Source organism: Mya arenaria, chromosome 7 (genome assembly GCF_026914265.1).
Source record: "Mya arenaria isolate MELC-2E11 chromosome 7, ASM2691426v1".
Lineage (NCBI taxonomy): Eukaryota > Metazoa > Mollusca > Bivalvia > Myida > Myidae > Mya > Mya arenaria.
In genome coordinates, this window is record NC_069128.1 from 60,466,461 (window position 1) to 60,754,818 (window position 288,358).

At 34.1% G+C, this 288,358-nt stretch overlaps 7 protein-coding genes across 7 annotated transcripts; 3 read left to right on the forward strand and 4 right to left on the reverse strand.

The window, feature by feature from the left end:
* Nucleotides 1-11,453: 11,453 nt before the first annotated feature.
* LOC128240543 (inositol-trisphosphate 3-kinase homolog) lies at nt 11,454-46,719 on the reverse strand. Its single transcript, XM_052957210.1, has 10 exons — nt 46,620-46,719; nt 38,252-39,252; nt 29,884-29,968; nt 28,643-28,792; nt 26,567-26,639; nt 23,179-23,314; nt 21,405-21,461; nt 20,067-20,240; nt 19,511-19,687; nt 11,454-18,799 (listed from the first exon to the last, which is right to left on the reverse strand). Exons 2-10 carry the CDS (start codon nt 38,771-38,773, stop codon nt 18,719-18,721), a joined length of 1,455 nt encoding a protein of 484 aa, XP_052813170.1. The 5' UTR covers nt 38,774-39,252; nt 46,620-46,719; the 3' UTR covers nt 11,454-18,718.
* Nucleotides 46,720-49,385: 2,666 nt separating this feature from the next.
* LOC128240822 (DNA primase small subunit-like) lies at nt 49,386-62,475 on the forward strand. Its single transcript, XM_052957728.1, has 13 exons — nt 49,386-49,547; nt 50,947-51,104; nt 51,652-51,758; nt 52,415-52,488; nt 53,089-53,225; nt 54,357-54,415; nt 55,670-55,782; nt 56,090-56,196; nt 58,121-58,253; nt 58,819-58,888; nt 59,728-59,789; nt 60,933-61,031; nt 61,478-62,475. Exons 1-13 carry the CDS (start codon nt 49,433-49,435, stop codon nt 61,495-61,497), a joined length of 1,254 nt encoding a protein of 417 aa, XP_052813688.1. The 5' UTR covers nt 49,386-49,432; the 3' UTR covers nt 61,498-62,475.
* Nucleotides 62,476-96,285: 33,810 nt separating this feature from the next.
* LOC128241305 (heat shock 70 kDa protein 12A-like) lies at nt 96,286-98,280 on the reverse strand. The gene has a single exon (XM_052958240.1). The coding sequence runs from the start codon at nt 98,278-98,280 to the stop codon at nt 96,286-96,288; it is 1,995 nt and encodes a 664-aa protein (XP_052814200.1).
* A 7,671-nt stretch (nt 98,281-105,951) lies between these two features.
* Nucleotides 105,952-148,959, reverse strand: LOC128241663 (hemicentin-1-like). Its single transcript, XM_052958685.1, has 16 exons — nt 148,796-148,959; nt 132,373-132,735; nt 130,982-131,299; nt 128,943-129,236; nt 126,835-127,128; nt 126,356-126,655; nt 125,586-125,876; nt 123,249-123,527; nt 120,057-120,365; nt 118,351-118,650; nt 116,468-116,584; nt 115,648-115,681; nt 112,667-112,755; nt 112,277-112,292; nt 111,591-111,670; nt 105,952-111,297 (listed from the first exon to the last, which is right to left on the reverse strand). Exons 1-16 carry the CDS (start codon nt 148,854-148,856, stop codon nt 111,242-111,244), a joined length of 3,201 nt encoding a protein of 1,066 aa, XP_052814645.1. The 5' UTR covers nt 148,857-148,959; the 3' UTR covers nt 105,952-111,241.
* A 6,164-nt stretch (nt 148,960-155,123) lies between these two features.
* On the reverse strand, nt 155,124-199,641 carry LOC128241573 (nephrin-like). Its single transcript, XM_052958577.1, has 16 exons — nt 199,493-199,641; nt 184,215-184,577; nt 182,819-183,136; nt 180,792-181,085; nt 178,528-178,821; nt 178,049-178,348; nt 177,279-177,569; nt 174,981-175,259; nt 171,791-172,099; nt 170,098-170,397; nt 168,196-168,312; nt 167,379-167,409; nt 164,394-164,482; nt 164,004-164,019; nt 163,314-163,393; nt 155,124-163,018 (listed from the first exon to the last, which is right to left on the reverse strand). The coding sequence occupies exons 1-16, from the start codon at nt 199,551-199,553 to the stop codon at nt 162,963-162,965; spliced, it is 3,198 nt and encodes a 1,065-aa protein (XP_052814537.1). The 5' UTR covers nt 199,554-199,641; the 3' UTR covers nt 155,124-162,962.
* An 8,813-nt stretch (nt 199,642-208,454) lies between these two features.
* LOC128240898 (uncharacterized) lies at nt 208,455-213,587 on the forward strand. Its single transcript, XM_052957884.1, has 3 exons — nt 208,455-208,543; nt 209,229-209,327; nt 210,652-213,587. Exons 2-3 carry the CDS (start codon nt 209,252-209,254, stop codon nt 211,929-211,931), a joined length of 1,356 nt encoding a protein of 451 aa, XP_052813844.1. The 5' UTR covers nt 208,455-208,543; nt 209,229-209,251; the 3' UTR covers nt 211,932-213,587.
* A 22,949-nt stretch (nt 213,588-236,536) lies between these two features.
* On the forward strand, nt 236,537-258,867 carry LOC128241399 (myosin heavy chain, striated muscle-like). Its single transcript, XM_052958316.1, has 31 exons — nt 236,537-236,669; nt 236,911-237,016; nt 238,595-238,753; nt 239,063-239,206; nt 241,377-241,533; nt 242,814-242,841; nt 243,127-243,238; nt 243,769-243,861; nt 246,947-247,010; nt 247,349-247,447; nt 247,696-247,799; nt 248,114-248,252; nt 248,460-248,728; nt 248,982-249,152; nt 249,349-249,528; nt 249,756-249,876; nt 250,286-250,356; nt 250,876-251,081; nt 251,236-251,493; nt 251,641-252,124; nt 252,346-252,537; nt 252,801-252,946; nt 253,262-253,409; nt 253,727-253,980; nt 254,398-254,476; nt 254,809-255,054; nt 255,389-255,935; nt 256,116-256,356; nt 256,619-257,513; nt 257,789-258,013; nt 258,205-258,867. The coding sequence occupies exons 2-30, from the start codon at nt 236,981-236,983 to the stop codon at nt 257,978-257,980; spliced, it is 5,835 nt and encodes a 1,944-aa protein (XP_052814276.1). The 5' UTR covers nt 236,537-236,669; nt 236,911-236,980; the 3' UTR covers nt 257,981-258,013; nt 258,205-258,867.
* The last annotated feature ends 29,491 nt before the right edge of the window (nt 258,868-288,358 follow it).

Sequence of the window (288,358 nt, forward strand, 5' to 3'; positions counted from 1 at the left end):
TTATTTAGAATATTAAAGATAAAGAGTGGGGAGAATGTACCAAGGAAATAGAAAGGTTGAAACAACGGTGTGAACGCACGTTTACATTCCCAACAGTCTTCATGACCCATGCTGGAGTCCACTTGATGGTCTTGGGAAACAATTGCAGACATATCTATGTTGACATCATTTTTGAGTGTTCCGTTTTTTAAGACCGTAGTTAAATTTCAGTACAAGCCGGCATTAGGCACACCTCATTTAACTACCTATTAAATTGAAACTTGTAAGAAATAGTGCTATACGTACATGCGTTAGAAAATATAACGATGTGTCGACATTTGAAGGTTTAAAAATCGTCTGAAATGAAAGGCGATCAGATAATTGAATTTAGATAATACGCTTATTGAAAAGTGCCTAGGGCGGAAAATGTGCATGCCACCACCTCATGACCGATATGAAACATTAGGTGCACGCATTGAAGTAATCTATACAAAACGAACAATAAATACAATTAGTGAATACCTTTATATATTGAAAGGATTTCATAGACCTATTCAAAATAACAAAAATTGAATGCAATCAATTTTCAGTTTAGAGGACTGTCTCATACAAATAAACCTTGACGTTTAATGATTTCTGCTTAATGTCAAAGAATTTTGTTTTCCCAAGTTGTTTTTGTACAAGACGGCATAATTGCACCTAATTTTAGGTTCTTTGTCATGGTCACTGCTCATGTCAAGTTTATAATTGTAAAATCAGTAAATAAATAAATGTCATACAAGATACAAATTCATAATAAAAAGAACAGATACCATCATTTATTAACTTGTATTTGTATCCTATAATCTAGTTTAACGTTTTTACCATATTGAATGACATTGTTGTATACATGAGTTCTTTGGTACTAAACGTTCAACTTGCAAAGCGGTCTCTGCACCTGCTACTGCTGCGTTTGCTGAATATGATTATTCTGATGATAATGAAAATGACAACAGTGGGGGTAAGGGTTGTGTTTGTAATTGTATATTGCAGTTAACATTATACAGCATAAGAGCGTATTTTGGAAATTTTACAATACGCAGTATCACGGACCTATAAACCAGGTTTAGGTGCATGGCAGTATACAGTATTAAACATTCGGAGCTCCTCGGCCATTTAATCGAAACCAACCTCGGATGTATATGGATGGTTTACACACTCAAAAAGTGGTACGTTTAAGTCCGCTGCAAGTAGATCGCGTAGTAATTTTATTTAGCAGTTAAACTTTGTGACTTAACTCTTGGGATTCTTCATTATGTTTGCAATAATACAATTCAATGACAATAAATTTAAACTTAGATCAATAAATACAACTCTAAAACACTACATTTAACTAATGATATAATTCAAAATTTTACGAACTACTTCAACAGATGTACCGGCATACATCCGAGGTTGTTTTCGATTAAATGGCCGAGGAGTTCCGAATGCAGTATTAAAATGTATTTCACCTTTAGCGGCTGTTCATAAAATATATTATAATGTTATTAATTAGGGGATTTCATATTGGCATAGTTATTTGTCCGAGGTTGGCTGTATTTGCCAGAGCCCGAAAAAGTATTTTATAAATTAACTATTACCATTTTGGTTAAAACATTCTTATAACTTACCTTTAGTTCACATTGAAGCCGTATTTATCCCTTATTCATTCCTGGTGTCTGCTTTTCTAGACTTGACTTTGCTGATTTGACATGCATCCTTAAAGAGACATTGCACATACTTATGAATAAGCACTGTACATTGTAAGGAAGCATGTCTTTTCGTCTAAATTTCGTTAATCGTATGCCAAAACGACAAATGGTTCACCTTCGTCGTCCATTTTGTCGGTGTACAAAATCATTAAAGTCGTAAATTCTTCCAACGGGTTAAATACAACAATTATATCAAACCGTACAAAGTGGTTCAATCATTCAATAGGTTAAAGTATTCCAAATAGGCTTATACGAAGCACATCTTTTTTAAAACAGTCGGAAAACGGAAAACAAAATGGCTACTTTTAAAAAATAATTTCCAGCATATTTCTTATTATACCCCCACAAACGAAGTTTGAGGGGGTAAATAGGAGTGAGCTTGTCGGTCGGTCGGTCTGTCGGTCGGTCGGTCTGTCGGTTTTCATGGTTTCCGGACGATAACTCATGAAAGGCTAGACAGATTTGAAATTTTTTTGGTACACAGGTGTAACATCAGAAGATACAGGTCAAGTTCGATATTGGGGCTGGTGGGGCCAAGGTCAAGGTCACTGTTACTAAAAATAGAAAAACGGTTTCCGGACGATAACTCATGAAAGGCTTGACAGATATGAAAATTTTTTGGTACACAGGTGTAACATCAGAAGATACAGGTCAAGTTCGATATTGGGGCTGGTGGGGTCAAGGTCACTGTTACTAAAAATAGAAAAATGGTTTCCGGACGATAACTCATGAAAGGCTCGACAGATTTGAAAAAATTTGGGTACACAGGTGTAATATCAAAAGATACAGGTCAAGTTCGATATTGGGGCTGGTGGGGCCAAGGTCAAGGTCACTGTAACTAAAAATAGAAAAGCGGTTTCCGGACAATAACTCATGAAAGGCTTGACAGATTTGAATTTTTTTTGGTACACAGGTGTAACATCAGAAGATACATGTCAAGTTCGATATTGGGACTGGTGGGGCCAAGGTCAAGGTCACTGTTACTAAAAATAGAAAAACGGTTTCTGGACGATAACTCATTAAAGGCTAAACGGATTTGAACAATATTTGGTACACAGGTGTAACATCAGAAGATACAGATCAAGTTCGATATTGGGGCTGGTGGGGTCAAGGTCACTGTTACTAAAAATAGAAAAATGGTTTCCGGGCGATAACTCATGAAAGGCTTGACAGATTTAAACATTTTTTGGAACACAGGTGTACATTTCAGAAGATACAGGTCAAGTTCGATATTGGGGCTGGTGGGGCCAAGGTCAAGGTCACTGTTACTAAAAATAGAAAAATGGTTTCTGCTCCATAACTTTAATTGTGCATGAGATATTGTGACGAAACTTGCTGTATAGGCAGCCTCTGTGAAGACAATGCTTGTGAAAATGGGGCCAGTGGAGTTAAGGTTTTTGTGCACTGTTACGAAAATAGAAAAACGGTTTCCGGACAAACAATACATGCATGATAAAAGAAGATGCAGTGTGCAGTAACCTTGGAGTTATGGCCTCTTTTCAAAGAATGGTTTGCCATTCCTGTGTCCAGGCGGCATTTGGGGGTATTCGTCACTCCTGTGACGGCTCTAGTATAAGACGAGTTTCGACAGCCAATGAAAATGGCCCATTTCTCAAATTCTATATTAGGCGAGTTTTGTAGCTAATCAAAATGGAGAAAACTCATATTAGCCGAGTTTTGTTGATATTGGCCGAGTTTGGTCGATATTGAGCGAGTTCTGGCATATATTGTCTTCAGTTGTCTGGTATTGGTATCGCAATTGTCTCTGTATCTCGTCAAATACGTAATAGTTGATTAATAAAAACACACATAAAACCTTTCGAAAATTATGAAGGTGATAAGATGAGACATGAGAGTACTTTTATAAATATAAAGAAAAGAAAGATAAAAGAAAAGAAAAGAGTAAAGAAAAACCTACACCGCTTGTCGTATCATTCGAACATGATAACTGTAGGTCCATAAAGATTATGAGGGAAAATGGTTTTGCTCCCGAAAGAATTAATTTTATAGACCCTGCTTTTATGAAAATGTATCATTTTATAAACATTTAAGACATATTTACGCCTTGGCCGTTGCGGATTTCGGAGACTGAAGCATTTTAAAATTCGTTACCGAATAATTTTCATTTTTAGAACATAATTTTTCACTCGTGAAATGCTACCATTAAATAAAAGAAAAAGTGCAGAAAACTGTTTTAATTCAATAATATATGACGTTATGATACAAATAAATAATTTTTCAGCTAAAAAAAGAAGATGTTCCATATCTCACAATACTGTAATTTACGTTACTTCCAAACATGCAATAATTTATGATAAACAAGCATCAAAATAATCCGTATCGATTGGTGGAGAAAACTTTACAAGACATAACATTTTAGACAGTACTGACGAATAAGACATAATTTCATGTATTGTTTCACTGTTAAACCATCACACGTATATTACATCACACCATAAGAAAAGACTGTTGCCTGTTCATGCATATTCAACACATAATGCTTACAGTGAGCATTTGTCGTCATTTTGCAATGCTACATGTATCTATACGATAATCATTGTTCATGGCACAAAAGCAATATACAACCACGTTAAAGGAAACCAATCACGTACTTTGATAAACGTGCATAAAGAATGTGTTACTTTGTAAAAGTGATGTTACAAACAATTATAATTGGCCCAAATTTATTGACTTAACATTTTTAACCCCAACTCTATTGTCTATTGTGTAATTTCAATATTTAATTGCAAAAAAATGAGCGTCTCTAATTAGCACAAAGATAACAATTAAATGTTTCTTTACATGTAGTTCTCTTACTACATTAAAACAATTTGACATTTGTTAACATTATGTGTCATATACCTGACAAATTGCATAACTAATACATCTTACATATCTTATATGACTACACATGTATGTGATAATGTATTATAGTACAATTTTGAAAAGAAAATCTGTAAATTTCAATGAAGTAAATAAATTACATTTAATCCTCGTAACACTATCAAACGGATATGCTTGCAAAATAGCAACATCCTGCTCTAATTTGTATCAGATTTATCTTCAAACACGATTTAAATCATATTTTCAAGCTCCATTTCCTCGTCGTGTTTTTCCGAGTCAATGGAATATTTTAGACTTGCTTGTATATTAATGATGCAATCCTTGGCAAAAATGTCAGCGTTGCATCGCTCTACTAAATTTCGCCAAGTTATATTTTTGGCCAAAGATTGCATCATTAAAATACAAGTGATTCTAAAGTGTTTCACACGTGTAGAAGCAGAAAATATCACAGCCTATTATATGTTCAGAACTATGTCCATCCCTTTTCTGTTAAAAAGTAATTTAGATTTTCACGTCTCTTACTTGTTTACTTACTTACTTACATCGGTTGGGACCTCTGGTGACCCATGCAATAAACACTTAAAGTCACGTGATTCCTCACCCTGAGTTTGTAATAATTGAAATGAAAGTTGCAAAGGGTTGTTTACACATACTTTAAAGATGCTTGTAAACGGTAGTGAAAGCCATATACTAAGCAATACTCTCTTCAAGAGAAGGCACTTTACCCCCATGAACAAAAATTTATATTATATAAACGCCCGAACCCAAGGGGTAAATTAAGGGACAATTCGAGAAGTCGAAAATTAAAACATAAACCCTGTTTAGGGGCACAATGCAAAAGCTTATTGAATGTTTAACTTCCAAATACATTTAATCAAAAGCTATTGCACTCTTATTTTATCTGATACTTCGGAAGTTATTCACTTAAAACACACTTAATGTTCTATTTTCTTTTAGTATAAAACAAACGTGAATACGTTCAGTCTAAATTTTTACAGACATGATATTCTCTTGTTTTGGAAATACAAATATCTTTATTCTTTTCCTCATAGAACTGCAACATGATATCGCGAAGTCCATAAGAGAGGTATCAAATACAGATATTGATATCATAATTAAATAGAAAAAGTTTATCTCTATGTCTAATGTTCCTTTCAAAACAAAGAATTGTCATTTCATAAACAATATCAATGTTCTCGATTATCGTATATCGCGTCAATACCCCAGGTGCAAATTTGCCAACGTGAGTACATTTGCCCTTGGGGGCAAATGTTTGGCATACTAACTAAAATTATTCAAAATTCTCAATTAACGTATAAATGCGTCCAAAAAATACCCCAGGTACAAATTTGCGAACGTGAGTACATTTGCCCTTTGGGACAAATGTTTGGCATATTAACTAAAATTATTCAAAATTCTCAATTAACGTAAACATACCGCAGGTGCAAATTTGCCTTTGTGGCGAATAACACACAATATCAATCTAAGGTAATACATAATGACTGTTTTATAAAGAACTTCAGTCAGACATTTCAAAATCAACGACAAATTTATTTGAATGTCAAAATGCAAATATGACCAATATCGACAGCGCGTTTTTCTTTATTTTATTTGAAAGGTCATAACTAATAAAATCACTTTACAATTTTAACTATATTTTGTCCTATACTAAAAGTCAATTTAACCATACAATGACCCTACTTTAGCGCATCATGTGATTAACAAGTTACAACTAAATATTTTGGTGAGTTTCATGAAAGCCAATCCAGTCGGAAGTTTTTCCAAGTCCACCCAGTGGCTTTCCTAACTTATTTGTTGACGCCGCGTCGTCGGTTAGGGATAGGTCTCAATGTTGTACCATGAAGGATCACGTGATCTAAATGGACCAGCCAAATTATTATTGTTAAATAAAACTATAAAATGTGATTGATAAAAAAATAACCCTCTCCAACAAACAATTGAATAAACTGATTAAAGAAAAAGGAAACATAAAGATACAAAAGAACGTGTGTTTTATACCGTTTTAACAAACCTTTAGGCACAATCTATGGGTATTTAATAACTCGCCCCAAAATTCGAAGGCTACAGTTTTTTACAGATTAGTTTATGAACCTTAAGACCCGATTCATAAAAACTCAAAAAAAAACTTTCGGAGGTATTTTGCCTACCTAAAATACTCTGATTTTTAATCAATTAGAAAACTTGGAAAGTCAAGGACAATTCATTACTTATAACAGTATCAATGGTAAAATGTAGAAACTGTACGTAACCCAACAATTACATACATGTAGGCTCACACGATAACCCGTCAGCCAATCAAATCGCAGGAATTTCAGTTAAGATACTTCCGGGGTAGTGCTAAAACCCGGTACATTGTATCGATATTGGGAAAAGCCGGTATCACAGTTTATGGTACCGGATTATGTTGATACCGGGTTTTTCGTTACAGTAGGTACCGGTTAATATAATTCTCTCGTAAGAAATCCCGGTATCGATAGGCCCGGTATCAGTATCCACAATAATCTACTATGGAATATGTTAAAAACATAATTAACATGTTTCAATAGGTAGACAGTCTGGTCAAAATTACACATTTTTAACATACTGTAAATCTTGAGTATAGTAACTTTTAATTAAATAATTATTTTGTTTTTTGTTTTTGAATGTGATAATTGGGGAATAGATTTGAAAAAAAAGTTATTATAACACTCAAAGTTTTAATTAATACAAAGAAAATGTGTTTTGATCATTAAACATCCGATAATTTAATGTCATAAACATTCGCAGATTTTTTTTAAATTTCTTTTGTGGTGATTGTGAGGTAAAGTTAAAAGGCAAAAAGAGTTACACAGGTATATAAAGGTTTCTTGAGATATTTTTCTTGTGAATTGGATGGAAACTAAGACATTCAGTACCCTAGCCAATTCGTACCCTCCATATTTTAAATTGTGATTATATGGCCAATGGCTAGAAAAAGGTGACACTTAGATAATCTTATCGTTATACAAAAAGAGATCTTTTAACCGATAATTATTCCTTCGAAACGCAATAAATAGTGGGTCATTTAATACCGAGATTTGCCATCTGATAATATCCCGGTATCACTGGAAAATGATACGCTACTAAACTGCATCTGCTTCCTTTCAGTCATATTTCAACAGCATAAACGACGTATTTGATGCTTTGTATCAAAATCAGTCTTGTTTATATTCTAGAACCAAACAACCGTAAACCAATATGTTTCCCGTATCTTATCAATATTTAGAAATCCAAAACGTGGATCTAACCACTGTGTGCCTCAAACACCATAAGGGCTCAGCTCTTAATTGTCTTCTGTAGGTATTATAGGTTCCAATCAGCCCTCAGTATTCCTATTGTGGTTACAGTCAAGCTAAGTCTTTATCACACAAGTGTCATGTATTTTTAACAAAAGTGATCCAGACCGACTAGAAATCTACAAAATATTACATAGATTGTCAAGTTTGGAATATAGTTCCTTGGCTCCAAAACAAAGAACTCTAGATTTAACTTGTGATATAACAGGATTGATACCCAAATCTTCATAAACCATACAATTTGGAGTTGATGATTTCAGATCCAGAAATAATTTGCAAAATATCAATTGAAACGTTTGTATAATATCACAATTTTCAAAACCCCATACCTCACTTTCATTCATGAAAATAGGTGCAATCATTGTGTCAAGCAAATGTAATTGTTTTGATATTCGGAGACTAAGTTTTCGAGATTTCTGAATCACAGAGAATATGGCTGTTCAAGCCTGTTCGACTTGCATCGCTTTTGTTTTGGCAAAGTTACTATTGTAATTGAAATGCACTCCAAGATATGGAAAATCAGTTACAAACTCTAGAACGTCTTATTATTACATGTATAAAGAAAGTCGGGTATATTTGTATTCTGTTTACGTTTTGAAATATAAGGCCAAAAAAAAATTGTTTGTTTAGGGTAACCTTCCCAAAATTTCTAGGTAGGGTAGGTAGGGATTTTTTTTATTTTTTATTTTTTATTCAAAATCTGTCGTAAGTTCAGAGTGTTTTCTTGCACATGGCAGTCTTTCCTACATTACTGTCATTGCCTGACTTTGTTTTATCATATAAACAATAATTCTGATTAAAATCTGCATTTATCCGCCCTTCGTAACTCGCTAACAAATATTTTTTGGCTCAGAAACGGAAAAAAATAGTTAGGGTCGGCGCATTTTTATAGGTAGGGTCGGGTTACCCGAAACGGACATATTTTTTTTAGGCCTAACAACTTTGGTTTTGTCTTCATTAACATTGAGATCCCACAGACAACACTAATCAATCATCGCATCTTAAGCTTTTCTCAATGAGCTTGACTTTCAGCTACTAGAACTGTATCATCTAAAGAAGTAAGACAATGAGCTTCTAGTTTTAATACATGTTTTGGCTTTAGCATACATATTATATATTACCAAAAAAATCTTCAACAGTAAAATACTCGAGTTTGAACTGCTACCAAAATGATCCATTCCATGATAAAACGTAAATACATATCCAAATAGTATAGTCATTGCATACCACATTGCATCAAACAACGTTAACGGCTAACGCAAATAAGACAAACGTTAATTGCCTTTTTACTTCTTTGACACACCTTTTTTTACATGAAACACATTGTAAAGATGCAGATGTGGGCCAAACAACTACTAAGCACGTCTGTCTGGAATAAACATGTAACTAGGTGTATCTGTATTATTTCGAAAAAGGCCGCATACTGTCTTCCTCTTAATTGATAGGCGATGAGCAAATGACTAACGAATGTTTAAGCACCAAATATATGGGAAGATCGTAAAGCTTTCTTTACAAAATGATATATTCATGCATGCCTTTTAATATTGGCGTTGATTACAACTGCGCTTATAATCGACAACCGACAATCGACAACCATTACATGCAATTTCATGAAGGGACATACGAATTATCTTCTCTTTATAACGCGTATTCATTTGAAGACTTGTTTGAAAAATATTTAATCACACACAAAACCTAATACTAAAATACATAATTCTTCATATACTACAGTATAGTTTCACATTGTAGTTATTCATACTACTGAATGATACGTTTCATATATCGCTATGTCTGTAGTATTGTAATTCACTTGATGATTGGTTATGTGAAGGATGTGATGGATGTGAAGCTACACGTTTATACAATTGTCTGCTGCTGGTTTAGACTTCCCCATGTGTATGCAATTGTGTAATGCTGGTTAAGACTTATCCCCGTGTATACAATATGCTACTGCTGGTCGACTTATTCCCGTGTATACAATAAGCTGCTGCTGGTAGACTTATCTACGTGTATATAGTTGACTGCTGCTAGTTAAAACTCATCAAGGTGTATTCAATTGGCTGTTGCTGGTAGACTAATCAAGGAGTATACAGTTAAGAGTTATCCATGTGTAAAACAATTGGCTGCTGCTGGTTAAGACTTATCCATGTATATACATATTACCAGTCTAAACTTTCCAAGCTATTAAATCAAATAGTTCTTATGGGAATGTTAGAAAGGCACGGGTTCGTTTTATTATCTTTATTGCACCGTTTCAGTTATCATAAACATGTAGATTCCAATAAACGTAATCCATTTAATATAAAAAGAGCACGTTCTGAAAATAGAAAAGAGTAACAATACTTATTACAATACATATAAAGCTGTTCTTGTAATATAAACAAAATGTTGTAAACAAAGAATGTATGCGTTACTTAAATATGATATTACACATACGTCAAGTAATTGTCTAGTGGCGTTAAAATGGCATAACACATACAATGACATACAATGTACATATACAATAAACAAACATGTACAAAATAGTTTACATCAATCACCTACCAAGTCTGAGGGACTGAACTCCTCACTCTCAATCACACATCTCTCAGGTGAATGCAGTTCATGCTGGTTATAACTGAAAACCCAAAACCATGAATGCAATATTAAATGTAAAGAACAATTAGCAGATTATGCTATATTGAAACCAATCCTCAAAAGTCTAATACCACGAAAATACATAATTCAGCCTGACAAATCTACCAAATGCATGATTACATATCCAACACATTGCAAACACAAATAGAATAGTTAAAATATCAAATACAACCAATACTGACCATACTGTAATAGTTTTCCTTTATTTCGACCAGATCAAATTAAAAGCTTCCAGAACTTCTCAAACGTTTTCAACAATGGGGGGAAATCTTTGCAACAATGATAATTACAGTACAGTACCTGACCAATTTCAAAGAAATCACTAAACCATATCATGGTCTAAGGGAAACAATAACCAATAACTGGTATAAAATAGTGAAATCAATCTGCATGAATTGTCTCCCTTAAACTATCAGAATTTCAACTGGGCTACATACAATTGACTGATGCTGATTAATATTTATCCCCGTGTATACAATTGGCTGCTGCTAGTTAAGACTTATCAACGTGTATACAATTGGCTGCTACTAGTTAAGACTTATCAACGTGTATGCAATAGGCTGCTGCTAGTTAAGACTTATCAACGTGTATACAATTGGCTGCTGCTAGTTAAGACTTATCCACGTGTATACAATTGGCTGCTGCTGGTTAAGACTTATCAACGTGTATACAATTGGCTGCTGCTGGTTAAGACTTATCAACGTGTATACAATTGACTGCTGCTGGTTAAGACTTATCAACGTGTATACAATTGGCTGCTGCTGGTTAAGACTTATCCACATGTATACAATTGGCTGCTGCTGGTTAAGACTTATCCACATGTATACAATTCACTGCTGCTGGTTAAAACTGTCCAAGTGTATACAATTGTTGCTGGTTAAGACTTATCCCATGTATACAATTGGCTGCATGACAACTAACAAATGTACAATATCTACTTTTTATTATTCAAGAAAAGTGCACTAGAACAACAAAAGCATGTCCATTTAGAATCGATGAACTGGAATTTAAAACCCTGCATGAAGAAAACAGTTCTGACAGCATATTTTTTACAAACATATACAATTTTTATACTTGGTAAAAGTAATGCAAAATTTGTAAATATGAACTTACATAAATCAGACAAAATACATTTAGTGGTCAACATTATTTTCGTTCAATGAAGAGGCAGTATTTCTTAAGTTTTCAAATTAATTTATTTCAATAAATCAGCCATTTTTTTGTAATTTAATCAGGTGTAGCGGTAGTGGCTGGCCCATGGTAGTTCACACAATATGATGTAACCATTAAAAAACTCTATGAATGTTAGTATGTACTTACACATATAAAATGGTTATACAACTCAGTTGGGTATCAACCCATTTAATTTTGTAAGTACACACAATTTTTAACTATTTCTTAAGATTAACGATTAGCGGGAAAAAGAAATGTGCTTGATGAGAAACCTGACTAAAATGAGATGTAGTGGTTGAGTAGCTACATATAGTTGACCACAGTTATGCAACAAATCAACAACACTCTGCTACAGAGGGGCATCTTCAATTTCCCCAATGACATGTGACATTTTTCAGACTTCTGAATAATCATCAAAAGTTGCTATGTCTTGTGTTATAATTTAAGAATATGTGGGGTACGGTTTTGCATGTACAGTTATTTTATTCCTGTAGTATATTCAGACTTAACAGTAACTTCAAACATAAAAAAATAATACTTTGGGCCAATTGTCCATAACTTTGTTAAAGTTAACAACAACTCTATGTGATTAACAACATCGTTGTTAACTTATAAAAGTGAAATAGTTGATGATGTGCTCAAATATTTTGACAAAACAATTGAAACAGCTGTATGAAAGCTTCTTATAGATACTACAGACCGCAAGATTTGAAAGTTAACAACGATAATGTTAACAACATTGTTAACTTAAACAAATATGCAGAAAATTGGCCATTTGTCTGTCAATTAATGGAACTGTTAAGGTTTATATGGAATTATGCACAATTACTATCCTTTTTTACCAAATTTACCCTGAGTAGAAGATAAAAAGATGCATACAGCATGTGACTAAACTACAAAATACCTTGTAAAACCAACATCTAGTCTAGAAATATTAATAAAGGTAGATTTAGCACCACACATTAGTCGTTAGAGCAAAATAGCATGAAAATTAGATCACTGCAAAAAATATATTTTATTTTTATACAGACTTTTTCTATACAAGATTTATGCCGGTTAATATTTAAATAAATAAGTAAACCCCCCCAGATAATTTCAATTCTGGAATTTGAAGTCAAAAGTTGATGCCACGACAATATTTGATATTGTCAAAGATACAGCATAACTTAGGTAACAGTTCATAACTTGCCGAATGATGCTTTTCACATTTTCAAAGTAGGATGACGAAATCTGATGTACGTGGGATGTTTCTATACTACAAGCCCAGAAGTCAAAAATCCAAAAATAAACCCTACTTAGTGGCACAAGGTATGCATAACATCACAGCTGCCCCACTATTTATCGAAATTACTATCCTTTTAATGCTGAGCTCCAGGTACATCAATTATACTAAGAATATGCAGGGCACACTTACTTTTAGGTTGAAAAACCGTCATGCATAATTTGAAAGTACCTAGGATTAGGTAAGGAGAGAAAAAATTTATAGTTTTTTTGTATTTATCTCAACACCACCAAATAAAACCTACTGTAACCAACTGTATAACACATGAAGTTGTCAACAGGTTATCTTTAGGTTGGTTTGCACATTTAAATGATTTGATTGGTTAATAAGAGTTTTTTTTGACAAATATTGACCAATCGATAAACATTTTGGCTAATTTTAACCAAACCAATTAATAAACCAGTTTTAAACAATTGTTCACCGAAGGTCATTTTAAATTGAAAAATGGATTAAAATCAAACTTGACGAATATAAATGTGTTTTTATCTTAGCATAATGCTGTCCGTAGCATAGTTTACTTGTTTCTTTGTCAATGTTGCTATCGCTAATGGAATGTCTACATATTTAAAACCTTAACTGAGATTGTTTATTCAACAAATACACACACATATATGAATAAAATGACATTGTCAGCAAAAACGAGTTCCGAAGCATTTAAAGTAACGTGCTTATTTTCGCAAAATACTGTGCCCCGTTAGATGACAATCAGTGCTATTTTGATCTTTCTTGAACATTTACAATCTATTGCTCAAGTTTACTTATTGTTAAAAGTTTGATTTTATTTGTAAACCCTCTGCTTTTTCAAATCTGGTTTTAATGGTAATTTGTATACATCCACATTAAGTTTTTTTGCAGGCGATGTCACATTATCATGTTAAAGATAATGGAATATGTAGTCAGAATTCTAGTTTCGTCTTAAAGAGACTCGTTCAAGTTCCTTAGGGTGACAGACTTTGATTTTGTTTTATTTCTTGTAAAATGGGAACAAAATTCTTGTAACAATGCTAAAACATCAAGAAATGTTCAAATTAGCTCTATTGTTAAAAAAAGGAATAATGTAACAGAAGAAGCACTATTTGGCTAAAAAGTGTTAAGTCACACTATTGAAAAATGAACATTTTCAGCTTGGATTTAATGAATTCTGGCCATCAATTGCTTTATGTACTTTGTTCATAAAATTTAATCATATTAAAAATCTATGATTGAGTCCCTTAAAAAGGAACTCCAATGTTTTAAAGTCTCTTGTTAATACACAAGTAATTTCCCCAACAATATAAATTAAATGATATTCAACACTTTTGCAAGCTAACAAGAACCTGAGCCAATAACAAGTTAATACTATACACAACCAGGATGTCAAGTGTTTAAAACAATGGGCTGAAAATTGTAAAAGTTATCGTTGTTAACTAAATCATTGCTAACTTGCAAATCTTTAATACACTAAAAACTATTTTCAACAAATATTGAGACAACTGATTCTGCTTTGCCTGTTTTATTTTAATATATCAGCACATTACAAAGTTGTTAACCTTTAGAAGTTAACAACAATGATGTAACAACGTTGTTAACAAAGTTATCAGCCCAATGTTAAATGAAAAATGACCTTAGTGTAAGTAAGATCCATTGGAGAATATATTACACATATACATGAAATTTTGAACTTCTATTGTTTCCTTTGTGCAGTAAGAACATTTTAAAGCTGCACTCTCACAGAATGAACTTTTTGACAACTTTTTTTATTTTTTGTCTTGGAACGAGCCAATTTCTGCGAAAATCCATGGAAACCAGTTATATAAGACTGCTGACAAAAAATTAGATCGCAGATTTTTATATTTCAGCTCCAAAAGTCATGTTTCTGGATTTTTCTTAAACCGTTAGTAATGGTTTAAGCCATAAAACATTAATTTTCGAACAGAAATATGTAAATCTGCGACTGATCTTTTGTCAGCAATCTTTAATCATTGGTTTGCAGATATTTACACAAAAGTTTGCTCTTTCCAAGACAAAAAATAAATAAGATGTAAAAACAAGTGTTTTGATAAGACATACAATACAATGGTTGAAAATAAAATATATTTATGTAGTTTATGTTTTAATAAGCCAATACAAGTATATGAATTAATGTAGAGGAAAATCTAAAAACAGTTAACTTAAAAATTTCCATCAGTTCAGTTATAATAGGGTAATAATTATTAATTTGTTAAAACAAGATAAATGTGTAACTATGGGCCATTTCATCGATGCTGTTAACAACGTCATTAACTTTAACAAAGCTCTTAACAATTGGCCCTTTATATCATAGAAGGTAATAAAAAACATAAAAAGGAATTTATATTTATCACTTTGCAATTAAAAATATAAAACTTGAATTAAATTTGAGCGATACAGAAAATAAGTGTTTAAACGACAATAAAATAGTTAAAACCCAAATAAAATGTTTAAACAACAACAAAAAAGATTAAATGACAAAAACTACACTTAAAAACGGTTTACGCAACACAAAATATAATCACACTTAAAAATATCATGGAAATGAGATTAGCAATTACAAACATTCTTGAAATATCATGGATGGTGTAAAACAAGGAGAATAAACATAAAGATATAAATTATAGTAATCTCATTGTTTTTCACTTCATAAATACTGCTCAAAATTTGTTGTTAAGCTTAATAGTTAACAAACAAAGCTGTTGATAAACCTTCTGTTTTCTTGATAAAAAAATCTGCGGCTGTATTCAATTAAACCAACTTAGATTTTTCTTAATTTTAAGATTTGAATGAAAGTATTTTGATTGGACTGTATCAATAACTGGCCAAAATGGAGCGAATGGATTCAGTGAGGATAATTGGATAAGAATTATATTGAATATTTCAATAACATTCTGAGACTTCAGACTCAAAACTGTAAATCTTTTTTTTTATAATAAATAATAATCATACTAAATAAAAAAAAATTAGCTATTAAAATCGTAAATTTCTAAGTCTGGGTCTCAGATTGAGGCTTAAAATTCCTCATTTCTGTGTATGATCACATTCTGATAGATATAGTAAATCATGCCTAACGTCTAAACTATGTGACATTTGCATAATAATCAAAGCATATATTTTACGTTTTTTTAGCCAAGTCTATTTAAATGCCACGATAAATTTCATTAATACTGCAAAGTTAAAACATGGATTTGGAAGCAATTTCTGTAGTGAATTACAATTTGCGGGGTTAAAGGGGCTACACACCAGATGATACAATTGCAAGAAAAAAAGAAAATTGTCAAAAACTAACATAAATTTGACATCTTTGTGTACAATGCATTGAATCTTACTTACTAATGTATCACATTGCTTATGCATACATGCCATATTTTTTTGAGAGGCTTCCCAGGGGATTTTGGTCTGAATTCCAGGGGATTTTGATATTACACCAGGGGATTTTTACGCGGCGAAAACTTGCGCAATATCTGCATTTATAATATAAGAATAAATACAGAAATACACTCAAATTACAATTATTTTTGGACTTAGTCATCATGGTCCTTCATGGAATTTCACACTCATAATATTATTGATGCTTTCCACTGTCAACCTTAAGCAAGTTTTTTTTTTTATTATTATTCCAGGGGATATGGATCCCCCGGCGGGGGATTTTTCCCCCCACCGGAGGATATGGCATGTATGCTTATGACGCATCATTCACAGTTTTTGTGCATTTTTTCCAATTCTAAATTTACTAGGGTTGTCTATCATGTAAATCCCAGTAAGTTAAATAAAAAAGTTGGATAATTATCTGTACTCATAGACAGATATGATTTAAATTGGGAAACCATTTTGCGCTATTTTAAACAAGGAAACAGATGAGACAGCAGCATGATTGTTGCATTCTTTTATTTAACTATGTACGAGCAAAGCAATGTACTCGGCCTACTTCTAGCTCGCATTGAAAATTTTAGGCTTGTTTTGAGGAAATACTGTATTTGCTGATTTTGGACCATCTGGTGTCTAGTCCCTTTAATAACACTTGGTAATAGCCACACAAACTATCTTGCAATAATTCTTTACAACAACAGAATGGAATTCAATATTGTCAGGCAAAGTAACATACAAATGATGCAAATAAACAGAATCCATCTCAAAAATGTTGACCACACAAAATTAGTTGTCAAGTAAACCAATAGGCCATAAACAAATCCAATTCACAACTATCCGTAGCATTTACACAGAACATATAATAGATTAAACAGATGATGTCAACAATGTCAATGTATGCCCTAGAATATGAGCAAATATCGAAAAAGAAATATTCAACATCTAATTATATAAATACAAAATGGGCATCAACACTTAAAGGCAGCCGAGCGCAAATGGTTTAACCCTATTACATGCAAAATTATCATAAACTTGAACAGTCCATTTGATAACATAATCAGTGCTTAAGTTAAAAGAAAATAAAACAATAAAAATAAAACATTTTGACCAGATTAACTGCGGGTGAAATGCCTAGGTCTATTTTTACAATGGAAAAACTGTATGCACTACTAAAAACAAAATCAACTTGGCACAAGCCCTTTTTCTTAGCCCTTTCCTGGTTGAATGGGTGGCATTAGGATGATTTAGAATTTGATTTTAATACTTTTGTGGTAATTTCTACATTTGCTCCCATATATATCTTTTTTATACTTTTTTAAAATTAAGATGGCTGCCTTTAATTAGCTATCAAATACAGTGGATGCATTCCTAATTCTACCACCTGTTACTGTTGGTATAATTAATGGAATGTCAGTAGCATCAACATGTCATTTAGCTTTTAATTACCTTATAAGGCAATCAATGATTTCTGCAGCATGTCTCATAAATATTTGCATTAAAATTGCCTAGATATTTGAATTGCTTGTCTTATGAACAATCGTATTACGAGTTCCATGAACATTTGCATACCAACATTTGCATTACAAGTACCATGAACCATTGCATTCAATATCCATAAACATTTGCATACCAACATTTGCATTACATGTACCATGAACCGTCGCATTATGATTTCCATAAACATTTGCATACCAACATTTGCATTACAACTCCCATGAACAATTGCATTACAAGTCCATGAACATTTGCATTACAAGTTCCATTAACATTACAGGTCCCTGAACATTTGCATTACAAATTCCATGAATATTTAAATGACAAGTCCATGAACATTTGCATTACAATTCCATGAACATTTGCATTAGAAGTTCCATGAACATTTGCATTACAAGTCCATGAACATTTGCATTACAAATTCCATGAACATTTCCTTACAGGTCCTATGAACATTTTGCATTACAAGTTCCAAGAACATTTGCATCACATTGTTAAAATAATGTTAATTTTCTAGTAAGATGTTGTCATGAATTCGCTGACGATCAGGAAAGAGGATCTAATACAACCAAAGTCAAGGTGCATTTAATAATACAAATTTTTGAATTGTTAAAAACTGAACAATTTTCAGAAAACTAAACATACCTTAACATATGTCAGTAAATTGGCCTTAATATTTGGCAAATACATGTAAATGATATCATGTCAAACAATCCCTAATTGAAAATCCGCACAACAATTGAAATTAATTAGCCAATTATTACCTCAGGTAGAACTTGAAATGCACCCACATATTGAGGCATCACATTTGATCTATTTTTAGTGTTTCTATTTATGGACAAGGTACTATTTTTAGAACAGAACATCTATTTATAGCTCAGATACTATGAAACCCCTTCTTCTCTTGCTTGACTTTGACAAACATTTGCAGTGATTTCTTCTTTTACTTCTATATCAGAGAAAAACTGAAAAAAAAGAAATTTCAAGTTCATAACAATATCAGATTTTATGTTGATAAGTTGACATAAGATACTTACCATCTTAAGTTAAGAATGTAATACTTCATTTTGTTAAGTAATGCTTGCTTTCATGACAAAATCTTTAAACTGTAATAAGTAGACATACTTTTAATGAAACCCTTCAAGATTTTCTTTAAGAACAGATATAATTATGACATATTAAAGGAACTCGATCACAGATATAATGGTGGCAACATTTCTTTTTAATAATTTTGTTGAAATTGAGTTATTTTACTTTCTTTTATGATCCAACACAAAACATAATTGGCAGGTGCTCAATATTAAAACTTTGTAAATCTAAGCCTAAAGAAATTCATATTTCAAAAGTGTTACTATTAAATTACTTTCCATCACATATTTAAATAATTATTAACGATAAAACTATAATTTGAACTTTGAATGATATTTTATCGTTGTCACATAAATATTGTTCATAAAAAAATATATGTTACGATGTCTGATCCTATAAAACATGAACGAGTTCCTTTAAAAAGAAATGGTTGGTCTAAAAAAATGAATGTCAAAATTTAGTACATATGCGTACATAATACCCTCCAACAAATTTTGACATTCATTTTTGAAAGGTACTGAATTATCTAACAATGCTATACCTAAGCATTAGACCTTGTTAAAAATAAATTAACAAAACATTGGAACCTGTATGAGATTATCGATCCCAAAGAGGAATCCATCTTCATGGTTGCCTAGCGACCAAGGAAGGCGATGTGTGATTGGCTCAGCGTCCGGTACAGGGTTGGTCTTGGAGAAGTCTATTACCCAGATGCCACATTTCCCATTCTGGTCATACATTACCAATACAGAACTGCCGATTAACTGGGAAATGAAGTAAAACAATTTAGTTTGTTAATGGTACCAATTACGGATTCATTATGGCTTGTAATGCAGATTAAATTTTCATTTATCTAGCAAATCAGGGAAGGTTTTATCTTGGCATATAAAATTAATGTCCAGCGTTCAATTTTTTTTTTTCTTTTAGTCAATCGGCAAATGCTTTATTTTACCAATATTTTTATCGTGATTTGGCAGGTGCCTTGTTTCTTACAATTTTCATTTAAACCCAACAGCTGCTTCAAATCCTACAATTTTTATGGTGAGTTGTCGCCTGCTTTATGTTTCTACAGTTTTTATGGTTATTTGTCTGCCGCTTTATATTCCATTTTGTTGCAATTTGGCACTTTCTCAATATTCCTACCTCATGTGACATGAAGAATGAAGATTCCTGGAGTTTGTCCCGAATATCTCTCAATCTCTCAAGCAGAAGACCCTGAATATGCTGACTATTGTGTACGAACCTCGACAGCACGTCATGGATTTGTTCCTTAGTTTTTACACGCTTTAGGTTCGTAGTGGGAGGCTCCCCTGATATCTATAATATGGGCAAGTTAAACATGAAAATACCACATTACTGAAATATGGCAAGCAAAGTACAAAGTTAATAATAACACAATAAAGACACAGAATGCAAGTCAAACTTGTCTGGGTTTTTTTATTTTGGGATACAACAGAATAATTTTTGATGAATGATTTATGGACTTTGCTTATAGACATGTGCCAAATGTCTTTTTTAGTCATGTATACCAAGTTTCATTACAATGTTATTAAAGGTTTTTTGAGTTAGGACCAAGGTTTTAAGTTTCTGTTGTTAAAGGGATACTTCAGGATAACTCTTGATGAATTATGGGCCTTGCTTATACACGTGCCATCTGTCAATGGCAACATGTTTACCAAGTTTCATTACAATGTTATTAAAGGTTTTTGAGTTATGACCAAGGTTTTAAATTTTCTGTTGATAAAGGAATACTACAGGATAACTCTTGATGAAAAAATTGTGGGCCTTGCTATAGATGTGCCAACTGTCTATGGCAACATGTGAGCCAAGTTTCATTTGAACGTCATTACAGGTTTTATAGTAATGACCAAGGGTTTTGAGTTTTCTGTTGATTGAGAGATACAACTGGATACCTCTTGATGATTTATAGGCTTTGCTTATATACATGTGCAAACTGTCTATGGCAACATGTGTGCCAAGTTTCATATGAACGTAATCACAGGTTTTTTCAGTTATGGCCAAGGTATTAAGTTTTTGAGCTACAACTATGCTGAAGCCAACAATCTCAATGCTAAAGAAATACCCAGCTACAACTATGCCGAAGCAAACAATCTCAATGCTAAAGAAATACCCAGCTACAACTATGCCGAAGCAAACAATCTCAATGCTAAAGAAATACCCAGCTACAACTATGCCGAAGCAAACAATCTCAATGCTAAAGAAATACCCAGCTACAACTATGCCGAAGCAAACAATCTCAATGCTTTAAGAAATACCCAGCTACAACTATGCCGAAGCAAACAATCTCAATGCCAAAGAAATACACAAACTTAATTTCCATAAAAAAACAGGCGGGCTAATAATGGAAATTAGGAGTGAACTAGATAAGTAGGGAATATATTGCAGGTTTTTTATTATGGAATTAAGAAGGATATCACAAATGAATGCTTAATATCTGTAATAAAACTGAGATCAACTTACACGAACAGCCTCTATTCTGAAGCCATAATCTGCCGTTGAGCTTTCCTGTTCCCTGAACTGAAAAAATACGGTATAATTATCTCCCTGGGCTGATAAAAAAATGGTGTAATTATCTTATACTATTACATTTACAAAACACACAGTACCGTACAGTCCCTATTATAAGCACACTCATTGAAATTTCACTTTATACTAGTTCTTGCCATCCACAAATTTACCTGTACACTGGGCTTGCCAGCTTGTTCTGATTTCGACAATTGTGAGCTGTAATGATATAATTTTTTATTAAAGACATCAGACTTATCAGACTAAAATTATTAGAATTTGCAAGTGGAAAGTTCAATTTCTGATAATACATGTACCGTAATATCTAACCAAAATTCATGGTTCACATATTTTGTTGTACATTTATTTATTAGATGGTCCCATAAGTCACAATTCTACAAAGCATAAAGATGCTTGTTGTAAACAGACGGCATTGGCAACGAGAAAATATTTTGCAACATAAGACCTTTAACCTAAATAGACAGCAAATGTATTCAGGTTATCTTAGAAATGGCTTGCTTTGCAATTTTTAATTAATGTTTATCATAATAATATTATTTAATATAAATGATTATCTTTTGGGTTATCAAAACTTGATAATATCTCAATTGTGTGATATAGCACCTGCTTGTATTTTAATTTTGTATTTTTGAACATATATGTACTGTAATTGTATCCCAGTTTAGTGATATTACAAGTTCATGTATTTCATTTTGTGAGGGTGTTTATGATTACTTCTGAGGTATGTGATATAATATTATGTGTATGCACTTCAGTTTTGTGGTATCTTACCTGTACATATCTCAGTTTCGTAATGTTATACCACCCAGTATCTCAGTTCCTGTGATAGCATACCTGCATATATCTCAGTTTTGTGACAGCATACCTGCTACATATATCTCAGGTTTGTGATAGCATACCTGCTACATATATCTCAGTTTTGTGACAGCATACCTGCTACATATATATCAGTTTTGTGACAGCATACCTGCTACATATATATCAGTTTTGTGTTAGCATTACATGCATTGCAGCATATATCTCAGTTTTGTGATAACATACCTGGTACATATTTCTCCCTTTTGTGATAGCATTACCTGCATATATCTCAGTTTTGTGATAGCATACCTGCTTCATATATCTCAGTTTTGTGTTAGCATTACCTGCATATATCTCAGTTTTTTGATAGCATACCTGCTACATATTTCTCCTTTTTGTGATAGCATTACCTGCATATTTCTCAGTTTTGTGATAGCATAACTGCTACATATTTCTTAGTTTTGTGATAGCAATACCTGCATATATCTCAGGTTTTTTTTTATAGCATACCAGATACATATATCTCAATTTTGTGATAGCAATACCAGCATATATCTCAGTTTTGTGATAGCATACCTGCTACATATTTCTCCCTTTTGTGATAGCAATACCTGCATATATTTCGGTTTTGTTAAAGCATACCTGCTACATATTTCTCCCTTTTGTGATAGCATTACCCGCATATATCTCAGTTTTGTGATAGCATACCTGCTACATTTATCTCAGGTTTGTGATATCATACCTGCATAAATCCCAGCTATAAATGTGATAGGATTACATGCATTCATCTCAGTTTTGTGATAGCCTACCTGCTACATTTATCTCAGGTTTGTGATATCATACCTGCATATATCCCAGCTTTATATGTGATAGCATTACATGCATACATCTCAGTTTTGTGATAGCATACCTGCATATATCTCAGTTTTGTAATGCTCTGCAGACGTTTTTCCTCTGCAGTCGGTGCGTCTGGATCCAGAGCCACCATTTTATCATAGAGATCTTTTCGCTGCGTAGAATTCATAACCTCTGCTTCCAGGAATGTTCTGAAGAAGAAATCACTACTTCAGAGAAATGGTAATAAAACTGTACATCTCCGGTTTCTTTGTATTTCTTTTCTCCCCAAAGTACAATTCAAATGAACTACTGTGAAATGCAAAATCAATGCCTTCTCAGAATAAGCAAGCTTAGCACTACAAATATTAGTTTCATGAAGTTCAAGCACCTTTTCAGGAGATCATTTTATAACAATGAAAGCTGAATCTTATTGATTAACATTACCTGAGAAAAAATATGCCAATAATAAACTAGTATAAATAATTGTGAATACTTATATGAAAAACTACAGAAACAAGCTCAGAAGCAAAAAGTTTAAACATAAATCCAGTTTAATGGCACTGGGTAAACGTCAAAGACATAGAACACACAAAAAAAAAATCACAAACAAGAAACATGGAAAATTTACAGCACAAAACTCCACAAACACTAATTTTACCTTGAAAGATTGAAAATTTGGTCAATTCAAGTTGGATTTCAATTATTATAATCATAAGAACAAAAATACAAACCGCCATAGCTTAATCTGTTATGTATTTTCAGTCTTTTATTTTACATATTAAAAATTATCAGTAATTAATAAGTAAGGAATACCCATTAAAAAACATTACTACAAAATATGGTTGGAGTCACCAAGCAAAAAAACCATAACATTATCGCCATATGCAAAGCTTAATATATCATTGTACATTGAATGATTTAAAGCTGCACTCTCACAGATGGACCGTTTTAACACCTTTTTTTTTTTAGACTTAGAGCCAATTTTTGCGTAAATGTCTAAGAACCAGTGATATAAGACTGCTGACAAAAGATCTAATCGCAGTTTTTCATATTTACAATAAAAAAAATAATGGTTTATGGCTAAAAGCATTACTAACACTTTAAGAGAAATGCATTAAACATCATGTTTTGAACATAATTATAAAGACCTGAGATCTGATTTTTTGTAAGCAGTGTTATATCACTGGTTTCCATTTAATTTTGCAAGAATTGGATCATGACACTCCAAGACAAAAAAAATAAAAATGTCAAAACGCTCAATCTGAGAATGCAGCTTTAATATATTATTGTACATTAAATGCTTTACGACAAAATACACAAGTTAACTTTGTGTGGGCAGAGAATGGCATTTCTGAAACAATCTGTCAAGCTCACAAATATGGGGGTTCTGACATTTTGTTTAATGTCATACATTTTTCTCTGACAAGAATTACTGTTTTGTCATTTGCGTGCCATTTACAGTTTATTTATTGACGATCATTTCAGTCCAACAACTTTCACCGACACAAAAACATAGCAAATTAAGTTGCCAACAAGTAATAACCACTTATTACGTTTACATACTTTTTGTGTGTGTTATTTATAATTAATATTCCTGAATCAGCAATATGGTGAACAATTTCCGTGTGACCAAAAACTAGACAATTATAAACACAGTTATAACAAATAACAACAATACAGAGTTTGCATAATCCAGATATTACAAAAAAATATATTGCTTAGATTGCACAAAATTTCTGTATTACAAATCACTGAGGCTTCAAGAGGAGCAGTATTTGAATAGAACTTCTCAAGTCATTTCTTAACTTTAGCAGTGGTCGAAATTAACTCAAGCCTGCGTTAGCCCTGCACTGGTCAATTGTTTTCTGGGCTTGCTTGAATTCTTTAAGTTTTATATCAGCAGGGCTTGTTGATTTTTTTTATGCCAAGCACCTGGCTTGTTTAATTTTTTTATGCCAAGCACCTGTTTCAAAATTCGGGCTTGTTTATTCAAAAATTTAATTTCAATGACTGCTTTAGTCGACTTTGTGAAATTATTTCAGACAAAAGTTAATACAAGTTCGTGTTTTTAACATAAAATTATGTTGTTTTTTAATAAAATAAACTGATGTAAAATCAGAAGAAAGAAATAATTGAATAATTATATTATATCGTTTTTAGACTGCAATTAATCACAATCTTGGAAAATAACTGCATAGTATCTTCAATACATTTTGGAAGAATTTTCCCAGTGGGATCCCACTGGGATCCCATCCTCATCCCAGTGGGATTCCCAGTCAAATTTCAGGGGTGATCTTCAAGACAGTTTGGTGAATCATATAAACACCAAAGCTATAGGGCAGAGTGTACCATACCTATAAGTGCCTATTATAGTGTCCATTATGTTGGGATCTGTACAATGCTGCAACAAATCCTCAGTCTAAATTATTATACCTCACTCTTTTTATTAATTATACAGTATGTAGCAAAACTTCAGTGGGCAACAATTTTCACTGTTGTCTCGCAATGTTACCCGCTTAGCGCAGTGTTACCCTGTAGTGCACTGTAACGCCCTATCGCACTGTTACCAGCTAGCGCAGTGTTACCCTGTAGTGCACTGTAACGCCCTATTGCAATGTTACCCGCTAGCGCAGTGTTACCCTGTAGTGTACTGTAACGCCCTATCGCACTGTTACCCGCTAGCGCAGTGTTACCCTGTAGTGCACTGTAACGCCCTATCGAACTGTTACCCGCTAGCGCAGTGTAACCCTGTAGTGCACTGTAACGCCCTATTGAACTGTTACCTGCTAGCGCAGTTTTACGCTGTAGTGCACTGTAACGCCCTATCGCACTGTTGGCCGCTTACACACTGTCACCCTCCGACATCATTGTACTATGTGATACTGGGTTTACCTTGTCCTCTGTGCCATTTAGGTGCTTTGTTTATATTTACTTATCAGACGACAATGGCGAGGTTTGCAACAATGATTTTTAAGAAAATCATAAAGTAAGTTTAGTTCAGTATATCCAGTAGTAAAATACTTATTGCCCTCCTTTAGGAGAACACTGTGCATCTTGTCGACCCTCGGCAACAGTCGATCTCGGCTAAAGCTTAGTCTGACAGTGTTGAATTAGGGTAACAAAATGCTCTGTTCTCCACAAGGGGGGGATATTGATATATGATATACGTACGGACATCCTTACTGCGTGCTTCTAATACTTAAACAGCATTAATTAACCCGTTTGCATGCTGGGTAAATTGTCGTCTGCTCAAAAATGTCGTCTGCTTTATTCTAAATTTCTTTCAATTTACTTAAAACTTTGGGGATATATTGACTGAGTGGCAAACAGCTTGGAACCTGACCAGGCGCCGAGTTACTCGGTGCCTGGTCTGGTTCCAAGCTGTTTGCAAAGCCTTTAAAATCGCCATCAGCAGCCTAAGGGTTAACATACATGCTAAGGACAAGACCAATAGACCATACCTAGTCCCCATTTTTATGTCCATTATGTTGGGGTCGGTAAAATGCTGCAATAAATCCTCTATCTCAATAAAATCTGAAACTGCGGTTAAGGAAATTACAAGAAACATACGGTTTAGTTTTTAGGGATGTGATTTACGGTGAACATTAAAGAATAGGTTAGATTCTTGCTATCAAAAACACCCATGGATTCATTATGAAGGATGTGTTAACTTTTTGCCCTTAAAAAACACACAAGCTTATAATAAGTTCTCATTAATTTCTATTAGAAAAAAATATGACAATAATTATGCACTTTTTGAAAGACACAAGCTTATTTTAGATAGATCTCATTAGTTTGTATAAGAAAAAAATAATAATGATAAACATGAACCTCAAGAAGATTTATCATTAAGATTGGTTTGACACTTAATGAAAAAATAAATACTAAAAAAGATCATATTTCCAGAAATATAATTATCAGTTTTGTGACAGATATTTTGCATCATAAAAGTCAACATCTCAGATAGTGACAGATATTTTGACTAAGCTTAAAGAGACTTATTCACATTCAGCAGGTCAGACATCAAAAACATTTATTTCATGTGAAATGTGAATAAAATGCTTGTTTCAATGTTAAAGCTGCTGCCTCTCACAGATTGAACATTTTGACAACTTGTTTTATTTTTTGTCTTGGAACGAGCCAATTTTTGCGAAAATCCATGGAAACCAGATATATAAGACTGCTGACAAAAAATAGAATTGCAGATTTTTATATTTTAAAGTTTAAAAATTGATGTTTTATGCATTTTTCCTAAACCGTAAGTAACAGTTTAAGCCATTTATCATTAATTTTCGAACGGAAATATGAAAATGTATGATCTGATCTTTTGTCAGCAAACTTGATTATATCACTGGTTAGCAGATATTTATGCAAACAAAAAATAAAAAAGTTGTAAAAATGGTATATCTGTGAGAGTGCAGCTTTAAAACATCATCAAAAGTTCAAATCAGAGCTATATGTTAATAACCACAAAAAAAGTGACAGAAAATGTTAAACTTCTATTTTGCCGGAAAGTGCTGGTAATGATATTTAAAAAGCATGATTTTAGGCTTGGAGTTACCAAATTGTTGTTTGGTGTTTGTTCATGAAAGTCAACAAAATAACACAATTTCAAAAATGTTTCCAACATAAATCTGTCAGTTCATATAATGTGACAGTTCTGGAAATTATCTTCATTTTTATCCCCAAGAAAAAAACAATCAAGGTATCAAAGAAAGATCTATAGGCTTAGAGAACATCACTGACTTTGAAAGATATCATTGCTCTGAAAATAAGTGGATTTTTTATGTCATCAGATAAGATTAGAACTAGAAGGACAGATTTATATTTATGCAGAACTTCATCTTCAAACAGTCACATATTCATTAACTTCCTTATTGGAATGGAAAATCAAATAAAAAAGGCTTATTAAATGAATAAAACCAAAGTTTGTATGTAAATAAAAAAAATAACACATATATTTATACCTAGTATAAAACTTAAATATACAAATCAAGCCTGCACAGTGAATATGATCAGGTACCGTATATGTTCTATTAAACGTGCATGCCCTCATAGACACGCCGGGGGTCTTTTTTGTGTCTACTCTCTGATTCTGTGACAATAACAAGGCTACAGCCTCAACTCTTAACTCCAAAAATGCATTTTTTCCCGATGAAACGCATTCCATCCGCGACATTTTGAGCCACTTGTTCAGGATGGTGGCGTCATCCATAAAATCAGGTAGGCTAGATCATATGCCATAGATATTATTTTTTCTATTCAAGACCACTTAACTGTAGTTTCCATGGTATAAAGAAGGCATTTCTTCATCAAGATTTGCTTCCTCCATTTCACAAAATTAATGGCTTTTTATAACTCAGCCTTATATATTAGTGTAAACACCTTCAGGGATGTGATTGACATGGCAGCTGTAGGTTTGAAACCATTTTCCAATGATATGAATTAGCGCTGACCCAGAAGTAAAACTGGCTTTTAAGAATTAATAAGTGTTCTTCTGGCTTCAAATTTGAGAGCCATTGAAATCAAAAGGATACATTCTGAGTTGTATTCAACTTCCCTGTAGAAGATGGGAACAACGTCGTGGGCAGGGTCCTCCATTAACGCCTCGTACGCCTCTGCCTCGTTGTTGTCCTTTGTGTAACGTTTCTTCCATATTGTGTTGGGTCCAGCTGGCGCAAATCCTCCTGCGGAAAAATACAAAACATTAGTGAATATGGCCCCAGGTGTACAAATCAATTCTAGTTTACCCAAAATGGTAAATGCTTAAGTTTCGAAATCAGGGATTAAGATTTGAAGGCTTAACGGGCTTGTGTAATACATATAAGTAAAAGGTTTTAATTATAACATTTGCATTTAGAATGCTGGAAAATGGTTCAGAATCTTCATAACTGCTATCTTAAACCCTTAAAACCCAAAGCAGAACGGGCTACGACCTTAAATGAGGTTATCTGTGACCAAATTTATAAAAAGAATAAATAATAGGGCATATTACACAAAAACAATACTAGCCGCAATATTTTTTGTCATTGCCAATGTTTGTATTAAGTTTTGGCCAAATTGAAAGATTTAGAATGATAACTGCATTAATGCTGAAGACACTAACAGTCTATGTAAAGCTTTCGACAATTTACCATGAAATACTAGGCAAGTCGCTGCACTGGGTTGACCCACCATCTTATAAAAGTGTTTCATTTTCTCATTATCGCCCCACATAGAGCTATGAACATTTTCCCATGAAAATAATTTATAAAATCTAACATTACCTGGGTAACCGGCCAGCTGTTATTAAGTAGTGTTTTGTTTCTTCATTATCGCCCCACATTGATGATGAAGATACAAAGGCTCAACATAGAGCTATGGACAATTTACCATGAAAATACTTTATAAAATCTAACCTTACCTGGGTGACCGGCCAGCTGTTATTAAGTAGTGTTTTGTTTCTTCATTATCGCCTCACATTAATGATGAAGATACAAAGGCTCAACATAGAGCTATGGACAATTTACCATGAAAATACTTTATAAAATCTAACCTTACCTGGGAGACCGGCCAGCTGTTAACATTAATGATGAAGATACAGAGGCTCAACATAGAGCTATGGACAATTTACCATGAAAATACTTTATAAAATCTAACCTTACCTGGGAGACCGGCCCGCTGTATCCAAATGTTTCATTTCTTCATTATCGCCTCACATTGATGATGAAGATACAAAGACTACACATAGAGCTATGAACAATTCACCATGAAAATACTTTATAAAATCTAACAGTACCAGGGTGACCGGCCAGCTGTATCCATGTGTTTTTCCGATTCTTCAATATCGCCTCGCTGGCTGGGGCAGTCAGGTCAAGAGCGGTCTGTAAATCAAACACACAAGATTTATCATAAATATTGTAAAAATAACATGCACAAGGGCATCTATTAGTAGTTGGACATTCATAATTATATGGCAGATTCGCAAAACCTGTCTGCCCACCAGCAAACTTAAGGCTAGTCCAATATGATACAGACTGGTACAAAAATTGGAAAATTTCTTTCACACATAAATATTAAACAAAAAAAATTGGAAAATTTGTTTTTTAGCTGGTTGGAAGTCTTTCGCGATATCTGTATGATATACATGTATATCATCAAAAGTTGAATGAGTCAAGTGTGCTTGAAAAACAATTGATGATGACTTTGTGTATGCTATATTTGCAAATGGATCATAATCATGACAATATTTCAATAGGTTTCATTGTTATATTAATGAGGACTTTACAATGTCAACCACATGTACTTGAAAGATATTTATAAATAATGTTTTATACAATTATTCACTTCCTTCTTTTAAAATTGATAGTTTAAAAAACAAAAACCTGAGTCTTAAAAGTCGTGTGAACAGACTTGGTAAAATTGTTTGTTTCATCTGAAAGATGCACTCTTACTCCCAAATAAGATTAACCACAATTAAAACAATTGTTTTAATGTAACCAAAAAGGATGAATAAATGTCAAAAACAATTGTTCTTATGAAGGATAACAAGTTTAATTTCAAGAAAGGTGCAGAAAACACAGTGTTTCTACCTTATGAGCTGATAGTAGATCACAGTAAGCCACTTATCATTTAATATTTTTGCATTTCAGCTCTTATTAATACACGGTTACAATCTTGTTATCAGTAATTAATAGTTTCCATAAATTCATTATTTAGTAATTAAGTAGTTAAAGGTTTATCACTCAAAATCTATGTTTGTTATACATGTGTATTTATTGATTTTGAATAAGACTGTCACTTTCACACATCATAAGTTTAAATTCAACGATCATTACAAAAATCACAGTTTCACCATGGTAATTAATTTAACGATCTGTTTTAATTTAAGTATTGAAATTGATTGGTTTAAAAGGAAATAAATCACACCACTATATACATATATCAGAATGAAAATCGTGATAATTATTTGAATACAATGGAAAAAAATCATGCTTTTTTGCCGATCATCTGTGAATAAGTTATTTTAAGAATTTATTGCTGAAACATAAAAGCAAGCAGAGAAAAAAATTCACACGAATAATAGAAACATCGATGAAACTGCCATTTACAACATCAATATAAGGCCAAAAAAAGAAAAAAAAGGTTTTGGTTGGCGTTACGTACAACCTTTCAAAAACAGGTAGGGTATAGGTAGTTTAAAAAAAATAAAATAATATAAGGCTTTATATAAAATAAGAAAGTTATTTACATCATTGGAAAATGTGTTTAAGTAATTTTCTGTAGTATAAAAGCTTTTTAAACTACCGTACGTTTTAAAACAAACTTAAAAATATTTATTTTTTAGATTTTCATTTTTTTACCAACTGACTTAAAAACGACAGTGTTGGCGCCTTTTTCGTAGGTAGGGTCGGGTGACCTGAACCAAATAGTTTTTTTTTCAGTCCTAACAATATTCTTACAATAAAAGAAGTCTATTCTTTAAAAACAACAGGAAGCTTATTAAACCTGCTATTATTTCTTGTAAGGTCATGTTCTGATGATGCACCATAATTGCCTTCTACTGTAAACACTTCCTACTAATGATATAAACAATACTAATAATATACATCATTATTTTCAAGCCCTGTAGGGGCTTCACGATATCTTAGTATCGATTATAATTATAGCTTAAAAATAATCAAGCTTAATTATTAAAGCTGCACCCTCACGGATTGAACATTTTGACAAGTTTTTTATTTTGTGTCTAATTGAACAAGCAAATTTATTTGAAAATGTATGTAAACCATTGATATAAGACAGCTGACAAAAAAATTAGTCACAGATTTTTCTATTTAAGTTCAAAAATTGATGTTTCGTATGCATTTTTCTTAAAATGTTTAAGTAACGCTTTAAGCCATAAAACATTAGTTTTCAAACAGAAATCTGCGATGTAATATTTTGTCAGCAGTCTTTTATCACTGGTTTGCAGATATTTGCACAAAAATTGCTCATTCCCAGACAAAAAATAAAAAAAGTTGTTAAAACAGTAAATCTGTGAGAGTCACTGCAGCTTTTTTACTTGAGACTTTCAAAAACATAACATACTCGAGCAACAAAACACATGCAACAACGTCGTGCTTAAATATCAACATTTCAAAACAAGTATTTCTATTTAAGTCACAACTATTTTACATATTTTGAAAATATATCAAATGTCTTACCTTAAGCCTTAGATATGTTAAGTTAAAATGATATTCATCAATCATTTACTAGGTCAAAAACATATATTTGATACTGATATTAGATAGGACTCAGCATAAAAAGCCGCAAAATTTACCTTAACCCTTTGCATGCTGGGTAAATTGTCGTCTGCTCAAAAATGTCATCTGGTTTATTCTAAATTTCTTTCAATTTACTTAAAACTTTGGGGATATATTGACTGAGTGGCAAACAGCTTGGAACCTGACCAGACGCTGAGTTACTCGGCGTCTGGTCTGGTTCCAAGCTGTTTGAAAAGCCTTTAAAATCGCCATCAGCAGCCTAAGGGTTAATTCCATTTTTTAAATCTTTTCTAAAGATTTTAACAAATTTGTGATTACATTGAATGAACATGGATTTGATCACGTACAATATCAAACCGAATATACCCTTATCTGAAATATGGCTTCAGTCGTATTTGTGACGTACAGTACGTATGTATGATTCATACGATTATTGTTCGGTGGCAATACTCTGTTACATTGTAAAACAACAGAATGAGACTTAACACATAAGAGCTGCCTACACAATCGCACTTTAAAGATTAAAGATGCACTCTTACTCCCTAATAAAATGTACCGCAATTAATGCAGTTGTTTTTAATTTACCGAAAAAGATAAATAACATTGAAACCAATGGTTCTTATTAAGGAAGAAAGATGCAGAAATCACTTTATGACACAATAGTTATGCACCAGTCAATTGTAACCACGGCCCCCCCAGGTCCTGGGGTATACCGGGGATGGCAGGGTAAACGGGCCGTGTTTTTCCTTTCCGGGTGGCCCTGCAGGGCCGGGTGACCGCGGTGGTTTTGTCTTAGCGCCAAATTCATCGGAGATTGGGCCTTATATTGAGTCTCTGGGGTGCGGGGGCATTTGGCTGAGGTTTTACTATCAGTTCGTCCCTCAGGGCGGGGAATTTACCCAGGGTTGGCTGGACCGAAAGTCAAAGTCCCCGCTATTCCCCGGACCTGGGGGGGGGGGGGCCATCACTTGTTACAATTGACTGGTGCATTATAATCACTGTAAATCTTTTAAGACCCACCAGTTCTTAATATTTGTTTTCAGCTTATATAATATTAAATACACAGTTACAATCTTGTTATCATGCAGTAATTGATATTTTCCATAAATGCATTATTTTAAATAGTTAAAGTAGATAAAGTTTTATGACTCAAAGTTTATGTTTGTTATACATGTATATATATATGTATTGATTTTAATTAAGACTGACACTTTAAATTACTGATTTATAAAATCAGGTTATTGATCTACTTCCTTCCAAAAACTTGAAGAAGACAACTTAATGGCTACTAATCATAGTACCGCTAAAGAACATGCAATCCTGCCATTATACATTATTTAGGCTTGTAAAGTACAAAATACTAACTGATGTTTTGATGGACATCAGCATCGTAAATCGATATGTCTTGAATGCCAAGCATCATAATTATGTGCCCCATTATATTCTAAACAGTATAATTATATAATTGTTGTCAAATCATTAGGATGTCCCTTATGATTGTTGTCGATCATTATTTTGATTAGCATGTCCTTTAGTAAGGTGGACTTTGTATGAACATTAAAAAAAATCCACTTATATATATATAATGTGGAATAGATAATATACCACAAACAATAAATAATTTCGAATTTGGTAGCAGAGTTATTGGCTTAGAATATTTTTTTAAATTGATATTTTTCGGTTATATGCCAATTATGTCTGAAGACTAATTCAATGTGAGTTGTACCTCACATCTCATAAATAATTCTGAACAAACTGTACCTTCTTTTTCCGAAACTTTTGAAGGCCTTTGAAGCAATTCCACATTTTCGGCTCTCTATTCACACCCATAATTCTTAATAACAGATTAATACATCAAGTGACTCCTCTGAAGTTCATATTGCATAATTGAATAATCCATTATATTTGTCACTGATTATAAATCACGATCGATACCTTAATGATGGCTCTAATGACTAAATGGTTAACACAATCAATCAATCAAAGTTATTACCTTTAATAATGGCACTAAACAATTAACACAAATTATTTTAATCCATCAGACTTGCCAACTATAAAAGTCCGTTGGCATGGTTATCCGAAATGAATGATTTATTCCACTAAATCGTTCAACAGATTGCGGAATGTGACAGTTGGCTTACAGCTATTATAGAGCAGCATTCCACAATTTCTCTGTGTAATAAATATGTGCCCTATTTGTTTTAACATTTATCTATTTATTATGTTTCTTGTTTATCTAAATTATCTTCCGCAATACTTATAAGCAGCTGTAAACTTTTTTAACTCAACGTGCAGTATTTACCATACGTGACATTTCTTAACTCTTTAGCTGTTTAAAAAGTAGTATTATAAATCTCCTTTTAAGATGTCACATCCATCCACTATCTTCATATCAATTTTTTTTGTAACAGAATATTTATAAGTTGACTTATTCTGAAGATTTAACATAACTTAAGCGATATATCAAATTCATTATATCCAAAAATATTACCCCCGAACAGTGTTTCATATATAAATTTCCATCTTTAATGCTTTAGCATAAAATATAGTCATGACATTTAATCCATGCTTCAAAGAGTCTTTAAACATCCCGTTTAGTTTATAACTTGTAACCATGCCCTATCCAATTCGACACTACCGTAAGATGCACAAATACTAACGCTTAACCTATCCTTCCTGTTTGAATGATGTAAATACAATTCACATATAAAAAGGAAGATCAACTCAGTACATTATTTGTAACCACAAAGTTTGGGTGAATATAACAAAAATCGAAACTCCTATAATTAATGCACCTGCATTAACATATTACCAAACTATTACGGTATTACAACGTAGTCAATTATCTACTGCAATAAAACAATAACAAACTGTGGTTTTATACACCTAATCATGGTTTTATCAGCTGTATTACATCATGAATTAATTTGTAGATGTACATATCTAAGTCAAACATAAATAATCATGTCACATTTCTACACTATTACGCATCTCATTTAGTACAGTAAATAAATGAGAAGTACTCCACATACTGGTATTCACAGTTAAGTGTACTTAAAGCTGATAATATTCACAATGTTTTGTGTGTTTACTTAATTCATTTGTAAACAGCTGTCATAGCATGACATTATAAGCTCATATTTTATGATTTAGAAAAAAATAGTTTATGCATATCAAATTCTTAAAGCTGCAGTCTCTCATGGATCGAGTTTTGACATTTTTTTTAGTTTTTGACTGGGAATCAGCTTATTTTGGTATCAATGCCTTCAATTCAGTAATATAAAGTAACTCGCAATATAGCAGATCTATCTGAATTGTTGAAAAAAACTGCCGAAAATTTCATTTTTATTAATTTGAGCATTTAAAAAAGTAACGCTTTTAGCTATAAAATATAACTTTTCAAATGTAAATATAGGCAGCTCTATCCAAGGTTCTATAGGCTACTTTCAACTAAGTCAAGGGCCAGAACTCTTCTCCAACTAGAGGCAGCTCTATCCAAGGTTCTATATGCCACTTTTAACTAAGTCAAGGGCCATAACTTTTCTCTAACTAGAGGCAGCTCTATCCAAGGTTCTATAGGCTACTTTTAACTTAGTCAAGGGCCATAACTCTTCTCCAACTAGAGGCAGCTCTATTCAAGGTTCTATAGGCCACTTTTAACTAAGTCAAGGGCCATAACTTTTCTCTTACTAGAGGCAGCTCTATCCAAGGTTCTATAGGCTACTTTTTAATAAGTCAAGGGCCATAACTCTTCTCCAACTAGAGGCTGCTCTATAAAGGTTCAATAGGCTAAGTCATGGGCCATAACTCTTCTCTCACTAAAGGCAGCTCTATCCAAGGTTCTATAGGCTACTTTTAACTAAGTCAAGGGTCATAACTCTTCTCTCACTACAGGCAGCTCTATCCAAGGTTCTATAGGCTACTTTTAACTAAGTCAAGGGCCATTACTCATCTCTTACTAGAGGCAGCTCTATCCAAGGTTTTATAGGCCACTTTTAACTAAGTCAAGGGCCATAACTCTTCTCTAAATAGAGACAGCTCTATCCAAGGTTCTATATGCCACTTTTAACTAAGTCAAGGGCCATAACTCTTCTCTAAATAGAGGCAGCTCTATCCAAGGTTCTATAGGCTACTTTCAACTAAGTCAAGGGCCAGAACTCTTCTCCAACTAGAGGCAGCTCTATCCAAGGTTCTATAGGCTACTTTTAACTAAGTCAAGGGCCATAACTCTTCTTTAAATAGAGGCAGCTCTATCCAAGGTTCTATAGGCCACTTTTAACTAAGTCAAGGGCCATAACTCTTCTCTAAATAGAGACAGCTCTATCCAAGGTTCTATATGCCACTTTTAACTAAGTCAAGGGCCATAACTCTTCTCTAAATAGAGGCAGCTCTATCCAAGGTTCTATAGGCTACTTTCAACTAAGTCAAGGGCCAGAACTCTTCTCCAACTAGAGGCTGCTCTATCAAAGGTTCTACAGGCTACTTTTAACTAAGTCAAGGGTCATAACTCTTCTCTCACTACAGGCAGCTCTATCCAAGGTTCTATAGGCTACTTTTAACTAAGTCAAGGGCCATAACTCATCTCTTACTAGAGGCAGCTCTATCCAAGATTCTTTAGGCTACGTTTGACTAAGTCAAGGGCCATAACTCTTCTCTAACTAAAGGCAGCTCTATCCAAGGTTCTATAGGCTATGTTTGACTAAGTCAAGGGCCATAACTCTGATTCTAAGCTTCACATGGTGGTTAACTTTCCTGTAAATTTTATCAACGACAACATGAATCTCAATGATAGACAACATATTATGCAATATGAGAAGTCAGTTAAAACAAATTTAAAAAGCAAAAAATATCAAGTATAAAATTTATAAATAAAGAATTGAAAATCAACTATAAGCAATCTGGTACACCAGATTATGAACTCAACTTTAAGCAATATTTTATGGAGTCAACTTTAAGCAATATTATATGGAGTCAACTTTTAGCAATAGAACAAAATTAAACTCAACTTAAAGCAATATTATATGGCATCAATTATGAGAAGTCAACATCAAAGAGTAGCAGGTACCAGAATGAGCATTGAGACTTTGAGACTCTTGAGCCACAATATATCGACATTTGGTTCAAAGGGTTTATAGAAAAGCTTCCAGAACACATAGCTGGGTCAAAGCAACACATTTTGGAAAAGGCTTGATTCTAGAGTTTCAGCAGAAGAGAAGATGGGTAACAATCTTGGGGGTTACACTTTTGGGTTCATTTACCAACACAGCAACAATGGCAGAGAAGGTGTCACTCAGACTCAGCTTGGTTGACAATAATATCTTGAGGGGTTTCAGTCATTTACCTGAGCACAACAATGGCAGAATTGGTGTGAGCTTATTTAGAAAGAATAACATCTTGGGGATGTACATATAGGTTTGTTTACCAAAGCAACAGCAGCAGAATTGGTGTGAGCATAAGAAACAATCACATCTTGGGGATATACATATAGGTATGTTTACCAGCGCAACAATCGCAGAATTGGTGTGAGCATAAGAAACACATATAGCTTTGTTCACCAGAGCAACAGCAGCAGAATTGGTGTGAGCATAAGAAACAATCACATCTTGGGGATATACATATAGGTATGTTTACCAGCGCAACAATCGCAGAATTGGTGTGAGCATAAGAAACACATATAGGTTTGTTTACCAGAGCAACAGCAGCAGAATTGGTGTGAGCATGAAAAACAATCACATCTTGGGGATATACATATAGGTATGTTTACCAGTGCAATAATCGCAGAATTGGTGTGAGCATAAGAAACACATATAGGTTTGTTCACCAGAGCAACAGCAGCAGAATTGGTGTCACTCAGAGCAGAGGCAACAATTATATCTTTTGGGGTTACATTTATAGGTATCTTACCAGAGCAAGAAGGCTTGCAAAGTGTGTAATGTCGATTTTATTCGAAACTTCCAATGTTTTGGTGGCCAATGATTGACTGACTGAAGCCATGTTTAAACTTTTCTTGTTTAAGTTCTTCAAATTCTTCTTTTTTTCGCTGTTTTTGCGTTTTTTCACCGAACACTTTCTACAAATCTCCTTTTCATCACCATCTGGGGCAACAGTGTTTAAAACATCTTCCCGTGCCTTGTTACACGCACGACACATCTTGTACCCGACCATGTGCGGAAACTTTGTATACTTCCTCCCTTCCATATGCGAAACAGTATTAAAACTATGTTTATGCACACTATGTACATTACACATAACAGATGGAGCAGTTTCATCATCACTGGACATAGGATCTGCTATGACAGAGATGGAGATTTTCAAGTTTTGAGTCGGTCCACCAGTATTCCGTTTACTGATCTGTCTTCGCAAAGTTAGAGTCTCAATATACTCGCCGTCATCTTCAGTTGAATGCTGGCTTTGAACACAACCCATGATTCTTCTATATTTATTTTTTTCACAAAAAAAATTATAACCTGTTGATCAAGATTTACTTCACACAAATAATGAAGTTGCATTTAACTTCAACGTTTAAAACTTAAGTTAAAATTGTTGAAAGATTTATAGTCCTTTTGAGTATCAAAAAATGAATGATTATAATAATCCATGTCACATATGTTTTCATCCTCTGCTCTCTTAAATCTGCAACAAACAGATCTGATGATAGCCCTTCAATTGTCATTTGAGGAATGCATTCAGATTTTATAATTTGTAACCTGAACGTTATATGGTATTACGTCACATTAAACCAAGTGTCTTGTCAGGTTATCTATTTCAAGAGAAGCGGCAGACCTTTTTATGTATCATTCTATATTCAGTTGACATGAAATTTGATTCAGCCATTAAAACTCCGGCCTTTTTCATCAACAACACTGCATAGGTTGTTAAAGTTGTTAACGAAACATGCACCAAAGCTGAAAATAAAACTCTAGTGCTATAAAATGTTATATTATAAATAGAAACAATACACTGACCTTGTATCAATTTCCTGTGACAATTTTAAATGGTAAAATTCCTAAGGCCCCCCCAAAAATGTATGGTTATGGTTACATCCTTTTCAAAAGAGGTAGGGTTACGTAGGCTATTTTTATTAATCTTTATTTATAAGTAAGAACATTATTATCATTATTTGGTAATGGTTTTATCGTAATATACTGTTAAACTTTCCTTGAAGGTTTTAATCTTTATATTAATGCACCAGTCAATTGTAACCACGGCCCCCTCCAGGTTTCGGTCCAGCCATGCCTGGGTTAACACCCCCACCCTGTTGGTACAATTTGCTGGTAAACTCCCCGCCAAATGCCCGCAAAACCCAGGGACCCTAGGCAAAGCCCATTCCCTGCTGTTTTTGGTGCGAAGACAAAAACACCGCATTCACCCGGGCCAGCTGGAAAGTACAAACATGGCCCATTTCCCCGGCTATCCCCGGTATATATACCCCTGGACTTGGGAGGGCCGTGGTTACAAGTGACTGGTGCATAAAACACACACTTTATTTTTTAATTTATTTTTTCCAACAGAATAATAATATAGTATTATAAGGTGTTACATACTCAAACACACACTTTACTTTTTAATTTTATTTTTTATTTTATTTTATTTTTTACCAACAGACTTAAAATATAAAGGATTAGGTCAGCTGCTATTTTGCAGGTAACATAATGGTAACCCAAACCTCAAGCATGTAAATTAAGCCATACATTATTAATACAAAAATTGGTCAATCAGGTCAAGTTTTTTTTTTAAAGTACAAATTGTTAAGTTTGAATATTTTTAAAATTTTGATGAAGATATTTTTTTTTAAATAGGCATTGTTAATAAAATTGTGAGTGGTGTCACGTTATTAAATCATAGAAAAATTGGATTTTATTACCTCCCTTTAAAAGAAAATAGTATAATGGTCAATAAATATAAATAAAACATAGAACTAATCTTGATGTTTATATCAAAACTGGACTTAAGACAACTTTCTATCCTAATGATGGATTCTTATGGCTTACCTTAAATAAATGCTAAAAATGTGTTAATTACCCTCTTTATAAGGGAGATCAGTTACATCACGGACCAATCAACAAAAATAACAATCGTGCACCTGTGTTAAAAACTAAAAGTTTTTGCGTAGGTTGAATCTGCCAGACTACCATAGCTTATAGACGTAAGGAGTCTGCGTCAAAATCAAGACTTTCAGCTTAAATTTAACTTAATTTAAAAAGCTATTTTTTCTCAAATAAAACTAACTATTTCACTTAAAACGTTAAATACTTTAAAGTATTTAACGTTTTAAGTCTGAATAAATTTGCGAGAAACTGACAAGAATACTTTAGTCTGACATGTTTATTCAGGGATGTGATTGACTGGCAGCTGGAGGGCTGAAACATTTTCACCTATCATGCTATGTGTTTATTGGGTGCTCTTTGGGTCAAATTTAGCGCACTGCTGTAGAAGAAAAAATGGCTTTTTAGAAGCTCTTTTGAGGGCTCTCCTGACTTTAAATTTGAATCAAACTGGAATATTAACTTAAACAACTGAAAGCAATTAAATAAAAAAAAATTCAGGGTCTCTGGGAACATTAGATCCGCAGAATTCCGCAAATCCGCGGACAAATCACATCCCTGATATCCAAAGTCAATAATTGATACTTTCTTACATTAAATATAGTAACCTTTCAATGAACTAGGAATCTGACAGACTTATTAGCCTAAATATCTAGGAGTTGACCAAGCTGGGCCTACATATGATACATAAAACATCTTAACTTCTTAGGTCATTTTCTAACTAATAAATCATTTTTATTTATTTTTAATGCCAAATTATGAATAATGTATAGGATTTTTAACATAGATATAGGATTTTTAACATACATAGAGTACTATAAAAACTAAAATCAATGAAAAAGGAAGCCTTTCAGAAATTATGAAGGAATTATATATCATTTATGACCTGTATGAAATACTTAAATAAGGAAAATGCTTGCCATAAGATGTTTCATAAATGTAACCATCCTAGATCTAAATTTTAGTAATCCAATCAGTCGAGTGTTAAACCTTGTAATCACATAATTATTTTCCTTAATTATAAATATTAATATCTACTTCCTTTTAATACGTCAGTATGCATTGTTTATAATTTCGTTCCTTTTTAAACACTTTGTATGCATTGTCATAATTTTCTTAATACAGAATCCAATAATTATTCAAGTAAATATCATAGCTTTATATCTAAGTTTCATCTTAAAAATCAGGAATAAGAATACAATTTAAACTTACAGCCTCGATCAAGTTATTATGATCTCGTGTACATTACAAATCTGACAGGATCTCAGAAAATACAAGAACATGATATCTCCTGTACAATGTATATATCACAATTGTATTCCACTAATCACTTTTAAGGATGTCGTTTTCGAAACAAAATGCCATACTTGATTAACTGTTGCTGACACTATGTATGTATTACTCCCTGGAACGGAGGAATATGATCTCTCGGAAACCATAGTAACTATTGAATTTAAGCTGAAGCAATTGATTCCTATACTGTCAACAAAATCGTGAGCTGATGAAGAATAACTGAAGTATTATTACTTAATCATGTATCTGATGAAAAGCATGATGACTTTCTAAAGCACACATATGTAACTGCTGCCCATTATATTGTGAACTCTTAAAACACAATAAAGAATCGTGCACTAGTAGTCACAAATATAGTGGAGCAGGTGCGATCAATTTCCAGGAGAAAATAAATGTACTTTTCAGAAATATACATTATTTTTTTCTAAACTTCAATGATCGATGTGCACAGAATGTGCATTTATGAAACCTTTAAATTGGTACCCTTTTTGTTGCTGAGATTGACATTGTTTAGTCCTGAAAGTTGAAAAAGGTGTCGTTATATTGACAAATTGAAGGAGTCCAATTTACAAACTGACGGTCGAAGAAACTTTTTTTACTTTTAAGACACTAAATGACACAATTCACAGCAACAAAAAAGACACCGATTTCAAGGTTTAAATATTGCATATTCTGTGCACAGAATATCTTTTAAGAACATTATCTTTTATAAACACATTCAGAACTGCAGCAAGATTTTAAAAAGGACAGAGTCCTATTAGGAAGGAAGGGCACTTTTGATGCGCATTGAATGAGCCTTTAAATTGGGAACTTGCATAGTCAATGTTCACTACTTAATGTTTATGTGTTGTAACTACTTTCAATACTAATAGTTTGTTATGAATACCTTAGCTGTTATCTTTACTTAAGAGTCCAAACCATGTAAATATTTATTACTTGACAGAACATATACAAAATATAAAAATATAGATCATGATCATCAAAGGCGGCTCTGTCAAACAATAAAAGGGCACAGCGGGGCATAGTTAAAAGAATGGTGCCAGAAAAGGGCAGCAGGGTGCTCCCCCTCAGGTATTTAGGCCTTCAAAGCTAGAACACTGCACATTTAAAGCCAGAGTTATGGGCCTTGGAACTTACATGGATTCTTTATCTCTGGAAACATGTGTACCAAATTTCATTTTAATATCTTGAACGGTTGTTGAGTCATAAATCGCCACCTGGCAAGGATAAAGATAATGCACTGATTTACCTGACCACCCTCGAATATACCAATCAAGGCTATCACATTATCCCGACTCGATATCTGTGATAAACAGACGAGTAAAAAACTGCTATCAAAGAAAAAGTTACACCTAAAAATGCACCTGTATGCACCTGATAACATTAATTATGCAGATTAGCAAATCTAGGGATTAGATTAGCTCAACAGTTACAGAAGGGTGTTGCACCATATCCTTTTTTGGTAGCACCCTAATTTCTGCCCTCATGGGGACAAGCATGGACACCCTCCCACCCATATTGAGACCAGCATGGACACCCTTCTGCCCTCATGGAGACCAGCATGGGAACCTTTCTGCCTTCATGGAGACAAGCATCACCAGGGCACCCTTCTGCCTTCATGGAGACCAGCATGTGCACCCTTCTGCCCTCATGAAGACAAGCATGGGCACCCTTCTGCTCTCATGAAGACTAGCATGGGCAACCTTCTGCCCTCATGGAGACCAGCATGGGCACCCTTCTGCTTTCATGGAGACAAGCATGGGCACCCCCTCTGCCCTCAAGGAGACCAGCATGTGCACCCTTCTGCCCTCATGGAGATCAGCATGGGCACACTTCTGCCCTCATGGAGATCAGCATGGGCACACTTCTGCCCTCATGGCGACAAGCATGGGCACCCTTCTGCCTTCATGGAGACCAGCATGTGCACCCTTCTGCCTTCATGGAGACCAGCATGGGCACCCTTCTGCCCTCATGGAGACCAGCATGGGCACCCATCTGCCTTCATGGAGACAAGCATGGGCACCCTTCTGCCTTCATGGAGACCAGCATGGGCACCCTTCTGCTTTCATGAAGACCAGCATGGGAACCTTTCTGCCTTCATGGAGACCAGCATGTGCACCATTCTGCCTTCATGGAGACCAGCATGTGCATCCTTCTGCCCTCATGGAGATCAGCATAGGCACTCTTCTGCCCTCATGGAGACCAGCATAGCACCCTTCTGCCCTCATGGAGACCAGTATGGACACCCTTCTGCCCTCATGGAGACAAGCATACATTCACCCTTCTGCCCTCATGGAGACCAGCATGGGCACCCTTCTGCCTTCATAGAATTAAATTGCTTTAATAAGACTGTCAAAATTTTGTTTTGATTAAAACATATAAATTTAAGATTACATAGTTGGCAGTTAAAACCAAATATTACTTCAGTTAAACATAATTCCTAACATCCTTGTATCAATTTCGTGTGACAATTTTAATGGTAAGATTCCTTAGAGGCCCCAAAAAACATAATTTTAGAAGTCTTTACGGTACACTTTTCCCCTTAGCACCCTGACTGTCCCTTCTCTGTAGCAACCAGTGTCCTTTTTAAAAACCTGGCTACGAACCTGGCAAATCCATCCTTTGGTCTACAATGCATTTTAGATGAAGAAAACTTACATAGGAAACAAATAATAAACTAGTAAAGTATATAGTTGTGGTATAAAGGAGTCTTCATTTTTATTTTTTTTCATAACATAGTTAACCTCATCAAACTACAAATGCATTGCAAAAAGTAATTATAAGACAACATGATAGTTAATATCATTATCTCAGCTGACAAAATTATCACCAAATCATGTATCAGTTGAAATAAAATGGCTGTAAATGTCAGTTAGCATGTCACGATAATCAATATTTCCCTATGTAGTAAGTTAAAGTAGTGCAAAGCCTAGTAAAATGCAATTGCCAATGTTCTTATTAAATGTGAAATATGGCAACATTATGACAGAATAATTATTATCTTAAAGGCCAGTAAAAGGGCAGTTTTTGTTTCCATTTTTTTATCTCCCTTTTTACCACTGTTTTTATACCAATATATTGCTCAATTGAATGAAAATGTCTTTTAGTATAAAATTTTCAATGCTTTTGCCACTGACCAATTTGGGGTTAAACTTTTGCACATGATTTCGAATGCTAAAATATACTGGGTATTTTGATTTTTTTCCCAAATGTGCAAATAAAATTAACATTATTCTGTTGTTGTTGTTTTTTTCAAATCTATTTCATTTATAAGAGAATTAGACCTCCAGACTATTTTTGTCTATCGTTAACAAACTTTTATTTTTAGGCTTTTTTGTCCAGCATTTCGACTTGTTAATTTCTAGGCAAATCTGAATACCCAATTTTAGTCAAAATGTCACATTTTTTCCAATGAGAAATGCTCCTTATAAAAATTGTGTTTATGGCTCACCATCTACATTACAGAATACTTTATTTCTTTGGGTACTTCATCATTGACTGACACCACTTATACACTACACTATGATGCTTTGTTGTATACTGTGGGCGCTTTGCTAAAGAAAATCTTGTACAGTAATCATGAATAATAAATGAGGCAATTTCATTGGTTCTGCAAGGTACATGTACTGGATCCGTCCCCATGGAAAACATATTTTGGCAAAATCCGGAATAAAACCAGGTCCACTTTTTCATTACAATAATTTAAGCCAGCAGTCTGGACTACTTAGCCATAATGAGAGGCTTCTGATACAACAAAATTTCTGAAGAACATTTAATTGTAACATTTGAATTCATAGGAAAAAGAGTTGTCTCCCCTGTCTCCTGCATATTCATTAAATGAGATTTTGTCAATCAATTGTCCCACGGTCTGTAATGAAGAAAAGAGGAATTAAGTACTGTGGTGTCGAATATGGTATTTCATATGCTAGAAACAACCAAATCAACTTTCAGTCAATAGGGCCTAAAAAAAAAAATTGTTTGGTTAGGGTTACATCCTTTTCAAAAAAAAGGTAGGGTAGGTAGGCTTTTTTTATTATTTTTTTTTTTTTTTATTAGGCTTTATATAAGAATATCATTTTCATCATTGGAGAATGGTGTTAAAGCTATCTTCTGTATAAGCATTTAAGCTGGGTTTTTTTTTTTCATTTTTTTTTTCATTTTTTTTTTAACAAACATTTGCTAATTGTAACTACATGCAAGTCAACAGGTTAACAAAGTTTCGAGTGAATATTTCAATTATTTCCTAGGTGTTGCCAGGAATAAAGTCACTTAGATAACCACACTGACAACAATGACTAAGTTTTCATGATAAACAGACAAGCTAAAAATTGTGACCAAAAAAACAAACTCTTCTCATTGTTTTTCAACAAAGCTTACGAGAAACTGGCTCCATCTTGACAGTAAACTAAGCTTAATGCAATCATTTTATCACTGAATGATTGCACACACTTATATTCACCCTCGCCAGCTGCTAAATACTTTTGTGTACAGATAAGCAAATATAAGAGATACTTTGGCGCTTTATTAACCGGGACTTAGTGGCCACCTAGCATTTAACTCAAACTTCAAGGCCATGATGGCCCTTAATTGCTCACCTGAGTGAAAGTTTTAGACCTTTTTTTTTTAAACAGAATTTATGAATTTATGGTCACAGTCAAGGTCATCATATGATGCCATGGCAATTCATTTCTTTGAACAATGTTAAAAGTGCATAATCCAAGGAACGTGAAGTTTAATCTAAATTAGAATGGGTGGTTAAAGGAGGGGATGTCAAACTTTTTTTGATGGACCCCAGACAATGGGCAACAGGAAAAGATCTACCTTAGCATAACATGCTCAGGTGAGCTAAAAACCTAATTATAAATGATTTTATAATTTTATAAAATATATCCTATTAAATTTACAAAATCAGTTACATGTGCCAATGGACTTACATTACGGTACTCAGCTGACAAGTTGGGTGGGAACTGGATCAATCTTGGATCAGTCATATCTATTACCCCATACTTCACACCCCGAGCAGCCAGATTTTTTATCAGGTAGTTAACCTGAAATCTTTGTCAGAAGAAGACCTCTTCAACAGTGTCTGAAAAAAAAAACACAATTAAGATTATCCACTTACTTAAAATTATCAGTAACTGTTTAATAACCAGCAAAAATATTGAGACAAAATTAGTTTCCTCAAAAGGAAGCTGAAAAACACCACAGTTATGTATTGGGTTTCCAACACCGAATAATACTTTTTTTGGGTATTTATTAACATTGTATTAGTTTTTATCAAAACAGAACAAATATTTAAATATTTTAAGCATCAAAGGCAGAAATGTCTGTTGAGGTTAAGAGTTCTACAAAAAAGAACAAGGTGCAGAAGACATCCATAACCCTTGAGCTGAAATGCTTGTAGAGCATTAAACCAATGAGAAAAAAGCATGAGATTATTGTATACAATAAGTAGCCAGAGAAAAAATACAACGAGAAGTAGTAACTATGAGATGATAGCAGTGTATGAATTCGTCAAATTACAAGGAGATCAACGGTGACAAAAAGCCAAAAATTTGATAAAACAAGAACAAAATAAGACAACAGACATAGAAGACATTTCTGTGGAAGCAAAAGAAGCTTTAGTTGCGTCATTGGCATTCTATTTGACCGAAACGAAAAGGATGTAATGATAATAAAAAAAGACTAGAAGCGCCGCAATGCGACGAAACCAGGTTTTTGTTATGGGCAATCAGAAATTATAGCCAATTAATTTGTTGTATGACTTTATCTTTACTTTTATCAAAAAGAGATGCCCCCCTCAAAAGCAATCCCAGGCTAGCTCTTTACATAAGCTACCCACACACCAAGTTTAATCAATATCTATCAATGCTATCAAAAGTTATTTGGCAAAAAACATTTTTCTATTTCAAGTAACAGTGACATTGACCGTAGCCCCTCCCCACTCAAAAGCAATCCCAAGCTAGCTCTTCACATGCTACCTACACACCAAGTTTCATCAATATCTGTCAATCCTAGCTAAAGTTATTGGGCGGAAACCATTTTTCTATTTTTAGTAACAGTGACCTTGACCATTTTTCTATTTTAAGTAATAGTGACCTTGACCTTAGCCCCTCCCCACTCAAAAGCAATTCCAAACTAGCTCTTCACATAAGCTACCTACACACTAAGTTTCATCAATATCTATCAATGCTAACTTATGTTATTGGGCAGAAACCATTTTTCTATTTTTAGTAACAGTGACCTTGACCTTAGCCCCTCCCCCCTCAATAGCAATCCCAAGCTAGCTCTTCACATAAGCTACCTACACACCAACTTTCGTCAATATCTATCAATAAAAACATCTGTAACAAGTTTAGAGGACAATGGTAATACAATCCATGTGCACTGGATACCTGGCCATAAAAACACAGAGGGAAATGAGCTGGTTGACGAGCAGGCAAAAGAAGGGGCTAAGAAGGCAGCAGAATTTGATGAAGCAGAATTCAATGATGAAAAGAAAGATGCCAGTGAAGTCATGCAAATGATGAAAAGAAAAGCCATTAATGAAAAATGGTTAGCACAATAGTGTAACTCTGAGAGGTCTTCTGCCATATATGACATCTTTGTCACACCCGGGGTGAGAAACTCCGTTGGTGAAAAGAAAAGAAAAAGTTTCAGCCAAATCAACCAACTCCTTAGCGGTCACACCCGGTTAAAAGATCACTGGTCAAAACAGACACCAGACCAAACAGACAACTGTTGTAGTGTCTGCCAAGTTCCTGAAACCGTAGACAACTTCATATTCTACTGTAAAAAGTATGATGAAGCTAGAAGAGGACTGGAAGAAAGAACATTGCAAATACTATACAGACATTGCATACCCAATGCAGCAATTACGTTGGGGTTACTAGCGGATGAAATAGAAGAAATAATGAAAAGTGCGAAAGAAGCACTGATGGATTCATTAAGCTTATATCTGTCGGAAACAAACAGGCTATAAATATTTCATTTAATTACTTTTTTACTTTTTTTTAAAACACAACTTTCCAAAATTCGAAGTGTCAAAAAAGTAACAAGAGTGCAAGTACATAGAATAGGGCACAAAGATGATATCTGCAAAAATATTCGAAAAAGTACATAGAGACCTTAGGCGATGACGACGCCATAATTCGACACAACAACAACAACAACAAATTATTTGAATAAAAATGTTTAAAAAAATACTACATTAGCCCTGTGATTGTAATAATGTCAGTTAAATATGTCAGATGCAAAATAACTGGTAGTTAAGGCAAATGTTGGCAAGTACCACTTATAAAACAGCAACAAAACCAAAATCTTGCAATATGTTCGGACACAAAATTCGGACAAAATTTCCACGATGGATTTATAACATTTATCCGCTCCTATTTTCGTATATTTTTTTTGGCTTTTCACTGATAAACACATAAACTTTATACCAGCAGGGTTCCAATGACGATTTGTCTCTAAAGGTCCTTCGGATTAGGATATTTCTCTAATAATGAGTAATGTTGATGTAAACAAACCGTTTTACGTCCCTTCGATTTACGACAATCAAAAAGTATGGTCGTGCACAAATAGGCCTTAAAGCTGTGTATAAATAAAGTTTTCGTACGTTTTATATCTTAAACATATATAGATCAATAAAATGCTTTACTAAACACTAAAAATAAATGTCGTAAATGATTCCATTTTGGCGCCAAATAGCTACTTTCAGTTTCGGAAATCAAACGTAAACAACACAATGCCAGAGAAAACAAACGCATACGACCCGACGTGTTTGCCTGACCTTTTGCCAATTTATTACAAGAAATTATTTCCTTACGGTCCATATTTTAAATGGCTAAATTACGGCGGAGGTGAGTTTAATCATTAATTTATTCACAGCTGTAATGACAGTTCTTGGGATCAAATTTAAATTTTGATGTGTCGCTGGCACTTTGAGGTATTTTTTTGTGTTATTATTGTCATTCTGCCGTATAATATCTTGAGGTACTCATTCATCCAGTCTGCCAACGGCTTATAAAACCAGCAAGCTAAACAAGTTGCGTTAGCCCGGCTTGAAACTGGCCATCTCCTTAAATGAATCGGCACATGTCCCGTTAATCCATGCTTTAAACCACCACCATATGCCTCAGATTCATGTGTACATATCACGGAAATAGTCTATATAAACAGCTGCTTCAGAGTCTTTGACAATTTTTGTTTTGGCAACTCTGCGCGTCCATATCCCACTTCAATGTTATTTTCCTAGCCAAGAATGACAGATCCCTGCGGTAAGTATAATATTGAGCGAAAAGAGAATGGGCACCAAAAATGGCAATGCTTTGTTGACAGATCTATTGATCTTGAAAAGTTTGTTTCATGAAACACTAAGTGTAATAAGAGAAAGGTATTGGCTCAAAATATTTTATAATTTGTAGTTTTTGTGTTTTTATTTAACACTGCAGTGTTAAATATTGTGGAGTTACAATTTAAAAACATATTTTACATTGGCATGAATCAGCTGACTTGTGGCGCTTGGGGAACAAAATGAATATCCAAATGTTAAAAAAGTTCCCTGAACGCTCATTATTGTGGCTATAATGGAATATGTTCAGCTTCAGCAGTTGGTCCTGCATGTTACTGGAAAGAAGAAATCAATGTTCTTCCGAAAAGTATTTTATGTTGTTGATTAGATAAAAAGCACACTGGCATTGTTTTCGTGATATTTTGCTCTTTTGCTTAAATTTCAACAGCAACGTTCCTGTAAAAGTGAAACATTAAAGAATGGAATTACAGTATAGAAGATAGTAATGAAAAGCAGCCACATGAGTAGCAGTCTGCGAAATTAGGCTTTTGAATGAACAAGCCAGAATTCTTAAACTATTGTTTAGCATCAAATTTTTGAACAAGCCCTGCTATATAAAATTCAGAATTTGAGCAAGCCTGCAAGGCATTTTACCAGTGCACTGTCTTGCGGGCTTGTGTTAATTTCGACCACTGGAGTAGTAACATTTTAAAATTTGTAAGTATCTGAAACTTTATGGCAGTTTATGCCCATAACGGCTACTTGGACGCTGAGCACCCAATAGATACACTCAATTCAAGGAGATGCTTTCTTTCCACACATGGGTATGTAGGAGAAGAATTATACTTTTTCAGGAGGGGAAAAAGGGGTGGAAACAAACTGTTCGAGACATATTAAAAATCTTGTCAATAGAATTAATGTTCAATAAATGCCGTTAATATATATATATGCAATAAGTAACATTTCAGTGCCAAAAGGCTACCTCAGTCGACGAGAGTTCTCCTTCACTCTAAAGGACGACATTTACATCCGGTATCAGTCGTTCTCAACTCAAGATGAGCTAGAAAAAGAAATACAAAAACGATGTCCATACAAGATTGACATCGGAGCTGTTTTTTCCCACAGGGTAGGTACTAAATCATTTCTCACTTCAAATGGCACCTAAAAAAGTTTTCAAGAAATGATGCAGCACTTAAATGATACATATTTTGAATCGCTGCATGCCTATCTATGACAACCACAAATTATCACATCTATACACAATTTTTTTAATAGAGTTCCAGTGAGAAAATACTTTTAAACTTTATTTTGTTAAATTGATGTGGGAGAAAAAAATCTACCAGGGAAAATACTTATAATCTTAGGCTTATTCTATAAAGACCAAGGGGTCAGAATGGTCTAAGTGGTATAGGTGTCCGCCTTTCACCCAATATGTTGTGGGTTCAAGCCCAACCAGAGGTGCTTTATCATGGCCTCTCAAAAAGGACACAGTTCTGGTTTTCTGCCACGGAAAAATACTCCAGAATGAATCATATATCAGCTTGCTCTATCTTTACAATCAAGCAAAAATTTTTAGTAAGAAGCAAAGGTTAAAGAGTGCACATGCTGGTGTTCCTTTCTCAAACTTAAAAGCTAAAAGTCTAAAACTCTATTGCAACATTCATATTTTTCAGCCCCGTGAGCACAAGACCGTGAAAGCTGCAGCATTTCAGGCCCAAGAAAAGGAGCTGGTGTTTGATATTGATATGACTGATTACGACGATGTCCGGTCATGCTGCTCGTATGTGACTTTGTTCTTTCTGTATAATTTAAGTTTGCTAATCAAGACACTGAATTATGGCTTGTTTAATAAATTTCCATTAAGTAACTGATTTTTTTGGTGCAATTTACTGCTTTCTATAGACTCTTGCCATAATGTTCTGATTTTTTCCAAATTTCATAAATGCAGATTATGTTAATGAATAAAAAAGCAATGAAATTCTTGAAAAAATAACAAAATCTTGACAAGACTAACTCTTTCACAGCATAGTGTATGCATTTAAAGAAGTGAAAACGTGTATATTTACCATTATATTAGGTATTTCAGTCTGATTTTGTATTTTTCTAAAAGTCGACTTTTCTTTCAAATTTGCAAGGCACAGGCAGTGAAAATAATACCCAGAAAAATCACTGAGTAAATAATCTCCGACAATACAGACGTTCTGGTTATTTGATCTGCATGTTGCCTATTTGTCACTTATCTAGCTTAAAATGTCTTGGAGTGGTCTACCTTTAAATGTCTGGACTAGTCTACCTTTAAGTGTATGCCTTTCACCTGAGAAAACATTGGTTAGAACCCCACCAGGGCATTTGATCTCTTCGCCATCAGGCATAGATATATTTGTATAAATAACTACCTAGCTGAAATATAGTTAAGTGGTTTACATACTTTTTCAGAGGCGCTGACATCTGTGATCGGTGCTGGCCGCTGATGCAGATTGCCGTCAAAATTATTGATAGGGCGCTAAGAGGTATTAACACAATGTGTCAAAGATTTTTTTTTTATCATTCCATAGTTTTATTGTTGTTGGCACAGGCAGTTTGCAATTAAGCTGGTCTGGGGGGTATGAGGAAAAAAAGGTTGAGGTATTGTGATAGCTTTGGTGTTGTGGTTGTGAAATAACCTTGGCGTAACCCATAAACTTATGATATTCAAATGAAACATTAAACTAACAACTCAGATAAGCAGTGTCCTTCGCCTTTGAGCTGGTCATTGCTGAGATTTGAAATAACTTGCAACACAGAGACATAGGGGTCGATGCAAGGAAAACCCTAGGTATTGTATTTTATTGGCTGAAAGTATAGGGCCAAAGTCATGTCAGTTGTGAGATGCATTCATCTGAGATTCATGTTATAATATAAAGCACTTCATAAAAAGTGATACTCTCAATGTAAAGAGACATTAAAGACATGTTATCCAGCAAAAGCAAGTGTTAAACTCGTAACCAAATTCATTATTTTTGTGAAGAAAGATGAATGTATATTTTTGTTAGAACACATACTGAACAATTTGTTTATATGAGTACATACTTATTTTTGCCGCATACATTTTTATCTTATGATCTCTGCAGATGACTTTGGTTTTGAGCATCTGTTGTGGGTGTATTCTGGTCGCCGTGGCGTCCATTGCTGGGTTTGTGATGAGACAGCCCGCAAACTCTCACAGACGGGACGAACGGCCATCGCTGAGTACCTAAGTGTTGTCAAGGTAACATGGAATAGACTTTAGTTTGAACTTGCATATTTTGTCCCATGTTTTGGACACGTACCATGAAAAAGCCACCAACCACAACTATTTGCATCTACGTTTTGAAAAACAAAGTCAGGTTTATCTTCTTATGTACATTAGTGCATAAAATGTGTGTTTTCAATCCGTTATCGTGGTGTGTAAGAATGCAGAAACCCAGGCGTTATCGGTAGAAAATGTGCATTATTCAGTTGAGTTAATTCACGTGCTGTTAATGAAAAGCTTTTTGTTTTACATAGTGCTATCAGGGCCCACATCATAACAATGGGCGCCGAGGGACCTGGTTTCTAACCCAAAGTTAGTCAATGATGCAAACTTTTGCTTTTGCACATTTCAGAATATATAGCTGTATACAAGTATTAAAGAATTGAAATAAACCACATTTAACTTACATATTTCTTTCTGTGTTGTCTTTTCCTGTGTTTACTAGCTAGTACTTTCTGCAGTTGTTTTGATTATTTGTTTGCTTTAAAACACTAAATTAAGTTTAAATTGTTTAACTCCTTCCAACTTGAGTTGTATCTGTCAATTTTATTCAGAACGACTTATATGGACATGATTCCCTTACCCAATATGTATTGTGTGTTAATAATCCAAGTGATCCAGTAAATTTCTAAAAAAAAACTTTCCAATCGACTGAACACTGAAAAAAATGGCGTCTTAACAAAAATGCAACTGTCAAGTTATGTTGGGGCCCTTATCAAGCTTAATGTAAATCCTTCTCAATGACATTGCTCGTGACATCACACAAGTACCTGTTATGGAGGTTATTTTGAACTAACCTTTTTGTGCCTTTTCTTGACATTTAACCGCTTTTTTTTATTACACGAAAGTTACTCATGGTGTGTATTTAATGCAATAATAGCAATAGCGATAATACAGCTTTTTAAGGTTGTAATCATCTGCAAAGGCCTGCAAAATTGGGTACAGCCCGAGTGTAGCAAAGAAATAAGAAGAACAAAGTATTGTGTGCTTTTATTTATTGTACACACTATTAATAGTTCTTATGGACAACAACAAAAATATTCTTATACCTTTTGTTTTGAAGTATTTGGATTTTTTAAAATTTTACACGTTTTAAACCTGTTCCAGGGAGGCGAAAATCAGACAAAGAAGGTTGTGTTGGACGAGAATCCACATCCCTCCATTAAGTAAGTACTGCTGAGGGTGTGTCTCGGGGTTGTGGCACAAGGCTGGGGCTGTTTTTATTAAAAATCCTAGGAGCCGTTACCTACCAGTGCAGTACTTCTGTTGAAATTGTCCTTTTTGTAGCGAACCGCTTGTAGGGTTCTTGATGAAACAATTCTAAGACTGCCCTGGCATTCTATATTTTGAAAACTTGAGTGCTTGATATCTTATCTAAGGAGTAATATTCCTGGAGATAACTTGACATTTGGGAAAAACTGCAAGTTTTGAGAGGGCAAGATTTGTAAAGACTCCTGCTTCATTGTAGGGTTCAAGCTAAAGAGTTATGGAAGTGTGCTGCACTCTGTCCTTTTTGGAAGTACTATTCTGCCCTCATGGAGACCAGCATGGGCACCTGTAAACCTTTATAGAATTAATTACTTAAGACTGTCAAATATTTTTTTGTTTTGATTCAAAATTACAATATGATAATACATATATACATACATACTTTCCATATTCGGCAATTGAAACTTAATATTACTTCAATTAAACACACCCCAAACATTTTTTGTCAAATTCGTAATGTTCTAGTTCTTTACAATGTACCTTTTTCAGTCTTGGCACCATGTCCATCTTCTGCAGCTCCCTGATTTTTTTTTTAAAAACCTGGCTAAAACCCTCCTATTGAGTAAAACCTTACTGCAGTTTATAATGTAAAAAAGTATAATTTTAAGCATGCTCTATTCTAGTACTATTAAAGGAGTTACAATTTTCAGGGCTTTTTCTGCCCATTTTGGGGAAAAGACCCTAGACATTTTGGGAAATTTTGCATCGTGAAAATGCGGAAATTGGGAAATTTTACAGTGAAAAGGAAAAGCTGTCTAGTCTCCTGTGAATTAAAAAATGATTTAATATTAATTTATTTTCCCTTTAAAAGACCCACAATTGCTGAAATATAAATGCTTGGGGTGTAAATATCTATTGCAATTAATCATGACAGATAACATTTCATATCTCTGAATGTGATGAAAATCAATGATTTCTGAGTTCAATTACCAAAAAAACTTAACATCACATAATTTATTAGGATGTTGAAAATGAACCAGTACAGGTAAAAAGAATATCTAAAAAAATTTTTTTTTTTTTTATATTTTTTGGATTGGGATTTTTTTTTGAAGATTGGAAAAATATCTTATATTTTGCTTTGGGAATGGGTCCGATAGTCAGACCCGTGGGTACTATAGAAAAAGCCCTGACTTTATTCCCATGTATTGCAGGTGTTCTATAGACATTGTGCGTGCTCGTTTCCGTGACTACGCAGTCAAGAAGCAGGATTTCATGGGAGATGAAGAAAAGTGCAAGAAAGTTCTTCAACTCATCCCAGATGAAAATATCCTTTCATTATTGTACCATTTATTAAAGATATCATGTAGAATTTAAGCATACCGACATGACCCCCCTAAAGAAAGGGTTCGTGGACTTATTTTATAGTATGTTGTCTCTGATTTTCAACTGGTATGTTTTAATTTTTGACAGTTTCTCTAGTGCTCAAAAACGTTATCACCTAACATAAATTTTTAATAAATAGAAAAAAAACATCGGAAATGATGGGGCTCAGACTGGGACTAGTAGGCATGAAAATCTGTCCAAAGCAAAGAATATCAAGCTGGATAAAAAACATCCTTGACCTTGCGAACATTCCCGTGCAAATCTTGAGAAATTGTTTGAAAAGAAGATGGACACTGACACAAGCAGCTTACGGTGGCGAATGTTTGAGAAGATATGTGAGGAAAGGCGACTGAGCGTGAGTAATTATAGAACATAAATGTGTTGTTGGAATTATAAAGATTTTAAGTGAAATAAAGAAATCTTTCCTAAGGGCTATTCCATTTAAACATATAACCCCCAGGGGGAAGGCACTTCTAAAATATACCACCCCCCTACAGAAGCAAATTTACCCTTACGGGGTCCAATTTAGCGAAAAAAGACACCCACCCATATATTATTTAAATAATTGCCTTCCCTCCGTGGGTTATATGTTTAAATGGAATAGCTCTAAGCTTACAATTGTTTAAAAAATGCCTTTCAAACTCTGTTTTATAGCAAATCTATTTCAGTGTTTTTTTAAACCTTAATTCTGAAGACAACTGTTAGCTGATATGTATCTCCCTGGGCAGAAACCAGTACTGGTCTCCTTTTATGAAAATCAAGAGAATGTTCCCATGATGGGGCTCAAACCAACGACCTATTGGGTGAGAGGCTGACACCATATCCACCAGACCACTCGCACTCCTTAACGATGCACTCTTACTCCAAAATGGAATTACCACAATTAATTCAATTGTTTTAATATACCAAAAAGGATGAATAAATGTCAAAAACAATGGTTCTTATGAGGGATTCGGAGTTTAATTTGAAAGGAAGGTGCAAAAAACATGATATTTCTACCATATGAAATGATAGTAGAACAGAGTAAATCTTTTAGCATTCACCAATCATTTAATATTTTTGCGTTTTCAGCTAGTAAATACACAGTCATAAGTTGTTATAAGTAATCAATATTTTCCATAAATGCATTGTTTAGTGAGTAGTTTAAGGTGTATCACTCAAAATTTATGTTTGTTATATATATGTGTTTCTATTGATTTTGAATAAGAGTGTCACTTTAAACGTTTTACTAGTGCAGGGTTTGTGCTTATAATTTAAGCAGAGATTCTTAAGATCAGGAATAATTCTGAAATGAGGATTGAGAGATAATTAAATGCCACATTTGTACCCTTGTAAAAGTTGTTTTTTCCTCGGACACTTGTATCAGAAACAGTAGGAAGTACCTTGAAATGAGATTGACTTTGAAAACGAGAATGAAATTATTTTTTTTGCATCAACTTATAGTGTGCAGAGGGCAAACTTTCCCTGAACCTCTCAAGACAAGGTTATATACCTAGCCGTTTTCTTTAGTTCCTACGGTACTGACTTTTGGACCCATTCCCCTAGCAAAATATAGGATATTTTTTCCAATCTGGAGAAAAAAATCTATTTTTTTTTATCTGTTATAGTTCATTCAACATCCTAATGAATTGTGTGATATAAATTTTTGGCTATAATTCACTTGAATTCAGAAATCATTGTTTTTCATCACATTCAGAGATCAGTATGCAATATTAACTGTCATGATTAATTGCAATAGATATTTATACTCACACGGACAGATATTACAGCCATTTCAAGTCTTTTGAAAGGGAATAGAAACCAGTATTTTAATAATTCCTCATTTGCAGGAGACAGAAAAGCAGTTTTTAACTGTAAATTTTCCTAATCTTTTATGTAAAGCAATTATTTTTCCTCAAATGGCATATTTGGCGACGCAAATTTTCCAAAATTTTAAGGGTCTTTTTCCTAAAATGGGCAGAAAAAGGCCTGGTTACAGTAAGGCTAACCTCATCTTGATGTCAACATACAAAAAAGAAATGAATCGTAAACAAACCTCTTAGCAGTAGGCAAGCATTCTGGGAATTTAAGTAATATTACTGTACTACTTCCAATGCCTGGACTTAAATGCACAGCAGCTGGTATGAACCTTAAAAGCATTTAACTTGTCTTTTTATATTACAGGCAAGAGTACCCTGAACCTTGAAGATGAGGTAATGTTATATCAACGTCGATAAGAGAGTTGCCATCTAATTACACTTGTATGAATGTGTTTCATTAAATGACCTCTTAAATTCTAGGTTGAGGGCAAGCGTTCCCCGAATCTCCAAGACGAGGTCATGTTACAATACTGTTATCCTCGTCTGGACGTAAACGTCAGCAAGGGAGTGAACCATCTCCTGAAGAGCCCCTTCTGTATACATCCTAAAACTGGTGAGGAAACCTTGTACTAAGTATAATATACATAAATACATTTTTACCTGGTTTGGGGAAGACACCAACTAGGGGAAAAAAAGGCGCATTTTTTTAAGTTGTGGGAAAATTTCGGTGAGTACTTTTCAAACATGTTCGGAACAAATCGAGTGAAATATCAATAAAGCAGTAAACGTAGCTCTCAGAAACATCATATAATAGATCTTGATACTCTAATTAAATAACAAATTGAAGATTGGGAATTTCAGAGGCTATTTTTTTATGAGGGGGGGGGGTCTGGCCTTTGGGGAAGTAGCAGAGTATCTGCTTATATTTACAAACATGAAGCTGATATATATATATAGTTATATACATGCACAGGTTATACAAAGTAACTATAACTAAATATGTTTTAATACATTAGGTTTATGTGATGCATGACAAAATATATATTGAACCTGTATATTATAAAGAACCTGTACTTAAGTCTAGTAAAGTATTTGTTTCCTTCTTTAATGAAATAAAATGTTATATTCCATGCCCCCATTGTATCAAGACATTAATATAACAATATTTTTGTTTTCAGGTCGTGTTTGCGTGCCAATAGATCCCGAGAACATTGACAGTTTTGACCCATTTGCTGTTCCAACTATAAGGTATGTTCAAGGGAGGTAACTCTTTAAGTGACTCGCTCATGGTTTGTAAAATGCACTTTTTTTTAATTACGAAATAAAGTGTGGCAAATCATAAGGAGTGTTAAAACAAAAATACCCAAAACTGAAACCCTTCAGCAAATGTTGATATTTGCTCAAATGTCGTCTTTGAAGACCACAATTTTCATTAGTGTTTATAATGCAATTGAAAATTAATTACGGCTGTGGTGTTGCGTGTTTGTTTGATTGACATTATCAATTGATGTTATCAATGTATCCTTAAGAGGTCAACATACCCACCACTTTTGTTAAAGTCCTGGTGGCCGTGTGGACTAGCCTGCTGTTTTCTGTTTTTTTCTTGACCACCGGCATGGGTTAGAACGCCACTAAAACCGAAATTCTTTTATGCTTTAACTGTATTTTTTTCTGCAATTTCGATATTATAGAGTAAAATAAGTGTTTACAGATGCATTACCGGGAAAACTTATTTTTGCTCCAAAATATGAGCGAGTCACTTTAATGATTTGATGTTCCAACTATAAGGGATGAGTCAGAGTTAATTTTAAATGCGATGATTTGATCCTCCAACTAAAGGTATGTTCCAGGGGTAATGATTTGGTTTTCCAAAAGTTTCAGAAGATCTGTTTGCTAAAATATAACTTTGGCCATTGTAAGACTTCGAGTTATACCTTTTGGCTTGAAGAGAGAAACAGAGGTGCAAGGATATCTACTGCAGTGCTCCCTTCACAGCAGTTAGGTACCTTAGGTTAGAACTATTGTCCTTGAAAAACATGTATGATGTTAAGTTGAAATGCTAGTACATGTCAGCATTTACATTTCAGTACAATTGTTGAAGAACTGAACAAGGCAGGGACAGTGGGTGATGATGAAAAGAAAGTCAGAGGTATTGTATTCTTTAAAGTAACAGTGTGGTAATTCATACAAAAATGGTTAATTATACCCCCACAAACAAAGTTTGAGGGGGTATATAGGAGTGAGCTTGTCGGTCGGTCTGTCTGTCGGTCGGTCTGTCGGTTTTCATGGTTTCCGGACGATAACTCATGAAAGGCTAAACAGATTTGAAAAATGTTTGGTACACAGGTGTAACTTCAGAAGATACAGGTCAAGTTCGATATTGGGGCTGGTGGGGCAAAGGTCAAGGTCACTGTTACTAAAAATAGAAAAATGGTTTCTGCTTCATAACTTTAATTGGGCATGAGATATTGTGATGAAACTTGCTGTATAGGCAGCCTCTGTGAAGACAATGCTTGTGATTGAAAATGGGGCCAGTGGAGTAAAGGTTTTTGTGCACTGTTACGAAAATAGAAAAACGGTTTCCGGACAAACAATACATGCATGATAAAAGAAGATGCAGTGTGCAGTAACCTTGGAGTTATGGCCTCTTTTCAAAGGAATGGTTTGCCATTCCTGTGTCCAGGCGGCATTTGGGGGTATTCATCACTCCTGTGACAGCTCTAGTTTAATTTGAGCTCTTGTTCATGATCAATAAAGTATCAAATTCAGGATGCACAGAAAAATACCTGTTTAAGAAAAACTATGCTGCTAATAATTCAATTTAAATAACTTGTGTGTTTTATCCTTGTCTTGCCCACAAGGTGGTTTATTGAAATTCATCAATTTGATATTGTTCACTGTTCTGATATATTAGCCTGCTCTCACATCCTTATCAAATGTCAGGGACGATCGCAAAATTGGTGGGGTTTTCTGATAAATACAATTTACTGGTCATTTTATAAAAAGAAAAAAAAATGTATTTTGCATTGTAAGATTGCAATTCATTTCACTTTATGAACACGAATAAAAAAAAATAATATTTTACTAGTTGCTAAGTCACTCATTAAATATAGCTTCTGGTGCGCATAATTTTCATTTTTATTCTGTTAAATATTTTGGATCTTACCCTGAAATAAACAATTGTCCTCTATTTAACTGTTGGTTAATGCTTCAAGAAGCCATAGACTTCCTTTCAAATAAAAAAATCTTTTAAATGAATGAAATAACACACGCATTCAAATATTTTTCACAGACTACAACATGACCTCGCTGAAGCCGTGTATCGATGTGTTCAACAGATTTCTGTCTGGCCTAGAGAAGTCCTGGCAGGGGAAAATGATTGAACAGAGTGGTGAGTTGCAGTTTTAAAAAAATTAAACAAGCCACCAAGCCAAATGAAGAATGGCCATTTTAAAAAAATATTGGTTATATATTTGGCTTAGAGCTATTTTATTTTTAAAAACATATAACCCCCCCCCCCCCGAGGGGAAGACACTTAAATTATGCCACCCCCCTACAAGTAGCAAATTTCCCCTTGTGGGGTCCTTTCTAAAAGACACCCACCTATATACTATCTAAATAATTACCTTTCCCCCTTTGGATAATATGTTTTAATGGAATAACCCTTAAAGGTAATATTCCCAAATTGATATCAACTAAATCATGATATTTGGACAAATCCAAGAAAATCTTAAGTTTGATAACTAGTTTTAGAAGACATATTGATCTATTATCGGCCCAATTTTTTATCTGTCATATTTTTTATATAACAGTTATTGATTTTTATTTATTTTTCAGATATAAAGATGGAGTTCTGATGGAAAATTCAAAAAAGGATCTATGCGATGTCTGGAATAGTCCATATTTTTTAAACTTGTTACTCTTGTCTGTGAAATTAATGATAGATCGAGATATTCTGGGAAGCTGGTTTGGACAAGCCAAAGATTGCAGAACATTATAGATAATCTCTATCATTTTAATCAGAAATAGTATTTCAAAATATTTAACTGTGTAAGTTGTCATTGGTCATTTGAATCCATCATACTAACTACAAGAACATGCGCTCAAATGTACTCATGCAGGTTAAGCTGGTTGAGCCAAGTCATCTAATTTATATAAAAAAAAATGTATGATAGGTTTGAAAATGTTAAAGCTGCACTCTCACAGATTAACCATTTTTACTTTTTTATTTTTTGTTTGGGAATGCGCAATTTTTTGCATAAATATCTGCAAACCAGTGATAAAAGACTGCTAACAAAAAATCAGATCCGAGATTTTCATTTTTCCGTTCTAAAAATAATGTTTTATGGCTTAAACCGTTACTTTAAGATTTAAGAAAAATGCATAAAACATCATTTTTTGAACTTCAATATAAAAATCTGCGATTTTTTTTTGTCAGCAGCCTTAAATGACTAGTTTACGTGCATTTGTTCTTTTTGAATAAATTGGGTCGTTCCATGACAAAGAATAAAGAAGTTGTCAAAACGTTCAATCTGTGAGAGTGCAGCTTTAAACAATCTTTATAACCCCTGTAGTAAAATTTAATGCTAACACTCCATGGTATAAAGTATCCTATGAAAATTACTTTGGAAAGAAAACAAGTAGAAAATAGCTGTTGGCTTGTCCAACTTGCAATAAGCAGTAGCAATGAGCTATTGGCATTCTTCGTCTGGCTTTCCATTATTTAATCTTAATGGTAAATGGTAGTATGATTGAAGGTTTCAAAACATTGCATATTGATATACTTGTTTTTCTGTTATACCTATTTATAATGTATGCAATAAATATCAAACGCACATGTATGATTCTTTTTTTGTAATAGGGCAACGTTAAAAGAAGGGAATGGTCTCAAGAATGCCTCGTTGTGATTTCTTTAATGTTTTAACACCTCTGAGTCTGTCCGAAAAAAGCACAAAATGTCAGAAAAATCGTGCTTAAAAGTTAAATTATTTTTTAAGATATATATGAATACAGCTTAATACACCAGAATGATGACGCTAAACACATGAGTAGCAAGGCCACTTTCTCTCGCTTGTAATGTTATTTGTGTTGCAAAAGACACAACTGTCAAGCACGACAAACAAAAGATGGAATGAAAATAAGCGCAGAATTTCTTTCTAATAAAGTGCCGCAAGGTGGAACAATTAATCAGAATACAGGAAAAAAACTAATTCCAACCGGAGGTTATAAAATAGTTAATACACGCTGAATAAATAGCTAATTTATAGAAAAATAAATTGAAAATTATCCTCAGCTCTCCTATTTGACACGAACGCGACAAATTAATACCTCTGCAAGTGTCGGAGTGACAAATGATTGTAAGATCGTACCTTGCATGACAAAGATAGGGACTGGACACATACTGTTCTCTGTAAGTCTTAAATGGCAATACATACTTGGTTCGGAATGTTTCTGTGAACTTGAACGCGAAGGTAGGGACAGTTGTCTTAAGAACGACACGAGAGACGACCTCATACACGATCGGGGTTTTAAATTGTTCGACAGAAGTGACCATAAAATAACAATATCAGTGAAGAAGACACTTCTGTCGAAACATCAATAAATTATATGTACCGAACACGAACTATTAGCAGTAAAGCTTATATGGCAAAACATACTTCGATCAGGAGATTGCTGTGATATTGTATGTGGAGACATGTCTTGCGCTCGACACGTTATGTTGGGCACATCTGCCACATCTTTTTAAAATTCGACCGTAAATAAGAAAGATACGGACCGGAAAAAAACCGGGACGGACGAACGTAACGACGCCCGTGGTTCCTATAAAACTCGCACTTAGAAATGGATAATAAAAGAACAAGAAATAAACGACACACCAATTGATAGGCATATTTATTGCTAAATTGTCGTGCCACAATAACAAATACACAGTTATAAATAAAATCCACAACCGTTACTATACACCAACATATATTATCAAAGAAACAATCAAATGATGAATTCACATGAAAAGCTCATGGCTTGCTTCTTCTTAATCTTTTGTGAATGACACTATGCCACTGTAGTATGAAATAACTCGTAGAAATATTTTCCTCAAAGTTCAAATAACAAACCGCAAAATGAAAAGGGAAAACGCAACTTTCCCTTTTCAGCATGGTAACATTTTTATTCAACAGAAACCCTTTGTAATGTTCTCAAAGCATTTCTGTAGGATTAGAAATATTTTTGGGAATATTACCAAACACTTCATAGTATGGTATTGAAGAGTTATAGTGTGGTTTTCAACATTTCTGGTAATATTCCCAAAAGTATCCATAGTATGCCAGGTTTTCTGGGAATATTACCAATTTGATCTTGAAAATTTGGTAACATTACCAAAACATTTTGAAAATAATTCCTAACACTTTGTAGTATAGTATTGAAAGTTGTGGTGGGGGTTTCAACATTTGTGGGAACATTCCCAAAATAATCAATACTATGCCGAGAGATTTTCTAATATATTCTTCAACTATGAAAAGTCACAAATATTTGGTAATATTCCCAAAAAAATGATAAACATTTTCTGCTAGGATTCTGAATTTAATGTCCAGGTTTTCTGGGAATATTACAAATTTGATCTTGAAAATTTGGTAACATTACCAAAACATTTTGAAAATATTTCCAAACACTTTGTAGTATAGTATTGAAAGTTGTGGTGGGGGTTTCAACATTTGTGGGAACATTCCCAAAAAATCCATACTATGCCGAGAGATTTTCTAAAATATTTTCAGCTATGAAAAGTCACAAATATTTGGTAATATTCCCAAAATAAGTGATGAACATTTTCTGCTAGGATTCTGAATTTAATGTCCAGGTTTTCTGGGAATATTACCAATTTGATCTTGAAAATTTGGTAACATTACCAAAACATTTTGAAAATATTTCCAAACACTTTGTAGTATAGTATTGAAAGTCGTGGTGGGGGTTTCAACTTTTGTGGGAACATTCCCAAAAAAATCCATACTATGCCGAGAGATTTTCTAAAATATTTTCAGCTATGAAAAGTCACAAATATTTGGTAATATTCCCAAAATAAGTGATGAACATTTTCTGCTAGGATTCTGAATATAATGTCCAGGTTTTCTGGGAATATTACCAATTTGATCTTGAAAATTTGGTATCATTACCAAAACATTTTGAAAATATTTCCAAACACTTTGTAATATAGCTTTGAAGAGTTGTGGTGGGGGTTTCAACATTTGTGGGAACATTCCCAAAATAATCCATACTATGCCGAGAGATTTTCTAAAATATTCTTCAACTATGAAAAGTCACAAATATTTGGTAATATTCCCAAAATAAGTGATGAACATTTTCTGCTAGGATTCTGAACATAATGTTCAGGTTTTCTGGGAATATTACCAATTTGATCTTGAAAATTGGTAACATTTTGAAAATATTTTCAAACACTTTGTAATATAGTATTGAAGAGTTATGGTGTATTTTTAACATTTCTGGTAATATTACCAAAAGTATCCATAGTATGTTGAGAGGTTTTCTAAAAGTTTATAAAAACTAGGGGGTATTTTTCTGAATTATGAACATTTTCGGCTAACATTCTAAAATTCGTCTTTGAAATAACGTCCAGGTTTTCTGGGAATATTACCAAAGTTAATCTTGAAATTTGTGGTAACATTACCAAAATCTTTCTGGAATATTACCAAACATTTCATAGTATAGTATTTAAAGTTGTAGTGGGCGTTTTAACATTTTTGGGAACATTCCCAAAACTATGGATATTATGCCCAGAGATTTTAAAAATATTCTTCAACTATGAAATAATATAATGGTAATATTCTCAAAATAAATGATGAACATTTTCTTCTAGGATTCTGAATAAAATGTCCAGGTTTTCTGGGAATATTAGATTTGATCGTGATATTTTGTAACATTACCAAAATTATTTGAGAATATTACCAAATGAACTGAAACAGACTAATTCAACAAAAAGCCTTTGAAAACCCACAAATAGTTTCTGTAGGACCAAACAGTTCATAGTATAGTATTGAAAACTGGGTCTTTTCAACATTTTTGAGAACATTCCCAAAATAATCCATATTATGCCGAGAGATTTTCAATATCATTCTTAAACTAGGAATAGTCACAAATATTTGGTAATATTCCCAAAATGAATTACGAACATTTTCCGTTATCGTTCTCAAATTCATCATGAATACAATTATATTATCTTGAAATATTTGGTAACATTACCAAAACTTTTTTGGGCATATCAAAAGATGAATTGAAATAAAATAATCCAAAAGAAAAAGCTCCACGTGGGCTGCTGTAGGACATGAATTATTCTGGGAATATTACCAAAATCTTCATTGCATAGTATTAAAATTAACAGCAGGTTTTTCAGCATGTTTGTAATATTCCCAGAATAATCTATAGTATGACTAAAATTGTTCTAAACATTTCTAAAACATGCAATATTCGGAAATGTTTGATAATATTTCCAATAAAAATATAAACATTTTATAATAAGAGATGTTTGTCAAACATTAATCCCCACCACCCCCTGAGAGCCATGTTGTCAGGATTGTTTGAACAATCGAAATATGCATGGACTTAAATGACAGCTGATTGGTCATGGCCATTAGATGACTTTAAGGCAGTTTAAAGATTATGACCATTCAAAGTGTGAGGATAGTAGACATAGTATTCAATCGTGTTCAGATGATAACAGATATTTGCAGATAAAATGTGTCCTCTTAGAAGGGAATAAGTATAAACGACAACATTTTAATGGCGAATATGAGTTATGACCATGACTTTTGACTCTAATAAGTGTTGATTGATAGAACGACATAGATCACATATTCCTGGTTGTTTAAACCTACTAGAATGTTATTTCAGTATTACAGCTATGTCTCTTGCAATTTTACAATTTGACAATAATTATTTTAAATACAAGTGTGGACTTTCGCATATTATGATTTAAAAAAAACACAGAAAAGAACAGAGCAGACGTTTATAAGTCATATACATCAGAACATTTTCTAAACACATACACTTAGGTTTTTGATATCAAATGCTTGTACATGGTTAGTGCTATGGTTAAAGACACAAATATGTTGACGTAAAGGCAGCAGTATCAGAGGATGAACTAAATTGATAATAATAATAATAATTATTAGGAATAACATTACGAATACATACTGATTCTTTAACATAATCGCAGAGCTTAACCAGCTCACATTTATTGACAGAGTTAAATGTATTTCTGGGAATATTACCAACTAAATCTTGAAAGGTTTGGTAACATAACCAAAACAATTCGGGGATTCTTCAAACTTTTCCAACATCCAGTCAACTCTACAGTTGAAATCCTTCGTCTATACTTTTTCTCTAGCCCTGATGATCTGGCTCTGGGATACATTGCTATGAAAACATCATCTCCTACATGGCTGTAGACGTTGCACTTCCCCTGTTTTCTTAAGCTTTAATAACCTCCGAACTGGTCTGCCTTTTCCTGTTTTACTTGTCTGAAAAATAATTATAATTGATTAAACATTATCTATGAACTTTTTTTACAAGCAATTAAAATTTAACACGGTGCATAAATATGAACTGGTCTGCCTTTTCCTGTTTTACTTGTCTTAAAAATAATTATAATTGATAACATATCTATGAACTGTTTTTTTAAGCAATTAAAATTTAACACGGTGCATAAATATGATCTATTTATTTATTGTTCTTTATTATTTAAAAAATAATACATGACTTTATGGGGTAACTTAATTGTAAAAAGTACAGTCTTCTGCAGCAAATTTTCCCATTTTTGCAGGCAGTTGAATACATACATGGGTTTCTTTGGTGTTGATGTATGAAGTGGCTGTGTGGGTTCCTCTGGACTAACAACAGCCAATGGTTCATCGGACTCCTGAATTAAACCGTCATGTTAGTATTGTATCATGACTTTTTTTCCAGTTTTACTTCTTTATGTGCAAAATTAAATATAATGTCAAGAGTTTGTGCCTTCCAAACTTATCATTCTAATAGAGGTTACACAGGGTCACTGCTTATTTCTGTGATAATGATCTGAAGCAACATATAAGCCACAGTATTATAAATACTCCTGACTGCCCAGCTGGTATTCAATTCCAATGCACATGTTTCAAACGAGCTGTACATCTTATTTTTAACTTTTTTTGTCGTTCATTAAATTTCATTTGATTCAGTTAACTTGAACTTTTAAGTTGAAGAATTTTGTTGTATACCATTATACTTACATAAACAGTTTAGAATGATCTCTATTTGTGGGATATATTTTTAATAATAAGAGCTATCACTAAATGTCATGAATATCCCCACACGCCCAAGTCAACTCATTTTAAATACGACCTCGTATGACAAAATTGAAGACCGAACACAAGCTATCGCCAGTTAGGCTGATAAAGAAATGATACGAAAAAAATGACTTAGAGATCCCTTTATCAATTTCAAGAAGTGTAATGAAAACATTGTGATTTCAGTTTTAACTTTTAATTTATCAATTAGTGTAGGCCAATTCTCTATGTATGCAAATATTTACCCCATTCTCAAGATCATTTTGATACATGCAATAACTCACCACAAGCTTAACACTGCAGTATCAGTCAAAACAAAGATCATCTGGGAATACACACATTCAACAGCCCAGCAGGATGGCCCACAAAGTGGTAATTAATTGACTGGTACAATTTCATGGTGATTTCATGGACTGATTAGCCTTTTTCTCAAAATGAGGAGTAAAAGGGAGGCAATTTCTCTGAATTGTAGAGCGCAATGGACTTAGTTTAATGGCACAAGCTAATTTTTATTTTTCGCCAACTACCTTAGGATAACGGCAATCTACATGCCAATGGTACTTACTAAAATATTGAAATTCTAACCCTTGTAGAAAAGTAGTTTTCAGTTTAAACGCACAAAGGCTTATATTTATAAACCTATTGACCACTATACACGAGGTTATGAACACTTGCAGTCCTGCAGTTAATGCCGCTACTGAGCATCAAGCTGATGCTCGGGCTTATCAGTGGAACTAATCTTACATAACTGTAAACTGACCACTTGACCCTTTCCCTGCTGGGAGCTGTTTGCCTGACTAATTTGAGAGTAAAAGCTATTCTTGTCTTGAGATTTGGGCCATTTTATATTAGGAGGTTTTTCTTGGTATTTCAACTTTCGCTTTCTTGATTATTAAAATAATATTATTATCGAATGCTTTTGTATAAATTTTGTATATCATATTTATTATTATTATTATTATTATTATTATTATTATTATTATTATTATTATTATTATATACGGTAGTCCAAAATCCACTATACTGACGCCCATCAAGTATCATTGTGCAATGTTTAAATGACGTCATAAAACAAGTTCGTCATGAATGTAACATTTATTACGAAATCATGTATCTTTTAAGTGATTTAAACCATTGATATATATATTAATAACATGTTGATCCGGAATGTCTTATTCAACTGTTGTTGATGTTTTAAGATATTGATTTCAGTCAGTAAGCGCCTCGTGCGACTTTAGTTGAATTCCATCTCCCTAATCAAAACGCACTAATAATAAGTTATTACCCTGTTATGAGATGCTTTAATATACATATATTTTCTTTTTCGCAAAGAGAAAATAATATGGAGAAAATATATATTTCTGGAAAAATGCTCTACATACATTGTATTACAGAAACATGTAATAAAAGTTCAGTGACTGCTGTGATTAAAAATTTACATCAACTGTGCATGTAGGAGTGCAAACGATCAGAAAAAGTTGGATAATTTTAAATATTATATTAAAATAAAATGAGTCATATAACGTTCAAATATACTGATATGATATCAAAAGTCCGGACATAGTGGTTTAAGATACAATTTTGCTTTGTTGTGATCATTTCTCATATGATGATATTAAACTGCTTTGAAACAAGTATGTAGTGTGTATAATGTTTAATCACTCTTCTAATGAAGAATGTTCTCACACAACAATGTAAATTAAGAAGAGAAATCTTACAAAGAAAACAAACGTTGATTTAACTGTGTCAGTAAAGAAGATTTTAATCGCTGTTTCAAAAGCTATATTTTAGGAAATGAATTTTCTAGAAAATTACATAAACGAAGATACACAAACATAAAAAGGGCTTATATAATTCACATGAAAAGTGGGCAATGATGTTTTTTTGAAATGCATTTTAGCAAAGACCACTATGTCAATGTATCAATAGAAACCTATGAAAGTTCAGTTTCAACATCAAGGTAATATAATGCTCAGATTAAAAAAAATAAGTTGTAAGCTGTGTTATAAGTAATAAGAATATCTAAGTACATCAATATATGACCTTATTTTTTGGCAAATGGTTAAAATATTACATTTCTTTTAATATTACATCTTATGCCCCTATAAAATGGGGGGGGGGGGGCATATAGATTTGCCCTTGGTCGTCCGTCTGTCTGTGATTCCGTCAGTAGGTAATATGCCAACTTGTGTTACTTAAAACTCGATTATATTACCTAAAGTCCAGAAACCTCGGGCGTTATTTAGGTAAGGACGTTTTGCATCTCGGGTTTCGTTTCCCACTGCACTTAGTAAAACCAGAGTTATTATAATTTAATCAAAAAAGTATTTCACAGGAAAACATACGAACCTCAATCCAAGTGATGACTTCAGAGTTTACAAACTTTAGACTTTATAATTATGAGACTGTTAGCAATTGGATAATGTTGCTATGATTTAATACGGTTGAATTACGCGTAATCATCCTAAAGTGAAAAATAGCAATGCATTAAGTTTGCAGTATTCTTTTCTTGTTCCAAAAATGCAGCAAAAGAAAGTATTAATTTTCATTTGTTGTGAAAATTGCGAAAAACATATTTTTTAAATATAACCATATATAACAAACTTCATTATAACTGCATTATTGACACTGTTAGATATTCATGTAATACATAAATTATATTTTATAAAACCTAAATATCCATTTCATTCAATTGTACATTTCATTGGGTTTAATAGGGTTGATATTGATACTTTTGTAGTAAGTAGACAGCTAACGTTATCTTAATGAAAAGTATAAATAAAAATCCCATGTATAAAGTTATTCCGTTCGAAATTAAATCAAACGCTTAGACTGAATATATTTTTTTTATTTACTTCAATGTTTCATTTCTTTGCTATGAAATCAATGTTTATGTTTTTGTTTTTTTCATTTTCATAAATAGTTTAAAACTAAAGTAAATGATATAAATTGCTTTTCTATAGTCATCGTGAATTTTAGTGCAGAAATCGTACTGAAGATGTTCTCTGATGAATATCCTTCTGACCCCAAAACTGACCAGGGAAGAGTGGTTAATGGGCCCCTGCTGACAGAAATTGGTTATCTCAATTACATGCATAATAAACACCTGGCTGTGAAGTGAGGCTTCGAAAATGGACCAAAATCCAGAAACCTGGCATAAACTGTAGGACTGCTTGATATGGGGACATTGAAAATGATCCATGAAATAATCGAAACAATAACTGGTAACATGAATCGTATCTTGTTAACCAGTTAGAATGTACTTACTTAATGGAATTCATAAACACTTACTAGATAACCAGTTGAAGCTAAAGGCCAAAATGCATTTATAAATATGTGGTAACACGAATGTTATCTGCCGGTAATTATGTTCCTAATTAAGTGGAATTCGCTAACCATAACTAGATAACCTGTTTATGCAGCTAAAAGGGAAAAAGGTGGCAGTTCCGAGCACTTTGAAGCCATTTTTTAGTATTGTGATATTTATCTTACAGAGAACAGTTCCTATTAACTAGATAGCTTGATGATTATCGCATAATTAAGTGGTTAACACGAACAACTCGCAGACGTTAACAGATTATCTGACAGCAGTTATGTTCCACCGTATGTATCAGACACATGAGGCCGATAACCTATGTTAATCATTTTGTTATTGTGTAACTTGTAAAAGTCAATCTCTGGAATGCTTTGATTGTGCAAACATTAGCTCCTACATCCTTTAAAGAGTCACATCAGTTATAAAAAATGTATAACTAAATAAATAGTAACAACATGATGGTTTCATAAATGTGCATATATACATAATTATTGAAAAAGTATACCTTTATACGTTTAGTAAATGCATGCAAATAACATTTAATGAATGTAAATGTAATACACGTTGTGAATTGAAGAATCACATTTAATTACATTTTAAAAGATATTGCATTCCTGAGAGGGCAATAGGAAAACATATCAACAGCATAACATAAATAACTGCACCTTGTTATGCTTGTAACGTGGGAGAATACTCCTCGTATTGACCTTTCAAGAATGCAATACTTGTTTAATAAATACGAGCTAAATATTTCTGAATCATGTGTTTTTGAATTTCACTTCAAAAGCTTCATGATACTAAGTATTTCTTTTTTCTATTTTACATCGATTGAACTGAAAATGTCCATCGATTATATCAATTATTCCTCTCAATGACTGAGTCCCGGGTCATAAACAAGTAGGCCAACCGCCTTTATTATGGGACCGTTTAAAACAAAGTCGTATTTTCCTATCGGGATTCAAACCAACGACCTTAATAGTCTGGCACCGAATTAGCCGGGTAATGCTGGAGAAACAGGAACAAATCGTTCAAAGTTCTGATTATCAAACACTCAGCCATTTCTTAATTTCAAGTATGCCTCTGAATCACGGTATTGGGTGAATAATAAAAACTCTATAGAGCATTAATGAACAAAAGATCACAATAATATAATGCGCATTCCATTAACATAAATTCCATGCGCATATAATAAAATAGCGCCTTTGCGCCGATACTAATGTATATGATTAACCGAAGAAAATCGCATGCGTAAAGTAAATACAAATTGCAAAACATACTCCTGCGCTGGAAATATGAAAAGCCGAAATGTGCTTAACTTTATACTGAAATAGTTCTTTTGTAATTTTTGAAACTTTGATTTACTTAAATAAATAAAAATGACGAGTCTAAGAACGTCAGTGTAACTGATTTGTTTATTGTGTTTATTAAAGTTTAAAAGCAATGACCCTTAAACAACAATCATACTGCAGACACTTAAAACCAAAAGTGAAAGTAAATTGCGCAGTAAACAATTATATATTTTAAAGTTGAAATAATGCCATTATAGCTAAAATACACCCGTTTCGTTCTATTGCAAACAAATAAAAGTTTGTAAAAGTCTGTATGACCTTTCGATTTCTACAGATAACAACAGGTAATGAATACTCCGAAACAATACAACTTTTGACATCCATCTGATAAAGAAATCAGAAGAGGTAGGCAGACATTGAGTTGTGTATAAAATGTAAACAAAATTGTTGATCTAAATACACACATTAATAGTCTAAATCACTCAAACAAACTATAAACGTCACTGGCAGTATGCATTTATTAAATAACAAAAATATAACAGTTTACCTTTAGGCTGAAGATAAATTCATCATCAAACTCAAAGATATGCTTTGACAAATCCTGAAAGGTCAAATATTATAATAATTATAATAGTCTTAAAAAAACATTAACTGTGTTAAGCATACATCATACATATTCATGTACTTAATACAGTTTGATCAAATATCGTTATATTAGTAAATGGAATTACGTAGCATTATAAAATATAATGTTAATCTAAATTGAGCATTAAGATAAATTCGTTGCTGGTGTATTCAATACAAACATTGCTTTTAATCTGCCTTTACGACATAAAGGTTAACTGCTTTACATAAGTAGAGTTATTTATATAAGAATATTTGAGTAAAACATGTAAAGTACCTGAGCATTTAAAGAGGTTTCCATTTCCTCAAGGGATATTCCTAATGTGTTGGTTTCTTCATCAATGACATCTTCCAAAGAAATGTTTTCTAAAGATATTCCGAGATAATCCATTATTGATTTCAGCTAAATATTGTGGGAATTAGTTTCAATTAACTGATAAAGTTCAACAAAATTTAAGCAGACTATCAAAGTTGTGTATCCTAAACAGTTCAGTCAAAATCACTTTTATTTCACATTTTAATAGTCATATTGATAAATCACATTCTGGATTGTTGCTTATTGGTTAATTATATCCCTCCGCAAATTTCTTAATTTCTTGACATTTTCCTTCAATCTTGAAGCTTCGTTTTATGACCTGCTGATGAGCAGTTCTAGGCACTTGAACAACTGTTGCGGTTTTCAAGACAAATATTGATTTGATCTTGACACTAATGGACTTTGCAATTACAAGGGTGATATCTGACATCAAGCTGGTGTTACTGAGTGTTTTAACTGGTAAAATAAAACAAAGGTTTTACTATTGACTGATTTTAGCGTCAATCTAGTCCAAACTTATGAAGGCTCTGGACTGAAAAAATATATATCTGGCAACACATTCAATCATAATAATGTTAGCTTTTGACTAAGCTTACAGTACAGTGACTAAAGCTGAAACAAATGACTAATAAGCATGGATAACAAAAACCTTTTCCCCATTTTTTGTCTCATACAGATCACATTGCAACTGCATAATGTCAAATGTATATGAATGGTCAAAGGGTAACATATTTTATTATCAGTATAATTTAACACAGGTTATTGTTAATATGAATGCACATTTGTATAGTTTTGGGTCACCGGATCGATTTGTTGATTTGTTGATTGCCCTTACAGAAGTATACCAACCCTTCAGGTAGCTCATAGTGGTTGAGCACCTGACTTGCAAGCAGGGGGTTGAGGGTTCGAGTCCCGAGCTGTTTATAGCTGTGTATAACCAGAACTCGTTATGCCCTATATTGTATCAGCCTTACTTATTTAAAAAGCACCATCTACAATTTTATTTAACAATACGTGTACATTATACTCCTCTTCCTCTATATATGCACTTGTTTTCTCTTTATTCAACAGCATTGATACTGGTACTGTTAGAATGGGCGCTATCTAAGTAATTATCAAACAATATATCTTGTACATGTAAGAACTTGAATTTGATTGAGAACTCAATCCTTCCGTCTGTAATTTCAAAAAAGAAGTCGATTTTAAATCGAAACAATAACAGGATAAAACTGTTTTCATCCGTCTGATCGCGTCAATTTGTGGTGTATGCTCCTTTTCATAGTTTCAGACTAAAAGCATGAACATTGGTATTGATATATGTGTATGTTACACGTGTAACTTATCACAGACACAACTAATGGAAGTATTAACATCATTATTATAATTGTTATACGAACGTGTTTTGATGTGCAACACAATATTTTGAAATTACTCTATGTACAGCTCAATATCATAAAGCATTAATCATTGAAGGTCATTAATAGTAACTTGATAATGCACGACGTTATATGTATGCGTGCGTGTTTGTTCGTCCATCTGTCCATATGTCCGTGCGTATGTTTCTTCTGTCTGTACGTGTTCTTTTTTATATGGATGTTAAAATGTAGAGTTCCAGACACATAACCTTAATCTTGACATTGTTATATTCATATAGACATGAATATACGATAAACATAAATACAAAGACGACCACGTCGTCAATGGTTGCGACAACAATCAAAAGGATTATGACAACGGTGATGACAAAATGAACATGATATTGAAGACAAGAACTATTACGAATCTGCTGATAACGATGGAAATAATAATGATAACAATAATAATTTAATGATTATGCTTATGATGATGATTAATATTATTATAAGTATTATCACGTCCAAAGAGCATTCAACTTGAGCAATGGTACGTCACATTGCAACGAACAACGGTGTTCAAAATATTGACACGAAAATATGTAAGAACATGACTTTTAATTTATTGCCGAAAAATGTTTGGTTAAGTGCAAACAAAATTGAGACATAATAAAATTGGGACTTTTGCAATAAAACAAAGTGCCATACCAACTTTAATGACATACATGTACTATGTTTTAAACTTCACGATTGTTCCAATTATAATATTAAAGTCCGAAATAAAAACGATATTATAGTCACATGAAATAGGCGTCTATACGACGTCTAACGAAACACGGTAGCTTAACTGACTATCTAACAGTTAACATTTTAGATTTGCTCCATTGCAAATCTTCTTCTGTAAGAATAAAGCTTGACAGATAAACAGCTTTTATAAAATACTTCAATAAGTATGATCGAAGAAATATATATCTTAAAGAAACTGTTGTTTTCCATTCATTATCAAGATAATAAATTGGCTCCCCGGGAGGCCGCTGACAATATTATTTCAATATTGTACAAAATTAGCATAGGGACCAGCGTTTAAAGTAGATGAAACAATGTTAACGTGTATAAGAACTCCTGCACAAGAAAAGATGTTTGATTAATGACTTCATGTATAAGTCTTCAATGTGATCTCATGATAACGCAAGTAACATAGATAGTCTTAGTAATCTGTGGCAAACAATAAGATTGCGTATGCCTTAATATAATAATACATATGTATTACATTTGCATCACCGTAAAATCAATATAACAATTCACTAGAGTGACAGGTACATTTGTTTATGTTTCAAGCATTGGTTTTACTTATCATAATAATATTACATTTTGATTCAGTGCGGCGAGTGCCTTTACTATGGTTCATTTAACAATTCTCATTTTTCGTTGGAAAAATCTAGGAACATACTGAAAGATTAAGATGTTAAGAAAGTGTATAAGCTTTTTCACCAGTCAATTTGTAACCACGCCCCCTCCCACATATCCGGCGGGATAGCCGGGGAAATGGGCCGTATTTTTATCTTTCAGGTAGCCCGGTAGTGCCGGGTGAATGAGGTGGTTTTGTCTTTGCGCCAAAAATAGCCAGGAATAGTCTTTACTTGGGTGCGGGGGAATTTTGCGAGGATTTTACCAGTAGTTTTTTCCCGAAGGACGGGGATCATGGCTGGACCAAAAGTCAATGTCCCCGCTAATCCACGGACCTGGGAGGAGGGGGGGGGGTTGGGGCGTGGTTACAATTGACTGGTGCAGTACGTTGATATACAAGTATGCAGTGTCTATGTAAATGAACGTTACCTCCGTAATATTGAATGCAGCAAACGTATGTTTTAGGTACAATCTATGCATTATTATTATTTTGTAACCGTAAGTAAACTATATATAATCAGCAGCATAAAATTACAAGTTTTCATTTCAGAATATTATTATATATGTTTTAGGTCAATCCAATCAGATTAAGAAAACAATGCAACAAATTGTTTTTTGATATTCATTTCTTTTTTAGCATCATATTTACACTTTAAGAACTTATTGTTGCGTTTTCATCATCGTACTGTTATGTTTCGAACATCGTACTGTCCTCTTTTCACCATCGTACTGTCGTGTATTTGCCATCGTACTGTCATGTTTTCCCCAACGTTCTGTCATGTTTTCACCATGGTTATGTCATGTTTATGCCATCGTACTGTCATATTTTCACTATATCGTAATGCCATGTTTTCACCATGGTACTGTTACTTTTTTGCCATCTTACTGTCATGTTTTCACTAACGCACTGTCAGGTTTTTGTCATGGTAATTACATGTTTTCACAATTGTACTGTTATGTTTCCATCATGGTACTGTCATGTTTTCACCATCGTACTGTCATGTTTTCACCATCGTACTGTCATGTTTTATTGTACTGTCATGTTTTCTACATAGGACTGTCGCCTTTTCGCCATCGTACTGTCTTTTTTCACCATCATACTGTCGCCTTTTCACCATTTTACTGTCATGTTTTCACAATTGTACTGTCATGTTTTCACCATCCTGCTTTTATGTTTCACCATCGTAATGTATTTTCTTCATCATGGGACTGAGCCTTTTCGCCATCATTCTGTCTTGTTTTCACCATAGTACTGTCGCGTTTTTACCATTGTAATGTCATATTTTCGCTATCGTACTGTCATTGTTTTCATCATCGTACCGTCATGTTTTCACCATCGTACTGTCGCGTTTTCACCACTATACTGTCAAGTTTTCACCATCGTACTGTCATTGTTTACATCATCGTACCGTCATGTTTTCGCCATCGTACTGTCATGTTTTCACCAACGTACTGTCAAGTTTTCATCACGGTTATGTCATGTTTATGCCATCGTACTCTCTTGTTTTCACTATCGTAATGCCATGTTTTCACCATGGTACTGTTGCCTTTTTGCCATCGTATTGTCATGTTTTCACTAACGTACTGTCAGGTTTTTGTCATGGTAATGTCATGTTTTCACAATCGTACTGTCATGTTTCCACTATGGTAATGTCATGTTTTCACCACCGTACTGTAATGTTTTCACCATAGTACTGTCATGTTTTCAACATCGGAATGTCATGTTTTCAGCATGGCACTGTTGCCTTTTTTGTCATCGTACTGTTATGTTTTTGTCATTGTACTGTCATGTTTTCACTTTCTTACTGTCATGTTTCCATCATGGGTATGTGGGATTTACATCATTGACTGTCTTGTTTTAATAATCGTACTGTCGCGTTTTCACCATCGTTCTGTCATGTTTTTACCATCATACTATCGCCTTACGGTGCGCATGCACATAAACTAATTTGCCCTTCATGTGAAAAAAATATCGGATACGATCACCATCAATGTAAAACTCCAATCATAATTGCGTCAAACTTGATGAAAATAATACAGATGTATAAGAAACGTCTCATAAACGCATCGGTCGTTTGAAAAAACTAATGATAGCACAGCCCTAAAGCAAATGGCACAGTCTGAAGTAAAATGACGTAACGTCATATTTACTTTATAAAAGCACCTGTCTTTTTATGAATAATAATACTTCTACAACACTTCCTGCTATTGGAACTGCTACTGCTACTACTACTTCTACTACTACTACTACTACTACTACTACTACTACTACTACTACTACTACTACTACTACTACTACTACTACTACTACTACCTGCTGCTACTACTACTATAACTACTACTACTACCTGCTGCTACTGCTATTGATACTATTACAACAACAACAACAACAACAACAACAACAACAACAACTACAACTACAACTACAACTACAACTACTACTACTACCATCATAATCACCTACTACTACCGCTAACTACTACTTGCTACTACAAACACCACCAGCACCACAACCACTTCTATTACTACAACTTCCACTACTATTACTACTCTTGCGATCTCTATTCTGACTATTTGCTTGCTCATGCTGCTATTCTGTAATACAACTATTCCATTCGGGATTAAACGTGTTTGAGAACCAAGGCAACCATAGAAACCCGAATATGTCAGTCTTATACGTTGTATTTTTAGAACAAAAACATCTGAAATAATATTCCACAAGCACAACCTTTTATAAAAGTTTTTTTTCCGGGAAACCGACCCTCCGTAGCAAACTTGGTGTAAATATAATGATTATTGAACATCAAATCTATGATAACTGAACTATTATTTTGGGTACATTGAATGCTATGTAAAGTAAGTGCAAATGTGCAACATGATGATGATGATGATGATGATGATGATGATGATGATGATGATTATGCGTATTGTGATTATGAGAATGTTGATTATGATAGTTACGATAATGCCACATTGGCGACAATTCTTACAATAATACAAATCACAATGCGACGACGATGACGACAACTAAGATAATGATAATCATATCACGACGCAACATGACAACAATGATTACAATGATTATGTGATGACCACAACTAAGAAAATGATATTTATAGTAGCAATTAGGTAACAACGACATTTATGCAAATCATGATGCAATGATGACGTGAATGGTGCTAACGAGGTTATAATGCGTAGTAGATGTTGTTGTTGTTGATGATGATGATGATGATGATGATGATGATGATGATGATGATGATGATGATCTTCGGTTGAAGATATATTTCAAAGACACGCACCCCTGAAACCAACATGGAGGGGAAATCTTCTATGCTCATGCGCACCGGAAGACAATAGAACGATGATTATAACACGACAATACGATGATGACTTCGTGACAGTGCGATGATGGAAATACAATTGTACTTCAATAAAAACGCGATAGTACGATGATGAAAACACTATAGTGCAATGATGATTACACGACAGTACGATGATAAAAACAAGACAGTACGATGATGAAAACACAACAGTACGATGATGAAAACGCGGTGATAACAGCAGACAAAATAATGAAAGAAAATTAACATGCATTAAAAGAAACCAAACTATCCTTTTATACTACAGTTATCAATTTCCAAGAAAGAGTCTAACATTTGTTATTAGGGGTCAGTTCCCACCAAACCTGCTCTATCATAGTTTATTACGCTGGTAAACTAGTGGCTGGCTGATTTGATTATCCATGCTGGTATATAGCAGTAAAATTATGATAGTTGAAATGATTACTACAGTCCTATGCAGACCGCTGTTTGTTCTTACTGCAGGATTGACCAAAGTTGGGGGATTTATGGAGGATGGATGACTTGCTAACTGAATTGCCCATCTCAATAACACCTATAATAAATACCTGAATTATTTAGTCATTCACTTCGTTCCATCAGATAAATGCTACTCAGTTGCAGTCTGAGGATTGAAAAATGCGTCTCTTTGTAAAGTCCAGTTCTGGTTGACTTGCCGGCAACAAAGTACAAGCACATATTACTGAAAACAGAAAACTGGTTAGATAATAATAGCCGTCTCCCCGGCAATCTGTCCATTTCGATTTTTGTGTGAGTGAAATTACAAAATTTTGAGCGACTCAATAAAACTTCATATATTATTTGATTACGAACAATGAGAGAGAATACGAACGCTATTTAAGTATTTTGAAGTATATTTGCATCAATATTTAATTTTAATGAAATTGATAAAAATATGTTTTACTTTGAATATTGATGATTATTTTTATTTATTTAATTTAAACACGATTAGCTCAACTCTCATGAGTTATACACAAATACACCTTTTCGAAGACGTCATCACATCAGAAAGTTTAAATGGTTTACGGTTAAACAGACATTGTTACCCTTAAAGAATTCTTTATATTTCACACAAGTTAACTACACCATGATATAAATTGGTAAAACATTTCTTAAACGAGGCACTCAATGCACCATAATCAGTTGGCTTTGACACAAAGCCCCTGGGTTGTAAATGGCAATTAAATTTTGGCATTAACTATCCAGCCACCAGAGTGCTAGATCTTAAATTACCTCAATGCCATGCTTATCAAACTGATCACAAGAATTAGTTATACATCATTATGCTGAACAAACTTGCATCGCGTCAGTGTCAGTGGCTAGCAGGGGAAAGTCTTATTTTGCATACGCACTGCCCTCTCCATTCCTAAGTTCACTAAGCAAGCGCATGCATGTAAAATGGAATTTTCAATGAAGTGGAGTATTGATGGTCATATCTTCCAAACTAAAGAACAAAAATTCAATGGAAGAGTAATCAAGCATGTTCATTGTGGCAGCATTGGTTGCATTAAGGTAAATACTACTATATGTTTGTTTATTTGTAAAAACGATATGATTCTTATCGTGTTATTGCCGCCTTTAACCCTTTGTAAAAGCACAGTTTTAAAACAGTTTCTGCCTTCATGAAACAGTGTAAAAAAATACCTTTGTCAAACAATTTTCGCTAAGTTCCACATTTGCATTCCTTACACATTTTACTAATTTAAAACATATAATTTATGTTTGGCTTTTCAAGCAACATTATTTTTTATTATCATCTTTCTATCAACAAATTGCAATGCTATAATTAAACATTTATCAAGTATTATATGAGTTGATATGAGCAATTTGCAATTAAGTTTTGCCACGCATATTTTCCTAGCAAAGTTTATAAACGCCTTTTTAAAAATGATAATTATAATAATAATATCATATAAAACTTTCCACAAGCACTAGTTGTGATGATTATATTTATCTTGTTTAAAATAAATATCTTTCACAATTTTCCACAAAATAGGTTTCCTTTGAAGATGATGAAAGCATTCAATGCAAGTTAGAACAGTTTATTTCCGGTACGAAGCCAGGATTCAGGCAAAGCAGATCCCTGTTCTTGACATGGTTAGATTTCAAGGTAAAATTGTTCAATGTATGCTCACTTCGCCCATTCTTAATAACTTATAACTTACTTCAGGTCATCTAACTATTTATTAGTAAAACATTTTTATAGTAAAAGTAACCTAAGTTTAAATCCCAGGTGCATTACGACACAAGGTGGTTTACATTTCTGTTACGCTTTGTGACACTGTCTTATATACTTATAAAAAAGTGACAGTTGCACTTTCCTAATCACGACGTTTTAAAGTGACACATGGAAGCCGGGCAAATACCAAATAATTCGTACATTTGTAATGCAGCATTTTTGGCAATACTTTTTTTACATAATTGGACTTCCTGTTGTTGTTCTGTTTATTTAATTAGCGCAACTAGGTACCTTTTCTGAAGTTTTTTAATGTTATATTTGTCTAGTTGTTCTTTAGTCATCACTATTTCAATTTATTTAAATATTTCATGATTTTGAAATGGATCGTCTGTAGCGTTTGCTATGAATCCATGTCAAACATCCATTTCTTTGTATTAAGATGTATAAAACTAAATTAATTTCCGTGGTTTGAGGATTGTTTAATGGTGTTACAAGGAATGATAATATTTTAGGCACACCTGTGAACAATCTCTTTGCCCAGATTATCACTACGAGTTGCCATACTTTGTTGTATTTCAGGGATGCGAGATGCAACATATATCCCGATATCAATCACCTCGAAAAGAAGTGCATCGCTAAAACGCGGCAAATAAATGAGGTATAGTACCCGGATTGCCAATATAGTAATGTTTTAAATGTTTTTAATTTGCTGGGAAAATCACACACAATAAGTTGTAAATACAAATATAACGAGCAATTTCTTTTCACACGCGTGAAGACTACATGAGATAAATGTGAAATTCCATACATTATTATGTTGTTGAATAGTATAAGGGTTTAATTGTAATTGTTTATTTTTCAGTTACAAGGGGAAATTCAGAATTTGAAAGAAAAATTGGTAAATAAAGACAGGCAGATTGAAGATATGCAGGTAATATGCCGTTAAATCTTAAATGCTTAAAATGGTAAATGTTTTAAACTATTTTGATTAATTTTTGACATGTCTTTTTATTGTATCGTAATATTTCCATTTTGTGTAAAGAGACCTTGTCGGTGTTCAACGTTTAAAGTAGTGTAAATAAATAAGCATAGGCCCTCTATTTTGTAACAAGTATTTCATTATATATGAACAACCTTATAAAGAACATAAAAAAGGAAAGCACACATGCTTATCTGTAAATATTATTCATAAAATGAACATGAATTCTCTGTGAATATACGCCTATACACATTTTCAGAGAGTATTATGTTTTGTACTATTTAAATGTTTATTCAATATTTCCTATGTCGATTTAGAAAAATATGGCAAATTTTGAGGCCATGAACATATATTTCAGGCAAACCAAAACAGAATGTATGCAGAGAATGATAGTCTAATGCTCAGAGTGAAAATGGCAGAACAGACAGCAGCAAGGGCAAGGGCTTCCCTACCAAAGGTACTGTTTTTTACACGGAAACCAATTATATCCAATGAAGCTCGTTATTTTCTCACGATTATTATGTATATGTGCATGTTTATAGCTTCAACTTAAATAACAAAGTCCACAGCCTCTAACCACATACATAAATGCCGCATCTGATCAACGTAGAAGTAAATGGGGTACCTATTATGACCATATTCCTTGCATTTGTTTTAGCTCGTCTGTTTAAGAAAGATGAGCTTACATCATAGCTTCATGGGGATATGTTGTTGTCTTTCGTTGAAAACGTGTTAAAGTTGATATATGTGTAGTAATCACACAAGTTACAGCTAAGATGATTGACAAGTATATTATAAATCAAAGTAAACCAAAGGGTCAACATTCATAACTCATGTAGTTCTTATTACTAATTTTCATTTTGGTAAAATATTGTCCCTTTTTGTCTTTTTTGAACCCACAAGCGAAGCTATTGTTTAATTAACAAGGATAACAGTTGCAGTCTAATGATCTTTGATATCTTCATGTCGCTTTTTTTTAAATAATCAGTCCGTCAACCTATAAGACTGTCCATCGTTCATAACAGACTCTTTATTATGGCTATAACTATGTAATTTCATATTTTGACGATCTATTTTAAACAGTCTTTGGTAGATTAACTGAAAAATCTTCATTATATTTTCATTTCTTTCCATCAAACCTTCAGCACATGTGATTAGATGACAACCATATTTACAACATCAAAATGTGAAGGTCAAGTTAACACTTAAGATCTTTGACCGGATTAAGAAATTAGTTGTAATGTAAAAGAAATGTTAAGTATATTGATGAAATATGTCTGCTTGCCGTCTGAGCCTTGTAATTATATTTTCAAATTCCTGCAATGGGTGAAAATCCATATGGATTTCAACATTTGACGAGAAAATAAGAGTTTGATTTTATATTTACATCTTTTATTCAATATTAATTTTGTAAGAATAACTGAGTTTTGGAGCACTGCTTGTTTTTCATTAAAGAACAGCCAAATTCACCAATGCATATTTATGTTCCCAGAGTTTATTTATGCAGAAGGATCATGTAAACAATATTTTGCTTTGAAATATTGATATAAAGACCATTGTGTATCTCGATTCTAGATTCTGTTCCCATTTTTTTAACAACATATTACTACAACTGACATAAATTTATGGTAGAATGAGACAAATATTACAAAGATAGAACTCTTAGTATGTCTTTTGTGACTATTGTTAGTGAAAAGAAGCTTCAATTTTAAGCTCTGTCTTTTTCCTTGACCCAAATAAATTTGTATATTTGTATTATACCATTTGCAGGAATCTCGGTTGCTGCAAAGAAACAGCTTTTGCAGGAAACGGTTACACAAGCAAACAATGCCAGATTCGATAAGGTTTGTTGTCTGAAGAAATACAACTTTAAACTAGGCTGAATTCATTTATTACATATGACTGATAATATTTGATAGACATACTTTTCTCCTACCTCAGATAAGTAGATCCAAACATTTGGCCATGCAGGAAATTAGTATCTTGCCCTCGGGCAAAGATAAAACAAAGACCCGTATGAAATACAGTTGAACACTGCTATTCCGAACACCGTTTATCCGAATTGATCGCTATTTTTTTTTGGTTCCGATTTTACTCGTACTTTGTTTAACTAAATTTTTAATCTTTAATCCGAAATCGCTAGTCCGAATGAATCGCTATTCCCAAGTAAAAATTACGGACCCGATTTGGTATTTCACTCCTTTATATCAATTCTTATTTCGAACCTTATCATGTCATAGTTTTTCACACCATACTTCAATTACACTTGGGCATGGGCTTGGGGTGACAATGGAGCACAATTAGCGCTTGTTAAAGAATGAAATTGAGCACGCGTATTTTACAATCATCGATGTCAAAAAATTAGCAATTCATTTTGGTGATGTAATGTGTATATAATTTCTGGTTAACACAACATGAATATCAATCGAAAATACGCATTGCTCACTTCACCCGCTACCGAATAATCCGTACTATGTTCCGAATGCATACATGTGCTGTCAATTTGTTTTAAACGTTTTATGTTTTAATAAAGAAGTAAAAAAAAAACGAATTATTTGTCATTTAATACATAATAAATCAACAAATATTTTTGTATACGAAATATCACTCAAACCGAATGTATCATATTGGTAACGTGTAACCGAAATTGCAATCTTCACGACTTAGTATTTCACGTCATCTATTATTAGCGAATGCTGTCAATTTTATGAAAATTGTTAATCCGAAATATCGTTATCCCGAAATATTTTTTGGGTCCCTACGATTTTCAATTAACGGTGTTCAACTGTACTTTTTTATTGTCATAATGAGTTCCAGTAAAAATACGTTTTTACCTAATTTTGTTAAACTGAGATGGGAGAAAAAGCATATACCATAGCCGCCCGTATAAGAAAGGTTCGTCCCAACACTCGCTCAGGGTGTTCTGTGAAAACTCGGTAAACCTCGAGTAAACCTCGTTTCTACAAAACACCCGACACACAGGTTGGTAATGAACCTATCTTACGCTCTCGGCCATGTAGGATACTAATAATAACGTTGATACGTAATCGAATTAGCTAAACACTTCCAACTAAAAAACAGAAATTGCCAACCGCAAAATTAAGTTAAAGTGTTTTATAGTTCAGTAGTTGTAATGATTTTATGAAAATAATAATTGAATTTAAGAAAAACAACTTATACATGCTAAATTATTAATGTTTATTTTCCATGATTTCTTTACCAAAGATAACTGGCAAAATCTTATTTTATGTAACAATTATAACTGAGCATAATAATTGATTTTAGTAATGAACTGAAACTTTCCTACCAGTATTCAAATGAAAACTTGGCAAGTGGCATACATGTATTGCATATCACATTCATGTTGTATGCAAAATAATAACAATATGCAATATAATACTCAGTCATATTCATAAATTTGGCAACCCAAGAAATAGTGCAAAAAAATTCATACATACTTAAGAGCAAAGTATACTTTTGCAATTGCTTTAGAGCCCCGGTCCTGTGGTTAGACCATATACTTTAAAATAACGCTGTTGCGGATTCGAATTCCGCCTCCGTCCAGCATATTTTTATTATGGTTTCCCCACCTCTGTTTGTTATATGCTTTTCATAAATTCAATCGTTATTTTAGTACAGAAGGATTCAAAAATATATTTTCAAACAGCAGAAACTGAAACTTTAGCCGAAATAGCAGAAAATATGACGGTATGTTCAAGTATAAATACAGAAATATAAAGCCATTTGTCTATTAAAGTATGAAACATTATATAACAAAGCCATTTGTCTATTAAAGTATAAGACATTATATAACAAATATACTGAACTTAAAATGATCATTAATTGGATTTTGGCTATAATGGCAATATGTAGTATACACTGTAATTTTAAGAATACACCACATCTATAAAATCTAGGAAATACTTATATGTTTGGTTCGTCTTCAGGTGGCAGTTGTGGAATATACAAACCAGAGTGTGTATATTGGAGAAATGGAGGGAAACATGATGACCTTTGCCCGTCGGCCAGTCGGAAAACTAACAGTTCTCTCAACGTAAAAAATAAACAGAGCGTGATTTTGAAAATGAAAATTTATCGTCGATATTTAATTGCAAAATTCGAAGGACGTAAGAAAGACAACGTAATACAATTATCGGAAATTCAGATTCAACTTATAAATCAGTCCGTAGCTTCGTATTGTTCCAAACAAGCTTCAGACATCTAAAACCTCATATATTTGGTATGATCATAAATATCAGATAACAGTGTGCCTGTACATATCTTTTAAACCTTGTTTTTGTATTTCAGTAAGCTTACATTGTGTTTTCATTTTGTAAATATTTGTACATTTTATGATTGAGTTATTTTTTTATTTACTTTTGCTTTGCCTTAAAGCCTATTTTATTTTAGTAAGTTACTAATTCAAGTTTCATTTTGAGACAACAGAGAATCGGTCAATGGCGAAGTCGGGAATCTTGTCTTGGTCACTCTCGAGAAACATTCCAGTATGCTAAGCTCTTACCCTACATAACTCATTATTCATGAAATATTACATTTATACCCTTTATTGTCACTTGATAACAGTTCGAAGGCCATCATGCTTTGGCTCATCTACTCTGTGTTTATTATATCTTATTTTTTTTTTTTTTTCATAATTTGTTTGTATGAAATACCCCTTCTTACAACAACATTTGTGTCCAGCATAAGCTGACTCAGAGTCTGATATAGTGACATCCTTGTAGGAAATATAAATCAACTTTTAAATGTTTGCTATAGGTTGTTTAGCATATACTATAAAGTATTCCGATCAAGAAAATGTCTTGTAAATGGCGAGAACGAATGATAGAAGTATTATTATTTTCTTGAATAGATAACTTTAAGCAGATACTTTAGGTTTATTTTAATGATATGGAAAGAAACATAGAACAATAAAAAAGTATTGAACCTGCTCCATGTTTACTGATGGAACATTCACCAATTATATGGAACATTCACCAATTATGTTAATCATGTTCTCGATGACTTTTTTTTATTTAAGCGTACTTTAAATGTACAGTTCATAACATACACTTAGTTGTTTGTCATTCACGTTGTGAATAAATTGTTTAAAACTGTATATGTGGTATAACCGAAAAATGTTCAATACTGCTATTCATTTAAATGCCCCAGTCTGAGAGGCAAATAGATTTCACTTGTCTGTCTGTTCGTCGGTTCATCCAGCTGTCACAAAACATTTTGTCACACGTATCTCCGGCAGTAAATTAGCAAGAGTCGTAAAACCAGCATGTCTAGTTTTGCATCTTAAGTTCTATTTGTCTGTTGGCTGTTTGTATGTTTGTCAAATAATCATATTTGTATTCCCTTCATCTGGTAACATCCCCAAATTGTTTTGGTTATGTTACCAAACCTTTCAAGATTTAGTTGGTAATAATCCCAGAAATATATTTAACTCTGTCAATAAATGTGAGCTGGTTAAGCTCTGCGATTATGTTAAAGAATCAGTATGTATTCGTAATGCTATTCCTAATAATTATTATTATTATTTATTAAGTTCATCCTCTGATACTGCTGCCTTTACGTCAACATATTTGTGTCTTTAACCATAGCACTAACCATGTACAAGCATTTGATATCAAAAACCTAAGTGTATGTGTTTAGACGATGTTCTGATGTATATGACTTAAAAACGTCTGTTCTGTTCTTTTCTGTGTTTTTTTTTTAAATCATAATATGCGAAAGTCCACACTTGTATTTAAAATAATTATTGTCAAATTGTAAAATTGCAAGAGACATAGCTGTAATACTGAAATAACATTCTAGTAGGTTTAAACAACCAGGAATATGTGATCTATGTCGTTCTATCAATCAACACTTATTAGAGTCAAAAGTCATGGTCATAACTCATATTCGCCATTAAAATGTTGTCGTTTATACTTATTCCCTTCTAAGAGGACACATTTTATCTGCAAATATCTGTTATCATTTGAACACGATTGAAAACTATGTCTACTATCCTCACACTTTGAATGGTCATAATCTTTAAACTGCCTTAAAGTCATCCAATGGCCATGACCAATCAGCTGTCATTTCAGTCCATGCGTATTTCGATTGTTCAAATAATCCTGACAACATGGCGCTCAGGGGGTGGTGGGGATTAATGTTTGACAAACATCTCTTGTTATAAAATGTTTATATTTTTATTGGAATTATTACCAAACATTTGCGAATATTGCATGTTTTAGAAATGTTTAAAACAATTTTAGTCATACTATAGATTATTCTGGGAATATTAAAAACCTGCTGAAAAACCTGCTGTTAATTTCAATACTATGCCATGAAGATATTGGTAATATTCCCAGAATAATTCATGTCCTACAGCAGCCCATGTGGAGCTTTTTCTTTTGGATTATTTTATTTCAATTCATCTTTTGATATGCCCAAAAAAGTTTTGGTAATGTTACCAAATATTTCAAGATAATATAATTGTATTCAGGATGAATTTGAGAACGATAACGGAAAATGTTCGTAATTCATTTTGGGAATATTACCAAATAGTTGTGACTATTCCTAGTTTAAGAATGATATAGAAAATCTCTCGGCATAATATGGATTATTTTGGGAATGTTCTCAAAAATGTTGAAAAGACCCAGTTTTCAATACTATACTATGAACTGTTTGGTCCTACAGAAACTATTTGTGGAGTTTTCAAAGGCTTTTTGTTGAATTAGTCTGTTTCAGTTCATCTGGTAATATTCTCAAATAATTTTGGTAATGTTACCAAATATCACGATCAAATTGGTAATATTCCTAGAAAACCTGGACATTTTATTCAGAATCCTAGCAGAAAATGGTCATCATTTATTTTGGGAATATTACCAAATATTTGTGACTTTTCATAGTTGAAGAATATTTTTGAAAATCTCCCGGCATAATATCGATAGTTTTGGGAATGTTCCCAAAAATGTTAAAACCCCCACTATAACTTTAAATACTATACTTTGAAATGTTTGGTAATATTCCCGAAAGGTTTTGGTAATGTTACCAGAAATTTCAAGATTAACTTTGGTAATATTCCCAGAAAACTTGGACATTATTTCCAAGACGAATTTTAAAATGTTAGCCGAAAATGTTCATAATTCAGAAAAATTACCAAATATTTGTGACAACCCCTAGTTTTTATTAATTTTTAGAAAACCTCTCAACATACTATGGATACTTTTGGGAATATTACCAGAAATGTTGAATATTACCAGAAATGTTGAAAACCACACCATAACTCTTTAATACTATATTATAAAGTGTTTGGAAATATTTTCAAAATGTTTTGGTAATGTTACCAACTTTTCAAGATAAAATTGGAAATATTCCCAGAAAACCTGAACATTATACTTAGAATCCTAGCAGAAAATGTTCATCACTTATTTTGGGAATATTACCAAATATTTGTGACTTTTCATAGTTAAAGAATATTTTAGAAAATCTCTCGGCATAGTATTGATTATTTTGGGAATGTTCCCACAAATGTTGAAACCCCCACCACAACATTCAATACTATACTACAAAGTGTTTGGAATTATTTTCAAAATGTTTTGGTAATGTTACCAAATTTTCAAGATCAAATTGGTAATATTCCCAGAAAACCTGGCATTATATTGAGATTCCTAGCAGAAAATGTTCATCATTTTTTTTGGAATATTACCAAATATTTGTGACTTTTCATAGTTGAAGAATATTTTAGAAAATCTCTCGGCATAGTATGGATTATTTTGGGAATGTTCCCAAAAATGTTAAAACACCCACCACAACTTACAATACTATTCTACAAAGTGTTTGGAAATATTTTCAAAATGTTTTGGTAATGTTACCAAATTTTCAAGATCAAATTGGTAATATTTCCAGAAAACCTGGACATTATATTCAGAATCCTAGCAGAAAATGTTCATCATTTTTTTGGGGAATATTACCAAATATTTGTGACTTTTCATAGTTGAAGAATATTTTAGAAAATCTCTCGGCATAGTATCGATTATTTTGGGAATGTTCCCACAAATGTTGAAACCCCCACCACAACTTTCAATACTATACTACAAAGTGTTTGGAAATATTTTCAAAATGTTTTGGTAATGTTACCAAATTTTCAAGATCAAATTGGTAATATTCCCAGAAAACCTGGCATACTATGGATTCTTTTGGGAATATTACCAGAAATGTTGAAAACCACACTATAACTCTTCAATACCATACTATGAAGTGTTTGGTAATATTCCCAAAAATATTTCTTATCCTACAGAAATGCTTTGAGGACATTACAAAGGGTTTCTGTTGAATAAAAATGTTACCATGCTGAAAAGGGAAAGTTGCGTTTTCCCTTTTCATTTTGCGGTTTGTTAAATGAAACTTTCCATTCAACCGAGCATACTTGTTTGTCTTGTTTAGTTTACTTGTAAGAAAATGGTCTATAAAAAACTAATCCTTCAATTTGCATTCACAGCCTCGAACTAATTCAGATCTGCTCCATCGATCGGTGACAAATTCTTGAAAATTGAATCAGCCTAAATGATACTTCTACGATTTTCTGAAATAAACATATAGAACATTTAAAAAAAATGACAAACAATAACAATACAATTATATACCTTTATCAACACAAGAAATCCTACAAGTGCGGTACTCGAGCACCATTGCCGGTCCCAAATACAAAATCATAGATGAAGTCAAAATGCAGTTAAAGACCATTTAAAGTAAACTAACATGCCATAATCTGTAACCTGCAATAGAAACTTGGGGTCATTTAAATACTTATTAAAAGTAAGAACTTGGTTTGGTATCTGGCAAATATCTACCAACAAAGTACATGTACATTCAAAAAGTATATATACAAATTAAAGACTCGAATCATCAACCTTTATCTAAACGCTGCTCAATTCCTTTCCTAACCGATATTAAACAAAACAGACATCTTACACATCAGATTACGTCACAAAACATCATTTAAACAATTTTAAAACTTCGAGGGCGAAATATATGTATGACGTAATTTTGATTCTGATTATTGATAAATTTTGTTTCTTTAAAGTATATTAATAATAATAATAATTTAAACAATCATCGATACAACGCATTCGGATCACCTCGACAATTTTCCATCAAAACAATCTCGGGTGTATATGGACGGTTAACAATGTCGGAAATCTTTACATTTAACTATGCGGCATTCGATCGGGTAGTAAGTATAGGATAGATCACGAGCAGCCGTTTGATATGGAATTTTTCAGCGAGCGTAGCGAGTTGATAATTCTATATCAAACGGCTACTCGTGATCTATCCGACTTAGACAACAGAAAGTGTATTGCTTGTTTCTCAGTCCGATACCATACATTTGTATGTGAAAAATGTAAGGAAAGCACAGGAAACAAACATTTCTGTAGTATTTAAGAACGTCCTTGTAACATAAGTAGTTGCACGATTTGCACGAGATTTACCAGTTGACATATCCGACAGAAAAAACAGTTGTGTGTGAGATTTTGCAGGCCTATGATTGGCCGGCTGGAGGTAGCTGTTGTCAAATTTCAGTTTAGCAGTTTAACTTCATGGATTTGCTCTTGGGGATCTTAATTATATATGCAATCAAACACTTCACTGGCAATCAATTGTAACTATTAGTAAAACAAAATACACGTTAAACAAACGTATAAGACCAAAATTAAGCCGTAATATCGAACAAGAATATTCAACAAGTACATGCTCTATTTTTAAACCTGACAGTATCATTTTTTTAAACTCATAGTAATGTTCGTTTGTCCTGCCTCTTTCAATTAATCTTGTGGAAATAAACACTTAAACGTAACCTTCTACACTAGACAATAATTAATTATTCGTGCTGACTAGTAATTTAAATGGAATATCTTGTTCATGATCGACAATGAATCAAATTGAGTATGTATAAATAAACTTCTTTTGTTATATGCTTTCAGGAGGTTTATAGAGATATTTGTATATTGGCCTAGTTCTTTGTATTGATATATTGTATCGAACTTTAAAAGTATATAACATGCAAGGAGTAATGGCGCCATTGTATTTCAATATTGCGCTCCGAGTGGATTAGCCGACGTCACTTTACCAATGATATACGAGAGTGCTAAAATCAGCTATTCTTTAATACAAACGTTTGTTGTCGGTTACATTTCTATTAGAACAAATTCTCACTTGCAGGAGATACTGCTGATTTTTAATTGTAATGAATTATCATCCAAAATATGTAAATGTAAGTATTGATCGCTTTTTTTTTGCGTTAATGCTGAACGAACGCGCTTCATATAATTTGATCGCGAGCCCTACAGCCTTCATACAGCACACATGCGAGAAAAGAAATGCGATTAATCCTTAATTATCAGTAAACAAAAATAACTTTAGAATTTAAACATACCAAATGCCCTTTTTTAAAATTAAACACACCCATCAACTTTTTTAAACGTTCATGATTGATGTCTTCTGAACTTGTTTGGAAGATAATAGTTATTGATCGTGTCGTGTGTTGTTTTTTTTTGTTTCCGGACGTAATGATTGAGTTTACATATGAAATTTAAAAAGTCAGCAATAAAACGATTGGAATTGTCACTATCTTTAAAAGTTTTAAGTAAGCTTTGTGTGAAAAAATGTCTGACATTATATGATATTATCCAAAGCTCCGGTAAGAGGCACATGAAAAGGATCCCAACGACTATGAACTAAAGACACAAAGTTTTAACGTGTAAACACCACATACCCAATTACAAACGCAACACACAGACCACACACGCATCAAACTAGCTTCACCGATAAATGATTGGATTTCCGCCTTAAAACGGTCAGTAAGGCCACTTCTTTTTTATTTTTTGGTTTACAAGAATTTTTGGAAAAAATGTCCACCGGGTGGTCGAAAAAAAAAAAAAAAAAGGAAAAAAGTCACAAAACATACTCGTAAAAGGTGAAAATCAGAGAACAATATAAAAACATTGAAAAAATATAGCATTTACTTGACATTTTAAATTTTTAAACTGCATGTTTTAATACACTTATAGTTTCAAAGTTCTAATAAAACACACAGTTTAAATCTTACATTCTGTGCATATAAAACATCAATAAAATTGACTATAAAACATGTTTATATGTATAAACTACACTTTTTATCAAAGATACATTGAATATTACTCAGCAAGACATTTGTTTAGCTTTAAGGGTATGCTAAAGCAAAAGTGAATGCAGAACACTTAAAAACTGACCAATATTAAATTGAAAAAAAGAGAAGGCGAATTTTATGCATTAAAATACACAAAAATTGCACTGTATTAAGACAATACATTACATTTTCTAAACATTGTTTCAGTTATTTCAATATTGGAAAATGTCAATAAAGTGAAATAATTTCCAATTTTGTAAATAAGAAAGTAACATTTGTTGAAGACATTTGAGCTTTAATATTATGAAAACGATTCCTGAAAAACTAAAAACCAAACTAGACCTAGATTTGAGTTTTAATAACCTTTACAATGCGGGGGTCCTAGTTGTGTGTTACCCAATCCATGCTAAGTCCGGATATTTTCGGACCGGGATATTTACCATGGGATGTTCACCAAATCCATTTCAAATTCAAATCTTGCAGCAAATTACCACATCACATAAAAACACATAGCAAGATAATAAATCTGGCATGTGACTTAACTTTATGTACCAATGATAGTAACAGAGAAATCCATAATTATGTATCGGATATTTTCATCTTCTCCTAACTCAGCCATTTTGTGTATCATGCGTTCACAGGCCATATATACTTCATGATTGTTTATTTTTCATTTTAAAGAGTATTCCTTGGTTACAACCACAAATCTCATTTATAGTGAAATATCATGTTCATTGCAAATTTAAATGGACTTATTCAAAATAGTTTTCCGTGTTGTTTTATCTAAATGTTTTGCACACAACTTCTGGCATTAGTAAATGTCATTGACACATGTGTTCAACTCTTTCTTTGTTTTTACTCTAATATTAACCCAAACATGAATAAACATGTATTAATCTAGAATAAACACAAACTTTACATTGACTCAATGACAAGTATTTCCAAACCATTTTGTGATTTAAAATCCATAAACCCAAACGACCGAACTTGTGAAACTAGGTCACCGGTGTCAACTTAGAAATTTTACTTTCGATTTCCCCACTCACACTAAATGCACTGTTATTTGATATTTAGCCATAAAATGTTTTTCTCACATATAATTTACAGATATTTGTGTCTACTTATTCGATGGCAGCCGCTGACACTTTTATTTTTCTTCTATAAACAACAATATTTTCATGACCTAAATTGGCGGGGAAAAACAACAATCACGTGACAGTTATTGTTTGTGTCGGCTGTTAAATTTGCCAATGTATTTTGCTCTTTTTATTTAACAACTCCTGCATATTTTAATTAGTTATTTCATACAAATAATGACTGCTATCGTCAATTCCGCCATTGCCAACGGCGCTGCCATAACAGTTGACTGGCTCACATGCTATCACTATAAATTGGCGAATACGGCTACAAAACAACAAACCAGTCGAGATATACTGCATTCGTAATCTTATATGTTCGTTTTTCTTTCGTTTCGCACCAAAATCAATACGGTCGGGAAAATAATTTTGAAAAAAAAGTCAAATTCATTTTTTATTTTTTTTGTACTTTTCGGAAAATTAGACCCGCCGGTTTTGTAAACCAATTTATATAAAAGTAGTGGCCTAAAACACCATTTCACTTGAGCACGAGTCTACTGGGATCTTAAACCAATTGAATTTCTCAATTTAATTATGATGCCTTCTGCATTAGCCTTTATATAAGAGCTTCTCAAATCCCATTTCACATGCTTGTATTAACTCTCGGTAAAACAAGATAAACATCTTGCACATCAATTAATATCAAAATACAACCACCGGAATATCTTTCACTTATTTCGAAATCTCTAATCAATATGTTTCACTTTAGACTTCAGAAATTCAAAAGCCATCGCCACCTCTACAATGTTTGCTTACATTGGCATCTGTCTTATCACACTTTGATAAAACAGCAGCAACCATAATTATATATGAAATCAAACACTCTTCCCTAAATCTAACACTTATTTAAAGCACAATAACACAAATTACAACTTCTCCTTAAACAATCAATTTAAAATGGACATCTAGGTTTTCAACAGTTTAACGCTTTACAAACTTTTTTGAAAATCCTCAAATTCTTGCGCGACAATTGCAAACAGTTCACTTACAACAACATTTCTAGATCTCCTTTCAACCATTAAAGCACATGGGCAGTTCTAGCAGAGTTGTTATGGAGTTTTAACTTTGGATTTACGAAAAAAAACACATACGTCATAATAAATTTCTCTCTATTGTGTTTTTGTAATGGAGTTTACTTTTTACCTTTTTTCTATAACTGTTTTGATTTTTCATGCAAACTGTCAATTGTGTGCCATTTAGAAAAAGTTCATATTTGTTTCATACACTTGTCCTGTGTTTTTATTGATGTATTTCACAATCAGTTCCGTTTCCCCTACGATAAGCTGTGCATCACAATCCGAGTATTGCTGCCATCCTTCGCGCGGGGGTTTCATGACGATATCGCCCACCTTCTCACACTCCTGGTCCTCTATCCCCAGGAGATCGCTGCCCTCCTTGTCCAGGCAGTATAGTGGACCCGGGTTGCTAGACCGCCATAGTGCGATGCACTTATTTGCAAGTCTCTGGTTCTGGTGAACGGCTGTGCTGAATCCTATCCAATGGAAAGTGTCGCCGCACACAACCACCTGGTTCATCTTTATCATCCTATTAAACACTCCAACACATTTTTCTTTACCATCGTCACTGATGTATTTCAATTTTAGTGGATGTCCGCCTGGTTTAAATACGTCATTACAGCCAAAACCGTAAGTGAATCTGGCCCTCCGTTCCACGATGTCTCTCAGCTTGTATCCCATCATCACGGCGCCTTTCAACACGGCCAGTCGCGAGTCAGAAGGAAGCATGACACTAAGGTTCGGAAAAGCTGTCTTGATTTTCTCCCGTACAAACTGTGACTCTGCGTATCCTCCAACAAGTAACACAGTTACTAAGTTGTCTTTTTCACATGATTGTAAGATAGTGCGGAATGTGTGGGTGATTCCATCTAAGGAAAATTCAAAAAAGCCTTCCATCACCAATCTGTTGATCAACAGTTTACCGAGAGTGCTGTTATATTCAATACCGTCACGATGTTTACAATTGGAAACTATTGAAAAAAATGTTGTATTGGAACGCTTCTCACACAGTTCAATTAGTGAATGTTCTAATGTCAATTGTACTTGTTTTGTTTGTGTACGAAACTCATGCTTTTTAGATTCAAAATGTGTCATCATATCAAAATAACTCCCTATGTACAATTTTTTGAAGTCATTCCAAACGTCATCACCAATGATGTCCGACATAAACTTTTCAAACTCTTCATTCACCGTATTTCCTCCAAAGTGACCGCCTGTTGCCCGGTACAATTCCCGTAGTCTTCTATCGCCCACGATCTCGTGTATACAAATATCTGCCGTACCGCCTCCAAGGTCAGCTAGAATATACTTCTGACCTGACGTGAACAGGCCTAATGTGTTTCCAGACGGAACGGATACATGTTCTTCACAGTATAAAGAGGCCGCCTCGGGTTCGAGGACGAGCCGCATGTGTGCAGAACGTATGCCGGCGTCTACTGCTGCCTTACGCATAAATTGTCTGGCGGAGTCTGACCAGATAGCGGGAATGCTGATCATCCACTGGATATACACTTCCTTACAGCCTTGTGTTGTCATCTCTACTGTGTCTAAAGCGAGGTCTCTAAAGTACTTGATTGCTAAAGAAAATACTTTCTGCGCGTTGATTTGTTTTCCATAACGGTCCACAAAATTGAATAAGTTAGACTGGTGTGTACGTTTATCCATTGAGTCCCAATACTTCCATAGGTCTTTTGGCATTTGGTCATAAGAAAGTTCGTTCAGCTTCGTCCCATCTCTCAGCCCCAACTCATTCATCGTCCGTAGGTAAAGTGTGTACTCGTTATCCCGGGGTTTGCCATGTATTGTCCTGTAAAGCAAAAGCTTGAAGTGCTCAAAGTAAAAGTACTGTCGTCTCGCCTCCCGAGAAAGGCAACTGTATTTATCTATGGTATCATAGCCAAATGAGTTAAACGTCTGGTCAGGGTTGAGCAGCATAGCCGAGGGGACCCGGTCCGCTGGAAGTTTTCCGCCATGTGTCTGTAGGTTGATGACGTCACGTGACCCCTTTAACGAAAAGGCGTATCCGGTGTAGGATGTTCCAAAATCTATTGCCACAGCTACAGCCAATTCATCTGATTGTTTTACTCCTTCGGTTCCGGTATTTTTTTCTATTGACAATGAGGAATCTTGCCTCCATCGTTCTTTCTTATGTTTCACCGAGTTAAATGCTCCCATTTTATCATACAGTGCTGTAAAAAAATAAGTTGTTCTCTGTAACGTTTGTTATGATATTTTCGTTATGTATCATTTATCAAATAAAGTTCGTCGGTTTACAGCAAGTATTCTAGTAATTAATAAGTCGTACATTGTATGATAACTGGAATCTAATACGAACTATAATTATATTAAGTCAATTCAAGAATGACCTTTGTACTACTACTACAAATATTACGACTACTACTGTCATAAATATTTGTAACGGAACTACTGCGGTGCAGTATTTAAATTATGAGTTTATATTTATATTTCTTTTAATATTTTTTTATTTCATATGTCATGTGGGATGTTATTCCATACCTTCATACCGTAGAAAGAAAATGAATCCTGAAAAATAATGAGTTCGTGGTATTTTCGCTAAACATAACTCATGTTTTGAAGCCGATAATTATGTTCATCATTTGCAAATACACGTATCTATGTCATGAACATTGATGTTAGTGTGAGCGCTCTGAAACGGTAAGTGTAACAAAACGGAAAGCCACGCCCACCTTATCAATATTCATGATTATAACAGAAACTTAAAACACCAATATCTGCCTTATTTGTTGACGGATTGTGTTGTTTTCCTTCAGTTTGAAGTTCAGTTAAGCTATACGTGTCAAATTTGCGGATCAAAGCGAGCGAATATTGCAGTTTTAAAATTAATAAAGTAATGTACTCACAGAAATATCTTCTACGGTTATTTATTTCCTCTTTCAACACTATGAAACTTTCACTATTGTCTGTGTAATTTTGCCCATCGTCCAGCGCTGTTGAATGTTTATCATTGCCTTATTTATGCAACCTCTGATTGTGCTGCTTGCATGGTTTATTTTTCAACTTAGTCCGCATAATTGCATGCATTTGATATTCATCTTCGTTGCATTCACTGCCTATATCTTTAATGTGTTAACCAGCCTAAAGGGTATCCAAATACGATAACAAAAACGTAATATAAAAAAAATATTTCGGATATCTGATAGGGTTTGTACATTGTTTACGATTGATTTACGAATTACCAAAGCCATTCTGGTACCGAAACTCTACGCATAACATTTAAGGTACTTAATAAATGGATGAATGTACACTCGTCAAGGTCAGATAAGATCAAGATTGTTTTTATAACTCCTTTTCGACACTAGCTTATGAAATTGTTCAATCTCAAACGAATGATTTAATGCTTTAGAAGAACCCTTTGATTTTTTAAGTTGGTTTCAATTTACAGACTAATATAACTTTTTTCGTTCTTTTTTTCTGGAATACACGTGATATCTTATTGTTTAGTGATTAAAAACTTACAAAACATAATCGACGTTATCACATGCTGTACCTTGTCTCCAGTTAAATATATATGCATCACGTATGTTTCTGTATTACACATGTGTAATACAATATTGCTCTTTTTGAAGTGGTCAAAAAATATATCATTCCACATGTAAACAAATTAATTGACAAAAGTAATAGTTTTATTTGCAATATTCTACTAAGTCTTACATTTTTCTCACTTTGTATCAATGTTGAAGAATTATTTGAAAAAAAATAGTACAATTTGCATCAAAACTTAGATGAAAGCGTGGCATTTTGTCTTGATTGCGTGAAAAACATTTTAAACGACACTAGATATTCACTGTATTGAAACCAGAAATGAATTTACAAACACATCACAAACTATGGCGTCATATAACAAGAGATAAGATCACAATGTCAAATAATGCAAATTTCGTCCAAACAGATAGTGTTAATGTTGTAATGTTTATTGGATTTCACCTAAATATGCTTTCTACTTTTAAACAGAATCAAAACGATTGGATTTATCTGTGATGTTAAGTTTTGCATGGCACTTCATTTCTGCAATCCGTGTTGCACGAGAAATGGCATTGCTCTGTAGTATTCGGCTACTACAGCAGTTAAAAAAATCTGTCGTATTTGCTATATTTTACTTGGAAAAGCATAAAAGCAAAATAATAATCTGACACTCGTCATCATTTAATACACAATTTAATTTAACTGGTCAAGAACATATGTTATGTAGCGAGTCTTTGGCTTGTTTTAATGAACATTATTTACGATCGATACAAAATACCCATGCTATTATCTGCCAACACTAATTGTGCCAAATTTCCAATTCATATCATAAAAGGTATTTGAAAAAGGTAAAATTAGTTTGAAGCTCTCCTCTCTTATCTCCAACAATTTGTTTCAATATAAGTCCCATGCAATGCAATATCGTCGTTTACATTAGTTATGATAAATTGTAATATTTCTTTGCATACTACCCATTATATTATACAAAGACTCATATATTTTGATTTTATCCGATATGTGGTTTTTGAAACAAAGAATAAATTAACCTTTACTTCAAACAATTCACCACCAGCATTATCTGTATTGGCCTATTCAAGAAGAACACTCAACAGGAACTGTTTGCCAAAAACATAAAATGTATTATATTTCATTTTCATTCAAAGTAAAAATGTACAAGAAAATAATTCAAGGCCGTAGCTAGAGGCTTTTGTACTATAACGCAGGTTTAGGTTTTAGCCTCGTGAAGTCCTATATGCTTAAATTTAAAGAAGCAAATATATATACATGTACTGAAAAAAACATATTTAATAACAATTTGAATGGGCTAACATATTACCCAAACTTAACAAGTATGATAATCATTGACCAGTAAATGATTACTTATGATCTTTAGAGTCAGTATGTCAAGGTCACGATCGACATTCTTATGAAAACGTTCTCCCCATATCGTTTTGATACAGTAGATGTGCCCTTGACCACTAGATTCTCGTATTTTTTTTCATTATAGTTAGTAAAAGGTCATGTTAACAGCCTGCTCGTTATGAAATCAACTCTGTCCGCACAATAACACGATAATGGCTTGACTTAAGTACATTCCTTTTCTGGTAAAATGCTTATTGATTTTTTTGTCAGTAGGTCAAAAGTTAAGATCACGGTCAACAATCTTATTAACATTCATAAAACCTTTTTCCGAGCAACATCTTAAGAACAGTTTGATGAAAGATGAACTAGTTTAAAACTTGTTTGTAACTACATATGTCATCTGTCATCATTTAAATTAATGCATACATCTATAGCGTCCCTCATTGTTCTTTTAGATACCTTTTAATGTGTTCACACAATGTCTCGAAAAACTGTGCAAGTTGAGAATGATTTGACGTAGGACCATGAAGCATTTTTGAATGGTAGAAGTGACTGCTTTTGCTTTTGAGATCGGTCATAGGTAAATAGTAGTGTGAAAACTGTGTCCGCATAATAACTTTAAAACAATTTGACTTACAACTAAAACTTTAGTTTAAAAATTCGAAATGATTCTCTTCAGTTACCGGAAAAGGTTGTACAACCATTAAGATTCATTGCATTTCATTTCAAGACACCTTTGTTCAGCTTGTTTCTAAAAAAGCGGCACTCAGAGGATATAATGTTTCAAAAACCTCCATTGTTGTGGATTTTCTAAAAGTGGGAAAGGGCCAGCAAATTTCGTTATTGTGGTATCATTTCAATATATTTTAATATCCGCGGCTTAGTTGTATTTTATGGAAAGTGTTAAGTGATATAAACAAAGACGTAATTTTAAATACGAGTGTCTTGGCAATTGGTCATGAGGCAGAGATTCAGTTTCAACTGTTTGTTCTATTTTAAGTAACAGTGACCTTTACCATGACCATAGGCCCCTAAAATGTTATCCCATGGAAGTCTTCCATAAAGTCTTCCTACATACCAAGTTTTATCACAATATGTCGACACTAGCTAAACTTATTCAGTACAAAACCTGTTTTAGTAACATTGACCTTGACCCTAAGGGCTCCAAACGCAATCCCATGAAAGTAATCAATAAATTTTCCCTATGTACCAAGTTTGATCGCAAAATAGAAACATTTACTGAAGATAATAATTTCGATTTTCTTATTTTTTGTAACAGTGATTTTGACCCTAGTACATTAATTCAATAAACAGTCAAATGAATAATCTCCATAGTTCCTTCCTATATACCAAGTTTGGTCACTAGGTGTCAAACCTAACTAAAATTATTCTATGCTACAGGTGAGCTCGACGCCGCCGTCCCGCCGTCCCGCCCGAAAAACTACGTACGTCATAACCACTAAAACATGAGCTGTCGTAGGACAGCGCGCTCGATTACGCCGCTTTGTCTTAGAGATGAATACAATAATGATGTTATATGTGCCTGCCTAATGCGATAAAAAGTTTAATAAAAAACAAAACAAGAGACGCCACGATGTGACAAAACCAGGTGTTCAATGATTAACAGATGCTTTTTCTATTTTTTGATAATACTGACATGGACCTTGACTCTAGGGGCCCCAAAACAATCACATAGAAATCCTACATAAATTCTTCCTCAACATGTCAAACGTAATTTAAGTTATTTAGTACCAAAAGGTTATCTACTTTTAGTAACAGTGACTTTGACCCTAGAAGCCGAAACGCAACCCAATGAAAGGTCTCCATAAACTCTTCCAATATATATATCAAATATGATCACAATATGTCAACCCTTACTTAAGTCATTCAGTACTAACCATTTTTCAATTTTTAGCAACAGTGACATTGACCTTGACCATGACTCTCGCGCCTCAAACACACTCCCATGAAAAGTCTCCATTAACTCTTCATATATACTATGTTTGGTCGCAATTTGTCAACTTTAACTTAAGTTATTCCAATATCAACCATTTTTCTATTTATAATTACAGTGACTTTCACCTTGATCCTAGGGGCTCCAAACGCAATCCCATATCAGGTATCAATAAACTCTATATACTAAGTATGATCCTATATGTCAAACCTTACGTAAATTTTTCGATACCATAGGTGAGTTTGACGCGACCCTCCCACCGGCTTGTCCGAACAACGATGTCATTCTAATAAATTGTTTTCCCTTTGGAAAAAAAACATATGAAAATGTGCCTGTCAAAAGAACCAAATAAAAGTAAAAAGAAAGTAAACAAAAGTCAATCAAGAGCCATAACTTGTATTAAGGGTTAAACTGGAGTTATATTACCTAATTGCAAGATTGTCCTCAACAACTATGCGAAGTATTTAGTCAATTGATTGAAGGGTACAGAAGTTATCAATAAAAAACCCAACTTGCCATAAAACTTAAATCTGCCCTTAATCTTTAACCTAAGTTCCTTAACCAATCAGGGGCCATAATTTGTATTAAGGATACTATGGAGTTATATAACTCCATTGTGTGATGGTCCTGAACAACTTTCTGAAGTATTAAGTGAATTGAATTAAGGAAGTTCCTGTTATAAGTGAAAATCTGCCCGAAAATTTAACCAGACGCTGACGCCGACGCTGGGGCGAGAAGTAAAGCCTCCTTAGTCTTCGATAAGTCGAGCTAAACATAAGTCAAAAAGGCAGTCAATGGCCATAACTTGTACTGAGGGTTAATATGAAGTTATGTAACCTACTAGTAACTGTGCGATGGCTTCTGTGTTACGTATGAACGCCATTGAATAAACAGTATTTGAGATCTGAGTTTAAACCCAAAGTTGCCCGAAAACTTCAACCAAAATTTAAAAGTCAATCAATGGCCATAATTTGTTTTTAGGCCAATATGGAGTTATGTAACCTAATCGTGTTATGTCCGTGAACAACTGTGGTAAGTATTAAGTCAATTGACTGAACAGTATAAAAGTAATTAGTAAAAAAACAAATTTGCCGTAAAACGTAAACTGACCTTAATGTGCCCTAACACTTTAACCTAAGTTCCTAAGTCAATTAGGGGCAATAAATTGTATTAAATACAAAATGGTATCATTTGAACTAATTTTAAGATAGTCATCAATGATTAACTGAAGTATTTAGTCAATGGAATGTATGGTATAGAAATTATGAGAAAATAATCCCAGCTTGCTCTAAAGCTTGACATAATGTGCCCTTAAATTTTAACCTTTGTTCCTGAGTAAATCAGGGACCATAATTTGTTTCAAGGATAATATGGTGTTATGTAAGTTCATTTTGTGATAGTCCTAACATTTATGTGAACTATTAAGGAAATTGAATAAAGGGTATTGGAGTTATGAGTGAAAAATGTCCACTTGAACTAAAACTTTAACCTGACGCTGACGCAGACGCCGACGCTGATGCTGGACGAGTAGTATAGCCTCCTTAACCTTGAATTTGCCGAGCAAAAACTAGAATCTTGATCAAACGCATTGTATACATACAGGCAATTTACCTACTTTTTTTTTTTATTAAGGGTGTAATATGAAACGTTTTACAAGGTTTGATAAAGCAATTCATATGACATATTAAAATTCATAAAGCATTTTATAAAACTATAATACTACTACAACTACTACTAATAATATAATATTAGCGAATAAAAGGGGCTGCAGTGAACTATGTTGAACTATGTTTAAGTACTAACATGCCGACTCGGATAATTACGTTGGATACGCATAGGTAAGTTAAGATAACTACATTTTAATTCGATTTACTACGAGTTTCAACCAAGATGGAACAAGGTCATTCCGAAATGGCCACGGATCACTGTTGTGCATGTTCAAACGTTGGAGGGACTTGAGAGTTCTCGATAAGTCTTCAACTTGTTTTGACCAAAGTTGGTATTGATTGATACGGATTACTACGTTGAGGTACGGCTCAGGTACGTACCGATACTTCGTTTATATCCGTGGCTAGACTTAGCTTTTGGTACCTTGTGACTGGTACAACTATCTATATACACGTGCACTTCACAGCTGTCCACTACTCCGTGACAATCGCTCAATATGTATCCAGGCTATTGTTGAGTCCACTATTTTGTACAGGTATTATCTCACATGCACTTTTATCCATATTATCAAAAATATCAAACCCGAACCTGTAGGAGAAAAATATATATCACTTCGAACTATATTTCGAACATTGAGAGTTATTCCCTACTTTTTTCAAAGCTCACAAAACGAGAACGTCTTGATCAGAACACCTCTACTACATTACTATTGCAATAAGGAACACGATTGATTTTGACGAAAATCACCAAAGACGCTTAATTTGTTTTCAGTCATTGAACGGAATTGGATTTTCAACAAAAGGTCACGACCTTGACCTTTGACCAACTTACGACAAAAACATGAGGGTGGTGGTTTGAGGGACCTCTTCCAAGTTCAGGGATATTAGGCCTTAGCTTTATTCAGATATTCAGCTAATGGTAACAACGACCTTGAACTTTACCCACTGACATCAAAAGCACTAGGATTCAGCTGATGGCCTTGACCAACCGGCCAAGTTTGAGGTCCCTGGTCCATAGCGTTTTTCAGATATTGATTGGAAACCGATTTTCAGCTGATAATTGAATGTAATCTGATTGTCAACTAAAGGTCACCACGACCTTGACCTTTGACCGACTGACCTCAAAATCAATAGAGTTCATATCATGGTCACGACCAAACTACTTAGATAGATTAAGGTCCCAGTGGTGCCAAAGCGTTCTTCATATATTGATCGGAAACCAATTTACAGCTGTATTCTTAAGGTCACCAGTAAATTGACCTTTGACCAACTGACCTCAAAATCAACAAGCAGTATGGCTAGTCTTGACCAACCTGCCTACAAAGTTTAAAAACCCTGGTCCTAAGCAATTTTCAAATATTGGTTTAAGCATATTTTATTCATCAGCGTACACACTCATAACATAAAAACAAACAGTAAACACATGTTCAATCTAAAGATAATGATTAGAACGAAAGATAAATATATCTTTAAAAGTTCTGCTCCTAAACTTAGCAAAAGTACACAGTTAGTGACTGACATTTGTACAGCTGACAATGTAGATGACACAATGAGATTTATATTGTTGAATTTAATGGTTAAGTAGTTGCATTTAAGTTAATTGTAAAACATGATTTGGCTTTATTAAATATTATTAAATATGTGAAGATTATGTATTTACAGACGACGTACACGGACAAGGTAATAGCTAAAAGTTGAACAACTTTGTGTACTTAACAATGCAAAAGTAATCTTAGTTTATTTTCACTAATCGAATACAAAAGTCCTTGATTTTGCTTGAGAACAAAATAAAAAAGTTAAAAAGGATGAAAGAGAAGAAATATGGTAGGGTGGTTGAATTAAATGCAATTCTTCGTTGAGACCTGATTGTTAGTGCTGATTATCACATGTTTACAGAAAGGAGACAATTCTGGGTGCAGTTATAAACAATTGGATATGACTGGCACTGGCTATCAAATCTTTTTGTCATTTGACTAAGGAGGCGAGCTGCATCGAACAATGTCTTATTTTGTTCTGTAATGGCAGTATCACCGTATAGTAAATTGCGAAGCGTTACGTCAGTCAGAGTTTCCATAGAGTTGAGCATAAGTCTGCTTTGGTCAGTATAAAGAGGACAGATAAGAATATAATGATACGTCTCATGAATTCCACACGAACATAAGGGTGGGGGAACAATATCTTTAACAAAGGGGTTATGGTTCAAAGAACTGCATCAATTCCGTAAGCGAGTATGAATGACCTGTTATCGACGTTTTTCATAATAAAACATACTATTTGACTTTTAATTATCCTACTTTAGGTAAACTTTAAAATCAGAAACAGTGTCAATGTTTTGTGCTTCAGCTGAGAGACAATTCCATGCTAAATTGAGGAATGAACGAATTTATTCATATAAAGTGACTTGTGTGTACAAAGGCAAGAAATATTGGATGCGTTTCTAAGTGACCTTATTGATGCTTGACCGACTGAAGTAGAATACCATTATCAATGCCATCGGGCCAAGATGCTTTACCACAAAGAGATTACTTGTGAAATCTTTGATATTGGAAGGTACGATAGCAATGGAATCAAGTTTAGCATCATCATTAGTTAAATCAATTTCTGGTATGTCTTGTTTTGAATCGTCAACGTAGGTCTAAAGGACAAGGAAACCATTAAGGATTTCGGCCTTGCCTTGGTCGTTTACAACGCACTAGCCCTCTAGTGGGTTAAGTTGTGGAGGAATGCCTTACGATTTAGCTACTTCTGGTGTTACCTTTCGAAGCAAGTGAATCAAAGTATTTCAATTTTGAACACCGAATCAGAGCGACAACTTCGTTGCGCAATTCGCGAAACTTAGTCCCATGTATCGGATAGTAAGTGCGTTTGACCTTTCGATAAGCTCTTTTGCGTTCTCGAATTTTTACTTTAATGTCATTATTCATCCAAGGAAGATTGATAGTTATTAACTTGTTTGGAATACAGCTGTCGGAAATATCAACAATTGACCAATCAGTGTCAAAAATCTTTTGGCAAAGTTGTGTATAGTTTCCATTGTCAGATTTCTATATTCTACGACAAGTGACCTTCTTTACCGATTTATGGTATCTAAAAAATCCAAACATTGGGCAATGAATACGAATGTTTTGATATAGAAATGGCTCTCCAACTCCACTATGGTCCAAGGTGTCTGAGTTAGCAACAAATAAGAGATCGATAATTGTGCACTGTTTTTCTGTTAAGTGTGTTGGATATGAGATGCATTGTTAAATGGCTAACTGTTGTGATAAGGAGTTGCTTTTACGCCCCGAACTATCAACTAAACTATTCAGATTGAAATCTGAAGAGTAAACATCACCTACGTCGCTCGCTAAGCCCAGTAGGAACAAAAGATACAGAGTAAGATGGAAACGGCTGTTTTACCTATATTTTACATTTTGGCCGACGTTTATATTTGTTTGCCAATTCATGTAATTGAAATTATAAAAATGAGATATGCTAGTACAATCGTCGAGACAATGTCACAAACAAGGTCAAAGAAGGGGGAGAGATCAAAGAACATAATGATCATGTTTATTAATAATCATGTGAAAGTAAGTATGGCGGACATAGCATATCTGATATTGTACCACATATGAAGAAAGTTGTCTATGTTCATAAATCTAGATGTATTAGGTCATTTGACAAAACATCAGAACGCCAAAAGGCTGAAGTACTAATAAACAGACGAAAAATCTAATTGAATGTTGGAGGCGTAGTCACGTATATAATGTAAAAAGGAAAAATAAGAATGTCTAAGCATATCAATGACATTTCATAGTATTACATGACAATATTTTAAGAAACAAAATCCATGTACAGACAACTTTGTATTGCGATTGAGTGATGCTCTAAAGCATGTATATGAACAAGAGGCAAATACTATTGCTTTGATGGCTGAATATTAATTTTTGACATTTTAGACTATGTGATCACATTTTAGAGAAACACACGTTTTTAAACTGGATTCCAGTCTTATTTAAACATGGCAAATATTTAACAAATGAAATAATTTTGTTATCAATTAATTAAATAATTATATAAGTTTAGGAAGACACAGTAATTAAAGTAGTTTAAAGTGACTACAAAAACAAAGTACATTAATATAACTTCGTGAAATAATATGTAATAAATCATATTAACAGTAAACCCATTCTTGTAAATATATTATTTGTTTTGAAAAAAATAAACAATTTGTTTCGTTGTATAACAATCATTTTTGTTTAAAAAGCCGCAATGATAAAATTTCAATTATGTAAGTTAATTTGAAAATGCTTCAATAAATCATAATTTTGAAGTTAATGTTTGAGTTTAAATGACGTAAATTTATGTAACAGTGACCGGTTAAAGTATTAGTTAGTAATGATACAAAGGATCTTATATAAACAGGTGAGATAAATATATTCACTTGAATCGAGTTACTAAGCCGTATGAAAGTGCAGATAGTATAATTCAGGTAAATAAAAAGTTAAGTACCCACTCGTGCAGCAAATATCTTCAAATATTGGTCGGAAACCGTGGGTGAAGGATGCATGGACGGACAGACGAACTATATTCCACCCGTTTGGGGATAAAAATTTCAGGTGTTTTAATACTAACATTTATAAACATAATGTTTAATGTTTTCAGTTATGAGTTAAGAGTGACTTAAGCTTTGAATGATAATAAAAACATGAGCATATATGAAAATATAAATACAAAGTATTTATATCAAGAATTATGGTATTTTTAATCAAAAATAAGCATTTATGGTATATAAAATAAAATTATATTGATTGTATGCTAAACTATTACCAGAAATACAATGACCTGAATAAACAAATTGTATTGTGTTGAGTTCAACTGGACATTTGAGACATATCTCCAAAGTCATATTATAACTTAAATACTTTTATGTTTTAACTGCTTTAGCATAGAAATAAAAGATCCTATAGTTTTAAAGTCCCAGTCTATAAAATAAAGCTAAATGAAAGAAAATGTGAACTTAAATGGCAGTGGTTTCATGTACTTGAATGTATTTATTTCGATATTAAAATACTTTTACATCGATATCCAATTGATTTCAAAAGCATATAAAACCTGTTTATAACAATATTAAATTCATAAAATTATGTTAATTCCCGAAGTATGTTGTTGATCATTTTAGAAAGAGAAATGTGACATAATGCCCTCCTCCGTCAGTACTTATTTCTTTATTGACTTTATTATAATTTTCAATAAGCGATTGTTGTGCGCGAAGCTAGCACCGTAGTACCGCATCGCAATACCACCCCTTGCTCGTTTTTAAGGCATACGCACCATAATAGTGTCAGAAAATAAGGCAAATTGGCATTGCTATCCCGTATAGCCTAAAATCCTAGGGTATTCATATGTGCCATCACCTAGGGCCAGGTCTCGGCTACACAGTGACTTAAGTCCCTATGGTCCCCTTGCTTGTTTCTGCGAGAACAAATCTTACATGATACCTCGAGAACAATACTCTTATTGTACTGTTTGATGTTGATACGGTGCTAGCACTGCGGTGATATTGTGATACGGTGCTTACTTTTCGCACATTTAGCTATTGTATGTAATTATCTTAATGATACATATACTAATATAAACTAAACTAAAATATATACTGCGTATCATTATATACAAAATGTGCATTCCCATTACCCGAAAAAGAAAAGAAACATTTTCAACCTTTTTTGACACGTGACCGCAGTGATATTTTGAATGTCATATAAGGCCAAATAACTGCTTCAATATTTTGGCTAAATCATGACGTTATTGCCTCCCTTATACACATACAGCAGTGACGTCACTATTCAATGTGTACACAAACATCAGATGACAGGAACTGTCAGCAAGTAAAAATGTTTGAATAAATGAATAAAAAACAGTTTAAAACTTTTGTATGTACTTAATTTTGTTAGGAATAAAAAAAAATCATACGATATTTATATAATTTCCTCACACTTTGTGAAAATTGTTTTGACGAACACTTGTACTATTTGGAAACATATTACGTAGTTTAATCATAGCGATTTCAACTTTTTGTGTATATAGACCAAAAATATTCATTCCATTTGGTTTCTTTTTCAACATATACCTCCGACTTCAAGAGTTTCAAAACGTATAACAGCCTTTGCTAGACGTAAAAGGATTATTATAATCGTTTTACCCTGCATCCTGTAGAAATTCAATGTCACACTGTCTGTACACCATATTTATGCACTAGAATACGCAGAAATTAGTAGGTTGTATAGAAACAATTTAATTTTTAACAATACAACTATCCTTGATATTTCTCGTATTGATATACCAGATCCCAATCTAGGTATTCTCAGGATTTCTCCTAAATTCATGAAATCACCTGTTATGAATGTGGATACAATCATTATACCCAACTTTTAATATATGAAGGTTGGATATACTGATTATATGAATGCAGAAATTCCCATCATATTGTCCCTTTTTGTATCGATATATGAGTTGATCAAAAGCTGTAGTGAATTGAGATTTACATAATTTGAATTGTTATAAACGTATAATGTTTTCACTGGCAAATAAATGACATTATAAAATTGAAAGTCTTCCCATCATCACACGGCGGCTGGTTGTCATGTTTAAAGTTGCAGTTATCTGCTTAACAGTGGGTTTGCATCAGTTTCCCCCGGACAATATTGTTGTAAACTGGATCTTCTGCAAACATATGGAAGGGATTCAGAAAAAACAGTCGAATTGATTACATACATATTGAAACTAAGATATGGTGTGATGGATCAAATCAATAATTACTATAATGATTTAAAATTGAGCTTTCATACAGTTTTGTGTGATTTGATTTCATGCGCCATTTTCATTAATTATTAAGAAATCTTTTAATAATTGTTTTGACTTTGTTGATCGTTATACAATTATGAACACATCAACAGATCACTCCAATCTTCAGGAATAAACCATTCTTTTAAATAATGTATACAGCATTTATATACTTTTCTTGACATTTTCGTAGTGCCTTTGTGACTTTGAACTCTTCTTATCCAACGCCGTGTAAATGTGCGATTCGTCAGGCCTAAAAGATAACGTAAACTTGGTTTTACCCACAATGAACTGGTTATTGTTATATGGTAACGGTAAGGGAATTTCTGGAGACTGGTTAGTACAATTTACAAGAAATATTTTCAAGAAGTACGTAACATTAAAAATAAATCGATTATCAAAGACGATATTATATCCTTATTAACTTAATTAGGCGAAATATATACACTTGTGTAATTCAAATCCATCAATTCGGCACACAATTCTGTTTGATTCAGTTTGTTGTAGACATCAATAAACACATGTGCCAAGAAAATATAACATGTACCTGATTACGTTTATAACGTGATTGGTGTGTTATTGAGAAAAGGCTTTCACATGACTGTGTGGTAATTTATAGTATTTGACTCATATGTATCGAATGGGAAATACCGTAATGCTTGAATAAGTGAAATCTACAATCCTATTAAAATGTCTTTTTCTTAATGCCGAATATACATTATCTTTTATATTTCAGATGTTTAAAAAATGTGAAAAACATTCGATGATAGACTAATAAAATCTATTATAAATTCAGTTCATATAGTGACTTTATTTCGTCCTACAGTTTCAATATATTATTATCATGTTTTTATCTTACCCATTGTTTTCAGTTTCTGAAAGGTTAAGCGATTATAAGCAATTAAAACCGTCTGATAAATGTAAATCAGAGTATAAATATAATTGAAAATCAAATTTATTTTAAAAAGTGCAATTTCAAAATTCCATGTTGAAGCTTATTATAATGTTTTGTATATATATTTGTAAATTTGATATACTATTATTTGTCATTTAATACGGAATTTATTAAACATCTTTTCTTAAACTAATAAAAACCAAGACTTATCGAGTTAAATAAGAAATTTGATATTACATTAATCTTAACCATTGTGGTTATTTCAACAGTGGCTGTTTGACAGAATCAAACAAATCTCTTTGTTTAATCATCAAAGATTGAAAAATACTAAATAAGAAAAAAAGTATTACTAACTAAGAGCATCGTAAGTCGATGCATTCGTTGGCAAAGACACGTCCTCGTACGCCTCTGGAGCGGCATATGTGAGGTTGTCTGTACCGGATCTATAAAACGAAAAGGGAAATATGCCCACTCACACTTTAATGCATGGAAACTATGCTTTGTAGATGGAGACATGGACACCAGTTGCATAATTTTTCTGATTTTTAAGTCGTATTTTATTTAAACAATGTTTACCTCCTACTATCATGAACGTAGTAAACGTTAACATAACGTTCGAGTTGTTATACTATTACTTATAAATGGAAGTGTCAACAGCAAAACAAAATGTACACTTCACGCAACATTTCTTCTTTCAACGCATAACATATGTTTAATAAACACTTAAAATACTACTAAACATTGAACAATGAGCATTTTAAATAAAATAATTTAAACACCAAAACATGTTGTGCATATTTCACAGCGTAGTATATGTAACAAAATGGCGCATTGGGATTGTATATTCATGGAAGTAATATTCAGAACAGGGCCAGTATACAATATTGATCTCATCATTATCCTTAGACATAACTCAGTGAATTCTTTCAGCAAGCTAGGTATACAGGCCAATCAAAATACTTAGTTTCTTATTTTCAATTTAAGCTTAATCTAAGTCGGTTATTGAATACGGTACCTGGTCTTAATTGGATCAAATAACGATGCAGCTAATCAATTTGTGTGCTTCTCATAAATGACATGTGTAGTGAATCATTGGGGCCTGCCTTAGTCATGCGAATAAATAGTGCAGAGTGAGCTAGTAGAGTCATAGTTATTTGTCTATAGGTCAAGGTTATTGACGAGCCTTCTGCATTTTATTAAATGTAAAACTGAAATGGTATGTTTAGATCACTTCCCATGCATCAATAGATGTTATTACACCATCAGTGATGTAATAAAAAAAGCTTTCCTAATTGCGCTTGGTTTTCCTTTTTCAATTTAGATTTGTCAGTTCTTATGTTTAGCCATGGTATTTGGTAACGGTTTTATAGTTTGAACATTCAATGTTTGACTAAAGGTCAACGAGACCAAAATCTATACATTTTATGTCGCAGTAATAAACTATAGCTCTACGTTAGAACTGACATATGGTGCAAGGACTACAGTATACAATGAGTCGCTTGCACATAACAATATTTTACAATCTAGAAACTGATTGACGTCATAATATGCTATGTCGGAAGGCAACATTTTGTAAGTAAGTTTTCTTTTACTTCACCATTTTAAATGAAACAAAGGGCAGTCTTTGCCGCTTAAATAGCTCCGCCTGCGTTCTATAACCGAAGATTGATAAGGTGAATAGTTTCATAAAACACTTCGACAAACCTGTTTCCAAAATAATGTTTTGACAGAGCCCCTCAGACCGCCGTATTTTGAAAAGGTTTGTCGAAGTGTTTTAAGAAACTAAACTTTGGAAACAATATAATCGTTAATAAGATCGTTAATAATCACAATGAGTCAGTGCAGACATTTGCTACTAGACTTGGGGAATAATTTCATAAAGCTTTCAACTGACATTTAATAAGGCGATCTGGAAAAATATCACTGAAAACAGCGCTTCACTCTGGTTTGAAAAAGTTAACGAATCTTCAGATTATTCACCAAAGAACTTATACGTTTAAAAAAGATAAAAAGATATTTGAAATATACATGAAAAAATGCCAGTCCAGAACAGCAGAATGGCTGAAAACAGGATATTAACACTGTAAAGAAGACAAAAGACTCATTTGAATTCAATGAAACAAGTATCTGCTACAGAAGCTTCATGACAAATTGATAGGTCTGAAAGAGAGAGATAAAAATAACGAAATGAAGAACGAGGTTGAAACCATGGTTTTGAAGGAAAGGGCAATAAAGTTCCAGGTACTTTCTCAAGAAACTGAAAGGACAATTGCTGGCAATACACTGATGCAAACTTTGATTTATTTGAAAAATGCCAAAAGAGCCGTCCAGCCATATAAACACAGGTGCTTTGCGAGAACTGCAAAAACGGTTACAAAAAGCAAGTTCCCATGATGTGTAGCCAACCCTGGTTATTTGATGATGTTTTATATTGAAGAAATTAATGCAGGCGATGATCTACCTAAATCTTCTACACGTCTCTTCTCCTAACTCCACCAGACGATAAATATTTTGTCAACATCCCAGCCAAAATAACTGTTGCGGAAGAAGTGTTTTCAGTAGATGACAATTACATTGGTTTTTGCATTAATATCAAACAAACATTACATTTAGCGAGTGACATTCCATTTCGGCAAATGCATAGGCGTCGACCACCATCCCTGTTAGGAGAACCAGAAAATATCTGTATTGCTGTATTTGTGTATGTGGTGTTTATACGCTTGAGTCTCTAGTTTATTGTCGTTTGTGCCCTTGCCGTGTGCCTATTAACAGGTTTTTTTATGTTTTCGATTATTGAGCTTTTTTATTGACATGAAATCAAAGTCCCATCAACTTGAAATTGACGGAATAAATACACAAAAAAATGCATTTACTGCTGTATGAAACAACGAATTCTATGAATGTTTTTGCATGGCATTCGGATTAACCAACGCACTTGCTGCTTACCAAAGTTCTCTCTTTTATTCGTCTGTGCACGTAAAAAGTACTGTGAACACTCTGTTGGTTAATGTTCGGACATGTGTTAGGTTATGCGAAACTGGTTTAAACCCCATGAAAACTCAAGAACATTCAAGTGTCGCTCTGGCCCTTAACTTGTTCCTTTAAATAGTGCTTAGATATTTGACTACTCCCAAACTGAGCTGCATATTGAATACCATCCAAGGTTTCATATTTCACAATCAAATGTTACTTAAATTGTAAGAAATACAACTATGAAATAGATATGTAAGTAGTACCAACGATAGTCATCTAGGCAAAATAACTTAATTTCAACACATACTTATAAACAATGATACGTTTCCCATCAACAAAATAACGGAATGGAGAACACTTACTCCGGTTTTCTATCAGCAGCAGCAGCAGCAGCACCTAAAACAACGATTTTGGGTTCAAAGCAATAAAATAAAACATTGAAACAGCTGAAATATTAACTGTATTGTGGGTTTAATTTTCATTCGAAAAAAACATTGCTCTACTCTTTTATTTACCAGCACATGTATTTTTAATCTTGCATTATTAAGCACCTGCAAAATATGTAAACACTGAAATTTTGAAACATCTGAATCTTTGGCCCTCCTAACTCATTTTAAATTTGCACAGGGCTTTTTATTTATACATGAATTTCAGTTATTATCTGTAAATAACATCTTTGTTCTTAACCCTTTTCGTCAATGCCTTTGCCAAGAACTAAAACACAATTTTGTAGTTTAAATACAAATAATACCAATAGAAATTCGAATAAAAAGTTGTCCCGAAAGTAGTATTGTTTTTAACATGTCATGCATAACAGATTTAAAGGGCAACGAAGAGCAGTCGACAACTACCGAGTGTCACTGGTACATGTAAACTGGGTATTCACACGACATATTTTTAATCTAAATAACGCGACATCTTTTTCGCCGTAAACAATACACACCGGTACAAATAAACAAGCCGATGCAAAGATGAATTGGAAACTATGAACTTTCAAAACGACTGCGTTTACTATTCATCGCTTTATTAATATACTTGATGTCATTAAGTCATTACTTGGCCAAAAATGTTGATCTGTATATAATGTATTATAACGTTATTTGTAATATTTATGTTGTTTTTCTGAAGCAAAATAAAGCATATATTAACATTGAATTTACATTATATATCAAGTATAGTTACAGTTAAGTGAGTATTTCCGTCTGAGAATGAGAACGAAGACAACAATGATCACAATCGCTCCGACAGTTCCGCCAATCGCACCTCCAACAGCAAGGCCAGTATTTGTACCAGGTTCGGCTGAAATTAAAAACAAAATATATTATATTGAAATGTAGAGATTTTCATTAGTATACAGATCAGTAACTGCTTTTCATTTTCGCCTTCTCTATTGATGATTCAAAATGTGCATATTAACCTTCAGCCAATACCAGCAGACATCGTAAGATATCTGGATATCATTTCGGTTTAACGTTCAGCCATGACAGCTCGAAAATATTCATCCGAATACATACCTTTTCTTGTTTGTTAATTTATATTGTTTATCCTCCTATGAAATTGTATAAACTGAGTACTTGTTTCTAAACCTTAAATATACTAAGGCGAGTTATGCCTGATAGCTGTCATTTTAAGAAAGTATCGTACCTATCGTAGTTAGCTCTGGTATTCTGACGGAATTTATTCCGTTACAGTTGATTTCTTTGAAAATAATTTGACTATTATCCAGTCGATCCTAGTTCTAAATAATATTATGGGATTTGCTGTTTTTGATAACCGTTTAAAGGAGTGTGAAATTGGCCATTTAATTAGTTACCTGCTTTTTCGATCAAAGGTGGTAGCCCTGACATTTATAAATCGCATTCTTGCATGAGTAGTAGTTTTTGTTGACATTTTACTGAGGCACAAAGATATAAGTCAATGACAAACAGGCCAACCACCCTCAGTAGACAACAATAGGTTGATGACAAATAGATAACAACAACATATAGTTTTCAATCCATTTTGAGGTTGCCGCCCCCAAACGGCCTGTGAAATCAGGAGTTCACTGTCGCTAACACTGTTTTATAACTATCCAAACAGACAGTTATTCCAATATATTTTATATATAGCTTTTTTTCTTGATTTATCATAGCCATCTTCATTTGACGACAATTAAATATAAAGCAAGACAAACAGAAATTGGTATTAACGACACGATTAAGGTACATCGTTTTATGAATGTAGCCAGCTGAAGCAACAATGCTTACTTCACTTAAAGTACGATACATACATATTCTTAAATAATAGACGTTCAAAATGGGAGTTCTAATCCCTTAACGACTAAACGGGTTGTTGAAAAAAACAGGGGGTGTTTTGAAAAACATTGAATAAAAGTTTATATTATATTTTACCATGAAACGACGAAATCGTTTTGCACAAAGCATTAAATCCAAAAAAAACAGGTTTTACCTATTCCATAGAATTCTGTAAATAAACTTCTAATGAAACAGAAAACAGTTTTGCATATGTGAATTTTAAAAGAAAGTAATAAACACTTTTAATACAAGGACATATACATTTAATGACATCCAAGGGTAATTTATCTTGTTTTCTTATGATCATTCATAGATATGATATGCTTTAACCCGGAATCCCAATCAAAATGAATGACCCAAAATAGAGACATATCAATTTGAGCGTTAAGGATTTGCCATATAAATACTAGCTGATAAGTCGTTTATACAAAATGCATGTTACTAAGTGGTACAAAGATTTTTGAACTCTTGCATACATACTAACATTTTCGCAAATATCGACACTGTTGCAGTAAATTTACATATTACTGACCGTTCCAAGGCGGTAATAAATATACCTAGATTTTTATATAAAGTATGATGCACTGTGTTGTTTGTGGAGTTTTGTGCTGTCCTATGTTCTTGTTTGTGATTTTATGTTCTATGTCTTTGGAGTTTACCCATGTGCAATTAAACTGGGTTTATGTTTAAACGTTTTACTACTGAGCTTGTTTCTGCAGCTTGTTGCATAAATATTGCCTAGCAATACAATTATATTCTCTGTAGAAATACCTGTAAGAGTTTGGAACGTATCGTTCATCGATGCAGTAGTGCCCTCCTTGTTCGTCGCATAGATAGAAACATAGTACTCTGTTCCAGGAACTAAATTCTCTACTGTGTAAAACATCACTTGTGTGTTGTCATGTTTTACGATTCGTGTAAAATAAGCATATACATCAACCAGTTTTCTGTAGGAAATATGAAATTTCTGAGGAGATCCATTGTCAAATCCTGGTACCCAAGTCAAAGTAGCAGTTCTCTCCCCTATAGTGTCTTCAATGGCGCGGAAGTCCGTTGGCAAATCAGGTTTTCCTGCAATTAGAATTAACGGAAGCTAAAAACTAATTAAATGATCAATTAAATTTCCAGCCCGTGAAGAAGTAGTTCAAATATAGGTTTTTTTATTTACTCGTCTTTTATTGCAAAAAATATGAGCATGCTTCAATGAGATTTTATTTATGCATCTATGTTCAAAATGATAACAGTAAATGCACACATATTTTAAATATTATTAATTGAACACGGCATGAACACATGACCAAACTAACACTGAATTAAAATCCTGAAAGTTCGAACGTGTAAATAAAATAAATGTGAATAAACATTGGATTTAAAGCATACATGGGTATTCGGTCACCACTCACTGTCAGAGATCTGTATAAAAAAATATTTTGATTGTAGATGGGTCGTTTCTCAGGTAAAGAGTGAAGACCATGCTTTGTTGTGGACAGATTTTAGGCGGGCGGGATAAAACAATTATAAATGGTTGTCTTGTTGTTATTCCAGAATGTTCGTACAGTTTACAAATATATTTTATATATGATATAACATCAAATTTATCTTCAAGCACTTGTTTTAGTTTGTTACTTGTTTTGAAGGACAGCAAACGTTCGAACATTTAGGATCAAGCTCAAACAAACGTTTGAAAGACAGGATAATTCATTTTTCAAACAAACGGTTATTTATTTCCCAAATTATCTTTATTTAAATATATGCTACATTTTCATGATATTAAATTATTATTTTTTGCAACATTTACTACTTCAAAGAAGATAAGTTTAGTTTTGATCATGGGAAAGGAACTACCCTTGAGTTTAAATTATTTCTGAAAGTTTATATTTTCACTCTTAAGTTTACAGTTGTTATTTCACTGATAAAACTCCCTAGTTTATCGAAAAGCAAGTGCGAAAAGTTTAAAAATAAATAATCTTGATGTTCAAGACGTAAAAATTGTACGAATATCCGTATTAAAAGCGTTGCAATAAAGAGCAAATCAGAAACTAGGGTAAATGTTCTAAGATCGAAAACGGACGAAAAAGGATATCTTTACATTGTGATATGTATATGAAAAAACTACAGAAACAAGCCCAGTAGCCAAAAGTTTAAACATAAACCCCGTTTAAGGGCACTGGGTAGACATCGAACACAAAAAATACAATCAAGAAACATGGAACAACAGCACATCCCTCCACAAACAGCACAGTGCATAAATGTAAATTTACTGGGGGTTTAAACCATTCTGCGCCCAAAACCTTACTCTTGTCCCATCAATCCAAAATGAAGTGAAAATATCATAGATAAATCGTATACAAAGTATGCATTAACTTGAGGAAACTTAATAATAAAACAAATAATAATAGGTGAACCTAAATAATAGGTAAGACTTAATACTGTGATCAAGTGAAGTCGTATGTTTTAATAAAATGAAAGTAATATACCAGTTGGATTAAGGTGTAACCATTCGACTAGTGGATCACCAACTCCGTTCGACACAGACAATTGGTACATTCTGTAGTCCTCGATCTGAACGTCCAGCACCGTTAAGTAACTTGATAGACCTTTTGTATCAATTATAAATTTGTTCATATCATTCGGCAAAGGTTCACAAGACATGCCAGTCGTACACCGCTTCCAGGCAAACTGTGGCACAGGGTAGGCGACAACTGTGTAGGCTAGAGTTGCATTCACATGCTGGCGTGCGGTAATATTAAGCTGAACATCCACTCCCGGTGATCGCCTTGCCGAACCTGAAATACCAACGTATATTTGATTGTACCCATGCCAGATATTACAAAAGAAACCTCCCCATTCCAAAACATCATATTGACCAACAAGTACTCCATTATATTAAATGAGAAACTGCCTTTTGTGTTATCTCGGAAACTTTGTATTGTAAGGTGATGAATTACAGCAACAGCTTATTTCATATAAACAAGGATAATAAGTATTACTACAATAAGTGTAACAGGAATTACTTTTCATTATGTACGTATGGTGATTGTTTAAATATCGATTTTGTAAGAGGATTCCATGACTGTGACAATATCTTAACACATATTATGACAGAACAGCATAACAATTGAAAATGTTATAAAAAATTCTCTATCAAGTTGATAAAAATCAAGGGTAAGATATCTATGATGTATTTATTTTGCTTATTTTCATCTGAATACATAATAAGCGAATTGCAAGGAGTAAGTTGAAAGAAATGCAGAATGAAATTGAATGTTATAATGATTTAAGCTCATCACAATTTCGGATACAATTTATGTAACAACTATCACAATACAATATCATAAAAGCGCACATCATGTATAAAATAACTATTCTTGCTTTAAAGATAACAGGTAAATGAAACCTGTATACATGTGTACATAATTCTCTCCGAAACTGCAGTTATTGAAAATTAATGTGTACTAAATATAGTTTAATAAGCAAAAAAGTAATTTATATATTCTTGAAATGTTGATTTTCAAATTTTCTTCAAATAACCAGAACAACTGGGTTGACACCCTTAGTAGACTGAACCCCTTTTGGACACACATACTGTTTGCACAAAGTAGCCTCTGTGTTTATAGATTTAACCTTACTAATTGTCAACATGAGTGTTCATGTTCGAAGTATAATACATGAATAAAATTGACTTCATATATAAATTATCGATCTTATAATTGCTGTATTGATGAAAAACCTATGAGCAGATAAGTCTAATTAATTTGTTTTGTCAAAATCTCTGTGGACAACCTGGCCTGTCCATCCTTTTCATTATAATCTCTTACTCAGCCATGCTGTTGTTTAACAGGCGTTTGCACACCTCCCCGCCAATTGGTTGGCGAGAGGGGACAACCCTCCAGCATCATCCCCGTCCATATTCTTAGTCACAATATCTAAACCTGCCAGTGTGTTGACCCTCACCTATCTAATCCATCTTTCTAGTCACAATTTCGCAATCCGTTGAAGAATGTTGCAAAAAAATAATAAGCGCTACAACTCATCTGTTAATGAGAACTGATTACTAAACTCATCATACCGTTACGTGACCAGTTCTGATTATTTCAGCATTGGTCGAAATCAATTCGGTTAACTTAAAAGCGATAAATACATTGGCAAATTATGACCGATAAGTTTACTATTTGTTGTTTACATATTTCGTTTTAAAGCATACTTTGACATATGTTGGAACTATTGGGCGCTATTTAGCATCACGTAGCGTCAGTTATGCATGTAATTCATTTTACGGAGACGGCCGATTTGACGATGACAAAAATAACCGAATGTAGTTTGGTCACGCTCTGGTGAAATGTTGGTGTCGGGAAATCACGCGCTTAAAATTATTTGGAAAAAAACACACACGTAAATTTTTGTTCCCATCACATTTATGTATTTTCCAAGTAGGGGTACTTTGAAAGAAAGAAGTCCTGCTTTATGCACACATACATGCAGCTTAATTTGGACTTAAGCGAGCTTCGCTCACTTTTAAGCCCGTATTAACTTTTTTTAAGAACGTTTTTAATTGGTAGTTCAGATATGATTTAATTTTTCCAACGTTATATATTAGTAAAACATACGTGCAATTTCAAATTAGGTGAGCAATTTGATATGATGATTATATCAAATGATGTTTTGTCTCTTTTTGAACACGTCTGATACTTGGCCCGAATTTTTTTGAAACATCTTAAGTCTGTTATAACAGGATCAAGATCAGCACACTATTTTTGATCTGGTATAAATTTATTTATTTACCGATTTTGTTTTACTCTTTACCCGGTCCCTGAGATATCGACACAACGAGTTTCGTCTGTATTTCCCCGAGTTTGGGGGCCTTTAATGGATATTATATTTGAGATGAATAAAGAACAAAAAACTACTTTTTGTTTTATAAAATCATATTAAGTAAGTACTTTTGCTAAATGAAATAAGATACTTAAGTGAGTTAAACTTAAGAATGTTCGAGAAATTGGGGCCAGCAGTGGAGCAATTGTTGCTCTGGGGCCGTATTTAATACCCATCTAAGTAACAATGTTCAACTTTGTGAAGAATTGCCTTTTTTCTAATTTGAATTCCAAGAAAACGAACAATGTTTGGAGACCAAAACAAGAAAATGGTCTAAACAATGTATGCATATGAATAAATCTGATGAAAAAAGTGGGTATTTAAAATAACTGATGTCAGATATTATGAAATTCTCACTAAGTTGAAAATATTCACTAAGATGCTTATTGAATACGGTCCCAGGTTGATACCAGTTAGGTATAACACAGTGTTACGTACCTGTTTCAGATAAAGATTTACATATTAGGTTTGGTTCAATCGTTTGATACCATTACTTATGTAATTAACTACAGAAAAAAGCTCAGTAGCCAAAAGTTTAAACATAAACCATTTAAACCATGTTCAAATATTTAGACGTATATGTTTAACCTAACCAAATGGACTTATGAATAACTATACACTTCGTATAAACTAGCAAACGTAAATTCATATTGCTGGGCAAGACAAGCTCATATTGATCGGACATGGAACTCCGGCTTAATAACAACATATTATTTACACGACGTGCAGAATTAACAATTAAGAAACAATGGATGTGGTTAAACTGCTTACATACATGATATTAACATGACACTTACATTTTACAAATAGGTGCATTGACGCGTTATCCCCCACTCCATACTGGTTGTATCCTGAACAAGTATACACTCCAGCGTCTGAACATGCAGCCTGTAGTCCATGTACGAGTTGATGTACTCCAGATCTTTTAACCATTGTTTTACCGTCTTTTGTAAGTGCCATTTCCGAGCTGGGATCACTTTCTAGCAAACATTCCATGTGGTTTGATGAATGTTCATCAATTTCTACGGTTGCAAATGAAACGTTATTGAGTTTTAACACCAAATTTTCCGGCCCATCTGAAACGAAATAACACTTGACAGATATCATGTTGACTGGTTAGACTATCGTGATTCATGCGATATGTTTTAAAAATAAGTGTACATAATAATTGCATGATACTTTTTTAATCGTATATTTGTGTGTAATGCAGTTACGATAAGGTGACATGTGCTAAATATACATGTGTTCAAATTGAAAGTAGACATTTTTTCGTTAGAATTTATACATTTTTGAAATTTTGGTTTGTCAATATTGCAACATGTGGCTTTGAGATAACATAAAATTGTCGGAACCTCGATCAATAACTTGTATAAGTAAAAAAGGCTAAATCAGAAAAAAAAAATCAAAATGTGAAAAAACAATTTAATTCCTAACTCCATCAACCAAAGCCATAATTAAGAAAATCTAAATACCCTTCTTCTTAAGTTCTCGTCTCGTATACAATTTCGCGAGATATCAAGCATAGGATCAATGTGTAAAGTGGCTGGATTGGAGTCTGTATAATATTTTATTTTCTGTGTAATTTTGTACACAAAAAACAGGAAAAAAACATAAGTTTGCCTAAAATTCCCTTATTTTGCAGCTTTTTGCAAATTTATACCTCATTTATAGCCTGTAATATATTTTGGTAGGCATTTAAATTCTACATTCTAAAAACTGCACTGAGAATCAGACTTTTTGAACCAAAACTCACTTTTTGCTCTTATAATCAAACATTGTGCTGAAAATGTAACATGCCAACAAAACCTGCCGACCAAACGGAATGTTTTTGTTAACTTTTATAGAAAAAACCAAATGGAAGCTGAAAGAAAATCAAATTGTTTTTACACATTTTCAATTTCATGTGTAACTTTAGCGTACTGTTAGGCTGTACGCAACCTTGTTTAGTTGCTAAACTATGTTTCCCGCTCCATAAACGGTTGTTTTTTTGATAAATATTTGAAACATTTTGGCCGCGGTTAATTCATGTAAATAACGGTTGCAAAATCCTTTAAGTATATTATAAGTTTAAAGGACTAACCTAAAGTGCTTTTGATAAAAAGATGCAGGGACGGGTTTACTTATAGGTACGTTATAACTAAATCCAAATTAACAGAATGTGATCCAGGATGCCCTCTCTATATTAAGATTGAGAACGCTACTTCAAATTTATATCTTGGGTATGTGTGAGTGATGCACATGAGTAAATGTATTTTATTGGTACTAGAATTTGCTGTCTTCCTGCGTGATGCAACATGTATCTTTTGAAAAACAAACGGGGCAAAACCTCAAAGAGGGCTTTGAACTGAATTTGAAGGAAATGTATGGTTGCCATATAAACGCTAGAAATGTCATTGTTTGCAATCCGATTTGTTGTCTTTTTGAATGTATAGGGCAATTAATAAGCAGTGTGTAATCTTTAGTAATCAACCACAAATAATGCAACACCAAAAATGAAATAATTATTACTTTCATTTTAATTAAGTTCTCGAGTTATCTTATGCAAGCGCTATTATAAAAACAATTTGAATGACAAAGAAGGAATACATAAATCAGGAATCAATCACTTGCACAATTAGTGTAAATATAAGGATAGGTGTTAAAATGTTTAGAGTAATTATGTTCAGTTTTGGCAAATGGCAACATAAACTATCTAAGCTAAACAGAACCTCTATAATATTTATTTTATCAGAACATGAACGTGCTTTTTGGGTAGTGATCTACTAGGTTCACTCGGAATCTAATGAAGCTTATTGTATCACCTTCCATAGGGACAACATATAACTGGAACTTAACACTGCCGTATATAGGCGACAATGGTATACAATGGTGTAGTTAGTGATTCAGTTTTTAAATGAAACTACGTTTTTGGAAGAAAAAGACATACTGGCCTTCCAAAACATGTTTTTCTCTCTTCAAAATCATGATTTCACTATCACAGTATCTCGAGTAAATGTTTATGCACTGGTTCTGAATAAAAACAAACATTTTACGTACCTATGTCAAACTGTCACTCAATATTTGGTTTTAAATGCTTTGACATATGTCATTGTCGTTATGATATGATGCGCATGATGCTAACAAAATATACTCACAAAGAACATCCAGATAAAATGTTGCAGTATCATACTGCGTGTTCTTCGCTGATTCCAACGTTGGCAGGAGAATGCTGGACACGTTGCACGTGTACCTGGCCTCGTCAGTTGGCTTCACGGACGGAATGATCAAGTACTGTGTATACTGTGTGACCCAGGATGCATCTGTTCCGGATTTCGTCCACTCAAAGTCAACATTTGAAGGGTTTCCCGGTGTGTACAAGCACTGGTAAACAAGTTTTGCCCCGCGGACTTTAGTAACGTTCTGCAAATACCTCGCTTTCGGGCCATCTGAAATATTCAAGAGCCTGTATGTATATATATTACAAGGTATACAGAGGCAAAATTTAAAAATCATACATTCGATAACTAAATAAACCAGGAAAAGGGACGAGTTTGAAAGTATCGTACGATTGTCAGATTTAGTATTTTTTGATAAAAATGTTATTGTTTTCAATCTATCAGAGATTGCCCATACCAATAGTTTGTTTATACTAATGTTAATCTTATAAAATGTTAAAACAACAGACATAAGTGCTTTCTACAACTATTGTGGGGTTACAAGTTTAATAAGAATGTACAAAACGAAATTAAACTTTTAAACATTTGGGAACTTAGATGAATGACTTGGTTATTTTAGTATGACAAGCCTTTGATATCATTGAGTAATACTGAATTAGGCCAAAGGTTAGTTGATAAGCTCCATAGCATCATGCACTGAAATAAGTGCATGCTGTGGTATAATACTATTAAAATGCATTTCACATTACACAATACGTCGATGTAAAGATCAGATGACGTGTTCCCGCGCACCGGGCCGTTGTACGTCGTCGGCATGTAGTTTTCAGCAAAACAAGACACGGACTGACTTGCTGTTAGACCTCCTGATACATTCCAGATTCCTTCTCTTGAGGAAGGGTGGCCTGACCATGTGTACGTAGATGGAGGAGAACTATCCGCCGTGCAATACAACCAGAAGGCCTGGCCGGCTAGTATCTTCAGTTTCTCTGCTATTTTTATTGATCCAGTAACACTATAATGGTATTGAAATGTTACACCAATCGGAGGGCCTGAAGACAAAACAGTTAATTATATAATACGTATTTTGCATAAGTCGTTTCTAGGTTTAAATAGAATGGTATGTTACGGGACCTACCAGTTTTAAAACTGTTTTACCACAACACATGTTTATCCATAAACTGTTCTTAAAAGTACGATATTTCCTCAAAATTCAACAATTCATACGTACGCCAAACATTTATTTGCAAAAAGGAACTATTGCTTCCTTTAATAGGTTTCCTGTTTGTTTCCGTCATAATGTTGGTCGCCGTGCACTGGACTGTGGTGTTAACTTTGAAGCCGTTGAGGGATACTAGCTGGCTGTTTGTCTGTTTCCCTATCCTAGTGTAAGTATTGGGGGCCGGGTTGGCGTCGGCCTCACATGTCACTGACGCTCCGTCTCCAAGGACAATTTCTATATTGTTATCAGTAATGATTGGGTCTGTGGTATTTCCGTATTTGAATGATGGTAGACGAGGTGGATCTGCGAAACAAACGGTCCCTTTCCAAGTTATAATATGAAAAAGGACATCAGATCAAAGTGCATGAAACTTGATATGTAATGAGTTGTTTCCACAAGTTAATGCATACTTTGATAAGATTTATCATTTATGTTTTTACTTTTATCAGAATTGTAGGGATAAGAGTGAGGTTGTGAACACAAGCTGTTTTAATCCCCCCAGAAAATATACATGTTACTGACGTTCCAAGGCGGTACCTAACAATCCTTGATAAACACACCTAGTTTTTATAGTATATATGCATTGTCTTGTTTGTGGGGTTTTGTGCTGCTGTTCAATGTTTGTGATTTTTTTTCTTAGTCTTTGGCATTTACCCTGTGCCATTAAATGGGGCTTGTGTTTAAACGTTTTCTACTGAGCCTGATTCTGTAGTTTTAGATGAACATACGGTCTAATTTCAAATAAAGGAGTTCGACCTGCATCGGTAAAACATATTCTGAAAATTGACACAAAAGCATTCGACCTCAAATCCTACTTTTCGATCCATAAACAATCATTAATAAACAAGCCTATAACAATATAGCAAGCGTTGTTGTCTGCGTTCCTACAACATGTACACAAGAATCAACTGCAACTTACCAGTATAGGTTGCATGATTATCAATAATTGTAATGGTGAGACCTTAGTTAAATACATTTATCATATTATTTCGAAGAAAACATAAGTAATCTTGCCTTGACCTAGATATACACATGCCTAAACGTAGCCCTGACTATATATATCAGCAACAATTAGACCATTATTTCCGGAGGAGGGGACTATTTCAAATTCAGTAGTTGTGTTTTATTTTCTTTCATGCATTGATAAAAACGAAAAGCTCATAATAAAATATGACCTCATTACATATGATAAAATGACACCACCATCCCCCTTTATAGAAAAGGACCAGACTTAAAGAAAAAAGATACACAAAGAGAAATGATCTCATGGCCCTGGGGCCGTATTTCTCCATAAAAATAGTAATATTATCTTATAGTTCATTTTTCTATAGAGAAATAAAATGCCGTGTACACGGTTGTATTATAAAGACGCTCCTGAGTGGCCTCATGGTACAGAGATGTTCTACCAACAATGAGATATAGAGACCATCTTGGAATATTACGTTTTTATCTCTTTAGCAAAAGAAGTTCATCTGCAAGAAAAAATCAACACCTTACTTATATGTGTTTGTAATATTCAGTTTGTGTATACCGCGTGATAAATTGCGTCATAAATGCAACATCGGAAGGTTATAGTTTGCTTCGAATGAAGACTTTAAAGAAAGATAACTTTCTTGACCGTTTTAAATGAAACATAGCGCAATCTACGCCGCTTACGAAGCCCCGCCTTCGGTCTCTAACCACAGTTTGATTAAGAGTTTACTTTCTTAAAACACTTCGACAAACCTTTTCACAATACGGCCGTCTGACGGAGCACTGTCAAAACATTATTTTGGAAACAGGTTTGTCGAAGTGTTTGATAAAACTAATCACCTTATCAAACTTCGGCAATAAAACAAAGGCGGGGCTCCTTAAGCGGCATAGACTGTCCTTTGTTTCATTTAAAATGTTGTAGTAAAAGAAGGGTTATCTTTGTTTTAAGTCTTCATTTTAAGCAAAATGTTGCATTCCGACGTAGCATATATGACGCAATTTATCACGTGGTATATACACACTGATATTTACCGCCGACGATTTCACAAAAAAACTTTTTCGCACAATCCCTGAACAAACTATTATTTTGCACAGTGTGCTTCTTTAATGCGTTTCAACATACCAATCTACATTCTTATACTTACACAAAACATCGACTGATATAGTTGCCCGGGACACAATTGTCATTGAGTTTCCAGAAGATGGTTCCATTCGGTTCCGAACATAGCACGTGTAATTGCCGTCAAAGGACCCTGGCAAGAATTTCTCTACTTGTAAGATTTTGTTAGAACTAGATCCTCCCGGGAACGACCAGTTGTAGTTACTGGTCGGATTACTCTCTGTGTGGCAGTTGAATGCCTTGCTGTTTCCTTCAATGATCTTTACCGTTCCTGTGACCTCGTTACCGCCAATCTGTATGGTTGGCACATCAGGGGGAACTTAAAAATGCAACATACACACATATTCGTTAAAGACTGATAGTTGCTAATTAAACTAACAGCTACTTCAGTCTGTGTAAGTATTAAATTATATAATATTAAACAGGAATAAACGTTTTTGCCATAGTTTGCCAAGGGTTTCAGAAAATAGGCATAGACAATGGTTCTGTAAGCAAAATAAATAAATAAAAATGTTATTAAAAAATAACAAAGAAGCCTTGGTCACAATTTGAAATTATACCTGGCTTATAAAGGATCTTACATAAACAATAATAATAATACAAAACATTGAGAAGAGAGTTTAGGAAAAGTTGAAGCGAGCTTTTCATCACATGATACAATCGTCGCCAAAATGAAGATTGCATTCAATTCTCGATATAAAACAGTTCGACGCTAAATTACATGTAGTAAGGCGGAATGACGTCATCGTCATTTCATATTATAGTAGTGTACAAAATACGTAATATACGGTACTTAATAAATATCATGCAAGCTGATAGGCTAACGTCATTACATTTGCGAAAGTTAATACTATATATACTGTCCCTCAATTCGACCATATACAGTCGCAAACTTTGACTAAAGTGTCCGGAAACAGTTCGTTTGTTCTCGTTGTTTTCTTCTTTTAAACCTTTTTCACACGGATGCGGAAACAACACTAGACCATCAACTCAATATTTTAAAGAGATTCGCTCATATTTTGGGATAAAAAATTGTTTTTTTTTTTCCCTGTTATGTATCTGATAACACTTATAGTATAATTATTTCACACTTTGATACCGAAATTGCAGGAAATAATATTGAAATAATTGTTTGACATATGTTGGTGAAGTACCGGTAGTGAAATTAATTTGTAACGAGTTTTCAAAACTCTTGAAATTAAATGTTGGACGTAAATTTCCTAAATGTTCGCTTTAGAACTCACCCAAAGACCGTCTTCCATAAATAAATAACCGTTGAATTATGATCAAAACGTTAGTTTGATTTGAATGATCGACGGAACTTATATTGTTGACATTTTGTGATGACGTAACATTTATGTTTTTATTTATACTCATTGACTTATTTAACAAAAACAAACTTTCTTTGTTTAACATAGTTCAGGACATGTCTTTTTATACAAATGCAAATAAAGGATATTCTTACAAGAAGGAACAAGTATATTACTTTGAAAAAATCCTGGTTACAAGGTTTTATCGGTTACATCGGTAACACCGCAAAATAGTCATTTAGAGGTGGCTCCATTAGTCACAATAACTTGCAAGCTTATTTCTATGCTTTTAAGACTCAGTGTTATTCTTGTTGTGGTGGTCAGCAGGTCGAGATTATTAATGTGTTTTTATTTAATATTTATTTCACAAACTAACTTGAGAAAGGTTTGACCTAGGACTATGAAAATACTATGTGAGGTTGTATTAAGCCAGTACATGACTTTTTCAATTTGGTGTCAGTACGTCAAAAGGGTAGGGTCACCGCAAATATCGTTTGGAAATCTATTTACGCATGGTAATCTTCGAACCTTATTTCGTTATGTTACTTTGACAGTATCTGTTCCTCGACTAAACGGGAGTTTCAATAACAGTTGCATTCAATAGTATTTACATATGCTATGATGTAACACTTAACTATTCTTGGTGGAATTCCTCTCCACTTCGACGTTGTTGGCAGAGAAATATATATACCAAATTGGTCAGATTATAATGAGCCCATGTTACATTTGTTAACACATTGACGTTTATACTCACATAATACATTTATAGACGGATTTGATGAATTCCACTCCACTCCAACATTGCTTGCTGAGCAGTATACTGAGCCATTCTGGTCAGATTTGAACGGCGTGAATGTAAGTGTGCTTCGCGTCACATTGAGATTGTCCTCCTCTTGGTACGTGTTCATGGAGAGTGACGTGACGTCTTGCACCTGTCCCGACCTTACGATGTACCATCGAACCGAGGCAGCCGGTAACCCGCCCGATGTATTGCACTGCAATGTCGTGTTGTTATTCTCTATCACGTTGATAGGGTCGGTGCTTGGGGACAATGTCACGCCGGAAATGCCAACTGATATAAAATGAAACGAGTGTCTTTCATATTGGTACACTGTTAATATCGTCTCACTTGTAAAAGATGAAAATTTTCTACAATTGGCCTAATTATCAACTGCTTAAAGTGAACATATGACATGTATAGCGTAGCTTTACAGAGTTTTGACTGTGTCAATCTTAAGTATGGTATGTTGCCATGTTATTCTTATTTAAAAGTTGGAAGGTTTTGCCACTAAGACATAAAGTTATATATTACATTTTAACAGCTAGTTGTAATAGTAAATGTGTCTCACAAGAAATGCACACTATGCAGTGAATATTCTATTCAATTATTTTCATTTGCTTGGTTCGCTATGAACTTATAAACCAGACTATTTATATGATGTTTTACGTGATAGTTTGGTGCTTTTTAAAATCATTCTAAAATATATTTTAATAGTCTATGTATGCTCGAAATATTAAGTTTCTCGTGTGTCCGAGGAAATTAAAAATTGAAACCTGTCGGAAATTGACCGGATTAGCGTTCAAGTATGCTTTGATGTCCATCCTGCATGACTGTATATTTGGTATATTTGCATGTTTCTATCTAATCCACGATAGAGCAGAAACAGGACTATTCGAGCTCTTATCCATCGTGAAGAAAACACATCAATAATAATATTTATTGTTATATTTTTAAATGGATAAGTTATGTTTAAAACAATATTCAAACAAACAAAAACAGCGGTTAATTCACCTGCATGCAGGTAGTATAAAGTTAAAGGCCTAGTTTAAGGAATGTTTGACATGACAATCCCCTGCTGTGCATCTTCTGCTGATTGCACTGATGTCACAGTAGGGGCCAATATCCTGTATATTGGTTTATTGGCTTAGGGCCATTAAGGGTCCAATATTATAATGAAACCTCCAAAACTGCACAGCAGGATACTCAGATTGGAGACGATCTGATAAGAGGGATCAAGGCATGAAGATTAAGATCAATACACAGAGGTTGTTTACTATACACCGATTATTCTTTTGGGTGTGTGTGTGTGTGGGGGGGGGGCTTAAACTAGGCCTTTAAACAAGAACACTGTTAGAGTTGAGTACCTTGCACTGAAACAGTTTCTTCCTGACTGATTTCTTCCCTTCCGTTTCTGTCAACAGTGCATTTCCATCCGTGTCCGTTTTCCGTTCTAGAAACGTTCCTTATTGTTAATGTGAGATTGTTTTGAGCCGGACAGGTGTAGTTGTATAGTGTGGAGTTAGGTTCCAAAGAAGGGGAATAAGGAGAACAGGCGCCCAATGTGATGTTGATGATTCCAATGTTAAAAAAATAGCTGTTTTTTAGCCGCTTACTCCATGTTACATTCTCGGCGCCAGTGAACGCTGTCCCACATGTCAGTGTTAGAGGACTGTACTCTGTTACGGTGGGAGAGGTCGGAGACAACATGACCACCTGAGCTTCAGCAACTGAAAAGACACAATAAGCAATATTCCTTTATTATTTTCATTATTAAAAGGTTTTGTTGTAAGCGGTATTTATTTTATCGGTAAAATAAAAAAAAATATCTCTAAGAGCAATTGGTTTTTGAAGTTATACACGTTATGCTGTTGGTAACATAGGGCAACATCGTATGGTTTCTAATCATTTACTCAACAATATAGGAAACCTGAGACGATGTAAATTGCATTCAGCCTGACAATGATGTCGGCGACTCTTATAATAAGTGCTTCCATAAGTTAATGATTTACCATGATTAATGTTACTATAATTTTATTATGAAACATCCATTACAGCTTAGTAAACCAGGTTGGAAAGGTCAGACAATTTTCGGTTGAATGATGTTAAATGTAAGCGAACGTTTGAAAAGCTGAAATTCTTTAAGGTGACACTTTTATTCAAAGTCAATACGTAAAACATGTACAACAAACATAAATCACCTGTATTGATTTATAACTAAAACTCTGGATTGATTTTGGTGAAAATACGGTATCACAAATTAATATGCCCACAATTACCTGACCAAACAGGCACCAAACAGTCACCAAACAGTCACGCCAAGGATTCGACTTTGAAAGAGCTGCTTATTTCCAACGAAAAACTTAGAATTGACTATAAAACGGTTAAGACTATGAGCGGTAAAGGATTTTGTAGACCATGATTTTATAAAAATGTATTATCTAACAAACAAATTTAGATATGTTTTTCAGCTGAAAACAAAGATATTTGATGGCTCACTATACTGTAATTTACGTTACATGAAAACTTGCAATATTTTATGACGAAAAACAATCATAAATTAAATTTCGAAAAGTCAATGAAGTCAAATAACCTCAGATAATGTTCGTAATACTTTTAAAGTTGTACTCTTACTCCCTAATATGATTTAACACAACTAATACAAATGTTTTGATAAACCAAAAAGGATGAATACATGTCGAAAACTATTGATATTATGAAGGATACCGAGTGTAATTTAAAAGAAAGGTGCAGACAACACGGTATTTCTATCTCATGAGATGAAAATAAATCACAGTAAATCTTTAGTTAACTCACCAATCTCTGAAAACTGCGTGTTAAGATTTTAAATGCACTGTTACAATCTTGTTATCAGTAAATAATATCTTCCAAAAAATACATTATTGCGTAAGTTACAACAGTAAATGGATTTTCATTCAAAATCTATGTTTGCTATACATGTTTGTGTATTAATTTTGAAAACAAGTGTCACTATAACCGATATACTCGTAATATAGAAACATCCTGCTCTAGTTTGTATCAGACTCAACTTCAAATACGATGCCTGTCATATTATCAAGCTCCACTTCCTCATCGTCCTTTTCCCTGTAATTTTCTTCTTCTCTAGTACACAAACTTTTAATAATTAACACATGTCCACACGTTTTCTATACTACTTGGCACTTTTATACAAGCACTTAATTTTGAATCTCAAAGTCATAGTGGGTAATTTTCATGGAAGTATTGCAAGACGTAAAATTGGTAGTTGACCTGATGATCATGCATTTTAAGGGGTGTTCTACAACACATGTTGATACTGTTATACGAGTCTAGAGAGAAACCTTGAGAACCTAATTTCTGTTTTTGCAGACTGTGTAATATCACAATCTGTTTACCTGTGTGTGTTGGTTTATCATTCAGCAGACAAAACAGTCGATTCATTCGAGAAGGTGACCAAATTTAGACAGTGAACCCATTGGAATTGGTAAGGATGAAAACAATGCCTTCTTGTGAAATATTTTAACATTGGCACCTTCAAGACTTGTAACATTTTTACAGATTTCTCTTAGAACAGCAGGGTCTCAAAACGTTTGGTTGAAAAGTAAACATGATATTTAGGTTACTAGTATGTCATTGTGGCCCATAAAAGCCATCTAGTCCGTAGGAGTTCTTGTTACGGGACAAGATATAAATAATGTTTGCGCAGTCCTTCTTGCATTCAACTTACTTGAATATATCAGGATAATCAACGAGCTTTCCAAATGTATCAGGTATTTATGGAAGGCTTTGATGTGTTGCATTGCCGACAAAATATGTGCAACATCCTCACATGGTTTCAAAAGGCATTCTATCAGCAGTTTCTAAGGACTATGAAACTTGACATAGGAAAAGGGCAGTTTTGTTGTTCACAATTGGATTGTAAATGCACTCTTCCATAGTTGCCTGGCTCATTCCATGAGTACAATTTTAAATCTGATTATCTTACAGAATTTAGTTTTTCACTAATTTATCAATTTATGTTTATGTTTGTAAACTGCATATAAATGAATTATCATGCTGTATTGAGTATGAATTAAATTGTATGCCTTTTTACCTTTTCTATTGAACAACTACAACTGTTTTTATATTATTGTGTTTTAACATTTAATTGATTGCAACTCTATTTGATCTTACCCAATTTATACATGAAACCTAACAATAACATTCAAATCTTTTGACCAAGGAACGTATTCATGGTTACCGTTTATCACTGGGTAGAAATAACCAGAATAGAATGTGTATATAACTAAATTGATTCATTGTGTAAAGATTATTAATAATTTACCAGCATCAATCGTTTTTTCAAATTAGAGCTAAAAGTAACGTAATTTACACATGCGTTATCTGTACAATCATTAGCAAGTTAGGGATGTATTGATGAAATCGACTAAAACATATTTAAGATATGACATACCTCTTTTATCAAGCAAAATTACATGACTTTATTTTTTATTACATCTCTGTGTAACAAAATATTTCTATATAAACTTTTATATGTTACGTATTTACAGTAACGTAATTTACAACAATTTGCGCGGTGTGAAATATTAGAAAAACATCCATAAAGCTTAAAACCGATGATATATGAACTTTTATCTCATAAACAATAATCATACATAGAAGAAATAGTACAGATGAAACCTAAAAGTAGCTACTTAGGGTAAAATAGTATAAAGGTCCGTTACTCCTTTATGCCCCCTCCCTCAAAGCGTAAACCTATCTCATTTTGTGGCGTTTTGCTAAAGCTTAAAAAAAAATCATAACGTTCAAAATTCCCCATGGGGGGGGGGGGGGGGCAGGGTAATTTTGCAGCTTAAGGTCTTGTTATGCATACTACAGCTAGTCGAGAAAACGGAACCGAAAGAGTTTCTATTGAAAAGCAGAGAATAAGCTCTTAAAATCGCACATCGGTTTTCAATTAAAATATATTCATCTTTTTAGCATTAATGTGTCCACTACTTTTAGTCGAATGACATTGTAGAAAGTGTGCAAATTGGGTTTAAACTTTGAAACTTGTTACACTTGCAGAGAAGATGAATATAATTGAGAAAAAAACTCAAGACTCAAAACTCTGACATTATCCAATATGGCCGCCAATACCATAACCATGTTAATATATAGTTGTAGTACGTACTGTGACCTTATTAAATGCCTTGTTTAGTGCGGTTTTATGATTAATAAGATGTTGAGTGAGTCACCAATTTCAAATTTCATAACAAAAATCCTCAAAAACAAAATATATGTTGCCCTGGCAAACATAATTTCCCTAAAAAATGAATAATTTATCGATTTTAAGTCAAAACCCCTTTATTTCCATAAGTTAATGCTTATCGCAAAGAATTGTATGAAAAATCACCTCCTTTTATTTTGTTGCAGTATTGCAGAAATTTTTAACTTAATTGAACATGATATTGCCAAACTGTTTTAGCACAAATTAGGCTTAATAAGAGCTATTCATTAATTCGTTCTGGCTCTAAATGGGCTTGATGGTTGCCAAAATACGGTCTGTTTGGTACTGTGTAGGAATAATTTAAGTGTGATATGAAATGTGTTGTTTTTGTCTCTGTAATGGCTATATGGTTGCCACGATGTGATCTATTGTGGTACTGAGAATGCTTCACATGGGTTTGTTTGGCTTCAACTCGGGCATATGGCTGCCAAATATAGTCTTTTGGGCACTGAAAAAGCTATATTAGAAATATATAGTTTGTTTTGCTCTGAATTGGCTTCATTGTTGCCAAAATGTGGTCGATTTGGCACTGAAGAGGCTTTATTGGAGATACACTTGCTCTAAATGTGCTTTATTGTAGTCATAAAACAATGGGGAGAACTGGACTGACTTGAGTTCAGACACACTGTTTAGAATGATTTGTGTTGAAGCTTGCTGTGGTTAAGAATGCCGATTGTTATACTGCTTTGGTGTTTGCTTGAAAAATGATGAATTTAAAGCTGCACTCTCACAGATTGAACGTTTTGACAGCCTTTTCATTTTTGGACTAGGGCACTTGGGGCCTAGTTCATAGCCATAAACACGCTATCTGCATTCTCAAGCCGCATCTGGGGGTTCACTGACGTAATGTATTCATACGCTGTATTTAAATTGGATTTCGGTTAGCAAATTCGAATAATCAAAGTAGTACCAGAACTGATTACAATGAAAACATTCAATAAAAATAGATCTCCTTACAATTCAAGCTAACTGTATGTTCTTTTAATGAAGCACAAGAAATTCATACGTAGCGAGTGAGTTAATCGGGTTAACTACATGAATGTTCTTGCATACGGTCAGATTATATGCAATAAGAATATGAACATATTGGAAAAGTACGCATCGAAAATTTTCCGTTCAATGCTCTGTATTGATAGACTGGTACCCTCTTTCTCTTTTATCCGAAATGAAACCAGTATCAGCTAACCGCGGTGCCCGTTGCGCATTCGAAATGTCTTGTGAATTCATACGTAAAGGGAATAAAGCGTGCGGTCTAAGAAGAAAACAACCAGAAAAGTTGGTTTAAAAAAGTATTGTTATCCTTTGTATAGAATGTTGGTATTCCGAAGTCGGTCCCTGACACGTAAATTTTCAAGCAATACAAGTTCGTTTGAAAAAAATCATGTGATTTCAATTGCAAAATGGAGATAAAAAATATCAAATATGCGCATACTTATTTATGAAGTTTCATTCTAAATGAAGCCAAATATATGAATATGTGCACAGCATCTGTGAATAAGATGATTGTTTACCTATGTGCATAGAAAAGTCTTGGAGCCACTCTCAGTGTAAGTACATAATTACTTTATACATTTTGTTCAATGATATGGTGATAAGCCATGGCCATTGATAAAACAATCTTGCATGCTCAATTTTGATTTCCTCTCTTATAATGCACCAGTCAATTGTTACCACGGCCCCCTCGGGGATATACCGGGGAAAAGGGCTGTGTTTTTACCTTTCTGGTGCTCTCGTAGCTAAAGAACTTCAGCGAACACATTATATATTACCATTTTGGACGTGTTGTAAACATCAAAAACATACATATCAATATTAAAGTTATGGAAGCCAGAGCTAGTGTCCTCGCAATGCCGGATGATTGCGGTGGTTTTGTCTTCCCTCAAAATATATCAGGGAATTGCTCTTACCTTAGATCCCCGGGATGCGGGGACGTTATTCATGGAATTTTACCACCCGTTTGATCTCGCAGGGCAGGGATTTTACCGGGGATTGGCTGGACCGAAAGTCAAAGTACCTGCTATTCCCTTAGGGGGGCGTGGTTACAAACTGGTGCATACTTTACAAGTTCTTTTTCTGAAGACACTTTGTGCTCATTTTTTTGTTTTCTAGCCAAGAATGAAAATCAAAAATCAGTCAGAGATACAGTATGGTGATGCATTGTTGTTGATAGATCAATATAAATTTGTGAAATATTTGAGGGAAAGGTATTTGGTTAAATAATTTACAAGTGTAACTTTTGAGTTTTATTTAACAATGCAGTGCCGAATATTGTGGAGATAGAATTGAATTTGTATTAATTAATCAGTTGACTTGTTGACTTATTGAATATTTTGATTTTAATTTTGTTCCCTAAACGCCACAAGTCAACTGATTAATTAAATGAAGATTTAACCTCACAATAGTCTTTCTCAAATGCTGTCCAGGATTTTTTATGCTTAAGAATAACTAACCTCGTGATGTCAGACCAGAAATCATCTTGGCATGAGATTGGATCACTATGGATCATTATGCACCAGTCAATTGTAACCACGGCTCCCACATCCGGGGGTATACCGGGGATAGCCAGCGAAATGGGCCATGTTTTTACCTTTCAGGTTGCCCCGCAGTGCCGGGTCTTCCCGAAAAATACAGTGAGGATGGGGCTTAACCTAATGTCCCTTGGGTGCGGGGGCATTTGGTGGGGACTTTACCATCAGATTATCTCCGCAGGGCGGGGATTTTAGCTGGGGTTGGCTGGACCGAAAGTAAAAGTCCCCGCTATTCCGGGACCGGGGGGGGGGCATGGTTACAATTGACTGATGCATTAGCTTGTGTATTCAGATAAAGTTAAGAATATATATTTATTCATATAAGTTATACTTTGCGATCTAAATCAAAGATTTGAAAAAGGTATCCTGTATCAATAAATGCAAGTATACATAAATGACTGTGCAAATCTTTATGTATCATCCAAATATGAGTACCTTGCAGGGTGAATGCTATTTGTAAAAATTATACTAAGTGAGCTTTCAAAATTACCTTTCCAATCGTATACACAATGCAGTTTGAAACCTGGATAATTAAAACAAATCTTGGTTGTAGACCATTACTATTAAATATTTGATAAGTCACAGACATTATAAGGTACAGTTTAAAGGGGCTGTACTCAGTTAATTATGAAAAAGCAAAAAAATAAAGAAAATTGTAGAAAATTGACAATTTTAATGCTAGAAATCACAAAAAATAATTCCCTTGAATTATTCCTGTCATAGCTTAAAGCTGCACTCTCACAGATTTACCGTGTTTACAATTTTTTTTTGTCTTGGAAAGAGCAAATTTTTGCGTTAACATCTTCAAACAATGATATCAGATCAGCTCATAGTTTGTCATATTTCCGTTCGAAAATTAATGTTATATGGCTTAAACCGTTACTAACAGTTTAAGAATAATGCTTAAAACATCAATTTTTTGACTTTAATATAAAAATCTGCCATCTAAATTTTGTTCAGCAGTCTTATATAACTGGTTTCCATGGATTTTCGCAAAAATTGGCTCGTTCCAAGACAAAAAATAAAAAAGTTGTCAAAACGTTCAATGTGTGAGAGTGCAGCTTTAAACTCATAATAAAATTTCAATGCACTGCATTTGACATAATTTTAAACAGATGAAAAAATGTTATTTTTAAAAAGCACAATATATCCTTTATGTGACCTTACATTATAATGAATTTATTCAGATCATAATTAAGTGACTTTTCTTGCACTTAAATGTGAACAAGAAAACTTGGGATTGAACACTAAATGAAACAAGAATGAAATTTAATGAATCACAAAATATCATCAAAATTATACACACAAATGTTCTTTGATATACACAAAAATGAAACTTAGACTTTAAAAAAATTACCATTTACTAAAAACGATTATATAAAATGATGAATACATTTGTAGGATTTGATATCATACTAGATGTAACTCGGCTTCGTTTATTTTTCGAAACTTTCTCTCAGTGATGAGGAATAAATTTTATTCACTGCAGTTGTTTTCTAAGTTAATGAAAATAAGATCAATTGAAACAATTCATTAACTACTGTTGATCAGTGTAGATTGTGGGAGGTCATGGTTGATTTCAATGAACCACCAATAAGCCCTGCCAAAATTGGATACTGATTGGTCAGTCAGGTGCTTATGGTAAGCATGATTAGCATGAATGTTCATTTTAACCATCATTTATGAATGTTTACAAAATCATTGAATATTGAAATAACAAGCAAAATGTTAGTATGAATGATGAAAGCCATGAAATATGTGAAGTATTCAAAAAGAGACCATTTCTTCAGCTTGTGTAAATAATGAGAAAATTGTTAAGTAAAATTATTAGGAAAATGTTGAAATCTCATGTTTAAGCCTATAATGATCATACTTGATTGCTATATTATTGACACTTATTGCAATATGTTTTATTCATTGCAATATTTATGTAAAACATTAATTATTATGTTGACTTAAGTTTGAAGATAAGAACTAATGGTATAGGTGATGTGAGAATGATCTCGTAAGTCTTGAAAAACCCTTTTGGTATTGTGAGTTTTTTGCTCCAGTCTTGTTTAGTTTAGCTTTTGAAGATTTTCAAAGTAACTGCAAAACAATTCCAGCTGTCTAGAAAGACTATGTCAAACCCTGACCAGATATAATTTCTTGTCTTTTCAAATTACCAACTTGGCAATGGTTTTATCATAACATAGGATATTGGTTTTAAAGAACATGTTAGTGTTTTTGTATGTGGAATGAAATATCATAAGTGGCACTAAATTGAACATAATTTATAGTTCTCATTCATATTACACATAGCCCCAAGTATATGTTGATCTAAGATTTAAGGCTTGGGTGGGGTCAGGGCAAGAAAAATGCATGTTAATACATTGCACTTTCCAACGCAAGAGCTGTTTGTTTATTCAAGTAAATAAAGCAATTCCCACACCAAGGAACTGCAGTATTGCTTAACCAGCTTAATTGACATTATAAGTTGAAGTACAAATTGCTGCAATTAAAGGCACATCTAGTTTTAAGAATTATTCAAACTCTGATTTAGCAACCTTAATATAGTTATAAGAACTACTTTTGCGAAATGAAAGCTTTTTTAGATTTACAAGGTCGGGTGAAAAGTATTTGCCAAATGTACTGCAACACCTGATACCTGTTGCCTAGGAATCCAACAAATGCTTGGCACTTCAAATGTTATAGTACTATTCAATTTGGAGTGCCTGAAACGAAAGCTTCTTGATTCTACATTCAACATCTTCTTTCTGTATGACATATTGGACCAGGAGAATCATGAACCTACAACCTTTTGCATCTATTGAGATAGGGAGCTATCATGACATTGACAGAGGACAATACAAGAATGACCAACTGCTGCATTTATTGAGTTATCTAATGCATACAAATTAAGACGGAGAAAATAATTCTTAATTTTTCCAAACTACTTCCTTAAGCATCTTGTATGTAATTGTCTTTTACTGATTGTTCAAAGTTACAATGGCCCTGTGGGTTAAAGATGCTCTGTCCAAGGGGTAACAGGTTTTGTACATAATAGGGTTATAAGTACTGCGTTTTGATCCAGGAGGTTGTATTCGACTTAAGTAGATTGTTTTGCAGATTCGGATTTCATAAGGCACAAGCCGAGTAAAATCAAAATCTACAAAAAACTACCAGAATCAAATATGACATTCGGCCATATCCGGATCAAAACGCAGTACTAATAACCCTTTTATTATATACATTACTGATTAGATCACTTAAAAGCCACATCTTTGCATAATAAATTTCATTTTAAGGATGCACTAATTGCTTTAATGACGTCAATTTAATATTGCGCAACATTCTTTTTATGACGTGACGTCACAAGAGTGGTATATGGCCGTATTGCACTGGAGCGGAATATGGGTTAAAGTAGTTTGTGATATGTATTGCATGTGGATTGATGATGGGTATATAATAAAGAATAAAATTATGTTTGGTATTCCATTCTCACTAGCAGTGTGATGAAATGCTGACACCATGTTATAAAATTTGATTGTCAAAGTATTTAAAAGACATTTCAATATTTCATACTTTAAAAACGATATTCATCTCATCTTAGTCTACTCAACTTGCTTTGCTATGTACAAAAGTCTGCAGCAGTAATATGAATAGCATTAGACAGAAGGCAGTGCTTAGTATTCATCAACTGCACTAAGTTATCATGGTTACATGTTATATGAATTGAATACCAAGCACAAATTAAGAAGGAGAAAATAATTCTTCACTTTTTAAATAAAAACTGCTTCATAATAGCATTGTGTATGCAGTCTGACATAGGTGTACAATGTAGATGTTTTTTACAAAGATTGTTCAAAGTATGACCCTGTGGTTTAAAGCTGCCCTGAAAAATAGGTGACAGGTTTTTTATATATTATATTATTACATCATTGAAAATCTTCTCTGAAACTGCAAATAACAGACCTTTGATATAAAAGGATTTGATCAAATTAAAGCTGTATGTGTGCCAACCACGTGAATTAATTTGTACAAGTTTGTAACGACTTTGAGAAATTCAAAAGAACTATAACTTTATCTGATTTAACGCTTTACCCCCCCCCCACACACACACCCCTCACTCTACGCACACTTAACTAGATTTTTCAAATTTCCTTTGCAGCTTGCAAGCAGTTTTAGTCTAAAATTTAAGCTAGCCCATCAAACAGTGACCCCTTGTGATGTGAGCCGATTTTGTCAATGCTTAGAACATGGTTGTCAACATTCTCCTAAATGAAGCCCTAGTCCATCAGTGCTTTCAGCACTTTGATTTGTCTTGGAACGAGCCAAGTTATGCGAAAATCCATGGAAACACGTTATATAAGACTGCTGACAAAAATTAGATCGCAGATTTCTATTTTTAATTTCAAAAAATGATGTTTTATGCATTTTTGTTAAACCGTTAGTAACGGTTTAAGCCATAAAGCTTTAATTTTCGATCGAAAATATGAAAATCTGCGATCTGATTTCATGTCAGCAACCTTTTATTATTGGTTTACAGACATTTACGCAATAATTTGCTCTTTCAAAGACAGGAAATAAAAAAAGTTGTAAAAATGATATATCTGTTAGAGTGCAGCTTTAAATGTAGCTGCATTTGTAATTATATTTAGATGTAAATGGCCTTTTCATTATGGTTTGTTTAACACTAGCTTAACTTTATTGAAGCAGAATTAGGATTTATATGTCACCGCATTGGTTTATTTGCACTAAATGGTCTCAGGTATAGCAAAACTATTGTCTACAGGGCACTTAAAAGAGTTTTATAGAACCCCTTCACTGTATGTTTGACACCAAAGGTTGATTTAGCTCTGGCTTGACTTTTGTAGAGCCCGTCCCAGGCTTGTTCGAATAAATTGCTTTGATTGTAACCACACTTAGAAAACAGAGGGCTGCTGGTGACCTATTGTGTCAACAAGAGGCAATTTGAAATAGCGCCCTAATGGGAGTTGTGTTTAAAGATGCACTCCCAAATTTACCACAATTAAATATATTGTTTTAATGTTCAAAAAGGAAAAAATACATGTCAAAAACCATGGTGCGTATGAAAAATACAGAGTTTAATTTGAAAGAAATGTGCATAAAACACAGTATTAGACTACAGTAAACCTGAGTTAATCTTTTAGCATTCACCAATCATTTAATATTTCTGCTACTAAATACACGGTTACAATCTTGTTATCAGTAATTAATATTTTCCATATATGCATTATTTAGTTGTTTAAGGTTTATCAGTCAAAATTGATATTTGTTTTACATGTGTATGCATTGATTTAGAATAAGAGTGTCACTTTAAACTTTTGGCTACTGAGCATGTTTCTGTACTTTTTCATATACATATTGAGGCACTCACTTAACAAAACACGTTAAGACTTTCTTGATACTGTTTCGACCCTGGGCATAACTTAGATTGGGTTGTTTGGTACTAAAATACTAAAGATTATTAATACATTAGTTTGAAAAAACAACAACAAAAAAAACAACAACAAAAAACAAACAAAATGGACTTAAAAGGTGATACTTCCGACTGAATGGGCATAAAGATGAAACTCACAAAAATAAATTATATATGGCGTGTTAGCACTGGGTGCGCTAAAGTAGGGACACTGTATTGTTAACTTGACTTTAAATATGGGAAAACAGATGAAATATTATTAAAATTGTTTTGTGATTTTGTTTTATTTATGGTATGGCTTAAATACGAATATAAAAATATATTTTTCATATTTGCATTTTGAGATTCAAAGGATTTTGACATTGCTTTTAAAATCCGTAGTTGTGAATGTCATTTAATTTACATTATGAAACAGTTATTTAAATCATTTATTAACATAATGTTGCGATGTAACGCCGCGTGGGTAAAACTACACCTAAGGTTTATTTTAGATACGTTAATATGGTAAAAGAGATAATGAGGAAGCTAATATAATTCACGTTATACTTAAATTTTTGCATTTAATACAACTGTTATTCACTAAGCCGTATTATGTTGCAGATATTTAAGGCAAACAATAAAGACATCGGTGACATCCCAAACAAATTTCATCCTGTCAGAAAAATATTTAACTGCACGTATTCACGTTTCTTTCATTCTAAACAAATAAAAACCAAGATGTGTTTAAATTTCCAATATATCAGCTGAAATAGGAGTGAGATGGCTTTTATGATTAAATGTATTTGAAATTTTAGCAGTCTGTTTTGATAGCAAATGAATCTCAAAGGAAGACCAAATACATAATTTAAACTTAAAAATAAGAAAAGGATATTTAAAAGAAATTGGGTATTATTCATACTCTGACCTTGAAAAGACCATTACATGTACCTTGAAGTGGTCAATGTTGTAGGTAAATTTGAAGTACGATTTAAGAGCTTAATAGAATAATATTCATCCAGGCTATTCGTCCTTATCTTAGTAAAAATAAAAAGCCATATTTAAACATAACAATTTTACTGAATTCAAATTTTATCGCGACCATTTGAACTCCACCTTAGATTTCCGAAAAAAATATCATAAAATGTTCTTTCACTGTTTTAAACACTGAAACAGTGAACTATCATTTTTATTGCACTAATAAATCTTTTTAAATCACAAGAAAGTTTATTTTTTTTAAAAGGGGTGTTGCTCCACAGAACAATTTAATTTTGAAAGTTCCTCATGTTAATTGTATGGGTTATGGCGGCCATCTTGGATTTTAACGGCCATATTGGACGAGATTTAGGTGGGTTCTGAGCTTATTTTACCTTAACATGCGTATGTGTCAACAGGCAACGTTTTATCATTTTAACCAAAAGTGCACAATTTGGTAAAATCTTGTCACAATATGACTGGACTATTTAGTGAAGAACATGATGCCATTAGAAGACAACATAGATAAGCGAACGCAGACATTTACCGAACAAATACTTAGCTAAGGAGATATATGCACAAACATACTGATAGTTTCTATCCTTTAAACTTCCAAATCACGGTCTATACCGGGTATTATCCCCTCTTTTGAACCAGGGACTCAAAACCTGAATTTCTCTTGTAGAAAATGATGCAGTTTAATAATTATGAGTCATGGCAAAAATTAAAATGAAATATCCTTGAAAAATGCAGTGAATACTCTCACAAACTCCGAAACAACCCTATGAGTTACTACGTTGCAGATAAAACTGTTTTGGCTATGGATGCTGTCTATGTTGCTTTGGAGTCCGAAGGACTCCATGCGTACTTTGAGCAGCCAAATTGAGTTGATATCCCCGATGATGACATAAATCCCGCAACTCTTTACTTAATATATTTTAACCCAATAGTGCACTATTTCATTCAAGAATTGTTACCAGACTGTAACCGGATACGTGTTATCAAATGACGTCACAATAATTGCGATCCGAACATATCTGAAGATGTTGCGTTCATCGGATGATAACCGCAATTACCGAAAGGCAGTTCATTTTAGGAATGGAAGTTGAAGTGTAAATATTGACGAAATGGGTGGTAGATATCTTTCAACACCATCGAACCAGATAAGAATGTCATAATATAAACGTACATTTGCCGTGTACCTGTCATGGTAATGAAAATGAAGGCCAAAACAGATGACCATAAACAGTATATCTTATGATGAGCCTGAAGTGAAAGTCTTATGTGGTTATATTTTAAAGTTGGCAATAGAAAAACGGGGACATTATCAATGCTGTCGGTAAACTAGTTTCATATAACGCAACTGTCAAAGATGGTTTATTTATGTTTATTGAGATTCATGTAACTCTAAACTGTATCTGTTGATATAAAAACAGCTATTTCATTGTTTTTGAGTTATTTTTTTCTCATTCATAACCAATATTTAATCATTTATAATGTTTTGGACACATAGTGTTCACTGGGGTGGGTGTAAAAGTTATCTCGGTTTAGTTTAGTATAATACGGAGAAGAGTCGTTTAAGGTAGGTTTACCTAGTCAGTAAATACCTGCATGCGAGTACCCTTGTTAATAACAGTTCTTCACCCTATACCTTATCACCTAAATACTACAGTTTATCAAGTGCGAATAGGGTTGATATGTGCCAATCGATGCATAACACTTGATGATTCAACATCTTCTAAAAATATTTAATATACATAAATATTACGCTTGCTTTGTCCATGCAACCCGTCGTCAATAAAACGAACCCGAGCGTTACCTTCTGTAACATAACTTTTGTGAATGTCTTGATTTTAATATTTCGACTTTTGATTAAATCGTGACGAATATGGCAATGAAGATTTAGCAGGGGGATAGCGAATTCAACCTCTGATATATTTATTGTTTACCATAGTAGCGACGCATATATATATAAATACACGTGCTAACATGATTATAGCAATTTAGCATACCGGCGGCCGAATGCTAACATTGATAAGCGTTCGTTCAGAACAGAAGTTATGTGACATTCATCCATTCATCCGTCCGTCCGTCAACCTGTCCGTCCGGCAATCATCAGACCATCCATCCATCTAACATCCATCCATCCAGCATCAATAATCTATCCATTCATAATCCATCCATACATCCATCCATCATCCATCCATCCATCCATCCATCCATCCATCCATCCATTCATCCAGCATCCATACATTCATGCAGCATCCATCTATAAAGCATCCATAATCTATCCATCCATATTCAATTCATACATCCATCCATCATTCACCCATCCACCCATCCATCCAGTCACCCATCCATCCAGCGTCAATAATCTATCCATCCATCAATCCATCCAGCCAGCCATCTTTCCATCCCATTCATAATCCATCCATCATTCATCCTATCCATAATCCATCCATCATTCATTCATTCATCATCAATCATTCATTAATTTATCATCCATCCATCAAGTTGAAATATAATTTATCATGTCTGTGAACACACATGTGGCAAATGGCCGAAGTGTTCCGATTGGTACAAACAAAGTGCTGAAAATGTGAACAAAAATAAGTAGATCCAGCATATTCCGTACGATTATTGAATAACAAACCATTCAACTTTACAATCTATAAAATGCTTAAGGATGGTAAAGCCATGCTTTGATTTACTTGATTTATTGTGACAGTAAAGGGCATATAAAAAGATATATGAGGTAAATATAAAGGTCATAAAATAAATAAACAGTTATGGGGAAGTGGGTGATAGGTACCCTCACCCCTGACCAGTTGGTTTCTATGATTTTTTTCCATATCATTCCATCCCATTCCGTTTATCGACCATGCAATATTTGTGCATACGTTTAAAATACTTTGAAATCGATTTACACTTCTTGCGGATACACCGGACAAGCTTGATAAACTTCAACAGTTTCAATGGAACAGTAAATTTTCAAATATAACGTTTAACTATAAATACTATTATATCGATGAACCATAGAAAGCTATCAGGGGTTCGGTATTCGACTTAAGTCAATCTTATGGTCATACATCATTGACTTCATTCACTGTATAGGTCCGTTATTTTTGACCGAGGATTCCGATTAGCTACATCGTTCTTGGATCCAATTAAGACCAATATCAAATATCACCTCTGAAATACTAATTAAACAAAAAGGCTTATCATTTATATGCCGACATTTGTGATCGTTACTGTGTTTGAAACAATTACAATTTTATACATACATAAGTACACATAAATTAAAGCCTGCCCTAGTTTTTGTTAAAATAAACCTGTAGAGACCTTACAGAACTGATATACTTTCGTTCTTAAGAAAAATTTCATGCTTCTTTATACGGTCAGGTTAAATCTAAGATTGATACCTTATTCAAGAACGATTCAAGTGATTCCTGATAGCTTAGGTGCAATCAAAAGAAATACGTGAATACGTTATTTTTCTAAAAGGTCGAAATTCAGCCCTATTTTGAATACCACCACCGATGGATAATTATATACAGAGGTTTACTGAATGACAAAGTTTTAATACTATATACTTATATATATAAAAATGTTTTACTAACCTGAAGTTATCATATGTACTAATATTATCACAAAGTTTACTATGAGGTTTACTATAACCATGACTGTTGAACAATTTTTCGTTATTAACGACACATCTGTATGTTTTCTTAACTTTCAAATGTTTGGATGAATTAGGAAGTTTAAAAACTCAGAAGCGCATGATACTGAAAGGAAGTCCGCATGGTCGGTATCAATAAAACGGTGTCTGATTACGTTTGCGATAATTATACGCCCTGTATTCTTTAAATTCGCATTCACATACTATTTATGTGATCGTACAACGTATAATGTCGTGTCCTGATGTCTGATGAAAATGGTGTATACATTAAATTTAAAATAAAGAAAACCGAGCTTTTCTTTCACGACTTCATTACCAAAAATGTGTGTGAAAAGGGTATATTGCGTTTAAATAATCGAGTTAAGTAATAAATTGTAACGAAATCCAATTTACCTTAAACATGATAGTATTAGTTTATGAATGAAATGCAACCCAAGATCAAGAATTTTTATAGGGATTGAGAATTGTAGTTAATAACCTTTTTAGTTTCATTGCATTTGAAAATGAAAAATATGGTTATTGATTTTACAGTAAGTCAATAATCGCATTCCATATTTATCAGTGTTGGAAATGATCTAATAATTGTTAAATTCAAAATGAGTTTTAAACATACAATAATTAGACATTTTGTCATTAGTCATGGCCTCGATAAAGCATCATGCCTTGTTTATAAATACGCGCCACGCACAAATATTAGTCAACCTTTAAGGGCTTTACGGTAAACTGGGACGCGGACGAGGAGGCAACGCCTTCTGCATGGATCACTTTTCTTTAAATTTTGAGAGTGGAGGTGACATAGTTTTTCGCATAAATATTGCTTTCCTTCAGTTTCTGTTAAACTATTTTGTAAACTTAACATGGAGATTTCAGAATTAACGATGAATTTTGATATATTGAATTTGAAGATATGTTCGAATCGAGATATTATGACTTCTGTCATAGTTTTAGTACGATCAGTAACAAGAGCTGTCATAGAACAGCACGTTCGATTATACATTTTATGTACATGATCTGAACTCTGGCCACTTTGAAACTGGGCCGAAGTGGATAAACATATCAAGTAAACAGAAACTATTGAAATGAAATATAATTATGTTCTGCAAGAAAAAAGATCTTCCTAGAATGGGAGTGCTAGAATGAGATAGAAATTAATGTCGTGTTTACAGCTTACATTCCGCATCACAGTTTCACCCATCTCGCAATCAAGGAACGTAAATCTGGCTGGTTCTTACAGGCGCGGAGATTACAGTAACCTTACCATATATTGAACTCGTAATTAGTCTCTTTTCCGTTATATGTATTAGACTTAGAATATACCATTCCATGGAATTTCGCCGGTAACATTAATATTAGAGAGTCATGAAATCATCATTGCCACCCTTGCGAAGGTCGAGCGCTCCTTTGAATGGTTCAATGCTTCATCATGCCACCCATGCGAACCTCGAGCGCCCTTTTGAATGGTTCAATGCTTCATCATGCCGCCCTTGCGAAGGTCGAGCGCTCATTTGAATGGTGCTGTGCTTCATCAGTGCTGTCCTTGCGAAGGTCGAGCACTCATTTGAATGGTTCAAGGCTTCATCAGTGCTGTGTTTGCGAAGGTCAAGCGCTCATTTGAATGGATTAATGCTTCATCATTGCCGCTCTTGCGAAGGTCGAGCGCTCTTTTTGAATGGTTCAATGCTTCATCATTGTCGCCCTTCCGAAGGTCGAGCGCTCTTTTGAAGGGTTCAATGCTTCATCAGTGCTGTCATTTCGAAGTTCGAGCGCCCACTATCTTAAATGGTTCAGGGCTTCATCATTACCGTCCTTGCGAATGTCAAACACGGTTAAATGGGTCAAGGATTATATATACTTATATATTTTTAGTTTGAACGGATAAAAACTTCGCTATAGTGATATATTTATATAGGTAGAGTACACCATTCAACTGATTATCTTTAAAAAATTACTAAACGCTCTAAGTACAGTCATTTTTTAAATAATGTGCATAAACAGTTGACAGTGGCTATAAGGCTAAGTAGGATGGCTGCAAATTCAGGGCTGTATAGTGCTTTTTCTGTTCTTTTTTCTGTTTACAAGAATTAAGTTTTAGGGTGCAGAATATTAAAAATGAACCCTTGTTGTTATTTTTTCAAACATATTTTAAAGTTTTACTTTTTAGAGAAGACGTCACCGTACATGTAATAGCCAACCCCATCGAGACTTCAACCTCTTAAGCTGTTGCTGTCCCTTGTCAGTGTGTGTATACCATGTGATAAATTGCGGCATTAATGCTACGTCGGAAGGCAATACTTTGCTTCGGATGAAGACTTTAAACAAGGAGAACTTTTAATATAGCTTCGCCATTTTAAATGATACATAGCGCATTATACGCCGGTAATGGAGCCCCGCCTTCGGTAAAACTATTAAAAGTGGAAAGTTACCTTTATTGATATATAACTAGAACTATGTACTTTTTTGGTGAAAATACTGTATCAATAATCTATTAGCCCACAGTATCCTGACCAAACAGGCACCAAACAAGTCACCAAGCAGTCAACAAACAGTCACGCCAAGGATTCGACATTGAAAGAGATGCTCATTTTCCAATGAAAAATTTATAATTGACTATAAAACGGTTTAGACTATGAGCAGAAAAAGGAGTTTGCTCCCCCAGGGGGGATTTTGTACAGCTTACAAACATTTTAAGACATGTTTACGCCTTGGCCGTTTGGGCGTTTGGATTCTACAGCATTTTAAAGTCCGTTACCAAATTATTTTAAACGTTCGAACATAGCTTTCACTTGTTTACCCTGTGCCATTAAACGGGTTTATGTTTAAACTTTTGGCTACTGTGCTTGTTTCTGTAGTTTCATATACATATTAAACGATAATTCTTTTGCATTACTTTTTTGGATTTTTAAGTATTAAGTAAAGACCCGATCGAATTGTTGTTCATTTTTTACGCAGCGATTGTCTATAAAATGCAATAAATGTTTTTTCTCAGATAGGGATAAATGTGGACGTTTATTATATTTTGTATCAACTACTGCAGGGAATGTTTACTCCTTACTTAAACCGTTGCAGATTCGGAATACGTATACCCCTCTGTTTTCTACTTGTATGAAAGTAGGCGACAGCAAGAGAATAGTATATTAAATGTTGAATTTATGAGTATAAACATATAATCCATTCATAACAGTAAGATAACACATTTCTTAATTTCAAAGTATAATAAACATACTAATAATATCTGTCATGTGTTCCCGTTCCGGATAGAAAAATCCGACCCGAGGGCACCTGCGTTGCCTGGTAACGAGGCTTGCCGAGTTACCGGCTACGCAGCGTGCCCGAGGGTCGGATTTTTCTATTCGGAACGGATACACGTGATAGATATTTTTTCTAGCATACCTTAATTATTTTTTGTGAAGAAACTGCATAAAAAAGCTCATTTTTGTACATTTCACCAAAAAGCGCGTGCGATAATGTTTACTGACGTCATGACACGCAGTAATTTTTATTCACTGTCAACGTCAATAAGTTCCTTCGATATCAAGTCTTTGAAGGGTTCTTTCGATTTGTTTTGAAGATATATTTTTGCAAAGTTAATGTTTATGAAACTCCTCTATTGAAATCTCATAATTATGGTGACTTAAAGTATATAATAAAAGAAATAAAAAAGTATTACGTCACAGCGCGTGACTCATCTGGCATGGGGGGATGCCAGATGGGATTTTCCAGCACGGCTGACGTCACCGGAAATGCCTATCCGGTGTGCTAGAAATGGAGTTCCTATTTAATATAATACTATCAGATTACATTAATGGAACAAATTTGTGTATATTTTGGTCTTTGCAATAATATCTATCAATATATGTGTTTTTTAATTCATTATACAGAGGACATTCAAAAATAAAATTGAAATTTATTTTCTAAAACATTGCATAACATACATTATCGATCTTGAAAATTTGTTGGTTCAGGTTTATGCCATCTTTCTTCTTGAACTTCTTATCTATAAGAAGATTCTAATCAAGGTAATCGTTTATAGTAACTTTATCAAGTATGTGCAGCTCAAAACTACAAAACATATGTCATTGCTCATGATGAGTTTTTTTTTGCTCTGCGTGAAACAGTAATAAAAACATTTTCTCATTGCGAACGCCTTGATTTGCATAAGCATAGTGAAAACCAAGAGCCTGTAAAAATGCATACGGATTTTGCCCATGATTTACAATTTGGCCTACTTTCTAAAAATTAGTCCCCAAATGTAAGATCCATAATTTAAAATTAGTAAAATTAACAAATAACAAAGTCTACTTTATTTGGTAAGAACAATGCTGGAAATGTAATCAGATGTGATGTTAATTAAAACAATGTTTATGATGCTTGTACTGCTAATGTTGCAAACGTTATTGAAAAGGAGCCTCCTAGTGTAAAAACCATGCCTAAGTATTTAAAATGCTTGACTATTTCTTGTATGTCTCCCATATATGAGAATCTTATGTCTTTTTCTTAACCTGCCCCTTTTTTAAAAACAATCATTACTTTAGTCTTAGTAGAGTTTACACATAAATTCCATCTATCACAAAACTGTTGAACAAACATAAGTTTCTTTAATTCTTCTTCAGATTCAGCCATAATAACAATATCATCAGCAATATAGCAATAAGAATAATTCTTTATATTCTATTTCAGTTCATTAGGTAAATTAACATCGAAGTTCTAAATCTAGAGAAGACAAACGATACATAATTTGGTGACACCATCGGGATAGTTTTAGAAGTTGAAAGAAAATTCGTTCAATTAGAATCAATCAAGTTTCTCTTCAAGAGTCATTAAATCAGCAAATTGCCTGTGAAGAAAAACAAAACAAATTTTATATTAATTCAATGTAATCCTAAGCGTTGACACAAATTTATTATATGATTAAAATGTGAATATCACACTATCGCAATGAGAATTACAGAGATAAGACCAGTTTTTTAGCAGAAAACATTTTTAAAGGCAACAGGCTTGAACTGAAAAGGCACTGAACAACATAACATCAACAACACATACACAACAACACAGAGAGAACAACATGCAACAGCATAGCTTTTTAACAATTGTTGGTGTTATCGCTTTGAAACGGCAAGGTTAACAAAACAAAACTTCGAAAAGCCATGCCTACATTATCAATTTTCTTGAGTTACTAGTATTACATGAAATTGTTTTGGTTGGTGGATTTGTTTGTTTTTCTTTCAGTGTTAAGATCAGTTAAGAATCTAAACGAGTGAATATATAGTTTAAAAACATAATAATGAAGAATGTACTGACACTTCTAGACACCTACATTCTAAGAGTAGGTATTTACGAAATGAAATATCTCGAAATATATTGCTACGGTAATTTATCCATCGGTCAACACTGTGAAACGTTTACAATTGTCTGCGTTATTTAGTTTATGTTTGCCTTATAGAGGCAACCACTGTATGTACTCCTTGCATTGTTTATTATTAAGGTTAGTCAACATCATTGCATTGATTTGACATTCAGGTTTATTGCATTTATTGACTTGAAACTTTATTGTTTTATCTTTTCTTGAGAGGTTTGAACACTCTTTCCATTAGATTACAAATTACCGCCACTCTTATCATAACATCACAGGTTCTTAATAAATGGTTTAGATTTACAAACGACAGATCATTTATTATGTTACTAGCATTATGATATGGTTCAATTTGAATATAATCTATTTCTTAAAAGCTTTTCGGAAACTATTTAAGTTTGTCCGTTGATTTCAAATTACAGACTATCAATTATATTGCTTTGCAAATGTAGTCGGTCGGTTTGTCGGTCGGCCGGTAAGTCGGTAGACCAAAGCTTGTTCGATTGACCTATGGTCCTCAGACTTGATTTAGAGGTTGGGCGTGACCAGTGGATAACCCCTATTGATTTTGAGGTTTATCGGCTCAAATGTCACGGTCACTGTGCGAGAAGCTTGTCCGAGTGATATCGCGTCAATTCCTCCACCCATGGTCCTCAAACTTGGCTTGTGGGTTTCGCGTGACCAGTAGATGTGATGATCCTTAGTAGGTTGATTTTAATGTCATTGACTCAAAGGATTAGCTTCATTTGACCATGAATACAAAAAGCTTGTCCGATTGATTAAATGAGCTATTGCATCAAATGCATTGTATACATACAGACAATAAACCTATTTTCACTGTTTTTTTTTGATAAAGCAATACATTTTAAAATTTAAAGCACTTTTATAAAGCTATTATAATTACACACACATACACACACATACAATAAAATAGAATGACACTAAAAGAAGTAATGCAATTATAATCAAACACATATGTGAAAACACATTTCACTTCCGCAAGGATACATATTGTTTAAAAAGCATCATTACATTTTTTATCATGACCTAAAACTGGAAAAAAAATGATGGTTTTGACATGAAAATATGCCAATAATGAAAACGTAAGCATATATTGATGTTATTTCAAACAGTATAAATATATTAAAATATTAATACGAAAACATAATGAAACATAAATATGATACACCAATTTAACAGATCAATAACAATACATCAATTTGTACCTAAATGTTAAAAAGAAATCTCATTAAAATAAAGAAGTAAGTAGGACAATCACACATGTATTAACACCTTACATAATGTATAAACTATATGCATGGAATAATGCATACAATCTTTACAAAAGTTTTCGCAATCGGTGATGAAAAAAAGAACTTCTTGCAGCAGGCTTTAAATGGCTTTCCGTGTTAGATTTACGTATTCCTTACTGGTTAAAAGTTCCAAACGTTCACACTGTAGCATGCAAACGAGTGTTTCCCGGAAAATATAACTTCAGTTGTTTCAAAATTAGTATTTATCAATAATTACACAATGAGTATAATAAATCAAAACATACTAAAACAAACATTAATTCATATCATTACTTATATTTCTGAAAATATGCAAGATGGAAATCAGACTATAGTTTGATGATTTCATTCATGCAAAAGGAAACGTCAACAAATATAAGTCATGAAACAAATTTATGGTGTCCTCATTCAATACTAGTATTACTTATTGTTGTAAAAACGATTTAAAAGATTGGACCTCTTGACAAAAGACAGAGACACAAGCTTACAATGTTTTTTACATAAAAAAGACCACAATCGCTCATTATGTTTCAATGCTATTGCAGAGTCCACTACTTTGTACAGAAAATATCACAAATGCACTTTTATCAATCGTATCAAAAATGTCAAAACGAACCTGCACGTGAAGAATATATTACACTTCGGACTATAGTAAGAGTATAATTAACTCCCTTTTTTCAAATCACATTAAACGAGACCACAACTGCACCACTATAACAATAAGGAACAAAATTAATGTTGATGTAAATCACCAAAGACACCTAATATTTATAGTCATTGAACGAAATTGGATTTTCAGCGAAAAGGGACGACCTTGACCTTTGACCAACTGACGTCAAAACATTTGCTGGACTAGTGTGGGTCATGTATAAGGGACCTCTACCAAGTTTGAGGACTCTAGGCCTTTGCTTTTACAAATATTAATGTGGGAAGGCGTATTTATAGCTCATGGTAACAACGACCTTGAATTTTCCTCACACCAAAACACTTGGATTCATCTGGTGGCCATGACCAACCGGCCTACAAAGTTTGAAACCAATTGTCAGCTGTAGGTATTCTTAAGGTCACCAGTAAATTGAGGTTTGACCAACTGACCTCAAAATCAAAAAGCTATATTTGCAGGTCTTAACCATCTTGACTACAAAGTTTAAAAACCCTGGTCCTAAGGGATCTTCAAATATTGGTTTAAACGTATGTTATTAATCAGCGTAGACATTCATCACATAAAAACAAACAGAAAACACATACTCAATCTAGAAATAAGGATTAGAACGAAAGATAAATATATTTTAAAAAGTTCTTCTCCAAACCTTAGCAAAAGTACATAGTTAGTGACGGACATTTGTACAGCTTACAATGTAGAGGACACAATGAGATTTATACTGTTGAATTTAATAGTTAAAAAGTTGCATTTAAGTTAACTGTAAAACATTATTTGGCTTTATTGAATATTATTAAATATGTAAAGATAATGTATTTACAGACGATGTACACGGATTAGATAGTAGCTAAAAGTTTAACAACTTTGTGTAATTATTTTTACTAATTAACAATGCTAAAGTAATCGTAGTCTATTTCCACTAATCGAATGCAAAAGTCGTTGACTTTGGTTGAGAACAAAATAAAAAAAATTAAAGAGCATGAAAGAGAAGAAATATGGTAGGGTGGTTGATTTAAATGAAATGCTTCTATTGCCTATTCTTCATTGAGACCTGATTGTTAGTGCTGATTATCACATGAAAGGAGACAATTATGGGTGAGTGCAGATATAAATAGTTGGATATGAGTTTCCACCGAGTTGACTATTAGTCTCCTTTGGTCAGTATAACGAGAACAGATAAGAAGATAATGATACGTTGTCTCCTGAATTCCACGCGAACAGAAAGGTGAGAGAACAATATCTTTAACCAAGTGGTGATGGTTCAAAGAACTGCATTAATTTCGTAAGCGAGTATGAATGACTTGTTATCGACGTTTTTCATAATATAACATTATATTTGGCTTTTAATTATCCGACCTTAGGAAAGCGTTTAAACCAAAAACAGTGTCAATGTTTTGTGCTTTAGCTGGGAGACTATTCCATGCTAAATTGATGACGGAACGAATGAATTCATAATAAGTGACGTGTGTACGAAGGCTAGAGATACCGGATGCGCTTCTAAGTGATCTTATTGATGCTTGACCGACCGAAGTAGAATACGATTATCATTGCTATAGGGCCAAAATGCGTTACCAAAAAAGGGATTACTTATAGCATCTTTGACTTTGGAAGGTACGATATTAATCATACCAAATTTAGAATCAACATCAAGTAAATAAAGTTCATGTAATACTTGTTTTGAATCGTCAACGGAGGTGTGAAGGACATATTTGAGGAAAGCCTTGTAATTTAGCTGGAGTGATTAATGACTTAAGTGTTTTCCACCAATCACTAGAACTTAGGTCATTGATTTTAAATTTCGAAGCAAGTGAGTCAAAGTACTTCAATTTTGAACCCCGAATCAGAGCGACAACTTCATTGCGCAATCCGCAAAACTTAGTCCAATGTATCAGATTTTTAGTGCGTTTGACCTTTCTATAAGCTCTTTTGCGTTGTCGAATTTTTATTTTAATGTCACTATTCATCCAAGAAGGATTAATAGTTATTTAATTGATTTAGTAAAATTAGCAGTGAACAAATCAATATTTGTATTATTAATTAGTGAATAATCACACAGTGTTCGAAAGCTTTTGGCAAAGTTGCGTATAGTTCCCATTGTCAGATTTCCATTTTCTACGACGAGTGACCTTCTTTACCGGTTTATTTTATATAAAATTTCAAAACATTGGGCAATGAATACGAATGTTTTGTTCTAGAAATGGCTCTCCAACTCCACTATGGACCAAGGTGTCTGAGTTAGCAACAAATAAGAGATCGATAATTGTGGACGGTTTTTCTGTTAAGTGTGTTGGATATGAGATGCATTGTTCAATGGCTAACTGTTATGATAAGGGGTTGATTTTACTCCCCGAACTATCAACTAAAGTATTCAGATTGAAATCTGAAGAGTAAACATCACCTGCGTCGCTCGCTAAGCCCAGTAGGAACAAAAGATACACAGTAAGATGGAAACGGCTGTTGTACCTATATTTTACATTTTGGCCGACGTTAATATTTGTTTGCCAATTCATGTAATTGAAATTATAACAAGAGATGTTTGTCAAACATTATGCCACCCCCCTGAGCGCCATATTGTCAGGATTATATGGACAATTGAATGAAATATGCATGGACTGAAATGACAGCTGATTTGTTGCCGTTAAGGCAGTTTTAAGATTATAACCATTAAAGTGTGAGGATAGAGTGTGTTATGACAATGACTTTTGACTCTATGAACTCAAAATCCAGAGTCATCAGCTGGTCACCAAAAACCTAAATGTCAAGTTCGAGGGCCATGGGTGCAGGCATTGTCAAGTTATCACACAGACAAGTTTTTTTCGTTCAAGGTCACTGTGACCTTGACCTTTGACCCAATGACCCCTTAAATCATAAGGGGTCATCTACAAGTCAGATGCAACTCCAAGTCAAGTTTAAAGGCCATGGGTTCAGGCATTGTTGAGTTATCACTCGGACAACCTTTTACCATTCAAGATCACCTAGACCTTGACCTTTGGCTCTATGAATCCTTAAATCAATAAGGGTGATCTACTGGTCAGGCTTAACATCCAAGTCAAGTTTAATGATCATAAGTTCAGGCATTTTGAGATATCAGTGGGAGAAGATTTGTTAACTTTTTTGCGTTAAAGGTTACTGTGACATTGACCTTGGCCTGATGACCCCCAAAGTCGATAGGGGTCATCTACTGGGCAGGCCCAACCTTCATGTCAAGTTTGATGACCATAGGTCCAGGAATTGTCGAGTTCGCTTTAAAGGTCACTGTGACCTTGACCTTTGACCCCCCAAATCAATAGGGGTCATCTACTGGTCAGGTCCAACCTTCATGTGAAGTTTGATGACCATACGTTCAGGAATTGTTCAGTTATCGGACAAGCTTTGGTCTACCGACGGACCGACCGACCGACATACCGACATGCCTGTGCAAAGCAATATACCCCTCTTCTTCGAAGGGGGGAGGGCATAAAAATAAGAAATGCTAGTACAATCGACGACACAATGTAACAAACAATGTACGACCAAATTATTTTCAGAACCACACAATTACTACATTGACAATGAAAGAAGGAGAGAGTATAAAGAACGCAATGAGCATGTATATGATTAATCGTATGAAAGTGAGTATGGAGGACATAGTATATCTGATATTGTACCATATACGAAGAAAGTTGTCTATGTTCATAAATCTAGATGTATTAGGACATTTGACAAAAATATAAAAAAGTCAAATGGCTGAAGTACAAATAAACAGACGAAAAATATAATTGGATGTTGGAAGCGTAGTCAAGTATATAATGTAAAAAGGAAAAATAAGAATGTCTAAGAATATCAATGACATTTCATAGTAGTACATGACAAGATTTTAAGAAAGAAAATTCATGTACAGACAATTATGTATTGCAATTGAGTATTGCTCTAAAGCATGTATATGAACAAGAGGCATATATCATTGCCTTGCTGGCTGAATTTCAATACTAATTTTTGACATTTTACAGACTCTGTGTACACATTTTAGAGAAACACACTTTTTCAAACTGGATTCCAGTCTAATTCAAACATGGCAAATATTTAACAAATCAAATAACTTTATCATTTAATTATATAAGTTTAGGAAGACACAATAATTAAAGTAGTTTAAAGTGACTACGAAAATTAAGTACATTAATCATAGTTTATGCAATAATATGCCAATATGTAATGTACATGTATCATATTAACAGTAAACACATTCATGTAAATACATCATTTTTTCATTTACATTGAACTTTAAACCTTCTTAAAATAGCTTAAATTGATCAATCATGAAGAAACAATATGTTGCGTTGTTTAACAATCATTTCTGTTTAAGAAGCAGCATTGATAAAATTTCAATTATGAAAGTAAATTTGAAAAAGGTTTCAATACATTATAATTTTGAAGTTAATGTTTTAGTTTAAGTAACGTAAATATATGTATTAGTGATCGATTAAAGTATTAGCTAGTCATGATACAAAGGCTCTTATACAAACAGGTGAGAGAAATAAATTCACTCGAATCGAGTCACTAAGCCGCATTGATAAAATTTCAATTATGAAAGTAAATTTGAAAAAGGTTTCAATACATTAGCCGTATGAAAGTTCAGATAGTATAATTCAGGTGAATAAAAAGTTAAGTACCCACTGGTGCAGGCGAATATCTTCAAATATTGATCGGAAACCGTGGAGAAGGACATATGGACGGACAGCCGATCGGATACCTATATTCTACCCTTTTGGACATACAATTTTCAGTTGTTGTAATACTAACATTAATAAACATAAGTTTTAATGTTTTCATTTATGAGTTTAGTGTGACTTAAGCTTTGGAGGAATAAAGGAAATTCTGAATGATAATTAAAACATGAGCATATATATAAATACAAAGTAATTATAACAAGAATAATGGTATTTATAATCAAAAATAAGCATTTATGGTATATAAAATAAAATTAAAATGATTGTATGCTAAACTATTACCAGAAATATAATGGTCAGAATAAACAAATTGTATTGTATTGAGTACAACTGGACATCTCGAGACATATCTCCAAAGTCATATTATAACTTTAATAATATCATGTTTTAACTGCTTTAGCATATAAATAAAAGATCCTATAGTTTTAAAGTCCCAGTCTATAAAATAAAGCTAAATGAAAGAAAATGTGAACTTTGTGATTAAATGGCAGTGGTTTCATGTACTTGAATGTATTTATTTCGATATTGAAAGACTTTTACATCGATATCCAATTGATTTCAAAAGGAAAGAAATGTTGCATATAAAGCCTGTTTATAACAATATTAAATTCATAAAATTATGTTAATTCCCGAAGTATGTGGTTGATCATTTTAGAAAGAGAAATGTGATATAATGCACTTCTCCGTCAGTACTTATTTCTTTATTGACTTTATTATCATTTTCAATAAGCTATTGACGTGCGTGAAGTTAGCACCGTAGCAACGCATCGCCATACCACCCCTTGTTCGTTGTTAAGGCATACGTACCATAATAGTGTCAGAAAATAAGGCAAATTGGCATTGGGATTCGAGTTAATGTTCCTATCCCGTATAGCTTAAAATCCTCGGGTATTCATATGTGCCATCACTTAGGGCCAGGTCTCGGCTACACAGTGACATAAGTCCCTATGGTCCCCTTGCTTGTTTCTGCGAGAACAAATCGTACATGATACCTCGAGAACAATACTCTTATTGTACTGTTGGATGTTGAAACGGTGCTAGCACTGCGGTGATATTGTGATACGGTGCTTACTTTTCGCACATATAGCTATTGTATATAATTATCTTAATGATACATAACTGCTTCAATATTTTGGCTAAATCATGACGTTATTGCCTCCCTTATACACATACAGCAGTGACGTCACTATTCAATGTGTACACAAAAACATCAGACGACAGGAACTGTCAGCAAGTTAAAATGTTGAGATAAATGAATTAAAAACAGTTTGAAACTTCTGTATGTACTTAATTTTGTTAGGTATAATAAAAAATCATATGGCAGCATGTGTGACATTGATACTGTCAACCCTCAAAACAGAATGCTCTCGGGTTGACAATATCAATGTCACACATGCTGCGAAATGATATTTATATAATTTCCTCACACTTTGTGAAAATTGTTTTGACGAACACTTGTACTATTTGGAAACATATTACGTAGTTTAATAATAGTGATTTGAACATTTTGTGTATATAGACCAAACATAGTTATTCCACTTGGTTTCTTTGTCAACATATACCTCCGACTTCAAGAGTTTCAAAAGGTATAACAGCCTTTGCTAGACGTAAAAGGATAATTATAATCGTTTTACCCTGCATCCTATAGAAATTCAATGTCACACTGTCTGTATACCATATTTATGCACTAGAATACACAGAAATTAGTAGGTTGTAAAGAAACAATTTATTTTTTAACAATAAAACTATCCTTGATATTTCTCGTATTGATATACCAGGTCCCCTTCTAGGTATTCTCAGAATTTCTCCTAAATTCATGAAATCAACTGTTTTGAATGTGGATACAATCATTATACCCAACTTTTAATATATGAAGGTTGGGTATAATGATTATATGAATGCAGAAATTCTCATGATATTGTCCCTTTTTGTATCGATATATGAGTGGATCAAAAGCTGTAGTGAATTGAAATATACATAATTTGAATTGTTATAAACGTATAATGTTTTCACTGGGAAATAAATGACATTATAAAATTGAAAGTCTTCCCATCATCACACGGCGGCTGGTTGTCATGTTTAAAGTTGCAGTTATCTGCTTAACAGTGGGTTTGCATCAGTTTTCCCCGGACAATATTGTTGTAAACTGGATCTCCTGCAAACATATGGAAGGGATTTAGAAAAAAAACAGTCGAATTGATTACATACATATTGAAACTAAGATATGGTGTGATGGATCAAATCAATAATTACTATAATGATTTAAAATTGAGCTTTCATACAGTTTTGTGTGATTTGATTTCATGCGCCATTTTCATTAATTATTAAGAAATCTTTTAATAATTGTTTTGACTTTGTTGATCGTTATACAATTATGAACACATCAACAGATCACTCCAATCTTCAGGAATAAACCATTCTTTTAAATAATGTATACAGCATTTATATACTTTTCTTGACATTTTCGTAGTGCCTTTGTGACTTTGAACTCTTCTTATCCAACGCCGTGTAAATGTGCGATTCGTCAGGCCTAAAAGATAACGTAAACTTGGTTTTACCCACAATGAACTGGTAACTGTTGTATGGTAACGGTTAGGGAAATCCTGGAGACTGGTTAGTACAATTTACAAGAAATATTTTCAAGAAGTACGTAACATTCAAAATAAATCGATTATCAAATCGAGACGATATTATATCCTTATTAACTTAATTAGGCGAAATATATACACTTGTGTAATTCAAATCCATCAATTCGGCACACAATTCTGTTTTATTCAGTTTGTTGTAGACATCAATAAACACATGTGCCAAGAAAATATAACATGTACCTTATTACGTTTATAACGTGATTGGTGTGTTATTGAGAAAAGGCTTTCACATGACTGTGTGGTAATTTATAGTATTTGACTCATATGTATCGAATGGGAAATACCGTAATGCTTGAATAAGTGAAATCTACAATCCTATTAAAATGTCTTTTTCTTAATGCCGAATATACATTATCTTTTATATTTCAGATGTTTAAAAAATGTGAAAAACATTCGATGATAGACTAATAAAATCTATTATAAATTCAGTTCATATAGTGACTTTATTTCGTCCTACAGTTTTAATATATTATTATCATGTTTTTATCTTACCCATTGTTTCCAGTTTCTGAAAGGTTAAACGATTATAAGCAATTAAAATCGTCTGATAAATGTAAATCAGAGTATAAATATAATTGAAAATCAAATTTATTTTAAAAAGTGCAATTTCAAAATTCCATGTTGAAGCTTATTATAATGTTTTGTATATATATTTGTAAATTTGATATACCATTATTTGTCATTTAATACGGAATTTATTAAACATCTTTTCTTAAACTAATAAAAACCAAGACTTATCGAGTTAAATAAGAAATTTGATATTACATTAATCTTAACCATTGTGGTTATTTCAACAGTGGCTGTTTGACAGAATCAAACATATCTCTTTGTTTAATCATCAAAGATTGAAAAATACGAAATAAGAAAAAAAGTATTACTAACTAAGAGCATCGTAAGTCGATGCATTCGTTGGCAAAGACACGTCCTCGTACGCCTCTGGAGCGGCATATGTGAGGTTGTCTGTACCGGATCTATAAAACGAAAAGGGAAATATGCCCACTCACACTTTAATGCATGGAAACTATGCTTTGTAGATGGAGACATGGACACCAGTTGCATAATTTTTCTGATTTTTAAGTCGTATTTTATTTAAACAATGTTTACCTCCTACTATCATGAACGTAGTAAACGTTAACATAACGTTCGAGTTGTTATACTATTACTTATAAATGGAAGTGTCAACAGCAAAACAAAATGTACACTTCACGCAACATTTCTTCTTTCAACGCATAACATATGTTTAATAAACACTTAAAATACTACTAAACATTGAACAATGAGCTTTTTAAATAAAATAATTTAAACACCAAAACATGTTGTGCATATTTCACAGCGTAGTATATGTAACAAAATGGCGCATTGTGATTGTATACTCATGGAAGTAATATTCAGAACAGGGCCAGTATACAATATTGATCTCATCATTATCCTTAGACATAACTCAGTGAATTCTTTCAGCAAGCTATGTATACAGGCCAATCAAAATACTTAGTTTCTTATTTTCAATTTAAGCTTAATCTAAGTCGGTTATTGAATACGGTACCTGGTCTTAATTGGATCGAATAACGATGCAGCTAATCGAATTGTGTGCTTCTCATAAATGACATGTGTAGTGAATCATTGGGGCCTGCCTTAGTCATGCGAATAAATAGTGCAGAGTGAGCTAGTAGAGTCATAGTTATTTGTCTATAGGTCAAGGTTATTGACGAGCCTTCTGCATTTTATTAAATGTAAAACTGAAATGGTATGTTTAGATTACTTCCCATGCATCAATAGATGTTATTACACCATCAGTGATGTAATAAAAAAAGCTTTCCTAATTGCGCTTGGCTTTCCTTTTTCAATTTAGATTTGTCAGTTCTTATGTTTAGCCATGGTATTTGGTAACGGTTTTATAGTTTGAACATTCAATGTTTGACTAAAGGTCAAAGTGACCAAAATCTATACATTTTATGTCGCAGTAATAAACTATAGCTCTACGTTAGAACTGACATATGGTGCAAGGACTACAGTATACAATGAGTCGCTTGCACATAACAATAGTTTACAATCTAGAAACTGATTGACGTCATAATATGCTATGTCGGAAGGCAACATTTTGTAAGTAACTTTTCTTTTACTTCACCATTTTAAATGAAACAAAGGGCAGTCTTTGCCGCTTAAATAGCTCCGCCTGCGTTCTATAACCGAAGATTGATAAGGTGAATAGTTTCATAAAACACTTCGACAAACCTATTTCCAAAATAATGTTTTGACAGAGCCCCTCAGACCGCCGTATTTTGAAAAGGTTTGTCGAAGTGTTTTAAGAAACTAAACTTTGGAAACAATATAATCGTTAATAAGATCGTTAAAAATCACAATGTGTCAGTGCAGACATTTGCTACTAGACTTGGGGAATAATTTCATAAAGCTTTCAACTGACATTTAATAAGGCGATCTGGAAAAATATCACTGAAAACAGCGCTTCACTCTGGTTTGAAAAAGTTAACGAATCTTCTGATTATTCACCAAAGAACTTATACGTTTAAAAAAGATAAAATAATATTTGAAATATACATGAAAAAAATGCCAGTCCAGAACAGCAGAAAGACTGAAAACAGGATATTAACACTGTAAAGAAGACAAAAGACTCATTTGAATTCAATGAAACAAGTATCTGCTACAGAAGCTTCATGACAAATTGATAGGTCTGAAAGAGAGAGATAAAAATAACGAAATGAAGAACGAGGTTGAAACCATGGTTTTGAAGGAAAGGGCAATAAAGTTCCAGGTACTTTCTCAAGAAACTGAAAGGACAATTACTGGCAATACACTGATACAAACTTTGATTTATTTGAAAAATGCCAAAAGAGCCGTCCAGCCATATAAACACAGGTGCTTTGCGAGAACTGCAAAAACGGTTACAAAAAGCAAGTTCCCATGATGTGTAGCCAACCCTGGTTATTTGATGATGTTTTATATTGAAGAAATTAATGCAGGCGATGACCTACCTAAATCTTCTACACGTCTCTTCTCCTAACTCCACCAGACGATAAATATTTTGTCAACATCCCAGCCAAAATAACTGTTGCGGAAGAAGTGTTTTCAGTAGATGACAATTACATTGGTTTTTGCATTAATATCAAACAAATATTACATTTAGCGAGTGACATTCCATTTCGGCAAATGCATAGGCGTCGACCACCATCCCTGTTAGGAGAACCAGAAAATATCTGTATTGCTGTATTTGTGTATGTGGTGTTTATACGCTTGAGTCTCTAGTTTATTGTCGTTTGTGCCCTTGCCGTGTGCCTATTAACAGGTTTTTTATGTTTTCGATTATTGAGCTTTTTTATTGACATGAAATCAAAGTCCCATCAACTTGAAATTGACGGAGTAAATACACAAAAAAAAAATTGCATTTACTGCTGTATGAAACAACGAATTCTATGAATGTTTTTGCATGGCATTCGGATTAACCAACGCACTTGCTGCTTACCAAAGTTCCCTCTTTTATTCGTCTGTGCACGTAAAAAGTACTGTGAACACTCTGTTGGTTAATGTTCGGACATGTGTTAGGTTATGCGAAACTGGTTTAAACCCCATGAAAACTCAAGAACATTCAAGTGTCGCTCTGGCCCATAACTTGTTCCTTTAAATAGTGCTTAGATATTTGACTACTCCCAAACTGAGCTGCATATTGAATACCATCCAAGGTTTCATATTTCACAATCAAATGTTACTTAAATTGTAAGAAATACAACTATGAAATAGATATGTAAGTAGTACCAACGATAGTCATCTAGGCAAAATAACTTAATTTCAACACATACTCATAAACAATGATACGTTTCCCATCAACAAAATAACGGAATGGAGAACACTTACTCCGGTTTTCTATCAGCAGCAGCAGCAGCACCTAAAACAACGATTTTGGGTTCAAAGCAATAAAATAAAACATTGAAACAGCTGAAATATTAACTGTATTGTGGGTTTAATTTTCATTCGAAAAAAACATTGCTCTACTCTTTTATTTACCAGCACATGTATTTTTAATCTTGCATTATTAAGCACCTGCAAAATATGTAAACACTGAAATTTTGAAACATCTGAATCTTTGGCCCTCCTAACTCATTTTAAATTTGCACAGGGCTTTTTATTTATACATGAATTTCAGTTATTATCTGTAAATAACATCTTTGTTCTTAACCCTTTTTGTCAATGCCTTTGCCAAGAACTAAAACACAATTTTGTAGTTTAAATACAAATAATACCAATAGAAATTCGAATAAAAAGTTGTCCCGAAAGTAGTATTGTTTTTAACATGTCATGCATAACAGATTTAAAGGGCAACGAAGAGCAGTCGACAACTACCGAGTGTCAGTGGTACATGTAAACTGGGTATTCACACGACATATTTTTAATCTAAATAACGCGACATCTTTTTCGCCGTAAACAATACACACCGGTACAAATAAACAAGCCGATGCAAAGATGAATTGGAAACTATGAACTTTCAAAACGACTGCGTTTACTATTCATCGCTTTATTAATATACTTGATGTCATTAAGTCATTACTTGGCCAAAAATGTTGATCTGTATATAATGTATTATAACGTTATTTGTAATATTTATGTTGTTTTTCTGAAGCAAAATAAAGCATATATTAACATTGAATTTACATTATATATCAAGTATAGTTACAGTTAAGTGAGTATTTCCGTCTGAGAATGAGAACGAAGACAACAATGATCACAATCGCTCCGACAGTTCCGCCAATCGCACCTCCAACAGCAAGGCCAGTATTTGTACCAGGTTCGGCTGAAATTAAAAACAAAATATATTATATTGAAATGTAGAGATTTTCATTAGTATACAGATCAGTAACTGCTTTTCATTTTCGCCTTCTCTATTGATGATTCAAAATGTGCATATTTAACCTTCAGCCAATACCAGCAGACATCGTAAGATATCTGGATATCATTTCGGTTTAACGTTCAGCCATGACAGCTCGAAAATATTCATCCGAATACATACCTTTTCTTGTTTGTTAATTTATATTGTTTATCCTCCTATGAAATTGTATAAACTGAGTACTTGTTTCTAAACCTTAAATATACTAAGGCGAGTTATGCCTGATAGCTGTCATTTTAAGAAAGTATCGTACCTTTCGTAGTTAGCTCTGGTATTCTGACGGAATTTATTCCGTTACAGTTGATTTCTTTGAAAATAATTTGACTATTATCCAGTCGATCCTAGTTCTAAATAATATTATGGGATTTGCTGTTTTTGATAACCGTTTAAAGGAGTGTGAAATTGGCCATTTAATTAGTTACCTGCTTTTTCGATCAAAGGTGGTAGCCCTGACATTTATAAATCGCATTCTTGCATGAGTAGTAGTTTTTGTTGACATTTTACTGAGGCACAAAGATATAAGTCAATGACAAACAGGCCAACCACCCTCAGTAGACAACAGTAGGTTGATGACAAATAGATAACAACAACATATAGTTTTCAATCCATTTTGAGGTTGCCGCCCCCAAACGGCCTGTGAAATCAGGAGTTCACTGTCGCTAACACTGTTTTATAACTATCCAAACAGACAGTTATTCCAATATATTTTATATATAGCTTTTTTTCTTGATTTATCATAGCCATCTTCATTTGACGACAATTAAATATAAAGCAAGACAAACAGAAATTGGTATTAACGACACGATTAAGGTACATCGTTTTATGAATGTAGCCAGCTGAAGCAACAATGCTTACTTCACTTAAAGTACGATACATACATATTCTTAAATAATAGACGTTCAAAATGGGAGTTCTAATCCCTTAACGACTAAACGGGTTGTTGAAAAAAACAGGGGGTGTTTTGAAAAACATTGAATAAAAGTTTATATTATATTTTACCATGAAACGACGAAATCGTTTTGCACAAAGCATTAAATCCAAAAAACAACAACAGGTTTTACCTATTCCATAGAATTCTGTAAATAAACTTCTAATGAAACAGAAAACAGTTTTGCATATGTGAATTTTAAAAGAAAGTAATAAACACTTTTAATACAAGGACATATACATTTAATGACATCCAAGGGTAATTTATCTTGTTTTCTTATGATCATTCATAGATATGATATGCTTTAACCCGGAATCCCAATCAAAATGAATGACCCAAAATAGAGACATATCAATTTGAGCGTTAAGGATTTGCCATATAAATACTAGCTGATAAGTCGTTTATACAAAATGCATGTTACTAAGTGGTACAAAGATTTTTGAACTCTTGCATACATACTAACATTTTCGCAAATATCGACACTGTTGCAGTAAATTTACATATTACTGACCGTTCCAAGGCGGTACTTAACAATTATTGATAAACATACCTAGATTTTTATATAAAGTATGATGCACTGTGTTGTTTGTGGAGTTTTGTGCTGTCCTATGTTCTTGTTTGTGATTTTATGTTCTATGTCTTTGGAGTTTACCCATGTGCAATTAAACTGGGTTTATGTTTAAACGTTTTACTACTGAGCTTGTTTCTGCAGCTTGTTGCATAAATATTGCCTAGCAATACAATTATATTCTCTGTAGAAATACCTGTAAGAGTTTGGAACGTATCGTTCATCGATGCAGTAGTGCCCTCCTTGTTCGTCGCATAGATAGAAACATAGTACTCTGTTCCAGGAACTAAATTATCTACTGTGTAAAACATCACTTGTGTGTTGTCATGTTTTACGATTCGTGTAAAATAAGCATATACATCAACCAGTTTTCTGTAGGAAATATGAAATTTCTGAGGAGATCCATTGTCAAATCCTGGTACCCAAGTCAAAGTAGCAGTTCTCTCCCCTATAGTGTCTTCAATGGCGCGGAAGTCCGTTGGCAAATCAGGTTTTCCTGCAATTAGAATTAACGGAAGCTAAAAACTAATTAAATGATCAATTAAATTTCCAGCCCGTGAAGAAGTAGTTCAAATATAGGTTTTTTTATTTACTCGTCTTTTATTGCAAAAAATATGAGCATGCTTCAATGAGATTTTATTTATGCATCTATGTTCAAAATGATAACAGTAAATGCACACATATTTTAAATATTATTAATTGAACACGGCATGAACACATGACCAAACTAACACTGAATTAAAATCCTGAAAGTTCGAACGTGTAAATAAAATAAATGTGAATAAACATTGGATTTAAAGCATACATGGGTATTCGGTCACCACTCAGTGTCAGAGATCTGTATAAAAAAATATTTTGATTGTAGATGGGTCGTTTCTCAGGTAAAGAGTGAAGACCATGCTTTGTTGTGGACAGATTTTAGGCGGGCGGGATAAAACAATTATAAATGGTTGTCTTGTTGTTATTCCAGAATGTTCGTACAGTTTACAAATATATTTTATATATGATATAACATCAAATTTATCTTCAAGCACTTGTTTTAGTTTGTTACTTGTTTTGAAGGACAGCAAACGTTCGAACATTTAGGATCAAGCTCAAACAAACGTTTGAAAGACAGGATAATTCATTTTTCAAACAAACGGTTATTCATTTCCCAAATTATCTTTATTTAAATATATGCTACATTTTCATGATATTAAATTATTATTTTTTGCAACATTTACTACTTCAAAGAAGATGAGTTTAGTTTTGATCATGGGAAAGGAACTACCCTTGAGTTTAAATTATTTCTGAAAGTTTATATTTTCACTCTTAAGTTTACAGTTGTTATTTCACTGATAAAACTCCCTAGTTTATCGAAAAGCAAGTGCGAAAAGTTTAAAAATAAATAATCTTGATGTTCAAGACGTAAAAATTGTACGAATATCCGTATTAAAAGCGTTGCAATAAAGAGCAAATCAGAAACTAGGGTAAATGTTCTAAGATCGAAAACGGACGAAAAAGGATATCTTTACATTGTGATATGTATATGAAAAAACTACAGAAACAAGCCCAGTAGCCAAAAGTTTAAACATAAACCCCGTTTAAGGGCACTGGGTAGACATCGAACACAAAAAATACAATCAAGAAACATGGAACAACAGCACATCCCTCCACAAACAGCACAGTGCATAAATGTAAATTTACTGGGGGTTTAAACCATTCTGCGCCCAAAACCTTACTCTTGTCCCATCAATCCAAAATGAATTGAAAATATCATAGATAAATCGTATACAAAGTATGCATTAACTTGAGGAAACAAATAATAATAGGTGAACCTAAATAATAGGTAAGACTTAATACTGTGATCAAGTGAAGTCGTATGTTTTAATAAAATGAAAGTAATATACCAGTTGGATTAAGGTGTAACCATTCGACTAGTGGATCACCAACTCCGTTCGACACAGACAATTGGTACATTCTGTAGTCCTCGATCTGAACGTCCAGCACCGTTAAGTAACTTGATAGACCTTTTGTATCAATTATAAATTTGTTCATATCATTCGGCAAAGGTTCACAAGACATGCCAGTCGTACACCGCTTCCAGGCAAAGTGTGGCACAGGGTAGGCGACAACTGTGTAGGCTAGAGTTGCATTCACATGCTGGCGTGCGGTAATATTAAGCTGAACATCCACTCCCGGTGGTCGCCTTGCCGAACCTGAAATACCAACGTATATTTGATTGTACCCATGCCAGATATTACAAAAGAAACCTCCCCATTCCAAAACATCATATTGACCAACAAGTACTCCATTATATTAAATGAGAAACTGCCTTTTGTGTTATCTCGGAAACTTTGTATTGTAAGGTGATGAATTACAGCAACAGCTAATTTCATATAAACAAGGATAATAAGTATTACTACAATAAGTGTAACAGGAATTACTTTTCATTATGTACGTATGGTGATTGTTTAAATATCGATTTTGTAAGAGGATTCCATGACTGTGACAATATCTTAACACATATTATGACAGAACAGCATAACAATTGAAAATGTTATAAAAAATTCTCTATCAAGTTGATAAAAATCAAGGGTAAGATATCTATGATGTATTTATTTTGCTTATTTTCATCTGAATACATAATAAGCGAATTGCAAGGAGTAAGTTGAAAGAAATGCAGAATGAAATTGAATGTTATAATGATTTAAGCTCATCACAATTTCTGATACAATTTATGTAACAACTATCACAATACAATATCATAAAAGCGCACATCATGTATAAAATAACTATTCTTGCTTTAAAGATAACAGGTAAATGAAACCTGTATACATGTGTACATAATTCTCTCCGAAACTGCAGTTATTGAAAATTAATGTGTACTAAATCTGGTTTAATAAGCAAAAAAGTAATTTATATATTCTTGAAATGTTGATTTTCAAATTTTCTTCAAATAACCAGAACAACTGGGTTGACACCCTTAGTAGACTGAACCCCTTTTGGACACACATACTGTTTGCACAAAGTAGCCTCTGTGTTTATAGATTTAACCTTACTAATTGTCAACATGAGTGTTCATGTTCGAAGTATAATACATGAATAAAATTGACTTCATATATAAATTATCGATCTTATAATTGCTGTATTGATGAAAAACCTATGAGCAGATAAGTCTAATTAATTTGTTTTGTCAAAATCTCTGGGGACAACCTGGCCTGTCCATCCTTTTCATTATAATCTCTTACTCAGCCATGCTGTTGTTTAAGAGGCGTTTGCACACCTCCACGCCAATTGGTTGGCGAGAGGGGACAACCATCCAGCATCATCCCCGTCCATATTCTTAGTCACAATATCTAAACCTGCCAGTGTGTTGACCCTCACCTATCTAATCCATCTTTCTAGTCACAATTTCGCAATCCGTTGAAGAATGTTGCAAAAAAATAATAAGCGCTACAACTCATCTGTTAATGAGAACTGATTACTAAACTCATCATACCGTTACGTGACCAGTTCTGATTATTTCAGCATTGGTCGAAATCAATTCGGTTAACTTAAAAGCGATAAATACATTGGCAAATTATGACCGATAAGTTTACTATTTGTTGTTTACATATTTCGTTTTAAAGCATACTTTGACATATGTTGGAACTATTGGGCGCTATTTAGCATCACGTAGCGTCAGTTATGCATGTAATTCATTTTACGGAGACGGCCGATTTGACGATGACAAAAATAACCGAATGTAGTTTGGTCACGCTCTGGTGAAATGTTGGTGTCGGGAAATCACGCGCTTAAAATTATTTGGAAAAAAACACACGTAAATTTTTGTTCCCATCACATTTATGTATTTTCCAAGTAGGGGTACTTTGAAAGAAAGAAGTCCTGCTTTATGCACTCATACATGCAGCTTAATTTGGACTTAAGCGAGCTTCGCTCACTTTTAAGCCCGTATTAACTTTTTTTAAGAACGTTTTTAATTGGTAGTTCAGATATGATTTAATTTTTCCAACGTTATATATTAGTAAAACATACGTGCAATTTCAAATTAGGTGAGCAATTTGATATGATGATTATATCCAATGATGTTTTGTCTCTTTTTGAACACGTCTGATACTTGGCCCGAATTTTTTTGAAACATCTTAAGTCTGTTATAACAGGATCAAGATCAGCACACTATTTTTGATCTGGTATAAATTTATTTATTTACCGATTTTGTTTTACTCTTTACCCGGTCCCTGAGATATCGACACAACGAGTTTCGTCTGTATTTCCCCGAGTTTGGGGGCCTTTAATGGATATGATATTTGAGATGAATAAAGAACAAAAAACTACTTTTTGTTTTATAAAATCATATTAAGTAAGTACTTTTGCTAAATGAAATAAGATACTTAAGTGAGTTAAACTTAAGAATGTTCGAGAAATTGGGGCCAGCAGTGGAGCAATTGTTGCTCTGGGGCCGTATTTAATACCCATCTAAGTAACAATGTTCAACTTTGTGAAGAATTGCCTTTTTTCTAATTTGAATTCCAAGAAAACGAACAATGTTTGGAGACCAAAACAAGAAAATGGTCTAAACAATGTATGCATATGAATAAATCTGATGAAAAAAGTGGGTATTTAAAATAACTGATGTCAGATATTATGAAATTCTCACTAAGTTGAAAATATTCACTAAGATGCTTATTGAATACGGTCCCAGGTTGATACCAGTTAGGTATAACACAGTGGTACGTACCTGTTTCAGATAAAGATTTACATATTAGGTTTGGTTCAATCGTTTGATACCATTACTTATGTAATTAATTACAGAAAAAAGCTCAGTAGCCAAAAGTTTAAACATAAACCATTTAAACCATGTTCAAATATTTAGACGTATATGTTTAACCTAACCAAATGGACTTATGAATAACTATACACTTCGTAAAAACTAGCAAACGTAAATTCATATTGCTGGGCAAGACAAGCTCATATTGATCGGACATGGAACTCCGGCTTAATAACAACATATTATTTACACGACGTGCAGAATTAACAATTAAGAAACAATGGATGTGGTTAAACTGCTTACATACATGATATTAACATGACACTTACATTTTACAAATAGGTGCATTGACGCGTTATCCCCCACTCCATACTGGTTGTATCCTGAACAAGTATACACTCCAGCGTCTGAACATGCAGCCTGTAGTCCATGTACGAGTTGATGTACTCCAGATCTTTTAACTATTGTTTTACCGTCTTTTGTAAGTGCCATTTCCGAGCTGGGATCACTTTCTAGCAAACATTCCATGTGGTTTGATGAATGTTCATCAATTTCTACGGTTGCAAATGAAACGTTATTGAGTTTTAACACCAAATTTTCCGGCCCATCTGAAACGAAATAACACTTGACAGATATCATGTTGACTGGTTAGACTATCGTGATTCATGCGATATGTTTTAAAATTAAGTGTACATAATAATTGCATGATACTTTTTTAATCGTATATTTGTGTGTAATGCAGTTAGGTTACGATAAGGTGACATGTGCTAAATATACATGTGTTCAAATTGAAAGTAGACATTTTTTCGTTAGAATTTATACATTTTTGAAATTTTGGTTTGTCAATATTGCAACAAGTGGCTTTGAGATAACATAAAATTGTCGGAACCTCGATCAATAACTTGTATAAGTAAAAAAGACTAAATCAGAAAAAAAAATCAAAATGTGAAAAAACAATTTAATTCCTAACTCCATCAACCAAAGCCATAATTAAGAAAATCTAAATACCCTTCTTCTTAAGTTCTCGTCTCGTATACAATTTCGCGAGATATCAAGCATAGGATCAATGTGTAAAGTGGCTGGATTGGAGTCTGTATAATATTTTATTTTCTGTGTAATTTTGTACACAAAAAACAGGAAAAATATTTCCCTTATTTTGCAGCTTTTTGCAAATTTATACCTCATTTATAGGCTGTAATATATTTTGGTAGGCAATTAAAGTCTACATTCTAAAAACTGCACTGAGAATCAGACTTTTTGGACCAAAACTCACTTTTTGCTCTTATAATCAAACATTGTGCTGAAATTTGACATGCCAACAAAACGTGCCGACCAAACGAAATGTTTTTGTTAACTTTTATAGAAAAAAACAAATGGAAGCTGAAAGAAAATCAAATTGTTTTTACACATTTTCAATTTCATGTGTAACTTTAGCGTACTGTTAGGCTGTACGCAACCTTGTTTAGTTGCTAAACTATGTTTCCCGCTCCATAAACGGTTGTTTTTTTTATAAATATATGAAACATTTTGGCCGCGGTTAATTCATGTAAATAACGGTTGCAAAATCCTTTAAGTATATTGTAAGTTTAAAGGACTAACCTAAAGTGCTTTTGATAAAAAGATGCAGGGACGGGTTTACTTATAGGTACGTTATAACTAAATCCAAATTAACAGAATGTGATCCAGGATGCCCTCTCTATATTAAGATTGAGAACGCTACTTCAATTTTATATCTTGGGTATGTGTGAGTGATGCACATGAGTAAATGTATTTTATTGGTACTAGAATTTGCTGTCTTCCTGCGTGATGCAACATGTATCTTTTGAAAAACAAACGGGGGCAAAACCTCAAAGAGGGCTTTGAACTGAATTTGAAGGAAATGTATGGTTGCCATATAAACGCTAGATATGTCATTGTTTGCAATCCGATTTGTTGTCTTTTTGCATTGAATGTATAGGGCAATTAATAAGCAGTGTGTAATCTTTAGTAATCAACCACAAATAATGCAACACCAAAAATGAAATAATTATTACTTTCATTTTAATTAAGTTCTCGAGTTATCTTATGCAAGCGCTATTATAAAAACAATTTGAATGACAAAGAAGGAATACATAAATCAGGAATCAATCACTTGCACAATTAGTGTAAATATAAGGATAGGTGTTAAAGTGTTTAGAGTAATTATGTTCAGTTTTGGCAAATGACAACATAAACTATCTAAGCTAAACAGAACCTCTATCAGAACATGAACGTGCTTTTTGGGTAGTGATCTACTAGGTTCACTCGGAATCTAATGAAGCTTATTGTATCACCTTCCATAGGGACAACATATAACTGGAACTTAACACTGCCGTATATAGGCGACAATGGTATACAATGGTGTAGTTAGTGATTCAGTTTTTAAATGAAACTACGTTTTTGGAAGAAAAAAACATACTGGCCTTCCAAAACATGTTTTTCTCTCTTCAAAATCATGATTTCACTATCACAGTATCTCGAGTTCTGAATAAAAACAAACATTTTACGTACCTATGTCAAACTGTCACTCAATATTTGGTTTTAAATGCTTTGACATATGTCATTGTCGTTATGATATGATGCGCATGATGCTAACAAAATATACTCACAAAGAACATCCAGATAAAATGTTGCAGTATCATACTGCGTGTTCTTCGCTGATTCCAACGTTGGCAGGAGAATGCTGGACACGTTGCACGTGTACCTGGCCTCGTCAGTTGGCTTCACGGACGGAATGATCAAGTACTGTGTATACTGTGTGACCCAGGATGCATCTGTTCCGGATTTCGTCCACTCAAAGTCAACATTTGAAGGGTTTCCCGGTGTGTACAAGCACTGGTAAACAAGTTTTGCCCCGCGGACTTTAGTAACGTTCTGCAAATACCTCGCTTTCGGGCCATCTGAAATATTCAAGAGCCTGTATGTATATATATTACAAGGTATACAGAGGCAAAATTTAAAAATCATACATTCGATAACTAAATAAACCAGGAAAATGGACGAGTTGGAAGGTATCGTACGATTGACAGATTTAGTATTTTTTTATAAAAATGTTATTGTTTTCAATCTATCAGAGATTCCCCATACCAATAGTTTGTTTATACTAATGTTAATCTTATAAAATGTTAAAACAACCGACATAAGTGCTTGCTACAACTATTGTGGGGTTACAAGTTTAATAAGAATGTACAAAACGAAATTAAACTTTTAAACATTTGGGAACTTAGATGAATGACTTGGTTATTTTAATATGACAAGCCCTCTATATCATTGAGTAATACTGAATTAGGCCAAAGGTCAGTTGATAAGCTCCATAGCATCATGCACTGAAATAAGTGCATGCTGTGGTATAATACTATTAAAAAGCATTTCACATTACACAATACGTCGATGTAAAGATCAGATGACGTGTTCCCGCGCACCGGGCCGTTGTACGTCGTCGGCATGTAGTTTTCAGCAAAACAAGACACGGACTGACTTGCATTTAGACCTCCTGTTACATTCCAGATTCCCTCTCTTGAGGAAGGGTGGCCTGACCATGTGTACGTAGATGGAGGAGAACTATCCGCCGTGCAAGACAACCAGAAGGCCTGGCCGGCTAGTATCTTCAGTTTGACTGCTATTTTCATTGATCCAGTAACACTATAATGGTATTGAAATGTTACACCAATCGGAGGGCCTGAAGACAAAACAGTTAATTATATAATACGTATTTTGCATTAGTCGTTTCTAGGTTTGAATAGAATGGTATGTTATGGGACCTTCCAGTTTTAAAACTGTTTTACCACAACATATGTTTATCCATAAACTGTTCTTAAAAGTACGATATTTCCTCAAAATTCAACAATTCATACGTACGCCAAACATTTATTTGCAAAAAGGAACTATTGCTTCCTTTAATAGGACTCCTGTTTGTTTCCGTCATAATGTTGTTCGCCGTGCACTGAACTGTGGTGTTAACTTTGAAGCTGTTGAGGGATAGTAGCTGGCTGTTTGTCTGTGGCTCTGTCCAAGTGTAAGTATTGGGGGTCGGGTTGGCGTCGGCCTCACATGTCACTGACGCTCCGTCTCCAAGGACAATTGCTATAGTGTTATCAGTAATGATTGGGCCTGTGGTATTTCCGTATTTGAATGATGGTAGACGAGGTGGATCTGCAAAAACAAACGGTCCCTTTCCAAGTTATAATATGAAAAAGGACATCAGATCAAAGTGCATGAAACTTGATATGTACTGAGTTGTTTGTGGAGTTTTCTGCTATTGTTCCATGTTTCTGGTTCGTGGTTAATTGTTTTTGTGTTCTATGTCTTTGGTGTTTACTCTGTGCAATTAAACGGAGTGTTTGTTTCCACAAGTTAATGCATACTTTGATAAGATTTATCATTTATGTTTTTACTTTTATCAGAATTGTAGGGATAAGAGTGAGGTTGTGAACACAAGCTGTTTTAATCCCCCCAAGAAAATTTACATGTTACTAACGTTCCAAGGCGGTACCTTGATAAACACATCTAGTTTTTATAGTATATATGCATTGTCTTGTTTGTGGGGTTTTGTGCTGTTGTTCAATGTTTGTGATTTTTTTTTTCAAAGTCTTTGGCATTTACCCTGTGCCATTAAATGGGGCTTGTGTTTAAACGTTTTCTACTGAGCCTGTTTCTGTAGTTTGTTTTCATAAAAATCTTAAATTGGATGCACGTTGAGATGAACATACGGTCTAATTTCAAACAAAGGAGTTCGACCTGCATCGGTAAAACATATTCTGAAAATTGACACAAAAGCATTCGACCTCAAACCCTACTTTTCGATCCATAAACAATCATTAATAAACAATCCTATAACAATATAGCAAGCGTTTTTGTCTGTGTTCCTACAACATGTACACAAGCATCAACTGCAACGTACCAGTATAGGTTGCATGATTATCAATAATTGTAATGGTGAGACCTTAGTTAAATACATTTATCATATTATTTTAAGTAAAGATAAGTTATCTAGCCTTTACCTAGATATACACATGCCTAAACGTAGCCCTGACGCTATATATCAGCAACAATTAGACCATTATTTCGAAATTGTTATCCGGAGGAGGGGAGTATTTCATATTCAGTAGCTGTTTTTTATTTTCTTTCATGCATTGATAAAAACGAAAAGCACATAATAACATATGACCTCATATCATATGATAAAATGACACCACCATCCCCCTTTATAGAAAAGGACCAGATTTAAAGAGAAAAGATACACGAAGAGAAATGATCTCATGGCCCTGGGGCCGTATTTCTCTATTAAAATAGTAATATTATCCTAAAGTTCATTTTTCTATAGAGAAATTTAATGCCGTATACACAGTTGTATTATAAAGATGCTCCTGAGTGGCCTCATGGTACAGAGATGTTCTACCAACAATGAGATATAGAGACCATCTTGGAATATTATGTTTTTATCTCTTTAGCTAAAGAAGTTCCTCTGCAAGAAAAATCAACACCTTACTTATATTTGTTTGTAATAATCAGTGTGTGTATACCGCGTGGTAAATTGCGTCATAAATGCAACATAGGAAGGTTATATTTTGCTTCGAATGAAGACTTTAAACAAAGTTAGCTTCACCATTTCTTGACCGTTTTAAATGAAACATAGCGCAGTGTACGCCGCTTACGAAACCCCGCCTTCGGTCTTTTACCACAGTTTGATTGAGAGTTAACTTTCTTAAAACACTTCGCACTTCGACAAACCTTTTCCCAATTCGGCCGTCTGGCGGAGCACTGTCAAAACATTATTTTGGAAACAGGTTTGTCGAAGTGTTTGATAAAACTAATCACCTTATCAAACTCCGGCAATAAAACAAAGGCGGGGCTCCTTAAGCGGCATAGACTGTCCTTTGTTTCATTTAAAATGGTGTAGTAAAAGAAGGGTTATCTTTGTTTTAAGTCTTCATTTTAAGCAAAATGTTGCATTCCGACGTAGCATATATGACGCAATTAATCACGTGGTATATACACACTGATATCTACCGCCGACGATTTCACAAAAAAACTTTTTCGTACAATCCCTGAACAAACTATTGTTTTGCACAGTGTGCTTCTTTAATGCGTTTCAACATACCAATCTACATTCTTATACTTACACAAAACATCGACTGATATTGTTGCCCAGGACATATTTGTCATTGAGTTTCCAGAAGATGGTTCCATTTGGTTCAGAACAAAGCACGTGTAATTGCCGTCAAAGGACCCTGTCAAGAAGTTCTCTACTTGTAAGATTTTATTAGAACTAGATCCTCCCGGGAACGACCAGCTGTAGTTACTGGTCGGATTACTCTCTGTGGTGCAGTTGAATGCCTTGCTGTTTTCCTCAATGACCTTGACCGTTCCTGTGACCTCGTTACCGCCAATCTCTATGGTTGGCACAGCAGGGGGAACTTAAAAATGCAATATACACACCTATTTGTTAAAAACTGATAGTTTGGAATTACTAATTAAACTAACTGCTACTTAAGTCTGTGTGAATATTAAATTATATAATGTTAAACAGGACTAAACGTTTTAGCCATAGTTTGCTAAGAATTTCAGAAAACAGGCATAGACAATAGTTCTGTAAGCAAAAAAAAAAAAAAAAATGTTATTAAAAATAAAAAAGAAGCCTTGGTCACAATTTTAAATTATACCTGGCTTATAAAGGATCTTACATAAACAATAATAATAATACAAAACATTGAGAAGAGAGTTTAGGAAAAGATGAAGCGAGCTTTTCATCACATGATACATTCGTCGACTGCATTCAATTCTCGATATAAAACAGTTTGACGCTAAATTACATGTAGTAAGGCTGGATGACGTCATCGTCATTTCATATTATAGTAGTGTACAAAATACGTAATTTACGGTACTTAATAAATATCATGCAAGCTGATAGGCTAACGTCATTACATTTTCAAAAGTTAATACTATATATACTGTCCCTCAATTCGACCACATACAGTCGCAAATTTTGACTAAAGTGTCCGGAAACAGTTCGTTTGTTCTCGTTGTTTTTTTTAAACCTTTTTCACACGGATGCGGAAACAACACTAGACCATCAACTCAATATTTTAAAGAGATTCGCTCATATTTTGGGATAAAAAATTGTTTTTTTTTCCCTGTTATGTATCTGATAACACTTATAGTATAATTATTTCACACTTTGATACCGAAATTGCAGGAAATAATATTGAAATAATTGTTTGACATATGTTGGTGAAGTACCGGTAGTGAAATTAATTTGTAACGAGTTTTCAAAACTCTTGAAATTAAATGTTGGACGTAAATTTCCTAAATGTTCGCTTTAGAACTCACCCAAAGACCGTCTTCCATAAATAAATAACCGTTGAATTATGATCAAAACTTTAGTTTGATTTGAATGATCGACGGAACTTATATTGTTGACATTTTGTGATGACGTAACATTTATGTTTTTATTTATACTCATTGACTTATTTAACAAAAACAAACTTTCTTTGTTTAACATAGTTCAGGACATGTCTTTTTATACAAATGCAAATAAAGGATATTCTTACAAGAAGGAACAAGTATATTACTTTGAAAAAATCCTGGTTACAAGGTTTCATCGGTTACATCGGTAACACCGCAAAATAGTCATTTAGAGGTGGCTCCATTAGTCACAATAACTTGCAAGCTTATTTCTATGCTTTTAAGACTCAGTGTTATTATTGTTGTGGTGGTCAGCAGGTCGAGATTATTAATGTGTTTTTATTTAATATTTATTTCACAAACTAACTTGAGAAAGGTTTGACCTAGGACTATGAAAATACTATGTGAGGTTGTATTAAGCCAGTACATGACTTTTTCAATTTGGTGTCAGTACGTCAAAAGGGTAGGGTCACCGCAAATATCGTTTGGAAATCTATTTACGCATGGTAATCTTCGAACCTTATTTCGTTATGTTACTTTGACAGTATCTGTTCCTCGACTAAACGGGAGTTTCAATAACAGTTGCATTCAATAGTATTTACATATGCTATGATGTAACACTTAACTATTCTTGGTGGAATTCCTCTCCACTTCGACGTTGTTGGCAGAGAAATATATATACCAAATTGGTCAGATTATAATGAGCCCATGTTACATTTGTTAACACATTGACGTTTATACTCACATAATACATTTATAGACGGATTTGATGAATTCCACTCCACTCCAACATTGCTTGCTGAGCAGTATACTGAGCCATTCTGGTCAGATTTGAACGGCGTGAATGTAAGTGTGCTTCGCGTCACATTGAGATTGTCCTCCTCTTGGTACGTGTTCATGGAGAGTGACGTGACGTCTTGCACCTGTCCCGACCTTACGATGTACCATCGAACCGAGGCAGCCGGTAACCCGCCCGATGTATTGCACTGCAATGTCGTGTTGTTATTCTCTATCACGTTGATAGGGTCGGTGCTTGGGGACAATGTCACGCCGGAAATGCCAACTGATATAAAATGAAACGAGTGTCTTTCATATTGGTACACTGTTAATATCGTCTCACTTGTAAAAGATGAAAATTTTCTACAATTGGCCTAATTATCAACTGCTTAAAGTGAACATATGACATGTATAGCGTAGCTTTACAGAGTTTTGACTGTGTCAATCTTAAGTATGGTATGTTGCCATGTTATTCTTATTTAAAAGTTGGAAGGTTTTGCCACTAAGACATAAAGTTATATATTTCATTTTAACAGCTAGTTGTAATAGTAAATGTGTCTCACAAGAAATGCACACTATGCAGTGAATATTCTATTCAATTATTTTCATTTGCTTGGTTCGCTATGAACTTATAAACCAGACTATTTATATGATGTTTTACGTGATAGTTTGGTGCTTTTTAAAATCATTCTAAAATATATTTTAATAGTCTATGTATGCTCGAAATATTAAGTTTCTCGTGTGTCCGAGGAAATTAAAAATTGAAACCTGTCGGAAATTGACCGGATTAGCGTTCAAGTATGCTTTGATGTCCATCCTGCATGACTGTATATTTGGTATATTTGCATGTTTCTATCTAATCCACGATAGAGCAGAAACAGGACTATTCGAGCTCTTATCCATCGTGAAGAAAACACATCAATAATAATATTTATTGTTATATTTTTTGAAATGGATAAGTTATGTTTAAAACAATATTCAAACAAACAAAAACAGCGGTTAATTCACCTGCATGCAGGTAGTATAAAGTTAAAGGCCTAGTTTAAGGAATGTTTGACATGACAATTCCCTGCTGTGCATCTTCTGCTGATTGCACTGATGTCACAGTAGGGGCCAATATCCTGTATATTGGTTTATTGGCTTAGGGCCATTAAGGGTCCAATATTATAATGAAACCTCCAAAACTGCACAGCAGGATACTCAGATTGGAGATGATCTGATAAGAGGGATCAAGGCATGAAGATTAAGATCAATACACAGAGGTTGTTTACTATACACCGATTATTCTTTTGGTTTTGGGTGTGTGTGTGGGGGGGGGGGCTTAAACTAGGCCTTTAAACAAGAACACTGTTAGAGTTGAGTACCTTGCACTGAAACAGTTTCTTCCTGACTGATTTCTTCCCTTCCGTTTCTGTCAACAGTGCATTTCCATCCGTGTCCGTTTTCCGTTCTAGAAACGTTCCTTATTGTTAATGTGAGATTGTTTTGAGCCGGACAGGTGTAGTTGTATAGTGTGGAGTTAGGTTCCAAAGAAGGGGAATAAGGAGAACAGGCGCCCAATGTGATGTTGATGATTCCAATGTTAAAAAAATAGCTGTTTTTTAGCCGCTTACTCCATGTTACATTCTCGGCGCCAGTGAACGCTGTCCCACATGTCAGTGTTAGAGGACTGTACTCTGTTACGGTGGGAGAGGTCGGAGACAACATGACCACCTGAGCTTCAGCAACTGAAAAGACACAATAAGCAATATTCCTTTATTATTTTCATTATTAAAAAGTTTTGTTGTAAGCGGTATTTATTTTATCGGTAAAATAAAAAAAAAATATCTCTAAGAGCAATTGGTTTTTGAAGTTATACATGTTATGCTGTTGGTAACATAGGGCAACATCGTATGGTTTCTAATCATTTACTCAACAATATAGGAAACCTGAGACGATGTAAATTGCATTCAGCCTGACAATGATGTCGGCGACTCTTATAATAAGTGCTTCCATAAGTTAATGATTTACCATGATTAATGTTACTATAATTTTATTATGAAACATCCATTACAGCTTAGTAAACCAGGTTGGAAAGGTCAGACAATTTTCGGTTGAATGATGTTAAATGTAAGCGAACGTTTGAAAAGCTGAAATTCTTTAAGGTGACACTTTTATTCAAAGTCAATACGTAAAACATGTACAACAAACATAAATCACCTGTATTGATTTATAACTAAAACTCTGGATTGATTTTGGTGAAAATACGGTATCACAAATTAATATGCCCACAATTACCTGACCAAACAGGCACCAAACAGTCACCAAACAAGTCACCAAACAGTCACCAAACAGTCACGCCAAGGATTCGACTTTGAAAGAGCTGCTTATTTCCAACGAAAAACTTAGAATTGACTATAAAACGGTTAAGACTATGAGCGGTAAAGGATTTTGTAGACCATGATTTTATAAAAATGTATTATCTAACAAACAAATTTAGATATGTTTTTCAGCTGAAAACAAAGATATTTGATGGCTCACTATACTGTAATTTACGTTACATGAAAACTTGCAATATTTTATGACGAAAAACAATCATAAATTAAATTTCGAAAAGTCAATGAAGTCAAATAACCTCAGATAATGTTCGTAATACTTTTAAAGTTGTACTCTTACTCCCTAATATGATTTAACACAACTAATACAAATGTTTTGATAAACCAAAAAGGATGAATACATGTCGAAAACTATTGATATTATGAAGGATACCGAGTGTAATTTAAAAGAAAGGTGCAGACAACACGGTATTTCTATCTCATGAGATGAAAATAAATCACAGTAAATCTTTAGTTAACTCACCAATCTCTGAAAACTGCGTGTTAAGATTTTAAATGCACTGTTACAATCTTGTTATCAGTAAATAATATCTTCCAAAAAATACATTATTGCGTAAGTTACAACAGTAAATGGATTTTCATTCAAAATCTATGTTTGCTATACATGTTTGTGTATTAATTTTAAAAACAAGTGTCACTATAACCGATATACTCGTAATATAGAAACATCCTGCTCTAGTTTGTATCAGACTCAACTTCAAATACGATGCCTGTCATATTATCAAGCTCCACTTCCTCATCGTCCTTTTCCCTGTAATTTTCTTCTTCTCTAGTACACAAACTTTTAATAATTAACACATGTCCACACGTTTTCTATACTACTTGGCACTTTTATACAAGCACTTAATTTTGAATCTCAAAGTCATAGTGGGTAATTTTCATGGAAGTATTGCAAGACGTAAAATTGGTAGTTGACCTGATGATCATGCATTTTAAGGGGTGTTCTACAACACATGTTGATACTGTTATACGAGTCTAGAGAGAAACCTTGAGAACCTAATTTCTGTTTTTGCAGACTGTGTAATATCACAATCTGTTTACCTGTGTGTGTTGGTTTATCATTCAGCAGACAAAACAGTCGATTCATTCGAGAAGGTGACCAAATTTAGACAGTGAACCCATTGGAATTGGTAAGGATGAAAACAATGCCTTCTTGTGAAATATTTTAACATTGGCACCTTCAAGACTTGTAACATTTTTACAGATTTCTCTTAGAACAGCAGGGTCTCAAAACGTTTGGTTGAAAAGTAAACATGATATTTAGGTTACTAGTATGTCATTGTGGCCCATAAAAGCCATCTAGTCCGTAGGAGTTCTTGTTACGGGACAAGATATAAATAATGTTTGCGCAGTCCTTCTTGCATTCAACTTACTTGAATATATCAGGATAATCAACGAGCTTTCCAAATGTATCAGGTATTTATGGAAGGCTTTGATGTGTTGCATTGCCGACAAAATATGTGCAACATCCTCACATGGTTTCAAAAGGCATTCTATCAGCAGTTTCTAAGGACTATGAAACTTGACATAGGAAAAGGGCAGTTTTGTTGTTCACAATTGGATTGTAAATGCACTCTTCCATAGTTGCCTGGCTCATTCCATGAGTACAATTTTAAATCTGATTATCTTACAGAATTTAGTTTTTCACTAATTTATCAATTTATGTTTATGTTTGTAAACTGCATATAAATGAATTATCATGCTGTATTGAGTATGAATTAAATTATATGCCTTTTTACCTTTTCTATTGAACAACTACAACTGTTTTTATATTATTGTGTTTTAACATTTAATTGATTGCAACTCTATTTGATCTTACCCAATTTATACATGAAACCTAACAATAACATTCAAATCTTTTGACCAAGGAACGTATTCATGGTTACCGTTTATCACTGGGTAGAAATAACCAGAATAGAATGTGTATATAACTAAATTGATTCATTGTGTAAAGATTATTAATAATTTACCAGCATCAATCGTTATTTTCAAATTAGAGCTAAAAGTAACGTAATTTACACATGCGTTATCTGTACAATCATTAGCAAGTTAGGGATGTATTGATGAAATCGACTAAAACATATTTAAGATATGACATACCTCTTTTATCAAGCAAAATTACATGACTTTATTTTTTATTACATCTCTGTGTAACAAAATATTTCTATATAAACTTTTATATGTTACGTATTTACAGTAACGTAATTTACAACAATTTGCGCGGTGTGAAATATTAGAAAAACATCCATAAAGCTTAAAACCGATGATATATGAACTTTTATCTCATAAACAATAATCATACATAGAAGAAATAGTACAGATGAAACCTAAAAGTAGCTACTTAGGGTAAAATAGTATAAAGGTCCGTTACTCCTTTATGCCCCCTCCCTCAAAGCGTAAACCTATCTCATTTTGTGGCGTTTTGCTAAAGCTTAAAAAAAAATCATAACGTTCAAAATTCCCCATGGGGGGGGGGGGGAAGGGTAATTTTGCAGCTTAAGGTCTTGTTATGCATACTACAGCTAGTCGAGAAAACGGAACCGAAAGAGTTTCTATTGAAAAGCAGAGAATAAGCTCTTAAAATCGGTTTTCAATTAAAATATATTCATCTTTTTAGCATTAATGTGTCCACTACTTTTAGTCGAATGACATTGTAGAAAGTGTGCAAATTGGGTTTAAACTTTGAAACTTGTTACACTTGCAGAGAAGATGAATATAATTGAGAAAAAAACTCAAGACTCAAAACTCTGACATTATCCAATATGGCCGCCAATACCATAACCATGTTAATATATAGTTGTAGTACGTACTGTGACCTTATTAAATGCCTTGTTTAGTGCGGTTTTATGATTAATAAGATGTTGAGTGAGTCACCAATTTCTAATTTCATAACAAAAATCCTCAAAAACAAAATATATGTTGCCCTGGCAAACATAATTTCCCTAAAAAATGAATAATTTATCGATTTTAAGTCAAAACCCCTTTATTTCCATAAGTTAATGCTTATCGCAAAGAATTGTATGAAAAATCACCTCCTTTTATTTTGTTGCAGTATTGCAGAAATTTTAACTTAATTGAACATGATATTGCCAAACTGTTTTAGCACAAATTAGGCTTAATAAGAGCTATTCATTAATTCGTTCTGGCTCTAAATGGGCTTGATGGTTGCCAAAATACGGTATGTTTGGTACTGTGTAGGAATAATTTAAGTGTGATATGAAATGTGTTGTTTTTGTCTCTGTAATGGCTATATGGTTGCCACGATGTGATCTATTGTGGTACTGAGAATGCTTCACATGGGTTTGTTTGGCTTCAACTCGGGCATATGGCTGCCAAATATAGTCTTTTGGGCACTGAAAAAGCTATATTAGAAATATATAGTTTGTTTTGCTCTGAATTGGCTTCATTGTTGCCAAAATGTGGTCGATTTGGCACTGAAGAGGCTTTATTGGAGATACACTTGCTCTAAATGTGCTTTATTGTAGTCATAAAACAATGGGGAGAACTGGACTGACTTGAGTTCAGACACACTGTTTAGAATGATTTGTGTTGAAGCTTGCTGTGGTTAAGAATGCCGATTGTTATACTGCTTTGGTGTTTGCTTGACAAATGATGAATTTAAAGCTGCACTCTCACAGATTGAACGTTTTGACAGCCTTTTCATTTTTGGACTAGGGCACTTGGGGCCTAGTTCATAGCCATAAACACGCTATCTGCATTCTCAAGCCGCATCTGGGGGTTCACTGACGTAATGTATTCATACGCTGTATTTTAATTGGATTTCGGTTAGCAAATTCGAATAATCAAAGTAGTACCAGAACTGATTACAATGAAAACATTCAATAAAAATAGATCTCCTTACAATTCAAGCTAACTGTATGTTCTTTTAATGAAGCACAAGAAATTCATACGTAGCGAGTGAGTTAATCGGGTTAACTACATGAATGTTCTTGCATACGGTCAGATTATATGCAATAAGAATATGAACATATTGGAAAAGTACGCATCGAAATTTTTCCGTTCAATGCTCTGTATTGATAGACTGGTACCCTCTTTCTCTTTTATCCGAAATGAAACCAGTATCAGCTAACCGCGGTGCCCGTTGCGCATTCGAAATGTCTTGTGAATTCATACGTAAAGGGAATAAAGCGTGCGGTCTAAGAAGAAAACAACCAGAAAAGTTGGTTTAAAAAAGTATTGTTATCCTTTGTATAGAATGTTGGTATTCCGAAGTCGGTCCCTGACACGTAAATTTTCAAGCAATACAAGTTCGTTTGAAAAAAATCATGTGATTTCAATTGCAAAATGGAGATAAAAAATATCAAATATGCGCATACTTATTTATGAAGTTTCATTCTAAATGAAGCCAAATATATGAATATGTGCACAGCATCTGTGAATAAGATGATTGTTTACCTATGTGCATAGAAAAGTCTTGGAGCCACTCTCAGTGTAAGTACATAATTACTTTATACATTTTGTTCAATGATATGGTGATAAGCCATGGCCATTGATAAAACAATCTTGCATGCTCAATTTTGATTTCCTCTCTTATAATGCACCAGTCAATTGTTACCACGGCCCCCTCGGGGATATACCGGGGAAAAGGGCTGTGTTTTTACCTTTCTGGTGCTCTCGTAGCTAAAGAACTTCAGCGAACACATTATATATTACCATTTTGGACGTGTTGTAAACATCAAAAACATACATATCAATATTAAAGTTATGGAAGCCAGAGCTAGTGTCCTCGCAATGCCGGATGATTGCGGTGGTTTTGTCTTCCCTCAAAATATATCAGGGAATTGCTCTTACCTTAGATCCCCGGGATGCGGGGACGTTATTCATGGAATTTTACCACCCGTTTGATCTCGCAGGGCAGGGATTTTACCGGGGATTGGCTGGACCGAAAGTCAAAGTACCTGCTATTCCCTTAGGGGGGCGTGGTTACAAACTGGTGCATACTTTACAAGTTCTTTTTCTGAAGACGCTTTGTGCTCATTTTTTTGTTTTCTAGCCAAGAATGAAAATCAAAAATCAGTCAGAGATACAGTATGGTGATGCATTGTTGTTGATAGATCAATATAAATTTGTGAAATATTTGAGGAAAAGGTATTTGGTTAAATAATTTACAAGTGTAACTTTTGAGTTTTATTTAACAATGCAGTGCCGAATATTGTGGAGATAGAATTGAATTTGTATTAATTAATCAGTTGACTTGTTGACTTATTGAATATTTTGATTTTAATTTTGTTCCCTAAACGCCACAAGTCAACTGATTAATTAAATGAAGATTTAACCTCACAATAGTCTTTCTCAAATGCTGTCCAGGATTTTTTATGCTTAAGAATAACTAACCTCGTGATGTCAGACCAGAAATCATCTTGGCATGAGATTGGATCACTATGGATCATTATGCACCAGTCAATTGTAACCACGGCTCCCACATCCGGGGGTATACCGGGGATAGCCAGCGAAATGGGCCATGTTTTTACATTTCAGGTTGCCCCGCAGTGCCGGGTCTTCCCGAAAAATACAGTGTGGATGGGGCTTAATGTCCCTTGGGTGCGGGGGCATTTGGTGGGGACTTTACCATCAGATTATCTCCGCAGGGCGGGGATTTTAGCTGGGGTTGGCTGGACCGAAAGTAAAAGTCCCCGCTATTCCGGGACCGGGGGGGGGGCATGGTTACAATTGACTGATGCATTAGCTTGTGTATTCAGATAAAGTTAAGAATATATATTTATTCATATAAGTTATACTTTGCGATCTAAATCAAAGATTTGAAAAAGGTATCCTGTATCAATAAATGCAAGTATACATAAATGACTGTGCAAATCTTTATGTATCATCCAAATATGAGTACCTTGCAGGGTGAATGCTATTTGTAAAAATTATACTAAGTGAGCTTTCAAAATTACCTTTCCAATCGCATACACAATGCAGTTTGAAACCTGGATAATTAAAACAAATCTTGGTTGTAGACCATTACTATTAAATATTTGATAAGTCACAGACATTATAAGGTACAGTTTAAAGGGGCTGTACTCAGTTAATTATGAAAAAGCAAAAAAATAAAGAAAATTGTAGAAAATTGACAATTTTAATGCTAGAAATCACAAAAAATAATTCCCTTGAATTATTCCTGTCATAGCTTAAAGCTGCACTCTCACAGATTTACCGTGTTTACAATTTTTTTTTGTCTTGGAAAGAGCAAATTTTTGCGTTAACATCTTCAAACAATGATATCAGATCAGCTCATAGTTTGTCATATTTCCGTTCGAAAATTAATGTTATATGGCTTAAACCGTTACTAACAGTTTAAGAATAATGCTTAAAACATCAATTTTTTGACTTTAATATAAAAATCTGCCATCTAAATTTTGTTCAGCAGTCTTATATAACTGGTTTCCATGGATTTTCGCAAAAATTGGCTCGTTCCAAGACAAAAAATAAAAAAGTTGTCAAAACGTTCAATGTGTGAGAGTGCAGCTTTAAACTCATAATAAAATTTCAATGCACTGCATTTGACATAATTTTAAACAGATGAAAAAATGTTATTTTTAAAAAGCACAATATATCCTTTATGTGACCTTACATTAAAATGAATTTATTCAGATCATAATTAAGTGACTTTTCTTGCACTTAAATGTGAACAAGAAAACTTGGGATTGAACACTAAATGAAACAAGAATGAAATTTAATGAATCACAAAATATCATCAAAATTATACACACAAATGTTCTTTGATATACACAAAAATGAAACTTAGACTTTAAAAAAATTACCATTTACTAAAAACGATTATATAAAATGATGAATACATTTGTAGGATTTGATATCATACTAGATGTAACTCGGCTTCGTTTATTTTTCGAAACTTTCTCTCAGTGATGAGGAATAAATTTTATTCACTGCAGTTGTTTTCTAAGTTAATGAAAATAAGATCAATTGAAACAGTTCATTAACTACTGTTGATCAGTGTAGATTGTGGGAGGTCATGGTTGATTTCAATGAACCACCAATAAGCCCTGCCAAAATTGGATACTGATTGGTCAGTCAGGTGCTTATGGTAAGCATGATTAGCATGAATGTTCATTTTAACCATCATTTATGAATGTTTACAAAATCACTGAATATTGAAATAACAAGCAAAATGTTAGTATGAATGATGAAAGCCATGAAATATGTGAAGTATTCAAAAAGAGACCATTTCTTCAGCTTGTGTAAATAATGAGAAAATTGTTAAGTAAAATTATTAGGAAAATGTTGAAATCTCATGTTTAAGCCTATAATGATCATACTTGATTGCTATATTATTGACACTTATTGCAATATGTTTTATTCATTGCAATATTTATGTAAAACATTAATTATTATGTTGACTTAAGTTTGATGATAAGAACTAATGGTATAGGTGATGTGAGAATGATCTCGTAAGTCTTGAAAAACGCTTTTGGTATTGTGAGTTTTTTGCTCCAGTCTTGTTTAGTTTAGCTTTTGAAGATTTTCAAAGTAACTGCAAAACAATTCCAGCTGTCTAGAAAGACTATGTCAAACCCTGACCAGATATAATTTCATGTCTTTTCAAATTACCAACTTGGCAATGGTTTTATCATAACATAGGATATTGGTTTTAAAGAACATGTTAGTGTTTTTGTATGTGGAATGAAATATCATAAGTGGCACTAAATTGAACATAATTTATAGTTCTCATTCATATTACACATAGCCCCAAGTATATGTTGATCTAAGATTTAAGGCTTGGGTGGAGTCAGGGCAAGAAAAATGCATGTTAATACATTGCACTTTCCAACGCAAGAGCTGTTTGTTTATTCAAGTAAATAAAGCAATTCCCACACCAAGGAACTGCAGTATTGCTTAACCAGCTTAATTGACATTATAAGTTGAAGTACAAATTGCTGCAATTAAAGGCACATCTAGTTTTAAGAATTATTCAAACTCTGATTTAGCAACCTTAATATAGTTATAAGAACTACTTTTGCGAAATGAAAGCTTTTTTAGATTTACAAGGACGGGTGAAAAGTATTTGCCAAATGTACTGCAACACCTGATACCTGTTGCCTAGGAATCCAACAAATGCTTGGCACTTCAAATGTTATAGTACTATTCAATTTGGAGTGCCTGAAACGAAAGCTTCTTGATTCTACATTCAACATCTTCTTTCTGTATGACATATTGGACCAGGAGAATCATGAACCTACAACCTTTTGCATCTATTGAGATAGGGAGCTATCATGACAGTGACAGAGGACAATACAAGAATGACCAACTGCTGCATTTATTGAGTTATCTAATGCATACAAATTAAGACGGAGAAAACAATTCTTAATTTTTCCAAACTACTTCCTTAAGCATCTTGTATGTAATTGTCTTTTACTGATTGTTCAAAGTTACAATGGCCCTGTGGGTTAAAGATGCTCTGTCCAAGGGGTAACAGGTTTTGTACATAATAGGGTTATAAGTACTGCGTTTTGATCCAGGAGGTTGTATTCGACTTAAGTAGATTGTTTTGCAGATTCGGATTTCATAAGGCACAAGCCGAGTAAAATCAAAATCTACAAAAAACTACCAGAATCAAATATGACATTCGGCCATATCCGGATCAAAACGCAGTACTAATAACCCTTTTATTATATACATTACTGATTAGATCACTTAAAAGCCACATCTTTGCATAATAAATTTCATTTTAAGGATGCACTCATTGCTTTAATGACGTCAATTTAATAATGCGCAACATTCTTTTTATGACGTGACGTCACAAGAGTGGTATATGGCCGTATTGCACTGGAGCGGAATATGGGTTAAAGTAGTTTGTGATATGTATTGCATGTGGATTGATGATGGGTATATAATAAAGAATAAAATTATGTTTGGTATTCCATTCTCACTAGCAGTGTGATGAAATGCTGACACCATGTTATAAAATTTGATTGTCAAAGTATTTAAAAGACATTTCAATATTTCATACTTTAAAAACGATATTCATCTCATCTTAGTCTACTCAACTTGCTTTGCTATGTACAAAAGTCTGCAGCAGTAATATGAATAGCATTAGACAGAAGGCAGTGCTTAGTATTCATCAACTGCACTAAGTTATCATGGTTACATGTTATATGAATTGAATACCAAGCACAAATTAAGAAGGAGAAAATAATTCTTCACTTTTTAAATAAAAACTACTTCATAATAGCATTGTGTATGCAGTCTGACATAGGTGTACAATGTAGATGTTTTTTACAAAGATTGTTCAAAGTATGACCCTGTGGTTTAAAGCTGCCCTGAAAAATAGGTGACAGGTTTTTTATATATTATATTATTACATCATTGAAAATCGTCTCTGAAACTGCAAATAACAGACCTTTGATATAAAAGGATTTGATCAAATTAAAGCTGTATGTGTGCCAACCACGTGAATTAATTTGTACAAGTTTGTAACGACTTTGAGAAATTCAAAAGAACTATAACTTTATCTGATTTAACGCTTTACACCCCCCCCCCCACACACACACCCCTCACTCTACGCACACTTAACTAGATTTTTCAAATTTCCTTTGCAGCTTGCAAGCAGTTTTAGTCTAAAATTTAAGCTAGCCCATCAAACAGTGACCCCTTGTGATGTGAGCCGATTTTGTCAATGCTTAGAACATGGTTGTCAACATTCTCCTAAATGAAGCCCTAGTCCATCAGTGCTTTCAGCACTTTGATTTGTCTTGGAACGAGCCAAGTTATGCGAAAATCCATGGAAACACGTTATATAAGACTGCTGACAAAAATTAGATCGCAGATTTCTATTTTTAATTTCAAAAAATGATGTTTTATGCATTTTTGTTAAACCGTTAGTAACGGTTTAAGCCATAAAGCTTTAATTTTCGATCGAAAATATGAAAATCTGCGATCTGATTTCATGTCAGCAACCTTTTATTATTGGTTTACAGACATTTACGCAATAATTTGCTCTTTCAAAGACAGGAAATAAAAAAAGTTGTAAAAATGATATATCTGTTAGAGTGCAGCTTTAAATGTAGCTGCATTTGTAATTATACTTAGATGTAAATGGCCTTTTCATTATGGTTTGTTTAACACTAGCTTAACTTTATTGAAGCAGAATTTGGATTTATATGTCACCGCATTGGTTTATTTGCACTAAATGGTCTCAGGTATAGCAAAACTATTGTCTACAGGGCACTTAAAAGAGTTTTATAGAACCCCTTCACTGTATGTTTGACACCAAAGGTTGATTTAGCTCTGGCTTGACTTTTGTAGAGCCCGTCCCAGGCTTGTTCGAATAAATTGCTTTGATTGTAACCACACTTAGAAAACAGAGGGCTGCTTGTGACCTATTGTGTCAACAAGAGGCAATTTGAAATAGCGCCCTAATGGGAGTTGTGTTTAAAGATGCACTCCCAAATTTACCACAATTAAATATATTGTTTTAATGTTCAAAAAGGAAAAAATACATGTCAAAAACCATGGTGCGTATGAAGAATACCGAGTTTAATTTGAAAGAAATGTGAATAAAACACAGTATTAGACTACAGTAAACCTGAGTTAATCTCTTAGCATTCACCAATCATTTAATATTTTTGCGATTTCTGCTATTAAATACACGGTTACAATCTTGTTATCAGTAATTAATATTTTCCATAAATGCATTATTTAGTAAGTTGTTAATGGTATATAAGTCAAAATTGATATTTGTTTTACATGTGTTTGTATTGATTTTGAATAAGAGTGTCACTGTAAACTTTTGGCTACTGAGCTTGTTACTGTAGTATTTCATATACATATTGAGGCACCCACTTAACAAAACACGTTGAGACTTTTTTAATACTGTTTCGACCCTTGGCATAACTTTCATTGGGTTGTTTGGTACTAAAATAGTAAAGCAATATTAATACATTAGTTTATAAAACAACAACAAAAACAAAACAAAAAACAAGATGGACTTAAAAGGTGATACTTCCGGCTGAATGGGCATAAAGATGAAACTCACAAAAATAGTTTATATATAGCGTGTTAGCACTGGATGTGCTAAAGTAGGGACATTGTATTGTTGACTTGACTTTAAATATGGGAAAAGAGATGAAATATAATTTAAAAAAAAATGTGATTTTATTTCATTTATGGTATGGCTTAAATACGAATAGATAGGTAATAGCGCTGTCGATAATTTTCATATTTACATTTTGAGATTCAAAGGATTTTCACATTGCTTTTAAAATACGTAGTTATGAATGTCATTTAATTCACATTATGAAACAGTTATACAAATCATTTATTAACATAACGCCGCGTGGGTAAATTTACACCTAAGGTTTATTTTAGACACGTTTATATAATATTATACATAATGAGGAAGCTAATATAGTCCACGTTATACTTAAATTTCTGTACTTAATACAACTCCTATTCAATAAGCCGTATTATGTTGCAGATATTTAAGGCAAACCATAAAGACATCGGTGACCTCCCCAAAAATGTCATCCTGTCAGAAAAATATTTAACTGCACGTATTCACGTTTCTTTCATTCTAAACAAATAAAAATCAAGATGTGTTTAAATTTGATAACTTCAAATATATCAGATGAAATAGGAGTGAGATGGCTTTTAGGATTAAATGTATTTGAAATTTTAGCAGTCTGTTTTGATAGCATATAAATCTCAAAGGAAGACCAAACACATAATATAAACTTAAAATGAAGAAAAGGATATTAACCCTTAGGCTGCTGATGGCGATTTTAAAGGCTTTGCAAACAGCTTGGAACCAGACCAGACACCGAGTAACTCGGCGCCTGGTCAGGTTCCAAGCTGTTTGCCACTCAGTCAATAAATGCCCAAAGTTTTAAGTAAATTGAAAGAAATTTAGAATAAACCAGACGACATTTTTGAGCAGACGACAATTTACCCAGCATGCAAAGGGTTAAAAGATAGTGGGTATTATTTATATTCTGACAAAGAAATGTACCTTGAAGTGGTCAATGTTGTAGGTAAATTTGAAGTACAATTTAAGAGATTAATATAATAATATCCATCCTATTCGTCCTTATCTTAGTAAAAATAAAAAAGCCATATTTAAACATAACAATTTTACTGAATTCAAATTTTATCGCGATCATTTTGAACTCCATCTTAGATTGTCGAAAAACAATATCACAAAATGGTATTTCACTGTTTAAACAGTGAAACAGTGAACTATCATTTTTATTGCACTAATAAATCTCTTTAAATCACAAGAAAGTTTAAAAACAAGCGACACTAAAAATCAGTGTTTTAGGGTCAGCAAACTTGATAGAGTCAATGTATTTGATTTGTTTACTCCGTGTAAGAGACTTTTTCTTAACGCCAGTTATTCGTTTATTTGATATATTTTCTTAAACATAACTTATTAAAAATCAATATAATGAAACTCATCAGATAAATTCACATCTTATTCGATTGCGAAACATGTCAATGGATATTCACCAAATAACCAGTAAGTGACTCGTGTGGAAATAATTCTGCGTAAGAACGATCTAGAAAACACACGTCCCAACAGGATTAAAACTAGAGAACAAGTGAGAAAGGCGCCAAAATAAAGAAGGGCGGACAATTAAGCATTCGGCGCTGGGAAAGAGTTCCCTCCCTTGATAATTATTAAATTTTCTCAAAATTTGTTAAATTACCTATCTATATATACTTAACCGATACATTTACCCAATGATATGCGACAGCCTACATATAATACTTGAATGTCTATCCTGTGCTAAAATGCGCTATAAAATAGTTACAAAGCTTTTAAAGAAAAAAATGTTTTCATATTATTTTTGTTGGACGGTTTCTTACGTCTGTAAGAGTACACTTTGAAAGGAAAAAAAGGAGAAACTTTATCTGACTTATACGACGATAAGTGTATTGCATAAATAAGTGAGCAAATAAATGCATTGATAAATATATAAATACAGATTTATAAATATAAATATTTTTACGAAAGATAAACATAAGATTATTATCATGGCCTTTCTAAATGCAATGAATCGGCTAGTGGGATCACTCGAAATTTTCGTGCACGGTCCTCTTACAACCGTAAGAAGACACTTTTTCAAGAGCTCCGCTGGGGGTATAGTTGTATAAGATTTTTATATAGTATATATGCACTGAGTTGTTTGTGGAGTTTGTTGTTCCGTGGTCCGTGGTTCTTGTTTGTGATTTGTTTTGTTATATGTCTTTGGCGTATTATACCATCCCAGAGCGTTCATGGACCATGCACTATTTGTGCATACGTTTTAACCACTTTGAAATTGATTTACACTTTTTGCGGATACACTGGACATACTTGAACAACATCAACAGTCTTAATGGAACAATACATTTTCAAATATAACGTTTACTATAAATACTATTATAACGATAAAACAGAAAGTTACAGGGGTGGTATTTAGTATACGACTTAAGTCAATCTTATGATCATACACCATTGACTTCATTCACTGTATAGGTCCGTTATTTATTTCGAGTAATCCGATAAGCTACACCGTTTTTAGATCCAATTAAGTTAGAATATTGAATGCCACCCCTGAAATACAAATTTAACAAAAAAGCTGGCTCCAATTTCTCGAAACTTCTTAAGTCCCTTATAACAGGATTAAGCTAAGCTCACTATTTTTGGTGTTCAATATTTTGCGTAATTTTTACTTCTTCAATAGTTTTCAAACTTTATATAGAAATTATCTTTATGATAATCACAATAATTTTATTTAATTAATCAAAATTCAATGTAAGTTTGTATTTTGGCTAATTAAAATAGCCTACTTAAGCCTATTTAGCTTAAGAAGTTTCGAGAAGTTGGGGCCTGAGCATTTAAATGCTGACACGTGTGGTCGTTACTGTGCTGGAAACATTCCTATTAGATACATATGTATGCACAGCTACATTCAAGCTTGCCCTGGTTTTCGTTTCATAAAAATTGATAAAACCTGTGAAGAACTGCCAAATCTAATATACATTCGTTCTAATGGAAGGGTCACTGCTTCCTTACATGGTAAGGTAAAATCTAAGATTAAAACCTTATTTAAGAACGATTCAAGTAAGTCTTGATAGCTTAAGTTCAATCAAAAGAAATACTTGGATCTTACGTAATGTTTCATAAAGGTCGAAATTCAGCCCTATTTGGAATACCACCACCGATGAATAACTAGTTGTAGAGGTTTACTTTGAATGACAAACTTACAGTACTTATGTATTAATATATATTGAATTTTACTAACCTGAAGATATCATATGCACTAATATTATCACAAAGTTCACTATGATGTTTACTAAAACCATGACTGTTGAACAATATTTTTATTAACCACACATCTGTATGTTTTAACATTCAAATGTTTCGAAGAATCAGGAAGTTTGAAAACGCAAAAAAATCATGATACAGAAAGGCAGTTCGCATGGTAGCTATCAACAAAACCGTCTCTGATTACGTTTGCGATAATTATACGTCCTGTTTTCTTTTAAATCACTTTCACATACTATTTATCTGATCGTATAATGTCGTGTCCTGATGTCTGATGAAAATGATGTAAAAATTAAATTTAAAATAAAGAAAACCGAGCTTTTCTTTCACAACTTCATTTTTAAAAATGTGTGTGAAAAGGGTATATTGCGTTTAAATAATCGAGTTAAGTGATGAATTGTAACGAAATCCGATTTACCTCAAACATGATAGTTAATGGTTAAAATGTAATCCAAGATCAAGTGTTTATTAATTGTAAATTTCAGCATTGAAATAAAATAGTTTGCCATACATGGATGGAGTAGCCTTTCGTGATTCCGAAATGTTTTATTTAAAAATGTTTGTTTACAAAAGGAGAATTTTTATCGGGATTGAGTATTGAAGTTACGGCGAAATAACCCGTTTAGTGTTATTGCATCTGAAAAATGAAAAATATGCCTAACGATTTTGCAGTAAGTAAATAATCTTATTCCATATTTTTCAGTGTTGGAAATGATCTAATAATTGTTAAATTCAAAATGAGTTTTAAACATACAATAATTAAACATTTTATCATAAGTCATGGCCTCGATAAAGCATCATGTCTTGTTTATAAATACGCACCACGCAGAAAATAATAGTAATCAACTTTTTATCCGGAGTAAGTACTAAGTAACGATTTGATGTACGGGCATGTTTATTACCCGTTTGGAAAAAAAATTGCTGTGTTGTGCTTTATGGAAACTGCATTTTGAGAAATAATTACCCGTGACTAGCTCTAAATAGTGGAATGCCAAACAGACAACTATAACTTAATCCAACATCTGGAATGCATATTAGGTATCCGCTATTGTTGATATTGTCTCAAACATAACAACACGAGTAGGCACTACTGTACATATTGTGTGTGGGCCAAGTGGCATAAAGATGATAGTATTGCCGAAATAGAGGTGCAACGGTACGACTTGGCATAAAGAGGTGCAACGGTGCGACATGGCATAAAGAGGTGCAACGGTGCCATTTAAAATATAGAGGTGCAACGGTGTCATTTAAAATATAGAGGTGCAACGGTGCCATTTAAAATATAGAGTTGCTACAGTGCCACTTAAAATATAAAGGTGCAACGGTGTGACTTGGCATAAAGAGGTGCAACGGTGCCATTTAAAACATAGAGGTGCAACGGTGCCATTTAAAATATAGAGTTGCAACAGTGCCACTTAAAATATAAAGGTGCAACGGTGTGACTTGGCAAAAAGAGGTGCAACGGTCCCATTGAAAATATTGAGGTGCAACGGTGCCACTTAAATATAGAGGTGTAACGGTGCTAAATATAGATGTTACCCGTTTTCATTTAGAAAAGTGATGTGTGACGGTGCCACATTGAATAAACAGGTGTATAAAGGTGCCACTCTAAATATACTGGTTCCCAGTTTTCACTTAGAAAAAGTGATGTGCGACTGTGCCACATTGAATATAAAGATGCAACGGCGCAGCTCTGAATATAGAGATGCACAGTTGACACTTTGAATACAGGGATGAACCGGTGCCACTTTAAACATAAAGGCGAAGTGGTGCCGCTTTGAATATAGAGTTGCATCGGTACCACGTTAAAGATAGAGGTACACCGTTTTCACTTTAAATACAGAGGAGCATGGCGTCCCTTTGAAAATAGAGGTGCGCCGCTACCACTATGAACATAGAGGTGCTCCGGTGCCACTATGAACATTGATGTGGTCCGTTGCCAGTTTGAACATAGAGGTGCCACTTGTTATATAGAAATGCACCGTTGCCTCACATAACATAGAGTTGCACCGGTGCCACTTAAAATATAGAGGTGCAACGGTGCGACTTGGTATATAAAGGTGCACTGGTGTCACTGAGAACAAATAGGTGCACAGGTATAGATTAGAACGGTGCTACTTGGCATATAGAGATACAATGGTGCTTCTTGGCATATAAAGGTGCACTGGTATAGAGGTACAGCGGTGCTACTTGGCATATAGAGGTACAACGGTGCTACTTGGCATATAGAGGTACAACGGCGTTACTTGGCATATAGAGGTACAACGGTGCTACTTGGTATATAGAGTTACAACGGTGCTACTTGGTATATAGAGGTACAACGGTGCTACTTGGCATATAGAGGTACATCGGTGCGACTTGGCATATAGAGGTACAACGGTGCGACTTGGCGTATAAAGATGCATTGGTGTCACTGAGAACAAAGAGGTACACTGATATAGAGGTATAGCGGTGCCACATTGAATATAGAGGTGTATACAGGTGCCACTCTAAATATAGAGGTTCCCCGCTTTCACTTAGAAAAAGTGATGTGCACAGTTGCCACTTTAAATACAGGGATGCACCGGTGTCGCTTTAAACATAAAGGTGAAATGGTGCCATTTTGAATAAAGAGTTGCATCGGTACCACGTTAAAGATAGAGGTGCACCGTTTTCATTTTAAATATAGAGTTGTACCGGTACCAATTTAAACAGAGAGGTTGGTACACCGTTGACCCTTTAAATACAGAGGGGCATGGCGTCCCTTTGAAAATTGAGGTGCACCGGTACCACTATGAACATAAAGGTGCACCGTTTTCACTTTAAATATAGAGTTGTACCGGTACCAATTTAAACAGAGAGGTTGGTACACCGTTGCCACTTTAAATACAGAGGGGCATGGCGTCCCTTTGAAAATTGAGGTGCACCGGTACCACTATGAACATAGAGGTGCACCGGTGCCACTTAGAATATGGATGTGCCAGTTTGAACGTAGAGGTGCCACTTGCTATATAGAGGTGCACCAGTGCCTCTTTTAACAGAGAGCTGCACCGGTACCACTTTTAATATAGAGGTGAATCCTTGCCCCACATAACATTAAAGTGTACTGGTGCATCTTTGACTATAGAGGTGTACAGGTGCCTCTTTGAACATAGAGTTGAACCAGTGCCACTTTGAACATAAGAGTTGCAGCGGATCCACTTTGAATATATAGGTGCACTGTTACCACTTTCAATATAGCACTACACTGTTGTCACTTTGAACAAAGAGGTGCAATAAATAAATAAATACCACTTCAACACTTAAGGTCCCAGTACGTTTAAGCGTTTAATAATTAGAGAGAAAATATAAAGGTTGTAAACGATTATGAGAAAGTCTCAGATAATGTCTAATAAATCCCTGAGGATAATTAAAAACAGAAACGTCACTAACAGGCCGTTCTCTCGCTATATTCAAACGAATAAGAAACGGGGGCGATAAATTTAGAATATACTTTGTTTTGTTGCATGATTATAATTGCGGTAAAATCATTGGTTATCATCCTGGGTATTAATCAATGTCAAAAAGGTTAAGCGAAGTCATTTGGATATACAAACAGTTTTTATTCGTATAACACAGCGGCTATTTAAGAAAGTCACGTGATATGCAAATGCCGTAGTGACGTTTTCCTCGTTTTGTGAATGCACATCACCAGAGAGACTCCAAGTTTGATTTAGTATAAACTAATAAGATAAATAAATCAGAGAATAATGCAAAATTAAATTGCATTTGTAATTATGATAGAGTCTAAGATATTGTCTGATTAAGTTCTGAGGTCCATATGATGCATTATTGAACTGAAATTTGTAAGAATATCACTATCTAGAGTACTCATTCGCTATTTACTGTAGGGGAAGATACGAGGGCGCTAAAGTTAGAATATACTTTCGGTATTGTTGCACGGTTGTAGTTGGGATAGATTCATTAATTATTGTCTTCGAGTTAAACAATGTCAAAACGTTTAAGAGAAGTTATTTGAATATTTTTACACTTTGATAAGTTACATCATTTATTTTTTCTGGGTATTTATAAAAGGCACGTGCAAAAATGTATTTCCATCATCTTGGGGGTTAGCAAATATAAAAAAAAGTTAAAAGAAGTATTGGTATGCATACACTTCGACAAGTTTACATAACTTAAACATACTAGGACTTTAAATATGATCAAATCCGAAATGCTATTCAGAATCTGGTCAGCTGAAATGATATTACAAATAATTCACATAAAACACATTTATATGGAAGTAGCAAAACTTTTCAACTGTAATAATGCTAGTATGATAACAGGATCACATATTTAAAGATACTGCTTTCTCCCACCTCAGATAAGTAGATCCAATAATTTAACCATGCTAGAAATCTTATCTTGCACACGGGCGAAGATAAAATGACCGTATGACCTTTTTAATGGTCACCACATTGTTACTACCTCTCTTGTTGAAGACTGTCGTCTGTAGCATCATAGAAACCTTGTCTTGTGGCAATATTAAGAACGCTAAATTAAATTATTTATTTCTCGCTTCAAATGTCACCATAATTACAGATTTCACGCACCTTTCAAGAAATAATGCTTCACTCTCCTATTCTCACTATTTAAAGACCGATTACTATTAACATAATCTGAATCAGCTCCAGCAAAAAATACATTTTTACTTAATTTTGTTTAACTGAGGGGGGAGAAAAAGCATCTACCATAGCCTCTCGTGTAAGATAGGTTCATCCCGACCCTCGCGCAAGGTGTTTGCCGAAACTCGGTAAACCTCTTTTCCGCAAAACACCCTACGCTCGGGTCGGAATGAACCTATCTTACACTCTCGGCCATGGAAGATACTTAAATACTTACTAGGTTATCTACTTGTTTATATAGTAAAAAGATTTTAAAAAATAGATGATTATTTTAGTTATGGATAGTTTTTGTTATATCAACACAACTGATACATTAATTTACTAGAAGGGAATAATTTACATGAAATCAGTCAACGAGTTAACATTTACTTAGGGATGAATATTAAATTAACATTTGTCGTTCATTTTAACATGAATTCAGTCAATGAGTTTAAATTAACTGAGGGGTCAATATTTAAATAACTTTCGTTGTTCATGTTTACATAAATTCAACCAATGAATTCAAATGGACTTAGGGATCAATATTTAAATTACTTCCGTTGTTCATTTTTAAATAATTTCAGTCAATGAGATTACATTAACTTTAAATGCCTAGTTTAAGCCTTCTATAAGTGCCCCCCCCCCCCCCCCTTAAACTGTGTAAAGTACACAACTTCTGTGTATTGATCTTAATCTTTATTACCTTTTGCTGTCTATCAGATCTCTGATCTGAGTATCCTGTTGTGCAGTTCAAGTTTTATTATAGAATAGGCAACCCTTTACGACCCTAAGCCAATAAAAAACAACAGGAAATTGGCTCTTACTGTGACACCAGTGCTTTTAACAGGGGATGCACAGCAGGGGATTACCAAGCCAAATATTCCTTAAACTAGGCCTTTAAAGTAATAAGCCAATATTTAAATATCTTCCGTTGCTCATTTTTACATGAATTCAGTCAATGAGTTAACATGTACATAAACTTAGGAATCACTATTTAAATAACTATTGTAGTTCACTTAACGAACACATGTATCATTCTTGATATATTCTTTAATAAAGATAAAAAGTGACCGAAATAATCGAGAAACCAAAGCTGTCTAGGAATGATACCAATGTTAATTAAGTTTTCTCGACATATAGCCTTGGAAGGCTAAATGTTATTTTTTCACGGAAATGCACATGAAAACACTTGTATTACATTTTACTCTTTAATACCGACATTGCAGAAAAAAACCAATTCAAATTAAAAAAGGGTTAACAAAACCAGTTGTCTACAAGGACTCTGTAAGTTTTAAGATAGTTCAACCTTTAAGCCGTCTGTTGAAAAGTGTTACTATTGCTATTCAAATCATCCACTTCAAAGACAATATTTTAGCAAATATGAACAAATGATGTATGGTTCAAATTATTATCAATCAGTATTTAAATTTTTACACTCTTTTGTTTGCAACACTTTATTTCGTCATAAAAAGTGCATTTCACAGAACATGAGCGATTCCCTTTACACCCATTAAAACACATTTTGATAACACTTCTATGTTTGCGACTATGTTTGGAATAGCTTTTATTCATAAACAAGTACTGGAATTTAAAGAGCAGATCAGTTATAGTAAAGCAGAATTCACCACATTAATTATCCATCAATGTGATAGCAACGAAGAGAACATGTAAAGGGGATTAACTTGACATCGGATTATAACTATTTTATAACAGTGCATGAAATACTTAGTATTTTGAACTATAACATAATGATACTTATTTAATTGACATGAACATGAACACACACAATGTAAAGGATTTAGTTTAACCTTGGAGATGGGTTAAAGGATATAAACATACGCTATTGGTTTTAGGGAATGTAGTAATGGAAAACGGCTTAAGATCACTGGAAGAGTTATTCAGCTTGTTATGAAAATATCGACTTTAATATACATAGAAGGATATGGAATATTACTCAATCATTGGAAATATGACGCTTGTATAAACGCTTTAATAAAACACACTTCAGCAGTGAGTAAAACTTAAATCAACATCAACAACGACAAGATCAGCTACAACAACACTTACACCAACAAATACAAACCTATCGTAGAAATACCGATGTTTCAATGGTTTGTTGCTTGTATAGGCTTTTTACACCGATTAAAGGGTCGTATAACATATTGGTCGTTATTATTATATAGTTTTTCATGACAACTTGGGAAGAGGGGAGATGGAGATCAACAGTTCAGAATATTATCCCCGACACCAAGGGACAACAGTTTTGAATGTTACCCAAATAACCATGGGTAACTGATCATACGTGTATCAAAACAGTTGTTTTTTATTTCTAGTACTTACTTCTATAACTTTGATTTCCTTGACTTAAGAGCATGTTTGGGTATTGAAATTGGCGTCATTCGTTGACAGAGCAATAGTGTAAGCGGTAACGTTGGGGTGAAGTGTATTTCCTTGGCTTAAGAGCATTTTAGGGCATTCATATGGACGTCATTTGTTGAAAGAGCAATACAAGTCGGGTTGTTTCGTGATTCGTTGCAAGATCAATACTGAAAGCGGAAAATTCAGGGTGATGAGCATTTGTTTGGGAATTTACATGGAAGTCATTCGTTGCAAGATAAATACTGTACCCGGTAAATTTAGGGTGATGTGCATTTCCTTGGCTCTAGAGCGTGCCTGCAGATTGATATAGATGTTATTCGTTGCCAGATCAATACTGTAGGCGGTGTAGTTTGGGTGAAGTGTATTTCCTTGGCTTTAGAGCATTTTTGGGGCATTGATATCGGCGTCATTCGTTGCAAGAACAAAACAATGACAAGTAATGTCGGGTTGTTGTGCATTTCATTGACATTAGAGCATGTTTGGTTATTGATATGGGCGTCATTCGTTGAAAGATCAATACTGTAAACAGAAAATTCAGGGTGATGAGCATTTGTTTGGGCACTGACATGGAAGTCAGTCGTTGCAAGAGCAACACAATGAGAAGTAAAGTCGAGGTGAAGTGCATTTTCTTGGCTCTAGAGCATGCCTGGGCATTGATATGGACGTCATTCCTTGCGAGAGCTATACTGTAACCGGTTAATTTAGGGTGATACAATGAGAAGTAAAGTCGGGATGATGTGCATTCCATTGGCTCTAGAGCATGCATGGGCATTGATATAGACGTCATTCGTTGCAAGAGCAATACTGTAAGCGGTGAAGTTGGGGTGAAGTGTTTTTCCTTGGCTTTAGAGCATGTTTGGGCATTGTTATTGGCGTCATTCCTTGAAAAAGCAATGTTAGCGGTTATTTATGGGTGAAGTTTATCTTAAGCTTAGTATGTGCACTGTTTTGTCTCAAAAGCATGTTTTGACAATGCTGTCGGCGTCATTCGTAAAGACAATACAGTCTGAGGTGAATTCCGGGCTGATGTGAATTTCCATTTACTCTAAAATATGTTTTGACATTGATGTCAACGTTATTCGTTGCAAGAGGTATATAAATGAAAAGTTAATACTAGTGATTTGTATTTTCCTTCATGTACCTCATCCCGTCCAGAGGACACGCCCTCATTTTAATTTATATTTCATACGAAATGTATAAAATGTTGAGTTGCACATTTATGTTTAGATTCATTTATTATCCCTGTTTGTTTCACAATATAAAAAGAGGTACAACGATTTTAACAATGTAATTGAAATAATCCGCAACATTTGGATTTTTTTTTATTTAATGTCTGCTCACATGCAATTCAAACTCAAGTGGTATCTTTCATATCGATGTATTACGACGGAAACAGGCGTTAGAGTGTGGGTTAAAGCTGATCTCTCATACATTGAACGTTTGGACAACTGTTTTGTTTTTATTTTTTGTCTTCGAACGAATCAATTTATGCGAAAGTGCATGAAAACCAGTAATGTAAGACTGCTAACAAAATATGATCGCAGATTTTCATATTTAAGTTAATAAAATGATCTTTAATGCACATTTCTTAAACCGTTAGTAACGCTTTTAGCCATAAATCATTAATTTTCGAACGGAAATATGAAAATCTGCGATCTGATATTTTGTCAGCAGTCTTATATCACTGGATTGAAGATATGCAGATAAAAATTGGCTCGTTTCAAGACAAAAATAAAAAATGTCAAAACGGTATATCTGTGAGAGTGTCCAGCTTTAATGTAGAGATGCTTAGTTATTTTTACACTGAAGTACTTCAGTTGTATCAATTCTGAAACATTTTGTAAAACTGCGACAAGAGAGATTAGGTTTATGGACGTTTGTAGATAATGAAAGCTTGAATTCCTCATATACGTCACATTTCCGTTAATCAAGTGATCACTTTAAACATATTAAATGAATCACACTGTCTAGCGGAGGGCACGCGTACAGTTTGGGATACAGACAGGTCTGGACTATTAGTCTTAAAGGTATGGAAATATTTGTTTGAAACATTTGTATATGGATTTTTTACGTGTCATTTTACAATTTTAGTTTTTATCTTAATGATAATTTCAGCATTCTTAAGAAGCGAATACAATGTGTGTGTTTACCTGTAGAATACGTGTTATGTTTTGAAAGAACGCATACAGTAAGTTGTGTGTGTATATATTTGGATCAAATATTGAGGTGTGTACAATCATATAAGCGTATGAAAAAAGTCTAAACACGTCGTGTTTAATAAGGATATTGCAACATTTCTGAAAATACATCATAAAAAACGTATCCATACATAAATTAAACAGTTCAAACATGAGCATAATCAAATACTCGAGAAATAAAAAATGCGAGTGAATTTGAACCTATACGTTAAAAGAAATATTCGTGAACCACGTTTCAACTTTATTTTTCACTTTGACGTGTAGAATCTATTTCTCACATTGCTAAATTAAATCGTGTATGAGATGTAATTCACCATATCTTTATTATAACGCAATTAAAAATGATGCGACACCACCTTGCAGCTGCTATGGATGGGTTTAGGACTTGTATTAATCTCTCATAACTTGCATGCCCGTGAAAACAACTCAAAACTCTGTCAACAGAAGCCGATTCATTTAGAGAAGTTGACAGTATTATTAACTGAAACTGCATATATATTCCTTTTATTTTCAGGGCGGAAAAGTCGGACCGATAAGATGACCATGAAACGAACACTCGGGCAAGTGTCATTTACACTGACGTATTTGTTGCTGTACTTCATATCGTTGAATGGTACTGTGTTTATTTTTAAAGTTAAACGAATATGTTGAGCTTATTTCTAGAATTTAGGTATTGAACTATCAGATAATATTTCCATTGATAAAACGAATCAAGGAAGATGTAAGTGGTATAGTGGTGAAAAAGATTTTAAATCTTGAAGGGCCGGCAGCGATGCAAAAGTGGGTGGGAAAGGTCAAGAACTAAAACGTTTAAAAAATACATGTTTTATTTAGCTTTGAAGAACGATCATTTTTGGGAGTGAAGCATGTATTCTTGGCAACATGTTTAGGGTAAGTTAGGAGTTAAACAAATTTAACATAAAAAGAAAAGATTATTACAGATTTAGAATCAAAATGCATATACAATTCTGTCGACATTAGTACTTTGTGTTTATGTCAAAATGCCCCATACTACCTATCTAACAATGTGTTGAGATATCTTGATGATATCTTGTCAAATATGAAAGTTGTTCAGATGGATGAAATTCATTTCCATTCCATGGTTACAAAAATACATATACCATTTTTAAAATAGCTGCAATCAACACAAAGCCACACTACATTGCTGATTGGGCAGTCCCAATAAATTTGACTCACAAACATGATCTTTGTGTCTTAAGACATTGCCGGGAAAACGTAAAAGCTTTTTGATTGGAAATCTAAAAAAATATTTGTTCATAAAACATGCTTAACTTCTTATTGCAGCTTTTTATATTGCATCGGATATATGAGTCATGCTTGTTAATTACTGAACCTCAAAACTAAATCGGAGTTAATATTTCAAAACATTTAAAACTTTGGCCCCTCAATCGACTTTTGCATCGCTGCCGACCCTTGACATAATCTTCAAAACTCACTGTTTATAAAACTTGCTTGTGTAATGTTGATAATCGTTTTGTTCAATGATGTTCCCATTTATATTCAGTATTTACCCATCATAAATCCACACGTGGTACATGTCTCAATATTCGGGAGTCCGTATTCCACTCCAGTGCAATGCAAAAAGATTCGCGATTTCGCGTCATAACACGCATCATAGTTCCATGTTAAAAAGACGCCAAAATAATGCACCATAAAAATAACATGTATAATGACGAAATGTGAAATTAAAGTGATTCAAACCAGTAATATATATTATAAAAGGATTTCTCGTACTGCGTTATTATCCGAAAAGTCGTTGTTGACTCTCGTGGATTTAGGAAGATTTTGGATCTGAAAACTACACCCGAGTCGAATACAACCTCCCGGATCAAAAATGTAATACTATTATATATGATTATAAAGCATACTATTAAGTTGTAGTATAAACAGTATAGCTTTATTTTACCTCGTTCTAGATGCACAACCGGAAGGCTTTATCGATTATCCAACGTCAGTATCAAATGTTTTGTCTCTTATGGGAAAATATGGACTTAAACAAATCAAAGCTGAAGGAAGAGCAAATACGAAACAGTACCTTGTGACCACCCTGTTAACCGCTGAAGAACTAGATGAGGCTTCAGTCTGGGAAATGGATAAATTACTAGCATTGGGAAAGGATAGACTCAAAATATTTTATAATCAAAATGTGGCTGGCGCCGATGAGTTGGAAACAAAGGGCGGGCCGAGGCATGGGGAGATAATCTTTATTTATTTTGGTGAACATAATTCTGTGGATGCTCTTATAGAGAGGCTTCCTGTCAAGGGAGACGACAGTGTACCCGGGCATTCGTATCTAATTTTCTACTCATATTACATACCATGTGCTTGTATTCCTTACTGTAGTTTTAACTGTGCCGAGGAGCTTGGTAAATTTGCTCGTCTTCATACCAAAGACATGACTACAATCGTCGGGTATTCGGCTGTCTATGCCCAAACGGACGAGCAAAGCGCTGAAGTTTTTTTGAAGGAAGGAGGCGTATCATTGTTCCGAGATACGACTGGGAATAACGATGACTTTCAATTAGTCCAGGTGATTACTGATACAAATAGAAGACCAATGAAGGGAACGTTTCAAGAACTTTTTCAGCAATGCCTCATTTCAAGTCCTGTGTCGATTTGCATACCAGACGAAACAAAAGAACGCATTGTGATAGCGTTTATAAATTATATCATGCTTCCTAATTTTAAAGCATCTATATTTTTTGGTAGACTGTCCGAAATGTCGAAATTCTTCTTGCGAAAAGAAGTTAAACGCAAACTTGAAGAATCTATAAGAAAGGTGTCATGCGACAAAATGCTACTAGATCCAGAAAACTGCAGATCCTTGATCAATAAGTGTTCCGATTCAGCTTTAGATCAAACTGATATACTTGCTTACCCAACATTTGGCGCTACTCGATTTTATAAGCCTATAGAAGATGATATGCGATGGCGCGACGTCGAAGCCTTAAGCCGCAACTTTGGTATACAGTATGTAAGTGTTCCAGACTGTGAGAAAAAGTTTCATTCAGTTACTAGTCTTTGTATAAGTAAAGCAGAAAAAAAGGGCAAAAAGGGTACTAATACATTACCAGATAGGACTGGTCGCGAGTTTAATGATGAAGAAGAGGGAAGGCTAACAGGTACATCAGGTTTGAAACAGGAAACAGGACAAGTTAAACAAAAGCAAGGGGCATCGACCAGGACAAAAATGTAACATGCACCCGACCTCCCTCAGTACTGAAATGAGTTCCAATCCCGATCCAGAAATTCTCGGACTAATAAGTGTTAAAATAAAATATTTAGCACTATGTAATTATCGTCGAATTTTGTATTTCAGACAGTGTTTGTTTGTTGTTGTTGTTTTGGGGGTTTTCGGGGTGGGTGTGGAGAAGGGGGTTAAATCCCGCCGATGTGTATCACATTAATGTGTCGCATTTTACCCCATCTGTTTTATTTTCACGAAACTTTGTATGCATATTGATCAGTATTGCTTGTTGCGCACCTGCAATTTAATATAATTTTTCCCTCGGTCTAGAGGTTGCTCAAAAATTGTTCAAAAAGGTCCTTATATGTTGTTTCGCATGCAGTTCCAAAGGTATGAGTGAAAATGCTTTTGTTATATTAAACATCATTACACAATATTTATTGTTATAATAGTAACAATAGTTAAAGCCATTAAAAAGGATACAAAAACAATATCTCTCTCAAAGCGATGTATAACATCTACACTCATACAGGATCACCAATGTCAGTGTGTGTATACCGCATTATAAATTACGTCATATATGCTACGTCGGAAGGCAAGAATATGCTTAAAATAAAGACTTAATTCAAAGATTTTTATTTACAACACCATTTAAAATGAAACGAAGGGCATTCTATGCTGTTTAAAGAGCCTCGCATTTGTTTTATTTCAGAAATATGATGAGGTCATTAGTTTCATCAAACACTTCGATACATTGTTTGCAAAATCATTTTTGGACAGTGCTCCGTCAGACGGCCGTATTGTAAAAAGGTTAGTCGAAGTGTTTTAAGAAACAAAACTCACAATCAAATTCTGGTAAATGACCGAATGTGGGGCTCCGTAAGCGGCGTAGACTGCGGTATGTTTCAATTAAAATGGTGAAGAAATAGTTCACTGGCTCCCAGTGGATTACAGAATCAATTTCAAAATACTAACTCATGTATTTTAATCACTTTATGGCAAAGCTCCACAATACATTAATGATATGATCAACGTTTACAAACCGACTAGAAATCTACGTTCAGCCAACCAATCGCTAACTCTTGTGCCACCAAAAACAAAACTTAAATTTGGGGATAGGAGCTTTTCTGCGGCTGCTCCTAAACTATGGAACACTTTACCAGCACATGTTAGAGACTGTACTTCTCTTGAAAGCTTCAAACGATAACTAAAGACTCACCTCTTCTTTCAGGTTTATGGGAACTGAAAACTGAATCGCTTACTTTATTAACTGTGATTATGTAATTTGGAACAGTCAAGATGGAAAATATCCCATATTCCAATATCTTAATAGAATGGTTTCATTTCATATTATATTCCATTTAAGTATTAGTCATTCGATTGTTTTATCTATGCTTTCAGAATATGTCTTAGAAAACTGCTTTATATTTTTAATTCCATGCCTATTTTTAAGCATTGCTTTGAACTTTTCACATTGCCTTTAATTTGCATATATATATTTCCTTTCTGATTAATTTGTACTGTTTAACCATGTATTGTTCAGCGCTTTTGAGCATTTTTGGAAAGAGCGCTATATAAATGTGGTATATTATTATTATTATTATTATTATTATGTGACTTCACTGTTGATGAGAAATGAACTGAAACGTAAAAAGAGCTGTGATATATCTAATGTTGTTGCTGATATTTTCATAGATTCCAAAGAATTTATTGCTCCATATATGACAAAAATATTTAATTACATGTTTCAGAAGGGTGTCTAAACAGAAGCATGGAGTAAGTGGGCTATTGACCCTTTTTTAAAAAAGGTGATCGTTCTGATTCGGTAAATTATAGAGGAATAACTTAACTAGTTAATATAACTGCCAAGATTTGTTCATTGGTCCTTAGAAATAGAATTGATGGTGTGAGAACAAAACTGTATAGAATGAATCACAGTTGGGATTTAGAAAAAGTCATAGAACTTCTGATTGTATTTTTATAGTTCATGTATTAATTTAAAATGCTAGTCTAAGCAAACATAAACTATATTGTGCATTTGATGTTTACGAAAAAGCATTCGATACTGTTATCCATGATGCATTGTGGGTAAAATTAGTAGAATCGGGAGTTAGCTCCAAGATGATAAATATGATAAAATCTATATATAGAAGTGTTAAGGCTTGAACTAAGGATGCTAGTGATATGTCCTATTCCGATATGTTTGATATATCACCTGGTGTTAAACAAGGGGAGCCATTATCCCTACTTTTATTACATTTGTTAATCAATGATGTTAAAGACTCTATTGACTTTCACAATTCAACTGAGTCAGACATTGATGCACTATCTATTTTTATGCTGTTGTTTGTTCATGTAAGTTTACAGCATCAACTAAACGGTCTGTATATGTATTCATGCAACTAGGTTTTAAAGATCAACATAAAAAACTAAAACATGTGTGTTTGAAACAGTATAAGCCAGTGTAATTTTAGATGGACAATTAATGGCCAAATTTTTGAAGTGGTTGATAACTTTTTTTATTTAGGTATTAACTTTTCTAATGCTGGAAATATGAATAATTCTGTAAACATGCTGAATGAACAGGCTTTAAGGCATACAACCATCTACTATCTGTTTTTAGTAGATTAGCACTAGATATAAAAACTAAATTATCAGTGTTTGATGTAGTTGTACCAATTATTTTATATGGATCGGAAATTTGGGGAGCATATGATAATAGCGAGCTAGATAAATTCCATTTAAAGTTCTGCAAATATATTCTTGGTGTTAAACAAAAATCATCAAATGCCACCGTTTTAAGCGAGTTAGGACAGTTCCCATTGTCAGTAATCTGTACAGAAAGGGCATTCAAATATTGTATAAAATAATAAGAATACTAATTCATTTATTCACCGTGTGTTCACAAAACAGTTCATTATTTATCATAATAATAACATTCGTTTTGCTAGTAAAGCATATGAAACTCAGCTATGTCTGATTTGTTAAACAGAATGGGTTATGGTAACTTGTAAGTTGATTTCAATATTGATTACAATTATTTTCCTTTTTTAACCCAAAGAGTACGATACCAATATATTCAAACATGGTTTAACCTCTCAACCGAAAATGGATTATTACTGTAGATTCAACAGGAATTTTTATTTGAAGAATATTTTACTTGGGTCAAAAATGATAAACACCGAAAAGAATGATCAAGATTTAGATCTCATTCACTGGAAAAAGAGACAGGTCGATATACTAATACTAACAGAGAAAGCAGAAAATGTAAACTTTATTCGCATGGCACGGTGGAGTCCAAATATCATGTTCTACTTTGATGTACAGCCTATTCAGATCTTAGAAGAAAATATCATATTGAATTTTATTGGCCATATATAGCTAAATTTATATATTTGATGCTAATAAAGATGGATTTATTTTGACAAAACATAGCTAAAAAACTTAGCGAAGTGTTTATATAGTGCTATGAAATTAAGACAAAGAAAAACTACACTTTAGCTGCTTCTATTGATTATATTTTCATTTATAATAATAGGATAATGCTTTTGTAATTAGATAAAATATGTCATCACATAATTGCATTATTATTATACTTTTGTGTGTTGGCCATAAGTAGATATTTGTAAATGGCCAAAGGCAAACATGCCGATTCGGCAATAAACTCTTGAAACTCTTGAATTATACATAGGTTACATGAAATTTAGTTCAATAACACATGGAATATTGCAACAATTCAAACGGATGCTACTTTTAGCAATTTCGTCGGAGTGAGCATCAACTTATTAACCAGAGTCGGCTACTTAAGTTGCAGACATACACCAAACCTCTAACAGGGATTCCCCCACAGTTTCCATGGCAACGCCAGTTGTAATGACTCCCGTATGGAAATCAACACTCGTCTCCACCATGTTGAAACAGCGATCCATTTCACAGAACGTCAGGGAACTTGTGACTCCAGGGTCTGTCTGTCAACCGAACACTAGCGGACTGCTTGTGAAAGTGGAACAGACTAAGTTTTCAGAAGGATAGAGAATATAGGGTTCTTTGCCGTTAGAATCAGTTTATTAATCAGTTGCCAGGGCAACGCAAACTGTTGTTTCAAGAAGTATCTGTATGTTTTTTTGTTTTAAATTGTTCACTTTCAACATCTAAATAATCAGTGAATATCACTATCCAAGGCATTTATTTAGGGAGTAGGGGGCACCAAAACTATTGTAACAGGACCTAATTCTTAGTTAATAAACATAACACAACACCTGTTTATTCCCAGGTTCTTCTTTAATCAACGAAGTTCTTAAGCGTTAACAACACTAATAATCTCTTTATTTTCCCTAAAAATGTAATCCTAAGTGGGACTGGGACTTTAAAAAATATGACAAGTTAAGACATAATATGGTTATATAAATATATATTTTTACAATGAGGTTTTCTACAACAAAAAATTGTCATTAAAAATGGTAAACGTGTGATATTTATCATATAAAATTCACTTAATTGATCAACACAAAAACACACTCTAAAATGTTTCTTTATGAAAATAATAATATCACTGATCACTGTAGTGAATGCAACCAGTAATTCAATCTCCTCATATTATTTAGAACAAAGTGCAGAATCAAGTGGAACACTGGTTTGAAACAACAATTAGCAATGCTCATTTCATGCCAGAGCCAATAGCGTAAAGTCGTGAAGCGAGTATCGTATCTTGGCGAAGTGAGTATTAGTAATCTTATTTTAATGAGAATGTTCAACTTCATTCATATAAAATAATGTTTAAAACAGACAAAAGCAGTGTTAAATATTTTAAACATGTATTGAAAGCTGGCAGCCCTAGTTGTCTCAATAAATTACTCCCCTGGTCTTGACAAATGTAGCAAACACTACGCCTCTTGATTTTACAAATAGTTGAATAACCTTTTACCAGCACAGCCATTATTTACCACTGATATACAAGAAACAAGATGAACCCACTTTTGACATGCTTCGTAACCAAAAGAGTTATGCGACCACAACAAAACAATTTCACCTCTTCACTCGGTAAACAAATTAATCTTATTTGTAATGAGTTATCGAAATATTTGTTTTATTACCTATTGACAAGGTGATAATTAATTTATGAAGTCTCCGCTCTACTCGTTTAAAAGCAATGAAATGCATATTATAATACAGTTTAAGGTTCTTCCCTAGTTAAAAGATCGTTTTAAGAATTAAAAAGTAAAAGGTTTAAAAAAATAGATTTTTATTTAGTTTTGAGGTTCAATATTTAGGAAGCATAATACATATATCCGTTGCAACATGTGTTGCATGTGTTGCTGAGAAACACAAACAAAATTAATATGCTTTTGTGTCATAATAGTCATTACTATCCAATAAACAATGTTTTGAGTCTTTGTGGTAATTGAAGCTAATTGAAAGGACATTACATTTTTCTAACCAGAAAATAAATTTAATTCATGTTTCATTAAATATCTTTATTATTTGAAAAGATATCATCAAGAACTCACAAGACATTGTTGATTAAGTAGATTTGGGCATTTTGACTCTAAAACAGTTATATTGTCGGTAGACTTTCCGAAAAAATGCAAATGCACTTCGGTACAAAATCTGATAAAAGGTAATTTCGTAAAATTTAATCAACTCTTTATAATCCCAAAAATGTCCCAAAAGAAGGTATGTCTTACTCACTAAAATGTTCATCAAAACTAAATAAAACATGAACTTTTCAAACGCTTAAATATTTGGCCTTCCCCACCCGCTATTGCAATGCGGAAGACCCTTATGAACATTTATAGTAAAAGAAAGGTTAGTTAACCATGGCAAACTTGTAAGCAGACGAATGTCGTTCGGAAGATGTTCATTCTTTCTTTGGATTAGAGACGTTGTTGTAACAGTGAAAAGGTAAAGATGGCAACAAATTATGCATTTACAGTTCCAGACTATGTTATATTTGTGGCAACTGTATTGTGTTCATTCTTGATTGGAATATGTTTTGCACTGTAGGAGCAAAAAAAGGAACCACAACAGTCCGGAGGTATACATCTTAGCCAGCCGCAAATCCAGGCTCCTGCCAGTGACTTTATCTTTCATCGTAACTTTCCAATCGTCTATCCTCATGTTAGGATTTCCAGCAGAGGTGTATCTCTATGGTGCTGTCTACGTTTACTTCCTGCTTCCCATAGTTATCGCTTTCGCATTCAGCGCTTTCTTCATTGTTCCCGTCTTCTATCCTCTTAAGCTAACGACCGTTTACGAGTACCTTAATTTACGTTACGGCAATAACGTTCTTCGCTACGTTACTATAACAGTGGGTATTTTCTACAATATCTTCTACATGAGTACGGTCACATAAGGCACGTGTGTGGCCCTAGACGTTGTGATGGCCCTGCCTTATTGGGCAACCATCGTCATCTATACGACCGTTACAACGGTTTACACTTCAATCGGTGAAATAAAGGCCGTCAAATGGACTGACGTTTTGCAGTTTGTTATTATGATAACTGGCATATTGGCTGTTACCGTAAAAGGTATCATAGAAGTTGGTGGTATATCGCAAGTGCAAAAATACAGCGCGAGTCGTATGAATTTCAACCAATTTGGATTTGATCCACGAATACGTTACACGTTCTGGAATTTGGGGATATCATCTGTTCATATTTGGTTGTATGTAAGTTACATGCAACCTGCAATGCAAAGAGTATACTCAACACAAGACGTAACGACCGTAAGGAATATGTACCTCATTCCCCCCCCCCCTGTTTACGTACACATTTTTCTTTGTACAACATTAGAAGGAGTGGTAATCTTTGCGTACTATACGTCGAAGGGATGTGACATTTACAATGGTGGGATAATAAATAATATCAACCAGCTTGTACCTTACACGGTATTAGAGCTTTTTGTGGATCTCCCAGGACTACCAGGTCTATTCATCGCCGCGTTATCCAGTTCCGCATTTAGCACCCTGTCTTCGTGTCTCATCTCCCTCTCTGCCATTGTGTATGAAGACATCATAAAAGTCCAAAATCCTAACATCAGTGCTCAAGTAGTAACAAACATATCACGGTTAGTTACTATTCTGTTCGGGCTTATCGCGCTAGCAGTGACGTTCCTGATATCAAATCTACCGGGTTCAGTTGTCTCGCTTTTTGCGAGTTTTGTAGGTTGTATGGAAGGCCCGACATGTGCAATATTCATTTTGTCTGCGTTCAGCCGAAGGGTGACGACAAAGAGAGTGTTGTTTGGAGCGATGTGTGGTATGTCCATATCCCTTTGGTTGAATCTGGGAAACATCTTCTTTGATGTTCCCGCACATACACCTCTTCTCCCTGCAGGTCCGACAAACTCCTGCTCGATAACGTCCAATTTTACTTCCCTACCCACAGTTTTACTACAAGGGTATTCGACAACTACCTGCTTGCCACATGGCGAAACATCGACAACCCACAGCATTTCGGGGCTGCAGGAGATTTACCGAATATCATTTATGTACTATTCATTCATTGGACTGTTTCTTCTGTTGTTGGATTCTTAGCGAGTTTGTGTTGTGAAGCACCACAACATGTGGACACCAGGTGTCTGTTTGAATTTCGTAAGGATGTGTTAGGCAAACGATAAGACAAAAAGAGCGAGAAAATAACTGCAAAAGTAAACGAGGAGGAAGCGCTTATGTAAAACAAACTGACATCTTTAGTTTTCTTAAAGCTAATATCACATATGTATGCAAGTTTGAGAAAGGTCTTATTTGAAACGCAAACATCACATGTTTAGTTCTATGAATATGAAAAAAAGAACATTAAATCGTATTTATTCAACCGATTGTGGCATTGTGTGATGATTAGATATAGTTCAAACACACAGTTTTAGATGTTTAAATGGATGTGTAAATATATTATACATAAAACGTCATCTAAACCATGTGCCATTTAGTTATTGATTTTCTATAAGTCCTCATTTTAAGACAAAATCAACGCATCGTGTAGATGTGTATTATACATCTCGACATAGGTCGAACAACGGATTAACGGTTATACATGTCATTAACGATATTCGATTTATTTGCTGATATGTTTGACCTCTGTTATTCAACGTTGTTACACGTTTTTATGCGAACAGAACTTGTATTGTATTGTATTGTATTGCATTGCATTGCATTGCATTGCATTGCATTGTATTATATTGAACTGCATTGCTTTGTATAGTTATTGACTGCCTTGAGAATGACAGTGCATATTGTCAACCTGAGATAAGTACTGACGACCGAGGCGATGTCATCATCTTTAATTATACCGAACTAAAACTGAACTAAAAGGTATTCGATGTATATCAAGAGAAACAAATCTTGATATTTAACAAAAGATTTTAACATGTTTATAATATAAATGACAATGCGTTTTTGTAGCGTATTGTAAAGATCATTGCGTAAGAGGGTAACAGTGCAGAAGAGGGTCGAAAGGTTTGAAAATGACGTTTTTTCTATATGTTCTATAGAAGTGTAGCATAAAACCGAATTGTATTGTATTGTTTTATATTTATTGTACTGTATTGCATTGTGTTGTATTTGATTACATTGTATTGTTTTGTACTGCATTGAATTCTATTACATTGCATGGCATTGCCTTATATCGTATCGTATCGTATTGTTTTGTATTGTATTGTATTGTATTGTATTGTATTGTGTTGTATTGTATTATTTTGTATTTTATTGTATGATATTGTATCTGGAAAAAGTGGTTTTAGTACAATAAAAAAATATTGATATAAAACGTTCAAATGATATTCTTTTGTTTCCTTGCCAATTGTGATGGCGTAGTTATACATTTGGCATTGTACACACACATTGTTTGTTTTTAAATAGTCATTATAAGACGTCACGTGACGAACAAACCTATTCGTTGTCTTCTATTCCTCCGTCATATCATCACCACCAGCAGCGCCAATTGTTCATCTCGAGTCGGTTAATTCACACCAATATCTTGGAGAATAAGCACATTATGCATGTGCACATTCATGACCTGACGAGAACTGATGCCAGCAGTTGGTAGATAAGTCCCTTGAAAAGTCCCCACTGCATCTTTAGTATGTTCTAGAAGTTCGGACTGCGTTCCGGCCTTTATGTCATGGACACAGCGAGGTCTTCATGGACGTAGCTTTGGAGTGGTGGGGTTATAAGATAGACATTCGCACCCAAGTAACATATTTAAACAAAATTTACCATGTAAGTCAAATATACAGGCATAACACGTATTTTAGTAAACAGCCAGATCGCACTATTCATTCCTGCATTAACAGCTCCCTACTGTCAGTAAATTTAACCAAAGCCTTATGACTCAATCTTAATGTATGAGTACAGAAACCAGCCATGAAAATGTTCAAATACATTATTGTTGAAGGGGTACAAATGCTCATAGGTTTAGTATTATTGAGATACATCGCGTAAAAGATAAGACAGTGAACTCGACGATATAAATTAAACTGTACTGAATACTACAATATCAAGCAAAATAACTGGGTGTGGTGCCAATGTACATACTTTTAAGCTTGTCATTGTATCGAGCCATTGACGATCATGTTAAATTGTCATGCCTGAATACCCCATTTAAGATTAGTATAGTTTGATAGGGCGAATTATATTATCTAATTTAGCACAAGTTATGCAGTTTCCATTATTGTGCTTTGTTTCAACTACAATCGAACGTGATTACACCAAGTTCGCCATTAAGCATTAAGTTAAAGTGGACAACATTTTTTTTTTAATATTATGAATGCTATGCAGTCACAATAATCTTAGCCATGCGCCCATTTGTTAAGGAAAACGTTGAAAGGCTGTAGGCGCTACAAGCGTGATTTTACTTCTTTTACAATTCTGTGCACAGTCAATACAAATCGAAACAAAAAATAGTTTGAGGGCCCCAACACCTTTACCGATAAATACCCCTTTCATTACATAAGAATTGGTAATATGAATTGATGATTTAATACAATTAGCTTTATAGTTTCATAACAGTAACTGATACATCTATATGTACTATAATGTTATTAATAAGGTGATTTCATATTGGCCTAGTTATTTGTCCGAGGTTAGATGTTACAGCTGACCGAGGACAAATAACTGGGCCAATATGAAATAACCTAATTAATAAGTATTTTATTAATTAACTTTTACCATTTTGGTTAAAAACATTCTTATATCTTACCTTTAGTTCACACTAAAGCCGTATTTGTCCCTTATTCATTCATTGTGTCTACTTTTCTAGACTTGACTTTGCTGATTTTGACATGCATCCTTAAAGTGACATTGCACATACTTATGAATAAAGCACTGTACAGTGTAATGAAGCATGTCTTTTTGTCTTAATTTCCTAAATTGTTTGCCAGAACGTCAAATGTTTCACCTTCGTCGTCCATTTGGTCAGTTAACAAAATCATAATAGTCGTAAAATCCACCAAAAGGTTAAATACAACTGCAATATCAAAGTGGTTCAATCATTCAATAGGACCAAGTATTCCAAATAGGTTTATACGAAGCACAACATTTTCAAAACAGTCGGAAAACGGAAAACAAAATGGCTTCCTAAAATAATTTCTAGCAGACATTTCTAAGAGACATCTTGATTCTTTAACGTACTCGATGCCAAGCACCGATACACGGGATAAAACTTTCCTGTCTTGAACCAGTACCGAGTACACCATTTTCCCAGTACTAGCATTGAAATGTCGAGCGCTAGGCAGCATATTTTAACGCATTTCGGTTTGACGCAGCCATGGTTTGAATCCCCGACCTTCCGCACTCTAAGCGAACGCTGTGTTAACTGGGGGCGGTCATCCTGACTGTCACTTTCCCAAACATTACTAAAGGTGAAAACATGCATGGTCGCATAGCAACACAAGATTCCACCCAAGATAATGTTGTGTTTACAAACTTTATTTGGACTTAAAAGCCTAGTGTAATGAATGTTTGGCATGACAATCCCCTGCTGTGCATCTCCTGCTAATTGATGTCACAGTAGGGTTCAATTTCCTATTTCTTTGTTATATTGGCTCAGGGCCATTTAGGGTCCATTTCTATAATAAAACCTCCAAAACTGCACTGCAGGATACTCAGATTGGAGATCTGATAAGACAATAAGGCATTTATATTAAGATCAATACACAGAGGTTGTGTACAATAAACGTTATTTTGTGTTGTGTTTTTTTTTTTGTTTTTTTTTGGCGGGGTGGGGGTCACTTATAGAAGGATTAAACTAGGCTTAAAGTCGAAGTATAACAAATAGGTGATTAAAAGTAAAATAGCAGTACGATAAATACATCTATATCGTTTCTTCATACGTATAGAATATTACAGTTCAATACTGATTCTTTTATTCACGTTTTGTACGTATATGCAACAATCGAATCAATCATAATTATACCATATAATTTCAGTTTGCATTGAAAATTATGTGAGTCAATACAAATTTGCTATATTTCATTTAATCTTGATTATATATAACGCACGAAAATAACCTTATATCTATAATAATGATACTTAGGAATAATGTGATACATATAGTTTTTCGCTAAAGTAATAGCCGGGGCATTTTAACCCTTCTTTGTCGTTGTCGGCTCGCGCGACGGACCCTGATTTCCGCAAAGTATACTCTGAAATTCCCCATTTTCAAAAAAAAGGAATACATTTTGAACAAACAAAACACAAAATCGGATAATTTTAATTCCATTGCATTCATATTTGAATACAATGCGAAATCAGATCAATTCGTCCATAAATGACGTTATGCGAGTCGGAGGGTCTTTCCTTCGGACGAGCAGCCCCGCTCTGTCTGGGATAAACATTTCTAGATATAACTATGGAAAAAACAAACCAACTCGTGAAATAGTAATATAATAAAACAAAAACATGTTTTGTGAATTTTGACCCATCTATTGTACAAATATACAGGACGTGTATCCTTAAACGCTATACTATACAGTTACATTTCAAATCTTAAATTACACAAACATTCACATTCATTTTTTTTCATTATACAGTATATTATTTAAATTGCTAATGTTTACGTGAAAAACTACCGAAACAAGCTAGGTAGCCAAGGTTTAAACATAAACCCCGTTTAATGACATTTAGATATAAAATACCGAAATTAATACAACAAAACGAGTTTGTTTGCTTTAAAAAGATATAGCAGAATATATAGTATGATGTACTTTCGGTCTTTTATTTTACATATTCTTAATCAGTTGCCAAATCTCTTTCAACTAATACCAATATTGATTGGCTTTACCAGGCATCAAAATTTAATGGAGCTATCAGAGAGCTAGCTTATGTATGGGTCGGATTCTTTCACAACCTTATTTGTGACAAAGTTGTATGTTGTCGTTTCGAATCGGTTTCAATACAGGCAACAAGTTTGACATTATCTTTTATGTTTGTGTGTGTGTGTGTGTGTGTGTGTGTGTTTGTGTGTGTGTGTGTGTGTGTGCGTGTGTGTGTGTGTGTGTGTGTGTGTGTGTGTTTCTTATTTGGGAGGAGGGGGGGGGTAAGCAGAGTTGTATGGGTTGAATTTACATATATCATTTAACTGCACTGAAAATGTTACAGTGAACACATCGACATAGGACGGAAACGATATAAATATAACGCCTAACACAATATATGCTGAAACAATAGAAAAATTGTTTGCAAGTTTCTGAATTTTATTTCTCGCAAATTGTATCGGTTTTTTTGAAAACCCATAATTAGTTTTAACAAGAAATATCTTAAGTCGAAATTAAACCACGTAGATGTAGTTATGTTTGCTTATGTCAAAATAAATCTTATAAAAATAAGGCAGAGGTTTTCTGATTGGCAGACAAGATATATATATTTCACACAGTATTTTCTATAAATATATAAAAATTATAGTTAAGAGATATCCATTAAGTTATAAATTAATATAGATTAATAAATTAACATCTTGCGCGATAAAAGTGCCTCTACAAAGGCGGCCTATAAAAAGTTCATCATATTATTTTTTTTACAAAAGAAAAAGTTACTGTTATATATGAATACAATACTAATCTGATTTTGATCATTTATAATTATATACATGTTAATTGCCTCAATAGAAATATTTGTGAATAATACGCATTATCTTATTGTTAGGGTTGGTACAGGCGCGATGAATACATATATAACATTTCATATGAAACGAAAGCAATATGATGAATAACATATGTTTTACTGGCTCAGCAAGAAGGTTGTACTTATATACACAGTCGCATAAAGTACTAGTTCCATCAGCCTCCCATCCTTTTTTGCTGTACTTTTATGCACAAAAAATATCGTTTATTAGAACTGTCCAGCTTGTTTTGCTCAGTCGCATTGTCGAACCAGCAGCATTACTGATGATTTAATCGAATACAGCAGGCAACTTTACCATAACACATAAACTATACAAAAAAAGATAACTTATATTTGCTTTACATATTGCTTATTTCTACCATTCCATTTTTCCCGCGTTTCGTGATCTGAGGGGATCTGTTCTTAATTTGCAAATTTAGGGTTTAATGTGTAATATGGTTCATTTGAAGAACGAAAGATGGATTTTTCATGATTTTGATGACTTTGTTTCGTTTTATTTATTAACTGAAATATGCATTATTATTTTATCTTTTCGACGTATATATCTGCACATTCAACATATTAATGTATGATCGACACCTACAGGCGCTTTATATCAGAATAGGTGATGTTTATTCTGTCGCATACACGACAGTAAAAAAAAAAAAATGCCATCGAAAAAAACAAATCATTAGTCTTTTGACAATAAAAACACCTGAAAGTTGATTTCACCTATACAAATGATCAAAGCATCAATATCATTTCATGGTTGATATTTCTAAAAAACGGAACTATAGAATGCATATAGACTCATATAATTATTATTTAAATATGGCGCTGTAAAAAAATCATATGTCTTTGTCTTTTTTACGTTTTAGTAAATATAAATCTGCGTTCACTTGAACGGTTGAATAGTGGAAACCTGTCCGCTTTATGGTGCTATATACATAGAACCAATAGTGCATTGCCCTAATTACTTAAATCTGAGCTATGCACCTGATAAACGACCATCATATGCGATCAATTAGTAAATTTAGAGGCGTTCGTCGACATGATGGAATTAATATGGTATTTACCTGGGGGTTTAATTGTCGTTGTATTATGTGAACATTAATTTGCAGCTAAGAGCTGTAGGATGCCCGACACAGAAAAGAGGAGTACTATACTGTCAATATATTGCCAGTCTATTTCAAAGCAATGCAGCTGCAGCACCAACAACAGAAGCACCATCAGCAGCAACAACTTGAACATATAAATGTCATATAAAGAAATGTATTTCGTGTACAAGTCTGAATGTCAGTAAAGAAGCTCTGCAAAATAAAGCCAATGTGGTAGTTCAATTAAAAAATGAATGAATGATTGATTGGTCGAATGATTGAGTGAGTGAGTCAGTGAGCGAGTGAGTGTAAAGTGAGTGTGTGTGCGTGTGTGTGTGTGTGTGCGTGCGAAAGTGCGTGCGTGCGTGCGAAAGTGCGTGCGTGTATGTGTGTAAATGAAGGAACGAACGAAATAAGGAAGGAACGAACGAAAGAACGAATGAAAGAACGAACAAACGAATAGTACTGTCATTGGGGTTTTTGTTGCCGTGTTTTAAAGAAGATGTAGATGTCGAACAAACGAACGAACGATCGAACGAACGAACGATTACTTTGATAATCTATTTTATTATTAGTTTTTTTTTCAAATATGAAAAATAGAAATTGATTGAAAAAAAAAAGATATTTAAATAAAACATAATACTCTGAATAGTTCTATATCCATTGACTCAATATGTTGTTTCACCTAGATTATCTGTATTCGTCGCAATCAGTGGTGCAGTTTATTAGATCTGGGTCGGTATAATTTTGCCCAACATATTCATTCTCCTTCATCAGAGGTTTGATAATAGCATCTAGCCTCTGATGTGCGAGAATAAACATATTGTTCTCCAAGTGAGCCACGCGACAAAAATCAGCGAAACTCATCGAAGGCGATACATGATATTATATTATTGGTTTGCATATCTGCAGATGCAGAACTAATAAGTGTTATTACGTAGAATGAATTCATAGTCATGTTTGTTTGTTCAAACCGCAAAAGTTTATGACCATGGACGTCCATGTCGCTGTATCGAAATTCATTTATTTCAATATATCCTCCGCAAGGGACACAATATCATAAGTATGAGCATAATTGATTTCTTTAGTAGAAATTGTTAATTCATGTCATAAGTAACATAAGAATAATACATAGAGGATAATTGTTTGTTTCAGTGTAAGATCGTAGTATATCTGACCGAGTGATACTTCACATGTGGCGCATCCACGAGTGTAATATTCACTTTTGGTGTTCACGAGGTGAAATATATTGCTATCTTACACTGAAATAAATAAGAATATGAAATTTATTTGTTTCCGGACAATTCGGCACCAAACGAATTCGGCATACCTACCTTTTCGGAACTTAATTAATTCGGCACCGCCAATTCGGCACCACCCGACTGGATACCAAGATAATTCGGCACCGCTTTATTTATTGTTTTGCTCATGTATTTAAGCATTAAGGGTTTTAATGTTTTTCAAGAAAAATAATTATTCCCCGAAATATTTATAGAGCTACTTTATATTTTATTTTGTTTTCAATTTTTATATCTGTATTCATTGTCATTGATATACAGTACCGTATTCTAAATTTTAAGTACTGGTACAAATATTTAAAAAGCATTTAAATCCAGGTTTTTTTTTGCTATACTGAATTCAAAAGGAATGTTCGAGATAACAAACAATATACGTGACATATTAAAGAAATGTTAACATCAAACTTTATGCTAAAACTTTCGTTGTTAAAAAAAAATCAAAAAAAAAAAAAAAAAGTCAAAGTATTTTGCAAAAATGAAATAAAGATGCTATGGTATAATACCCAATTTAATGTGATTTTTATAAAAATGAACTCGTTGATTTTGAAGTTGATTTAAAACGTAACTTCATTTACACGGATAGGAATATAATTATTATTTAAACTTAAATCATTTTTTTGACAAATTGCTTTCTTAATCCGTATGCATTGAATACTTAAATCGAATATCTTCATGAACTACTAAAAACATAATGAAAATAAACAGACGACTTTAAATTTATTACAGAGTTATTTGTTGTGTGATGAGATTATTATCTGTAGAAACACATGTCATAGTGTGTCGGCATGTGTCTCGTTAATCAACCCTATCCGTTCAACCCCTGGTGTGAAAATTAATAATATTCTTTAACATACCATTGTTTATTGATGAACCATGTGGTATAATTGAGTACACCGGGGTCGCGTGGCAACTTTCTGAATGATATTCAGTTATAGTTGTAGAAATTTTCTATTTATTTGTTAAACGTTCCGATTAACTGTTGAAAAACTATATTTGATTAAACAATGATTGACGATTTGTGCATAAAGTGTCGCCGTCTCGTGAGGCCTAGGCAAAAAGGAAGGACATGTATATCATGTGGAAAAAAACAACATGAACAGTGCCTTGAAGGTAAAATCTTTCTTTTTATATGTTAAATGAAAGTTAGTTATTTCTTAATTCTTATATTGTTGCATAAATACTTCCAATGGGTATTTTGTTAGTATAATAACTTAATAAGTGATTGTTTTAGTTTACTTACTTGTTATCCATGTGTTTTCTTTTCTTCATACACACATGTTATACTATACAGAAATACATAAAAATAATTATGTTTTATCTACCTTAAACTACAGATGGAGCTGAGACATGTTCTTTTGTGTGCGGGCCATGCGAAGAAAATATTCCGGAAAGGGAATCATGTATAAATGCCGACGATATCATTGACGAACCTCCTCTTTTGGAAATTAGTGTAAGTTTAAGCTTTCGTTTTTTTCATTTTTTCTTTTAATTATTGTTTCGGCTTTTGGAATTACAGAATTTCCTACAATTATAATGATATTAGCAACCTAAATCATGTTGATTAATTATCATTAATATTATCGTTCTTATATTCACGTCATGTCATGTTTTAGTTTTAATCCAATTACAAAAATAACTTAATAAATCAATCTGTTTTTAATCTGCGTAAAGGCTCCAATTGAACAACTGTCATCAGTCGATGAAGAAATCTTCGATGAACCACCAGTTTTGGAACCGAGCGTTCCAGTAAGTTGAATATCCCAAAAACATGTTAACGCATATTAGTTTGCTACTCACAATAGAGGTTTCAGGAAGAATTATGTAGGTTCTATTACCAAATAATATTAATTATATTGTGCTCAATGCTTGCAAAGTATATTTGTTTTTGAAATACAATTATTAATATACTCCAGATTTCCATATGGAGCCGAGACTATGGTCGACTCTTTGACTGAAAGCGGACAGAATCAAGCTGGGGATTTTAGCTTAAATATTAACTTCAGCAGAAACGAGCGGTCTTCATTCAACTATAACAGAGGTGATTTATATTTTGTTCAATGAATTTTGTATCCTACAGTTTATAAACTGCGTTTATTCTAACGTTCATATATCATAAGCAATTTGATTTCATGTAAAATGCGTTTCAAAATACTTATATGATTTTCAAATGAGTGACACAGATGCAGCGAGAGTCACTTTCAATCTTCACAAATTTCGGAATGGACTCCACAAGAGAAAGTAACGAAGTATGTATAGTACCAAGTTTTGAACAGACTTACAAGATAAGAATCGAAACCCTTTGAAGCTTGTTCATCGATTGAAACCAGGGGTTTTACGTAAAGACTATTACTCTTCCATTTCAGTCTACCTACCCTACGCAAAGTCAGACCCACCAACACCAAGTAGATGTAGAGGGATGATGATGGACTTTGAAGTTGGTACGCAATGGTATTCGCTTAGTACTAGCATGTGCTTGTTAAAACAAATACTGATAAACAAATGTATAACATACATCCAAGCGATATTAAATTATTATCAAAAGGAACACTTCAATCTGACCCCATCATTGTCTTAATATTGAAAATAATTGTCTGTTATAGGACTTTGGGCAGCACTCCGCCATGTATTCCCGTGGGCCTCAATGAAGGGCTGTACATTTCACTGGACACAAGCTACGTTCAGGAAATTTAACGAGTCATGGCCTGATGACGATGTACGAGCGGCGGCAAGGGATGTACTGGCTGGTTAGGAGCCTCCTTGCCCTTCCCTTTCTGCCACTGCAACACATAGGGAGCGCGTTCCGTCGTCTTCGAGAAAAGGTAACAACCCCCAAACTTTAGATTCTCTGTGAATACATAAACGACCAGTGGATGTCCAACTCTTGCTGGACGGTGCGCGAGTGGTCTTGCTATCGTCAGTCTGTGAGGACAAACAATGACTGCGAAGGTAAGCAAAATCTAAATCCCAACTTGTTAAATAAAGCATTATATATTCTAGGAGCATTATCGTTCAGCTGCACCAACATTATGTGCAATTATAATGAACAATTGATGTAGTGCCATAAAATAACATTAAAGTTAAAGACAAAACAAACTACTGATCGCGTGCCATACATTTTGATAAATAGTTTTATACCAATATATACAATTTAAGGATGGCATAGACGGATCAACGGTAAAGCGGGTCGCAGTAATTTGCAGTATAACGTTCTTGTGCCATTGCTGCAGCGTTAGGCCGAGACTGTTCGACGACAAATACAGCTTGTGTTCGAGCACATCTTGTCCCGCCATAACCGGACAGTGTACAGGGAATTAAACGGGAGGATGCAAGACCTATGGACTTCTTTTGACGACGGGAAAATTAGCGCTTCAGCCTTTCTTAAGTCAATTTGGGCAATGTATCGACCCATTTGAAAATGCACAGCGGAGTATCACTCTTTATGTACTAGCAAAAATCAAAGTACATTATAATTGTCACAAAAACAAACAAGTGAACTTTAAGTAATAAACCAACGTGCAATTTTTATCTCTGTTTTAAGACAAAAGCTTTATATTAAATAATTTGTTTTAAAATAAGAAAATATGCATTCATTTTGAATACTACAAAATAGCATTTCAGTAAACCTCCTAGCCAAATGTTCGCTTATATCTGTTGTAATTCTCTAAAATTCCAAACGAATGTAAGATATCGAAATGGAGAAAATAGGTTTAACATTGTTTCATGTTTTTACCCATTCATTTCAGATCCATTCGGTGTTACGTTTTAGCTACACGAAGAAACTTACGCCTCGAGGGAAGATCAGCTCAAGATCCAATCTTTTCAAACTTTCATGTATATTCAATTATTAAATAAAAATTGTATTTGCAAATGACTATTTATGATAATTTATGAAATGCTTTTAAAATTTGAATTAAAATTTTGACAATGAACGTGTCTTGTATTCATTACTTATCCACAGCACACGCGTTTTACTGACTTTAATTATAGTTAAAAAATAAGGAGCCGCTGAAATAAATTTAGACGTAAAGAAAGATATAGAAAACTCAAAAAAGTACACTGTATAACAAAAAAAACCTCAGATGTTCATAATCTTGAGGTATCTGTTATTACTAAAAAAACGATACATGATACTCATATTGGATGATCGAATCTTTTTTTTAAAGTAGTTTAATTGAAATAAACGAACCATATAACGAATGAAAGTGAGAAAAGTTGAGTCCATGATAATTTGAATATGTGCCGAATTGACTATGGTTTATTGTGCCGAGTCGACTGGGTGCCGAATGTGTTGGTGCCAAATTGACTATGCCGAAATCGTTCGGCGCCGAATTGTCCAGTTACCATTTATTTATGTTTATTTTTTTTTTGGAAGAACGCGCCAAATTTTATGCAAACGTAGCGTCATTTCGGAAATGACCTTGTTGAAACTGTGTTCCAGCCCTGTACGCGCTAAAGTTTGATTTGGACGTGAACATGGGCTTAAGTTTCAAAACAGTGATATCAGTGATTGATATTTTCCCTATTTAAACGGATAAATCTATATAAACCACCGGAAAGCATATAATAAATACACGTATGCAATGGAATCAAGGCAAACTTGTGAAATGAACAAAATGTACATCAAATTGATACTGGAGGATTTTAGCAAATTATTTGGGAAATACTCTAAACATTACGATGGTATAGTACTGTACTCAAATGAAAGGTTTTGCTTAAACAACTTTAAAATTGATCTTGCAGGATAAGGTGAATATAAGAGGTATGAGAAAGTTATTATTATGAAATGTCATAAAAGAAGAAAATATTAAAGGTAGGTTTGACGGGTATATATAGAAATCATTATCATTATATGTTATGTATACTATTTGTACATACATTGTGATTGTATGATTTGGATTGTAATGTAATTTGTATTGTTTGTGAGTTTGAAATGAAAAATAAGCAATAGAAATTTTGATCATGGTCAAGGATAGTTATTACGGCTGTGTAAGTCTAAAGAGTTACATTATTAAATCCTGAGACACAGAGTGATATGGTATGATGTTTCAGCATGTGAAGTTAGCTTGTTTGATTGCAACATTTGTAATGCAAGGTTACATTTAAAAGGTAACAGAGTACAGAATTGCACAATGCTATAACATTACAAATACAGGTAAGAAAGATGTTAGTATTTTAATCAAACCTTTGATTGACATAGTGCAGATGTTTTGTTGAAAGGTACACTATTATATAAATATCAGATCTCATAAACAGTGTTTATATAATGTTAACTTGATGTAGTGTCAGCCAAAGTGTTGAGGCAGGTTGTTCCGTTAAGAATCAATTGGTCATTTCACGCTTGCAATGACAAGTTTCCCAGTTTCAAACTTTCCTCTAGCGTTTATAGGGAGGAGCTCTGTGAGGTGGAAGTGTTGTGCAGGATCTTCACCGATTGTTTTCAGTTCAGGCATTGTGACGAGGAGTTTAAGAACAGGTTGAAACAGTTTCCGCATTTCATACCCACTGCTGCGTTTGATAACAACTTCAGCTGTGCAATAGTACGCCACTTGTGTAAGGGACTGGCCCTTACATATAGGACATTTTCAAGGTCCATTTTCTTGTTGCAACAAAGAAAATTGTTATGATATCATGAATAAAGTGAATGTAGCACTTCAGATTTGATAACATTATACATGAGAAACCAAAACAACTCTAAACGTTCAACTGAGGTGAAATTTTCAGGTATTTGGGTTGATATCATATTAAGCTATATTAGAGATGTGAATTGCCAGGCTATTTGCAATTTGATCTCAATTGTGAATCAGGTTTTGCAAATCAAAGATCGATACATAAATCGCGAAATAATAATTAAGATTATTAGTATTTATATACAAGTAATGATATCATTCATTTATTTAGCTATTGAGTTAAGCGGTTTTATGAAGGTTTGTTAATAGGTCGTGTATTTTGTGCAAAATAAATATCTAGATCATGTGGTATAAAAAAGATTAAATTGTGAAATAATGTAAGCATGTAGGATTTTTTTTATACATTATTTGAATTTGTGAATAATTGTAAATACATTTAATTTTTGAATTGAAATGCATCGAAACATCCATGTGTTTTTTGGTTTTATTAACGGTTGAATGTTAATCCTAAAAGCAATGCTATTGAAAATGGTGATTAGGAATTGGCTATCTAGGGTTTTTCGGAATTTGGGTCTTAAAATATCCATTTTGTTGATGGAAAGGTATTGAAGTTGTACATTTTATGAAACTTTATATTCTGAGAAGAATGCAAGATGTTTGGAGACAATTGGTTATGAAATAAGTTAGTTACGAGCTTTACGAAAACACCACCGTCCGTACGAGGGTCTTAACATGTCAACCTTTACTTAAAATATTAATGTTTTCTGGAAAAAAAATCTTTGAATTTTTTGTTGATATTTAGGGTTTTGTGATAGATTATCATGTTTCAAATAATTTTGGTATTGAAAATAACTGTTTTGACTAATTTTTCAAGGAAGGGATGTGGCCACAGGGTGGGTCATGTCAATGCAACTGCCGCCTGTGTGATTAACGTAACCTTGTACTTGAGCTGAATGCATTCTTGATAATATGCTGCGATCAATGCTTTCTTCACTATATAATTCTACTTACCTTCTGTAAATGTAGCTCAATTGTTTTCTCAAGATCTGAAAAATGGGAAACATCACAATGTAAACAATATCACGTGACAAATTTGGCCGCATTCAGAACAATCGTGTCATGTGACAAATTTGGCGGGAAAACAACCGAGAAATAAACAAAGAAATCACGTGAATAGAGTTAAAGACGAAACTGACCTACTTTTAAGATTAACAAGTAGGACAACTGCATACTCTTAACGCGTAATAAAAAATCACAGTTGATTCCTTAAAAGATCATCTTCGACAATCATTCAATAGATAACATTGCGCCAAAAACGAAATAGTCGTTCACACTCCCAGTAGTGTCGATGTACAGTTTCATTATTTTGAAGAAATGAGCATATTATGGCTTAAGAAATACTGTTTAATTCGAAAGACACGAAACCTGCTTTTAAAATATATGATATAAATATATGATCACAATAGTTTTTTTTTAAATTAACTACGTCAAAAGAAAACAAAAACTTTTCCCAACCGCTAGTGTGTTGACCTCGATATCCCTAGTCTCGATCATCTAGACGCTTGCATCCGATCCGGATCAATACCGTTCATTGAGATAAATAGACTGGTTCTGCGATCTTCTAAGATTATTGTTAACATACATTCTGCGCATTCGTGATATGTTTTTTTATGTAAATATAATTTAATAAAAACAGAAAACGACTGTGCATTAATCACAAATTTCCTTTTTAAATGTTATTTCTCTGGTTTTAATTTGCGTTATTTTTTTATAGCTTCACATATTAGTAGATTACTAATCTTAATAATCTATTGCAAACTCTAACAGGAACCAGTCTAGTGACGAACTGCTACGGAAATTTCCGAGATCTGACGGTAAGAAACGGCGCATGCGCGATTAAGACGATGTAGATGCCGCATGCGCAAACCCATTGCACCAGGGAAAGTTTAAACACAACCAATATATGCGCTGGTGCTGATGCACCCACGCAATGATGAGTGTTATATCGTAGAATGCATTCATAATCTTTGTGTTTTTCTTCAAACCGCAAAAGTTTATGAGCATACAAGTCCATGTCTCTGTTTTGATACAATACAAATCGTTATTGAACTACTTTCACGTCTCCAATGCAATTATTACAAATTAAACCTGATGAAAGAAATATCAAAACATCATAATACAGCATGTTCATTCTGGAAGTATGTTTTAAAAAGACGAGTTCTTATTAAACACACAGAAAGATTATATTATCATTACCATTTGATATGTACTTGTGACCTTACTTGGAAAAAATAAACTTTTGATAACAATATAGAACAGACAGCATGTATTCCCTCATTTTCATCCAGTATGTATAAACTGAAACTATTCACTTTAATCCAACAGGAGAATTACCATTTCGTTTGTTGATGTTGACTTCTTTTCATACATCTTTACATTGTAACAGGAGGGGATGTTCCGAGCTCAATAAGCACCAACCTAAAATTTCGTGGTCTTCACCAACGTTAAATTTGGATTTAATTTAGATAAAATATTAAGCGAAAAGCGTAAGAATACCTTACATTAATAACGCAAATATGTAAAATGATTTTAAATCAAATACACGTACGGAGGTGTCCATTTTCACTAGCGCCTTAAGTCAGAGATTGAGACTTAAGATCCACACGTGTCATTCTTGATTGTCTTGTAAAATAAGAATCAGTAAAGTAAAGATTATGTTAATTTCTGTACATGTTGTATATGGCTAGTGCAACTATTATTTAACCACATTGTGTCAATTGGAATCACACAAATGACTTTGTGTTGAGTATAAAAGTCACATTTCTGGGTGCGAGTCTAAGTTTCTGACGTAGGACGTAAGCGAATATGAACCCTGGAATACATAAGCGGATCCGGGGGTAGGGGGGGGGGGGCAAGAGTGAAATATTAAAAAAATAATACCAAAATGCTTCATTTTCGACTATGAATTGTCAAAATGTTCTTGGGGGAGTACCAAAACCCACCTCTCACACAACTTTATACCAATTTCATTTTGGTTCTGTTGGAGGGGCGCAAGTCAATAGTTACGTCCCTAAGTTTCGCCCCCTCTAACATCAAATCCTGGTCCGCCCCTGGAATATATCGCTTCTTTTAAAATCAGCGTGTAACGAAGCATAATTCATGTACAACAGATGGAAAAACGGAATTATTTCAATATTTAAATGTTGTAAGACAGTTGATAAAGATAAACTGGAAATAAGCTTAAATTGCAGTAGTTAAATAAGTGTAAAGGGTCGTTGACATTGTTGCACTTCATGAATAGTTTCAAACAAATTCAAACTACTATCATCGCACAATTGATGTAGATCACCCTTCCAGAATATATGGTTTTTACTTTCATCGTAACATATTTTTTTATAAGCATCAGTCTATATTACAATATGCCACCACAGGTAGATAGAGAAAGGTAACCAAAAACAGAAGCGCCATTATAACACTCGTCCTCGGTACGATCTCGCTCACTCAGAACTCACAAACCAATCAGAAACGTCGTACGTGAAGCTCTCCAAGAGAAACTTACAGCACATATAAAACCGGGCGCCTGGTATGTAACTCACAAGGACTTTTCCTCTTTCACACCAGGCACAGAGGTAAAGGCTTACTTATTTCTTTTTGGATCAGTGATATATTTCTGCAGCGCGTGTTGGGACTTATTTTCTTAATGTGAAATAAATTCTTAGTGTAAGGAAAACAGACTAGATAAGCGCACATACATTTTTGAATATCTGTATGAGAATTATAATTTGTATCTTAGAAATAAAACATAATGTAAACACAAATGTTTTATATACACTGTATTCTGTATTATATATTACTCATTTATCATTTCAGTGGGAAGGGTAGTTCTTAAACCCCAGTTTTCATCAACTTCAGCTTGTTCTTTTCGTAGTAGTAATTCAAGATGTCTGGAGATTTTAGCAATGATGTTGACTTTAAGGTAGGAACAATTTTACTATATATAATTTATTATATGTAACTTGAGCAGCCAAATGAGTCATATGAAGAAATAGTTGCATTCTATAATACGCCAAAGAGTGTGTTTCATAATCTGGCAATACTTGCTTTTTTGAAATACATTTGGAATGTCTCTCGTATTTAGTTCATCACTTCGTGATAACAATTATACATCTCTATTTCTCTAAGAAGATGTCACATTAATAATACGATAAAATACTCTCACATAGCATTATGTGGAATGTCAGCAACGGTAATTAACTTGTTTCATTGCTAAAATGCGTTTTATGATATGTTAAGATAAGTGCTATGATTTAGGAGTTTTATATTATGTTTGTCAAATAGGCATTTTATTTCGAATGTGAAATTGGCATTCATTTTTCATTATTAGTATGTAAAGTATGTTAAAATGTGTCATTGTCATCAATTCAATGCACTACAAAATATTCGTAATAATGAGCAGCGGTTTTTATAGTACACTGGTTAGAACTTTTTTTCGAACATAGCATTGTTGAGTATTTATTTAAATGGTATTATTTTGAAAGTGACACTCTTATTAAAAATCAATACCTACAAATGTATAACAAACATATATTTTGACTGATAACCTTAACACTACTTACAAAATAATGCATTTATGGAAAATATTCATTTCTGATAACAAGATTGTAACCGTGAATTAAATAGCAGAAAGCACAAAAATAGTAAATGTTTGGTGAATGCTTAAAGATTAACTGTGGTCTTCTATGGTCTCATGATGTAGAAATACCGTGTTTTATGCTCATTTCTTTCAAATTAAACTCGGTATCCTTTATAAGAAGCAGTGTTTTCAACATTTATTTATCCTCTTTGGAATATTAAAACAATATTATTAATTGTGGTGAATCTTCTTTGGGAGTAAGAGTGCATCTTTAAGTATATTGACGCACATAACACTTATACAGTGTTCTGCTTTGCGGCTATTTGCACAAGTAACAATTCTGAGAGAAGTTTTGTTAATAATTCAAACAAGGTAAACACTGGGTTCAAGGCCTACTATCGGTCTTTATTTCACAAATGGAACCGTTTCTGATCTCTACTTGATTGAATTAGTATCAAGTCAAACTGAAGTTCTCAAAATGGATCACGCCCGACTATATCTATTTTTAAAAATTTAACATTGTAAGTTCTATGAAGGACGCAAAAGTAAAAGTAGTCCATTGAGCTGATTAACATCATGCATTGAAAGTGATTATGCCGTATTGACGCTTAACTTGATGAGAAAATATCGTTTATCAGGAATATGAAAACATTGAAGGCATAACATAGTTGATATGTAAAATATTCATGCTTGTGTAAACCGCATCAACATAACCTTAGATCTAGGAAAGTATGTTCGTATTCCTTTCCGAACTTAGACGGAAATTGCCCAGGTTATGTGTTTTTACAACGAGGTCCATTTCCGAACCAATACGGAAATTGCCGAGAATATATCATTACCTAACGAGGTCCATTTCCGAACCAATACGGAAATTGCCGTAATGCTTGGATTGGTAATACTTATGATTATATATCCTTACAGTACCTATGGGTCAACAGGAAGGCGCTGTTGAAGTCGTTGGAGGGCTTTGACGGCAAGAAGGCTTGCTGGGTTACCGATCCGGAGGAAGGATTCTCTCGCGGAGAAATCGTTTCCTCACAGGGCGATGACGTTACCGTCAAGATCCTGAGGAACAACGAGGTACGCTATTCTTTTTCGTCATGTTTATTGGAAAGTCAATTCTGACTCATTTGTCATTAACTAATTAATGTGTTCCCACAATTTATTGTCTAACTAGATTTTTAAAATTTACAAGACTGATGGGTAACATTATTATATCATCAATCAATTATAAAATAAAAAGACATATCTAAAGAGCATGCTACTTCTGCTTCTACTACTGTTATGTCCAGAATCAAATTCCTGCGGGTTGTACAATTCTACACTTCCGGTATCTCCAATCCACCTAAAAATATCAACTGACTACATGTTCCATTTTTCTCACCACAGTCCAAGACGTTTAAGAAGGATGACCTCCAGCAGGTCAACCCTCCCAAGTACGAGCAGTGTGACGACATGGCCAACATGACCTACTTGAACGAGGCCTCTGTGTTAAACAACCTCCGTCAGCGTTACGTCAACGGCTTCATCTACGTGAGTTACATCCCTTTGATCTATTTCCCGTCATGTATTGTTTTGTAATCGCCATTTTAAATACACAATTTATTTCTTTTACAAATTTTGACCTGATAACTAACACCATTATTTTTAGTTGCGAGTTCAGTGTGTGTGTACCACGTGATATATTACGTCATATATGCTACGTCGGAAGGCAACCTTTTGCTTAAAACAAAGATTTATATCAAAGATAACTTTTCTTTTACTACACCATTTTAAATAAAACAGAGGGAAGTCTTAAAATTGTTGCCCCGTTTTTCAAACGTTTCCTTGATCTTAGAGCTGAATGTTCGAACATTTGTTTTCATACCAAACAAATTACAGACGAAAACAACTGTTCGAACATAAATAGAATGTTAAATCATCGTTCAAATGTATTTTTAACTGGTTGGCGTTGTTATACGTAATACGAACTTTCCGGAAAATTCACACAACAATTCACAGATTAACTGATGTGTTTTTACCCCACCCACGCCTCAAAGTCAAAATTTGTCAACAAACTAGCGTGGTCCCCATCATTACCTGGAAATCGACCTGTCTTCAAGCAAAACAGACTGGTCTATGAAAGTAGTATGACTGAATATCCATATATCATGAAACACACTCTAAAACTAAGCAAAGTGTTTTATGTCCAATGATTATCCGCAATTGTTTTGCGAACACATTCGACCTTTCAAATTTTCATTCAATAAATGGCGGCGTAGTGAGTTGGTTATGTATTCATGCACCGCTTAAAATAAAAGTGTTTTTGTTATATTTTGGAACATAGATACACTAATAAAACTTCATTGATAACTGTTCATACAATCTTTGCACTAAAAACCGAGCAAATAATAATCTATAAAAAAGAATATCAGAAAACGTTTTCTCAACAAACCGAAAATAGAAAATTGACAGGCACGTCATCATCTCTAAATAGTATAATTTTGCGTGAGGGGCGTCCCGCCACGAGTGAAAATATAGTTTTTCTATGATCACGAGTGAAATAAAATACGATCTTACACTGAAATAAACAAATATCTTCTATATCTTTGTTTAAAGTCTGCATTCGAAGCAAAATATTGCCTTTCGACGTAGCATTCATGACGCAATTTATCACGTGGTATACAGACACTGGAATTTAACATCCATTCATTTCACATTTGCCTGTTAGTAAATACAGTCAAAACCCTTTAGGACGAAATTCATTGGACTGGTCAAAATTTTCGAACCTCGCGAATATCGAGCCAAGCGGGAATGCTTTCAGTAAAAAAATGGCCGTTTACATTAAGTTCGAGCCAACGAGGACATCGAGCCAAACGATATTAAGCCAACAGGTTTTGACTTTATAGCAATATTCCATTGACGAATTGTCTGACGATATGAACATGTTCGAAATTAACTGGCTCACTTTGAAAAGTGTATTTCTGAAGAAATATGTTACAGTAAAATTGAGATCGCTCGAGGACGGCGGGGACCGAACCAAAACCTCGAGGGAACCGATGTTTCGAACGACCCCATATTTCAACTTTCCAGTCTGTTTTGAATATCTTTCATTGTATTTTAAGTTTGAAGTCGTCAAATCGACTGTTTATTAAGACACCGATTATGCGTTGCGCTGTGGTAATCGCTCATATGTTCAAATGATGCCGTATACTTAGTGTATACTAAATATAAAAACAATATCAATAAATAAATAAATAGAAATGTGTATTTTTTCAAGATTGCCATAACTTCTCGTCATTAACTTCTCATAATTATCTTCTCAAATGCCCTTATCAACTACTATCGGTCATGCGTAAACAGTGATAAACGGTTTTCACACCTTATCAAATTGCCTTTCAACTATCATTGCAGTTTTTACAACATGCGAAAATTTAAACACCTAGCAATTGTTTGTTTATTTTGGAAACGCGTTCGGGAAAACGTGTGAAATTATGACTTCGAGGGAGCCATAAGGTTTTATGCATGATTTGTGTACTTCGGACCGACTATATTGCTCGACTCCTCGACATATTTAGGTTTCGATGCAGCGTTGGTATATTTTATATGAAAATAGAAGGAAAATGTATGGGACCAAGCTCCGACCTCGAGGGGCCGCCGGTTCTCGAACGACCGCTTGTTTGTACGACCGCAGTTTAACTGAACATGTATATTACTTTTCCAGACCTACTCGGGCCTGTTCTGCGTGGCTGTGAACCCCTACCGTCGTCTGCCCATCTACCAAGACTCGATCATTGAAAAGTACCGCGGAAAAAGGAAGATGGAGATGCCCCCTCACTTGTTCGCCGTGGCCGATTACGCCTTCCAGAACATGTTGCAGGGTATGTGTTTCTTAAAGACACACTCACAGTTTTGATGTTTGCAAGGATCTTGTATCAAACTTTGTTGAAATCGAATTATATCAACATTATTTATGAACAAACATCCAACGCAAATGACATAAAATTATAATCATTTGAACAGCTTTAAAGCTGCACTCTCACAGATTGAACGATTGAACTTTTGTCTTGGAACGAGCCAATTTATGCGAAAATGCATGTAAACCATTTATATAATACTGCTGACAAAAATAAGTCACAGATATTCTATTTAAGTTCAAAAATTGATGCTATATGCATTTTTCTTAAACCGTTAGTAACGCTTTAAGCCATAAAACATGAGTTTTTGAAGTGAAATATGAAAATCTGCGATCTGATTTTTGTTATCAGTCTTTAATCACTGGTTTGCAGATATTTACGCAAAAATTTGTTCTCTCCAAGACAAAACAAAATGTTGTTAAAACGGTAAATCTGTGAGAGTGCAGCTTTAAATAATTAAATTTCCAATATCGTTACTAACGCCTTTTGGCCAAATTAAGCGCTTTCTTAGATAGTTTTAAAAAATTATTTACACCAGAACTTAATTACAACTTTCTATGATGTCATATCGTTGACACAAGCATTTTCTTCACATTTCATTCGAATTATTCCTTTTCGAAGTCCTACCCTTTCAACGTAAATTGATTCCCTTGATACCAAGCTAATTGCATTGGAGGTAATACTTCATTTTGTGATATTAGACCAAGTGTCAATAAAAGGCAATAACTTTATCATTTTCGGAAATTTAACGGCACACGAAATACAAAATAAATGGGAAATCTTAGTTTCTTTTAAATACCAATTCCGCCGCTGACTGCTTTTATTGTCAAAGCTATTCGATGAATCTAATTTTCCTCGACCTATGTTATCTTAATACAGTCACTCCCATAACATCTGTTGTGACTTTAATGTGACATTAACAGAGCGAATACGGTCCCTGTTTTGTTTTTTAAAACAACCTGTGGTAATAAAAACAACGATTATCTATTGATTAAAGACGTCAGCCGTTAAGGCTTATCAGCACAAATGAAACAACATGTTAACTCTTGACCCTTGTTAATTGCTTACCCGTGCGAGATATTATCGATTTAGTGTCCTGAAACAACCAGCTATGTTTATTTGTGTCTACTAAGCTTAGCAGAAACTGAAATGTCCTTCTGATAGATATGAATCGTTGTATTTGTTATAAAATGGTGGTGTATAGAGTAAATCATTCAACATTGTGATCTTCTTGTCATTTACAGATCGCGAGAACCAGTCCTGTCTTATTACGTAAGTTCAATAAACATGTGACAGAATTTTGTTCTATATAAGTTCATTGTATTTGTTAAAGAAGCCGACCTCTATGTCATTACTTCATTTTAAAAAGCCCTATATTAAGTTGCAGGTTGTAGATGAAAACAATCACGAAATCAAAGTGTTCGCGACAACAAGATGTGTTGTCACGAAAATCTTTGATTATAATAACATATCTGTTTACATAAATATGACTAAGAGGGACGACCACTCTTTTATGTACCCAAATCTCAATTACCTTCCTTTCCCCTCCTCCCTCAGTGGAGAGTCTGGTGCGGGAAAGACTGAGAACACGAAGAAGGTCATCATGTACTTCGCCAAGGTCGCCGCTTCCCAGCAGAAGACAGATGAAGCTGGACATGACTCTAAAAAGGTATTCACGCGAGTTCAATGTTTTAGGAATTTGCTGCTGTCATTATGTTATAGTTTTTGGTTATTTTTGCTTCACTTATTATGTTACAAAATCAATTGTTTAATAAGCGGGCACTTTCTTAGTATTTGTCCCGAATGTTTCTTTTCTATTCAACCGCTTAAAAACACACTTAATAATACCAGTTAATGACATAATAAACATTTTGTGGTTGTTTTCGTCTAAGACGTTTTAAACCAGAATGCGTCCGGCGATTCCTGGCGGTGCTGTGAGCCTAAATGCAATAGATATTTGTTAAGATCGAGAAATTTACATGCAATGAGCCTGGCTTTATTTAAATCAGCAATATTTTTCATATCAATAACGAATGTTCATAGAATGTATTTATGATGGATACCATAAATACGTTTACAATCAAAGGTAATATATGTGCAATGTAGCTACTACATTTTTATACATATAGATAAGCTTGTAACGCGCATCCAAATTTCATATTATTTAGCTAAATTTTCCCTCTATTTCTCTCATTTTAGGGTTCCCTCGAGGATCAGATTGTGCAGGCCAACCCTGTACTTGAGGCTTACGGTAACGCCAAGACCACGAGGAACAACAACTCCTCCCGATTCGTAAGTAGTCAAGTTTTTTCTGAATTAAGCACTTTAATTCCACTGATAACTATGTCTTACCTTCGATGTATTTCTAAACATTCTTTCAATTATAACTTTCTCCGTGTTTTTCCGTTTTTATTTTTCCCTCGACAAAATATCTCAATATAATCTCACTTTTATCATACGAATTACTGCCCTTGACAAACATACAAATTCCACAACATTATCCGAAATAATAACCGTACGGAATCCGACCTATAAATAAGCTATTTCTCTTATAGCTTCAATGTTAAATGTTGATGGGTGATGACCCCATACTTTTCTTCTTTTTTAAATTTTGATCCAAATTACAGAAAGGTGATAACTAATAGGTAAAACAAATGATATCATACCGACATTGTATATTTGCACTGAATTTCAACACAAATTCGACTTAAATGATTTATTTTGCAATCTTTCAAGCCAGAAATAGCTGGTTTGTTGATATTGAAGTGTAATTTAGTGAATGCTTTTACTGCACCTAAAACCATTTCAAATGATACCAATATATTACGGGTTCATCAGACGTTCACATTTGACAAAAGTATTTATCGTTTGTTTTGTTTATTTGAGTTTATCAAGGTCTGCCTTCGCCCCTTGGCTGCATTATGGCTTGACCCCGCCGTGACGCCATCACAACTTAAATTGTGTTTAAATGCCATAAGTGACATGAGATAGAAGTGACAGCAATTCGCAGTCAAATTCAGACATTGGAAGACATTAAGAAACATAGTGAGATACAAGCGATCCGAGTGCGATACCCTAGCTCTTTGCGAAGAGACCTCTTGGTTCTTTAACGTGCTCGGTGTTAAGCACCGATATACGGGATACTGAATAAACCACGTTTCCAAGCACTACCATTTAAATGCCAAGCGCCAGGCAAGGGAGCTACTTGTACTAACTTTTAACGTCTTTCGGTATGACGCGGCCCGGGATCAAACCCACGACCTCCCGCTCCTTAATTTATGTATCAGATACCTAAATCTCTTGTTAACCTTGACCACAGTCGGCACACCTCGGCCATCTCCGCCATACGACGAGCCTCAGATGTATGCTGATTCATCGGGAAAAGTAGTTCGTTAAATTAAAATGGCGACAACGCCTACAGAGTTGGTGTCTGCCTGTATGTTATGTTTAGTGTCTGACAGGCAACAGTTTTGTCTGAAAAATAAGAAAGCAACACAGAGTCAGGGGTATTATGTAATTGATTATTTTCGTTTTACTTTGAAATTACTACGCGATCTATTTGCAGCTTATTAAATGTTAAGAGTTCTAAGATTGTTAACCGTTCGTGTAAATTCGAAGGTTGAAAATGGCCGAGATGCTCCGATTGCCTAGATTATTAACAAACTGTACTGAATGACGCACACCTTACTTTCTCTAGCTATATCCAACAATATCCTCGTAAAAGTAAAGTCTATTTGGGTTCATGTAAGTAAAAAGCGTTGTTGAAAGCGTTGACTATGTGCTAAATGTAAATATGCTTTTGTAATAAACAGCGCTGAACTGTTGTTTAGAATTAGATATATGCTTTAAATGTTAGTTGTACGTCGTGTCGTTGTTAGTGTGTAATGTTAGTGTGTCATGTCTAATTTAAGGAATGAATTGCGGGGTTGATGTCATTATCGGGGTATGAACGCAATTGGGTTGGTCAATGTGTGTGGAGTCCGAAGGACTCCACGCGTACTTTGACCAACCCAATTGCGTTCATATCCCCGATAATGACATCAACCCCGCAATTCATTCCTTATACTTACACCAATAGTTCATTATTTCATTCAAGAATTGTTAAAAGACTATTTAATTTCATTTAAGAAAACTTTTCAGTAATCCGTTCTTACCCATTCTGTAAATAGAACGACCCGACTATAACCGGAAACATTTTTTTTAAATGACGTCACAATAACGTGGGAAAAGATCAACCACTTGAAATCACTTTAAAACGTAAAAATTGAAACACTTCTGGCACCAATATATTTAAAATATAATAAACTAACACTTCCTAAAATGTTGATCTATATTTTACGGGACCTGCTGACACAATACAACCAATAACAAGATCAATAGCTTTCATGTATATTGTTATGCAATGAATTACGATCCGAACATATCCGAAGATGTTGCGTTCATCGATTGATGAACGCAATTGCCGAAAGGCAGTTGATTTAAGGAATGGAAGTTGAGGTGTAAATATTTGTCTTTTAGCGCTAAATCGCGTATCTAGAAAGTTTTGCGTACTCACTCAGTTAGATTTCATTGCCAAATAACGTATTAAAACCTGTTGTGTTAGTCTATCCACTGGCGGATACTGCTGATTTTTTTAAAAATATTAATCTTCTGAAGTATAAAGAATCGTCATAGCTTAAATGCTTATTTTAACTGCATGCAGTTTACGAACTTGCTTGTGTGTGTACAGTTTACACGTATATTATAAGTGTACGCTCATATGGTATACATGCCGAAGTCATACATTGAAACGGTGATCGCAGTAACGGACTCAGTAAATATGTTTTACAAAGTTAACACATTCTACATTCAATTACTGCACCAGTCAATTGAAACCACGGCCCCCAAGGGCCGGGGTATACCGGAAATAGCCGGGGAAATGGTTCGTGTTTTTACCTTCCAGCTGGCCCCGCAGTGCCGGGTGAATGCGTTGAATATAGCGGAGAATGGGCATTACTTAGGGTATCTGGGGTGAGGGGGCATTTGGCGGGGTGTTTACCAGCAGTTCGTCCCCGCAGGGCGGGGATTTTGCCCGGGCTTGGCTGGACCGGAAGTCAAAGTCCCCGCTTTTCCCTGGACCTGGTGTGGCCGTGGTTACAATTGACTGGTGCATAGGCATGATGTCAAGAGAAAGTCTTGTCTAAAGGAAAAGCATATTATGACATACTGCTGGATCTTTCTGATTTCTTATTTTAATTTCACAATGTTTTTTTTACAAAAACTTTGCTTATCATTTTTATATCCCCCTTCTTAAATTCATAATGGGCTTCCTTAAACAGCAAGCGTTTTACAAGTTTTACCTATCAAACAACTAGTATTATTTCTCTCTCCCATTCAGGGTAAATTCATCCGTATCCACTTTGGCCCATCTGGTAAAATCGCCGGTTGTGACATCGAACATTGTAAGTAATTTAGTACATTTGCAAAACAATTAGAAAGAATGGAAAACGATGGAACGTGTGTAAATAAGAAAAGTATAAGTTCATTTGCGCCATCGCCCCGCCTTAGATAATAATGGAGATCTGCAAAACATCTTGGATAGCCAATAGAGCAGCACATTCGTTTTAAATAAATAAATGTAATGTCCAGTGTCACTTTCATCGTTTTTCAATTTACTTGTTTAATGATCTCTTTGTTAACATAACAATAATTTTGGCTTTAAAATTGCATCACCTAATGCATTGCACTTTTGTCAACTCAGCCCGATTCACATTTTCAAGTGCACTCCGTAATTTTGCAGATCTGCTCGAGAAGTCTCGTTGCACTTACCAGCAGTCTGCCGAGAGAAACTACCACATCTTTTACCAGTTGTGTACCAACGTGTACCCCAAGTATCATGGTATGTACATGCGCCATTTCTTAGTCATGGTTCATTACAACAACAGCATTCATTTTCCTGAAATAAAACATCGTGCAATACTAATTCATACAATACCTGGACGTTTACATGTTAATAAAATTTACAATGACTAAATGCATTATATTTGATACAAATACTTAGATTCAATCGATGAATGGATTAAGAAAATAATGAGCTGTACATGTGTATTAGTAAACATAAAATAAACGTGTCTTACTTTCATACAGAACTCTGCTTGCTGTCTCCGGATCCCGGCCTTTACTCTTACGTAAACCAGGGCGTGCTCACTGTTGATGGTATCGATGACGAAGAGGAAATGAAGGCCACTGATGTAAGTGCAGAATTACGAAGTGTTATTTAGACCGACAACATTAATAAACGCTTGATAACAGTCAAAGAAATTGAAAGCAAATCGTCTGAGCCCAAAATAGATTGCATGCAGCCAGTTGTGAAACTGGTAAATTCTTGTTCAAAGCTAGCTTAAACGGTCAATTTTGCTCAATATCTATCTAAAAATTTAATTTTACCAATCAAATAATGTAAATGTCAATTTTAGTCAAAATACAACATTTTGAAAGCTGTATACAATTCGCTCCTGGTTTCACTCTTGAAAATATATAACGTTTGAACATTTAAATGTTTCAGGAAGCCTTTGACGTGCTCGGCTTCAGCCAGGATGAGAAGAACAGCATGTACAAGTGCACGGCTGCCATCATGCACTTTGGTGAGATGAAGTGGAAGCAGAACCCCAGAGAGGAACAGGCTGAGGCCGATGGAACCGGAGGTACGTACGTTTGGGTTTCATATTGCGGAAGACAATAAAATTAATGGCCGATTTTGAATATTTGGAATGCGCATTACTGGAAGAGAACAAAACCTATTTTAATTAAGTAAAAAAGCGTTATTTTAATTAAATTCTATAGTTCCTTCAACTCAAATAGATTCTTCAAATGTCATCGTAATTTATCATTCTTTTATTCACTCTTTACAGAGGCTGAGAAGGTTGCTTTCCTTTTGGGCGTCAACAGTGGAGACCTGCTTAAGGGTCTGCTGAAGCCTAAGATCAAGGTCGGCACTGAGTTTGTCACTCAAGGCCGTAACAAGCAGCAGGTGGTCAACTCCGTAGGCGCTATGTCGAAATCGATTTACGACAGGATGTTCAACTGGCTTGTAAAGAGAGTCAACCTAACCCTTGATACCAAAAAACCAAGGAACTACTACATTGGTGTGCTGGACATTGCTGGTTTCGAAATATTTGACGTAAGTTTTCTTTTATATTTATAAGTCTTTTCTAAATAACTTCAGTACCTTGATAAAATTGATGTTTTCATGATAACGACTTTTTGTTAATCATCTTCGTCTTAAGACCTGCAATATAATTTACCTTCTAATAAAGCTCGATGCTACTTTTGTACACAGTTTAGTTAGTTGTTTGATATGTTCTTTCGTTGATATGTAATGAAACTTTTAATAAAGACACCTATCACCTACTCAGTATTTCCTTTTCTTACAGTACAACAGTTTTGAGCAACTGTGCATCAACTACACGAACGAGAGGCTGCAGCAGTTCTTCAACCACCACATGTTTGTGCTGGAACAGGAGGAGTACAAGAAGGAAGGCATCCAGTGGGAGTTCATCGACTTCGGTATGGACCTCCAGGCCTGTATCGAGCTTATTGAAAAGGTAAAAGCCAACATGTATCTTAATTATATACAGTTGTCTTTATTCAAAAGAGACTAAATCTCAACATCTATATCTGTCAGAATCTTTTGAAAGCGCCTCTATTTTTGAATGATTTTATAATGACTTTTTTGTTCTTTGTTTTATCCTTGCCCAAAACTCCACCGTACATGACCACATTAACTTTTCGTATTTCTAGCCTATGGGTATCCTTTCCATTCTGGAAGAAGAGTGCATGTTCCCTAAGGCATCTGACAAGACCTTCGAGGACAAGCTGATTACGAACCATCTTGGCAAGTCCAAGGCCTTTGGTAAGGTCACCAAGAGCAGGAAGGGAGGCAGCAACGCCCACTTCGAACTTGGACACTACGCCGGCGCTGTACGTATAATGAGATGAAAAACTTGTTATATTATTGATACATGTACTTTCAGTATCAAGGTATTTTTGTTTAAGATACATTTTCACTTTTAACATTTTAACGGATATGTCATAGGATGGATCATTTTGGTTTTCATTTGTCATCGGTAACACAAGCATGTTTATAACAAGTTGAAAATTAGGTTTAAAATTATGCGGAATCCCAATGCCTTCTTGTTCCACCTCAGGTGCCATACAGCATCACCAACTGGCTTGAGAAGAACAAGGATCCGCTGAACGAGACCGTTGTTGGGATCCTGGCAGATTCAAAGGAGCCTCTGGTAGGCACTCTCTATGAAAAGCCAAAGGGTAAATATAAAATTTGCTCAAAATTCTATTAATCGAAATAAATAGTAATAATTTTAATAGTTTCAAATTGTCATTCACCTGGCTTGTGTATGAACATGTATGTACTGACACGAATAAATACAACATGAAATGGATCTCTAGTAATACCCGATTGGATAATGTGCATGTGCTATAGGAGACACACCCGCACGCACACGCACACACATACACACACATACACACACACGCACACGCACACACACACACACACACACACACACACACTAACGCACACACACACGCACACATGCACACGCAAGCACGCACGCGCGCACCAGTCCATCAATAGCTGTGATAAACTTTCTGAGCTTGAACCGTATACTTTTTTCCACAACTCATTATCCTAAATGTTGAGGGATTATCTTTACAGAGGAGGCCAGTGGTGGTGCTGGCAAGAAGAAGAAGTCCAGTGCCTTCCAAACCATCTCTTCTGTGCACAGGGTATGTACAAACACTCGGTCAATAACCTATGTGAACTAACAACACTCAGGTCGCTGTCCTTCGAAAAATATTGTTAATCAAAAGTCTACTCCAACTCTCATGATAATTGATAGCCTTGGTGACATATGTTCAACCAGTGGTCTACACAACACTCAAGATAACCCCTAACCTTTGACAAATAAGGTTCCCCCAGTGTTAACCAACACCGAAGATACATCATTAACAGATAAATGTGTACCAAACGGTCTAACAATTTACCACGTTTCATAAATTAACGCCTTTTAACGTACATGTAGTAGATCCGAAAAACATTACACGCACTGACAATCAACATTATAAAGTAACAATGTTTTGATAAGTGTGAACGTTTAAGCACATGCACATTTTAAATTCAGTTTTCATACAAATTAGTTTCGCGAGGATTCACACAAGCTTGCGACAAATTGCGATCTTACATATTCTTAGCATTCGGCGATGGCAGCATCAGAAATCTAGACACGATTTCATTACTGTTTATAGGAGTCTCTGAACAAGCTGATGAAGAACCTGTACAACACCCATCCCCACTTTGTGCGCTGTATCATCCCCAACGAGGTGAAGACCCCCGGCATGATTGAAGCTGCGCTTGTCCTCAACCAGCTCCAGTGTAACGGTGTGCTTGAGGGTATCCGTATCTGCAGGAAAGGTTTCCCAAGCAGAATAATGTACCCTGAATTCAAGCAGAGGTAATACCAATTTCACTTTGACACAAAGACTTTGATGTCTCTAGATAATTGTAAAACATAATTTTAATACATAAAATGGTATTTAATTGGCTTTAAAACGTTACTAATTTCACAATTGAGAGTAACTGTTCATTCAACTATCTTTTCTCATTAGATACTCCATCCTTGCCGCCAGCGCATTGCCCGAGGGCTTCGTTGATGCCAAGGTTGCCACTGAGAAGTGCCTGAGCGCCATCCAGGTCGACCCCAACGACTACAAGATCGGTAATACCAAGGTCTTCTTCAAGGCTGGTGTCTTGGGTAACCTTGAAGACATGCGTGATGAACGTCTGTCCGGCATCGTATGTTTGTTCCAGGCACACATCAGAGGCTGCCTCATGAGGACGCAGTACAAGAAGCTCCACGACCAGAGGTAATAGAAGCGACGCTCGCGAAGTGTTTGTAACACTAACTTCGAATGTAAGTTTAATGTATCACTTGCCGTACAAAGACTAAAGCTTGTCAATGAAAATATTTTGATGTTTTAAATCACTTACTTGCATATTCATCATTTGGTTAGGACTGCTCTTGAGAGGATTCAGAGGAACATTAGGAAGTGGATGGCAATAAAGAACTGGCAGTGGTGGAAGCTTTACGTGAAGGTGAAACCTCTGCTGAACGCCGCCCGTGCTGAGGATGAGGTGAAGAAGATGGAAGAGGATTTCAAAAAGACGAAAGAGGAACTGGCTAAGGTTGAAAAGATCAAGAAGGAGCTTGAGGAGAGATGTGTTGTGCTTGCCAGGGAAAAGGAAAACATGGCTCTTCAGCTTGCTACCGAGGGTGACACTCTTGGCGACATGGAGACAACCATTGAAAACCTCACTCAGCAGAAGTTTGACTACGAGGCCCAGCTGAAGGAATACGAAGAGAACATTGCTGCCATCGAGGGTTCTGCCTCAGACCTGGAAGGTGTCAAGGCTAAGCTTGAAGAGAAGACTGCTCAGCTTCAGCAGAACATTGAGGGTCTTGAAGATTCTCTGAAGAAGGCTGAACACGAAAAGCAGGTATTTAATGAGTTGGCGAAAACATTTTTTTTCTGAATTAAAATGTTAATATAATATCAACTGAACTGTCATTGTATGGTATCGTTTCGTTCGTTTCATGACAAGGACATAATGACATTTATTTTAAAAGTGCTAGGTTTAAAAGAAAATATTAAATGCTTCACTGAGATGTTCTAACTAAGTAGTGTTTACTTATGGACGTCATGCTAATTCCAATTAAGCACAAGGACAGCCAGATCAGGACCCTCCAGGGTGAGATGTCCGCCCAGGATGAGACCATTGGCAAGCTCAACAAGGACAAGAAGAATTTGGAAGATACTGTCAAGAAGACCCAGGACTCCCTAAAGGCCGAGGAGGACAAGGTCAACAACCTCAACAAGCTCAGGCAGAAACTCGAGGCCACACTCGATGAGGTCAGTGTATACATTTGCAGGTGGTTTAAATGCCAAATGCATTTAATTTTATCACATTTTGGCGAATCAAATCATTGCCTGATATTCAAACATGTCAAAATTGTGAATCTCAAATGGAAAAAAGTATATTCGACTATCAAGTTTGATTTGAAAATCAGCATGGTCTTTTAAATGTATACAACAAAATATAGACAAAAACTGATTATCAGTTCAACCGTTCAACCATATCAAATGTTAATTAAAACTGTGTCGTATTCTTCTAGATTGAGGACAACCTTGAACGTGAGAAGAAGGTCCGTGCTGATGTGGAGAAGGCCAAGAAAAAACTTGAAGGTGACCTCAAGGCCACTCAAGAAAATCTTGAGGAAATCGAGCGTGTCAAGTCTGAACTAGATGGTAACATCAAGAAGTGAGTATGATTGGAGATTTGAAATCGTTCAAACTAATTCAGTGTTTGTTATTATATAAAAAGAAAGGACATGTAGTAAAAGTCTTGATGTAAAAATTATGTACTATAAAATACTATAGTATTATTGTGGTCTAAACAAAATAAATATATAATTGAAAAGGAACAAACAAGAAAGTTAGAATGATTTCTCACAAATTTAGTAAACAACAACACCGTTAATCAAATGTAGAAGTGCAATTTGTGAAACAGTCTTCTTTTATCTAACCGTAACTGCGATAACCCAAAAATAAAATGATAATTTAAAAATACCTCCAGGAAGGAGAATGAGATCAAGACCCTGAACCAAAAGCTAGAAGAGGAACAGGGACTGGTGGCCCAGCTTCAGCGCAAGATCAAGGAGCTCCAGGCCCGAATTGAGGAGCTGGAAGAGGAACTGGAAGCTGAAAGGCAGAACAGGTCTAGGGTGAGGAATGAGTAACATTACAATATATATAGAAAGAAACAATAACTTTACTTCGGGAAGCCTAACGATAATTGACGTGTACTGACTGGTACTATATGAGTATGCTGAACAAATATTTATTATGTGAAGCTAAAACATCAAGACGTATGTAAAGTAAAAATATCAAGACGGTTTAATGAATTTGATTTTGCAGAAAATGTAAATTAATATCCATTGTGCACATGCTTGGGCTAATATATTTCACTAGAAGTAAACATTCTATTTTCTTTACGTTAGGAATATTTCTTACTTACTTTTAAACCACTTCCTTATTACAGGTTGAAAAGCAGAGGCAGGAGATTACCCGTGAGCTTGAAGACATCGCTGAAGCTCTTGACGACCAGGGCGGCCAGACAGCGGCTCAGATGGAGTTGAACAAGAAGCGGGAAGCCGAGATCCAGAAGTTGCGACGAGACCTCGAGGAACAGGCACTGCAGAGCGAGTCCACCATCGCCACCCTGAGGAAGAAGGCACAGGACTCCGCCAACGAGATGGCCGACCAGATCGACCAGCTCCACAAGGTCAAACAGAGGTAAGACACTGTTTGGGGATTTGGGAAACTATTGTAATTAACAATTCATAAGCAATGCAATTGATTGTCTTGGAATAGGTGGCATTCCAGACTAAATTCTTGAAAATATACATAAAAAAGATTTGATCCGTTTTATAAAACATGTGTTGGTTTTTAAAACAAAACATTTTGATACATAGCTGAAAAATGTCGGACACTTAGTATAGAAATCGTCATCCAAAAATCGAAATAATATCAAAACCTCGTAATGACAACTTCTCTTTAGGAATAAAGACAATTTTCTGCATTAGCTAGCGTTCACTCAACCTGACAGTGCACACTGCATTTTTAAATTCTTGCGTCGAATCATTATTATTTTGTTAAATAATCAAAGAATACACCAGTAACTGAATATCGTTCAATGACTTTTATTTCAAGAGTTGAGAAGGAGAAGGGACAACTAAAGCACGAGATTGCTGACCTCAAGGACCAGGTTGTCAATGCCTCAAAGAAGGGAGTAAGTTGACAAAATGGATTCATCTGTCGTCACTCAGCGATTGTAAATGATTGAATACAAGTTATTATGCATACTGAAGTAGTATTGATTCTTCGCTTGCTTAATTAAGTGGACAACCTGTCACATGGATTGCGTTGATAAATTGCATTATCAAAAGAAACCATTGTATCATTGGATATGATGAAGTTTTAAACTGAACAATCAAATCAAATTCATGCTTCACAATTCATGATACGATATGTTTCACATATGACATTCATGTTTTTTCCTCTGGCAAATATAGAACAAGCACAAAATGCATAAAAACTAATTCGTCTTACCAATCCTTTCAGGGTATGTCTGAGAAAATGAGCAAGCAGGTCGAGACCCAGATCTCAGAATTCAACTCGAGACTTGACGAGAGCGCTCGCAGCATCCAGGACCTCAACGCCACCAGGGCGCGCCTCCAGGCCGAGAACGGCGACCTGAGTCGCCAAGTGGAGGAGGCTGAGAGCAGCATCAATCAGCTCAACCGTGAGCGCTCCAACCTGGTCGTTCAGCTGGAAGAGGCCCGCCGTAACGTCGATGATGAGATGAGGGTATGTAGTTTAAACAATATATAACAAATTTGAGGTCCTCTATATGATTTAATGTCACTGAATAGAGAATATAATTAATGAGAAATATTATATAAAATACATGGATTTTATTTGAGTTCAGGATGGAAAGGAAATATTATGTATAAAATCTTATTTTAAAATATGTTTTATTGAAGCTTCCACTTATTAGATTCGATTGCCTATAACTATTTATTGTGTAGCTTTAATATGTTTCATTTTAGACCAGAACGAGTGCGTTGAATTTAAGGCTCCATTATTAACATTTAAATTACTATCGCTTACTATACTTATTGGTGTTCCCTCTAAATTACAGGCACGGCAGAAACTTTCCAGCGAGCTGCGCAACCTAATGGCTGACCTTGACAACCTTCGCGAGCAGTTGGAGGAAGAGGGTGAAGCCAAGACCGACCTCCAGAGGCAGCTGTCCCGCGCAAACGCCGAGGCAAACGCCTGGAGGGTCAAGTATGAGTCCGAGAGCATGGCCCACGCTGAAGAACTGGAGGAAACTCGCCGAAGGTTGACCGTCAAGCTCCAGGACAACGAGTCCGCTCTGGATACCGCCAACAACAAGATCAGTGGTCTTGAGAAGAACAAGAGTCGGCTGCAAATGGAACTCGAAGACGCTGTTTTGAACTCTGACCGCTCCAACGCAGCCGTCACCGCCTTGGAAAAGAGGAACAAATCCTTCGACAAGACCATTAGCGAGTGGCAGCTGAAGGTCCGCAGCCTCCAGTCTGAACTCGAAAACACACAGAAAGAGTCCCGCAGCTACAGCACCGAGCTGTTCCGCGTGAAGACCCAGTACGACGAGATCATCACTACGGTTGACTCACTGAGACGCGAAAACAGCAACCTTTCCAGTAAGTGGCGCTTTTGGCTCTTAAATAACTTGTTTTTTTGAAATGCTATATGAGGTACATGTTTTGTTTACAAGGTGTTTAAAGCATTTAGTCTGAAGCTCATTCTTTTCATAAATAACTTAAAAACTTTAACTGTTTTAGTTTTCTGGTACAAAATAGTACGCGATTATTGATTTACAGCTCAGCTGTCTGAGGTGAACAACCAGCTGTCCGAGGGCAGCAGAAGCGTGCACGAGGTGGATAAGACGCGCCGTCGCCTGGAGATGGAGAAGCAGGAGCTGCAGACCGCCCTCGAGGAGGCTGAGTCTTCCCTGGAGCAGCAGGAGGCCAGAGTTGCACGCGCCCAGCTCGAGATCCAGGGCATCCGCTCAGAGATCGACCGCAGGATCGCCGAGAAAGAGGAAGAGTTCGAGAACACCAGGTGAGAGCCACTTCATGTCGCTTGCAATACTCACTAACTAAATTAATTTCGATTAATTAAGTGATGTAACCCAAAACCAAAAGTTTCAAACGTTTCCTTTTGTGAACGATCAAGCAATCAAAAGACATTACAATTAAGTACTAATTAACCAATATCGAAGTGCACTGAGCTTACTTTGAACATGCAGATATCTGGTATGATTATTACGAATAAAGAGAATACTTTTAACTTAAATCTTATGTAAATTTCACTTTTATTCAAGGCGCAACAACGCTCGTCAGCTCGAGTCCGTGCAGGCGACACTCGACGCTGAATCCAAGGGCAAGGCTGAAGCCATGCGCACACGCAAGAAGCTTGAATCTGACATCAACGAATTGGAGGCTGCCCTTGACGCCGCCAACCGTTCCCGCGCCGAGATGGAAAAGAACGCCAAACGCTTCCAGGAGCAGTCCAGAGAATTCCAGTCCGCCATTGATGAAGAGAGGCGCAAGACATCTGAATCCCTTGAGAACGTTCAAATTGCCGAGCGCAAGGTGACCATCATTATGAACGAGTGCACCGAGATCCGCTCCGCCCTCGAGTCTGCGGAGAGGTCCCGCAAGGCAGCTGAGAACGAGTTAGTCGAGGCCACCGACCGCGTCAATGAGCTTACATCCCAGATGCAGGGCATAGTCAGTGCCAAGAGGCATCTGGAGGCTGACATCAGCGCAATGTCCGCCGACCTCGAAGAAATGAGTTCCGAGGTGCGCCGCGCTGACGACCAGTGCAAGAAAATGACAATCGACATCAACCGTGCCTATGAAGAGCTCCGCTCCGAAAAGGAGCATACCTCCCAGCTTGAGAGGATCCGTAAGACGATGGAGACCGAGATCCGTGAAGTCACTCTGCGCCTCAGCGAGGCCGAGTCCAAGTCCCTCAAGGGAGGTAAATCACTCATCGCCAAGCTGGAAGCCAGAGTTGTGGACCTTGAATCCGAACTTGACAGCGAGCAGCGCCGCCACGCAGAGACTCAAAAAAATGCCCGCAAGGCCGACCGCCGCCTCAAGGAACTCGCCTTCCAGGTTGATGAAGACCGCAAGAACCAAGAGCGTCTCCAGGAGCTCATCGACAAACTCCATGGCAAGATCAAGTCTTACAAGCGAATGGCAGAGGAAGCCGTAAGTTCAATTTCACAATAAAATACGTTTAAAAGATATTGCTCATTATCTACAAAATAAAGATAATGATAATGATGTCAATTGTAATTCAGGATGTTTGCCTTTAAAACTATTACATTGCTTTAATGTGTAAATACCTTTTAATTAATATATACTTATTCATTAAAAGCGTTATACAAGTAATCTTAAACAGGTTATATTGTGATTTAAAGGTGTAAGGCAGATTTTATCTCATTACTCTTCCCATAACTAAATGCAATTGCTCCTTACTCCAGGAGGAAGTTGCCTCGATTAATCTCGCTAAGTACCGCAAGGTTGCCGAAGAGCTCGAGAACGCCGAAGATCGCGCCAATTTTGCCGAGAACTCCTTGCAGAAGTCACGCCTAGCAACTCGCAGCCAGTCAGCGTCCCAAGTTACAGGCAGCACCGTTGTGAGGACACGCAAGGTCGTCGTCAAGGAGGTTTAAACTTCCGCTTGTGACACACCGTATACGATTATGGTAGGTTGGTTCGAAGCTAATCACTCTCTTTAACATCATTATTTTCATACACATTATATGTATATATAAACAAACATTGCAAAAAAAAACAAATTTAAGGAAGATAAACATTGCACACGACAAAAAAAAAAACAGACTGGTGGATGGTCATTATAAACGAACTTATTCACAACAACGTTATCTTTTTCTAGGAAACAACAAATGACGAGATCTGCATTTCCTCTGCATTTGGTTTATCCTTAGACAGCAACATATTTCCCACCACTGAGGGGGATGGAAAACAAAGTACAGAGAAACAACTCAATAACCAAAGACATCGAAACAAACGACAATACCAAACAAATTGTGTTCTTTCGACCTTGATCACGTTGTTGAAATATACATGTAAAACACTGAAACTGTGTTTACAAAGAAAGTGTATTAAGCTTTGAAATGTGCCGAAATAAGCTTTCGTTTATAACACGAGACATTACATATTTTATCTGTGCCAAGATAGTTGAACACGAAACGAAAGTGACGTTCTGTTATTTGTTAGACTAATCACTTCACGTTGATTTTTTATGATTAAGAATGTCAACGTTTTACTAACTATTTTCGTATCTCTGTACTGGCTTTATAGTTAATATTCCACGGTATTTTCTGATAAGCCATGTGTATGAACCCTCAGTGGGAGATTATTTATTAATTATGTATTTATTTATTTATTTATTTGTTCAAATACAGTTAGGTTAGTCGAATGTGAGCATTCATTTGGTGTTAAATCCATTAGTATCATTGAATGTCAAGCATTTGTGAACTCAAACCTACTGTTTGTATCGTTAAAATTTATCCTAATAAAAACAAACAATTAAATACACAGGAGTTAAGTTATTTTTTCACGATTATTTCCTCTTGAGTTATCAGTAATACAATGCAAACTACGGGGACAAGTCGAGAAGTCTAAAATACACAAGGTAAACACCACTTACACAAATACAAACACCACGAACACCACACACGCATTAAAGTAGCTTTACCGATAAATGAAGGGATTAACGCCTTTCAGCGATCAGTGATTAACGAGTTCACTTGAACCAAAGTATACCGGGGGGGGGGGGATGTAGGAGGGGGGAAGTCTTTAACTAATGTGTGTGACCATAACCACACACTTGTCCCAACATGTTCAGTTAGTACATTCTGGAATGGAGATCTTACGAAAGGACAAATTACAATCAGTTTGTAGGTCAACCATTCATCAGTAGGATGAAAAGTCGAGTGAGTTTGTTTTAACATATTAACATCGGAATTATTTCTATGTTCAAAACTTACAGTTTTGATTTGACTGATATTTTTTACAGACAACAATGCATTGTGCAACACTGCCGACTCATCTAGCACCACCTTAAGCGGGTTTCTATATCCAAGAGTTATTAAGGCATATATTCTGTTGTAAAAAGGGCTATTTTCACGAGAACTTACACCGAGTTCGAATTCTCCACGACCCCCACTACCATAATATAAGAGGACCAATAATGTTCTATTAACAAGATTAGAAAAAAGGAACGTTTTTTATAAGCAAACACAAATTGTTTGAAAGTAACCACTATGTTTTCCGATAATTTGACAAAGTGACCTAATCCAGTGTAGGAGTTGAACACAAGTCGTTGAAAATGTAAACAAAAACAGTAAAAGAAGAAGATCCAGTATTTTCAGCGATTTTTTTCGATCTTCAAACCTTTTAAAGCTGCACTCTCACAGATTTACCATTTTTACAACTTTTTTATTTTTTGTCTTGGGAAGGGCAGATTTTTGCGTAAATATCTGCAAAAAATGATATAAGATTGCTAACAAAATATCAGATCGTAGATAATCATATTTCCGTTCGAAAATTAATGTTTTATGGCCTAAACCACGGTTTTAAGAAAAATGCATAAAACATCATTTTTTGAACTTAAATATAAAAATCTGCGATCTAACTTTTTGTCAGCAGTCTTATTTAACTGGTTTCAATGGATATTCGAAAAGATTCGTTCCAAGACAAAAACTAAAAAAAGTTGTCAAAACGTTCAATCTGTGAGAGTGCAGCTTTAAAGGTCGAAAGAAACCAATGTTCTAATATGCTATAACCATGCTTGGATTCACTGAGTAAATACATGTTACCATTAGTAGTTACCTCCGATTTGGAAGTCATATAAACTCACAATAGAAAACGCCCAACGTTCATGTAAAGAAAGAGGCCCGCGAAAGAAGCGGTTATCCCAAAAGGTCATTAATTCTAACCAGTTTACTTAACAGTAGTGCTTTAATTTTTAACAAATTAAAAATGAAATTTTACCACAACGTTGGTATTATTCGGTGGTAAATATACAAGTTATAGAAATGATGCCTTTATCTTACTTCCAAATGCTAAGGCGCATGAAAACAAGAGCGCTAACTTTGTCCAACTTTTCCTTCAATAAAATCAAACAGATATATATATATATATATATTTGAATGATTAAAGATTATAGCAAACAACGGCGACATTTTCGTTTTATAAAACAACATCATTACATTATTACCCAAAATCTTATTATCTGAAACTAAGGTTAAAAACACACGTCTAACAAGGCTTTTGTTTGGGACTTTCAATACAAACGCCGTTTGCAAAAACATATAACTCGTTAATAATAAAATATAGTGAACATGCATACAAACTTGACTCATACTAGAATACGCTTATTATTTGAGTTTATTGTTAGACAAATAGTCCCGTTATTTACAGCGTTTCGGAGCTTTGACATCAACGTCCTATTACTGAATATGGTTGCAACATCCTGCGTTTATGGAAGGGATTATTCGCCAATTAATGCATGCGGGTGGGGGGGGGGGGTATTGCTAAGACCCTTCCCTCTTGCAAACATTTTAAACCATGTTAAATTTGTTTCTAAGTGCTGGTAGTGTGTCAAAAAGTGTGCCCCAACCAACAAAATTCCTTATTCCAGCTACAGCCCATGTTAATCCACTTACGTAATATCCACCTTGTTTTGTCTGATTTATCATTTTTTATGATTAATACAATTGAAACCTGTCTAATATTATGCATTTTTGCTGTTCAAATTAAGCAATGGGACCTATTTGAACAATTAATCAATTTAATGCCTGAACAATTAAATAATCATAAAGAGATCATATCTGACGGCAATAACAGATATCTTACCACACTATAGCTGATTGCCTTCTCATGCCTTCACACCTCTTTATACATAATATAAACTTGGCAGACTGACGCTGGTACTCATGGCAGGATTTTTTTATCTGAATTTGGGGATGGGCCTTTGGAAAATTGTCAGGTGTTTTAGTACAAAAGAGGGAAATTTGTATACAATGTACATGTTTAAAATTTGTATACAGTGTACCTGTTTTACACATAATTTTACAATCATACATCATGTTCATTACAAGGCCATTGTAACCTCTTTCATTTTTAGGCGGAAAACTGCTTATTTCCCGATTGGAACGCCCCACTCTATAAGTTTAAAACCCCCTGCATGGGATTATCTCGCTTATCCAATTATATTTATAAAAAAGCCAGTTCCTGAAGCATAGACCAAATCAGTATTTATCTAAAATGATAACATTATTAGCCTCCACCTCAAATCTATAGAGCACTGTCTATTATACTGACTCGATTATCGAATGCAGTTGTTGTACTGTTTGTGGATTTGTCAGATGTCCATTGGATACCAGTGAGCATGTCCTGTGATTCAGAGGCGTAAGGTATTATTTTACAAGTAAGTTTTAAAGAAGCAGCTAAATATATATGCTAAAATTAATCAAAACAAACATGTAGCTGCAACTTTAAAACATGTGTACATGTCGGTCAGTCAATCTGTACTTCACTGCAATTATGTGTGTTCTGCATAACCCAACATTTGGATTATAATTTCAAACTGTTTGACACAGAGTAAATAATCAAACAGTTCACTATTAAGGTCAGAGCCACATATTCTTAACAGTAGTTAGTGAAACAACAGCTGCAAAAATTGAAGATTTATTGAAACAATAATGAATACATGTACTAATCTTCTTGCTAAAGTGCTTGCATTAATATCCATATTCAAGCCATTAAAAACTGCAAAATATTGCACTGAATATTTTGAATCAACATTGCTGTTATGGTGTATCTATTCTTATTCAGTTTGTCTGATATTCTAAGAAACAAGTGGAGCTATTGTCATTGCCTAGGTGTTGGTTTCATAGTCTTGACATGTTATTCCAAAACATTCAAAATCTTCATATGAGTTTTAGTACACATATTACTAGTTTCCTGCAACTTTGCCATAACATTATAACAGCTTAACAAAATAAAATGCTTATGATTTATTTCATTTGCTTCTATTAATACAGTTCTACTGACTACTGAGAGTGTCTTTGGTGAACATGGTGAATATAAAGGGGCAATTGCAGAGCTGAAGACAAGATTTCCAGGCCTGACAGCCAGAGACACTGACCCAGCTGAAAGTAAAGACTCTTCGCATTGAACAGATAGAGAAAAGCCCGAAATGGGATAAAGACCATCACAAAATATTTCTGGCTGCTATATTTGGATTTGAACTAACAAAGACAAGCACATTAGTGCAGATGGCATTGATCAGTTTCCCAGAATTCAATCCCAAAAGAACATCATTGTTAAGGAAAACAAGCAGTGAAAAGAGATCTGAGAAAGTCAAAACAAGAACGAAAAACAAAACAGAGTACAAAAATTAGTCTTCCCTATAAAATATCAGAGATATTGAGATATATGTACTAATGAAAGAGAATTAGATGAGATTTTGTAGCATATATCTCAACAAGAAGCTATCAAATTATTTTTCATGACCATGTCTTATAGAGTACAAGCCCTAGAATGGTGTTCCAATTTTCAAGTAAAGGAAAAACATATTCAATAGTCAGTTCAAATCTTAAAAAATATTATTTCACTGAATTACACAGAAACAAGAACCCTATAAAATAAGGTGATTCAGGGGTAACTTGAAGAGTTAAAAAAGTCAGTATCAAAAGGCTCAAGAAAAAGATTAAAGAAACTCACTCATATTGTCACAAATTGAATAATTTGATGTGTATCTTTTAAAAAGTTTAGTTTTAAAACAAATATTGAGTAAATCAAGACATGATTATTGAAGTTACATTAAACACAATGTGCACAAGTCCCACCTGTGTAGGGGCTTGAAATGTACCCGTTTCGTAAATATTAATTGGTTTCTATGGAGTTAATTTCATGTCTGTCCTTTAAATATAATTATTTTAGTTTCTACTCATTAAAATAGCATCCAATATTGGAAAGTTTATGATATGAAGACAAAAGCATAAAAAAGGTTTCTGTATTTATGCAATTGGTTGCCATAGCAACACATAGTAACTTATGTGTTAAGTTATATTTAAATGTGCATGAAGGTTTATCAGTGAATCTAATTATGAACATGTTGTTTTCGATATTTATGTTCAATATTAGATATCAAATGTAATCATTCACTTGCAATTCAATAAAGAATTTTAGAACTTATGTGATTCTCAATAATCGTTTCTATGGAAACCTTTTTTGTAAAACAAACCAGTTGATTAATAAATACTAGAGTCTTCAAAGTGCAACTTTGCAAGTTACTCCTATCTGACTGTAGTTTATACTAAGTTTTGGGTTATTTGTTTTGTCATCTCTTAGTTTGAATTGTTCCGAAGCTGTTGCTATGGAAACTCGACTGAGACAGTAAGACACCTTTAGACAAAATAAAGTCAAAACTACGAGTGTGGAAATACCTGCTAAACATGTTTGTTGCGAAAGTATATCGGTATGTATTCTACATGTAGAATTAAAATGTTTTGGAATAACAGCCCTATCAAAATGGTGCTATGAACGCTTTATATTTTCATGATATATTTGATTACATAATTACCCCCTATAACGAAGCTAAAAAATGGCATAACCTTTCACATAGTTTACCAAATTGGACGAAATAAAAAGTTATGATTTTATGAAAGAGGGAAGTTTAACAATATCTAACGTCATGTGTACTAAATCCACTGAGTTAAAATCACCTGAACCCCCTACTAACGCTTTAAGAAAAAAATGATTTTTTTGGCATATTCTAAACAATTGTGATGGTTCTATTGGAATTATCTAATATGACTGAATTGAAGGCATTGACGCCAAAATCAGCTGAATCTGGGACAAAAAATATTAATAATGGCATAAATGTCAATATGTGAGAGTGCAGCTTTAACTTGACTGTATTTACTTACTATCACGGTCATCAACCTAAGTATATTTTGCTGTTTTCTAATTGTTACTAATTACTAATTCAGTGTGTCTATACCACGTGATAAATTGCGTCAGAAATGCTACGTCGGACGGCAATATTTTAATTTGTAAAAAGACTTTAAACAAAGATAACTTCACTATTTCTTCACCATTTTAAATGAAGCATAGCCCAGTCTACGCCGCTTACATATTGAGATGTCCAAAATATAATCAAGACTGGCAATAAATGCAAGCTCCATGTCAGAATATAATCGAGTTTTATACTCAAGAGGTGATTTGGTTATTCAATTTAGAAACTCATAATCTTACAATGACATTGTTTCTCTGTTGTGTGTTGTATGTATGGGTTATAAATGGTTGTTTGACAGGGTGGGCAGTCAAAGTATTGGTGAATATCTTTAGGCGTGGGGAGCTGCAATCCAACTGCAATTAAGAAAGTCGCTGTTTAAATTTTCACCGGGCTTATGTGTCAGGCAATATCCTCGGGGGCGGATCCAGGATCTGACTTTAGAGGGGGCATAACTTATGGGCGCAACTTCTTTGACATGCGCCCCTCCCTCAGAACCAAATTTTTGTTGGTTTACGGTGTTGGCAGGGGTGTTTGGGGGTACTCCCCAAGATAATTTTAACTCTAATTTTATTACTTTTTGTCTCCGTTATTGAAATAATTAATTAAATAATTAAATAATTAATTAACTTGAACGATTTATAGGGGGGGGGGGGGGGCAACCCACCACACCCACCCCACCCCCGGATTCACTAGTGATGCTGATAACATATTTCTAGTAGACATGTGAAGGCAAAGACATTAAAAATTTGAGTGAATGAAACACATGCATAGATTTCTATACATGACAGCCAGGCGTACATATTTTCTTGCGAATGATAGCACTATGCTCATACTTGGATTTTGTTTGATGGCCTCAGAAATTTCAAAAGATGCATGTCATCCATCGAAAATTGGTCATAATCTCGTCGCCTAGCAGACAACACATTTCAAATTCAGGCCGAAACGCAGATTAGAATTTGGATATGTGTCTAACTCAGTACCAAATAAAAACATCCAGAAAAAAATCAGTAGAAAATAGCATCTAGCAGTATTAAATTTTTAATTCGTCAGACAATGTCATACATTACCTCTTCTAGATATAATTTTGACAGCTCCTGCACGAAAACTGTTGACTGCTACTGTAGAAAAAGTCGCGAGAGTGCTCTCCCGTGGATAAGAAGGGTACCAGCCTTTGGTTTCCATTTCCATTTTATGTTGCTGTCGCAGGATACCAATATTTACTGGTTCCCTTCTAATTCCATTCGTTTAGTTGCGTTCGTCTAGATGCATTCGTCTATCGTCTATATACTTATTAGCAAATGCATACTGCTATTGATGAATACTATTTTTTTCTTATTACAGTATATAAAAACTATTAGTTATTTAGTATTTATAGTAAAGTTGTTGTTTTGTACACAAATTAGTTATCAAGTTATTTAAATGTAAGAACTTGACACATGTCATTTGTCGTTTAGACGTAAACACTAAGCAATTAAGTGAAAGCAACTTAAAGTTGTAATCATAGACAAATGCGTTTGTCAATAGGCACGAAGCAATTGCACGAAGGCACTTACGATTTAAACGAATGCACTAGCAATTTAAAAAGAGAAATGTCATAAAGCAGCATGAATTAATTAACTGGCGGATAATCCCTTCCATATGCGTTACGTTGTCATTTTCGCAGATTTCTCAAATAAGCCCTCATATTTGTGATATTAGATGAAATAACGAGTCATGCTTACATTTTATGATGATATCCGTTCTTTTGCTCTAGCTCGGAAGTGTCATTGGCTCTTTTTTATATACAGCTCCTAAAAGAGCTGAAGCCACTGTTTCGCACCCGTGATATGATGCCATTTTCTTTAAAATACTATCGAACGTCTTATAAACTGATTCCGGAAATCAAGATGAAATATTATGTTTTCATCTTATTATTTAGCTGGAATTTTACTCTTTTTTTTCAAAAACGAGGGTTATTGAAAACGTTCTGTTGTACAGTATGATCGAATATTATTAATAATATACAATCTGCAAACAATACACGAAGTTGCTTAGTTTAAATCCCATAATATATGCCCCTTTTATAAAAAAGCATTTTTTGTTATCCTACTAATCCAGTGTGTGTATACCACGTAATAAATTGCGTCATAAATGCTCCGTCGAAAGGCAATATTTTGCTTCGAATGAAGACTTTAAACTTAACTACTTCTTCACCATTTTAAATGTAACCTAGCGCAGCCTACGCCGCTTACAGAGCCCCGTCTTTATTCTCGCCAGAGTTTGATTGAGAGTTTAGTTTCTTAAAACACTTCAGCAAACCTTTTCCCAAAACCGCCCCCTGATTGGGCACTGTCAATACATTACTTTGGAAACAGGTTTGTTGACATGTTTGAGAAAACTTATCAGTTATCAAACTTAGGTAATATAACGCAGACGGGGTTCTTTAAGATGCTTAGGCTGCCGTTTGATTCATTTAAAATGTTGAAGAAAAATTAAAGTTATCTTTGATATAAGTCTCCATTCGAAGAAAAAGATTTCCTTCCGACGTAGCATTTATGACGTACTTTATCACATGGTATACACTCACAGTAATCCTTTGGTCGATTGTTCAGAACTTTGTTAAGGTTAGTTACGCTGTTAACGTCAACGTTAGGAACTTAAAATCTTTACTACTCATGGATACTTCTGCAGAACGTCTTACACGCATTACACGTTAAAGTTAGATCGAAATCTAATTATATTATTTTATAATAATCCGGCCCGTAAACATTTGTTTGAGGCGTAGACAAAAGTAACAGAACCTAGCAGGTAGACACAATGTTCAAGCACTATTATACATTCTTTAGGTCTAGATTGACTAGACCATCCTATTAACGTCCATCTATACCCAACCTTCGAATTCATGATATTATATTAAATACAATTTTCTTAAAGCAATATCTCAAACCATCTTCTTTTAAAGTTTGCCCTTTTTTGTTTGCCAATGAAATCGCTTTATTGCGATTGAAATTTGAAAATTATTTCTCATAAAACGCCTTGACGCCTTCGTATGGAGAAAATAAGACAATTATTTTTCCTGTATACGGTCTATATGCCGCAGAAGTGTCAAACGCCCTACACCAAAGGACGGAGGGCATGGCGTATGTAACAAATTTAAAATAGGTCAAACTGAAATTTTGTTATCATTCGTATTTTGAATTTTAAAATTTTGAACATACCACTGCGCTCGGTACGCGCGCTTCTGATAAATTCTTTTAAATTCAAATATGAACGATTACTTATACGTACTGTTTTCTTCACAGCAACGACATGATATATCGATAAAACTTGGTGATAGTGTTGGTGTGCATAACGTTTCAGTCAAGTTTGATTGTGGGGCAAATCACATAAGTTATTTCGGCTTTAATCAAATATGTACGTTTTTTTCTTATACAGTTAATGATTCAAGTTTGTTTTATCGAAGCATAAGTTGTTTCTCATTTTGTTGGCATAACTCTCAGACCGTTCGATCGTTGGTTATTGCTTCAGTAGCTCCAGGTTTGGGATCCTTTTACATTAAAAAATGTCATGTGCAGACAATAACTTATGTATTTATTTTTCAATTTTGATGAATCTTAGTGACCATGTTGATGTGCATTATAATAAGGTCAATACTGTTTGTGGGGTAAGTCACCTTACTTTCTCCAGAGTTATGCCCCTGTTACGTACTAATTATGATGAAACTTGGTAACGAATTTTGTAAGTTTGTGGGCATAATGTCTCGGTAACATTCGATCGTGGGTTGTTGCCTCAGTAACTCCAAAGTTTGGACTCTTTTACATTAAAACGTAAAATATTTTTGTCTAGTGCAGACAATAACTTTATATTTATTTTTACCCTTGATAAGCTTGTTGATTGTGTGGATTGGTATGACGTCTTGGTTAATTTCGATCATGTAGTATATCACCTCAGTAACGTCAGAAAAATGCCCCTTTAACATACAAAAGCACCTAGTTTACTGTTACCAGACAATTCTAATCTTACTACAAAATTCTGCACATTTTATTTTCTAGTTGGTATAACAAATCCTTTAACTATAATTGGTGTTCCAAACAAGCAACACAATACAGAATAGAGGCAAAGGGATAGTGCCAAGAATACGTTGAACGAAATACACAAAATGTACAAACAGCAAACACCGACCACAAATGCATAAAAACAGCTATATCATTAAATGATGGGGTAACCGCATTCGATCTGTCAGTGAACTGGAACCCGAATTCACTGGGTGTTTTACTCTGTATAAGCGAATGACCTCAAAATTGGCCCTACATTTATCAGACTATTACCCTCTTAATGTCGAGTGCCAGGCAAAGCAGCTAGTGGTACCAAATATTGTTACGTATTTTGATGCGATCGGGGATTGATCCCGGGCCCACATGCTCAACTCTGTCTTCCCATTTGACCTTTAGTTATCTGACATGATAAACCTAATATAGACATTTTATGACCAAATGTTTTGCGTATGTTGCTAAAGAATGTTTTCATGAGGTTTTATCTGCTAACAAAAATATGGTGGGGAAGGGGGGGGGGGGCGTCAGGGGGGCACTCCTCTTATTTTTTGTTTGGCGGGATACACAGCCAAGTGAGGCACTACTCAGAAACAACAGTCGGTACGAAAGTTTCCTGATATGTATTGTAACCTATTATAAGCATTGAAAATGTATTTTTACACCCAAAGTGTACCATTTCAGAATGAGAAAAAGGCAAACAACTGAGATTTGTTGTTCATTTGCTTACAGAAGAAACTGGTAATTTATTAAATTCTCTACATTCTTCTATATTCGTTTACTTTTTAATGAAATTTCTTTAAAAAAAATGAAAACAACCTAGTGATATCTTTATAGATGCTACTCAAGGGGATCGCAAAAAAAAAATGTTGTTTCAAGGAGATTTAAATTAAACACTGTTTGAACCTGAGGAATAGTGTTTCGTTTATATGATGAGATTTACCATCAGGGGCAAATTTGCCCCTGTGGGGTATTGAACCAAAGGTGGAAATATGTGCATATGAACGCAAACACCCACGGGGTATATTTTCCAATGGGTAAAAACGTACCTAGAGGTGAGGTAAATTTTACGCGTGGTATTTCATGTCAGATAAGCACAACAATTTATTTTTGAGTATTTGTCTAATTTTGCATTGCTTTACAGTAAAAAAGTGTAGAAGGAAAATTGATCTTAATACATGTTTGTTTGCTCTGTTAAACATTTGTTTTCTCAGACGACTTCTTTTCTTCAAAGGACTGAAATATCATATCAATCTTTTACTTAAATATCTTGTTTTCAAGTTAAGCTATTTGGTCTTTTTGGAGACTTATATGCTATCAAAATGGAATGCTATAATACATTTATTTACAAACGCTATCGCACTCCTATTTCAGCTGATATTTAAAAAGTTATCAACTTCTTGATTTTCTTTTCAAATAAAATGAACATGAATACGTGCAGTTTAAATGTGACATTTCTATTTTTAAAGGACGAATAATGTTACTACCTTCCTTTTTGTTACTGCAACATCACGCTCAGTGAATAAGAGTTTTACTTAATACAGAAGTCGATATACTACGTTAGTAATATTAGCTTCATCATTGTCAATATTTTCAAAACAAACCATCTGCATTTATTATATAAATTCATGTTTAAAATTGCCATATGAACGCGTCAAAAGAATACACCAGGTGCAAATTTGCCCACGTCGCAATAAAACATGTACTTTTATGGTTATATGATATAATCGTTTTTTGATGCACTTAAGAATTCCAAAATCAAGTTCAAAATCACTTGAATTTCCAAATGCAAATATGACCACTATCGACAGCGCTGTTATTATTTCTTATAACATTAATTAAATCACTAAACATTTTTTATTACATTTTATTTATTTCGAAATATTAAAATTCAAGCTAATAACCCTATTTAAGCGCATCCAGTGCTTAACAAGCATCATATAAAATATGTATGTGAGTTTCATTTAGTACTATCCAGCCAGAGGTTTAACTTCTAAAACTTGTTCAGTGTTGTTTTTTTAAACCTGATGTGTTATAATTCCAGTACCAAACACCCCACCCCCATAAAAAAAGAAAAAAAAAAGAAAAGAAAAAAACACCACCTTTCCCAGGTATATTAAGTATTAAGGCAAAATCGTGTTTCTATCAGTACATTGAGTGCCTCCAACCTCATAAGGGGGCAATTTCAAATTGTATCCTGTAGACAAAATAGGTCTCCAGCAGCCCTCTGTATCCCTATTGTGGTTACAGAGCTCATTGAACACGTTTTGGTTTCCATGTATCGAAGGTCTGCCATACAGCCACTATAGACTGTTCTAAAATCCACTGTGTGGCAAGAAACATTTTTTGTCAGTCCATATGGTGCCAAACTTACAATAAAGCGAGTATTAAGCTATACAAAATGCCAAATACACATTAGTTTTGCTATACGTGAAACCAATAAGTGTGAAGAAATCCTATATAGGTTCTCAAGTCAATTCAGTACCCAGTAAATCCAAATTCTGCTGCATTTTGTATGCAGTATAAAACATACCACAGGCCTCTTCTACATCTATCTCAGTCTAAATAAACACAAATGTAGCTACAGTTAAGTCCAGCATGTGTCATGCAAACACCAAAGCAGCATCAAAATCGACATTCCTATCCACAGAAGCCTTAAGTGATTACAGAAAAGCATATTCATATATAAACAAACATCAAAGGGTTTAAACTTAAGTTAGTCTAGTTGTCTCTTGTCTTAAATTTAACTACAATAAAGCAAATTAAGAGCCAAACAAACGCGTGTGTAGCTCCACAGTTCAAAATTGACTACAATTTCGCAATCATGAAGTAGATAAAGACAATCAGTGTTTTCTAATAAAGTATTTACAGTGCAAAATAAATAACATTTTACATCCATAAGCCCAATTTGGAGCAAATCAGACCCTTGTGTCGCTATATCTTAGCATACTCAGTACCAAATAGAACATGTGATGGTAGCTCAACAGCCCATAGACCAAAACCACACATATGCAGCTCAAATTAAGCCCACTCAATGCCAAGCAGAACACATTTTTGCCACCATGAAACACATTCAATTAGAGTCAAACGAGTTTATGTATAGCTTGTATTAAGATCAAACTGTGCCCAAAAAACATTTTGGGCGAGCTAAGAAATAGTTTCGCATTTCTAATAAAGCCTATTCAGTTCCAAAAGCGCCATATTTTGACAACTATAAACCCCATTCAGAGCCAAACAAACACAAGTGAAACTTTTATTAAGCATAATCAGTGCCAAATAACACGGTCTGGCAACAATATAGCCCATTCAGAGTCTAATGAATGCCAAATACTAGTAGACCATAACTTGGCAAACCAAACACATGTGCAGCTTTAATTAAGCATATTTAGTACCAAAGAGGTCAATTGTGGCAACCATAACGCCTTTTCAAAGCCATAGAAACCTGTTTGCAGTTTTAATTAAGACTTAAAGATTGCATCATATTAGCCCCATGCATTACTAAACAACACTATGTGCAGCTATAATTAGCCTGCCTTATACTAAGTTTTCCAAATTTTGGCAACCATAAAGCTCATTCAAAGCAAACAAGCTCATGTTCAGCTGTCATTTAGTTTTTGCAGTACCTATTCGACCACATGTTGGCAGCATTTTAGATCATGCAGAGCCATTGTGCTTTCACATTAGGCCTATTCAGTGCAAAATGACTACACATTGTGGCAAGCATAAAGCCCAGTCAAAGCCAACCAAACCAATGTTCAGCTCTGTAGTTGAGACAAGTAAGTAATGCCACGTGGTGGCAATATTGGATTTGGTGGGGATATTGGATATGTTCTGAGAGGGTCCTTACTCTAACCATAACACCAGTAGTTTGTTTATTTAATTATGTTAACGATTCTATAAAATGTAAGATGATGTAAAAGAAAGGATATTCAATTTACATTTAAGTTATCCAAGATATGACACATACAAATTGCATAAGCATAATATTTTGCGGCTTTTTTGTTCATTGAACGTGAAATGGTCCTGACCTTGAATTTGAAGTAATCAAAGCAGCATGTAAATTCAAGTTACACTGGGAATAAGAGCAATAAACATTGAAATAAACGTCTTATTGATTTAAATGTGTGCAATATTTATAGATAAAAAAATACTCAATAAGATATTTATGGTGGTCATCTTGAACGCCATCTGTTATTTCTTGGTCCTCATTATACATAGGTTACTTGAAATTAAGTTCAAAAACGTCTGGAATACTGCAACAATTCAAACGGATGTTAATTTTAATCATTTTGTCGTAATGAGCATCCACTTATTAACCAGAGGAGGTTACCAAAGTTGCTGACATACACCGGACCTCTACCAGGGATTCCCCCACACTTTCCATGACTCCCGTTCACTCGTCTCCGCCATGTTGAAACAGCGATCCATTTCACAGAACGTCAAGGACCTTGTGAATCCAGGGTCGGGTGTTGTCTGTCAACCGAGCAATAGCGGACTGCTTGTGAAAGTGGAACAGACTTATTATTTTCAGAAATATAGAAACTATAGGGTTCTTTGCCGCTAGAATCGGTTAATAAATCAGTTGCCAGGGCAACCCAAACTCTTGTTTCAAGGAATATCTGTATATTTTGTTTTAATTTTTCACTTTCAACATCTTAATTATGAGTAAATATCATTATCAAAGGCATTATTTTCAGGTCAACAGGATGCACCATAACCATATTTTATCATAATTATGGTATTGGCGGTAGCAATATTGGTTGAATCCAGAGTGGGTCCTGAACTATTTTTAATCATAAATCTATTTTCTGCAAGTGTACAATGTTTTCAAAATTTTAACCCAATGTGCACATTGTTATCGCAATATCAACCGACTATTGATTTTGAAATTGTTCAAACTAATGTCAGGAGAGGCTTTAAAATGTGTTATAGAAAGGTTAATTCCAGGAGCTTCCATGGACTATTGGTCCCTGGCCCTAGCAATGTTTTCAGTATAACTCAAGTGATTTTAAAGATAAAAAGGTTCACCATTCATTAAAATAGACCCCGACGCTACAAAAGGCGAGGCCATAGGTGGATATCTACCACCCCCATTGCAAATAAAGGACAAATGTAAATCCAATTATAATGTCACTGTTTTTCCTGATTTTACCCGTTTCTTTTAAAATAATCTTACATTAATACTGCAATACCACAGCAAAAGTCAAGTGCAATATAAAGGCGACGCTTTCTTCGACGAAAAAATAAAATGCTCTTTTGAAAATTTATTTTTTTGCCTCCTCCTACGACAGTTGTGGATCCTGGTGTTTCATGCAACACAGAATTAAAAAAAATAAAGGCCTAAATATAAATTTGGCTTAGCAGTCATTGTACAAGTCTACGTATTCGGGCTTGTTTAATATAAAGTTCAATTTTGATGACTGCTTAACATGCGAATCATCAAGACTAACCCTGCTGTTCTTGTCCAGGACATAGAAAAAGTGAATTGTGTTTACATTGCTGTCTAGATGAAGGTTGTCACTTCAGATCAGGAGGTATGAGGAGCTGTTGTTATGCATCTAAATTTTTGTCTCATGCTGATGCAGTTTTGTATAACAACAAAAAAACACTTGTCAATAAACAACAATTGTAAAATTATGATATTTATCATATGAAATTAACTGAATTGATCAACACAAGGCAGACACGCCCTCAAAAAACTAAAACTAAAACTTGCAGTAACATAATGAGATACATATTTCGTAGACGTGAACATAACAAAATCACTGATATATAAACTTGAGTGAATGCAACCAGTGTTTCAATCTCCTTATATTAAACGGATTATTAAAACCCCCGGATCAAGTCGAACACTGGTTTGTATGTTGGAAACAACAGTTAACAATACTAAGATAAAGCACATTTTAACATTCAGTATCATTAAAATAACATTCGTGAAATCCGCTTTGTTTCATGACACATCCAATCGCGTAAGGTCGTGAAGAGAGTAACATAACGCGTGAAGTGAGTATTGGAAATTTTATTTTAATGAGATCTTTCAACATTATACATATATAACAACGTATAAAACAGTCATAAGCAGTATTAGATATTTAATACACATATTGAAGAGTTGTCGGCTATAGTGGTTTTAATCGATTATTTCCCTGGTCTTGAAAAATGTAGCAAATAATACGCCACTTGATTATGCAATAAATGTAAACACCTATAACCAGCAAAGCCATTATTTATCACTACTATACAAGAAACAAGATCAACCCAATTTTGTCATGCTTCGTAACCTGAAGAGTTAAGATAACCATAAAAACAATTTTACCGCTTCACCCGGTAAACACATTAATCTTATTTTTTAAGAGCTTTCGAAACATTAAACCTTATAACCTATTCACAAGGTATTAAAACACTATAAATTTATATTCAAATATACATTAACTTTATACACAAACTATATCCCACAGAGACTCGCTTTAATGAAACGAAATGCATTTACTTATACTGATTAATTGGGCTCCACAGTTCAAAGGTCGTTTGAAGGATAAAAAATATAATGTTTGATAAAATCATTGTTTATTTAGTTTTGAGGTTCAATATTTAGCAAGCAAAATACATATATCCGTTGCAACATTTGTAGTTGTAATTGCGAGTTAAGCAAATTTTTACAAAGGAAGATTTTATCACATTTCTTGGCATTTGTTTCGAAAATAACTATTCCGAAAAAGATGCAAATGCTTTTTGGTATAAAATCTGATAAAACGCTTATTTCGTAAAAATTGGTCAACTCCTTATAAAATCTGGTCAACATCCTATACGACCCAAAAATGTCACAAAGGATGTATATATTACCTAAAATGATTGTTCATCAAAACTAAATAAAACATGAAATATTGAACGTTTAAATTGTTTGTCTTCCCCACCTACCTTTGCAATGTGGAAGGCACTTGAAGAACATGGAAATTAAAAGTAAAGTTAGTTAACCATGGCTAACTTGTATGCAGACGAATGTCCTTCGAAAGATGTTCATTCTTCCTTGAAACTTACAGGATAAGAGACGATGTTTTAACAGTCAAAAAGTCAAGATGGCGACAAATTATGCCTTTACAGTTCCGGACTATGTTATATTTGTGGCAACGGTATTGTGTTCATTCCTGATTGGAATACGTTTTGCACTGTGAGAGCGACAAAGAACCACAACAGTCCGGAGGAATACTTCTTAGCCGGCCGCAAATCCAGGATCCTGCCAGTGACTTTATCATTCATCGTAACTTTCCAATCGTCTATTCTCATGTTGGGATTTCCAGCAGAGGTGTATCTCTATGGTGCTGTCTACGTTTACTTCCTGCTACCCATTGTCATCGCTTTCACATTCAGCGCTGTCTTCATTGTTCCCGTCTTCTATCCTCTTAAGCTAACGACCGTCTACGAGTACCTTAATTTACGTTACGGCAATAACGTTCTTCGCTACGTTACTATCACAGTGGGCATTGTCTATAATATATTCTACATGAGAACGATCGTCATCTATACGACCGTTACAACAGTTTACACCTCCATCGGTGGTATAAAGGCCGTCATTTAGACTGACGTTTTGCAGTTTGTTATTATGACAACTGGCATATTGGCTGTTACCGTAAAAGGTATCATAGAAGTTGGTGGTATATCGCAAGTGCAAAAATACAGCGAGAGTCGTATGAATTTCAACCAATTTGGATTTGACCCACGAATACGTTACACATTTTGGAATTTGGGGATAACATCTGTACCTATTTGGTTGTATATAAGTTACATGCAACCTGCAATGCAAAGAGTATACTCAACACCAGACGTAACGACCGCAAGAAATATGTTCCTCATTTCTCTCCCTGTTTACTTACTCATGTGTCTTGGTACAATAATTGAAGGAGTGGTCATCTTTGCGTACTATACGTCGAAGGGATGTGACATTTACAATGCTGGGTTAATAATCAATATCAACCAGCTTGTACCTTACACGGTATTAGAGCTTTTTGTGGATCTCCCAGGACTACCAGGTCTATTCATCGCCGCGTTATCCAGTGCCGCATTTAGCACACTATCTTCGTGTCTCAGCTCCCTCTCTGCCATTTTGTATGAAGACATCATAAAAGTCCGAAATCCGAACATCAGTGCTCAAGTAGTTACAAACATATCACGGTTAGTGACTATTCTGTTCGGGCTTATCGCGCTAGCAGCGACGTTCCTGATATCAAGTTTACCGGGGTCAGTTGTCTCGCTATTTGCAAGTTTTGTAGGTTGTATGGAAGGCCCAACATGTGCAATATTCATTTTGTCAGCGTTCGGCCGAAGGGCGACGACAAAAGAAGTATTGTTTGGAGCGATGTGTGGTATGTCCATATCCCTTTGGTTGAATCTGGAAAACCTCTTCTCTGATGTTCCCGCATATACACTTCTCCCTTCAGGTCCGACAAACTCCTGCTCTATAATGTCCAATTTCTCTTCCCTACCCACAGGTTAACAACACGGGTATTCGACAACTACCAGCTTTCCACATGACGAAACATCGACGAATTTTGTTCACGAAACCCACAGCATAACTGCAAAAGTAAACGAGGAGGAAGCGCTTATGTGAAACAGACTGAACTCTTAGTTATTAGCACCATTAACCATAGGTTGTATACGAGGAGAAAGCGCTTATGTGAAACAGACTGAACTCTTAGTTATTAGCACCAATAACCATAGGTTGTGTACGAGGAGGAAGCGCTTATGTGAAACAGACTGAACTCTTAGTTATTAGCACCAATAACCATAGGTTGTGTACGAGGAGGAAGCGCTTATGTGAAACAGACTGAACTCTTAATTATTAGCACCAATAACCATATGTTGTAAACGAGGAGGAAGCGCTGATGTGAAACAGACTGAACTCTTAGTTATTAGCACCAATAACCATAGGTTGTGTACGAGGAGGAAGCGCTTATGTGGAACAGACTGAACTCTTAGTTATTAGCACCAATAACCATAGGTTGCACCAATAACCATAGGTTTGTACGAGGAGGAAGCGCTTATGTGAAACAGACTAAACTCTTAATTATTAGCACCAATAACCATAGGTTGTAAACGAGGAGGAAGCGCTTATGTGAAACAGACTGAACTCTTAGTTATTAGCACCAATATCCATAGGTTGTATACGAGGAGGAAGCGCTTATGTGGAACAGACTGAACTCTTAGTTATTAGCACCAATAACCATAGGTTGTATACGAGGAGGAAGCGCTTATGTGAAACAGACTGAACTCTTAGTTATTAGCACCAATAACCATAGGTTGTAAACGAGGAGGAAGTGCTTATGTGGAACAGACTGAACTCTTAGTTATTAGCACCAATAACCATAGGTTGTATACGAGGAGGAAGCGCTTATGTGAAACAGACTGAACTCTTAATTATTAGCACCAATAACCATAGATTGTAAACGAGGAGGAAGTGCTTATGTGGAACAGACTGAACTCTTAGTTATTAGCACCAATAACCATAGGTTGTATACGAGGAGGAAGCGCTTATGTGAAACAGACTGAACTCTTAATTATTAGCACCAATAACCATAGGTTGTATACGAGGAGGAAGCGCTTATGTGAAACAGACTGAACTCTTAATTATTAGCACCAATAACCATAGGTTGTAAACGAGGAGGAAGCGCTTATGTGAAACAGACTGAACTCTTAGTTATTAGCACCAATAACCATAGGTTGTATACGAGGAGGAAGCGCTTATGTGAAACAGACTGAACTCTTAGTTATTAGCACCAATAACCATAGGTTGTAAACGAGGAGGAAGTGCTTATGTGGAACAGACTGAACTCTTAGTTATTAGCACCAATAACCATAGGTTGTATACGAGGAGGAAGCGCTTATGTGAAACAGACTGAACTCTTAATTATTAGCACCAATAACCATAGATTGTAAACGAGGAGGAAGTGCTTATGTGGAACAGACTGAACTCTTAGTTATTAGCACCAATAACCATAGGTTGTATACGAGGAGGAAGCGCTTATGTGAAACAGACTGAACTCTTAATTATTAGCACCAATAACCATAGGTTGTAAACGAGGAGGAAGCGCTTATGTGAAACAGACTGAACTCTTAGTTATTAGCACCAATAACCATAGGTTGTATACGAGGAGGAAGCGCTTATGTGAAACAGACTGAACTCTTAGTTATTAGCACCAATAACCATAGGTTGTAAACGAGGAGGAAGTGCTTATGTGGAACAGACTGAACTCTTAGTTATTAGCACCAATAACCATAGGTTGTATACGAGGAGGAAGCGCTTATGTGAAACAGACTGAACTCTTAATTATTAGCACCAATAACCATAGATTGTAAACGAGGAGGAAGTGCTTATGTGGAACAGACTGAACTCTTAGTGATTAGCACCAATAACCATAGGTTGTATACGAGGAGGAAGCGCTTATGTGAAACAGACTGAACTCTTAATTATTAGCACCAATAACCATAGGTTGTAAACGAGGAGGAAGCGCTTATGTGAAACAGACTGAACTCTTAGTTATTAGCACCAATAACCATAGGTTGTATACGAGGAGGAAGCGCTTATGTGAAACAGACTGAACTCTTAGTTATTAGCACCAATAACCATAGGTTGTATATAATATGTTCAAAAGCTAATGTCTCAAAGGCATGCAAGTTTTAGAAGGTCTTATCATTGAAACGCAAACATCTCAGTTCTTAGTTCTATAAATTTCAAGAAAAAATCGGTATTAACATTAAATCGTATTTGTTCAACCGATGGATGCATTGTATGGTGAATAGATATTAAAGCATGTATAACTATTTTATAGATCAAACGTCATCTGAAGCATGTGTAATTTAATTATTGATGTTCTATAAGTCAATCGCCTATATATCAAGAGAAAAAAATCTTGATATTCATCAAAACGATGCAATATGTTTATAATATTAACTGCAATGTCATTTACTAAAACAGTTTAAAATTTAATTAAACTTTAAAATAAATCACAATATATCATGAACATTAGCAATATGCCAGTTTTATTAATCATAATGTTCACATAAAATCCAACATGGCGCCGTATTTGTATCGTAATGTCAATTTCATTACTTTAGAGGGTAACAGTGCGGAATAGGGTCGAAAAGATCAAAAATGACTTTGTACTATATAGAAGTGTGGCATATTAACATATTGTATTGTATTGCATTGCATTGTATTGTATTGTATTATTTTATACTAAATTGTGTAGCGAAAATTGTATTGAACTTTTCAATACTGCTAAATATATGCATACGATTATATATAGCTAAGATGCTGTCCTCTGACAGCACACATTTTAAATCAATCTATAGTAGTCTTAACAGTAATATATATTTACAATCAACATACATTGAAACTCAATAAATTGTTTCATAGACAATTTGCACTATATTACCCTGTGTTCAAGTCATATGTGTTGATGATTAAATATATTTAATCTTTATCATAAGGGTTAAATATATTTTAAAACTAACATTAGAAGTTGATTTTCTTTCTATGGAAAACATTGCATTCTAATATCTTTTGTACATTTATGTGTGTATTTTAGCAGAATAACGATTATTTACTTGATCATGGACTTTATGTACACTGTGTTTTGGGCCGATGGCCTCTTATCACGAATAAAATGAGTTTAAATTTGAGCTTGTGTTTGTATTGTATTGTATTGTATTGTATTGTATTGTACTGTATTGTATTGAATTGAATTGAATTGTATTGTATTGTGTTGTGTTGAATTGTATCGTATTGTGTCGTATCGTATCGTATCGTATCGTATCGTATCGTATTGTATTGTATTGTATTGTATTGTATTGTATTGTATTGTATTGTATTGTATTGTATTCTATTGTATTCTATTGTTTTGTTTGTATTTTAATGCAATGTATTGTGATGTATTGTAATATATTGTATTGTTTTGTTTTGTATTGTATTGAATTGTATTGCATTGCATTGAAATGAATTACATTGTATTGTATTTTATTGCATTGCCTTCTTTTTCATTGCATTGTATTGCATTGCATTGCATTGCATTGCATTGCATTGCATTCTATTACATTGCAGTGGATTTTATTGCATTGCATTTTTTTGCGTTGCATTCTATTGCATTGTATTTATTTTATTGCACTGCATTGTATTGCATTGCGAGGGATCAAGGCAAGTAGATTAAGATCAATACACAGAGGTTGTGTATTATACACAGTTTTGTGGGGGTCATTTATAGAAGGCTTAAACTAGGCCTTTAAGGTACGAGTACAGAAACCAGCCATGAAAATGTTCAAATACATTATTGTTGAAGGGGTACAAATGCTCATAGGTTTAGTATTATTGAGATACATCGCGTAAAAGATAAGACTGTGAACTCGACGATATAAATTAAACTGTACTGAATACTACAATATCCAAGCAGAACAACTGGTTGTGGTGCAAATGTACATACTTAAAACGCTTGTTATTGTATCGATCCATTGGCAATTATGTTAAATTGTCGTGCCTAAATAGCTCATTTAAGATTGGTATAATTTGATGGGGTGAATTATATAACCTAAAATAGCTCAAGTTATGCAGTTTGAATTATTGCGCTTTGTTTTGCCTACAATCGGTCGTGATGAAACCAAGGTTGCCATCTATTATAAAGTTATATTGAACTACATTTCTTAAGACAGACCAAACTCGCTATGTCGAACTCTGTTATCTTGAGAGTCCTGTTATTTCGAATTTATTTCGACTATTTTTGGTTCAATTAGAAAAGTTTTGTCTTTCGGTTATATCGAATGTTCGTTATCTCGAAGTTCTTCTCGGCGTCCCGACGAATTCGACATAGCGAGTTTTAATTGTAGTCACAATAGTCAAGATCGGCTTAGCCATGCGCCCATTTGTTAAGGAAAACGCTGGTAGCGTTGAAAGGCTGTACTGCTAGTGTTTTCATGTATGAGGTGGCTACATGATGTAGAAAATGCAGAGATAGCATTATTATGCCCATTTTCAAAAAAATACTTTAATAATCTGTTTTGAAGGCTAGATTTGGCATGAAGTTCAGAGTACAGCACTTCACCATTGTCTATAAGATGCTTATTTACACCTGATTTGCTATAAATCTCACTCATTGGAATCATTTACACACAAACAAGTACTACAGAGTTGATTAATATCTTCATTCTTCTGAAATATTGGATTCAGAGCTGCATCTCCTGGATTCAGATTGCAGGACTACCGCCTGGGGAAAAGGCCACAGCTAACTGGAGCTTATTGGCACATCATGATCTGCAAGCAAGACACAAAAGCAATGTTTTACACAAATAAAACTATCTGCCACTACTGTTAAAGTTTGAAAAAGGCCTGTAAACACTCATTTGAGGCATACACAACCTTTAATATAGTCATAAATTTAATAGAATATATAGTCTTTTGGACATTTTTGTTAAAAACTGATTGCAAAATGTCCAAAAGACTATATATTTTATTAAATTTGTCCTGAAAATCTTTGAATTCATGAACTTTTCTGCATATTTATCACATTTAGGACTACATTAAAGGTTGTGTATGCCTCAAATGAGTGTTTACAGGCCTTTTTCAAACTTTAACAGTAGTGGCAGATAGTTTTATTTGTTTAAAGCATTGCTTTTGTGTCTTGCTTGCAGATCATGATGTGCCAATAAGCTCCAGTTAGCTGTGGCCTTTTCCCCTGGCGGTAGTCCTGCAATCTGAATCCAGGAGATGCAGCTCTGAATCCAATATTTCAGAAGAATGAAGATGTTAGTCAACTCTGTAGTACTTGTTTGTGTGTAAATGATTCCAATGAGTGAGATTTATAGCAAATCAGGTGTAAATAAGCATCTTATAGACAATGGTGAAGTGCTGTACTCTGAACTTAATGCCAAATCTAGCCTTCAAAACAGATTCTTAAAGTATTTTTTTTTGAAAATGGGCATAATAATGCTATCTCTGCATTTTCTACATTATGTAGCGACCTCATACATGAAAACACTAGCAGTTGTCATAAATCTTTAAGTTTTGGTGTGTTTTTGCCATTTCCTTTGTTGCGCCATTTGTCCCGGAAGCCAACAATTTGGCATATAGTGTTGTTTAGACTGTCTATTAACACATGATCACTAAATTTCTTGTGTTAAACTGACCAGTTATGTTACCTTTGTATATAAGTGGACCAGAAAAGCAAAATTTTGACAAGTTGAAGCATTTTAGTTTGGCTCTATGTCATTTTTTATATAAAACACTAAGCCGATGAAGTTGAAAAACCTTATTTTGCTTAGAAAAAAATCTTAAAAGAGTAGGCAGGCCATTTTTGTGGTGCTGTTCTATAGACACCATTGAAAGCTACAAGGAAAACTTTATTTGGTCAAATTATTGCAATGCATAAGGAAATAATGGTTCTTTAAAAGTTTGCGGCTTAACATTTGAGGGAAATGGCTGATTCTGCTTTTTATGAAAATACCATAGGTGCTAATACTTGTCTCATTCAGTGAGTGCTTGATATATCATTGCCAAACTTTCGGTATGTGTTGCATATGGCCTGAAGCTGATCTATAGGAGTTTTGAAGTCTGTTTCTGAAAAAAATGTTGCTAAAATAGGCTCAAGACAACAGTTATCTGACCCTGTTGACCAAGATCCGGATGTGAATACAGAAGAAAGAGTGCTTGTGTTCAAGTATCAATATTTTATTAAAATTGAATGAAAAAGAAGCAAAACATGTTCTTTTTGCAGAGAACTTGACTGAATTTGACACTCTATTGCAGAAATTGATAGTTTTCAGTGTAAATATTGGAAAAATCATAGCTTGTGGAAGTCTGAAAATTAGTTGTTTGTAGCCGATTGACTCCTTGGCGGAGAGTTATGTATTTGAACTCAATTTTGACAGTCGGGTCAATGGTCAACATGGTGTTTTCTTGTGATTATATTTTGTTTCTTGAATTGTTCTAGAGATGCCATGTCCTTGTTTTTCAATTGGGAAGTGTATAAAGTCAAAAGCCAGGTTAGTGTCTATATGAAACATATAGTAAAAATAACTGTGGTCTCACGCCTGTTTATCAACACATTTTCATTTTCTTAGTAATTTTCTAAAACTTCTCTATTCCTCTTGGTTTCTCACTAAGATTTATTGAAGATTCTAAGATTCTAAGGCTTGCTTTCAAATCCACATTAGCGTTTCAATCTTATGGACGTATTTAAATAAACTGGTATTTTAATTCGCACTATTTTGAACCGCATGACACCATATGACCCAATCTTTGTTTTTTATCATTCTATATGCTTTTTATGAGAAAATGTGAACGCTAGTTAAAATGACAAGAAAGTATCTGGGAGTAAGATTGGTTATTAGTTCCATATATAAGGTATAAATAAGAAATTCTTGATTGCATGAAATGTGTTTGAATTACAAATTAAACAATATCATAGTACACAATTATCATGAAATTCACAAGCAAAAAGTTGGCAGTTACTTAATTCAGAACTACAATATTACTGGTTTGAGAACTCAAAATAAGTATTGGTTTAGGTGCATTAATGTCATTAACCTTTGTTTCATAATATGCCTATACTGCTGTGTTATTAATGTCATTAACATGTGTGTCATGGCGTGCCTATACTGCTGTGTTATTAATGTCATAAACATTTGGGTCATAATGTGCATATACTGCAGTGTTATTAATGTCATAAACATTTGTGTCATGGCGTGCCTATACTGCTGTGTTATTAATGTCATAAACATTTGTGTCATAATGTGCATATACTGCAGTGTTATTAATGTCATAAACATTTGTGTCATGATGTGCCTATACTGCTGTGTTATTAATGTCATTAACATTTGTTTCATAATGTGCCTATACTGCTGTGTTATTAATGTCATAAACATTTGTGTCATGACGTGCCTATACTGCTGTGCTATTAATGTCATAAACATTTGTGTCATAATGTGCCTATACTGCTGTGTTATTAATGTCATTAACATTTGTTTTATAATGTACCTATACTGCTGTGTTATTAATGTCATAAACATTTGTGTCATAATGTGCCTATACTGCTGTGTTATTAATGTCATTAACATTTGTGTCATAATGTACCTATACTGCTGTTTATTAATGTCATTAACATTTGTTTCATAATGTGCCTATACTGCTGTGCTATTAATGCCATAAATATTTGTGTCATAATGTGCCTATACTGCTGTGTTATTAATGTCATTAACATGTGTGTCATGACGTGCCTATACTGCTGTGTTATTAATGTCATAAGGATTTGTGTCATGATGTGCCTATACTGCTGTGTTATTAATGTCATAAACATTTGTGTCATGACGTGCCTATACTGCTGTGTTATTAATGTCATAAACATTTGTGTCATAATGTGCCTATACTGCTGTGTTATTAATGTCATAAACATTTGTGTCATGACGTGCCTATACTGCTGTGTTATTAATGTCATAAACATTTGTGTCATGATGTGCCTATACTGCTGTGTTATTAATGTCATAAGCATTTGTGTCATGATGTGCCTATACTGCTGTGTTATTAATGTCATAAACATTTGTGTCATGACGTGCCTATACTGCTGTGTTATTAATGTCATAAACATTTGTGTCATAATGTGCCTATACTGCTGTGTTATTAATGTCATAAACATTTGTTTCATAATGTGCCTATACTGCTGTGTTATTAATGTCATAAACATTTGTTTCATAATGTACCTATACTGCTGTTTTATAAATGTCATTAACATTTGTGTCATAATGTGCCTTTACTGCTGTGTTATTAATGTCATTAACATTTGTTTCATAATGTACCTATACTGCTGTTTTATTAATGTCATTAACATTTGTGTCATAATGTGCCTATACTGCTGTGTTATTAATGTCATAAACATTTGTGTCATAATGTGCCTATACTGCTGTGTTATTAATGTCATTAACATTTGTTTCATAATGTACCTATACTGCTGTTTTATTAATGTCATAAACATTTGTTTCATAATGTGACTATACTGCTGTGTTATTAATGTCATTAACATTTGTGTCATAATGTACCTATACTGCTGTTTATTAATGTCATTAACATTTGTGTCATAATGTACCTATACTGCTGTTTATTAATGTCATTAACATTTGTTTCATAATGTGCCTATACTGCTGTGCTATTAATGTCATAAACATTTGTTTCATAATGTGACTATACTGCTGTGTTATTAATGTCATTAATATTTGTGTCATAATGTACCTATACTGCTGTTTATTAATGTCATAAACATTTGTGTCATAATGTACCTATACTGCTGTTTATTAATGTCATTAACATTTGTTTCATAATGTGCCTATACTGCTGTGCTATTAATGTCATAAACAATTGTGTCATAATGTGCCTATACTGCTGTGCTATTAATGTCATAAACAATTGTGTCATAATGTGCCTATACTGCTGTGTATAAATAGTTTATAGATCAAACGTCATCTGAAGCATGTGTCATTTAATTATTGATTTCTATAAGTCGATCGCCTATATATCAAGAGAAAAAAATCTTGATATTCATCAAAACAATGCAATATGTTTATAATATTAACTGCAATGTCATTTACTAAAACAGTTTAAAATTTAATTAAACTTTAAAATAAATCACAATATATCATGAACATTAGCAATATGCCAGTTTTATTAATCATAATGTTCACATTAAATCCAACATGGCGCCGTATTTGTATCGTAATGTCAATTTCATTACTTTAGAGGGTAACAGTGCGGAATAGGGTCGAAAAGATCAAAAATGACTTTGTACTATATAGAAGTGTGGCATATTAACATATTGTATTGTATTGCATTGCATTGTATTGTATTGTATTATTTTATACTAAATTGTGTAGCGAAAATTGTATTGAACTTTTCAATACTGCTAAATATATGCATACGATTATATATAGCTAAGATGCTGTCCTCTGACAGCACACATTTTAAATCGATCTATAGTAGTCTTAACAGTAATATATATTTACAATCAACATACATTGAAACTCAATAAATTGTTTCATAGACAATTTGCACTATATTACCCTGTGTTCAAGTCATATGTGTTGATGATTAAATATATTTAATCTTTATCATAAGGGTTAAATATATTTTAAAACTAACATTAGAAGTTGATTTTCTTTCTATGGAAAACATTGCATTCTAATATCTTACGTACATTTATGTGTGTATTTTAGCAGAATAACGATTAATTACTTGTTCATGGACTTTATGTACACTGTGTTTTGGGCCGATGGCCTCTTATCACGAATAAAATGAGTTTAAATTTGAGCTTGTGTTTGTATTGTATTGTATTGTATTGTACTGTATTGTATTGAATTGAATTGAATTGTTTTGTATTGTGTTGTGTTGAATTGTATCGTATTGTGTCGTATCGTATCGTATCGTATCGTATTGTATTTTATTGTATTGTATTGTATTGTATTGTATTGTATTGTATTGTTTTGTTTGTATTTTAATGCAATGTAATGTGATGTATTGTAATATATTGTATTGTTTTGTTTTGTATTGTATTGAATTGTATTGCATTGCATTGAAATGAATTACATTGTATTGTATTTTATTGCATTGCCTTCTATTTCATTGCATTGTATTGCATTGCATTGAATTGCATTGCATTCTATTACATTGCAGTGGATTTTATTGCATTGCATTTTTTTGCGTTGCATTCTATTGCATTGTATTTATTTTATTGCACTGCATTGTATTGCATTGCGAGGGATCAAGGCAAGTAGATTAAGATCAATACACAGAGGTTGTGTATTATACACAGTTTTGTGGGGGTCATTTATAGAAGGCTTAAACTAGGCCTTTAAGGTATGAGTACAGAAACCAGCCATGAAAATGTTCAAATACATTATTGGTGAAGGGTAACAAATGCTCATAGGTTCAGTATTATTGAGATACATCGTTTATAAGATGAGACTGTGAACTCGACGATATAAATTAAACTGTACTGAATACTACAATATCCAAGCAAAACAACTGGTTGTGGTGCCAATGTACATACTTAAAACGCTTGTTATTGTATCGATCCATTGGCAATTATGTTAAATTGTCATGCCTAAATAGCTCATTTAAGATTGGTATAATTTGATGGGGTGAATTATATAACCTTAAATAGCTCAAGTTATGCAGTTTGAATTATTGCGCTTTGTTTTACCTACAATCGGTCGTGATTAAACCAAGATTGCCATCTATTATAAAGTTATATTGAACTACATTTCTTAATACAGACCAAACTCGCTATGTCGAACTCTGTTATCTTGAGATTCCTGTTATTTCGAAGTTATTGCGACTATTTTTGGTTCAATTAGAAAAAAATTGTCTTTCGATTATATCGAATGTTCGTTATCTCGAAGTTTTTCTAGGGATCTCGACGACTTCGACATAGCGAGTTTTAATTGTATTAGGAATGATATCCAGTCACAATAGTCAAGATCGGCTTAGCCATGCGCCCATTTGTTAAGGAAAGCGCTGGTAGCGTTGAAAGGCTGTACGCGCTCCAAGCGTGATTTTACTTCTTTTACAATTCTGTTCACAGGCAATACAAAAACCGAAATAAAAAAATAACGTTTGAGGGCCCCACATTGTAACAAATAAGCACCCCTGTCATTACATAATAATAGGTAATATAAATTGATCATCTTATACAATTAGCTAGATTCATAACAGTAACTGATAAACCTATATGTAATAGAATATATGAAAAGTGCTTTCATCTCGCAAGTGTACTGCTAGTGTAAAGTTAATTAAATGAAACCAGATATTAGCTGAGGACGTTATGACTATTTGTTTAAGGTTAAGTAAGTGGCGTGAGACCACAGTTATTTTTACTATATGTTTCATATAGACACTAACCTGGCTTTTGACTTTATACACACACCAATTGAAAAACAAGGACATGGCA

Excerpts from the sequence above, each read along its gene's own strand:
- LOC128240543 (XM_052957210.1), bottom strand. The coding sequence starts at position 38,773 with ATGGGTTGTGTTCAAAGCCAGCATTCAACTGAAGATGACGGCGAGTAT. Across the intron at positions 21,462-23,178 it reads CAAAACTGAGATATATGCAG|TTCAGGGAACAGGAAAGCTC; the intron begins GTATGCTATCAC and ends GTATTTTTTCAG. Across the intron at positions 20,241-21,404 it reads TCAGAATAGAGGCTGTTCGT|ATATCAGGGGAGCCTCCCAC; the intron begins GTAAGTTGATCT and ends CCCATATTATAG.
- LOC128240822 (XM_052957728.1), top strand. The coding sequence starts at position 49,433 with ATGCCAGAGAAAACAAACGCATACGACCCGACGTGTTTGCCTGACCTT. Across the intron at positions 51,759-52,414 it reads GATGTCCGGTCATGCTGCTC|AGGCGCTGACATCTGTGATC; the intron begins GTATGTGACTTT and ends ATACTTTTTCAG. Across the intron at positions 58,254-58,818 it reads CTGTATACATCCTAAAACTG|GTCGTGTTTGCGTGCCAATA; the intron begins GTGAGGAAACCT and ends TTTTGTTTTCAG.
- LOC128241305 (XM_052958240.1), bottom strand. The coding sequence starts at position 98,280 with ATGGGAGCATTTAACTCGGTGAAACATAAGAAAGAACGATGGAGGCAA.
- LOC128241663 (XM_052958685.1), bottom strand. The coding sequence starts at position 148,856 with ATGGTTATAGTAAACCTCATAGTAAACTTTGTGATAATATTAGTACAT. Across the intron at positions 131,300-132,372 it reads AGAAACTGTTTCAGTGCAAG|TTGGCATTTCCGGCGTGACA; the intron begins GTACTCAACTCT and ends ATTTTATATCAG. Across the intron at positions 127,129-128,942 it reads TATATCAGTCGATGTTTTGT|ATCCACCTCGTCTACCATCA; the intron begins GTAAGTATAAGA and ends TTTGTTTCGCAG.
- LOC128241573 (XM_052958577.1), bottom strand. The coding sequence starts at position 199,553 with ATGGTTTTAGTAAACATCATAGTGAACTTTGTGATAATATTAGTGCAT. Across the intron at positions 178,822-180,791 it reads AATATCAGTCGATGTTTTGT|ATCCACCTCGTCTACCATCA; the intron begins GTAAGTATAAGA and ends TTGTTTTTGCAG. Across the intron at positions 178,349-178,527 it reads TTTGCAAATAAATGTTTGGC|GCCCTCCGATTGGTGTAACA; the intron begins GTACGTATGAAT and ends TTTTGTCTTCAG.
- LOC128240898 (XM_052957884.1), top strand. The coding sequence starts at position 209,252 with ATGACCATGAAACGAACACTCGGGCAAGTGTCATTTACACTGACGTAT. Across the intron at positions 209,328-210,651 it reads GTACTTCATATCGTTGAATG|ATGCACAACCGGAAGGCTTT; the intron begins GTACTGTGTTTA and ends ACCTCGTTCTAG.
- LOC128241399 (XM_052958316.1), top strand. The coding sequence starts at position 236,981 with ATGTCTGGAGATTTTAGCAATGATGTTGACTTTAAG. Across the intron at positions 252,538-252,800 it reads TCGAGGCCACACTCGATGAG|ATTGAGGACAACCTTGAACG; the intron begins GTCAGTGTATAC and ends GTATTCTTCTAG. Across the intron at positions 255,936-256,115 it reads CGAAAACAGCAACCTTTCCA|CTCAGCTGTCTGAGGTGAAC; the intron begins GTAAGTGGCGCT and ends ATTGATTTACAG.